Below are 247034 nucleotides of genomic sequence, written 5' to 3'. Positions count from 1 at the left end.
GTCTCCACTTGCATCTCTGGGGCTTTTTGCCAAGATTCCAGCTCCAGAGACCAACACGGCAAACAGCAGCGTATGCTCTGCCCACCTGCCGGCTTCATGCCCACCCATGAGCCTCCCACCTCCTGCTTGGGGTCCTGCTGCTGCCACCCCGGTGTGAGACACAGTGAGATCCACAGGTCCCCCGGGGAGCCCCCCGGAGGCATGCTGGAATGACTGCCCCGACCGAGGGGTGGTGGCCGTTCTTCCTTCTCGGCAACACCGCACTGAGACACACCGAGTGTGGCATCTCAGAAGGTGGTTCGGTGAGTGGGCGCGAGCAGTGGTGCTTAATTCCAGGTGGTGGCCTCCCCAAGGCCTCATCTTGGGGCGCACACACCCACCCCGCCTGACTAGTGACCGGCCCCACCAGACACTCACTTTCCTCCTCCACTCTCCCCTGCTCCCCCATCCCCACCCAGGCCCTAAATGCCTTCGAGTTCCCCTATCCCTTGCCCCCAATTTGTTGCTGTTGTTGTTCAGACACTAAGACGTGTTTGACTCTTTGCAATCCCATGGACGGCAACACGCTAGGCTTCCTTTTCCTTCACTGTCTCCAAGTTTGCTCAGACTCCCATGTCCATTGAGTGGGTGATGCTGTCTAACCATCTCATCCTCTGCTGCCCCCTTCTCCTTTTGCCTTCAATCTTTCCCAGCATCCGGGTCTTTTAAAATAAGTCAGCTCTTCATATCAGGTGGCCAAAATATTGGAGCTTCAGCTTCAGCATCAGTCCTTTCAATGAATATTCAGGGCTGATTTCTTTCAGGGTTGACTGGTTGGATCTCCTTGCTGTCCAAGGAACTCTCAAGAGTCTTCTCCAACACCACAACCCAAAAGCATCAATACTTCGGCGCTATGGCATCACTGACTCGATGGACGCGAGTCTGAGTGACCTCCGGGAGTTGGTGATGGACAGGGAGGCCTGGCGTGCTGTGATTCATGGAGTCGCAAAGAGTCGGACACGACTGAGCAACTGAACTGAACTGAACTAAATCTTCTTTATGGTCCAACTCTCACATCCATACATGACTACTGGAAAAACCATAGCTTTGACTGTACGGACCTTTGTCAGCAAAGTGATGTCTTTGCTTTTAATATGTGGTCTAGGTTTGCAGTAAAGAATCTGCCTGCAATATTGAACACCCGGTTTCCATCCCTGGGTTGAGGAGATCCCTTGGAGAAGTAAATGGCTATTCACTCCAGTGTTCTTGCCTGGAGAATTCATGGACAGAGGAGCCTGGTGGGTTGTACAGAGTCGGACACAACTGAGTGATTAACACCTTCACTTTCACTAGGTCTGTCCTAACTTTCCTCCCAAGGAGCAAGTGTCTTTTAATTTCATGGCTACAGTCACCATCACAGTGATTTTGGAGCCCAAGCAAAGAAAATCTGTCACTGCTTCCACTTTTTTCCCTTCTATCTGCTTGAAGTGATGGGACTGGATGCCATGATCTTCGTTCTCTGAATGTTGAGTTTTAAGCCAGTTTTTTCACTCTCCTCATTTACCCTCATCAAGAAGCTCTTTAGTTCCGCTTCACTTTCTGCCATTTAATACTGGCACCTGGACTCTAAGGATGCCCTCAACCCCAGAGAAGGACCCAGAGATGGGCCTGATATACAGTTGGTCCCTCCCCTCTCACCCTTCAAGGAGGTCTCGCCTCAGTCACGCAGGCCGCAGACTTGGGAAGCCCCTCTACCAAAGGCGAGCCATCCTTACTAGGCCCCCCTGGGAGTAGCTAGGGCTCCTGGAAAACAGAGGGGCCTGCAGAGCTTCCCAGAACAACGTGAATGGCAACCCGGGGCCTCCCGCCTCCCCGTGGCCAGAAGCACATAGCCTGCTCCTCCCCGCCAGGCCCGTTCCAGTGCTCCCTGTGGGGAGCGGTGGCCCGAGGCGCCCTTGGAGCCCAAGTGCCTGACTGTGGACCTCACAACTGATGGCTGTCTGTGGATGACTGGGTGGCATCAAGAGGGTCTTCCCAGGATGGCTGCTCAGGGACAGGAAGCAGAACTCCACCCCCATGAGCTTGCACTGGGCTCTCACCCTATAGCCCTCTGGTGGGCATGCTCACCACTGATGAGGCTGCAAGGTGCTCATTCAGTCATTCTCTTGACAGAAGCCTTTGGCCTTTGACCTCATCCCAGTGCTCCTGCACTCATGCCACACCCTTATTTCTTCCAGGAGGATTCCTCAGGGGGTAGGGGGTCGTTTCCTATTGACCAATAGAGAATGGTGAACCCCAAAAGGGAGGGGGTCCAGGCTTAATCCCTCTTCTCTTCGGAGCTTGCCGAGGGCAAGCATGCTCCTTTGCCTTTGGCCAAGGCAAGCACAAGCCACCCTTCTCAAAGGTAGTGAGTGTGTACTGCCTGCCAGCCAGGAGGGGCTGTCAGGAAATCCTCCCAGAGCAAAGTGGCTTGCTGTCTCCACCATTAGAAATCAGAAGCAAGCACAAAATTTGGTTTGCTGCTCTTCCTGTCCCCTCCTGGCACCCCGTAATTTTTTCAAAAATGTCCTCCTTTTCAGACTCACCGATACATGAAAATAACCCAATTATTAAAACGGAGTAGGGCACCCCCACAGCCCTCCCTGCAAAGAAAGAGGTGCTCTGATGGTGGGCAGGCAGGTCGAGGGATGTCAGAGTACAGGGCACCGCCCCCTTGATGTGAGACCAGCCCAGTGTCTACCCAGGAAGACAAGGGGTCCAGAGGGTGGTGACAACAGAGCCCACCACATGGATCATCTCCAGTGAGGCCGCTCTGAACCTGTCCTCAAGGAGAAGGGCTGACGAGTAGGGGGCCCCTGTCCTGTGAAATTCCAGGGGGGCTGGCTTCACACCACTGACTTTTTGCCTGGAGCTTTGCCCTCAGCCTTTCAAGTGGGATATATTATCAGGGGTTCATATGTTCTCTGTGAGAACTTAATTTTCTATTTCATTTTTATGTCAAACTAAAAATAAGTAGAATAAGCATGTGTGGGTCCTAGGAATGAGTACATGAGATTTCAGGCCCACAGTCATGCTCACCACCCAGTGATGATAAACAGCACCATTTTAGTTGTCGAGGGTGATGAGAAAAGTTGGCCAGGCGCCGTGGCTGGCTTGCCTCCCCCCGGCCGGGCCTCTCTGCAGAATCCCTCTCGTCTGTCTGGCACACCCTCTCAGGGAGCTCATCCCATCTGCTTTCACCTCCCCTCAAATGCATACCATGCCCCCATCATCCCCAGACCTGAGCGCACCCGACTGCACACTTGCTGTCCTGGGGCATCTTGTCAAGCCCAGAAGGATTCCTGACTCTCGCCCATGACCTCTCTTCACCCCATTGTCCTCACCTCCACACCTGGCCTCTTCCACCACTACTGTTTCTCTGCCCAAACCCTGACAATCGGCCTTTATTCCTCCTTGCCTTTCAAATGGGACATGTTCTCAGGGATGAACATCTGCCCGTGGCCCATAAGCCGCAGGTCTTCCCAGGTGGCGCTAAGGGTAAAGAACCCATCTGCCAATGCAGGAGATGTAAGAGATGCAGGTTAGATCCCTGGACCGGGAAGATAGCCTGGAGAAGGAATGGCAACCCACTCCAGTATTCTTGCCTGGAGCATCCCACAGACAGAGGAGCCTGGAGGGCCCCTGTCCATAGGGTTGCAAAGAGTCAAACATGACTGAAGTGACTTAGCACGCATGCACGCACACAATAAGCCAGCAAGTCCTATCAACTTGGTCTCCAAAACACTTAAATCTGTCTGCCTAACTGTCTGCCTCGGAGAAGGCAATGGCACCCCACTCCAGTACTCTTGCCTGGGAAATCCCACGGATGGAGGAGCCTTGTAGGCTACAGTCCATGGGGTCGCTAAGAGTCGGACACGACTGAGAGACTTCACTTTCACTTTTCACTTTCATGCATTGGGGAAGGAAATGGCAACTCACTCCAGTATTCTTGCCTGGAGAATCCCAGGGATGGGGAAGCCTGGTGGACTGCCGTCTCTGGGGTCGCACAGAGTCGGACACGACTGAACGACTTAGCAGCAGCAGCAACTGTCTGCCTAATCTATCTCCCCATCACCCCCCATCCAAGCCACCATCACTTCCCACCTGGACCACAAAGAAAACCCCTGCCTGGGTGCTCTGCTTCTACACTGCCACCCCCAGGATCCTTCCCACAAAAGCCAGAAGGGTCCTTATAAAACATACATCAGATCATACATGAGTTAAAATCCTGCCCTTGACATTTTTCACACTTAAAAGCCACACTCCTTACACTGGCTCACAAAGCCTCTGCTTCTCCTGTACCCACACCCCTGTCACCCTTTATCCCAGACTCTCCTTCCCGTTGGTCACCTTGTCCTCTCTGAGCCACTCATATATGCCAGCCCCTCGCCATTTGAGGTCTTTGCAGCCACTCTCTCTCTGATTATCACCTGTGGCTCTCTTCAACCACCCCTAGTCCTCTTTAAATGTCACCTTAGTTTATTTTTAATAAGGTGCGTCTCACCAGCTAAGGGCTTCCCTGATAGCTCAGTTGGTAAAGAATCTGCCAACAATACGGGAGACCTGGGTTCGATCCCTGGATTGGGAAGATCCCCTGGAGAAGGGACAGGCTAACCACTCCAGTATTGTGGCCTGCAGAATTCCATGGACTGTATAGTCCACGGGGTCACAAAGAGTTGAACATGACTGAGCGATTCTCACTTTCACTTTTTTCACCAGCTAAGGACACTTGTTGATAAGTGTATGCATCTCCTGTCTTTCCTCTCCCATATAAAGTAAGGTGTATGAGGACAGGGGCCTACTCTACTTTTGGGTCTTGAAAGTTAAAGTGGAAAAGTGGAAATGAAAGTCGCTCAGTCATGTTTGACTCTTTGCGACCCCATGGATTATACAGTCCATGGAATTCTCCAGGCCAGAATACTGGAGTGGGTAGCCTTTCCCTTCTCCAGGGGATCTTCCCAACCCAGAGATCGAACCCAGGTCTTCTGCATTGCAGGCGGATTCTTTACCAGCTGAGCCACCAGGGAAGCCCTTTAGGGTCTTAGTCATTGCCAAGTCTCCAGACTCCCGAAGTGATTGGCATCAGACATATTTGTAGAATTAATTAAATGATTATTTAGTTATGGGTTACACATTTAACACTGTACACGTAGCATCAAGAAGAGAATATAGCATTTTATTCCACATAACTGTTCAGAGACCCCACCTCATTGAATATGGAGGGGAGCAGTTGAGGGAATAGGAAAACCTGAATTGGCTAACTGTTGGTGTTTGGGCCTCCTCCAGTCTAACTGGTCTCTTTTGGATGACTCTATCTCTTTGGTGTACGTACTCAGACTGAGAACTGTCTCCTCAGGCCTGGTCCCCTCCAGGAGGCACCCAGGCGGGTTCTGAGTGGGAGTCTGTGGTCACAGGAAGAGTCAGGTTCAGACCATGTGGTATCTTCGGGGTCCTGGCAGGTCTTGTGGCTGGCCCGGGCTGCTTCCAGGAGAGGTGACTGCAGGGCTATGGCTGGGCCCTTCCGGTCTCTGAGGGTGGCCACTGTCCACACTGCAGCAGGTTCCTTCTCCCAACCACAGCTCTGCCCATCTTCCTGCTCTCTCAGCCTAGCCACTGGAACTCTGGAATCTGCACTCCCAGGCAAGCTGGAAGAGGCTGCTGGAGGCAGGGTGCAGGCTTCTATTCACAGTACCCCCCCCCCCCCACCCCAGGGCTGCAGGCTCTTCTCCTGGAGGCTGTGTGCCACCATGTCGTGGGCTCCCTGGTACATTTCTGTCTGGGCGCACCATTCTCACCCCAAAGAGGGAAGCTGCAGACATGCCCACCTGGCCTCTCAGCCCTGCGTTACATCTGTCTCCCTTTGCCTTCAGCCAACAGTCCACTAGGGTCCAGAAGAGGCAGACTCTTCGTTCCCTCAAGCTGTGTGGTCTGAACCTCCTCCCACCCCATGCCAGACCCGGAGCTAGGCTGGGGAACATGGTTTCCTGGAGAAGAACAAAAGACATATCCATTTATTATTTTCAAAATATTATCCCTCTGACAAACACAAGGATGTGTTCACATCATGCAAAGTCCAAATGATGAGGCAATGCACCATCTGGGCGAGGATTTCCCAGTTGCTCATTCAGACAGAGAAACGTGGGGAAGCCTTGAGTCACACATGCAACCCAGCAGCGTAGGAATGCCGCATCCCAAAGAAGGGAGCCAAATGCCCATTGCAAGCTGTGATTTCATTTCAGCAAAACACCAGCTGTCACACAACATTGCAATTGGAAGAAATGGCTGCCTGAGTGTCAGCTGCTTAGCCCAGAGCCTGGCATTCCTAGGAGCCTGGCCTTTAGGTTTAGCACTTCTTCCTGTTCTGATTCCCTCTCTGTACTAAGTACTTGACAGACATCATTACCATCTGCATTTTGAGCTGATGAAATGGAGTCTTAGCAAGATGGAATGACTCGCTGGTGGTCAGAGAGCCAGTGGTCAGGAACATCCCTGACTGACCTGGCTGCAGAGCCTGTGTTCCCCACCATCCGCCCCCAACCCTAAGCCTCATGGCAGTGAGCTCTCTGAGCTGAAGGCTCTGGGCACACACCCTGCAGTCTGAACTTGGCCCGACCTGCCTCTTTTGGAGCCCTCCCCCCGCCACCATCCCCACCGCACCCCCACCTGAGCAGCGGGACTGTCCTCACCTGGAGGGTTTCCCTCCTTCACGCCTGATTACTTGCTGGTTCCTTTCTTTTCCAAGTGGCCACTTGAAGGAGTGGAAATCAGGGCGTCTGCCAGGCAGCCCCAGGAGGCTCCCTCTCCACTGGCCGGCGGGCGGGGGCCTGTCAGGACTGCATGATTAAAAAGCCAGTTCTTTGTTCCACCAAATCCGTGCCTTCCGCCAATGTCCCGCGCACCCTTCAGAGACGAGCTGCTGCCAGGGGGCTCACCTTGGAGAGACCAGCCCTGACCTGAAATGAGGTCAGATTGACGGGTGGGGGTGTGTAGAGGCAGGGTGGCAGGCCATAGTCATGTAGGTGGGGGTACTGATGCTAGGGAGAGGTGGGCCCCTGAGGGGCTGAAAGCATGGCCTCAAGTCCTGCTTGGCCACTGCCTTGCTGAGTGACACTGTGGCAATCCCAGCCCCACGAAATGAGAGAGTCTAGGGAAATCACAGGCCTGCAGGGTGCAGCAGATGAATGAGTGAGGCCCCCAGCCAGAGGCTACAGGGTTTTGGCTGAGAGGCTGTGGGGTCTTCCTGCTGGGAGGCAGAGGTCCGCAGTGGGAAAAGTACAAAAGCAGAGCCTGCATGCGCTATTAGAAGTGTTCAAACCAAAAGGAGAAATGCAAGTTCAAGCTCATCGAAGAAAATATGCCGTGGGCCAAGTTTAACCAGCAGGCTGGTGAATTCTGGTCTATATGGCTCTAGGTTAACCTGGCGAATAGCAAAGGATCTGCCTATCACTTACCCACCAGGATTCTGTAGTAGAAAGAGCCACGTTTTTGGAGGCAAATACATCTGGCTTCAAATTTTGCTCTCCCTTTTACTGAGTGACTCCCACAAATATTGTCTTTCCAGACTTCAGTTTCCTCGTCTGTAATATGTAATAATAGAAGTGCCTGCCTTATGCCATTGTTGAGAAGACTAAATGAGATTACTGTATCTAAATTGTCTAATATGTAGTAAGCCCTCACAGAGGGTCCCTATGATTATTTGAATTAGGGGCATGTCTCCATAGGGCAGAGTAAACGCTTAACAGACCCCTAATCTAATCATGACAATCTGTAATTCATAAAATTTTATTCTTTGTCATAAAACTATTCTATTAAGTGGGAAACTGTGACTTAATTTGTGAGCTTCAATTCTTTCAAATGAATTCCCAAAGTAAAGGAGAAAATGCCTTGTCAGATGAAGTGACACGGGCTTGATAGAAATTTATTATAGATGATTAATAATAAACAGAGACACTAACAAGACTGAGCTGCCTCAGAAAAAGCCCTCAGATTTGTATTCCCCATGCTCTTGGCACATTTTAGCCAAAAGAGCCCAGAACCATTAAAAGGGTGGGGGGCGGGGAGGCGGAAAGAGAAGACATTTACTGAATGAAGTTCTGCCTTGAAGTCAGATGGCATTTTGGTCCTCATGTGACTACTGCCAGCTGCAGTAGCATGACTTGGTGTACGCAGTGTGTCTGCAGCATGACTTGGTTAGGTAGTATGTATGCAGTATGACTTGGGTGACTTATTTAAGTTCTGGGCCTCCATTGCCTTACCTGCAAACTGAGAATAATAACAACACCTATCTCATGGGGAGGAAAGGGCTAAGAGGAGTAAAGATAATGTACGTGAAGTGCCTAGGACCTAGCTGATGCTCAACAAATGGTAACTTTTGTGGTTTCTCTGGAATTCCTGTCACAAGAGGCTCACTGCTGTCAGTGAAAGGAACTGACTGACCAGCCTCTTTCTAGTAACCCTCTTTCTCCCAAAAGGCTCAACTCTCATAAAAACATAGTTTGGTTCTATTTCACTGTGTTCCAATTGCTCCCTTCATGCTCCTTAAGATCACGACTGTTAAAACACCCAATATGCCCCAAATACATACTTGCACATTAATTCTATTAAAGAGGTATATTAAGTGACCTACATTGTCCAATTAATGCCAGAAGCCCTTGAGTCCAAGCTCACGAAAGAGTCTGGTGCGTAACACATCTCCGAGCCAATCCAATCTGACTGGCCTGTTGTTGCTTGGAAATGAAGATGAAGATGCTGCAATCCCTTGGCCTCAGATGAGACTCTTGGGGAAGAGAGTTGCTGAAAATACCCCATTGCAGGCAGAATAACACGGTTGTAAAGATGGCATACAATGAAGGCTGGACATGGTTGGTTAATGAGCGCATTTCAGCTCCTGTGGGTCCTGTAGGTCTAGGTTCTGAGGGACTGCCTGAAGGAAAACCCAAATGAGCCTGCAGCTGTGAGCTGTCCCTTCGTGTCGTCTTCATAAGGTGGCACAGGTCTTCTTGGAGGTCCATAGAGTTTGGTACAGTCTCCCAACCACCACCTCAGTCCTCCATTCATTTGCATTTTCCAAGGTAGACGGCTCCATTTTACAAATAAAGCAAAACAGAGGTCCAGAGGGGCTTAGTAACTCATCCAAGGTCACCCAACTAGTAAGAGGCATGCCCACGGCAAACAATCATAGAATCTATGCATTTGCAGATACTGGCCCATTTCACCCTTGGGAATCTCAGAGTGTGCTGCTCACACTTTGGAATGAGTAGGATTCAGTGAGGGAAGGAAAACAATCGACTTCGGGCCCTTCTCCAAGCCAAGATTCAGCACTGGCCAAATTGGGATTGGAGTCTCTCTGACATCTCTGCTGCTGTCAGAGGCGTCACCCTGGGCTGGAGTGTGGGGTCGCAGGACTCAATATGGGCAGTGGTTGAGAGCACAGTCCTTGAGGTCTGGCAACCTGGGGTCAAGTTCTAGTTCTGCCTCTTACTAGCGGTAAGACCTTGGACAAGTAGGCTTACTTCTCCAGGCTTTAACATGAGAATAAAAAACAATAACACATAACTTTTCATTGAGTGCTTACCATGTGCCAGGCATTGCTCTAAGCTCTATCCTTGCATCCTTTTATTTCATCATCTCAACAACCCCATGAGGTAGAATGTGTCATTGTCCACATTTCACAGATGAGGAAACACTAATAATACAATTTCAAAAACCCTGAGGCTTTAGGGAAAATACGCCCATGCAAGGGTTCAACTCAGTGCTCCTCGGTGGCCTTCACCTAGGCCAGGGATCAGGAGACTTTCTGTAAAGGGGTCAGACGGTAAATATTTTGGGCTTTCAGGACCATAGAGTCTCTGTCACGATCCTTCAGTGCTGCTGATATACTAGCACAAACACAGCCATAGACAATATGCAAATGGCTGATGTGGTTGTGTTTCATTAGATTTTTTACAAAAACAGGTGTGAGCTGTGGTTGTCTGACTCCTGACCTAGGTGAACGGCTTCTCCTTCTCCTTGTAAGGACCCAATCCTGCTAAACTTCCATCTGTCCTTTGTTTTCCTGGCTTTTTTCTTCCAAGTACCTGAGCCCCACTTGCTGGAGAGATCAATACAATGACATAACAAAAAAAGATGGGGATTCTAGGTAATGAAGTGGGAAGGAGGGAGTGTAAGCCAGAGAAACTTCCTGGTCTCTATCAGCCGGAGAAGCAGCAGGGGCCCAGCAGAGACTGTATTCGGGTGAGTCACACAGTGCTGAGGGGGCAGGAAGGAGACCTGCCAAAGTGGGACCAAGTCACCAGGTTGTAACTGGTGTGAAGGAAATAGGTCTGGAGAGCAGGAAGCATTAGAAGGGACCCAGTTAAGAGGGCTGAGTTAAGCAGTCATCCCCAGCCCTCATAGCAGGGTGCAAATATAAGGGAAATCAAGGCAGTTCATTTAAGGAAATGGAGTCGGAGAAGTAGCCATGGATGACTCTGGGAGGACTGGGCCACCAAGATCCTGGCTGCCTGTGGCAGCGTGGGCTCAGGACTCCTAAAGAGCTGGGTCTACAGCTGAGCCCAGATAGGAAGTCAGCTAGACCCCAGGGAAAGCAGCCAGGGCCTCCTGCTCTGGCCTGTTTCTATAACCCCCTCTAGGAATCCTTGCATAAAAATTAGAAAATCACAATTTAGCCCTTGCTGAGCCCACTGGGTAGCTCAAGAAAGACCTGCTGCTTAATCAAATCCATTCAATTCACTAGACATTAATTAAATACTTACTACATGCCAAACCCTAGGGATATAGACAGGACACATCCTCAAAGCTGTCACAATTCACACATAAGATAAGTACATGCATGACTTTTCATAATACAAGACATAATGTGCACAGAAGCATAACCAAGCACGACTGGGACAGAGGAGAATTCTGACTCGAAAAGGCCTTTTCTAAGAGTTCGTTAGCAAAATATGAAGAATAATCATTTCTATACACTTATTCTAGGGACCTATTTGTTCCCCATAAGTTTTCATAAGAATGGAGATCTAACACCCTATCTTTCCAGAACTCCTGCAAAATACTTAAATATTGGAGGACTTGTTTCCCGCTAAGAAGCATTAAGACATCAGACTTCCCAGAAGAAAAGAGAAACTTCTTCATAACCAATGTAAAAAAAAAAGTTTCAAGCCCTCAAATTTCCTCCAAGGGAAGGGACTTCAAATAAATTGCGTATTCCTCTCACCAAATGATGTTAAAGAAAGTCTTCTCCTCTTAAAATTGTACTTACTGTTAAGAGAAGTTATACATTTTAAAAGTTTAGAAGAAATGGTTGTCAGGAACTAAACCCTAGCTCTATAAACTGATTTTAAAAAACCCCAGGCTCACAAAGATAATAAAAAATGCATTTAATAGCATGTCAATATACAGCTTAAATGTATATTAAGTCTTCTTTTAGTCAGTGCATTACAGGGATAGAGAAGAGAAATATCATTTGTGAATGCACAGTCAGATGCTAAGAATAAGTGCTAATAAATCTTGGTGCTCTTACACTATTAAAATTCTGTTTTATGAAATGTAGCTCCAGGTGCAGTGTTCTGTGCCAGCGTGGGGAGTCGTATGGTCCAGTATGCAGTCTACAGTTTTAAATCGAATTGTATACAAGTATTAACAAAAGAATAAAATTTATTATTCACAAAACTAAAGTGATCATCATAAAGCATACAAGAAAGTACAGCCTAGAACGAATGAGCTGAAAAACCTAGTTTTAAAAATAATCAAAACGTACTGGACAGTCCTGGAAAATGACATTAGAAAACAAAGAAAACAATTGGCACAGTTTAACCACCTAATTTCTAAGTGCACTTTGTAATGGTCCTTGCAAGCTGCCACTTTTCCCAGGATAATGACAAAAAAGCTTCAGTCAAGTGTCACTGGCTTATGGTGACGTGTTTTTTTTTTTCTTTTCTTTTTTTTTTTTATTGCATTGCCAAGAGTGGATTTTAAGAAAAAACACTACAAAGGTTTCAAAAACCCTATTTATTCTCTATCATCAAAAATAGCAACAGGGGGACTTATACAACTTTTCTGTGAGTACCCACCAGTCTATTTTTTTTTTTTCTTAAAAAAAATAGAAGTTAGTTAAAGAAAAATGATTTGGTTTTTTAAAAAATAATGTAAGGAAACACTTAATCAGATAGCCCAAGGAGTCATCAGAAATGTGTAGCAAGAAAGCGTCATTGTGGCCCTGTCCGGCCTTTGCACGTCTTTTTACTAAACTAGAAAGAGAATGTACAGTACCAGTATGTTCCCCAACCTGCTTGGATCGAATTGTTTTGTTTTGAAACCCATTATTGCTAAACCAGAGTGTTGACACTGGGAGCCGTGGAGTCCGCTCACAGAGGATAAAACTGAGAGGCCGCTTCTGAGGACTGGATCTCCACCTGCGCCATTTTGAACTGGGTGCACTGCAGCCACTTCCGCAAGGCGGCCAGGCCGGCGCTGCTCTGGGCAGAGCCCGGCAGCGTCCTGAGGCTGTGGTGGTTCACGTTGTTCTGAATGGCCTGGAGGCGAAGCTGGAGTCCCACGGATAAGTGCTGTCAAGAAAGGGGCAAGAACCGGCAGTTTAGTTTCTTCCCTCCTAAGGTTCCCTGTCCGCCCAGGGAGTGCTGGCCTGGACTTCTTCTGCAGGTGGAACTTACATGTGGCATGGGGACTGACTGGTCTGAAGAAGGCCGGCTCTCAACCGCGGCAGTGCTCAGGGCAAGGGATGTGGGCTGGTACCATGTCCTGAGAGCCCACCTGGCCCAAATCTACCCAAATGATGCCTTTCCCATCTAGACTCATGCCCTGCAACCTCAGCATACAGGCTGACACTTAGACGTGACCCCAGGAGCTGTTCACTATGAGCACCTGTCATTCAGGCTTTGCTCCCAGGCTCCCTGGATTCAAATCCTGGCTCCTCCTCTGTAAACAACTTAGGGAATGAAGTTTAGGATCTGTGTTTGGATTTGCTCATGGACAAAGTAGGGCTCGTAACACTCACCTGATGGGGTTTTTGTAAGGATAAATGAGTTAACAGGGATCAGAACAGAACTTGGCACACAGTAAGTGCTTGGGACATTTTAATCACAATTACAGTCTTTCTGTTCTCAAGTTGGTGCACTGGAAGGAGCTGGGTTGTAAGCTTTCCTTCTCTTTCCTAGCCTTTCATTAAGTTCTCTTGTCCTCCTCTCAGCACTCTGTGCCATGTCAAATTGCCACAGATGACCACCACGCAGGGAGGAGGGCAGTGCAGAATGCCTCAGGGTGGAAGTCTAAGCAGGTTTCACAATAGAAGCTAGTGTTCCAATGAGGTTTTCAGCAAAGCCTTTGGGCTTACCAGTGGCCACCAACAGCAGCAATGCCATGAACCAGGACTCAAAGCCTGTGGTTACTGCTGTCAGCTATATTTCTCCCTTGGGGTCTGGGCCCCCTGAAGTCATTTCCTTTGCTTCCATGAGCATCCCATCCCAACTCTGAGAGGAGATCCAGCAAAAAGACTCCCATCTTCTCCTGTGACACTCCTAGTGCCTGTTAGACAGGACCCAGTTTTGGATGGAGTGGGTGGTTATCACCACCATCTTCATGCTAGGCCCCAGTAACTACATTCCCAGCCAGGGAGTATGTCTGGTCCCACAGTGACAATGCGTCACTCAAGGTGAGGCCTGGCAGTGAGAAATACATTCAGTCTTCTGCTTCCTGGCTGGCAGCCCTGTCCAAATTACTCTTCTTTCTGATCCTGTGTTTCCTCTTATGTAAAATAGCAGAGGCATGGGCAAGTCTCCTCTTGTTCAATTCTATCATTCACTTAGTGCTATCTTTTCTTAATATAATTCTTCCCATCACATAAGTCAAACTTGGCGGCCAGGAGATAGCACTGGACATGCCTGGGACCAGATCCCAAGGGTATCCTCTGAAGGCAGAGTCGCTTCTCAGCTGTATTCTATCTAGTCAGTAACAGAGCCTCATCCAGCTCTGGGATCTGCCCCCTCTCCCTTCATCAGCAATGAGCAGTAGGCTATCGGCTCTCATCATCACCTCGGCCACATGTCCCTTACCTGGTCCACAGGTTTCTCCAGCATTACTAGCCCCCAGGGACCACGAACAGGTAGTGAGTGGAGCATGGTGGAGCCCTATGAATGTAATGAGCCTCTATGGAGGGAAGTGAGCTTCCAGGCCACCCAGGGGTGACTTACCTTGATATTTGACTGAATCATTGGCAACCACATAGGTATGAGCTGTATGGAGAGACACAGAAGGTCCGTTATGACTGTTCTGCATTCTCCCACATAAGCTGTGCTTACTGCAAGGCAGAGCGAGTGCGCAGAATCCCTTTAACATCACAAAAGGATGTGGGCCCCAGCTGCAGAGTTACTGCTATCAGACAACTGTCTCTCTGAGGCCAAATCCCGCTGAGCTGGTGGCATTTGGAGGTTAATAAGCACCCCATGAGTGCCTGAACCACACACTTTAGAGTAAATGGTTGATTGTCTCTTGAAAGCTGCCAAGCATGGGAAATTAAATGTATATTTATTTAATTAAATCCTCACTTTCTTGAAATAGCATTTCCTCCATGGGATCTTTAGAACTGTGTCTACAAGTAGCATGATGATGCTGTCTGCCTGTGGTTGTTAAGAAAATATCACTGGCTTACTTCATGCCATTGTGTATTCCTGCCTCGTTGGTCAAAGATAAGGTGTGTGGGTTTCCCTCTGGGCTTTCTGTCTGGTTCCATGGATCTACATTTCTGTTTTCATTTACTTGTGCCCAGTTGCTAAGTCATGTCTGACTGTTTGTGACACCATGGACTCCTCTGCCAGGCTCCTCTGTCCATGGGATTTCCTAGGCAAGAACACTGGAGTGGGTTGCCGTTTCCTTCTCCAGGGGATCTTCCCGATCCAGGGATGGAACCGTGGGTGGTCCTCTGCTTGGCAGGTGGATTTATTACTACTGTGCCACCAGGGAAATCCTTCCATACACTACCATGTGTAAAATAGATGGCTAGTGTTAAGCTGCTGTATAGCATAGAAAGCTCAGCTCGGTGCTCTGTGATGACCTAGAGGTGGGGGGGTTGGGAAGTAGGCTCAAGAGGGAGGGGATATATGGATACTTATAGCTGATTCACTTTATTATACAGCAGAAACTAACACAGCATTGTAAAGCAATTATATTCCAAAAATAAAAAATATCACTGAGAAGCAGTTAAAATGCTTTAGTGATAGAAAAAGACAAGCCCTGAGGTTGCCTGGCTGTGACTTGTGAAACACAGCAAGGGTGAGCTGGGGCAGGGGTTTCAACAGTGTGGGTTCTTTGGCAGGCGAGCAGTAGGCCCCTGCTCTGGCCGAGAGTGAGACTCTCAAACCCCAGGCATCTGGCGTACCCTCCGTGCCCTTTCGCTGTCTCTGATTTGCCCTGAGGCCCTTCCTAGGAGGTCACAGGTGCCCCGCCTGAGTGCCTCCAGTAGCCACTCTCCTCTGCTTTGGTCTCTCACCACACTTCAGCTCTTCTGAACACAAGTCAACATTGGTGGCTTCATAAATCCTGAAGTCAGAGACAGAACACAATGTTGCCCAAAGCATGTTCCACAGAACTCTAGTTCAGTGGGAAAGGAGGGCAATGATCTAATAAATTTGGAAATACTAGTTTATTTCAGCACTGCTCAGATCTTGAAATGAGCTCAAATGCATCATATCATTCCACCCCATGCTTCTTCTGACCCTCCTCCAATAGAGCAGGGTTGATGTGGACTGAATTGTGTCCTCTTGTGAAGCTGTTGTAGTCTTAGCCCATACAGCCTCCACTGTGATCTTATTTGGAAACGGGGTCATTGAAGATGCTGTGAGCTAAAATGAGGTCATTCTGGAGTAGGGGTGAATACTAACTCGGTATGACTAGTCTTCTTTTTTACACATCTCATTTTTTTAAACTTTTTATTTTGTATCGGGCATAGCCAATTAACAATGCTGTGATAGTTTCAGGTGAACAGCAAAGGGACTCACCCATACATAGATTCATTCATTCTCCCCCAAACTCCCCTCCCATCGAGGCTGCCACATAACACTGAGCAGAGTTCCCTGTGCTCTACCATAGATACCTGTCGGTTATCCATTTAAAACATAGCAGTGTGCACATGTCCATCCCAAACACGCTAACTATCCCTCTGTCCCACCCATTCCCTGAGCAACCCTAAGTTCATTCTCTAAATCTGTGAGTCTCTTTTTGTTTTGGATGTAAGTTCATTTGTATAATTTCTTTTAAGTCTCCACATATAAGGAATGTCATACAATATTTCTCCTTCTCTGATTATGCCTAGGATTCTTATAGAAAGGGGGAAACCTGGACAAAGACACACACGCAGGGAGAATGCCATGTGAAGAGGAAGCAGAGATCTACAAGCCAAGGAAAGATGGCTAGCGAATCCCCAGGAGCCAGGGGAGAGGCCGGGACAGATGCTCCCTCACAGCCTCAGAAGGAATCAGCCCTGGCATCATCTTGATCTCACAACTTCTTGTCTCCAGAACCATGAGACAGTATATTTCTGTTACTTAACTCATCCAATCTGTAGTACCCAGCAGCCTAGCGAACTGATACGAGGGAAGCAAAGCCCAGAGGCAGGAGAATGCCAAGAGGTGAGGAGGCAGTGGGGTTCATGAGACGCTGAAGAATGAGGTTCTTAGGAGATAGCCATGAAAAAGACATCTAGAAGAGCAAGATGGGGCCTCTCAACATCCACCCACAGATGATCTGGGATGCCACATAAGGAGGTTTGGATCTTATTTCAAACTCAATACAATTTCTGATGAAGAAAGCCTCATTCACCACGAGAAGAGCTGTGCTCTAGCAAGCTCTCTGTGGCAGCAGTCTAGAGACCAGTCGAGAGACCAGAGGAAGGACCTGGAGAATGGAGCCCAGGGCCCAGTGTGAAGGCAGCCCCCATGGTCCAGGTAAGACCTGTGTGGCTTCTGGGATGGAGAAGGATGCTGTCCGCAGGGACAACCTGTGAGGGTCTGAGGACTAGGTTGCTCTTTGTATTGAGGACAAGGTTAAAAGTTAGCCTGGGCCAAGTGGAGAACAGCAAGGCAATGAAGAAATCAAGAGAACCAAGAGGAGAGCCTGCTGGGATGGGGGATAGCATTTAAATGCCCTCTCTGTTCACTAGTCGTGGCTATAGTTGCTAGTGTCATCTAATTCATCAAATCATTAAAAAACAAACTTGGCGAAGTGATAAATCATGTTTCCCCTCTGTGCTTCTTTTCCTAAGGCTGAATCTGGCTGTTTTTCTGCTTTCAACCTTCTATGAAAGCAGAATGTCACTCACTCAGTCATGTCCAACTCTTCACAACACCATGGACTGCCAGGCTTCTCTGTCCAAGGGATTCTCCAGGCAAGAACACTGGAGTGGGCTGCCATTCCCTTCTCCAGGGATCTTCCTGATCCAGGGATTGAACCTGGGTCCCCCGCATTGCAGGCAGATTATTTACCATCTGAGCCACAGGGAAGACTTCAACCTTTTATAGATACATACAACTTGCTAATTTGACTTCACTGATGTTTATTCCTAACACAGTGTTTATATTGCAGCCGTTTAAGTCTCTGTCTGTAATGTAACTACTGTGTTTAGAAATGAAGTATGGTGTGTCCCAGAAGTTATGATTGGACTTCTGATAGCTGTGATCAAACCTTCAGAAAATAACACTCGCTGTCTCCCCTGCCCTCAATCCTCATAATAAAATCGTGGGATTACAAAGGTTGGTGCCAGATAAGGCTGTGCTCTCTGGCATATAAGAGGACTGGCTCATGTGGACATCCTGAACAGGAATAAATAAGTCTAACCGTCTCCTCCCTAATATCTGCAGGGCGAAAACAAGCCCTGAGGGCCCTAATGCCTATAGACTTTTATTGTCTTTTGACCCATTTAATATGGAAGCAAGCTCGCATGCCTCTTGATATTTGGGGAATACCTGAACTAACCTCTCTTGCTAAGAATCCTAAGGGACTAAGGACCAGGGTACACTGAGTCCTCTGCTGCTGGGTGGATGTCTTTCTCAGGGCTGCCCCTGGGGCTAAGGGTCTGTATGAGGGAGTCAAGGGGGACACTGAGGCTGATTTTAGAAGTGTCTCTCTTATTTCCCCATTGATGTAACATGTGACCATAAGATTCTAAACATACTTGCACAGTGCCTTCAGATCTGTTATTTATGAATCGCCTGAGTGAAAGCATCAGGTTAAAGTTCATTGTGAAGGACAACATTATACAACCCAGCAGTCATCCTATTTCAGGAATGCTAATTGACTTTATTGAATAAGATTCATTTCAGTACCCTTTTGCTAGTGGCTCCTACAAAGCTGTCAGTTAGAATTAGATATAATTTATTCTGGGCTCTGTAATGTTATAATAAAATCGGTTGGGGTTTTTATGTTGTTGTTGTTGTTGTTCTCCAGAAACAATATCTGGAAAACCAAAGGACATTTTAAAAAAATAGATTGTTTTTCACCAAAATAAAAGTAATAGTCTTCCTCTTATCTTAGTTTATGCTATGGGATACATTGAAGATTTCTAATTCTGGACTATAGAATTAGAAATTGGATTATATTCATTTCATTCCATGCTTGTTCCAGTCCTCAAAATAAAATTAGTCATGTAACTTCCTCTTTCAGCCAAGGTGGAGTAACAAAGACCAGATTTACACTCCTGTCTAAAACAAAATTAAAATTCCAGGTGAAGGATATGAAACAATGGTTTTCAGACATTGTCAACAGTGCAGGATAGTGATCACTGAGGGAGAGCAGACAAACAAGGAGAGCCCTGCAATTAGCCTAACTCACTGCCTAGAAAGCATTTTCAGGCAGTAGCACAGGGAGGAGGAGCCTAGGCAGCCTGGCAGTCTTCCTGAGGTGAGAACATGGAGCTCGGAGACTAGGAAGGCCAAGGGAGCTAGAGTCAGTAAGGCAGAGCAGTGGAAAGGAGAGACTGTTCAGAGAGAGAGAGAGAGAAGGACAGAGAGAGAGCACACAAACTAATCCTCTGAAGATCTGTGAAGGGCTTCCCTTGAGTCTTCAGCTGAATACTGACCAGTATACACATGTGAGAAAACTATTCAAGGCTGAAGAAAAAATAGCCTAAAAAGATTAGAGGGAAAAATCCCTGGTAATCACATAGCAATAGTTTGTGTTTCCACTAGTTAGACTGGAAATCTAATGATTTCCACTTGCAAATGGAAACCATTAGATTTCTGTTCTTGCAAATCATTAGAACACCAAGTACTCAGAAGGATATTACCTGAACAGTGAATAAATGGTAACGCTATACCAACTGCTGCCCCAATCCCACTGAACAAAGCTTAACATCAAGTCTCAAAGGGATAGAACTCTTTCTAAGTAATTTAACTATATCATAGAATATACTCAAGAATACTCATAGGAATTAAAAAAAAATACTTTTAGAAATAAAAAATAGCACCCCAGAAGTCAAATTTGAAATGTCAAGAATCCAATAAGAAATTACCAGACATACTAAGAAGCAGGGAAATGGGTCCCACAATGAGAAGAAAACTCAGGCAACTGGAAAAGACCCCCCAAGTGACACAGATAACAGAACTGGCAAATAAGGACATTAAAACAGTTATTATAACTATATTCAATACAGTCAAGAAGGTAGAGGAAATACTGAGCACGTTGAATAGAGGTTTAGAAGAAAATCTCACAGATACAATAGCCGATACTTTTTCAAACTGAACAAATGCAAGCTCAAGAAACATGAAGAAAGCTACACCAAGGCATATCATCTTCAAGTTGCTTAGCAACAATGGTAAAGCATAAAAAAAAATCTTAAAAGCAGCCCAAGAAAAAAGACATATTATATATAGAAAAAAATATATAAGAATGACAAAGATTTCTTTTCAGAAATAATGGAAGCAAGAAGACAGTAGATGAATAGCATCTTTAAAATACTAGGGAAAAAAACTTTAACCTAAACTCGAGAACCAGTGAAAATACTTTCAAAAATGAAGGCAAAGTAAAGACTTCCTCAGATATAGAAAAGTTGGAGGAATTAAGCTTCAGCAGAACTACACAAGAAGTAGTAAAGAAAGTCATTTGGGCAGAGGGAAGATGGAAGTTTAACTCTATAGAAAGGAATAAATAAAACTGAAAGGTACAAACATGGCAATTATCACAAATACAAATAAATATAAAACAAATTTTAAATTGCTTTAAGAGGTAACTGTTTCAAGCAACAAACAATTGTGGTTTGCTTTATAACATAAGTAGGAGTACAATGGGTGACAATAACAGCACAAAGACTGAAAATGGACTGTTGTACATTCTCATTACATATATGAAGTGGTACACTATTATTTGAAGGTAGATTGGGTTGTTAAAAATGTAGACTACTAACTCTAAGTCAACCGCTAAAACAACAGCAACTAAGACAGATAAGTAATAAGATAACTGAAAAACACACTGAAATAACCCATGGATCAAAGATGTCAAAAGGGAAACTAGAAATTATTTTGAACTGAATGAAGAGGAGAATATATAAAAATTCAGTGGAATGCAGCTAAAGCAGTACTTAGCAGGAGACTTAGAGCACTAAACACTGACAGCTGGATAGAAAAAGGGACTCAAATCAGTGACCTCAGCTTTCCCCTTAAGAAACTAGACCAAAAAGAGGAAATTATATCCAGAATTTAATCACTAAAAAATCAGTCAAAAAGAAGGTAGAATAAGAGGGAATAAAGGACAAAGAACACATGGGAAATATAGAAAACAAATAACAAGATATTTTAAGCCAAATAATATCACAGAACACATTAAGTAAAGACGGTTTAAAAAAACCTAATTAAAAGAGATTGTCAGATTAGATTTTTTAAAAGTGCAACACCCTATGCTGCCTATAAGAAACATACTTTAACTATAAAGACACAAATAGATTAAAGGATAGAAAAAAATACACTGTCCTAACACTCATCAAAGGAAAATTGGCCTCTATTATTACCAAAGATATTACTAAGATAAAGGCAACTATTTCATAAATTCAATTCACTAAGATAAAACAATCCTAAACATTTATGCACCTAATAATAGCTGTATAATATGGGAAACAAAAACTGGTCGATTTGAAAAGATAAATTAGAGAGATATTTCAATACCCCTTTCTCAATAATCGATAGACTAAGCAGATAGAAAAAGAACAAAGGACAGGAACAAAACAATGAACAGCACTCTCAAGAAGCTTGAACCAACTGGCAAAGAAACTGTTGAACAGCAGCAGAAGACATTCTTTCCTAGTGAACACAAAGCACCTACTGAGATAGACAATATCCTGGGCCACAAAACAAGCCTCAAAGAGCTTAAAATGAGTCAAATTATACAAGCTATGTTCCCTGACCACAGTGTGATTAAACTAAAAAACTCCAGAACAGAAAATCTCTAGAAAAGCCTTAATTATTTAAAAACTAAATTATATACTTCTAAATAAGCAATGGATCCAAAAAGAAAGCAAAAGGGAAGATAGAAAATATTTGGAACTGAACAAAAATGAGAACACAACTACCAAAGTGTAGGATGTCGTTGAACCAGTGGTTAGATGGAAATTCATAGCAGTAATCTCTTGCTATTAAAGGATAAAAATCTCAAATCAGTGAATTCCACTACTACCTTAAGAGATAAGAAAAAGAAGAGCAAGTGAAATTTAAAGCTATAAAAACAGAAATCCATGAAACAAAAACTATGGAGAATATCAGTGAAAACTAACCAAAAGATGATTACTGTTGTCACTGTTTTAAATCAAAAGCTCACTAAAACTGATGAACCTTTATTCAGACTAACTAGAAAAAAAAAGGTGAGATCACAAATCACCATTACCAGAAATGAAAGAGGTGGCATAATAACAGATCCTACAAATATTAAAAGTATAATAAGAGAATATTCTGAATAAGTTCATGCCAATAACATCAACTATTGTGATGAAATGGATGAATTCTTTGATAGGTACATACTGTCAAAGATCACTCACAAATAAGCAGATGACTTCAACAGCCCTATATCTGTTAAAGAAATTGAAGTTTAACACCCTCCTGCAAAGAAAATTCCAAGCCCAGGCAGTTCCATTGGTGAATATGGCCAAATACTTAAGGGAAAAAAATAATACCAAACCTATACAAACTTTTCCAGAAAACAGAAAAGGAATACTTTCTAATTTATGCTATAAGGCCATCATTACCCTGATACTAAAATCAAAATATAGTTATTACAAGGAAAGAAAATTACAGTCCAGTATCCCTCATAAATACTGGTGCAAAAAATTATTTTAAAGAGTTAGCAAATAGAATTCAGCAATATATAAGAGAACAATACATCAAGACCAAATGGTTTGCCCCAGGAATATAAGGTTGGTTTAACATTCAAAAACTCAATCCCTGAAACAGTCAAAAAAGAAAAATTTATTGACCATCTCAATAAACATAGAGAAAGCATTTGACAAAGCCTACATCTATTCCTGATAAACGTTCTTAGCAGGCTAGGAAGAGAAGAGACATTTGTTCAATCTGACAAAGGTAACATTTATATTTAATGAATACTTTCTTCCTAAGATTAGGAACAAGACAAGGTTTTCAACTATCATGGCTTCTACTGCAACTTTTACTAGAAGATTTAGCCAGAGCAGAAAGAAAAGAAAAAGAAATTAAAACAATAAAAATCCAAAAGAATAAAAGAAAACTGCTTCTCTTTGCACATGACATAATTGTCTAAATAAAAAATCTGATGAAAGCTGCAAGAAAGCTAATAAATGAGTTTATCAGAACTAATAGATGAGTTTAATAGGCTGCAGGATATAAGGTATAAATCAGTTATATTTCTAAATAGTAATAATAAAATAAAAATTTAAATGCAAAAAACATTATTTATAAGACTATAAAACTATTACACACTTGTGTCTGACTCTTTGTGACCCCATGCATTGTAGCTCACCAGGCTCTTCTGTGCATGGGATTCTCCAGGCAAGAACACTGGAGTGGGTTGCCATTTCCTTCTCCAGGGGATCTTCCCAACCCAAGGATTGAACCCAGGTCTCCTGCATTGCAGGCAGATGCTTTACCATCTGAACTACTAGGGATAACACACTTAGGGATAAATTCAGCAAAATACTCTAGGTCCATATATGTAAAAGTATAAAATATTGCTGAGAAAAGTCAATGCTGACATAAATAGAGTGATATACTGTGTTCATAGACTGGAAAACTCAATATTGCTAATATCTCAATTCTCCTTCAAGTGATCCATACATTCAATGCAACCCACATTCCCAGGAGGCTTTGTGTAATAATTGACAAGTTAATTTTAAAATGTATCTATAAATGCAACAGACCTAGAATAGTCACAACAACTTTGAAATAGATGTAGATATTTAGAGGACTAACACTACATGATTTCAAGGCACATTAGAAAGCTGTAGTAACCTAGGCAGTGTGGTCAAAGAAGGACAAACAGATCAATAGAACTGAACTGAGTATCCAGAAATAGAACCATACATATAAATGGTCAATTGATTTTTGACAAAAGTGCAAATGTAATTCAATGGATAGAATTTTTAACAATCTTGAAATAACTGGATATCTACACACATAAAAAGTACCTCAATCCAAACCACACACATACAAAAGTTAACTCAAAATGGATCATAAATACAAACTTACACCTAGAAGAAAACATATATAATACCTAGAAGAAAACACAAACAAAGCTCTGTCTTTGATTAGGCAAAGGTTTTCTTAAATACACCACCAAAAGCATAATTAATAAAACAAAAATTTGATAAATGGTACTTCATCAAAATTAGGACCTTCTGCTCTTCAAAAGTCACTGTGAAGACAATGAAAAGACAAACACAGAAAAAAATCATTCCAAATGACATATCTGATATAGGACTTGTATCCAAACAATAATAAGAAAAAAAAAACCAACTTGATTTTTTTTAAATGGGCAAATAATTTTAAAAGATATTTTACCATGCAGATGTATGGATAGCAAATAAGAACACAAAAAGATGTCAAGGATAATTTGCCAATAGGAAAATGCAATTTAAAACCATGATCAGACACCACTATACAGTTCTCAGAATGGCTAAAATTAAAGATTAACTACATTAAGTGTTGATGAAGATGTACAGGCACTGGATACATACTGCTGGTGTGAATGTAACAGGGTACAATCACTTTGGAAAAACAGTCTGCCAATTTCTTTAAAAGTTATAGACATATCATATGGCCCAGCAATTCAACTCCTCAGTATTTATCCAACACACACAAAAGCCTATGGCTACACAAAGACTTACGTACATGAGCAAGCTTTATTTTTAATAGCCTCAAACTTTAGGAAACAGCTCAGATGTCCATTAACTGATGAATGGATAAATGAAATGTGTTATATCCATATAATGGATACTACTCAGATGTAAAATAAATAATCTACTGATACATGTAACATGGATTAATTGCAATATAATTATTCTGCATGAAAGAAGGAGAAAGAAGCTTAACTACTATATAAATCTATTTATATGAAATTCTAGAATATGAAACTAAGCTATTATGACAGAAAGCAGATTAGAAGGTGCCTGGGGATGAGGAGGTGGGGGCATAGGAAGTGGCGGAACAGAGACTAATAAATGTGTAAGAGAAAACTTTAGAGAGTGAGGACTGCATTCATTACCTTGACCTTGGTGACGGTTTCATGGGCACCATATATGTGATATAAAGATAACAAATTGTACGTTTTAAATGTGTATACTGTTCAGTCCATAAATTATACTTTAATAAAGCTGTAAAAACTAAAATCAGGTATGGTCACCCAAGTGTCAGTCACATAGTTTCTCTTATAATGTTGACGTTTGCTATTGACTGTTAAGCTAGATGAGCCATGTCTATTCCATCTGAACCAACTGCCTTGCAGTTTTCTCGTAACAGTCAAGTTTTCCCTAAAAATCCACTGCTCATGCACCTTGTTTGAAAAGGGAAGTTCAATGAAGCAGAGTTAGGGTCTTAGTTTCCTAGGGCTCTATAATAAATTATCACAAACTGGACGGCTTACAAGAACAGCAATTTTTAATCTCACAGTTTTAGAAGCAAGTAAAGGTCTATAAAAATCATAAGAATTTCCTACCTTGACAAAAATTGTCGAATTGCATTCTTGCAATGCCTCCATTAAACTAATCACATGGAGACACACCATTTCTACCATCTGAAACAACAAATATGAAAGTCAGTTCCACTCTCAGTCTGCAGCCACAGAAAAACCCATGCCCTGTGCCCATGAGGACTTTCTGCACAACCAGAGAGGATCACAAGGAATGGTATTTATTCATCTCTAAAACTTCAGCCAGAAACTGGATTTTATAAGCTGCAGAGGTTTTGCAATTGTCATGCCTTGCTCATCTAACTCAGGCTGCCAACGGAATTCAGGTATTGACCTCACTAATCTGTACCACGCTGTGATTCACACCAGAGGATAAATGGCTTCTGCTTCCTTCATTTCCAATTGCAGAACTCTTGGGCATAGGTCCTTTTCTCCATCTTGATGCTTTCACCACAGTTTCGCCACTTGGAGAGGTTGTTTAATTTATTGCACCATCTGTGTTTGAGGCTTTGTTCTCCATGGAACAAGGCAGCCATATTTACAGCAGTTCAAAAATACAATAGAAATGATAATCCCTCATTAGAGAACCCTATGGCTAGATTTTAAACACTCCAGGGGAGATTTTCCAGACTGGCTTATATGCTTTAACCAAATTTTTGGACTTTAAAATTAATTCAAATTCATTTGTAACATGATTTGTATAAGATTCACCTGTAACACATCCATTTCCTGCATTTGAATATTGAAAGAGATTTAGAGGAGAGATATTAACGATACCAAAAAAAACCTAGTGACAATAGAAGGAAACCCTGAATCTCTAGTTTAAATTTAAGGTCTCAGTTTCATTGTCTGTAAAAGAGCAGAATAGAAAACTTGACCTCCACGTGCTTCTTCAGTCCCAAACTCTGCCATCTAATAAACGTAATTATCTATGTGGTGGTCAGAACTGTTTGCACACCCTAAGGTTTTCACATAAATTTCCTTTAAGCTGAATTAAAACACCTCCCTCCATACACAACTGCTTAATAATATCTGCTTCTCTAAAGAAAGTGCTTCACTGAAAGTAAAAGATATTCCCCTTTCCAATGATAACTAAAAGATAATGTTTCTGAGACTAATTATTCAATCAATCAAAAACTATTCCAGAATGCCTTTGTGGACAGTGAACTGTTGGGTTTCTGGGCACAGTGGGATCATCATTATGGTGATCTTCCAGGCCCTTTGCCCTTCACAGATAAGAATTCTACTGATGAAGCGCCCATAACCAAGACACTGGATGCTGCCTTCCCAGCTGAGAATCCTCCTCCGAAGCAGCAAACTGAACTAGAGGACTCCTTTGGAAATTCCTCCCATATACCCCCCAATTTTAACTCTACTGGGCTAAGCCAAGCTTGTTCAAAGACATGGACCCATGCTAGCCACACCTCAGATCTTTTCCAACAAGGTAAACCATCTGCATTAAAATGCAACTGGGTTTGAAGACTAAGGAGCCTAGGTCCTTGGAGAGCAACTCGAAAAGGTGAAACTCTTTTCAGACTTTTTGCCCTAAGTGGAATTAACACATAGAGTCAGTCTGCTCTTAATTGACCACAGTTTCCCCAAACTGCCTTAGAATCCAAAAATAATATAAAACCCCTTCCTAACTCTCTGACTTTGTAGAACAAGACACCTTGTAAAGGGAGAAGTTTCACACACGTTTCCTTTGCCACTAGGCAGAGAAAACAAACACTGTTTTAACTGAATTTACTTGTTTGCTTTGTTTTTCATCAAAATTATTACGCATGTAGAATATCCTGTTTTTCACATAGAAATTCACCAATCCATTTACATATTATTACAACTGAGGTCTTTAAAAAGCACATATTGTGAGGACTAAGAGCGGCTTACACATTTTGAGAGTCTATCCAAGAGGGGAAACCCATCTGTGAACTCACCACTTTGTTATGAGCCATCAGCTGAAGGATGCTGGGGGTCACCCTACTCCAGAATTCTAGCGCGGTCAGGATCGCTGTGAAGCTGAATTCATTCTGACTTTGGACATTCGTAGCTACGGCACTTTGTTCACAATATACGGTCCAGAGCTGGGCAAAGATAAATGCGTGGAAAAGAGAGCACATGTGCAGCACGGAGGTCTGCAGAGGAAGCAAACAGGGAACCGTTACGCTCTAGTGGGCTGTGGCGCTTCACGGAGCTCTCCCCGCGTGACTTTGGCCTTCGAAAGGGCACAGCCAAAGTACATGCAATTCGAGCGATGCGAGGCTGGCGGAGCTGTCTCCAAGATACAAACTCATGATTCATCACCTTCAAATAGTCTGCTCTTCACTCAGTCAGTGGGAGGGCACTTAGAGACCAAATATCTTTTCAGACAGAAGGCACCTTGGTTTGCAGAATAAATCTGCCCACCTCCTTGGTGGTGGTGGTGGTGGTGGTTTAGTCACTCCGTTGTGTCCAACTCTCACAACCCCATGGCCCCACCAGGCTCCTGTGTCTTCTCCAGGCAAGAATACTGGACTGGGGTTGCCATTTCCTTCTCCAGGGGATCTTTCTGAACCAGGGATCAAACTTGTATCTCCTGCACTGCAGGCAGATTCTTTACCACTGCGCCACCAGGGAAACCCCCACTCCCACCCCCTTGCCCTTTAATGAAAGTGACATTCCTATCCCTAAACTAGATTAGCAAGCACAACCATTCCACCGTTTCAGGATGTCAGCCCCTCTGTGAAATGGGGGTAATGGTACCCTACTCAGAGAGCTGTAGCTTGGAGTAAATGAGGTGATATATAATGATGCACTATCCAGCGCTTAAGAATCGTACCACTAGTAACGGCAGCAGGAGCAGCAGCAGTAGAGACAGGACTCCTAACTAGTAGTAAGTACTGACTGAGGGAGCAACTGCAACATCCCAAACACTGCGCTAAAGAGTCACAGTTTACCTTCATAATTCTCACACCACCTCATCTATTTTACAGCTGAAAACCTGGAGCTCAGACAGGTTAAGTAACTTTTCAGTGTCACGGAATTACAAAGTACCATCATTAGGAATCAAACACAGCTGGGGTTGAAATATTAGGAACCGACTGCCTACTTCCTTTTGTAAACATCATTCAGGTAATTTGGATGGGTGCTCTATTTTATTGCAGAATTTTAAAAAAAAAAATCTATTGCTGGTGAAGCTTGCCCTAGCTAGCCTAAATCCCAGCTGTTCCCAAAACCACCATGAGCTCCTAGAACTGGCCTAGGCTCTGTGAGGGGACTTAGGCTCCTCACAGCTGAGCAGTATTAGTTGTCTGGTTTGCTTGTACAGGCTCATGATTGATGCTAAGCCTTGGATTTACTTTATTCCCTTAAGCACACCACCCGTCTCTACAATTTATAAGTTCCTCTGTGTAAGTGATTCCCATATATAATTTAGTGAGTTCCCAACTGGCCTTATTTTCATTTTGTATCTTCATATATCTCTAGAGATTTGAGTTGAAAAGACAGTGCATAAAAAATTAGAGAATAAATTTCCCTCCACTTCATATTTGTTTATAAAAACTGATCACGGAAGTTTTATTATATTTCAAGCCTTTTATTTCTCTTCATTATTTTGAGACAGCAATGCCTAGGAAGCTAACTCTTGCTTGCCTCTATAATTTATCTTCATAAAAGTAAACCGAAAAACAACTTAGGGGGAAGAGAAGATAGTCTGGGAATTTAAACAACTTTAAATAAGGCATTAGCACAAAGTTGCTTTCCGAGCATCCACAGGAGGGCAAGCGATAAGGTGCATTTCCTTCTCAGAAGAAATGTAATTGGCCGATAAGGGTTTCCATTAGCAATCTTGATGCGTATGGCTTTAATCTTGCAGAAATCACTTACCTTTGATTGCTCTGGAAATCCAATCAGGATAACAATAAGATGGTCTGCAATATGGGAACCTGCATCCAGAGGTATGGGTAGGCAGGGAGAGGAGGCATTGGGACACACCGCATTATGGGTAAGGGCACCCAGAAGCAGCCAGGACAAGAGCCGGATGTGGGAGACACACTCGATGAATTCTTTCGGTCTATTAGGGAGGAAGGAAGTGTTAGAGTTGTTTTGGGCTTTCTGTTTCATTGGCTGCTCAACAAACACTGATGGAGGGGTGTAAAAGTATGGCCTTGTAGGCAATTACATAAAATAAAACACCAAAGCAACAAAGTGCCAATGAAGTGATAAATGTTTTTTTCTTGTTTCCCACTCTAAACCTGGAGCTCAGCTTCTCGAGCAAAGAGCAGCCTTCGGTGACACAGGATTAAATATCATTCTTCCATAAATTTGGCTGCCTTTCTGATTAGTTTCTCTTTCTAAATTCTTTCCTTTCTTCTCATTAGAGAGTTCTCGATATATCCACCAGAAGGGGAGGAATAGAAGAAGAGCTAAAACACACAGCCACCCATTTTCCTGTTCTCCTCCTCCTCCAGCCTCCTCCCCCTCCATCCCCCTCCCCCTCCCTCCATCACACCTTCAAACCTCTCCTCTAGCCCGGAAGCTGCTCATGCAGGATGGCAGGCCAAGCCTGCTCTGAGTTCTCAAATGAACTAGTCCATGGGCACCTCTCTCTTCTCGGCCTCCCTTCGGGCAGGGTCGGGTGCTCACACTTCCTTGCACTCTATTTCATCTCTGCTGTAGATTCTGTTCCAGCTACAATCTAAGCTCATTGAAGGCAAAGGCAATGTAAGCACTAAAATAAATACCTATCAATGTACTTAACTAGTGGAAATTATGAGTTGAAGTGGTAGTTCTAAGCTCCAAGTTTTCAACACCCATCAAAAGGACTGAGGCTTTTGTACAAGCACAAGTTTTACTGGCAGCATGTCAATGTGCTCAGTGCAACCCAATGGACTGTAGTCCTCCAGGCTCCCCTGTCATGGAATTTCCCGGGCAAGAATACTGGAGCAGGTTGCCATTTCTTTTCTCTAGGCGATCTTCTCGATCCAGGGATCTAACCTGAGTCTCCTGTGTCTCCCGCACTGGCAGGTAGATTCTTCACCACTGAACCACCTGGGAAGCCCATATGTCATGAAGTACTTGTGTTCAAAAAATGCTGTTGGGTCGTCAAATAAGTATGGAAATTGGTTTCAAATCCCATCTTTCCAACCAATCATATTTATTCTCTAGATCTTCAGTGCATTCAGCAGCTCTTACTGAGCCCCAGGAAGCTCAGGGGTGTTTCCTGCCTCATTGCCAGAATAATAAGGGTCTTACCCTTGCTGCATTGCAGAAGGGGGATGATAGAGCCAAGGCAGATAGCGGATCACAGCTTTGTTGTCTCTGTGGTTGCCCCGGGAGATTTCCATGGCTGCAATCTGAGCCAGCCCGACTTTGAGATGTCCACCGAAGGTATCTTCATGCAGAGGCTGGGAACATGTCTTCATGTGGCTCTACAAAACCAAGTGGTGTTTTTGTGACTTTGGCAAAGTACCCGGGGACATTTCAGGACCACAAAAGATCAGGTTGTCGTATCCGTACCTTCTATCATCACTCCCAAGCTACAACTGATTTGAACTTCTTTAGGGGTTTTGTGACAAAGAGGGAAAAAATTCTTATCATGGCCTAAACAACCTGAGACAGTCTAGACACTACAGACCTCTGCACCTTATCCCTTCATCCTTGTGGTCCAGCTTCACTGGCTCTCCATGCTCTTCCCCCATCACTGGCCTTCACTCATGCTGTTTTCTCTGCCTGAAACATTGTTTCTGCCTCTCTTTACCTAGTTAACCTTATTCATTACTCAGATTTTAACTCTGATGTCACCTCCTCAAGGAAGCCTTCCTTGACCTCCTCTATATGCATGCGTGCTCACTCGCTCAGTCATGTCTCTTTGCAAACCCATGGACTCTATAGTCTGCCAGGCTCCTCTGTTCATGGGATTTTCCAGGCAAGAATACTGGAGTGGATAGCCATTTCCTCCTCCAGGGGATCTTCCCAACCCAGGGACTGAACTCGTGTCTCCTGCATCTCGTGTATTGGCAGGCGGATTCTTTGCTACTGAGCCACTTGGGAAGCCTGACCTCCTCTGTGAGCCTTTCTAACTTCCCTGGCTAGGCCATTTCACCCTATTAGAAGCTCTCATGCCATTGTCTACCCCTTTGTCATAGCAATTGTGAAAGTCACAATTTCACTTTAGTTTGTATGAAATTCTCATTAAAACTGGCCATCACTGTCAGACTATAAATTTCATCATCACATCCTTAAATGTCTAGAATGATGTCAGGCATGTTACCTAAGACATATTAGTGAATTTTTTCATTGCTCAGTGTGGCTTAGTGGAAAGAGCACTGAACTGGGAGATGAGACGTAAGTTCTAGACCCAGTTCTGTCCTAAACTCACATGACTTTAGATAAGCCACTTGCCACTTGACTTTTCTGATCTGTTTCCCTAATATATAAATTCAGACAGTTGGATTAGGTCAGAAGTCCCCAACCATTTGGTCATCATGGTTCCTTCTTAATATTTTTCTCTGTATTTTCAAGGTGGCTATAAAGCTGTTTAGATAATATTTCCTCTTCAGACATCAAAACTGTCTCAGTGTGAGCAGCCAGGATTAGCAATCAGTAACCTGCGCATGACCAAACATTAGGGACGCTTACTCCGAAATGACTGGATTTGGATATCGTGAGAAATCGTCAATTTAAATTTTTATTTCAGTCTCCACCTATCCCTACGCCAAAGAAACATTTGGATTATCTGAACAGTCTGGAAACTGAGCTGGGTGCTGAAAGGACTGTAGTTTTAGCTGATAAACTTCTGGGACAACCAGCTCCTGTTTCTCAAAAAGCCACATTTAGTGCCAGACTGCAACCTGGCTGCTCATTGGCCCATGTTTGGATCTTCTTCTGCTCTTTTTCCTGGGTCTTCCTCAAATCTCTCAGACTATCAGTCTTTTACCTGCCTAGTTGACTCACAGCAAGGACGTTGACTGGCATCAGCAATTCATTCCACCCTGCAAAGCAATCAATAACCTCAACAACCTCACTAAGATTTTGTCCCTATGCAAATTAAATGTTGCTTTGTCTTTAATTATTTTCTGGAAGGAGATAGCTTTGATACAGATAAAAACCATAAACAGCTTATGTTTGTATACTGTGTACACATTTCCTACAAACTAAAGTTTACAGAAGTCTCTTCGCATGCATTGCTGCTGCTGCTAAGTCGCTTCAGTCGTGTCCGACTCTGTGTGACCCCATAGATGGCAGCCCTCCAGGCTCCTCTGTCCCTAGGATTCTCCAGGCAAGAACACATGCATTATTTCACACCAAATCATGTAGTGGTCAACAAAGCTAGGTTTATTTAGGTGAATTCATTGGACTTCTTTTGCGAATGAGGAAACTAAGGCTCAAGGTAGTTAAATGACACTGGGTGGTACAGTGAAAAGAGGCTGGATTGGAGGAGGTCCCCACAGTCTCAGGTCATCCCTGTTTCCATCAGTTATCAGAAGTGTGACCTTGAGCAAAAGACGGCACCACTCCAGGCCTCAGTGTCTACATTCATAAAATGGGAATATTTTACAATCCGGGGCCTGGTAAGAACTGAATAAATGGGGCAAAAATAAAGGTATGCACAGAACTGACACCACTGTGGAAATCTCCTTTCCTTTCTCCATCCCCTCTTTGCAGAGGCAAACCTGGTGCTTCAGAGTTCCAGGACATGGGCTCATTCAACACTGCCATTGCTACCTCTCCAGGTAAGGATAAATTTCCATCTGGCTGCTTCAGTTCCCTGAGAATGCCTCCTCCTCTCGCTCCCCTGAGAGATGAGGGGATGCAGCCCCCTTACCTTCAGCTTGGTCAGCGTGTGCATGTCTGCCATGAAGTCCAGCACGTCGCTGATGTACTGCCGCACGCACTCCATGGCCGCCGTCCCACACTGAAACACACAAGGACACCGCTGGGCGCGCGCCCCGAGTCACGCCAGCTCTGTAGTCCTGACCGAAGTGATTGCCTGACTCTGATTTCCTGCTGTTTCGCTTTCTGGATCTCTGACTCACTCTGTTACTCTCAGCCATAGTCTCTGGCTGCCCCCACTTCGGACAACAATTAAAAGATTTGTGGTGGAGAGCAAAGAAGTAGGGGTAGCCTATGGGAGACAGGGTTTATGTGCTTTTTTTTCCCACTGGGTGACTTAACTGATTTTTGTTTGTTTGTTAACTGGCTGATATATAAAGACAGCCTGTGCGAAGCCACTAATATCAGTCTCTACGACATGAGTCACCATAAAACAGCAGTAACACCTAATCACTCTAGGGAATCTCAGATACATGCAAAATATGTACCACTAAATTCTACCACCATAATCTTGGATATCTTTCTCTGTCAAAAGCAAAAAAGGACACAAACAAATATTGTGTCTGCTGAAAGACTCAAAAATTCTTATGTTCAAGCACTTACAACTTCTTATATATAGTAGGTACACTATTAAGTAGATGAATGTATTGTTAAATTCTTACTAGGGAAAACTAGAGAAAGAAACAAACTAGTCATCTTCCCCACTACTAGCAGCATGTTTGAGAAATCTTAAAGAAAAAAAAAAACACTGTTTCAGGTTATTAAATGGAATAAACCTGCTCTCAGGGCACATACTTGTGTTTCAGGTTATTAAATGGAATAAACCTGCTCTCTCAGGGCAAGGCAGTGAATTTAGGATTACACGCACAGAAAAGGAAAATGGACAGCCAGGCTGCTACATCAAAGCTGTACCAGAGAACCCATACATAAGACTGGATATAATGTGGATCAAAAGCAGGCCCTCTTTGAAGCCATCTGAATACCATGCTAAGGCCTTTCTTAGTCTCTTTAGGAAAATCTGAAACATTATATACTTAACTAGCTCACCCAGTGGCTCTCATTTTCCCATATTCATGTAAATCTGCACAGCACTGAACTGTATCACCTTCTATCTCTTCTAGAATGTTACGCCTGTCAGTTCCTCTGACAGGATAACAAACAGTAAAATAAGGTCATTGGCAGCTCTGCCAGAGTGTTTTCCAAGCATTTCATACATTCTAGGGTTTTCTTCTTTTAATTTAAATCAAGTGAAGGAGTTATAAAAGGTTATTGTGCTCCTGCTTTGGCAATATTAATCCCTAAGTGCAAGAAAGGACTTCTCCCCCCGATTTATTCCATTTTCTCTGACCTTTCACATGTCATGCAAATAAGAGCATATACTCTGCTCCTGAATTTCCGGAAAGGGATTTGTTTCTTTCACAGGCAATATTTTATACCATTTCAACTAGGCAAATGTCACAGAAAATAATTACTTGGAGCATTATTCGATATTTGTCTTTTACCTTTGAATTTCAAAAATGTGAGAGGAAAGAATTTACTATTGCCAGTTACTTTTGCTCTAGAGTAACTACATCTAATAAAAGTCTTACAATACACTTTCTAGCCAAGATAACTTCAGTGAGCCAGTTATAAAATAAACCACATAAATTTTTTACTTTGCAAAACATAGGTATAATCTTACACATTATTTTAAAAATAAAAAAACATAGAGACAAGCTCAGCTTGTTTCAGAAGACCTACGTTTATTTCAATGGGAAAGCTGATGATAAATGAGTTGAAAACATACTCTGATCTCGAAAACATGAATTGAAATGATTCGTATCCAATTTTTCCTCAAAACTTGTATCTGATTTTAAAGTTACATTTCTTGAATTATAAAGATAACATGCCTTCAATGCAGAAATCTTGGAAAATATAAAGTAAGGAAAAGAAAAATGGCCATAATAGTTACATTTCTTGAATTATAAAGATAACACGTGTTCAACGCAGAAAACTTGGAAAATATAAATTAAGAAAAGTCGCCATAATCCTAATTCCTGCCTCTGAATTTTGCCACTGTTATAATTCCTTCCAAATATTTTTAGTGCATATAACATACAAACATATAAAGTTTTTATAAGATTGACATTATTTTTTCTAATCTGCTTTTAAATTAAATCCATCATAAATGTTTTCCAATGAAATATTCTTAAATTTGATTTGGTCCACATGATAGTCCATCTTATAGATGGGCTGTTACTTTGTTTAGTTGTTAAGTCATGTCCAACTCTTCGGCAATCCCATGGACTGCAGCCCTCCAGACTCCTCTGTGGGATTTCCCAGGCAAGAATATTGAGGTGGGTTGTTATTTCCTTCTCCAGGGGATCTTCCCAATCCAGGGATTCAAACCCATGTCTCCTGAATTGCAGGCAGATTCTCTACTACTGAGCAAACAGGGAAGATGTATCTTATTTTATTTAAATAATATCCTAATGTTGCACATTAATTTTGTTTCTATGTTTTTGCTATTTTAAATGCTGCTTTATGTGCTTATAGATAATTCTATATTTATTTTCTCAAACATGTACCTAGAAATAGATTGTCACAGTGTTCTTCAGCAAGACTGACTACCACCAGGATCTTATAAGAATGCTTGTTTTACTTCATCATCAGTGAGTTTCATTGTTAGGAAAAATTTGTTGATATGCCAGATGGTTTTAATTTTTATATTTTAAATATTTTATATTTTACATTAATTTAGAGTTCACTCATTGCTAGTCATGGTAAACGATTTACTGTGAGTGGCTTATTGGTCATTGAAAATGGTTCTATATGTAGATCAATAACTTGCTATTTTATTGTTTTGGAATATTTGACTTTCACTTGTTGATTTCAATAAACCTTTATATATTAGGGATATTATTTTTTAGCAACCACATAGGTAGCAAATATTGAAGTTTAGACAGTTAAATGAGGAAACCAGTGACTACTGGGCAGAGACTGGCCAGCTACCCACAGAACCATTTTTTTCTTCCCTAGGGTGCACTAGACCACATTTCCCGTCCTCCTTTGCAGTCAGGTGTGGCCATGTGACTGAGTTCTAGCCAGTGAAACATGAGTAGGAGAAATGTGTACCACTTTTAGGCCTGGTCCATGAAAACCTTCCATGCACTATAAGCTCTCCTCTTTCCCCGATCACCAGCTGATTACAGGGGCTGCACCTGACGGAAGAAACCCGACCTCTGTGCATTCATGTGAAAGTCCTCCTCCCCTTACTAACCAGGACACCCTTTTAAACTTCACACAAGCAAACAATAAACTTTTTTGAGCTAAGTCGCTAAGAACTGGGATTTTATCTCTGCTTAATGCAAGCATCTTGTATTGCCCAACTATTATCAAGAACCCTTAAAAAAAACCCAAGGTCTATTAATTCTACTACCAGAAATCTATTATAAAAACGTCTAAAATATGAGCAAAGATTTAAGCAGAAAGATATTTATTACACATTAGTTATAACTGTAGAATATTGAAAATAACTAAAATATCCAATAATATGTAGTGCTTATTAATAGTGCTTTTTAAACTTTTAGGTGTGTTTTACTTTTTTATTGAAAAATATTTGACATATACCTATGTATAAATTTAAGGTGTACAATATGTCAATTTGATTCACTTACATACAGTAATATGACTGCCCTTGTAGTGATAATTAGCACTGTATCACATTACTTAATTATCTTTTCCATTTGGTAGGAATAATTTTTAGTTTTTTAGCAAGTTTGATTATTATAATACAATATTATAGTCTATATTCACTGTACTTGCATCATATCTCTAGGATTTATTTACTGCTCATTATAAGTTTGTGCCCTTAAACATGACAGTCCTGTCCCCTCACCTCCATTAATATTATTTTCAATAGTTAATGTTCACACAGCACTTACTTATGTTTCTCACCTTGTCAATGTGCTTTCCATGCATTATCTCATTCAATCCTCAACCTAGATCTTAGGCCCTGTGAAAGCCCATTCTACAGATAACGTAAATCAAAGAATCATGGATTAAATAATTTTCTTGATCACACGGCTAGTAAATGTCAGTTCTCAAACTCTGTTGCAAATCAAAACCCATATTATCAACTATTGTTATATGGTGCATTTGTATGAGATGGTATCACTTTAGGGAAAATGCTTAAGACATATGAAGCTAAAGTTGTGTCTATATCTCACCTATGGTTTCAACTATGTTTAAATAAATATATGCAGAAAAAGAAGAAAGAACTAATATGTTAGCAGTAAAATTATCTCTGAGTTGAATGACTGTTATTTTTCCTCTCTCATAATATTTCTCCATATCAAAAAAGAATTGAAGTAACATTTAGTGTTTTATGGGCAAAACTAGTATACTTACAAATATAAATTAATAAAAACCTCTTGTGAATATGTACTATGAAGATATTCCTGCTCACTGATGAAGGAATTTATCCAAGAATATCACTCAAAATAAATGTGAAGAGGATCTTTGTGCATATGCTATATACTATGTTATTCTAAACTAGCAAAGAACTAGAAAGTATTGGGTTGGCCAAAAAGTTTATTCAGGTTTTTCCATAACATCTTACGGAAAAACTCAAATGAACTTTTCAGCCAATCCAATATATAAATATCCAACAATTATGATACTGAAGTAGATCAAAACAAGGGAAATTTTCCTAAAACAATAGAGTTCTTATTTTAGGGCAGAAGATTACGTGACCCTTTATCTTATTAAAATTTTTTTGTTGAAAATTTAAATGACTTTTTTCCACTAACAATTTAAATCTCTGCAGTTTCTCAGTTTGTTGAAATAACCTTGCTTTAATAAGTTATTGCAGTTTCTGATATCCAGTTCCATTTATGAGAATCTTAACATATTTCACCAAATAGTTCACTAGTTAATGATAACAGAAGTTTTTTAAATTTTCAGAGGAAATATTATAAAGGAAAACAAGGTATTACAATGCTTATTTCTTTCCAGCAGTAGTTAAATCAAATTGGCTAACAGGAGCGAGTATAAGAAAATTGACTTGGGAAAAACTGAACTTTAATTAAATCTATTTTGTATGTCTGATAATTTCTTTCCTTAACTGGATGCTTCAATTTTATTCCTGTTTCTTAGAATTAAAAGTTTCCAGGGGCAGAGATTAATTTAAATTTTCACCAGTGCTCTTTTAGACAAGATGCTAACATGTTTTCAATTTTTACAGTGTTTGTTCCATCAAAAGTGAACCAGGACACAGGCCAAAAATGCCTCTTTGCCAAATTAGGAAATGAGAAGAAATAGAAAATGTAGATAATTCATTCATTCAGGACTTACTCCAGGTACAGAGGCGATCATCTGCTTGCTCAGGATTGTGGACTCAGCTAGTTTGGTTCCAGCATCTGCACAAATAAACTAATAAGAAATTGAAAGGATAATTATTTTTAAGAGCACTTGGACAGTAACAGTAATTTGTAATTTTATTAACTTGGCTTAAATTCACTAGTTTTTACTTTAGTGACAATTTGCTCTGGATATATGGGACTTGCTAGTCACGAAAGTTCACTCCTACCAGAAATTCAGAATCACAGTCCTGGGATTAACACAGAGATTCTCATTTTACCCAGACAGTTGTGTAACACTGACATGGTACACATTCAGTCAAGGAAGGAAGGAAAGATATCAACATAGTCAGATTTACCCTGAAGTCATGTTATTTATTCTTTGGCACTTTTTGACAGTTTTTGAACTTTTGTGGATTTTCCGGACTTCTATCATTATGTCATATCACATATCATAAAACAGAAAAACAATCAACCTCAGAGTGAATACTATACCTGTTTACTGCCCTCCGAGATCCCTCAGTATCCGGTCTTTCTCGTCCCACTTCCTTCACATCTGCCTTCTGTGCTGATAATGACCCCTGACTTCTGCTCTGTCCCCCACATAAAACTTTCACACATTCCCACCGCCACAGTCATCACCTCAGGTTGCAATGATCTACACGTCTATTTTTCAACCGGTTACAAGCTCTTTGAGACCACAGACTGGATGCACTTCACCTCCAGCATTAGCTTCCTGACGGACACCTCAGAGGGGTTCAGCAATCTATAAATTAATTTTTTTAAAATAGAGTTTGTGAAATGAAATGGTTAATCAGGGATGACTCAAGTTCATGGCGAGGATGGATTTGCCAAATTACGATTTAATATACTTCATTACAGATTTTTACAGGTGCTTCCCCGGTGAATGCAATCCCCAGCCATTGATTAACGGTTTTGTTGTTGTTCAGCTGCTCAGTTGTGCCCAACTCTGCGACCTCATGGACTGCAGCACACCAGGTTTCCCTGTCCTTCACCATCTCCCAGAGTTTGTTAAAACTCATGTCCATTGAGTCAGTGGTGCCATTCAAACATCTCATCCTCTGTCGAGAAAAGAGGTGGTGGGAGGAATTTGGAGACTGGGATTGACACATATACACTATTCATATTATGTATAAAACAGATAATTATTGAGAATTTACGTATAGCACAGTGAACTCTACTTAATGCACTGTGGTGACCTGAATGGAAAGGAAGTCCAAAAGGGAGGGGATATATGTGTACATATGTCTGACTCATTTTGATATACAGTAGAAACTAATATGACATTGTAAGGCAACTAGACTCCAGTAAAAATTAATTTTAAAATATTTAAGGCCAAATTCAAATATCTGATCTGTGAGAGCTAATAGCTAATTGTAGAAGTCAGGATTAATAAAAAAAAGAATTCTAAAATTACAGAGGTTGTCTCAGAGAGTCTGGGGTATTAAAAGGCATAAAAGTATATAAGCCTTGAAAATCATCTATTATTTTTTATCAATGCCTTTTCATCCAGTGTAATTTACATAAGATGTACAACTAAAATCTTAATAAACTTTCCGTCTTCATTTTATATAGCTGCCAACTGAAAAACCCCATTATGATTTTAGAGAGTGGTTCAAAATATAAAGATGTAACTTAAATCAGAGGGGAAAAGGATGATGGCTATAGAAGGAAGAATTCTATCCTTTAAGACAAATATGCCATTGAAAAACGCACTCCCGAATGAATACAAAAGAATACCAAAAACCCCACAATACCCATTAAGTGTAATTACTAAAAGCATTATCAAAATGATCCTCAAAATAGTATCTCCACCTCTCACCCCAGAGAGTGATCAGATTACTACTAACTCAACTAATACTAATAACCCCACGTAAGTAGTAACTGGGAATTAAAAACAACAGCCGTACCTCTGCTGTTCCTGTCCTCCAGCCCACAACTAAGCTATCTTTAAAAGAAAACCTTTCACCCACATGATTTCTCACAGCTTGAATATGCAGGTATGCCCCACATTGTGGGAGTGTTCCATGCACTTCAGCAGAATATCTACTCTTGACACGTAAGAACTGAGGAAATTATTTCGATTTGAGCTTATATAGATTTTATGGTGGCTTTCAAGGAGTTACTCTATTATGAAAACTCAGATCCATCTTGAGAACAATAATAACATCCTATTCCATGTAAAATTTCTATGGCACACCATCAGAAGAGAGAATGTTCTAAGTGAAAGCAAAAACATCAACAGATCTGAATTAAAACAAGACAGGGCATCTGTACAAAGCGTAAAAGGAGAGCACTGCCCTGATGTTCAACAATAGAAGATTGTTTGGAGAATTCTTTCCTGTCTCCATGATTCTTTTTCTTTTCAAAAAAGTATCCACTTGAATATTTAAGTGAAAGTGACAGTTGCTCAGTCGTGTGACCCCGTGGACTGTAGCCTGCCAGGCTCCTCTGTCCATGGAATTCTCCAGAAAATTCTATTGGAGTGGGTAGCCATTCCCTTCTGCAGATCTTCCCAATCCAGGGATCCAACTCTGTGACCCTTTGGACCATAGTCCATGGGATTTTCCTGGCAAGAATAGTGGAGTGGGTTGCCATTTCCTCCTCCAGGGGGGATCTTCCCAACCCAGAGATCCAACCTGAGTCTCCTGCGTCTCCTGCATGCAGGTGGCCCAGTGGTAAAGAATCCAGTATCCCTGCTGAGAAAATGCCATGGACAGAGGAGCCTGGTGGGCTACGGCCCATGGGGCTGCAAAAACTCAGACATAACTGAAGCGACTGAATATGCACGATTTTATATGCAAGTTAAAACAAATAATGGAAGTGATGGCTGGGCACACATAATATAGCAGGCTGGGAGATTTCCCAAGGTGTCAGGCTTCTAGGAAGAAGTTCTAGAAATCGAAAACGAGATTGGTACCTGTCTCTGCCTTGAAATGTTTAGAACTTGAATAACCTTGCATCCCTTGGGCAAGTGTTCCACCATCCTTTAAAGGGACACTCTTACTGCCGGAGTGTTTGGTAAATAACAAAAGTATGGTTTACCCATGAAAAGAATTATAAACAGCCCCCTCTCTGTGAACCCATCTATCTACTAAATTATTAATCAGAGGAGCAGTAGAGGGACTATCACAGAGGTTCCCTGTGGGGTTAAAGAATGAATGACAAATTCAAGGTTTGACCAACTGAATCTTCTCACTAATGGGACACAGGCCACTCACGATGGATCACCAGCGGACTTTTTCTTTAAGACTTTATTATTTTTTTTAATAAAAAATTTATATTGAAGTACAGTGGATTAACAATCTTATGTTAGTTTCAGGTGTACAGCAAGGTGACTTTCTATCTATTCTTTTTCCAATTCTTTTCCTGTTTAGGTTATGACAGAATATTGAGTGGAGTTTCCTGTGTTATACAGTAGGTCCTTGTTGGTTATCTATTTTAAATTTAGCAGTGTGTACATGTCAATCCTAAACTTCTAATGTATTCCTCCCCTTCCCCCACCCCACCAGAGCCTTCCAACTGTTACTTTCTATGCTTTTTCCAAGTTGCATTTTCAGTTAAACAAAGTCACCTCCAGTGCCCTGAGATGCTGGTCATGATATCCAAGAAGGAAAAGACCGTCTGCCCCAGACACATTTTCTGTCCGTACCGTGAATCTGATCTTCCAGGTGCCAGGAACTGACATTGCCCATCAGAAAAGGGGAAAGCTTCTCTCTGACTCCATGCTAAAGTCTCTGGTTTAAGAGAAGTTACCAGAGAGCAATGGTAACCCACTCCAGTACTCTTGCCTGGAAAATCCCATGGACGGAGGAGCCTGGGGGAGCTGTAGTCCATGGGGTTGTGCAGAGTCGGACACGACTGAGTGACTCCACTTTCACTTTTCACTTTCACGCATTGGAGAAGGAAATGGCAACCCACTCTAGTGTTCTTGCCTGGAGAATCCCAGGGACAGGGGAGCCTAGTGGGCTGCCATCTATGGGGTCGCACAGAGTCGGACACAACTGACGCAACTTAGCAGCAGCAGCAGCAGCACCAGAGAACAGGCAGTCACCTCTGCTATCTACTTGAACATTTGTCAATGGCAAGAGAAAAAGGAACAGGGAAACCTTACAGAAAGGTGCACCATTTCCCGTAGAGAGACAAAAGATGCTTCTCCCTCATTCCATGAGTGGCCAGGAACCATTCTCCATGGCCAGTGGCCATTCTCCATGATTTAGCCAGGAACCACAGGGGAGAAAGGGAACTATTTCTGTTTTTTCTTGCTTAAGGTATGCCTCACTTTTAATTCTCTCAGTAATTAAAATGGGTTTCATTCTGAGAGTTTATATACAAGGATACGTTACTTCAAAATGACATGGTGTTTAATACTTTTTGGTGGAGAAGGCTGAGATATTATTCACAAGGCTGTTTCTCATGGGTGTGATATCAAAACATCCCCCTAGACATCTCTCTGATCTAAATAATTTTACAATTTTATTTTTGAAATTTAACATAATTACTCAATGACAAATATGTATTTGTTTTTAAAGAGGAAAATGTACACATTTGAATGGCATGAGAGAATCCAAAATACACAGAAGAATTTACTTTTCTTGCCTTCTTTCATCCTAAAGATAATTTGTTTTTTGTTATTTACTCGCCTAGCTGTGATGCAATAATCACGGTTTTCATGGTTTCCTTAAGTACTGAGCAATTTAAACTGCCAGTCTGCTTTTGTTATCTTGTGACAAGTGCTTATTATGGCCAGCTAACGTACTTCATAGGAAAGCCCAGTCCCAGCTGCAGTCACAGAGTGAGGTGCTAGCACCCGAGATCAGCCACACAGATCTGCGCTGCTTCACACTGAAAGTGCTCAGGAGAGCAGCCTCTGCCGCCCACAGGATCTCACCGTCAGGGCCTGGGAACCGAGGCTGCTTTAAGGGGGCAGTTCCCCAACCTCAACGTGATCAGAAGCAAGTAACTTCCAGACACTGTCACCCTGCTAGCCCTAAATCTTTCATGGGCTATTTCACTAAGCCTGGTTCACCTGCCCTCTCCTCCAAACCAGTGTTGATCCTATTAACCTTTATGGTCAGTTTGCATCCAAGTTGCTTGTACTCAAAAGTGGTGTTGCTGTTGATGAGGGAGTAGGCAGGACTTGCCAATGGCAACCCACTGGAAGAGACTCAGGCCTGTCTCTCCTTGGGGAAACACATATTTCCTGGTTGAGCGCAGCTTCTGTCTCCTCTTGGGCTGTCCAACATCTTGGTACAATGGAGCCATTTCACTTCGACTATGTCATACCAGCGTCCATGGCTGTCACTTTCCAGCCATCACTCTTCTCTGAAAGCATCATAGTGCCTAGGAAAGCTCTTTAAAGACCCTTCTTCACTGAAAGAACACCCATTTTTTTATTAAATTTCGAAACTTTGAGAAAAAAATCACTTTTTGTCCCAAGGATTAGTAGAATGAGGTGGGGGGTATGTGTGGTGGGGGGAGGGACCAGTTAGTGGATATTAAATGGTTAATGACAAGGGTGTTCCTTCTCTTCTCCCAGGTAAACCCCCAAGCTTCTGCATATCCTTCAAAAACGCACAGGCCCTTTCCTACACCACTTCCTTACTCAGTACACACAACTGCTACTGTACCCATTGCACTACGTTGAGAGTTTTTATTTAGATGTCAACTTCACCTATCAGACAGGAAACTCTCAGAAGAGGCCATGACTTATTCATCTCTGTTTTTCCAGCCCCTGGGCCAGATCAGGGCTCATAATGGCTTAATGAGCCTTCCTCCACCTCCCACTCTGAGCTGGCCACTCCCTCCTCTGCAGTAGTTCGTACACTGTACAGACTTTCGGTGTATTGGTTAGCATATCACCTGGACAGTGCCTTTCCATCTCTATATCCCCGGAACCTAGCCCAAGACAGATGGTCAATAAGCATTTGTAATGGGACATAATGCTGAATAATCAAATACGGCCAGATGATAGAAGACCTTGATGATTCAGGTACTTCAGGGTCACTGGAGGTTTTCAATGCACAGAGTGATCTGATAAAAAGCAGAGCTTTAGCAAAATTCCTCTAGGCAGCCACAGGTTAGAAGACTAGATTGACGTAGAGAGAAATGAAGACCGTGCAAAGAGCTAAGTGCCATTATGGTAATCCAGGCAGGGGATGGACAAAGCCTAACTAGGCTGGGCTCTATTCTGGTTAGACCCTGTTGTCATTGTTGTTCAGTTGCTAAGTCATGTTGAACTCTTTGTGACCCCATGGACTGCAGCAGGTCAGCCTTCCCTGTCCTTCACTGTCTCCCAGAGTTTGCTCAAACTCATGTCCATTGTGTTGGTGATGCCATCCAACCATCTCATCCTCTGTCTCCCTTTTCTCCTGGCTTCAATCTTTCCCAGCATCAAGGTCTTTTCCAATGAGTCAGTGATTAGCATCAGGTGGCCAAAGTTATTGGAGATTTAGCTTCAGCATCACTCCTTCCAATGAATATTCAGGGTTGATTTCCTCTAAAATTGACTGGTTTGATCTCCTTGCTGTCCAAGGGACTCTCAAGAGTCTTCTCCAGCACCACAATTTGAAAGCATCAGTGCTCAGCTTTCTTTATGGTCCAACTCACAACCATACGTGACTACTGGATTATTAATTGCTGATTAGACCCTGTGGTCAAATGTTTATGCTATTTATGCCAGCTGGGTGATCTTGTGTGATCTCTGAGCCTCAGTCTCCTCATCTGTGATATAAAACCAATTCCTCACATGGTTGTAAGGATTAAGTGAGGGGGGGGGTGTATATAAAGCCCCAGCATATTGTCTGGCACGTAATAGATGCTCCATTAATATTCCCTTTTCTCTCATCTTTCTAAATTGCACCCAAGGTACCTAAGATTCAGGGAAATCTGTCCTTGATAGCAAGCTCCTATTTTCCTTCAGTCATTTAACTTCAACCTTGTAGGTTCAGACTCAGGGGCTGGTGACAATGCCCAGCAGCGAGAACTGAAACAGCTCAGACCCAGTTCCTGGGGACTTTGCACAAAGGCAGTCTGAATGTGACCCGGACCCCAGCTGTAGCTCATGATAAAGACCTTAACTAGCCTGAACCTTTGGGGTAAAAGACAGGGTCTCAGGTTACCTGGGGCAGATCATGGACTGGCACCCTTGGCCTGGGCAGCCTTTTTCTCAATCCCATCCTTATGTGCTTATTCCTAAATTTATACCATCTTTCTGCTGAAGCCTCTCTTTATTGCTTATAGACAGTCAGCCTCTGGTTTTGAACTCCAACCTGAGGCAAAGAGTTTTGTCTGTACCCACCAGTCCTTTGTGACCCACTTCAACTGCCAAATGCCACTTTCTTCATGAAGTCTTCCTCAATTTCATACAAAGCAAGACAGGATGCCTCCTGCTCTCAACTTCCCCTAGGACTTTATCTACCTACCTCTCTTTCTCACTCATGGCACTAATCATAGTCTTACCTAAGATATTGAGCTTAGGATGCCAAAGATGAGAGCTGGAGCCCCTCAGCCAAAAGCACTCATCTTTGCAAGTTGTCTCAAGCCTGCCTGGTATGTGTTCAAGCTCCCCCCACAACCTGCCTCAGTGTTCCTATGGGTGTTGGTTCTTCACACCCACCTCCCTCCCTGGTTGGACTCAGTCTGTCCTGCCATTTGCCCACATCTTGCTGGGCCCACCCTCACTTTCCCTTCTGCTTCACAGAGATTTGGCGACCCACCCATACTCATATTACAGTGCAATCAGATCTTAGCCTCTTCTCCCATTTTTGGCTTCATTAGACCCACCTCAACTCGAGTAGCCATTAATGGTCTATCCCTCCAACCTCCTGGACTATAAATTTCTCGAGGACAGATTATTGTTTCATTCTTCTTATGTCTCTCACAGAACTAGTTCCACAGTAGGAACAAAATAAATACCCTTTTTTGGGGTCTTTTGTTAGCCAGTGGAAGTGCCAAGTGCATAGTAACAGATCATGGCTCATATAAGATATTCCCCATTTCTGGGCAGAGACATTTAATTTATGCATACACCTCATACCTTCCTTAAATTTTCTAAATGTTGAATGAATTTCATGCAAAGTATTATAAATGAGGCATAAGCCTACCTGGACAAGCAGAAGGAGGTTTGTATCTGGTAAAGGAGATTTGAGCTTCAGGGCCTGCAGGAGTTCTAGAACAACGCTACGAGACAAGTAGAATTTATCCCGCTCCTAAATAAAACAAAAAAGAAGGTAAGTGACTTCTGAAAATTCAATTAGAAGAGATCTATATCAAAAGAGCTTCCAAAAGATTCACAGATTAGAAATAAAAAACACTGCTTAAAAATGCATAATGAACTGTCCTGAGGAAATAAACTCAAAATGAAAAAAGGCATTTTTGTGTTTGTAATGAGTTTAGTGAAGCACTGAGAACACATAATTTAATGGGTAAGAAAAAGATTGGCTATCTCTTAAGTACTGAAACTATAGGATTTGATTCTTACTCATAGAAGATATGTCCAAGAATGTAGAAACTAAAAAATCTAGAAGAATTTTTTCAATAGAAAATAATTTAGAAACATTTAACACTGTTGAAAAGGTCTCTTATCCTCTCTAAAGAAACTTACTTTTTAAGTGGACCATTTCAAGCACACAGAAAAATAGACGGAATATATCTTGTACCTATTATCCATCTTTTAACATTTTTCATCATAAGTCAAGCATCACAGAAATAGTTGAAGCTACTACCTACACAGGTCTCTCTTTTCTTTCTCCCTCCTTGAAATAGCCACTATTTTGTATCTGGTGCTTATTATTTCTTATATATTTTAACACCTTTACTACATATGTATGCCACCATTGTAATGTTTAATATTATTTTTGCATGTTTTTTAATTTCCTACAGTGTGTATCTTTCTGAAACTTACAATTTTTCTACCACATTACATTTTTTAAATTAGTCCCTATTGATACACATAATTCTCATTCTTTTAACTAAATAGCTTAATGATATTTTATTGTATGAACACACCAAAATTCATTGATCTGTCCTCAATAACGGAATGATAGAATATTTTCAGTTCTGTAAGCCTTTAGAAATTGTCAAATATAGCACACATGTGGAAAAGTACATGACATATAAGCTAACAGATGGATTAGTACAGATTGAACACAAATGAAATCATCACTCAGGTCAACAGCATATCACAAGCACCTTAAAAGTGTTCTTTCCTGATCGTCACCAACTTCCTGGAGACCCTGTGGGTCTGAATCCACTGTCTTTTCTTTCTACTCATTCTCATTTATGGTGTCTTGCCCCCTCATTTGTGTGGTTACCTTTTCATGTTGCATGCTTTATTTTAAAATTATTTTTAGAAATAATTTGAGGCCTTGAATGCTATCTTCCTCCAAAAAGCTTTCTGTTTCTTTTTCACCAGGTACTGAGGCTCTCATGGTCCAGGGTATTACCTTAATACACGTAACAAGCCTTGAAATAGCTTATCCTGGGCCACTAAAGGTCTTGACGTGGATCTATGTCCATGTGAGGACGAGCTTACTTCTAGATTATCTTTATTTTGTGGTCCTAATGAAGAGGTAAGGGCAGTGCAGAATCAGACGGAGTCCCCGGTCTTGGAAGTTCCTAGATTCCGACTTTTTTCTCCTTGCCTCCTGGATCTTTCAGAATTGTCACATCCTTCAGACAGGCAAACACTCCCAGGGCAAAAAGGGTCTTCAGTGCCAGGCTCACATCTCTGCATTTCTGTGTTCTCTCAGACCTTAGCTTAGTGATTCTTCTATGTCTGGCTAGTATTTTGATGATTTTTGAGGTACCATTTCACACCAGTCAGAATGGCTGCGATCCAAAAGTCTGCAACCAATAAATGCTGGAGAGGGTGTGGGGAAAAGGGAACCCTCTCACACTGTTGGTGGGAATGCAAACTAGTACAGCCACTATGGAGAACAGTGTGGAGATTCCTTAAAAAACTGGAAATAGAACTGCCTTATGACCCAGAAATCCCACTGCTGGGCATACACACCAAGGAAACCAGAATTGAAAGAGACACGTGTACCCCAATGTTCATCGCAGCACTGTTTATAATAGCCAGGACATGGAAGCAACCTAGATGTCCATCAGCAGACGAATGGATAAGAAAGCTGTGGTACGTATACACAATGGAGTATTACTCAGCCATTAAAAAGAATGCATTTGAATCAGTTCTAATGAGGTGGATGAAACTGGAGCCGATTATACAGAGTGAAGTAAGCCAGGAAAAAAAAACACCAATACAGTATACTAACACATATATATGGAATTTAGAAAGATGCAACGATAACCCTGTATGCAAGACAGCAAAGAGACACAGATGTATAGAATAGACTTTTGGACTCTGTGGGAGAGGGAGAGGGTGGGATGATTTGGGAGAATGGCATTGAAACATGTATAATATCATGTAAGAAACGAATCACCAGTCTAGCTTCAATGCAGGATACAGGATGTTTGGGGCTGGTGCACTGGAATGACCCAGAGAGATGGTATGGGGAAGGAGGTGGGAAGGGGGTTCAGGATTGGGAACTCATGTACACCCGTGGCGGATTCATGTCAATGTATGGCAAAACCAATACAGTATTGTAAAGTAAAATAAAGTAAAATTTTTTTAAAAAAATAAAAGTTTTCAGAAAATATTTTAAAGAAACTTTTAAAATTAAGTAGGAGGATAGATTCAAATTATCTAGTCCCTCATGGACAGGAGGGAAAGTCAAGGATTTTTATTGGAATTACACTAAACTTATAGGTTATTTTGTGAGAATTAGTTGTCTTTCTTATGCTGGGTCCTCATTCATGAACTTGAGATCTGTTTCCATTTATCTAGTGCTAATAAAATGTTCTGGTTACCTCCAAAAAGTTCTTGTATATTTTAGTTAGATTTAATTTTTGTTGCCACAACAAATTATATTTTAAAGTATATCTTATAATCATTTGTATTGATAGCTGAATATTAAAGGTAGATAATTTGAGTATTCATTTGTATCCAGCATCCTTCCTGAACTGTCTTATAAAAGTTATAATAAAGTGTGTATAGATAAGCTCTCTTCAGTTCATTTGTAATCACATCATCTATGAAAAGTTAGAGCTTTTTTTCTTCCTAATCCTTATACTTTGATTTACTCATCCTGTCTTACTGAAGGACCTCCAGTACCATAACAAAGAGAAGCCATGATAATGGTCATTCTTGTCTTACTTGTGATTTTAAAGGGACTATTGTTGGCATTTCACCATAAGTATAATACTTTCTAGAGATTTCTGGCAGACACCCTTTATAAGTTAAGGAGGTTCCCTTCTGCTCCTAGTTTGACAAGATTTATCATAAATGGATGCTGAATTATATAGAATGCTTCTTTTCTATCTCCTTCTGCTGCTGCTAAGTCACTTCAGTCATATCTGACTCTTTGCAATCCTATGGACTATAGCCCACCAGGCTCCTCTGTCCATGGAATCCTCCAGGCAAGGACACTGGAGTGGGTAGCCATTTCCACTGATGGGCTTCCCTGGTGGCTCAAACGGTAAAGAATCCACCTGCAATGCAGGAGGCACGGGTTTGATCCCTGGGTCGGGAAGACCCCCTGGAGAAGAGAATGGCTACCCACTCCAGCATTCTTGCCTGGAGAATTCCACAGATGGAGATGCCTCGTGGATGGGCTACAGTCCATGGGGTCACAAAGAGTTGGATACGACTGAGCAACTAACACTATCACTCCATTTATAGTTATCACAAAATATTTCACATATTCCCCATGTGGTGCAATATATCCCTACAGTTTATTTTATACATAATAGTTTGTCTTCTTAATCCCCTACCACTATGTGGTCCCTCCTCACTTTCCTCTCCCAACTATAACCCTCGTTTGTTCTCTGTATCTGTGAGTCTGCTTCTTTTTTGTTATATTTTTAGATTCCACATATAAGTGATATTGTACAGTATTTGTCTTTCTCTGTCTGACTTTGTTTACTTAACATAATGCCCTCCAAGTCTATCCATGTTGCTGCAAATGGGAAAATTTCATTCTTTTTTGTGGCTGAATGTGAGGCTTTGTTTTTAATGCATTAATTTGGGATTATTCATTCAGAATGTTTGCATCTTTGAAGTATAACTGGCCTATAATTTTCCTTTCTCCTATTGCCCTTGTCTGATTGGTACTGAGGTTCTATTGGCCTCATAAAATACGTTGGGAATTGTTCCCCTTTTCCTATTATCTGTATTAGTTTGCATAAAGTAGAGCTCAATCTCAAATGTTTAATAGAAGTTGTCTTTAAAATTGGAATGGTTTGGGACTTCCCTGGTGGTCCAGTGGTTAAGATTCTGTGTTCCAGTACAGGGGAGCTAGGTTTGATCCCTGGTCAGGGAACTAGATTCCATATGCCACAGCTAAAAATCCCATGTGCTGCAACTAAGACCCAGCACAACCAAACACATAAATAAATATTCTTTTTTAATGGAATGGTTTTCAACCACCAAATCCATTTTTTCGTTATGTAAGTCTAGTGATATTTTTTAATTGTTATATATTACAATTTTCTAGAAAATTATCCTTATTTTCCAAGATTTCAAGTGTACTGGCTAGATTGTCCCTTTATATTCTTCAGCTCTCTATCTCTCTTGATATAAAAGCATAGATAAGTATTAGTAGCTCAGTTGTGTCCAACTCTGTGACTCCATGGACTGTAGCCTGCCATGGGATTCTCCAAGCAAGAATACTGGAGTGGGTTGCCATTCCCTTCTTCAGGGGATCTTCCCGATCCAGGGATGGAACCTAGGTCTCCGGCCTTGCAGGCAGATTCCTTACTGTCTGAGCCACTTGTGAAGCCAAAAGTGTTAGTTGCACAGTCATGTCCGAGTCTTTGCAACCCCATGAACTGTAGCCCACCAGGATGTGCTGTCCCTGGAGATTCTCCAGGCAAGAGTACTGGAGTGGGTTGCCATTCCCTTCTCCAGATCTCTCTTTGCTGCATGCTATATAATTTCTTCAGATCTATTTTCCATTTCACCAAATCCCTTTTTGGTTAAGTCTAATTTGCTCTCTAACCTGTCCACTGAGGCTTTTTTTTGCTTTTGTTTTTGTATTTTAATGTCAATGACTATTTCATTTCTAGAATTGTTACTTTGTTTCAATCTATCTGGTTCTTACAAAACAGAAACAGACTCAAAAACTTAGAGAACAAATTTACAGTTACCAGGGAAAGGATAGTTAGGGTTTGGGATGGACATGTACACACTGCATATTTTGAATGAGTAACCAACAAGGACCTGCTGTATAGCACAAGAACTCTGCTGGATGTTAGGATAGGAGGAGAGCTCGGGGGAGAATGGATACATGGATACATATGGCTGAATCCCTTTGCTGCTAACCTGAAACTACTACAACATTGTTAATTGGTTATACCTCAATACAAAATAAGAAGTTTTAGAAAAAAAGACCCACTGATGGGGTTTGAAGAGTAACTCCATCACTTTACTACCCATGTTTATGAGGGAAAGTTTACGTTTCCTTTTTAAGGTTTAGCTCCCTTGTCTAAAAAAGTGATGAGGTATAGCCAATTAAAACATATGCTGAATGATAAGCATATATAGGATGAATTGCAAACATGAGAAAATATATAATTACTAAAGAATAAAGAACCAGATAGTTTTTATTTTCCTAATGAGAAAATATTTTAAAAAAGAAGATAATAAATATTTTCTCATTAGGAAAAAAATGCATATGTTTTTATTTTCTTTATTATATAGTTCTAATATGGAAGTTCTTAAGGGGAATAATCTTGCTTTTTATTAACTATATTAAAGTAAGTCATTGTGAATTATTTCTTCATGTATTTTGTAATTTTAGATTGTGGTCTCATGTTCATCAGGATTTTAATTCTAAGAATCCTATTGGGCCTAGGTTGAAGACACACCCCTCCAGAGAGGTTTGAGGATTGATTCTGAGCTTGCTTCTGCCAGACACTCCAATGCTATTTTGTGCCCAGCACCAATTTATTTGACTTTCCAGTTTGGGAGTTCATAGAACATGTACGTATTACAAATTCAAACTCCAAACATATTCAAAAATAGGTTCATGTTTACTCATTCTCAAGGGAAACTATAGATGTTTCATTTCTCAGGCTCAGATAGATCCCATTCTTTATCACCTCCATATAAGAATACATTCTTTCCAAAAGATATATGTCTTTTATCAAACATATAACCTTTCATGGGTTTTGACTTTCTGCTGAGGACAACTCAGCTCTAACTCCCAACCTAGGATAGCCCCAAGATGCAATTTACTTTCTCTGTGTGGGCTTTAAAATTCAAGCCACTAAGGAATATAATAAAAAAGAAACAGATTCACATATATAGAGAACAAACCAGTGGTTATGAGTGGAGAGAGGGAAGAGGGCAGGGAACTAAGAGGTACAAGCTATTAAATGCAAAATAAGCTACAGGGATATATTGTACAACACAGGGAATATAGCCAATTTTTAAAATAATAACTATATATATGGAATATAACCCTTATAAATTATAAATCACTATATTGTACACTTGTAATTCATATAATATTGTATATCAACTATGCTATTGTTTAGTTGCCAAGTTGTACCCAACTCTTTGCAATCCCATGGACAGAGGAGCCTGGCAGTCCATGGGATTTCCCAGGCAAGGATACTGGAGTAGTTTGCCGTTTTCTTCTCCAGGGGATCTTCCTGACCCAGGGATCAAACCCAAGTCTCTTGCATTGACAGGCAGATTATTTACCACTGAGTCACCAGGGAAGCCCAACATCAAGTATACTTCAATTAAAAACAAAAAACTCAAGCCACTAAGTTTACCAAGACTGTCAATTTCCCCAACCCAGGACTACTACAGTATCAGTTTATATACTTATCATCCTGGTTCTCAATTCCCTCTTCATTTTTGCCCCTTTCACTCTGATAAAATTAGCTATATATTTAAAATCATGTTTATTACATTTCATCCAGCACTTCCAGCATTTTAAGTGGGACAGCTGTCAAGTTATTAAGACTGCCTGAATGCCTAATAGAAAAGTCTCCAAAGCACTTACTTACTTTTCCATCCCTTTTCTTTTGATTAAATAAGGGAAAAGACTCAATTAGATACTGCTATTTCTTTAACTATTTCTTATAGTTTCTCATTATCTATGAAGAAGGTGGGAACACTCTAGATCAAAGCTTTCTATAGCTAACAGTCATTTGAGTTGCAGAATAAGGAAGGATAGATAACTGGCCACTAAAGTTATAACAGATTTTGAGGGGAAAAAATGTAAGATGAATATTCAAAACCAAGAATGTCTTGAATTCAAAATAGTGGAAGGTCTGCTGTAATCAGTACTTATAGTACACAACATAGAAAGTACAAACCCATTATGGTTCTTCCTCTAAATATATATATGTAACTTAAACAAATCAAACATAAAGAAAATTAAGAAATAAAGTGACTTCTAAAAATAGAATATCTTTTCACTGTATTTGGTGCTGTCTTGCAGATCCAGTTTCTTAAGTGAAAAAAAAAAGAAAAAGAAGCTATTTTTCAGGAAGAATTTGAAAGAAGAAAAAAATATTGATTATTTCGGTAGTTAGAAAACATATTTCTCTGGGCAGAGTAATAAATAGTTTACAGTCAGAAAGATTAAACAGAAGATTATCACAAAACACTTAACATGGCGGAATGGACACACGACGGTAAGAAACGAGACGAGTATTTTAAATAGAATGAAATCTTGATATAAAATTAGACTTTTATGAGAAAATAAAGGGCCTGTAGAAGTGGACAACATGAATAAAGGAGTATTCTGAATGTTTAAGAGGGAACAGCAGACACAGAAACCCCACTGAAAATAAACTTGGATAATTTGGAAGTCAGAGAAGAAACACTGACACTTTGTTCTAAGGACAGACACGCTCTCTATTTGCCCTGCCCTCTGCCTTTCCAGCACCAACAAGGCTGCTACATGCATTGGGCAAGCAGTACTTTTCCCCTTCCTCAGCAGTGGGGCAGGGGATACTAAAGATGATGCAATAGAGAAGCCATTATCAAAGCAAGATGACCAAAGATGAGAGTACAATCTCAGGGACCAAGAACCCAGAACTGGGGAGACAGACACATGACGAGAATGAAGGAGCTCTCCACTGGCTTTTACAAGTAACAGGCTGATATTTTTCTACTTTGGGTATAAAATTGATATGTGCCGATGACTTGCCCACTAATCATGGAATGGTGAACTTGAAAAAGACATCAGAGGTCATTTAGACCATTACTTCATTTCATTCAAAATACCTCTTCTCCTATAAACCATTTGACCCTCAGTTCTCCAAATTTGCATATTTAACATACAGGTCATATATTTGTATGTACAAAGTGTTTCCTTCTAATGATTTTTATTAGACCTCAGTAGAATTATTCATTTTAAACTATATTGAGGCAACTCACCTAAGAGGGATTTGATACTGATTAGAAAGAACATGTTTCTACTAGTTTTTAGTTTCCCACGACACACACAAACATGCAACTTTACCTTAGTGAAAGCTCGGTAACATAAGCCACACACCTCCACCAGGTAGGCCAACGTGAAGACGGCATTCTGAATCACAAAACTGAGCAGTTTTGAAAATGGTTCCAACAAACTCTGCAATGAGATTAGGGCCAAAAAAATCTATTGCTTCTTCTTTCATGAAAAAAAAAGGAATTCAAGTCTAATGACACTTTAACTAATGGGGATCATTCTTTAATTTAAAATCTGTTGCCAGGTGGCTACTATAGCAAACTGGTTGGTCTAACAAGAACTGAATCTTCAATCAGTAGCTCAAAGAACATGATTTAATCATTTTATTGCTCAAAAAAAATCCATCTTTCCAAGTGGCATCACTTATAAACCAACCTAACTATAATCTTATCCTCATACCCACTCCCAAGCAATCAAGACTCTGTGATGTCTGTGCGAGGATCTCTCGTCCTATTTCTCTAAATCTCTAGGCATTTATGAGTTAATCAGACCTAAGCAAAGTGAAATGAAAGTTTCTCAGTTCAGTTCAGTAGCTCAGTCATGTCTGACTCTTTGCGACCCCATGAATCGCAGCACATCAGGCCTCCCTGTCCATCACCAACTCCCTGAGTTCACTCAGACTCACGTCCATCGAGTCAGTGATGCCATCCAGCCATCTCATCCTCAGTCGTCCCCTTCTCCTCCTGCCCCCAATCCCTCTCAGCATCAGAGTCTTTTCCAATGAGTCAACTCTTCGCATGAGGTGGCCAAAGTACTGGAGTTTCAGCTTCAGCATCATTCCTTCCAAAGAAATCCCAGGCCTGATCTCCTTCAGAATAGACTGGTTGGATCTCCTTGCAGTCCAAGGGACTCTCAAGAGTCTCCTCCAACACCACAGTTCAAAAGCATCAATTCTTCAGCACTCAGTCATGTCCAACTCTTTGCGACCCTGTGGATTGTAGCCTGCCAGGCTCCTCTGTTCATGGGATTCTCCAGGCAAGAATACTGGAGTGGGTAGCCATTCCCTTCTCCAGGGTATCTTCCTGACCCAGGGACTGAACCACAGTCTTTAGCACAGGTGGCAGATTCTTTACCATCTGAGTTATCAGGGAAGCCCCAGCTCTTCAGACCTAGCTCCTCTAGAAATCTGTCATCTCAGTTAAGTAGCAAAAACCACCCTTGCATGTAAGTACCAAAGGACTATTAGCTTAATAAACCTCATCAGGACCCAGATTCCTACCAATGTTTACCAGGAAAGCATTGCGATTTTTCACTTTCCCTTCTGAATCCGACCCATAAAGAGTCAGTTATAGATCAATATGCTTTCTTAAGTCATTTGGAAACATTTCCTGAGTACCTACTAAGTATCAGGCAGAGTTAGATGCTTTTATATCATTTATCTCATCATTTATAAAATTCTTTTAAGAAATCCTGGGGAGATAATATATTATAATAATTAATGACACACACTCTAGAATTTTACACAGAGAGCAAACTTTAGCTCTCTGTGACTTTGAATATATGATTTAACATCTCTAGACTTTATTTTCTCCCATGTAAAATGAGGATAACAATTACCTCCATCTCAGTATTTCTGTGAGAATTAAAGAAGATGATGTACGTAAAGCACTTGGCAACAGTAAGCCTCTCATCACTGTTAGTTATGATCTGCACATCTCTGAAGCTTTAATGTCCCCATTCTGCTGCTGAGACAGTTAAGTAGGCAAGTAACTTGCCTAAGGCCATACAGCTATTGAATGGAATTCAAACTCAAATTCGGGGGCAATCTTCCGGAGAGAGAACTGCTCTATAGGGAAGACAGGATTTTAATTGGACTCCAAAGGACTTTTATGCTGCGATTTCTGCTAATTCTCAACCTCTATGGTCCTAACTGTTTGGATTATAAAAGTAATACATGCTCAGTGTGCAAAAGGAGGATCTGTAGAAAAGTAAAGATAAGGAAATAAGTCCTCCGTATTCCCATCATAACATTTTGATATATTTCTCTTCTTCTTTACACACCAGTTTACTCAGCTGAAATCTTGCACAGATATAATAATATATTTTGTTAAGACAGTACTATCTGAAATTTCCAATGCTATTTAATTCTTCATATAGATCTATCTTAATGGTCACAAGTCAGATTTTATTATAAAAAAGATCTCAATAAATATATTTTTGCATGAAATTTGCATTTGCTTCTTTAGAGTAGATTCTGAGGAAAAGAATGACCATATCAAAGATTTTGTACATTTTGGGGTCCTTTCCCTTATGGATACAAAAATGATTTCATTACATGTTAGCTGCCCCTGAGGATAGGAATTATGTTTGCTATCTATATTACCCAAAGGAACCATGTAGTGTTTTCCATATAGAAAATCTTAAAGACACTCTTTAAAATAGTACTATTGATTCAGTATTCTTTGCTCTGTATAAATGTTGTTGCCTTGAAACACTAATAATGGATGACTGGGGAGAGAAATATGTCTGTGTTGTTACATAATACATCCTTATTGGTTAAAAAAAAAAAAAAAGGAAGGAACCTAGATTGAACCTATATAGAAACTTGCTTTTTTATCTAGTAAAGCAACATGGTATTGGGGCAGTACAGTACTACAGACAAAAAACTTGAAATCAAAGCACCTAGATTCAAGTCTCAAATCTTCCATTAAGCAGCTACGTGACCTTGGTCAAAACACGTCATTTCTCTGATCCTATTTCCTTATCTCTAAATGAAAAGACTAGACTAAATAATATCTTTGCAGTTTTCCATGAGTCTATGCAAGCAAAGTCAAGGTAAAAAGTTACAAGGGATGTGCCTTCTTTGTACACACTGGCACCCCACTCCAGTACTCTTGCCTGGAAAATCCCATGGATGGAGGAGTCTGGTAGGCTGCAGTCCATGGGGTTGCTAAGAGTCGGACACGACTGAGCGACTGAGCGACTTCACTTTCACTTTTCCCTTTCATGCATTGGAGAAGGAAATGGCAACCCACTCCAGGGTTCTTGCCTGGAGAATCCCAGGGACGGGGGAGCTGGTGGGCTGCCATCTATGGGGTCACATAGAGTCGGACATGACTGAAGTGACGCAGCGGCAGCAGGAACTACTTGGTACTGCTAGTAACTACAATCCATTGCAATACAAACTATTGCATTACTGCATATAACGCAGCCTGGAAATGTAGCCAGGAATACAAAAGTGAATAAGATATAGTGCTGGACTTTTTGTAAAGCTCACAGGCTCACCAGGGAGACGATAGGATAGCTGCTAATAAAGAGAGCTCTATCAGGTACTGTGGATCTTGACAGAGTGTGGATCTAAAAAGGCTGCTACAGAGAATGTGAGCCTTTTTAAAACTAGTGAAAGCAAAAGTTGCTCAGTCGTGTCCAACTTTTTGCAACCCCATGGACTGTAGAGTCCATGAAATTCTCCAGGCCAACTGGAGTGGGTAGCCTTTCCCTTCTCCAGCCTTTCCCTAACTCAGGGATCAAACTCAGGTCTGCTGCACTGCACGCAGACTCTTTACCAGCTGAACCACAAGGGAAGCCCACGAATACTGGAGTGGGTTGCCTATTCCTGCTCCAGCAGATCTTCCCAACCCAGGAACTGAATCAGGGTCTCCTGCATTGTAGGTGGATTCTTTACCAAATGAGCTATAAGTGAAGCCCTGAGCTTTCCATTTTAAAATCGGAATGGAATTCAAATTCTCATCTTGAAGAATGAGAAGGAGTTTAGTCTCCAATAAGGGTATAAAGCATTTCAGGCAAAGGAAATAGCCTAAGCAAAGGCAAGGAAGTATGAAATTAAATAAGATGATAAATGTATAGCAATTAGCACAATGTCTGCCATATGGTAAGTGCTCAACCAATACTAGTTATTGTTTTGATGGTGATGATGATAGTGCTTCTGAAAGTACACAGGAAGCATGGGGATGGGACAAGTTCAGTACAGTACAGTTCAGTTCAGTTCAGTTGCTTAGTCGTGTCCGACTCTCTGTGACCACATGAACTGCAGCACGCCAGGCCTCCCTGTCCATCACCAACTCCCGGAGTCCACCCAAACCCATGTCCATCGAGTCAGTGATGCCATCCAACCATCTCATCCTCTGTCGTCCCCTTCTCCTCCTGCCCTCAATCTTTCCCAGCATCAGGGTCTTTTCAAATGAGTCAGCTCTTCGCATCAGGTGGCCAAAGTATTAGAGTTTCAGCTTCAACATCAGTCCTTCCAATGAACACCCAGAACTGATCTCCTTTAGCCAAAGACTAAACTGGAAAGGTAGGCTTGCAAGCTAATGAAGTACCTTCTTGCATGCTCCATTAATAAATCAGGACATTATCTTAAAAGAATGGAGAAGCTATCAAGGATTTTAAGCAACGAACTCATGCAAAGAGATCTGTATTTGGAAGGATCATCTAGATCATGGTATTGGGGATGAACTGGTAGACGAGGCCCAGGACTAAGAGAATCAATGTTATTGTGATCTATTAGAGTTTTTTTCATATTAGGCACTTTCAAAAGGTTGAAAGTGAAGCATTTAGTATGTGATAACTATCTCTTCAGCATTATTACATGCCTGTGGTTGTGGGGTTAAAAAACAACTGAATACCAAGGGGGAAAGGAGAGTGGGGATGAATTGGGAGATTGGGATATTGATACTTTTGATACTATGTATAAAATAGATAACTAATGGGAACCTACTGCATAGCTCAGGGAACTGGACTCAATGTGCTGCTGCTGCTAAGTCGCTTCAGTCGTGTCCGACTCTGTGCGACTCCATAGACGGCAACCCACCAGGCTCCCACATCCCTGGGATTCTCTAGGCAAGAACCCTGGAGTGGGTTGCCATTTCCTTCTCCAATGCATGAAAGTGAAAAGTCAAAGTGAAGTCACTCAGTCGTGTCTGACTCTTAGTGACCCCATGGACTGCAGCCCACCAGGCTCCTCTGTCCATGGGATTTTCCAGGCAAGAGTACTGGAGTGGGCTGCCATTTCCTTCTCCAGGACTCAATGTGCTATGGTGACCTAAATGGGTAGGAAATCCAGAAAAGAGGGGTATACGTGTATGCATAGCTGACTCACTTTGGTGTGCAGCAGAAACTAACACAACCTTGTAAAGCAACTATACTCCAATAAAAAGCAATTTAAAAATAACTGCATAACCAACTAGCTATGTTTTTCTGAAACATACATACCCTTGTGGCATTGGTAGATGGTATCTTCAAGAGGCAAATCATAATTCTCAAACTGGAGTCTAAAGAACACTGTGAACCGATACAAAAAGACAAAAGTCAGTACTCTTCTTAATACATCTTCTGCTTCATATGTTTTCTCCAAGCAAATTTATGTTAGGAAAAATATCTGAAATATATCTGTCTTCTTACAGGTTTCCATGTCATACATTCATGTTGGGGAAAAAAAAGAGAATTCTTAGCTTTAAATAATTAAGCCATTCATTAAGCAGTTAAACAATTAAATAATATTAACTGATATTAAATATGCCCAGTTCTAAAGAGGTAGAATAATTTGTGAAAGGCCATGTTGAAATAAAAAACCTATTTAGATCAATTTAAAATCATTGGAGTTATTAATCCAAGTAAAGAATGTTTAATCTGCCCTTTCTCTGCTACTAACAGACATAACAAAAACCTGGGGGAAAGCAGTAAAATTTCTACAAATGAGAACCATGCCTCACAAATCAAGCAGCACCGTATTTTGGCACGATTCCACATCAAAATGTACTTTTTAAATAATATTTGGGACTGGGGGAAAAGTGTTACAGCAAGAATAAGCAATGGTATTATTTAACATGGTTAATGATACCGCAACAGCAGATCTCTGCAGTTGTGTAGAATATTAACCTCTTTAAGACAGTATAAACAAAGTCAGTGGTTCTTCAAGTGTGATGCATGGACTAGCAGCATCTGTATTACCTGGAAACTAGCTGGAATGCAAACCCTCAGGTCACAACCCTACTGACCTGGAAGTTCTCAGAATACGGCCCAGGAATTAGACTTTTAGCAAGTCCGCCAGGGGCCCTGAGACACACTGAAGTTCGAAATCTACTTCTCTAAATTGATGAGAACAAACTACAGAAAGTCTCTCAATGGCTTAATCTTTTCCCCAGAGATTAAATACAATACAAAACAGGATGGTCAGAGGAAGTGCCCAGATAGAATCCAGCAGAGTGAGTTTTCAGATAAATTCTGAAAGCATTTCACAAGAACCTTCTAAGAAAACCGTTGCTCTATTTAATCTGCTCAATACCCATAGGAGTTGATGAGACATTTACATTACTTTAGACCAGGGGCTGAAAACCAGCTGCTCATCAGGTCCCCATAGTGACCTACGAAGCAAGTCAGGAAATATCCTGGAAAATGTGGGGAGATGAGCAACACAAAGAAGGCATTCTCAAATAACAGCTGATTGGAATCCAATAGCAGCTGATCCCGTTAGCAAGGATGTGCTTTCTAGTTCTCAAGAATCTCAATTCTCCTTCTCATCTCACTCCACTCTACTCGTTCACCTTGCAGTCAGGGTCCCTTTGGACAGGGCTGACTGCTATAAATTAGGCTTACGAATTTGCCATGCCTGCCCCTCACCCTCTTTACTAGTGTGTGGCTCTTAAGCAATGAATGGCCCTGACCGGCTCTCCGGTCCTAGAGAGCATCCATGTGGCCTTGTTAAAATGCACGCACTTGCATTCCTAAGTGTATCTGTACAGTAGCTACAAACATACATAGTTTCAAGGTATTCATCCTCTTTGCCTGGACTTATTCAACTACTTCAGATTTCTGGATAGCAAGGATCAGAGAACATGAGAGATGCTAAAGACCTCAGCATTCCTGCTTTTCACAGTAATTTCAGACTCAGAAAACAGAACACACCAAGCTAAGGGCCCCTGAATTATCATCCTCACAGACATTATTAAAGGTTATATTTTCCACATCTGCCAATTATGAAAAATGTATTATCAGAGACGGTTGGATTTTTTTTAAAAACAACATGTTACATGTATGTAATACTCATTTCAGAAGTGGTGCTACCAACATGTAACTTCACTTGGCTGATCAACAAGTGATTTATTTTGCTGTGAGTTGAATATCTTCATTCTGTGATCTGGATAAAGCACAAAAAGCTTGTGGAACCCATGAGGTTCAAAGACATAATAGTGGTCACCGCCAGCCACCTCTTTTCTCCCTGCTATGGAGACCTGAATTCCTTCAAATCACTCTTGTCTGAGAATGACTCTGAGTCCACTAGTGGAAAGGACACTAGCCAGAATCCCTGAGTTCTGATCTTTTCACTGCCACTATCTCTAAAATTGAAGCTTGACATTATATGTCTGGTCTCCTTTCAGATGAAACTATTTACTTACAAATTTATTTAATATCCATTTGAGAACATTTTCTAAATAAACACAATCTACTAATGTCTTCCTGAACTTTTTATTTTTTAACCAACTGGAAACATGAAATTACTAAGTCAGAATGCCCACTGAATATTACTGTCATTCTGCAACATTTGGAGAGAAAATCTCAATAACACTTTCTACTCTGTGGCTAACAAAGATTCCTTCTAGCCCTTTACAAAACATTAAATCTTCCTAGACCAGGTGGCCTGCAAACAGTAAGGAAGTGATTTGAAATGAAATCCTGGGTTCAGCTTACCTTCAGAGGTAAAACACAAGGCAGCTTGGCAAAAAATGTCTGAAACTGATTGCTGATCGTGGTCCAGAGGCTACTAGGAGAATCCATGGGCAAAGCTTCCATGAAGGTAGCAATGTTTTCCAAACAGCGTATCATAGCACCCCCTGCTGGTAAATTCTTTTTGTTATTTAGACCCTAAAAACACAAAAGCATAGGCAATCAACTGCTGAAATGGTGTGGGAATTCAGACAGCTGTTTGGTGAATATCAGTTCTTTAAAAATCATATACTCACGTTAAAAACATGTGTTGTGTGTAAGCTTTGTACCTGGCAGGAGTACAGAGAAAAATGGACTAATCTACAGAAACTTGGGCGTAGGGGGAATTGTGATTTTTGACTCAGGGAGAAAAGGTGAAACGTGAGCAGAAAACTGGAAATATCTTCCCAGGATCTACAATTGGTGTGGTCAGGTGTTCAGAAGACAAAGTGAATGATGCTTGCTAGTATCTCTACCAGCAGTGATTAACACACACACAAACTCTCCATGGCTGTTCCTCTTACTCCAAATTTGAATTTCAGGAGACTTGCCCATTCTCTTAAAAAACTTCCCTGGTGGCTCAGATAGTAAAGAATCTGCCTGCAATGCAGGAGACCCAGATTCAATCCCAGGGTTGGGAAGATCCCCTGGAGAAGGGAATGGCAACCCACTCCAGTACCCTTGCCTGCAAAGTTCCAAGGACAGAGGAGCTTGGAGAGCTATAGTTCATGGGGTCACAAGGAGTTGGACATGACTGAGTGATTAACACACACATTAAAGGAACAACAAAGTCCCCAAGGCAAGCTGCCAACCATCCAAGTTAACTGAAAGAGTTAATAAGTAGAGGAAGAGAGACAGACTCCAAGTTAAGTGATACAATGAATAAGCTGTGGAGGTGAGAACTGACTCCACTCTACTCTCCAAATAGGCAGACTTTGAACCAAGATTCTGAGATAAAAAAAAGCTGTGAAGCTGAAATTTGAATCTAAAGTCACATAATGTAGTGCACATGGCTTTATCCACCACACATTTTGAAAGCTGAAAGTGAGAGTTCAGAGGCTGGCATCCACCCCTCAGTGGAGGGGTCCAGAAGCTTTAAGTACATCCACACTAAAAAGCAGTGTCCAACTGACTATTCTATGCATTGGCCATTTTTATCTTTTAAGCTTTCACATATTAAATTATTCAGCATCTAATTTAACATTTAAATTTTTAATATTTAAATTAAATGACTTTGAATTTCTTTCTCAGAAGCGATTTCAACAAGGGCTTAGAGTTTCAAAAAGGCAAACCTACCTCCAAGAGCTGGCTGAGAGCAGCAATAGAGCTCAGCTCGTTGAAGTCCATCAGAGATGTGGCCAAGGTCCGTAAAAAAGTCCCGTCTGGAAAGTCAATGGTCAGATTTAGTAGCATTCGTGTTTCAGCAACTAGCCAGGTCTGTGGTGTCAGCCTCCCCCGTGGATGAATTACCTTTGATGGTGCTCTGGAACAGCTGTGGGAAGATGCCATTGGGAGCCAGCTGATGGAAGATACAGCGCAGGAACTGCTTGGCCACCCCAGCTGCATTGCCGGGGACCATCATGCTGGGGTTGAGCAGGGAGAGAAAAGAACAAGGAATCTTGGAGCATTGAGCATGAGTTCAGATACTTATTTACTTATTTATTCACATGCACAACCGTCCTCTTACGGAATAACTCACTGTCACTTGCATTGATGAGATGAAATATTCTAGTCACATGGAATCGCTATTAACAATAAGCTTTTAGAAAGAGGGAACCAAAAAAAAAAAAAAAGAGGGAACCAGGTAATGCCAGAGTTGGTCTCAGACTAATTCCATCCTGTTGTACAGATGAGGGTTCCCAGGTCCAGAGAGAAAATGTGACCTGCAAAGACCCTGATGCTGGAAAAGATGGAAGGCAAAAGGAGAAGAGGGTGGCAGAGGATGAGATGGTTAGCTAGCACCACTGACTCAGTGGACACCAATTTGAGCAAACTCCAGGAGAGAGTGGAGAGGAGCCTGGAGTCCATGGGATTGCAAAGAATTGGACATGACTTGGTGGCTGAACAACAACAACAAAGGTTACACGTCCAGAGGGTGGCAGAGTCAGGACTAGAATTCAGGATGGGGATTATCAGTAAGATCCTCCCATTAAGTGTCGTTGGCTATGAGAGTGAGCACCTCCAAGGAACAATGCAGGGAGAGAGATGTTCATTCCTATTGGAAGAGCAGGTGCATTTTCTTGGGGCCTCTGAACTGGTACTTGTAAAAAGGTTAGGACTTTGATATATCCAGTTTTCCCCTTTACCCTCTGCACCACCTCTGCATGTCAAAACAGGGAGCCAAGAGATGATTATGTACCCTTTTCCTTTAGACCAAAGTATTAGAAAAGGGACTTCACCGAAAGTCCAGGAGTTAAGACTCTGCTCTTCCACTGCAGGGAGCACGGATTCAACCCCTGGCCAGGGAATTAAGATTTCACATGCTGCACATGTTAATCGCTTGGTCATGTCCAACTCTTTGCGATCCCACAGACTGTAGCCCACCAGGTTCCTCTGTCCATAGGATTCTCCAGGCAAAAATACTGGAGTGGGTAGCCATTTCCTTCTCCAAGGGATCTTCCTGACCCAGGAATCGAACCCCTCTCTCCTGCATTGCAGGCAGATTCTTTACTGTCTGAGCCACTGGGGAAGCCCCACATGCTGCATGGTGTGGCCAAAAACAAATAAATAAATGAGATTAAAGCATTAAAAATCTCACAAAGTATCAGAACGGACATTCCCAGAGGTGACTCTGGCTGAGTGGCTGAAAGGAAGAAAGAGGAAATCAAAGAGCCCAGACAGATAACTCACAAAAAGTCCCTCTTACCTAAATTGTTCTTTCTGCCTGTCTACCCTGATATGCTGGTTCAAACTTATAGGTCAAAAACATTCTTCGGGAAGAAATGACACCAAGTTTTCACAAACCCTTTCAAAAATTAGAGGAGGGAACCCTTCCCAGTTTATTTTATGAGGCTAGCAAAGCCCTAAAGCTAAAATCACATAAAGCATTACAAACAAAACAAAATAAAACAGAACAAAAACCAAGAAAGAACATAAAAGAAATAAAAAGAAAAAGGACAAACCAATAGTCTTCATGGACATTGAATCCAACTGTACATACATAAGAAGAATGATTGACCATGACCAAATAATTTATCCCAAGAATATAAGAATGACTTGATATTCAAAACTCAATGAATGGAACTTAATACCTTAAAGAAAAAAGTGCAAAACACATACCATTATTTAAGTGCCTTTGGCAAAATTCAATCTGAATTCATGATAAAAAAAATTATCAGAAAACTAGAAATAGAAGGAACATCCTGTCTGGGTAAGGGCACTTATGAAAACCTATAGTAAACATAACTAATGGTGAGATAACAAATGTTTTTCTCGTCAGATTAGGAACAAGGCAAGGATGCTCAATCACATCTTTATTATTGTACTGGAGGTCCTAGTCATTGCAATAGGGTAACAGAAAAAGGTATAAAAAATCAGAAAGGGGTAGAACTGTCACTATTTACAGATGACATGATTTTTTACATACAAGTATGTTTACATTTCAAGGACTCTAAAAAGCAGCTATTACAACTAAGTGAATTTAGTTTATTACAGCACAGTGTTAAAAAAAATAGTACATTTGTATATCAGCAGCAGAAAGTAAGAAAATGAAAAAAATTTTTAATTCTGTTTACACTGACTTTAAAAAACAAAATTTCTGGTAGTAAATTTAACAGAAGTTATGCAAGATCTCTACAGTGAAAGCCACAAAACACTGCTGAGAGAAACAAAGACAAAATGAAAGTATACATTATGGTTATGAATTAAAAGACAATATTTTTATAGGGTCATTTATCCTCAGATTGACTTATACTTTGAATACAGTCCTAGCAGGCTTTTTCTCCCCAGATTGAAAAGCTAATTCTAAAATTTATATGGAAACATAAGGAATCTAGAATATCCAAACTAATCTTCTTGAAAAGGACGACCAAAGTTGGAAGATTCATACTATCTGACTTCACGACTTACTCTACAGCTACAGTAACCAACACAGTGTGGTGGCAGCGTAATGTATGGATCAGTGAAAAAGACCAAGAACCTGGACATTTTGCTGTTGTTTAGTCGCTAAGTCATGTCCAGCTCTTTGCGACCCCATGGACTGTAGCTTGCCAGGTTCCTCTGTCCATGGGATTCTCCGGGCAAGAATACTGGAGTGGGGTTGCCATTGCCTACTCCAGGGGATCTTCCCAACCCAGGGATCAAAAATGCGTCCCCTGAACAGCCTGCATTGGCAGGTAGATTCTTTACCACCGAGCTACCTGGGAAGCCCTTGGGTTACATGGGCATATGCATGTGCTGCTTCTTCCACCAGGAATGTTCTTTCTATAAGTTGCTGTGCGGAGCACTCTCCTACTATCTTATTTCTTTAAATATCATTTGCTCAGAAAAGCTACTATATCTAAAATACCACCTCCACCCCTCTCTATCTCCTGGGCTTTCTTGATTATTTTCATAGAATTTAGTACTAAATGATATTAAATTATCAGTTTTCTTTTGTGTTAATTAGCTCATTGTCTGCCTCCTCAACTAGAATCTAAGTTTCACGAGAGCCAGGATTTGCTCTTTTGTTCACTAGGGCATCCCCAGTTGCTAGCAGTCACTCCATAAACAGTTGCTGAATAGGTAGCACTAGTGGTAAAGAATTTGGGCTCCACTGGTAGCTCAGCTGGTAAAGAATCCACCTGCAATGCAGAAGACCCCAGTTCAATCCCTGGGCCAGGAAGATCTGCTGGAGAAGGGAGAGGCTACCGACTCCAGTATTCTGGCCTGAAGAATTCCATGGACTATATGGTCCGTGGAGTCTCAAAGAGCTGGACATGACTGAGTAACTTTCACTTTCACTTCACTTTTAGTGGTAAAGAACCTGCCTGCCAATTCAGGAGACGTGATATAAAGGAAGCAGGTTTGATCCCTGGATGGGAAGATCCCCTGGAGGAGGGCATGGCAACTCACTCCAGTATTCTTGCCTGGAGAATCCCATGGACACAGGAGCCTGGTGGGCTACCTCATGGATATAGGGTTGCAAACAGTCGGACATGACTGAAGCAACTTAGGATGCATGCACACAGGCACATACAAGTCTTAATATTCTTTCTGTTCACAGCATTTAGCAGTTTACAATCATAAACTCATGCAAATATTGAATTCATGTTTGCCTCCCAGATAGACTTTAAGCCCCTCAAAGGCAGCAATCATGTCAGTTTTGCCCCCAGTGGAAACCTAAGTATCTAGCAGGCTGCCTGATATGGAGTGGACTTTAAGTATTTGTTGACTAAAATGAGTGAATAAATGAAGGTGTGAATGCAAAATGAATGTGTGCTCTCTGAAGTTGCAGCTGAACACTAACAATATTCATCTCATGGTAAACACACTTGTGTTTTAGAAATGGATGAACATGCACAAGGGACAAAAAGAAAGTGAGCTTTGACTCATTTAAGGAGCTTACCTTTCTGCTTGATTAGAAAAAGTCATGCTGGAGGCCAATCTAGGAAATAAAGTAAACAGAGTCACATGAGTGTCATGCTTTCATGATAAAATGCAAGAGCACTGTATGCCCCACTGCAGCTCCCATTTAGATGGGGGCATGTAAAACCACTGACAATTCCCTTGAGCAGGGACAGAAGACCCATTCAGGGGTCAGTCTCCAGGTTCAATTTCATCCAGTTTCTGAACTCTGCTTTCTACATCAAATCAGATATTTCCATGGTGAGGCATACAGTTGAGTTAGTTGACTATCACCCAGCCAATCTATAGGCATGTCCTTTGCAACCAAATCTAACAGACGTCAGAACAGTATTTGACCTAGTCCACCCCTATACTGAAAGTGAAAGTTGCTCAGTTGTGTCCCACTCTTTGTGACCCCATGGATTATACAGTCCATGGAATTCTCCAGGCCAGAATACTGGAGTGGGTAGCCTTTCCCTTCCCCAGGGGATCTTCCCAACCCAGGGATTGAATCCAGGTCTCCCACGTCACAGGCAAATTCTTTACCTACTGAGCCACAAGGAAAGCACAACAATACTGGAATGCGTAGCCTATCCTTTTGGCAGTGGATCTTCCTGACCCACGAATCGAACTGGGGTCTCCTGCATTGCAGGTGCACTCTTTACCAACTGGGCTATGACGGAAACCCTATCCCCATTTTAACTCGACTCAAAATTTATTTCTGTGTATAACTGATTCACTTTGCTGTACAGCAGAAACTAACTCAACATTGTAAAGAAACTATTCTCTAATAAAAATTAATTTTAAAAATTCATTGCTTTGTATACAACTTCTGAAACCTAACCACAAATAAGCCACAAACTGTAAAAACCTCTAGAAGATAGGAAAATGTGTAATAAAGGAATTTGTCAGCTAACTGTTAAGTTGAAAAGACATCTTGGGAAGAGAAATTTTTTAGGTTAAGTAATCAATATGCTAAGTTGCTTCAGTCGTATCTGACTCTTCGTGACCCTACAGACTATAGCCTGCTTCTGTCCGTGGGATTCTCCAGTCAAGAAAACTGGAGTCGGTGGCCATGCCCTCCACCAGGGGGTCTTCCCCACCCAGGGATCAAACCGGAGTCTTTTATGTCTCCTGTATTAGCAGATGGGTTCTTTACCACTAGCACCACCTGGGAAGTCCCAATTATATGGTTCTATATAAATGGAAATACTCTAGATGTATAGAAAGAAAAAGAGTATACTAAACTGATGGGTTTAGTAAAACGTGTCTTGATCAGTAAGATATTGAAGAAACAAACATGGAGAATGCTAAAATTTTATTTATTTAAGACCATAACAGTGACTCGAATTCAGACTGCATTTGGAAAAGAACAGAGGGTCCAGCACCAGTAACACCAGACACCATTCCCAGTTGGCTCTTCCATACTAATGACACTACAGTGACTAGGTAAGCACTGGCAAATGAAATAAATAGTAAAGAAGGGTGCAGTCAATGTGATCTTCAAGGCTGCATCTAGAAAAAGGGGTGAGTAGATTAAGAGGGATCCAAGTAGAGAGCAAAAAAATGAAATCATATAGAAAGTCTTGTGTGATAAAACGAATGTGCTGAACATACACGCTCTTAGAACATGCTGGAAATAGTTCCTGTGGGACTAAAATAAATAAATTAAGTGTTCATAAATCCACATTACCTCATTTGGAATTGAGGCATGCTAGGAAACCCTAAACCAGGTGACTACTCAATCTGCTTTATCAGTAGTTCTAGCTGCTAAGAATCATGGCAGCTTACTTTAACGCTCTCTCTGTCTCTTGCTTGTCTGTCCAAAGGAGGTAGAGATTTACTTTTTTTGTTTTGGCTGGGGGTGTCTTTGGCCATGCCTTGAAGCATGTGGGATCTTAGTTCCCCGAACAGTGATGGAAAACATGCCCCTTGCAGTGAAGTGGATGATTAACCACTGGACCACCGTTTGTGCACTTAAGTATCTAAAAATATATCTGCACTGTTCTCTTTTCTTCAAAGTTTGTGTGTTCCCATTCTAACAGTTGGCAATGCTTGAACATGGTTTATTCTCTTATGTTAAAACAAACAAAAACAAAATAAAAACCCCTCTATGTATCTATTATAATAGCAGATTAGCTATTTCAAGGAGATAGTAGAAGACCAGAGCAATAATTCTATCTGTTCTAAAACTGAAAAGTATTTCTAAGTATTAGAGGTGGAATAGTTACACCATCTCTGATTATATACGCTTAAGGTATTCCCTGGTAGCTTAGCTAGTAAAGAATCCGCTGGAATGCAGGAGACCCTGGTTTGATTCCTGGGTTGGGAAGATCCCCTGGAGAAGGGATAGGCTAGCCACTCCAGTATTCCTGGGCTTCCCTGGTGGCTCATGGTTCAGTTCCTGGGCTGGGAAGATTCCCTGGAGGAGGGCATGACAACCCACTCCACTATCCTTGCCTAGAGAATCCCCATGGCAGAGGAGCCTGTTGAGTTACAGTCCATGGGGTCACAAAGAGTTGGACACAACTGAGTGACTAAGCACAGCACAAAATATACACATCTAAGGGGATTTTAATGCTTCCCTGTTTGTCTTTAGCTTGAAATCATCTCTTTTTTTTCATTAAAAAGATTAAATTTTAGCTCCATTAATATTTATTCCCTTTCCTCCATCAAATACCAGGAATTTGAGGCTTCCCTTGTGGTCCAGTAGTTGAGAGTCTGTCTTGCAATGCAGGAGACATGGGTTCAGTTCCTGGTCTGGGAATATAACCACCTGCCATGGGGCAACTCCACCCATGTCCCACAACTACTGAGCCTCTGCCCTAGAGTCTGTGCTCTGCAACCAGAGACGCCACCACAATGAGAAGCCCTCAAGCTGCAACCAGAGAAAGCCTGCGTGCAGCAACAAAGACCCAGACATTTTTAAAAGCTTTTATTTAAAAAAATACCAAGAATCTGTAGAATCCAGTTTTTTCTCCAACCTCCTTCATAGAGACTTTTCGCTAGGAAATCATTTCCACCCTGAACTCCCGTAGCACTCAGCGCACACACTCAGCACAGCTCTTACTGATGCTCCATCTCTTATGGCTACTCAGCTTTCCCACACATCATGGTCCTCTTCAACAACTAAGCCACAAAGCACTCACAGGCAAGAGTTAGGCAGGCGCAATGCCTGCAGCCTAGAGACCCAGCTCTCTGCTAGCACAGACTGGACACAATACTCATTTGTTGGTGTTGTTTAGTCACTACGTCATGTCTGACTCTTTTTGACCCCATGGACTATGGCCCAAAAGGCTTCTCTGTCCATGGGATTTTCCAGGCAAGAATACTGGAGTGGGTTACCATTTCCTTTTCCAGAGGCTCTTCCAACCCAGGGATTGAACCCATGACTCCTGCCACATCTCCTGCATTGCAGGCAGATGTTTTTACTGACTACCACGGAAGCCCCAGTACATTCATGTGGAATCTAATGCAGTCCTCTCCTGTACGTTGTGCATGCTAGAACTACAATTTGTTACTGAATTTGAACTCTACTTCCATGAAATAGAGCACTTTTCTTCTAATGTCCTATGTACTAAATGGAATTTTCTTTATATGAAAATTCTCTGAGTAGCTGAGTTTTAATCAGTCAGGCTGAAGGCTCTATTCCCCAAATGTGTGCCTCCTTCCTTCTTCTGAGTCAGAAGTATAAAACTGCTATACTTCCATTTATCCCTTCATATGGCAGTGCCCCAAGTTGCATAATGAAGTGAGCCACTCCCAGATTACAAAGTGCCTAGAGAATCCACCTTAAAACAGACAAAGAGAGGTAATAATATCTAAAAGTTACAAAGTGTTTAGTGTGAGGAATTCACAGTTCTGAGTGCTGTGACACACACTGGCTCACATAGTAACAGAGAACAAGGAACCAGTAGGGTCTTAGTGCAGTTTTCTCTAGCTCCACTCTGATACTGTGACTTGCGACCCTACATGGCTGTAGAATTCAACCAAAAATTTGGTCCCTTCGGTTTGTGAAATTAGTCTGAGTTGATCCCACAGATATTAAGCATCTGTAAGGTTACAAAATGTTTCACCTTGAACTGACGGTTAATAGACTGAGTAAGGCTCCTTTCTACCAATCAAAACAGAAGCTGACATTCACCTTCCCACAGACTGCATGATGTCCAGCAACAAGGGGGCTGCCAAGTCTGGGCTTAAGTGGATGAACGTAGAGAGGACCACAATGGCCAGCCCCAGGGTTTCCTCATCGTACTCTTCCAGAATGGCCCCACAGTCATGGCATCTGCAAAGAAAACGGAGGAATGCTTTCTGTGAGAGCTGACAATGGTTTCAAGATATAAGTGCATATAGCCTTTTTTTTTTTTTTTTTTGGTGAGAGTTGGAAAAATCCCCAAAAGGAGGTTTATGGTCCCTTTTTAATAATAAATAGGACACTTGAACACTAGTCTCACCTTAGACACAGAAGTAGCACACACAGAAGAGACCTTGAAGCTTCCTCTGATCACTGAAAATGGTCTTTCAACTCATAGCTATCTGGTCTACACAAGCATTATTGATCCCTTTTACAAGAATCACCAATTGGACTAATAATTTGAGGTTTCTGGTTGAGGGATTTTATGTATGTAAAATTATTGCCAGGGATAATCAATAAACAGATTTTTTTCCATTGGTTGAAATTAAAAGTGAAAAATGTCTAGACACAAATGGAAGCCTTCCTAAACTTTCAGATCTAAAAATGTCCTATTTGTGAGTGAAATAGTCAATAGAACCCTATAGAAAACCTCACTCAGATCAGTTTTATGAACTCACCACCTACTGAGTATAGTCTATAAAAACATAATGGCCCTTGCTCTTAAGGAACTTCCAACTTGTTGCTCTTCACAGTATCTAAGGTAGGTTCAGTTAATTTCATCCCAATGAAAGCAGAGCTCTCTTTTCCGGCTGTGGCTGGGCAGCTTTATAACGTGAAGGGAAGTCTCCTAAGAAAAAGCAAACGGAGCAGAACTACGATTGCTACTGTGACTTTCTATCTGAAAACTTTCCAAAATATGTGTGTGTGCGTGTGTGTGTGTGTGTATATAATATATATATATCATTCCTTACAAACTGACTTTTCTAAAATACAAAGTTCACTTTTGTAACTAAAAAATAGATATCAGATTGGCCCAAAAGTCTGTTCATGTTTTTCCATAAGCTGTTATGGAACCCAATGAATCGAGTTCCCCCAACAAAGGCAACCGGGAAGACAATTAGGAAAGATTGAGTCTTGGAGGAGGACACAAACATGAGGAAATTATACCAAAGAAGGAGCTAAGAAGAGCCCTCCACAAGCAAGTAGGTGCTCCCCATGTGGACATTCTAAGGCAGCTGTTCGAGATAGGCCCTTCCCTTCTACAGTAATGATAGCCAGCTATGACCAGCTGCAAGGATCCTCATGCCACCCCCTCCAACCTCACCTTCCTCCCTTTTTATCACAAACTTACTCTTTGGCACTTGGCTCACCTTTACCAGGAAGCCTGCTCAGCCCAAGAGAGATCTCTCCAAGCTTGAAATCCTACAAGTCTTATTCTTTATCATACTTACTGAACAACATTTATGCGCCAGGCAATGTACAGGGAGCTCAACTACAAAATACAGAGGAAGGAGTCCAAGTCGCTAAGGAACTTACAATCTACTACAAACATGTGTGTACAGACAACTAAACTATTAAAATACAGCGTGCCAAGTGGTAGAACAGAGAGATGTATCAAATACTATGGAAACTTGGAGGATGGCATGATGCATTCTGCCTTGTGAAATCAGAGAAACTTTGCCTTAAGCTGGATTTTGAGGTATGAGCAGGAGTCCACCAGGCAGAGAAAGTACAGAGAGAAGGGCACCTATGAATTTGTGGAGGAGAGAAAGAGTTCCTGGTGAGAACTGGTTAAGTCCATACGTTCACAACCTGAAGGGCCTTTTATAATAAGCTAAAGCATTTGGATTTTGTAAGAAATCTGGGGATACTGAAGGCAGACAAACAAGAGGCAACACAGCCAATCTGAGATTCAGAGAATGGATCTCGCCAGCAGGATGGGAAAAAGAATCAAGCCTCAAACTTAGTCCCACCCTAACAATTTAGAATCTCTGATTGGGGGATTTTATTGGTATGAAGTTGTTGCTAGGAATAAGTGGACATCATTTGCATGAATCCAAATGGAAAAAAAGAAAAACACTTTGGCATAAACAAAAGCTGCTCATACAATACTGCATTTCTAAAATAACAACACTCATGGCTACAGCCATTTGAAGAACAAATTATGACTTAAAAGCATAGCATGCTCCTCTGATACTTTCTCACACCCGTGGAGAGCCAACTCTCCAATTCTGTAAACAGTGAAGAAAATAACTGTGAGTTTACTTGTCTGTCATCACCGTCGGCTGTTCGTCTGTGAATTCTTCAGGCGCAGGCACAAACATACTCACGATGCTGGGTGCTGACAGCAGGCTGGATTTCGTGGCCCCTGGATAAACAGTAAACACAACTGGTGAATAAATGCACGTTGCTCAGAGCCTGGAAAAGCACAATTCTCCTCTTAGAAATCCTGCCAAGATTCCCTTCATAGGATGTAACAGGCACAGCCCAATTTCATTGTGAAAAACCATCAAGAGTGAAACATATTCAAGAAAGACTGTGATTTGTTTTGGCTTATATCATTTTGGAGAAGGAAATGGCAACCCACTCTAGTATTCTTGCCTAGAGAATCCCAGGGATGGGAGAGCCTGGTGGGCTGCTGTCCATGGGGTCGCATAGTCAGACACGACTGAAGCGACTTAGCAGTTAGCATATCATTTTAAGGGTTTTCCAGGTGGTGCTAGTGGTAAAGAATCTGCCTGCCAATGCAGAGGACATAAGAGACGTGGGTTTGATCTCTGGGGCAGGAAGATCCCCTGGAGGAGGAAATGGCAATTCCCTCCAATATTCTTTCCTGGAGAATCCATGGACAGAGGAGCCTGGTGTGCTGCAGTCCATGGGGTCATAAAGGGTCGGACACGACTGAGCAACTGAACAACAACAGCAAATGATTCAGAGAATTGTTATCTGAAGGAAGCAACATGAAAATTTTCGGAAACTTCACCAAGGGGGCAAGGTGCTTCAAACTGAGGGAGAAAAAAATAATATCAAAGCCTTTGAAGAGTCAAGATGCTTCATACAGACTCCCTCGTCTGATCAAAGGCTACAAAATCTGTTCATAAGGAGACCTTTGTACCCCAATGGCAAAGGAAATTATCTGAAAATATCTTTAGGTCACTTCTGAAGATCCAAAATGGAATCTGAATTTTGCTACTGTATTTATCAGCTCTCTCTGATCTAACAGGCTTTCCTAAGTGTACCCAATTGTATTGTTAACAAAGGTCTTCAGTTTTTTCATAAGGATGATGCTTTGAATGAAAGCAACATAGTTATTACTAGCAAAAGTATAAACTGATTAATAATAGAAAAGGCAAGAACTGGGCCAAGATAAAAGAAGATGTGATTGATTATTAAAACAGTTAGGTAAATAGAATGAAGTTGCTTCAAGAAAACAAAACACAGAAGGTTCAAATCCACTACTTCACATTTCCTGCACACTGACACTCCATATCTACCAGGTGCCAAAATGTCTGTGCTAAAAGTGGGAAAACTCAGCCCACAAGATACATGCTGATATACATGCAGTCTTACTAGAAATGTAAGAAATTGATTTAAAAAAAGAAAAAACAACTCTGAGTCAAGGGTTTCAAAAGAGTCTTGCCAATTTCTATTACTTACACAGAAATCACAATGCAAGTCAAAAAAAAAAAAAGAGAGGGAAGCAAAGTCATTTGGGAGGTTTCAAATCAATCATTACCCAATACAAATGCCAAGGAACAGATATTTTTGACAGTAGCGTTGTGAATTTATTTTTCCATATGTCAACACAGAATGTACAATGCAATATTTATGACAGCCATTTATAGAAGCGGTAAGTTATGAGATATTGGCCCCTATATAGCAACATTAGCTGAATCATTGGATTTCTAAATACTGCTTATGGTAAGGCAGCAAAGAGTAATATTTGCAGGTGGGCAGTGCAAAAAGGAAGCCACTGAGCTCAGCTTCCTTTTGTTATAACCGAGTCACAACAAAGTCTGCATTATTAAAGGGAGTTCCATTATCCCTAGTTGTTAGCAACACTTCTGATACTACCACTACTGTTCATCTGCTGAATATCCAAAGTGTACCCTACATGGAATTCGGGAACAGACATAGAAGGCTGTTAGAAACTTGAATGAAGAGGGAACCTCCTACTATATATTTGCAGGACATGTATTAAAAATGTATTCCAACATACACTAGGTGCAGACAAGTGCCATTGGGTTCTACTTATATAAGATACCTAGAATAGTCAAGTTCATAGAGTCAGAAAGTACATTAGTAAATGCCAGGGGCCCGGGGTGGGGGTAGAGGCATGGAGAGTTAGTGTTTAATGGGGACAGAGTCTCATTTCAGGAGATGAATGATGCTGAGGGCTGCACAACAATGCGAATGTGTGCAGTGCCACTGAACTGTGCAGGTAAATATGGTGAAAATAGTATGTTTTATATTATGTGACTTTTACCATAATAAAGAAAACATTTTAAAAAGACCTCAAAAAAAAAAAGAGAGAGAGAGAGAAGACCTCCTCCAAAGCCTAGGTTCAAAGTTGGACATTTTGACAAAAGTCCCTTTGGGAGTCTTAGAGAAAGTACAAAGGTGTTGGTGTGTCTCTAAGCGTTCATGCACACCTCAGTCCCCTAGTTATCAGTGGATATTTCAGTTCACCAACAAACAGACTTTCTGTCTTTGTTCTCATTACATCATTCCACTTTTGCTTCTACTGACTGTGTCCCTAGGTCATGACCAAGCACCAGAGTTTGTTTAACATCCCTGGCTTCTGCTCATAAAAGCTTTCCCTTTGCTCCACATCCCCTCCAGCATTTATCGTTTGTAGATTTTTTCGATGATGGCCATTCTGACTGGTGTGAGGCAATACTTCATTGTAGTTTTTATTTGCATTTTTCTAATAATTAGTGACATGGAGTATCTTTTTACGTGCTTATTGGCCAGCTGGATGTCATCTTTGGAGAAATGTCTGTTTAGGTCTTCTGCCCATTTTTGGATCAGATTATTTCTGATATTGACCTGCATGAGCTGTTTATATATATTAGAGATTAATCCTTTGTCAATTGCTTCATTTGCAATTTTTTTTCCCATTATGGAAAACAGTATGGAGATTCCTTAAAAAAAAAAAACCAGGAATAAATCTACCATATGACCCAGCAATCCCACTACTGGGCATATCCCCTAAGAAAATCACAATTCTAAAAGACACCTGTACCCCAGTGTTCACTGCAGCAACATTTACAATAGCCAGGACATGGAAGCAGCCTAGATGCCCACTGACAGATGAAGGGTAAAGCAGATGTGACCCATATATACTATGGAATATTACTCAGCCATAAAAGAGGACGGATCTGAGTCAGTTGTAGTGAGGAGGATGAACCTAGAGCCTCTTATACAGAGTGAAGTAAGTCAGAAAGAGAAAAACAGGCATCATACACAAACGCATATATATGGAATCTAGAAAAATTGTACCGGTGAACCTGGCAGAGAACAGACTTGCGGACACAGAAGGGAAAGGCGAGGGCGGGATGAACTGAGAAAGTGGCATTGCCATATACACACTCTCACGTGTAAACAGATGGCTAGTGGGAACTTGCTGTATAATACAGGGAGCCTAGCCTGGTGCTCTGTGATGACCTAGAGGGGTGGGATGAGGGGAGGGGAGGGGAGGGAGACCCAAGAAGAAGGGGATATATAGATTCATGTTGTTGTATGGCAGAAACCAACACAACATGGTAAAGCAATTTTCCACCAATTAAAAAAATAAATTTTTTAAAGGTTTCCCTAGGCCCATGAATGAGAAGTCTCATCTCGTTGGATACAAGGGATACAACTGCTACTCACTGCCAAATAAATCTTATCCAAAGCTGGAGTTAAGTCTCCTCATTCATTCCTAAGGAGAATCAGAAGTGACATGGTCCAAAACAATAGGTCTGCTTGATTTATGGGACTAATTAAGACATGCGGTCATAATTCTTTTTTGTTTTCTGGTTTTCACCAATGATCGGTTAACCTGCCTTCTAAATTTAAAGACAAAAAGAGAAAAAGTAACAATTAACTGGACATAAGATGAATTTTAAAAATACATATTCTGGACTTTCCTGGCGATCTAGTAGTTAAGATGCCATGCTTCCAATACAGGGAGTACAGGCTTGATCCCTAGTCAAGGAATTAAGATCCCACATGCCTCGCAGCATGGCCAAAAAAAATTTTTTTAATATTCTGACTATCTTAGCATAGATTTATTCTCAGCTTGCTCCTCCAGTTAGCATAAAGTCTAGTGTTCATTTTGCTCGGTTTCAGATGGCTGAAAAGAAGCTGTCCATCTATGATCTCAATAATCTAGAAGGAACATAGATAAGGTGAACATGCTCAGAGAAGTAGATGCGTGGGCACTATGGGAAACTAGCATGTATCAGGAGGAACGCCAAAAGACCCAGAGCTGTGTGGTCTAGAAAAGACTGAGGAAATAAGCAACTGGTGGCTTTCTTCAAATGTCTGAAAAGTTGAATGAGAAAGTCTAGACTTGCTTTGTGTGGCCCCAAGGTTTAAAACTTCACTATCAAGAAGAGATTTTTGTCAGTCATGTTCAAAGATGGGATGTCATACACTCACTCTTAAGTCGTGGAAGAGTTTGAGCAAAGGCTGAGTTCTCTTCCCGGAGCTGCTGAAGAGGAGATTGCAGCCCCTTCTGGGTGACTAGATGACTGACATATATATATGGTCCCTTTCACTCTTACAGTCAGATTTGTGACACAGCTCACCTCTCATTCTCAACGGCTGTCCCTCCAGGTCAGGATTTAGGCACACTGGCACATTACATTGGCGTTTCCCGGGCTGTATCTGTTCTGTGGATAAATAGAACATTTCAGTCTTCAGTGTGGTCAACTACACACAATTCACAATACAGTGAATTTAACCAATAATCTCTTGGGGCCTCTTTGGTGATTGATAATGTTGCTTATTAACATTTACAGGAAACATTCTAGATTTTAGCATAGGGTTGCTTGGGCTTTCCCTATAAACCTGCCATTCAGGTGCAAGAAATGCAGCTGAAAGCAGCAGAGCATCTGAAACCATCCCCCACAACGTCCAGATTCTCTAATCTCCACTCCCAAAAAGCTCAAGTCCCATATCTCTTGATATGAAATGAAAAAAAATGAAAGGCCAATGTCACAGCCATGAAAAAAATGTTTTATGCAAATCAATAAAAACATAAGTAATCATTTGCAGCAATGACCAGATAGATCATCCAGGAAACATGTGGAACTGGTAGCAAGGAAATGAGAGGCAGCTGACTGAGGGCTGAGGAACAGGAATAAGGGGACAGGGGCAGATGGAGGAGCAGCACTCCAGGAACACCTGTTTCAGGTGAAAGATGAGGCAAAGAAGCAAGCCATCAGATGTGCACGGGTGGAGAAGTGGCAGGTACTCTGTGAATGAGCAGGTGCATGCTGCCGCAAGTTGATCATGACCCAGGCTTTAGGCTGCCTTTCTCAGTGTGTCTGCAGGACCAGATGTCTTCTTTTGGAGACTAGCAAGCCACTGAATCAACATGACACTGTATGTGGTATACAGTGACATGCCACCTAACATGGAACTCCACACTCATTGACTCTCCTCTGGTCTTGGATTTGGGGAGAACTTTTTATGATACTAATAAAAGCGAGAATATAGAGATGAAGCTCCAGGAGGACTTGGCGACTAGCGAATCAATTTGGAGGATGGAAAACAAGCCCAGGAAAACTCAGATGAAAGAAATTCATATAGCATGTCAATGGCAAGTATTAAATGAGAAATCAGAATGATATGAACAAGGCTGCAGTTTGGTTGGGAAGTGAAAAATTCAGTTAAATGGGTTATTTGGCATCATGTAGATTTTTTTCTAGATTAAAATTTGGAACAGAATTTGAGATCTATTTGCCTTTTTATAACTCTACAGAGTCAACCACTCCAGGCTGCAATTGTAGTCAGAATCTACAATGGTTAGCTTAGGCTGAGCTTGTTACAGAGAACAGTAATAGCATAATAAAAAAAATCTCCAGGGCCTCAGGTGCACCTAACAAAAGATGGGTGTTTAGTTATCAGAGAATGAACAGAATAAACATTTCCACTGTCCGCTCCTGACATAGCATCAGCTCAGTAAAGAGAGAAACAAGGTCCTCTCTTGTGTGAACAAAAAAAGCTTCACCCAAACCCAGTAAACTCTCAAAGCTAGTTATTCAGTGTCTTTCTCCTTATCTCCTTAACCCACTGGCTTTTGGTCATTTCATTATTCACTACCACTCATCACTAAAAGAAAGATAAAACACTATACTTTTCAAATGTTAAGAACCTTAGAAAGGCCAGGAGAGTTGAAATTATCTGTTAAATATAAGATTGGGTATGGTGTGTAAGGGTTAGTAATCTAGATTAGTTCTCTCTCTCTTTTCTTTTTTTTAAAGAATAGTGGGGGAAAATAAGATGAAATCTCTATGTAGATATTATAGCTATGAGAAATTTACAGTATCTTAATATTTTGGTTTTGTGGACATTGCAATTCTTGGTCATAAGGAAGGCTATTAAAATGATTTCATGTAACTGTAGCCAGAAAGTACTAACCAAGATTTGAAAATAGTCCTATCCAAGTGTTGGCCCCCAGAGCATATCACACTAGTAAATCCTGATATTTTCATAGTGTATGCATCTTGTGGTAAGCTTTCACAAATATAATCTTGTGATCAAATGACCCATTTAATTAAAATAAGAAAAAAAGGAAAGGCACGCACTCAAAAGAGCAAAATTGCGGCAGTACTACTGGCTTGAGGAAGTAGTACCTGTGCAGAACGTGGTAACAAAGTTTAGAAAATGCAGGGTGATCATGTTTAAAATAGACATGTCATGGCAGTCAATTCTTACTTTAAAATTGAGGTTAGAGGCAGTTCCATCGTATGAGCATGAGGGTGTGCAGCTGCAACCTGGTGACCCTGCTAACTAAAACACAGAGCTCATATTCCCAGACCTACCCGCAGATCATGACGTCACTAAGCTGAAATTGGTTATGACTGTTATCATTACTATCAAAAAGTCCCTTATTTTTGATACATCATCACTTATAAAACAGAGAATATTGATAATCTGGTGTTTTGTTTTCTAATTTGCAACATGAAATCATAGTTCCATACCCTCCTTTATGCATTTACATCATTTAACCCCCAAAGAAATGGCCTAAAATTATCTGGAATCTGAGTCTTAGAGGAAAAAAAATAAAAGAGTTGGACCAGCTTAGATGGAAGAACCTGTGGCTCTTAAACACTCAGAAAGTTTAAATAGACTTATTAATTACCTTAGGTTTAAAAAAAAAATGTTTGAACCACAGAATACAAGAGAAAATCTATTCTTTCCCAAGGAAGCAGAGGGGACACAGAGAAAGTGGCATTCCCTAATCTGAGAGGTAAAACAAGAAGAAAAGCTTGACCCACCAGTGTCCCAGTTGCTGATGTTATGGGGGGCGCTAGACTGATGTTCCAGCTGTCGCTTCATTAACTGGCTCATTGTCAGAGCTCCCAGGGATCCCCTTTTCATCTGCCTATACTGAGCTATATGGAGGAAATTAGGAGATGATTACTAAGGGGAATAAATTTGCACAGCACACAAAGGCTCTACACAGCCATACAGAATCTTAATTGAACCTTCATCTGCTATTTATAATCATTAGTAAGTTGTATGCTTCTGTTCAGATGAAAAACTAAGGCACTATGCTACTCTTGGTGCCTTTCTTTACTCAATAAAGAAAGAAAGAGTGGCTATGAGCACTCATCTGTAGCCTGTAAATATTTACCCCAGTTACAACAGTGTAATATTTTCATTTACTTCTTCATTTATATACTCTTTCTTATTCCCCAAAAGATTCAAGACAGATACTACTACTTCTGTAAATAATTTATAGCTTAACTTTCTTTAATGGAGCTTGTGCACACACAGTTTCAGTCTCCTGATATCCCCCTGAGGTTCTGTGTGTGTGTGTGTGTGTATTTGTACATGTATATTTTGGAGTAGGATGACACATATCTACCCCAATTTTTAGAAAGAAATTGAAGCAAATGAAATTGTTACTTGGAACCAACAAGTTAATGAAGTGGGCATAAAATTAAAACGTGTTGACTCCAAAATCCATGCTGTTTTCAATCTCTATATAAGCCTCTGCTTACTGTTTGAAAAATGTGAATCCAATAACATTCCACAAGCATAGTCTAGTACGCTTCTTTGTTTTAAATGAAATAGTGGTAACATTTTTATCTTGCAGTTAGGCATTGACAGATATCCTATGATTGATATGTTAAGTACATTAAGCATTTTCTAACCAGAAAAACAGTGGAAAGCACTTCTGCCAATCGACTGCTGAGTGAGAAGGCAATTTGTTTCCTACCCTTCTTTTCCTCTTCAAGTGGTCCCACCAATACCTGTCAGCAACCCAGTAAGAAAGGAAGGGTATATCTGACAGGCCTTTTCTACATGATCCCAAACAACTAGATATTTGAGAATGTGGGATTATTTACTTTCTTATAAGGACAATTTCAGAAACCGAAGCTCTAAAATGTATACGGTCTAGAAGAGGATGGTAGAAACCAAGAAGTCTGTATGGCCCTTAGAAAGCCTTACGTATTATATACAGGTTTCACAGTCATGGTACCAAGACAGCAACTTGGTGTGATGTGAACTCAACTATGACATTATTTTTAATGTAATTAGCATGCTGCTTCATTAATGGTGGTTATGGCATGTTTAGCTACAAAATAATCAGCTGATAAACTGAGCAAAAGAGAGAGGTGTGATGGGAATTCTTGTGTCTTGGACTCCATGTTAACTGAATTCATGGAAATAACTACGCAAATATGAAAAATCTGATTCTTGCGGTTGACTGGTAAATTTTACAGCTTCACGATTCACTTGAAAGTGCAGCTTTGGGTAAAATTCAAAGGCAGCAATCTTTCAGAAAATTTAAGAAATTTCATGTAAAATTCAAAAGTGGAAATCTTTGAGAAGATTTACCAAATTTAAAAATTAGCATCTATCAGACAAAATCAAAGAAAGATTAAAAACCTCTAGTGATAGAACAATTTCTCCAATTATCAGTTGTTTTTAAAGACAGAAGAATTCCCTGAGAGTAAAAACTCTTAATGTTTAGCACAGTGTGTAAAGCACCTGGCATTGTCCTGTAAGAACACACCATCAAAAGCTGGTGTGTACCCAACACATGCTTTTAATGGAGAGGAAGACAAAAGTGGAAATCTAATGATGCATTATGCTAAATCTCAAAGGGCTAGATTCAATCATGATTCTGGGTCATGATTTATTTGACACATTTATTTTGTGATACATTTAGCTAGCACTGAAGTCAAACTGAGTTAGTCATCCTGACTCAATCATACTCAACTTAGAATTCTAACTACGTAATTCACTACCTCTTTATAGATGACTCTTGCAAATTAGGAAGAGAAGATACATGTTCATGATTTTAGTATGTGGACTTAAAAATGGGCATTTTATCATGCTTTAAAACAGATTTTTTTGTGATAAATAAGAACAATTAGGTTCAGAATGAGCCATTTGTCTTTGCTATCAAAAGGGAAAATAAATGTTACTTGGAAACACTTTCTTAGAATTTCTATAATCTCTATTATAACTGAATTTAAATTATTCTAAGGCAGTTGTGGTGATGGTTTAGTCGCTAAGTTGTGTCCAACTCTTTACGACCCCATGGACTGTAGCCCGCCAGGCTCCTCTGTCCATGGGATTTCCCACACAAGAATACTGGAGTGGGTTGCCATTTCCTTCTCCAGGGGATCTTCCCGACCCAGGAAAAAACAGGTCTCCTGCATTGCAGACGGATTCTTTACCAACTAAGCCATCAGGGAAGCTCTAAGCTGTGTTCCATACTAAAAAATACCATGAAATTGAAAAATCAAACAGACCTAGCATCAATTCCTATCTCTATCACTTAATAGCTGTGCAAATTTAGACAAATCACTTAGCCTCTCTGAACCTCTGTTTCCTATTCTATAAAACTGGGTCAATACTATCTGTCATACAGTACCAAAGGGAGGACTTAATAGACTAACAATGTGTATAAACCATTCAGCACAGTGCCTGGAACATGGTAATTGGTAGCAATTACTACTATTTATGTCTGTAAATGCTTGAAGAACAAGTTATATCTTATTTATTCACCTTTGATCACCAGTGCCAAGCATCATGCCTGGCACTTAGCAAACTCTTAATAAATAGTTGCTGAATGAATGAAAGCATGAATAAATGAATGATGAAGATGATGTTGTTCCATACTACCAGTCCAACATTTAAGGTAAGATCTTTATCTGGTTTTCAAGTTCATCTTTATTTCAAAAGATGGTCAAATGAAAACTCACTAGCCTTGAGGCAGCATCCACATGGAACACAAAATATACCAGCACATGTGACAAGGGTCTGTGGAAATTACAGGTCTGTTTGTGTCTTTGTATCTCTGAGAATGTCTCATGCTAAAATCTCTTAATTGACTCCACTGAGCCAGGTGGACACCCTTATTTTCAAACTTCAGTAGAATGCAAGCTACTCATGGGGAGAATCTAGGACCCAACAACACAGGGCAGTTTCAAAATAGTTGCCTCCTATAGATCCAATAAAGTTTCATGTCAATTTAATTTTCTGATCCTAGAGGGCTACATTCAGAAATAACTGGAATCATGATATATCTGATACATTTATTTGATGACAGCTTAGAGAAAGTTTTTGTCAATGATGGAGGTGATTCAAATTAAACAAAGGTGTTTCATGTAAAAATTCTGCCACAGACGGTGTTTTCCCCTTGTCCCAAAACCAGTTCCATGTTTTTTGTTTAATCCAGTCATATATAATACTTATTTTACTGAATTATGAAATGCAGTGACCATTCCATAACAAATTAGGATTCTTGGCCTATCATTGACCATACTGATTTATCAAACACTTGAGATGCTGACAAAAATGGGCCTCTATCTCATAGTCTCTGAGAACACACAAGATAGCATTATCTAGGAAGCTAACACAAACGTTAAAGAAAAAAAACAATACCAAGACTGTGAAACTGGAAACAAGGTGGCAGATCATGTTCTACAATCGATGGACAGGCAAAACGATCATCAAAGGAAATCTTACTTGATATGGAGGAATGGCTGCTCGTCTCTGGCACACCTGCTTCCAGCGTAGGGGCAGACGAGGATTCTCGTGGCATTTCCAAAGTTGAAAGTCCTTTAGTAGCAGGATCTACCAACAAAAATATTATTTAGGATTCAGGACACTGATTAAAAGCAAGTTGGGGAACCTTTTCCATATATTCTCCCGCTCTTGCTCAATACTCCCATTGAAATCATTACACACTTTCTGGCCCTACTAACGATTTTACTGGAACCTCATACACACTGGCTTCAAAGTTCCACGGAGAGTTGCTTCCACGTTACACTCTGCATGTGTCAATATGCCTCTCAGAGATTAACAACAGCACTGTTACAAAGCTAGGGCTTGGCACGCTCACATCACATATTCCTGCACCTTTCAAGAACTGGATTTCTTTTCATACAAATCCCAAAGACACTTACAGGTAATCCACATGTTTCATGCTACCACTTCACCTTTGTCTGGCAGTTTCCTACTTATCACTTACATCTCAATTTGTACAGATAATTCCTCCTCCAAAAGGGCAACCAGGATCCTCAACCCCACATTCAAACAAAATACTGGATCATGTGATCCTCTTATGCAATCCCAGAGTACCCTGTCCTAACCTTTACCAAAATTAACACACTAAAATGCAAGTGTCTATTTACCTGTCCCACAACCTCTGCTAAACCATAAGTAATTTAAGAACAGGGACTGTATCTAAGACAGAATAATTACTTACTAGTAACTCAGATTTTTCTATTTTGTTAGAAAATAAAATTTTATTATATTCTATTTTATTAGTTGAGCAAGAAACAGACTGCATCATTTGTTTCTGCTGCTGACAAATGCATCTAACCTGAAATATTTTCTGCAAAATAATAGTCTTTTTCAGTATTGAGAAACAAGCTGTCCCACATCATTCTAGGTGAAGATGATTCTTTAAGTTTTTGAAAAGTTCAATAGTTTTTGACTGCAAACCCCTAAAATTCTTTATAAGCCTCCTTGCCATCTTAAGCAATACTCTCTATATATTGAACTCAATGAGCAGTCTGGAATTACCACTAGGGTTTCCATGATTACAACATGTCCACCCTAAAAGACCTCAAATTCATAAGCTTCATGACAAGTGTCTCCTCCTCTGCAATTTATTATCAATTGTTTGTTCTTGCCCCAGAGCAAGTCACCATACATTCATACACACATACAATGTAAGCATGCAGACGCTGTTCGATTGGGTGATTATTAAACTGTCGGAAATGAAAGTAAAATGCATCCTAGGTGGGGGCTTAGGAGAAAAGCTTTTAAGCATTGATTTGGGAACCTCTACTTTTCGTTCTCAGAGGTCTTTCTGAATAGATATGATTGTCAGATAAGAAATTTCTTGATAACAAAAAAGTATAATTGTTACAATGTTTCCCAAACTCGCCTAATAAAGTATAAAACTACTACTTATTTTAAATTCCTTAGTCATTAAGATATTGAAGATTAGGTTATGGTGTTTCTCCTAGGTATTCTCCACAAACCACTAGTTAAAAACAAGCACAATTACCAATCTTATTATTATTTGTCTCGGTTTTATATTTGCTGCTACCATGCCATAAATAATAAGAGTAAGAGTAGCTTCCCAGGTGGCACAGGGGTAAAGAATCTGCCTGCTGATGCAGAAGACACAAGAGATACGGGTTCAATCCCTGGATCAGGAAGATCCCCTGGAGAAGGGAATGGCAACCCACTCAAGTATTCTTGCCTGGAAAATTCCATGCACAGAGGAGCCTGGCAGGCTACCGTCCATGGGGTCACAAAGATTTGGACACAATTGAGCACACACACACACACAGCATAATAATCTTACCAGTGATGCAGAATGAGAAAGCTTAAAGGCAAGAATTCTTTGATATATTGTTGAGACTTTTAGAGTTTGGATATGCTTATTAAAATCATTGGTATCTTTAATTTCAAAGAAGTATCATTACTGTAAGACAGTTATTAATAATCATTAGTATACAAAGATTCTTTGAGCCAGGAAATTTTTGCTCAGTCTTAAATCATTATGGGACTGACCAAAATTCAGTCCTCTTAAGGCTTTTATGAAGCCTTCCATCTATATATAATTTGACAACAAATATTTGAATAGAGCTATACACTTAGCTGAAAATTTTTCCATTCAATTTTTCATACTGATGTGAATAAAATATCATAGTATTGATTGATTCATTCATCAAATATTTGCCAGCACTCTACTAGGCACTTGGGATATAATCAAAGAACAAACCATAGATAATTCCTTGCCTTTGGAACTTTCATTTTAGTGGGGAAAACAGACAATAATTAACACATATAAAAGTAAATAAATTATTTTATGTTAGGAGAGTAAGTCTTTGTAGAAGAGAAAGTGATTCTAAGATGTCAGGTAGGGATGATAGGGCAGGTCGAGGCCTCATTGGTAATCTGATGTTTGATCAGAGAATTAAGCACAATGAGAGAAAGAGCCAGGCAGTCTCAGATATCTAGGGAAGACAGTTTCAGGGTGAGGGATCAGCCAGTGTAAAAGCCTCAAGATAGGAAAATAAAAGGAATGTTAAATAAATGGCAGGAGCCACTGGGGCTGGATAGAAGAAATATGGAGAGAATCATGCAAAAAATGAAGTCAGAGAACTAATTAATTGAAAAATGAAGTCAGAGAACTAATGAGAATTAGGACACATAAGATTCCAGCCATTTAAAGGACTTGAATTTCTACTATGATAGAAATGAGAGCCAATGCAGGATTTTAAGCAGAGTAAAGGTAAAAAATTTACTTTTTACTCTGTAAAAGCAGACATGTTTTTAAGGATCACTGTGGTTGCTGTGTTGAGAAGATATGAAGGCAATAAGAGAAGAAGGCAGAAGCCCAGTTAGGAAGCTATAGCAGTTGATCCTAAGAGATGTTAATGGCTCAGACCAAGGTGGAAGCAGGGGAGACAGTGAGAAAGGGCCAGATTCTGGGTAGATTTTACAAGGTAGATTAAGGAGGCCAGATAAGAGAGGATACCCAGTTAGAATTTAGTTTTAGATAAACAGCAGATCAGCTTTTGAGTATGAATGTGTCTCCTGCAATATTTGGCAGATACGGCCCCAATTCTTCACTCCCCTCTGAATGAATGACCTCTGCCCTGTAATTTAGAAGTTCCTCCCATTGAAGAGGCAGAATATATTTCTCCTCTTGACTTTGGTCCATCCAGGTAATTTTCTTTGACTCATGGAATGTGTGCAGGGATAATACAACCAAAGGTTTAGAGAACTTTTATGCAATTGGGCTTGCTCTCAAGCCTCTTCCATTACCATAAGAAAAATATTTCCAGCCTTCAAAGGTCCCAGGAGGAGGCTGGCCACCCAGTCCGGCTTAGGTTAGCTGATCCACAGATACTCAATAGCCCTTGAATTGAAGAAATGCTTATTGTTAAATGTTGCTGGTATCTGCATGATTATTTGTTATACAGCATTATTGCAGCAGCAGGCACCTAATGGAATTGCCTCAGCACACAGAAAATATGGAAAACCATTAGACTAGATGAGATTGCCACCACTAGATGAGATCACCAATACCAGTGTAGACAGAACTGAGAAAAGAACCAAGGACAAAGACCCTAGGCGATTCCCTCATTAGGGTGATAAGGAGGAATTGAAAAAACAGATTGAGAAGGAATGACCACTGAATATGCAGAAAACCAAGTGTATCCAAAAGCCAAGTGAAATGAGAGTGAGAAACTCTGTGAACTACTGAGTCAGAAGTTAATATCTAAGAACTGACCACTGGATTTAGCAGTGGAGGCCACAGGTGACCTTGACAAGTGACATTTGACTGAACTCTGGAAGCTTCATAGGAATTAAACTGGAGATAGTGATATTATAGATAACTCCTTTAAAAGTATTGCTAAAACCTAGAGGGTATTATGGGACTTCCCTGGGGGCTCAGATGGTAAAGGGTCTGCCTGCAATGCAGGAGACTGGGGTTCAATCCCTGGGTGGGGAAGATCCCCTGGAGAAATAAATGGCAACCCACTGCAGTATTCTTGCCTTAAGAATTCCATGGACAGAGGAGCCTGGAGGGCTACAGTCCATGGGGTTACAAAGAGTCGGACACGACTGAGCAACTTTCACTCACACTGACTCACAGAGTATTATGCTAAGTGAAGTAAATCAGACAGAGAAAAACAAATACTATATGATTTCACCTATATGTGGATTCCTAAAAACAAAACAAATGAACAAATAAGACAGAAACAGGTTCACAGATACAGGGAACAAACTGGTGGTTGCCAGAGAGAAGGGGGATGGAGGTATGGGCAAAATAAGTAAAGAGGATTAAGAGGCACAGACTTCAGTGATAAAATGAGTCACAGGATTATATACAGAATAGGGAATATAGTCAACAATATTGTTTTACTGTAAATGGTGACAGATGGTAACTAAACTTATCACGGTGATCATTTTGTAAAGTACTATATAAATGTCAAATTGCTATGTTGTACACCTGAAATTAATATAATATTGTGTATCAATTTTACTTTAGTAGAAAAAGGGGGGAAAGTTTTGCTAAAAAGGAGGAAGCAAAATGAAATAACAATTGGGATCAGGAGTTTTTATTAAGAGAGATAAATGAGATAGATGATGTTTGTAATTCTCAAGTCAAATGTATCTTAGAAAAAACTAAGGGAAGAGCAACAGGGGAGAATTTCCAGGCCTACATTCTTGAGTAAGTAAGAGAGATGGAATTGTGTCCACATGATGAAAGGCTGACTTCAGACCAAAACACAGTTCACCTATAGCTAGGAAGGCCAGGTGTTTGAGTGCAGACGACAGAAGGGAGGCAGATAATGACGGAGGAAGATGTGGAAATCTCTCCTGATTAGGTCAAATAGGAAGAGACATCAAAAGCTTGAAAGGAAAAGTAGCTATGAAATAGTCAGGAGGATGGAAACGTAAATGGATGAGGGATATATGGTGCGATTGCCGAGTAGCTTGAAGGACCTAGTTGATGCTTGTAGTCATGAATTTAAAATGAGATCAGTCAATACTGTTACATGTTTTTCTCCAGTCACACTCATCTGACAGGTACAGGTGCTGGTAGATGGAAAGACAGATTTGACAAGGGTAGTGTTTAGCCAAGCAAGTCTGAAAAAAGCAAAGGTCAGGGATGATAGAGGCAGGGAGGGATTATAATAATCAACTTGAGAAGAAAAGACATGAAGTAGGGGAAGGATAGTGAAAGGCAAAAGGATCGATACAGTGCTATCCAGAGAGAGAGGAAATGACAATGAGAGAATGGGAGACATTGGACTGACATCATGGACAGTCTGCAGCTACTGATAATAACAAGTTCTGTGATATGAGCATGGGAATGAGTAAATGAGCAACGGTGGAAGATGAAAAACAGTCTCTGGAGAAGATGAATTCAAGGAGCTGAGAAGCCAGAGTGTCAGAAGATACTGTACTAAGACTCTGTAGTGTCTGTACTAATATTGAAATCAATGAGAATTAAGACAGGAATAGTTTAGAAAAGGGTAAAAATGAGCCCAGTGTTAAAATTGTCAATCAATGAGAAAGTTAGGGGTAAATAATGTGAGATTCAGAGCTGAGTGTTTTTAGAGACACTGTGGAAATAGTCTGAAAGGGGAAATGATGAGCAAGGAAGGTGTCCACACCTTGGCCCTAGCCTAAGGACACAGTATTATCAGGGAAGAGCTGGACTTTCATTTGACTAGGAAGGTAAAGGAAACAACGGAGACAGCATAACATGGATTTTGCTCATGAAGCACGATGCATTTCTGATGGAGGAAAAGTTTCAGGAGTTGGGATAAGATGGAAGAAAGGTGCTGGACAGGACATGCGCAAGGCCTCATGGAAGCTGGAGTGAGATATAAAAAGGGAGATCTGGGGCTTCTTGCAGGGACTGACATGAACAGAGGGAAAGTACACAATGCCAGGAGACCTGATAGCTTCAAGGTGATTTACAACGGGAAGGCTGTGAGTCTGGTCTCCCTTGACTACCACTGATAGAGGCAAGAAGGTCTGGGGGAGCCTGAGTCTTACTCTGAGCACGGGAGCCTCCTTCCAACCCCCAGCAAGGAAGGGGTGATCTGTATGTTTGTGGCACGTGGGACACTATACAGATATAAAATTATTATGATAGTATAATCTATACTATGAAAACTCTAAATACATGTCATCATAATTGTCAGATACTTTCCTTCTTATTCTGGTAACAAATATATTAATATAATACCAATCTCCTCCCTGGCAGCCTGGGGAACAATCTGACCTAAGGATGAATAAAGAAGGCAATACACAGACATATGGAAACAAACATAAGGTAACCTATATACAACCTATATATCATATATACCCACTGAGGAGACCTCATATAGTTTCTTATATACCCACCCTATAGACCTTAAATGGTTTCTTATATACCCATCTATAGACCTTATATGTTTAAATCACTCAGTTGTGTCCAACTCTTTGCGACTCCACGGACTGTAGCCTGCCAGGCTCCTCTTTCCATGGGGGTTCTCCAGGCAAGAATACTGGAGTGGGTTGCCATGCCCTCATAGACCTTATGCTGATGCTGCTAAGTCGCTTCAGTCGTGTCCGACTCTGTGCGACCCCATAGACGGCAGCCCACCAGGCTCCGCCACCCTGGATTCTCCAGGCAAGAACACTGGAGTGGGTTGCCATTTCCTTCTCCAATGCATGAAAGTGAAAGTGAAGTCCCTCAGTCATGTCTGACTCTTCGTGACCCCATGGACTGCAGCCTACCAGGCTCCTCCACCCATGGGATTTTCCAGGCAAGAGTACTGGAGTGGGGTGCCATTGCCTTCTCTGAGATTATAAGGTTCCTTATATATCCCCCTATAGACCTCCATAGTTTCTATAACAGGTCAGTGCTTTCCTCCATCTACATGCAAAAATTTTCTTGGCTCCAAATAACAAAAAGGTGTCCCAGTTTCCTTAGAAACACTCTTAAACTTTCTTGTTATCATGAGAATCTTTTTCTTCCCCCACTGCCTTACTGGAGCATGACCTTTTCCAACTACATTCATGTTCATTCAACAGATTTTTACAGGGCACCTTTGAGATTACACAGCTCTGTCTTATGAGGCAGAGAACTGCTGGAAACCTCAGGAAATGCCTGAAGCAAATAAAAAGGCCGAGCCTATTCTCTTGGGAGCTGCTTTTATTGTGGAGTAGAGAGAGAAGTGATGTATGACCCAGAGCAGGGCACATCACCTCCTCAGTGTCAGTGTCCTCTTGTAGGAAAAGAGGGGGATTAGAGGTCCCCAAGATTTTTGTCAGTGCCCAATGTCTTTCAGTTTATGAATCTACTAAAATAATCATCCCAGACCAATTCCTTTTTTTTTTTTCTGAAGATTCCCATTCTATTTTTTTTTAAGATATGAGCTGAGAAATGAAGAAACATTCTGATCAGTATTATGATAACAGAGCAGAGGACTGTGTTTTAGGATGAGGTGGACTATCAGCTTGTCACTTTTTCAAGTTAATCCCTCTTAGAATCAGTGCCTCCAGGAAACACAAGTCATGACATTTGAGGCAGGAAGTTCTTGTTCTCTGGCAGCTTCACCATCAACTGGTGACCATGGATTAGAGGGATGTAACTGGGCTCATTTTGGTTCCCAGGGGCACACCACGTCTGCCAGGCTGCTGATATTTGGTTAGAATATGTAATCATCTATAGACCCTAAATGATTATACAATCAATTCTCAACCATTCCAAGCATTCTTTGCTTTATTTTACCCCTTCCTGTTTGTTCCTCCTTTGGTCTGTATCATAATTCACTGAAGTATATAGCAAGGAAAAAAAGAAAGCAAAAAGAGTTCAATTAATGACTTTTGTTGTTTGAGGAAAACAAAAGTGATATCTGGAATGTCTTGATATTAATTTATCATTGCCTTTTGTTGCCAAGGGTGATCAAGAACTAACTGTAGAGCTGAGGAACAACCAATATCAAAACATTTATGGAGCCAACAGAACCACATCTGAATCCAACACGCTGCAGTAAGCAGGAAGGGTTCAGAGTGATAATGAAGCAATGATAACGTCATCCCCTGACATTTTAAGGCTGAGAGTCTGATCCATACTCAGTGTCAAGACCCTCACAAGTAAGAGGCACACACTTGAACATAGGCTGGGAGAAAGAAGGAGGCGCTCACCTGGATCTTTCTGATCACCCAGTTTGTCTAGAATGTTGAAGGAAATGTCAAGGTACTCTCTCTGGATGGCACTGACCGCAATCTTCCTCTGTTTCCTCTGCCGGGGGACAATCTGAATCTTAAATTCCGACTCCTCGGCTCCCTCCTCCTCTGCCTTCCTCTCGGGGTTCTGTTCTGTGTCTGATTCAGCGATGGCATCAGGCTTCTCACCCTCCATTGGGTTCTCTGAATCTTCAGGGACCTTGAGGAGGACAGTTTTTGCCCCTGAACTTGGCATCAGCCCACCAGGCTTCTCCTCCTCGGTGCTGGGCTCAGCGTTATCGTCCAGAGACGACTCAGGGAGCGCAAACGACTTCTGAAGGAGGTCTCGTTTTTGCTTCAGCGTGAGCGGGCTGCCACAGGAAAACTCTTGCAGCTCCTCAGGCTTGACTAACTCTTCAGAGTCTGTGGGGTCTTCCAGAGCTATGAGAGAGGTGTCCTTGTCACCTGCGGACTGGTTATTTCCTGAGTCCTTAGAAGAAAAGTCTTTGGAACAATCCTCCACGCTTACTTGCACGAGGGGCGTTGTACTGAGGCTGAGGACAGAGGGGTGTCTGGGGACAGAGGGAGAAGAGGCAGCATTCTGCCCAGAGGCACCCTCATTCCCTTGGTCCACGGCCTCCTCTTCATCACTCTCTACTATTCGCAGAGGGGGAAGAGGTTCAAACACAAGAGAGTCGCTATCCGACGTTGAGAGCATAGAGCGTTTCTCAGGCCCAGATGTTGAATCTGAGGACAAGTCAATCAGATCTAAATCCTCTTTGGGGGCAGGCTTTATTGGGGAATCAACTTTCACCTCAAATGCCTCCATGCAATTTAACCTAACTTCTGGTATCACCGGCCTCCGAGATTCCTGGAAACCTTCCACAGCTGGGTTCTCGGGGATGTCGGCATTGTCGGGTCTTGTGGCAGAATTCTGTCTAGATCGTCCGTGGTCATGCTGTCTTTGCATAAAATAAGCAGCTTGGGCGGAAGGCTTGTCTATGTCACAGCGGTCTATGCAGGACTTCCTACGGTGCTCGTCTAATGTAAATAAGAGGGAGTCTGCATTTCCTATATCAAGAGATTTTTGTTTTAAAGAGCGCAGCTTTTTTTTCTGAATGCTTTCTTCTCTCACACAGTGTAGGATGTTGTCTTGTAATGCACTCGTGTCTCTATATTCAGCCAGTTCTATTTCACCTGATTAAAACAGAAAAAGCTAGTACTATTTTACTTGGAGATTTCACCTTTCTTTTCCCCTCATACTTGGGCATACAATTGGCATCGATAATAATCACAACCCCAGCTCCACCAAAAGGGAAAACTGACTTTCTGGCCAAGTTTTCATCAGGTTCATTCTAATTTCAATACCAGAAAACTTTGGAATGAAAGAACCCACAAATGGCAGTTTAAGATCTTATTTCCAAAATCAGGCTTCAGGATAATCCCTCAGCTCTATTCATTTGTGTGCTGGAGAGGGAATCGCTTTTGGCTGAGGTCGATCTAGAAAACTGTATTCAAATTGTGTGGAAGGGAAGCAAACATTTCGCAACAAATCAAATCAAGCAATGGCCCTCTATGACAATCATGACGTTAGTGATGTATCTGTCAATTCACGTATATATATAAGTGTGTATATATATATACTGGTTATGCATACATATATATAAAATCAACAGTATTAAAATGTGTAGTAACATAATAAAATTAAGATTTCACCCCAAACAAATGGTAGAGTACAACATTTCTGCATAAAATTACTAAGAGGAAAAAATTCATACTTCTCTGAACATTCATCTCAACCGGCTGATATTTCACCATTTTGCTGCCGCCTATCCTTTTCAATCTTGCAAAAAAAGTTTGAGACTCTTTATTGCAGGGTCCAGTAGGTGTATCATGAATATCAGATTCATCAAAAACACTATCTTCTTCTAATTGGGGAGAGAAAGTCAAAATTACACTTAAGAGGTTATTCTCTCTTAGGCTGTGTCTACACAAGCATTTCAACAAAAGCATCATGGAACACAGTCTGGGGTGGTTCCTACACCAGCCCAAGTCTAGCCCAGCTGGGCCTTTCATTCAGGTGTCAAATTATTCATAAGTTGAGCAGAACAAACTGGTATAAGTTTGCCCCTCAATTTCAGTGTCACAAAGGGCAGCATTTTCAAAAGAGGCATCTCAATATTCCAATAGAGCCTTCATGGGGAACTCTTTCAATGCACTTAACAAGCGGATAACCAAGACACGTCAGGAATCTGGGACACTCCTGAAACGTGCCTGCTTTGGGTGAATTTTCAGGCTAATTTGGCAAAAGAAAATTAAACACAATGAGTAGATCTTGCGCCTTCCACAAATACATGCCTTCCTGGGATCTGAGAACTGGCATAGACACAGCCTAACAGTACATGCACCTTATACTTTGTCAATGCAAAATACTGTACTCTACACTTGATAATGAAACACACGACACACAGAAAAAGCTTAGAAAAGCCACCGGTCATCTCAAAAGCTTCACAAATGATTATGGACTGAAAGAGTAAACAAAGGAAAAAGAAAACAGAAAATAACATCTCCCCACTGAAGTAAGACTCTTCTCTAGTTTGCCATGGGCAGCTTTTATGAATCCCAGAAAGAATCTTTGACTGTTATGGTCCTAAGGCTCCATAAACAAACTGGTCACTTAGAGTCCTAGCAAGCTTGTTTCTGTGTCATTCTCTACCCCCATTTGGCCACTTTTAAATCAAAGAGAAACCCCAAAACACATTAATGAGGAAAATGTTGTTATATTGCAACCCACAAAATTCCCTTAATAAATTTTCTTCTTTCATCCTTTGAAAAGGTCAAAGCCATGTACAAAACAGCAAGAGAAGAGGCTACAAAAATGCATTAACACCACAGTGAATGGAATTAACCTACTATTCAAGTTCAACATCATTGAAATCACGGTATTTGGCCTATATTTATATCTACCTGTATGACAAAATGAGGTTCAGGTGTGATTGTGATTATTTAAGATTCTCTGAGTATAAGGGGAGTACAAGCTTAGAGTTAAGTTTTAAGAACCGATTCTGTCTTAAAACACAAGATTCTGTTAAGTAAATGAAATTTAAACAGCAGATGCTGGACAAAGTAATCAAAATAATCTTTTCGGTCAAATGAAAAAAAAATAAGCATTAATGATCAAAATGGATACAAAACTCCCAGTGAACTTCTGTGATGATGATCAAGACAATGTTCTGTTTTATTTATTTCATTTTGAAAAATACTCTCCTTTGAAAAATACAGCTTTTTTGGAGCAAGAGTTATGCAACTTCCCTTACATAACTTTGTATCAATGATAATTCTCAAAATGAATTGAATGAGAGCGACAGGAAGACTTCAGCATGGCTCCTCTCACCCAGAAATGTTCATCTGGGATTGGCCCAGGTACTGAGCCCACACTGATGACATCTACAGTTTAACTGAGTCTGTCCAGTTTCCCAGAAACTAGGACCTAAGACGGTAGACAAGATATTCTTCAGGAAGGATCTGAATGGTATCAGAACTTAAAGAACTTTCTCTCAGTCCCATCTCTGGCCAACCTAGAGTCTTGAACTTTGGGTAATAAATGAACAATAGAACACTGGCTCCAATCCATCCTATTCAGACATCCGCAGAGCAGTTCTACCAAAAAGGAATCTGTGAACACTACTAAGAGTCATGGGGCACTGGGCTTTCTCCCAGGACTGGATGAGATGATGTCATCTTTCATGAGTCTAGTCACCCTGCAACAGACACTAAAAACACACATCTCGGCTCTGCAGTTCTCCCCTGAAAATATCCAGGCTGGAAGTTTACTCTAGCTAAAGTTTCATTCTGCTGCCTCCTTTGCAGACAAGCTATCAATACAAAAAACTGTTGATACTAGACATAATTTAAACCTATGCAAAATATTTGATTTCAGTGGCCTTAAATTAATTCTTATTGAATAAGGAGACTAAGAAAGACCACTTCAACACATATAGACTCCATTCAAATCTAATCACAAGGTCAGAAGCAAACCAGAGTTGGATAGGATCATGGCACCACTGAGTACCAACCAAGAATCATTTCACGGCCCAAAGCAAGATGTTTCCAACACGAAGAAAAAGGCTTACAAAGTCTCCTTAACCAGACAGCAGACAATTTTTCTTTTTTTTTTTTTTGCAAAACATGATTTCTCATGAAAGGGGATTTAGAAGCATATCAATTATTTCTCTTTAGTGCTCATTTTTTAAAAAGGAAAGCAACAACATTCATGGGAAATTTGGAGAATTAATGAAGCAGTAGGTCTTTTTTTTTTTTTTTTTTTACTCCAGAATAGTACCTGGGGGTGCTCTTCTACGGTCTACAGAAAACATTGTCCAGAAATGTATCACGTACGCAAGCTGAGTTTGGGATAGAATTGAGATATGTAAAGTACCTTTTTCTTTTTCGCTGTATCTGCTTATGTTACTGTTGTCACTGTACAAAGGTCCTGCCGTGGCATGGGGCTTGCAGCTATGATACTGTGCATTGAGTGTATTGACTGTTATGTGAATCAGATGCAGAAGGACCTTGCTGATATCACAGTCTCGGTATGGATACTGCTCAATGAAATGGAGGGAGAAAAATATAAACAGTTATTTTTAAGGGTAAGTCTTTCCACTTGATCTTGCTAGCTATTTTTCTCAGCCTCTTCTGGGTAAGCAGAAACATCAATTCTTACCATGGTCTTATTTGAACAAGGGATTGTATCCCCACCCTCTTGCACCAAATTATGGATGGCAATGCATGCCAGTTTGTAAGTTTTAATTCATTTCAAGAAAATGAGCTGGCATAAACATAATATAGGAGTACAATTTTAAATAGTTTTCTTGTTTTCTGATGTAATAATTAATACATAGATAAAATATGAGGTTCTGAGCATAAACAGAGATTATGGATCCATGTTCATAGTATTTGGCTTTAAACATTTTAGAGTATATACTGGCATGGTCTACATTTCTATTTTCATTCCAAAAGTTCTTCACTTCTGAATCCTAATTGTACATCATGAATCTTCCAAAGGTCAAATTACTGTCTTACAAAATTTTGAGCTTAGATCTCTTAAATGTTCTCTCTAAAGGAATTGTTCCACCCAAAAAAAGATTGACTACAGCAACTCACCTTGTAAAGAATGACAAGCAAGGCCTTCAACCACATCTGCCGGATGTGAGGCTTTAGGGACCAGAGGGAACAACGAGGTGGCTGTTGGAAATAATGCCGGAGTTGAGGACAAGAGCAGTATTTGAGCACCTGAACCACCAAGGGAAGAAGGTGTTTTCCCAAATTAATGTTATAGTCCATAACCTGAAACAGGAAAAAAATTTAACAACTGAAGGAAAACCATAAAGAACATTTATAAGCCAAAAGGAAAACTTTGAACCATCAAAACATGAGCAAAACATTTAACATGTTTCTCACAAAATATTATTAATAATGGCCAGTATCCATAAAGGGACAAAAGTCCAATCTCACAAGAAATTTAAAAACTTGTGACTTCATTTTATCTACTTGTCTAATTATTTATCTACTTAATCATACACTGAAAATAAATTTCCTCTTTGAAAATGTCCTATTAAACTATTGTGTGCATGCTAAGTTGCTTCAGTCGTGTCCAACTCTTTGAGAGTCCATGAACTGTAGCCAGCCAGGCTCTTCCATCCATGGGATTTTCCAGGCAAGAATACTGGAGCAGGTTGCCATGCTCTCCTGCAGGGGATCTTCCCAACCCAGCACACAGGTAGATTCTTTACCACTAGGCCACCTGGGAAGTCATATTAAACTATGACCTAGAATCAATGAAAGCATGTAGAGTTGGTAATTATGTGGGGAAACAGGCATTCTCAGACACGACTGGCAAGAGTATGTCTCAAATGTTTCAGGAGAGCAATTTAGCAACATATATTCAGAAGCAGGAAAAAGCACATAGCCTCTAAATAGCAATTAAATATATCTTAAGGAAATAAATCAGGCATTTCCAGATGTATGCATAAAGATAACCAGCATTGTAGCCACTCCAAATTGCAAATGACCTCCATATTCAACAATACGGAATTAGTAAAACAAAAGATTGTTTATATAATAACAGAATACTCTATAGACATTAAATGGAATACTGTACAAATTTATTTACATGATACAAGCTTCATAACAAACTTTAGGCTTAAAAGAGACATGGAATTTCCCAGGCAAGTATACTGGAGTGAGTTGCAATTTCCCTTCTCCAGGGGATCTTTTTGACCCAGGGATCAAACCCAGGTCTCCTGCATTGCAGGAGATTCTTTACCAACTGAGCCACCAGGGAAGCCCAGACATAAGTATATATATACATATATATGCATATACATGTACACATTCAGGCACATATGTATATCAGTATGTATAAATGATCCCATTATTATAAAAAATATGTGCACATATACACATAGTTGAGGACAAGAGCAATTCAGCAACATGTATTCAGAAGCAGGAAAAAGCACATAGCTTTTATTAGAGCTTCTCTGTAGCTTAAATGGTAAAGAATCTGCCTGCAATGCAGGAGACCTGGGCTCAATCCCTGGGTTGGGAAATTCCCCTGGAGAAGGGAATGGCTAGCCTCTCCAGTATTCTTACCTGGAGAATTTCATGGACAAAGGAACCCAACAGGCTACAGCCCATGGGGTCACAAACAGTCGGACATGACTGAGCGACTAACACTACTACTACTAATGACCTTGAAACATGAGTTACAGAATGTGCTAGGGGAGGGCAGCCTAGATTTTTATCCTGCCACACAGATGGTAAATTGAAAGCTAACTATACATGTACACACCTATGTATGTGTGCATGTATATAGGAAGGTATGTAAACCTGGAGCCATCAACATGTACCAAAATGTTAGTAACTTATTTTGTCATGGGTTTCCTGGAGATTTACATTTTAATTTTTTTGTTTATAGTTTGAAAATAAATATACATAATGTGAATATAGAAAGAGAGAAGTGAGGGAGGAAGGGTAGTGAAGTTTGCTATTTGAAGTGATGTCTTCTGTCTCTATCACAGACAGGTGAGTATTAGTGATGACTCATCTAGTTATCAGCACCAGCAGGAGACACGCATATTGCTCCCACATTGCTTCTCTGTGTTCACTATATTAACGATCTGTTTGAGCTAAATGGTAACAGCTACGATCATGAGTTCTTTCCATGCGACAGGCACTGATGAAGGTGATATTCAATATGTTGTCTCTAGTCTTTCCCCCAAAAATCTATTACCAATGAGCAATGAAGCAAGGATGCTTAAGGCCATAACAGTTTTAATAACAGTGGCCGAGCTGAAATTCATATCCATTTCTCTCTAGCCCCAAGTTCTACACCCTTTGCAGATTAGGGCAGCCATTTGGAAAGTTAGATTTGTAGCACTGGTCAAATTAGGCATATATCTATATCTCAAGTGTGAAAGGCACTCAGTCTTGTCTGACTCTTTGTGACCCATGGACTAGAGCCCTCCAGACTCCTCTGTCCATGGGATTCTCCAGGCAGCACTACTGGAATGGGTAGCCATTTCCTTCTCCAGAGCATCTGAGGGATGCCCAGGGATTGAGCCTGGGTCTCCTGCATTTCAGACAGATTCTTTACCTTCTGAGCCACCTGGGAAGTCCATGTATATCCGATGGTCTATTAATTCTATTCCTGGATTCATATTCCAAAAGAATTCTCACATTGTTGAATAAGGCTGCATGTACAGAATGGTTGGGGCTTCCCTGATAGCTCACACAGTAAAGAATCTGCCTGCAATGCAGGAGACCCCAGTTCGATTCCTGGGTCGGGAAGATCCCCTGGAGGAGGGAATGGCTACCCATTCCAGTATTTTTGCCTGGAGAATTCCATGGACAGAGGAGCCTGGTGGGCTACAGTCCATGGGGTTGCAGAGTCAGAAACGACTGAGCAACTAGCACTTGACTGTACAGAATGGTTACTGCTGATCTGCATGAAAGCATGAGGAGTTGGGGGCAATATGAGTGTCCATTACTGGGAATGGATAGTTAAATCATGAGAAATATACACCATGGTATATAACAGAGCAGTTAGGAGTAGCAAAGAAACATGAAAAATGCCAATGATGATAATATGATATGAAGTATGTTGAATGATTAACTCAAGTCTCCACTTGAAACCAAAAAAGAGAAAGGATTAAAAAAAAAAAAAAAAACCTACAAACAAAAATTCCACACTCCTTTACTATTTAATGGATAGAGTTTCACTTGAGGATGATGAAAAAGTTTTAGAGATGAAAGTGGTGATGGTTACATAAGAATGTGAATATACTTACTGCAACTGAATACTACATTTGAAAAATGACTGAAATGCTAAGTTTTGGACTTCCTGGTGGTCTAGTGGTTCAGAATCTGTCTGCCAATGCAGGGGACACAGGTTCGATCCCTGGCCCAGGAAGATCTCACATGTCATGGAGTGGCTAAGCCCATGTGCCACAACTACTGAGCCCACACTCTAGAGCCTGTGCCCGCAACAAGAGAGGCCACCAAAATGAGAAACCCGTGCACTGCAACAAATAGCAGCCCTGGCTCACCACAACTAGAGAAATCCTGCATACAGCAATGTAGCCAAGAATAAATAAATAATATTTTTTTAATTCTTAAGTGTTAAGTTTTATGTATATTCCCCTCCCCACCCCCTATAAACCCCCAACTCCCTCTAAGTTATCAGGCTGCTGATGTCTTCTAAACACCCCTAAGGCTTCTGTGGTGGTTCAGAAGGTAAAGAATCCATGTGCAATGCAGGAGACACAGGTTCAATCCCTGGGTCAGGAAGATTCCCCTGGAGAAGTAAATGGCTACTATGGACAGAGAAACCTGGCAGGGCTACAGCCCACAGGGTCACAAAAGAGTCAGACACAACCAAATGACTAACACAATAAAGTTAACTTGCGCAAAACTTTACACTCAACCAATGTTGGCTAAATGGAATTTAATGATTCGTTTGTACTAAAAGCCTAATGGCATGACTCATGAAAGCTTCCACTTACCTGGGCAATTCCTGCAATAAATGCATTAAAGCAAGTTGACAGGCGCATTTTTTGAGGTGCAATCATGAAGCAACCTTCCTGCTGGTCATAGCCAAGTAAGACGTACAGGTGCCGTTTGACCGTGTTGAAGGCCTTGGCGCTGCTGATGTCTGACTCGGCGCTGCTCTCATCCTTGGCCATGAACTTCATGAGCACTGTAATCAGCTGGTGCACTGTCTGGTGGTCAATTCCAGCATCTTCGGGGAGCAGGTCCTTGATGGTGTTGTCATTCTCAGGAGACTGTTGTCCTGTCAGTACAAGAAAGGCCATCAGTGGGTGGCTCCCCCACAAGTAAGTTTACAGTCAAATTTCACTTATCGATAAAGCACCACTTTATCTGCTGCCTCTAAATATTTAAAGGTCTGTTCTAGACAAACTCAGACACAATATGGCCTACTAAGCAAAGCACTGCTCCCAGGATGGAAGTTATATTGTTGCATCAACAACCAATTTGGGAAGAATGCATGCGTGATAAGTCGCTTCAGTCCTGTTGGACTCTATGTGATCCCATGGACTGTAGCCCACCAGGCTCCTCTGTCCATGGGATTCTCCAGGCAAGAATGCTAGAGTGGGTTGCCATGCCCTCCTCGAGGGGATCTTCCCCACCCAGGGATCGAACCCTGGGTCTCTTAATATCTCCTGCTTTGGCAGGCAGGTTCTTTACCACTAGTGCCACCTGGGAAGAATAAGGGAATGCAAATAAAAACACGGCACTAGAAAGCAAAGTTATCTTCAAACAGCAAGACAAATATCTACACACAATTTGCATTTCGAGAACTTTTAAATACCTTGGCAAAGTTTTACCTTAATAAAGAGACATTTTCCTTCCAGCTTTGTAAAATAAATAGGTAAGAATAACCACAAAATAATATTCATCTAATCTGCTGAGCAACTAAAACATCCATTGGGTTACTTTGTTTAAATTATTGTCTCAATTCAGTTATGTTCAAAACTCAGCTGAGGCAAAAAAAAAAGTTTCCTTCTCCAAATCCTGAGATAACAGCAGTGTGTACTCTTTGAATTATACATTCAAAATTAGAAATAGCAAATTATAAGCCCTGCTGTATGTAATGAGAAACACACAAGGGGTGGGAGGGCACAGACAGAAAGAAAGAAGCATGAACTTTTAAAAACAGAAAAACGCCACATGAAGGTGAGCTGAAAGTTCACATGCAAAGAAAAAATACCTTAGCCCTTAACTTACTTTTAACCTAACAAATAATCACATCTGAACAGGTCCCTGACATGGACTTTCTCAGTTATTTCTTAAAGTCAGAAATTATACCCTGTCTCCCCTTGTTTTCTGCTCTTTAGTTTAGGACTTTGAGGGAAGGAAAAATGAGATTTGCTCTCCTATATTTATATTTGGGGCCTTATTCAAAATACCCTCTGTATTCTTCTCCTTCCTTTGACATGAGAATTTCTGAATTGGAAACAAAGCTTTTGCCTGGTGGGTTAGACCAGCACACCTCATTCTCATCTCTCATTCTGAGAGAAAACATTCTAAATGATGACAAGCTTTGGTTACAGATCATTATACAGCAAACTTAGATTCTATCCATTTAAATTAGAGCAGGCAGGATACAACAAAGAGCTAGGTAGTCAGTCATATTCTTTAATTCCTCAACTAATCTGTCAAAAAGCTGTCTTCCAGGACAAACCAAGAGAAACAAGACAGAAGGAATGTGTTCTGAGGACCACAGAAATTAGTTGTCTGGAGCCGAAACACTTTCTCCGAGGTAGTGATATGCAGGTAATGTCAAATTCCAAATTTACTAGTTTGAAACTGCACATAGCACAGTTTATATGCTTGGTTGTCTAGTCTTCCCCAGATGATCAGAAGAATGTTGATCTGCTCAAAAGTGATACCTTAAGATGGGATCTCGGCAATGAGTGAAAAGGTCACAGAATCAACTAAGTCTAAGAACATCTAATACAGGGGAAATCACCTAACAAACTTCACTGTAACCCTTGGACATTAACAACATTTTCTGTCTCATAGTCTGTTCATGAAGGAATAAATATGTGCAGTGTACATAAGAGACTTTTTTTTATCAAAAAAGTATTCAAATAAAACCTAAAGATTTGTTTATGATACTGTTTCACATGCAGGAATAGTCAGTTAGTTATTAATATCATTATTTATTAGGCAGGCATGAGCCACCAGAAAAAAAAATCAATTCATGTGGAACATCCTATTTCATGAAAGGTCATAAATATAAAGCACTGATGTATATTATAATTAAATGTTTGAAATAGAAGATCAGACCAAATCATCATTTTAAAAGTTTAGAGAACTATCTTTTCAGTATTGAAAAATATTCAATCTTGATATTTTTTTCTTCAGAGCATTATTACTTTACAACCAGAAGGAGGTTATTGCTTCAGGCAAGTTTTGGCCAAAAGCCTGGCAAATGTGAGAATCTAGGTTCCCTGTAGGGTTCAATGCCATTGTAGCTGCAAGTGATGGCTATTATGATTCTATAACTTCATTCCTCAATTCATCTTAGCTCTGGGGGGCAAGGTTTAGTAGAGTATGAGATCACTCAGTTCTGCTCGGTCACCTCCAAGTCCAGACTGGCTAGACTCTAAAGCCCCAAAGTTAAAAATAGAACTGAGGAGCATTCAAGAAGGAGATGCACCTTTGCTGTCTAGCCCTGAGAGTCCAGGGAATTCAAACAGAAGAAAGGGAGCTCCAGACCAGGCTCAGCTAGGACATGGGCTCCCCATTTCCTTCTATCACCTCAAATACAGAAAATAAACCATCAGACTTCAACTTTAAATATTTCAAATCTCTTCGCCCCACCACAAGTAGATAATCATTTTCAAAGTATGTCACCTTAACGTTTCAAATCAAATCATATTTTCCCAGTGACTAGGTGTCATTTCACAAAGGCCCTATCTTCATTTTAGATTGATCTTCATTGATCTGCAGTGCTTAGCTTTAAGGTTGTGACTTTTTGCTTTCCCTGAGCAATGAGTGATCTTTAACAACCCATTAAGTGTATTGACAAAAGAAATGGTTAATGGAACCTTTCTCATAAAGTGAAAAAAAAATCTCTTTTAATTCCAATAATTCACTCCTCCAAGTGAGGGCTTTGAAAGTCCGTACTCTGTATACTGTCTTTCTTTTAAAGGACTGTAAGAATGTGATTGGCACCACTCTTCATTAAGAAAAGTTACCTTAATCAAACCCCTATGAAAAATGAGGTTCAGAAAGCTGAAACTTTGTTTACTGATAAAGACAGTATTACTGGTTTCAGTTCAGTTCAGTCGCTCAGTCCTGTCCGACTTTGCGACCCCATGAATCGCAGCACGCCAGGCCTCCCGGTCCATCACCAACTCCCAGAGTTCACTCAGACTCACGTCCATCGAGTCAGTGATGCCATCCAGCCATCTCATCTTCTGTTGTCCCCTTCTCCTCCTGCCCCCAATCCCTCCCAGCATCAGAGTCTTTTCCAATCAGTCAACACTTCCCATGAGGTGGCCAAAGTACTAGAGTTTCAGCTTTAGCATCATTCCTTCCAAAGAACACCCAGGGCTGATCTCCTTTCAATGGACTGGTTGGATAAATGTAAACATCTTTATTGTCGTGGAGGCAGAATGATTTCTAGCCTAACTTTAACATGGACTGGGTCCATCACGATCTGTCCACACAGTGGCACAACTGATTGAAATGCCACAGTAGAATACAATTTTATTTATTTAGAAGATCTGAAACCAGGCAGGATCAGGACCTGCTTTTCCAGACATCTCCTACTGCTCCATCCCAGAAGCTCAGCATCCTTACATAAACACTGGGCTGCTTCTGGATCTCAGAATGGAGCCAGTCTTTTGTACCTTGGTGCCTTCTCTCATGGTGCTCTATTCACCTTGCAAGGTGGCCCTCCACCCCCACCCCCAATTTTATCCCATGAATATGGCCCCCAGGAGCCCTTCTGATTATATACCCATCCTCCTCTCAGCAATTGTGATTCCCTAAATTCTATAAATCTCTAAACACAAGAAAGAAGGGAAGAATAAAGACTCCTCAAAGGCAAGTCCTATGTCTTATCCAAATTTTACACCTCTCAAAGAATAGGGGGCAGTGATTGACATATAGTAGATGTTCATTACTTATAAATGTTTAAGTGCCCTGAATTTAAGTAAATATGTCCGATCTTTTCTACATGGGAAAAAAATGGATGACATCCCAAACAGCAAAGAAGTAGGTAAGGAAATAGAGAACATTCCTCTGTGGAAGTCAACTCACTGACCCCTCCAACAAGTGACAAGCCAACAAGTGACCATTAGGTAGTGGAAGGAGGTTTCCATGAGCTTACTCTGCATTTGGTCCAGAGAAACCAGCAAGCGAGCCCTATAAATGAGTCTGCACTATGTTGGTAGTTCTAACTACACTACCTCACTGATCTGCCTAGCTCATTCATACGACTTGAGGCTTCGTTCACAGCAGTTCTGTTGTGTACGCACAAAGCCACAGAAGGGCTGGAAAGATGGGACCAGATGCTAACTGCAAAGCCTTGTTTGCTTCCCATCCCTGCCTCTACCCCACATCTATCACCATGATTTACCTCCTACCCACCTGCCTCAGCCTGACTGAGAAGTCACCTGTCCACGAGACCTTCCCTGTCGCGTCCGGCTTTCCTCCCGCTGCAGTTGACATGAATGAGCCTGTAGTACTATCACTTTCTCTGAAGATGAGAGTTCACTTATGTTCATACTTTATCTCTTACTTGACTATACGCAAGTGGACAGTATAAAAATTTCTGATGTATCTTTACATTCCTCCTAGTACAGCAAGTGCTTTGTTCAATAGAAACTCTCATTTCCAAAACTATCATTTCAGACAAGGGCATTCCTATATAAACAATTAAATTCTAAGGCAAGAGACCCGGGTTTGATCCCTGGGTCGGGAAGATCCCAATTTTGCAAGCTGGTGAAAACATGAACTGTTAACCACCTCTAGAATAAAAAGAAAGAGCCTCAAGAGACGTTAGTTGGAATTCTAGGCTAAACACTAAGAGGGAGGCAGGAATGCAAGAGAGTTTTACTTATGATACCCAGTATTAAGTACATTCTCTTGTTGCTATAAATTCAGACCATGAGATCTTAAGATTTCTCTTTAGGTTGGAGTAGAATTGAAAGTATTCATGTCCCTTTAGGGATTAGATTGGCTCTTTAGACCAATTTGTAAATCTTATTCAGGAAGATCCTTTGGTCTGGACACCCATGGGCTTATATCACACTGTAGTGGGCCTAAATGCCCAGGTCAGCTCTCTGACAAGACTGGTGTCCTTGTGTCCCCTAAGACAGGAATACTCTTAGACGAACTCATTGAGAGGTAGCTATAGTGGAAAGAAAAGCAGATCAAGTCTCCCAGACTCAAGTCTTTAACTAATTAGTTACATGTGACCTTGAGCAAATCAGGCAAGCAGAATTACTTAGGCCCTCATGACCTCAGATTTCCTGTCTGTATATAAAGTGGAAAAAATACTTTATGCATATGCAGAATTGTTGTGAAATTCGAATTAGATAATTTGCATTAAAAACACTCTTAATAAAGCGGTACGCTACATATATAAATGTTCTTGCTGTTTTTATTATTAACATTATATACCCACTATCATTTAATTACTCATTCCAGGGGATGAGAACAAGATATAATTAAGTTTCCCATGGGGTTGATACCATTTCAGTATTATCCAATTATAACCTATGGTAACTGCTGCATTATATTCAATTACTATTCAAAAGGTGTTCTGAATCACCAAAAACAAAGAATTCCTGATTCTCAAAGCATCAGTGAAAAAACAGCTTATATATAATTTATAATTATACCAACTTCCGATTAGCAGGTGAAATTGTGTATTTCATCAGTTAGGATTAAATGAAGGTGCTGAGCTCCTTCCTCCTAGCACTACCATACATGTCTTGCAAGACAGATCAAGACATGTGGGCTTGAGATCCAGATCTGTCATCAACAAGCTTGTGAAACTTGTTCCTTTCTGGAAGCCTCAGTTCCCTCTTCTGGAAAATGAGCATGTTAACATGTTTCAGCTATGACAGTCTATGAATTTTACTTATATGCACAGAGGTCTTTGAGATAAATATATATATACTTAATGACTGACTCATGTTATTGTACAGCAAAAACCAATACAAATTTGTAAAGCAATTACCCTCCAATTAAAAATAAAATTTAAAAAACACAGATTATTAACTCACAAAAAAAAGTCAACAGAGTAGCACAACTCTTTGGTAGCCTTGCAGAATTTCCCCTCTCTACAAGCATGTTTCTGTGGCAAAATTTGCTATGGGCAATATATAAAGGCTAAGATCAGAGAGTCATAAACTGTATATCCAGTGCCAAAAGTTTCGACCTAAACATCAACTAAAATTAAGTCTTGCTGCATAATTAAAGGACATCTGCCTTATTTCGGGCTTAATCAATAAGAGGTCTTGCACAGAGAAGCTCATTACTTGTTCCAAACAAAAGTATGTTCCTTAAACAGCAAGGTCTCTGGTTTCTATTTAATTACTATCTTAAACCACCCTGTACAATTTTATGATTATCCTGGCGTGTTTTTGCTTCCAAGGTAAAACACTCAGTGTTCAGTAAATAATAATGCAAAAATGAAAAACTAGTTTGAAACTGCCTTAAAAGCTGAGCCATCTGTTTCCAAATCTAAGCAAGGTTTGCTTATGGTGGTGTCATATAATTACCTCTCTAGAAGCTTCAGCTTTTTATTTAATTTAAACAATGCTGTCATCTGCCCTTTTTCCATCTGATCACTTTTGGTGGGACAATTAGACACCTAAAAGCTTTTCTTAAATTCAAAATACATATGTTTATGTTTTTCCAAAGACTTGTGAGAGGACTCCTATAATAGGATTGTTTGCATGCATGCATGCTAAGTCGCTTCAGTCGTGTCCGACTCTGTATAACCCTATGGACAGCAGCCCACCAGGCTCCTCTATCCATGGGATTCTCTAGGCAAGAATAGTGGAGTGGTTTGCCATTTCCTTCTCCAGATAGGATTGTTTAAATGGGTAAAAATAAAGACTAACTTTTCAGTTAAGCCTTAAGATGAAAAGATATGATGAGAAAAAGATAATTTATGAAATTCCATAAGAACCAATCTCAAAAAGACTTAACTGAAGAGGAAATGGATGATTTTCATATTTTTAATGACACACAGGGTCAGAAATTCTTATTTTTATTCTTTAAATTAAAAAAGAAAAAAAAACCTCAGCACAGTTGAGGCCTGAGTGAAGCTCAAAACAAAGTAGAGAGAGGGGGACTTCCCTGGTGGTCCAGTGATTAAGAATTTGCCTTCCAATGCAGGGGATGAGGGTTCCATCCATGGTCAGGGAAAAAAGATCCCACATATTGTGGGGCAATTGAGCCGGAGAGCCTCAGCTAAAGAGCCTGCGCGCTCTAAAGCCCGTGCTCTACAATGAACAGCCCATGCACTGCAATGAAGACCCACCACAGCCCAAAACAAAACAAAAAAACAAAGTAGAGGGAGTCTGAGATGTGTCTGCTGTCCCTTTTATCTCATGAGTTTTAAAAGAGAAAATACACTTTGTCGAACATCTGCCATTTGCATTCCTAATATTAGGGGCACTCTCCCTTCTCCTCCTCTCCCACCCCTCACTGATTCTTTCTAGCAGATTATTTTTTTAATAAATTTATTTGTTTATTTTTTGGCTGCAATGGGTCTTCATTGCTAGGCAAGGGCTTTCTCTAGTTGCAGTGAGCGGGGGCTACTCTTCACTGTGACGTGCAGGCTTCTCGTTGTGGCGGCTCCTTGTGCTGCGTTAGCCCCGGCTCTAGAAGGCACGGGCTTCAGGAGTTGCGGCACACAGATCGCCACATGTGGAATCTCTCCAGACCAGAGATCAAACCCATGTCCCCTGCATTGCCAGGTGGTTTCTTAACCACTAGATCACCAGGGAAGTCCCTTTAGAACACATTCTTGAATGTCTCCTTACTTGAAATTTTCCTTCTGAGAGTATCGGAACCATTATGAAAAGTGTATTTTAAAACTATTCTTAGATGAAAAACCAGACATTGTATAGCATGATACATAGGTGGCAGTTAACCAGGTTTGTTTTGGACAAATAGGCAGGTATTCAGAATCTCCACAATTTTCCCAACAAGCACAGCATTAAGTGTGTAGATAACATTCGGTCTGTAGTAGCTTTGCCAGCATCCCTTCAACCCTAAAGATACTTTATGATAAACTAATCTATCAAAATATCAAAGGATAGTTAGTTACCCTCTACCAAGCTGAATATGATCCTCTAAAGAATGGAAATCCTCCTTTTTCTGAGAGACAGAAATGCATGTGAGAGTTGCAAAGAATCAGAAATGGCTAAGGGGATGAGTGAATGATGGTGGCTTAAATGTATAACCTTTTAAAATGTAAATGAATGTTTTTCCTAGAGCAGATATATATGAAAGTAATATTTCTATGTGTAAAAACACATACAAATATAAGTGCTATGCATCGTTCTGTTCATACTGGCTCTCGGGGGAAAAAGTGCACACTTGGGTAACAGGATGCTTCTTACTGGACCATAAGTTAACAGGATTAAAAGTCATCTGCCAATTTGAAAATTGAAAGAATTGCCATGTCAGGGACTCACACACTTGAGCATGTGGGGTGAAACCCTTGGAGCTTTCCAATCATAATTACATCAGTCAGGTCCAGTTAGAGACACCTCATTTTTTACCTTCTCCACCTGTGATAGACACTTGCACACGGCCCTTCAACGTCAGAAGTACCCACCTGGCGTCTGTTCAGGTGTCCCACCGAGAGCTGGAGCAGACTGCTCATGCCTGGTCAACCTCACAGCTTAAAAATCAACAACAACTCTATTTAAATAAGCATTAAAAACAACTTGAGCCTAGAAAACATACTCAGCACTAACTGCATTGGATAGCAGGAGCAAGTTTTGCTTTCTTATTTGTAATTAACATCACAGACAAGAGGTTTACGTCCTAAAAGTTTTGTGGTTTTCTTTGAATCTAAAGAACATCCTTCAATGTGACTTCAACTCTTATCCTTCAAAAATTGTCATGTGAATCAATGAACAAGAAATATCAATAAATAAACTTCAGGTCCCAAACTGATTAGTTAAATAAAAGAGCTAGGAAATTCATATAGAAATTGTAATTTATTTAAGTACTGCTTTCTAGGATCTGATGCAGTTTCACCTGGTCCTGATACTGCTAGAGGTTATTCTTAAATGGCCATCTCTTATTATCTTTGCTCCCTGAAAAGCTGAGTTATTGATTGCTTAAAGGGCTTTCAATGACTCTTCCAAAGTTCAAAATACCACATTTCCATAGCTTGTCATAAAATAGAGAAAATGCAATAAACAAAATAAAATCATATTTATGATTAAAAATGGTTATGTCACATAAAGCTGTCTTCTAAGAAATGCCAATGAAAAAGCGAACATTTCAGCTTCTGACAGGATAAAAAAATATGTTTTATGGTGCTATTAACTTCACGACAGTCATTTAAAAATTAAATCACTTCATCAATGTTACGTTTAATGCACTCATTCACTAATATGATGACAGTTATGATTTTTAATTATTTGTCATTCGTGAGCCATTGCTAATCGTTACAGTTCATCTAGTTATTTGATAATTTTTTGTCTTCTTTAAAACTGCTGTATAAAGAAAGACCTTTGGAAAACAATAATATATGGTCTTTTTTTTTTAGGTGGCAATGATGTTTATTTTTATTTATAAATTATCTGGTGAAATTGGGCAGAAGTTCAACTTCTCCTCAGCCTGATTTTTTCTTTTTTTGAGAACACCATTATTATTGGTTTTCTGGGAGTCTGCTGGCTGCCTTTGTCATGCATTCCAAATTTCCACTCTCTTAGTTGCCATGGGTCTGGTCAAAGTTTCATCCAGGAAGCCCTTAGGTTACGATACTAGTGGTGGAAACCTTCATATTCTAGGACTCAGGAACAAATGCTTCTTCTGCATTTCATGCCATGCATCAGTGGATTTGCTGCCTTCTACGTCTCTAAACAATCCACTGCTGGATCAGGGCTTTGCTTCACCAGCAGCTGGGAAAAGCCATCCAGGGCACTGATACACCTGGGGGGACCTTCTAGGGGAACGTGAAGTTCAATGCAACTGAAGGAGCTCAGTTTGCTAAGTACATTACTCTCTGTGAACATTCAACAAGACAGGTCAGCCTCAGAAAGACATCAAACAGCTTTAAAGGGAGGATGGAAGAAGATACTCAACGGATTTTGGAGGTTAGGGTCTCGGGGAGGGAGAGCGCCCTCTTGGATTCCGCGGGTCCTTTGACGCTGTCTCGGAGGGAACGCACGCTTTTCTGGCGGTTCCTTGCAAAACGAGCCCTCTTGATCTTCCACAACGCGGCATCACTGAGGTTGGCGACATTGGTCCTCACAGCAGTGATAGCTGTGCAAAAGGAATTAGAGGTGATCATTTTCCTTAACTAGCTAAGTTATATACACCTATTCTGAAACAATCCGTGTATATTTTCAATATTAAAAATCATTTCCATTGATACACTTTTCATTCATCTGTCTCCCTCTATGATAAGATTTATATTTTAAAAAATGTAACTATTACCTGTTTCAACTATCACTTATCATTTTTCTGTTTAAACTGTAAGATTAAATTATCTAATTTTGTTATCACTGGATAAATAGTCGAGTGGCCAGTCTTTCCTCCATCTGTTTAGAGCTGCTAATTACTAATTACTAATTACTAAGCAAGGAAGTGTAAATTTACAAAGTACAAATAAATCTCACAAAGTTGCTCACAAACATAAACAAGATGATTGAGTAATATTTAAGGAACACAGAGTCACAAATGGTTCTCATTGGTCCTCAAATGAGAATTTTGATGTTGAAGTGCCAGAAAATAGTTAACCTGCAGACTACCACAGTAGATATTCAATAAACATTTGATGAACTGAGTACATGAAGTCAAGGTAGCTTCAATAATGGGAAGTGAAATTACATGCACAGAATCCAGCTTATCCAGCAAGCACAGGAATAGGAACTGACTTTTAAAGCAAGTTCTTCGTTTTGCTTACTTGTAGGAAAAGGAAATTCTTTGTTACAATCCAAATGTAGCTGAGCTTCCAAAGAAAGCGTTTCAAATCTGTTGACAAAGAACTCCCAACTCAAAGCAGGAATATCTTGCTTGAGGAAATGTAAGAGTAAAAGCTTGCTCAATATTGTGGGTCGATCTTTAACCACAGTATCAAACTGGAAGTCAAGACAAAGACACAGACCCTGGAGAAAAGGTTAAGAAAAAGTCAGATGTACATACTAAGCAAAGCGAAATAAGGCAGCCTCCTCAATACATACTTATAACGGAGAAGGATTCAACTGAAATTTTCTTGGATTGTATTTTTGGTAGGGGAAAAATGTGGGAGAGAAGTTTCTTCTAATCATTGAATATCTCTTGAATTTTGACTCAGAAATCTGAGCTACATGTATATTACTGATTTTTCTGATACATTGTATAATAACCACTTACTCCCAATACTCAACACTATGAGCAACTTTCACCATCTACTGTCTATGTGTATTCTAAAATGTAGTTTTGGAAGTATGGTTCTCTTAATAGACACTACAGGCATTAAAAAAAAATTGGTTTGAGGGTATATGGATTAAGTGGTTATTATACAATATATCAGAAAAAGTCAATAATATACATGTAGCTCAAATTTCTAAGTTAAAATTTAAGGAATAGTCAATGATTAGGAGTAACTCCTCTCCCACACTTTTTTCTCCTACCAAAAAGAAGATACACTTCCACTTACTAGGCATGTAACACTGAAAAAGTTACTTAACCTTTCTAACTCTCAACTTCTCTATCTGTAAATTTGGAACACACAAGAGGTTATTGCGAGGATCAAATGAGGTAATGCATGATGGAACACTTTTAATACATTGCCCTGGAAATACAATACATGTTTCACAAATTTTGGTTCTTCCCATTATCATTACTTTTAATAACAATATGCCAATGTGGAAAAACAGCAGAACAGGACTTTGGAGGGTCTAAACTTGGTTCTCCCCTGAATTCACTCTGTGGTCTTTGAAAAGCCACATTATCTCTCTGAGACTTCATTTCTTCAAGTATAAAATAAAGGTGCCAAATAGGATAAACAATTCTCTCCAGGTCTCATTTTTCATGTCTCTCTGACGTTAATTTGTGGCATTTCGTTTCAGCAGCATATTTACCTTCTCTGATTTTGCTCTGATCTATATTATCGTTCATCTGATTTCTCTTAGCATCTAGCTTTAATGACAAGAACTTCCCACCCTGGGGCTTCCCAGGTAGTTCAGGTGGCAGAGTCTCCCTGCAGTGCAGGACACCTGGGTTTGATCCCTGGACCAGGAAGAGCCCTGGAGAAGGAAATGGCAACCCACTCCAGTATTCTTGTCTGGAAAATCCCATGGACAGAGGAGCCTAGCAATCTGCAGTTCATGGGGTTGCAAAAAGTCAGACATGACTGAGCGACTAACACTTTCATTGTTCACTTCTTCCCACCCTGGAGTCAGTTGAATGGTAGAAAATAAACCAGCCTAGTTAAAAAGTCTGCCACATACAAAAAAATCATACAATATTGCATCTGGCAGGAATGATAGCAGCATGGGGACAAAAACTGAAAAGAAAGAATCAACAAACAAAACAAGAGGTCTATTAATATGTTGTGTTCTGGGATGTTGTTCCCAATTTAAAAATTTCCAGTATTGAAATTGGAAGCTGAGATTAGCAAAGACTTCATTAGACACATGTTCTTTGAGAATTTGGAGAGGGACATGCAGGAATACAGCACTGAAACTTTTAATAGTACAGAATGTGGAAAAATACACAGCTCACAGATTGTTAGCACACAAAATGTGAAATGTTAAGTTGCAAAGCCTCATGACAATCAAGAAGTCTACAGTTATGACCCAGGACAGTGACCTCAGGTTCATTCCCTGGATTCAATGGCCAAAATGACTAGTCTATCTTTCAGTTATCACAGGGGTTTATAAGAATCAAAGGGAAAAAATACAGGATATCACTTAAGAAAGGATAATGTGCTATACAAGGATGGAATAAAGTAGTTATTATGAAGCTGTATTGATATTATATTAAGAAGTAAAGTTGTCACCAATGAGTAAATAGCTCTCAAAGTCCTTCTCTGAGCAGAAAAAAAAAATTTCTGGTGTTATCAGCAGCAGCAGCATTTTGTGTGTGTTATGTGACAAATGACTCAGTGAGTTGGTACAGAAGAGCAGAGCGCCATTTGCGGAGCAGACAATGCCCATCACAGGGCAGGAACATCACCTGCAGTGCTGGCCTCTTTATGGTGTCAAGCAGGAGCCCGGCCCTCGTAGCCACAGCTGGGTTGACGTCCTCCACAGCCGTCAGGAAGCAGCAGAAGGCGTGTGCCAGGGAGTATTTCAGTAGGTGGTTTTTGGTCACTGAGTGAATATCCAGAAATCTACAGATTACAGCCACTTTTTCCACTGCAATATCAAAGGCGCACAACAACAAAAAATGACATTTATTTAGACAGTCTGAGAAATGAATCCACAGAGGAAGAAGTTAGTTCTGAGTGCCCTCACACTGATCTTAAACACCAAGTGGAAATTTCAGTGCCACCCTTCTTGAGCATTCTGTTTTATCTTTAGAGAGCATTTCTACGCAGTGCAGTAGTTTTCTGCCAGGCAGCCTTGATTCAGTTCTGGGTGTTGTTTCTTTAATGCTCTCTACTTTTGTTGAATTTCCAATCATATTTCATACTCTTCAAAAAGTCTCCTTGTTCATTTCTTTGTCCATTCTACAGAGATTCTGCAGGCATGTTCTACAGAGGCTCTGCAGACCACATAAGGAGGTGGGACATGCCCACCAGGGCTAGCTCTAGGTTCTTAGTATGTCATGAAGTGATATGACAACCACTTCCTGGGGCTATAGAAGCCACATATTTCTTCCATGAAATAGATGTACCCTTACTTGATAGAGTTCTAATTATTCTGCAAATCTATGTTGAATTATTCCAGCCACTCTTTAAACATAGCTTTATAAAAGTTATAGTAGCTAGTAAAGCAATATAGTTCCATGCAAAGACATTTCAGGTCTTTATTTAAGCTTTCCAGCAGCCTAGAGAGAATATTTCTTCTATTCTTTTCTACTTTTGACACTCTATCATCCTTAAAGAGTTCACTGCTGAAATTCTGCTATTCTGTAAAGTCACTCTGACTTTCTAGAATGTCCTTTCCATCCCATGAACACCTGCAAAATTACAACTCACTTACCTGTGGCATTTGTGTGTTCATATATAGCTATATGACATATTCCCTGTTGTGATCTTGAATTATATTTGTACCTTTCTAGTTTCTTAACCTCTTACATGTTTATATTTGGTCAATCAATTAAATTAAGAGCCTCTTAAGAGCAGGAATCTGTTCACACTATTTTTGTTACTTCCATAGTACCTGGTACATATAGTACTTATTCAATAAATTCAGAGATTCATTTTTTTATATACATGTATATACAAAACTAAGAGATCATTCTACTTTTGTTATATAAAATATACCTATAAATATTTTATATATAAAAAGCAGAGACTTTGCGGACAAAGGTCCACATAGCCAAAGCTATGGTTTTTCCAGTAGTCATGTACAGATGTGAGAGTTGGACTGTAAAGAAGGCTGAGCACTGAAGAATTGATGCTTTTGAATTATGGTGTTGGAGAAAATTCTTGAGACTCCCTTGGAATGCAAGGAGAACAAACCAGTCCATCCTAAAGGAAATCAGTCTTGAATATTCACTGGAAGGACTGATGCTGAAGCTGAAGCTCCAATACTTTGGCCACCTGATGCAAAGAGCCAACTCATTAGAAAAGACTCTAACACTGGGAAAGCTTGAAGGCAGGAGGAGAAGGGGATGACAGAGGATGAAATGGTTGTATAGCACCACCAACTCAATGGACATGAGTCTGAGTAGGCTCTGGGAGTTGGTGATGGACAGGGAAGCCTGGCGTGCTGCAGTCCATGGGGTTGCAAAGAGTCAGACATGACTGAGCGACTGAAGAGCAACAACAAAAGAGATCATTCTAAGCACTCGGGGGAGACGGAAGTAAATGGAAAAATGAACTGCTTCGGACTGAATGTTTGTGTCCCCTCCAAAAACTGATATGTTGGAATCTTAATTCCCAATGTAATGGCATTTGGAGGTGGGACCTTGGGAGGTAATTAACTTTAGATGACATCATGAGGGCAGGCTCCCTATTATGGGATTGGTGAACTTATAATAAGAAGAAGGGAGACCAGAGTTCTCTCTCGCTCCACCATGTAAAGATACAGCAAGAAGGCAGTCATCTACAAGACAAGAACAGAACCCTCACAAAGGAACCAATACGCTGGAGCCTTGATCTTGAACTTCCCAGCCTCCAGAATGATAAGAAATAAATTTGTGTTGTTTAAGCCACCCAGTCTATGGTATTCTGCTATGGTTTCTCAAGTAGACTAATTATGTGAATGATTCTCAGATCTTGACTTCAAAGTCAAGTCAACTAAAAGAGGTAACACAAGTACAATTATAACAGAAATGTAATGTAAAAGGCTGGAACTGCCATTAACAAGGTAGAAATAAAATGCTACGGGAGATTAGAGGATAAAGAAATGACTTTCCACTGAACAAACAGAGAAAGTGAAACCCTGTGGGAGCATTTGAAGACTCATGAAATGGAGGTGGCATTTGAATGGGACCTTGAATGGAAGAAAGATTCATTAGAAAAGACCCTGATGTTGGGAAAGATTGAAGGCAGGAAGAAAAGGGGACGACAGAGGATGAGACAGTTGGAAGGCATCACTGACTTGATGGACACAAGTTTGAGCAAGCTTCAGGAATTGGTGATGCACAGAGAAGCCTGGCATGCTGCAGTCCAACAGGTCACAGAGTCAGGCACGACTAGGTGACTGAACTGAACTGAACTTGAATGGAAGAGGACTTCAGATGGAGAGCACAGAATGGTCAACACATGGATAAAGAAAAGCAAAAAGCAATGGAGAAATAGCAATGGCATATGTAGAAAGAAAAGCAAGAAATAAGGCTGCAAACACGTGCAGTTAGACCATGGGAATCTTTGAATGTCAGTTTAAGGACTCTGAACTTTATTCTCTAGGCATCTAAAGACTTATTAAAATTTTTTGAGTAGAAAAGCAACATAATCAGATATTTAACTGCTTTATTTGTATTCAAATGTCTATAAAATGTTGCCAATACCATGTAGTCTTTTGCTAGAAAGTTTTACTCTAATTTCATACAATATCATGTGCTGTCACATAAATAAACCAGCCCTGGGATTCATGGGACATTCAAAGCAAGAACTCCTTGAGGGGATCAGATGTTAGGGAACTAAACTCAAGGTATAGTAATTAACTCACCTGATGGAACTTCCATTTCTCTGCAAAATTTCTGAGACACTAAAATATACCAAACCATTCTGACCAGGCACACTGTGGTGTGCCAACCCTGCTTGCTACCCCTTGAGAGTGGGAGTACCAGCAGATTAGAGTGACAATGAGGCCAGCAGATATAAGACTAAGACATACCCATGTTCGTTCCATACCATGTTCCTCTAGGAACCTGCCATTTTAAGCACTAGGAATTACAAGCATCACTGCAGACTTGGTCCCTGATGTTTCAATGGCAAGAGTACTACAGCAGAGCTTCTCAAACTTCATTGAATTACCTGGAGAGAACTTGTTAGAAATATAGATTTCTGGCCTCACCTCCTAAAATTCTGATGCAGTAGGTCTAGGATGAGGCCCAGTAATCTGCATTTTAAGCAAACATTTCCAGGTATTCCATTGCAAGTAACCTACTAGGCTGACTACCATTCACACTAGGACCCCTTTGAGAGTAAACGAGGGTACAATTAATAAGCACTTCTGGACAATAGGCATACACTGGGACTATCTTAGACAAACCTAGAGAGGGTCAACCTACCTAAGGACCATTCTGAAAAATTCTATTATCAAGGAAGCTCAGTTAAGTAGAGCCAACAAAGAACACTAGCAAGCAGGACAACACCTTCTAAAAAGAAGGGAGGAAAAGGAAGGGCCAGAAAGAGATATCATGACTGGACATCTGGTTTACCTTGTGAACCAGAGAGAATTTTTAAGCTAATACAGTGGTACCTGCTTCAAACCTCATCTTCCAGTCTTTGCTGTTGAAATTGCCATTTATGATTGTCCAAAAGATGTCAGCACCATGAGGAAGTGACAAAGCGTGAAGAAGGAGAGGAACTGCCAATGAAGACAGCTGGGAGAATTCAGATTTGACGACTCTCCACAGGCTGGGGAATCAAGAAAAAGCAAAGTGGTTACAGTTACAACAAACTTTCTAGAAATAAATCTTATTATCTTAATTTATGGGAAGTGTCATTAACAGATAGCTGGTAGGGATGCTCATTCACAAGACTATAATCCTCTGATACACTCTTTTTCTATGTTCTTTTTCAATGTTAATTCTTTTTAAATGTTTGGCTGCATTCTGTAGCATGTAGGACCTTAGTTCCCCGAACAGGGCTCGAACCCTCAACCCCGACATTAAGGTGGAGCCTTAATCACTGAACTGCCAGGGAAGCCCTTTCCTATGTTAATTTTTTTTAAGAAATTACTTTTATATAAGAACACAGAAGAACGCTACCAGTCAACATTGCATGTTAACATAAAGTTTTAAACTGTATATTATAAATCCAGGCACAGAAATGGACAATGACTGTTAAATAATAACTGATACTAGTTATATTAAGGTGATGAGGTGATAAGTGATTTTTGAAAATGCTCTTATAGTGAACATTTGGAGAATTTTATTGGTTTTGTTTGCCTAGCATCCTCTTATTCTTATTCTAGCAGACAACTCTTTTCCTATTAAGAACAGCCTCTGCACCAACTGGCAGGGTTGTTAATCAAGTTCCCCCATCTTCTCTATCCTAAGAGTGAACACAAAGCCCAGACTAATCAGAATACTTCAATGTAATGAATAGAGTGATTAGCCCAGGGGTGGGCATGTGACCAAGCATCTTGTTCCAGGCTTTGGACCTAGCATCCTTTTCCAGGCTTTGGTATGTATTCTGAAATCTCAAGAATGAACTAAGATGTGGCTCTAGAGCTGCTGGCCACCCTGTCCCACCTCGCGGGGCAGCCTGCTGAGAAGAAGCCAGCACAGAGGGAACGAGGCTAAGCAATGGGCAGGGAGGGAGAAAGGGGTGGGGGAAGAGAGAGAGAAAACAAACAGAAAGGGAGAGGCATCCCTGGTAACATCTTAGGAATACTTGCCATTCCTAAAATCAGACCAATACTGCTCAAAAACGCACCTTAGTAAGTTAAAGCAAAGTCCCTAACAATACATGCCAGAATAATTCTGAATGCATATTTTTAGTAATAATATTTTCAAAATTTTTATGCAATTATCTAAAGTATGGCTTTTGTTTGTTTTCACTTTGGTTTATTTTGTTTTGTTTCCTCTTTGGCTCTAAAGTTAATACCAGAATCAAAATGACATTTGACTTCCAAGCAAGAATATAAATTTTTTTGCCACTCAGTTTGTAGTCATTTCTTAGGGCAGCCTAGGAAACTAGCATATTTCCCCCTCCATCTTAGCTGAAACCTGACATCTTGCTGGTAACACAATTTCCCCTTAACTTCTCTATGAGTCTTCACCTTTGTCTTCACTAGCTCCACACAATCCTTGCTTTCCATGGCTTCCTCCAGGCCTTCTCTTACCAACCTCTTTCTTTTGAGACCCATGCCATCTACTTATAGGGCCCTGTCCCCTCTCCCTTCCCTGCTGAATGTGGTCCCTGCTAGACTTCCTCCTCATCCAAGCCTCTGCCAATGTCTCTAGTGAATCCAGCCATGGTCTCACAGGTCCACCTCTTCCTGTCACAGTGGCCTTTATCTTAAGGCTGAGAACATTCAGTTCCCACCTCTGATCCTGACTTAGGCTATTTTTCCCCCTTTTCTGTACTCTTCCCCCAAATGTCAAACCTCTTTTGGCTTCGCTTGCCTCCAGTTTTAGACAGGATCCCAGAGTCAACCATTTTGATCCTCTGGAATTCCTCATCCCTCTGACCTTCCACCATAATCAAAGCACTAATCCCCACTCCTGAATAAACCCATTGCCTACTTTTATCCACTTCCAGGCCCCAGAATACTGGTGAAAAAATCCACAAATTCCTACATGCCTGGCCCATCACAGTTAGGTGCCAGCTCACCTCAGCAAGGTCCCAAGGCTAGTGCTTCTTTGATTTCTTGCTGATGCCTTACTGCTTCCCTCATGTAACCTGTTCCATATTTTTTTCCATATTCTTCAAGCTCCCAACTCAATCTTTATCGCCCCCTCCCTCTCAGAGGAAGACATCAGCGTTTACTATTCTTAAGGTTCTAGTTACTTGTTATGATCCCCTTGACACTTCTCCTTTTCCTACAAATGCATCTCCCTTCAAAGGAAAAGGCATCCCTCCTCTTTCTCCCCACCCTTGTTCTTGATCACATGTGCCTGCCTTCCAGGACTTGGCTCCACCAACTACTCCCTTTCCTCTACTCCTTTCTATGGACCATAAATGTTTCAAACTTCTTGATTCAAAAAACACTTGACATCTACTTCTTTTCCCCTCCAAGTATCTGATCATTCCCTCTTCTTTGAACAAACTTTTCAGAAGGGAGTTCTGTATTATATCTTAACATTCCCAACGCCTCTGCAAGCTCTTTGCATACCCTCATATGTGGATGGTCCCCAGTGATCTCTTTTCTTCACGTGCTGTGCTGTGCTTAGTCACTCAGTCACACCTGACTCTTTGTGACCCCACGTACTGTAGCCCACCAGGCTCCTCTGTCCATGAGATTCTCCAGGCAAGAATACTGGAGTGAGTTGCCATGCCCTCCTCCAGGGGATCATTGCAACCCAGGGATCGAACACAGGTCTCCTGCATTGCAGGTGGATTCTTTACTGTCTGATCCACCAGGGAAGCCCAAGAATAGCCTGTCCCTTCTCCAGGGGATCTTCCTGGCCCAGAAGTCAAACCAGGGTCTCCTGCATTACAGGTGGATTCTTTATGAGCTGAGCTACCAGGGAAGCCCCTTTTCTCCATACTCATGCGATGGAAGTACAATTCTGACCCTGTTCATTGTTTCAGAATCTTCCATAGATCTCCAAATACTGTTAAGTAAGTAGTAGTAGTAGTGTAGTCACTCAGTCGTGTCCGACTCTTTGCAACCCAATGGACTGTAGCCCGCCAGGCTCCTCTGTCTGTGGGATTCTCCAGGCAAGAATACTGGAGTGGGTTGCCGTGCCCTTCTTCCAGACTCAGGGATGGAACACGGTCTCCCACATTACAAGCAGATTCTTTGAGCCACCATGACATGTCTATATTATTATAATTAGATCAACAAATGTAAACATTGGGCTTCCCTGGTGGATCAGTGGTAAAGAATCCACCTACCAGTGCAGGAGACACAATGCAGGAAGATCCCCTGGAGAAGGAAATGGCAACCCACTTGAGTATTCTTGCCTGGGAAATTCCACACCCAAGGGGCCTGGCAGGCTACAGTGCCATGCAGTCGCAAGAATCAGACATGACTTCAAACAACAAAGCCTCTATTTTCAAAGGCCTTTCACTCGAGTCCCAACCTCCAGCCTCGCATTCCATTCTAACTCACTTAAGTCGTGTCCAACTCTGTGCGACCCTCTGAACTGCAGCCCTCCAGGCTCCTCTGCCCATGACATTCTCCAGGCAGAAATACTGGAGTAGGCTGCCATTTCCTTCTCCAGGGGATCCTCTCCATCCAGGGATCCAACCTGCGTCTCCTGCACTGGCAAGTGGATTCTTTACCACTGAGCCACCTGGGAAGCCAAGTTAACCTGAACCAAACTTATGTTTTTTAATTATCTCATTTGCTTACATATTAAATGAGAATAATATTTTTTACTTATTTCCAAGAACACTGTAACAGTTATTTTAAGGTTGTCAGGAAGAAAATAATTAGTAAATCTAGGACAATGTTTTATTATTTTTCTCAAAATGCTTCAGCAATCTCTAAAAAATAACTTTTCAGACAATGTATGGAGAGATTTAGATGCTTATTAGCAGTATGACTTCAAGTAAGACGTTGAGTCTTACTCAGTTGTACTTGGTATCTATTAACTTATACCAGTTGACATTTTTCTACCATATACTATATTCTTAAGTCATCTAACAATTAAAAGGCATAAAATAATCCTTATTTTGCCTTTTCTACTTCTACAGTATCTAGCAAATTACTATTCCTCATATTGAAATACTTAAAAAATTAGACTATAGGAAAGAAATGAAAGTATTTCCTATAGGCAAATTAGTCTGTCTTGACTAAGAGAAATAACCCAATGAGTTGATAAGCCTTATTCTAACACTGATTTTCACAGATGAAATCTACAATAGAAACAGACAAAAACACTATTAGGAAGACATACCTTGCAATTAGCATATGATCCTGAATATAGGCTAAAAATTGAGGATGATCTTTTCTAGCAATGTACAAACACTCTCCATGTAGACAGAGGATCTTCAGGCAATTGAGCATGTTAAAAAGAATGTCTGGCTCTTCAAACTTAGCCATTTCCTATGCAAAGAACCACATGTTTACTGAGTTATCACAAATGGCAATGCTACCAAATAAAATATTCAAATATCTCAAAAAATATACCTGGAAAATGGTGTATATTAGTCTCAACGTTACTGGAAGCTGCTGGTAGCAAAACTTTCTTTCAGTATCATTCTTTATTGCTAGGAAGAAATAATTACACACAAGTTAGCACAACTCTTTTCCCCATCATTCATGAATTATCAAGACCATAAAATGAAGAGAAGTAAATATGTAAATAGAATATATTAAAAATATTCATGTAAAGTGTTTCTTTGTTCTCCAAGTAAGCATATATACTTTCCATAATGCAAGTGCAGGAAAGCTAGATTTAGGATCCTCAGCTTCCAACTTCCACTGTGTATTCAGATATCTTTCATTCCCTGAAGCAACCCCAGCCCAGCCCTATGCTCCTGTGGGCACCTAGTTCCACTGATACCTGGAGGGGCCTAGGGCTTGGCTAGGTTTGCCTTCTTATTTGAAAGAGAGATAGTATAGTGTGAAAATGTTAATTGTTCAGTCATGTCTGACTCTCTATGACCCCATGGACTGTAGCCCGCCAGGCTCCTCTCCATGGAATTTCCCAGGCAGGAATACTGGAGTGGATTGCTATTTCCTTCTCCAGGGGATCTTCCTAACCCAGGGATCAAACCTGGGTCTCCTGCATTGAAGGCAGATTCTTTACCATCTGAGACACTGGGGAATGCAGGTATTAAAGAGAGAAGTGAGCTTCCCTAGCAGCTCAGATGGTAAAGAATCTGCTTACAGTGCAGGAAGGGTTTGATTCCTGGGTCAGGAAGATCCCCTGGAGAAGGGAATGGCTACCCATTCCAGAATTCTTCCTGGAGAATTTCATGGACAGAGGACCTGATGGGCTATACAGTCCTTGGGGTCAGAAACAGTCGGACATGACTGAGCAACTGAGCAACTAACACTTTCACTTTCTTTCTTTGTTTTAGTTTTTATTTTTACTTTATTTTACTTTACAATACTGTATTGGTTTTGCCATACATTGACATGAATCCACCACGGGTGTACATGCGTTCCCAAACTTGAACCCCCCTCCCACCTCCCTCCCTATAACATCTCTCTGGGTCATCCCCGTGCACCAGCCCCAAGCATGCTGTATCCTGCGTCGGACATAGACTGGCGATACGATTCTTACATGATAGTATACCTGTTACAATGCCATTCTCCCCAAATCATCCCACCCTCTCCCTCTCCCTCTGAGTCCAAAAGTCTGTTATACACATCTGTGTCTCCTTTGCTGTCCTGCATACAGGGTCGACATTGCCATCTTTCTAAATTCCATATATATGTGTTAGTATACTGTATTGGTGTTTTTCTTTCTGGCTTACTTCACTCTGTATAATCGGCTCCAGTTTCATCCATCTCATCAGAACTGATTCAAATGAATTCTTTTTAACCGCTGAGTAATACTCCATTGTGTATATGTACCACGGCTTTCTTATCCAATCGTCTGCTGATGGACATCTAGGTTGTTTCCATGTCCTGGCTATTATAAACAGTGCTGCGATGAACATTGGGGTACATGTGTCTCTTTCAATTCTGGTTTCCTCAGTGTGTATGCCCAGCAGTGGGATTGCTGGGTCATAAGGTAGTTCTATTTGCAATTTTTTAAGGAATCTCCACACTGTTCTGCATAGTGGCTGTACTAGTTTGCATTCCCACCAACAGTGTAGGAGGGTTCCCTTTTCTCCACACCCTCTCCAGCATTTATTGCTTGCAGATTTTTGGATAGCAGCCATTCTGACTGGTGTGAAGTGGTACCTCATTGTGGTTTTGATTTGCATTTCTCTAATAATGAGTGATGTTGAGCATCTTTTCATGTGTTTGTTAGCCAGCCATACGTCTTCTTTGGAGAAATGTCTATTTAGTTCTTTGGCCCATTTTTGAATTGGGTCATTTATTTTTCTGGAATTGAGCTGCATAAGTTGCTTGTATATTTTTGAGATTAGTTGTTTGTCAGTTGCTTCATTTGCTATTATTTTCTCCCATTCAGAAGGCTGTCTTTTAACCTTATATTTTCCTTTGTTGTGCAGAAGCTTTTAATTTTGATTAGATCCCATTTGTTCATTTTTGCTTTTATTTCCAGAATTCTGGGAGGTGGATCATAGAGGATCCTGCTGTGATTTATGTCGGAGAGTGTTTTGCCTACGTTCTCCTCTAGGAGTTTTATAGTTTCTGGTCATACATTTAGATCTTTAATCCATTTTGAGTTTATTTTTGTGTGCGGTGTTAGAAAGTGATCTAGTTTCATTCTTTTACAAGTGGTTGACCAGTTTTCCCAGCACCACTTGTTAAAGAGATTGTCTTTACTCCATTGTATATTCTTGCCTCCTTTGTCAAAGATAAGGTGTCCATATGTGTGTGGATTTATCTCTTTTTCACTTTCAAAGAGACATATGCAAGTTGTATTAACACCTAAGGATTTACCCCAGGATTCACATGTATCCTTTTCACACATTCACAGGACTTACTCTTGCAAAAAAAGGATACTTTTAAAGACTTGAGAATATTTAAGTGAGAACTAGTCATGGTTTTATCTTCTTGTGAAGATCTCTAAAAAGACCTTTGCCTCTATAGTTGGGGGTGGGGGAGGTGGCTTGAGGAAGGTATATTTAAATGAGGCATGCCAGAGAAGAATTCACAAGTTAATTCTCAAATGTAGAAACTAGTATAAAATGTTTTGAAATCACTATTATAAGTTTTGGCAATTCCTAGGATGAGAGATACTGGGAGTCAAACCATCTTTGTCTAGCATAAAAAATTTTTTTAATATTTTTAATGGAGGACATATCTGACTACTGTAAGAAATAGGTGCCAGGCCACAAAACAGGAAACAGGAAATATTCTAGAAAGAGGAGGAAACCACTGAACATATATCAATAGAGCGTTCCTCTAATCTCCTACAGAAGAGCTCAAGAACCCCTCCTGATGACCCACAAAGCAGAAGCAGGACCAGGGTGCTCAGCAGCAGGCAAGGCTGGTCTTAGAAAATAATTCCTCTTCCCTGAGGAGACAACTGTGTCCTGCAAACAGCAGAAAGTAAGAGAGGAAAAGTAGACCAGAAACTGTGACCAGAGCCTGAAGTGGTGTTTAGGGGAGACGAACAGAGCAAATGTTTAGGTAAGTGGAGCTCACAAACAATTAAGCACAAGGGAAGTGTAACTTACAAAAACCAATTGCTTGATTTTAACCATTATTCAAGTGGCAATTAATTGATCTGTGCACTATGTTGGGTTAAAAAAATCTATTTACATAGAAAGAGTACAGGTTATTAGATCATAAGTGAAATCCATCAACCTGCCAGACTTAAGACTGTAATACATAGCTACAGTCATCAAGACAATGTGGTACTGGCACAAAGACAGAAATATAGATCAATGGAACAAAATAGAAAGCTCAGAGATAAATCCACACACCTGTGGATACCTTATCTTGGACAAAGGAAGCAAAACTATACAATGAAGAAAAGACAGTATCTTTAGCAAGTGGTGCTGGGAAAACTGGTCAACCACCTGTAAAAGAATGAAACTAGAACACTATCTAACACCATACACAAAAATAAACTCAAAATGGATTAAAGATCTAAACGTAAGACCAGAAACTATAAAACTCTTAGAGGAAAACATAGGCAGAATACTCTGACATAAATCACAGCAAGATTCCTCTATGACTTACTTCCCAGAGTAATGGAAATAAAAACAAAAATAAACTAATGGGACCTAATTGAACTTTAAAGCTTTTGTACAATGAAGGAAACTATAAGCAAGGTGAAAAGGCAGCCTTCAGAATGGGAGAGCATAATAGCATATGAAGCAACTGACAAAGAATTAATCTCCAAAATATACAAGTAGCTCCTGCAGCTCAACTGCAGAAAAATAAATGACCCAATAAAAAAATGGGCCAAAGAATTAAACAGACATTTCTCCAAAGAAGACATACAAATGGCTAACAAACACATGAAAAGATGGTCAACATCACTCATTATCAGTTCAGTTCAGTTCAGTTCAGTTACTCAGTCGTGTCTGACTCTTTGCGATCCCATGAATCGCAGCACGCCAGGCCTCCCTGTCCATCACCAACTCCCAGAGTTCACTCAGACTCATGTCCATCAAGTCAGTGATGCCATCCAGCCATCTCATCCTCTGTCATCCCCTTCTCCTTCTGCCCCCAATCCCTCCCAGCATCAGAGTCTTTTCCAATGAGTCAACTCTTCACATGAGGTGGCCAAAGTACTGGAGTTTCAGCTTTAGCATCATTCCTTCCAAAGAAATCCCAGGGCTGATCTCCTTCAGAATGGACTGGTTGGATCTCCTTGCAGTCCAAGGGAATCTCAAGCGTCTTCTCCAACACCACAGTTCAAAAGCATCAATTCTTCAGCACTCAGCCTTCTTTACAGTCCAACTCTCACATCCATACATGACCACAGGAAAAACCATAGCCTTGACTAGACGGACATTAGTCGGCAAAGCAATGTCTCTGCTTTTGAATATGCTATCTCGGTTGGTCATAACTTTTCTTCCAAGGAGTAAGCATCTTTTAATTTCATGGCTGCAATCACCATCTGCAGTGATTTTGGAGCCCAAAAAAATAAAGTCTGACACTGTTTCCACTGTTTCCCCATCTATTTCCCATGAAGTGATGGGACCGGATGCCATGATCTTCATTTTCTGAATGTTGAGCTTTAAGCCAACTTTTTCACTCTCCTCTTTCACTTTCATCAAGAGGCTTTTTAGTTCCTCTTCATTTTCTGCCATAAGGGTGGTGTCATCTGCACATCTGAGGTTATTGATATTTCTCCCGGCAGTCTTGATTCCAGCTTGTGTTTCTTCCAGTCCAGCGTTTCTCATGATGTACTCTGCATAGAAGTTAAATAAGCAGGGTGACAATATACAGCCTTGACGTACTCCTTGTCCTATTTGGAACCAGTCTGTTGTTCCATGTCCAGTTCTAACTGTTGCTTCCTGGCCTGCATACATGTTTCTCAAGAGGCAGGTTAGGTGGTCTGGTATTCTTATCTCTCTCAGAATTTTCCAGTTTATTGTGATCCACACATCAAAGGCTTTGGCATAGTCAATAAAGCAGAAATAGATGTTTTTCTGGAACTTTCTTGCTTTTTCCATGATCCAGCAGATGTTGGCAATTTGACCTCTGGTTCCTCTGCCTTTTCTAAAGCCAGCTTGAACATCAGGAAGTTCTCGGTTCACGTATTGCTGAAGCCTGGCTTGGTGAATTTTGATGCAAATCAAAATCACAATGAGGTACCATCTCATGCCGGGCAGAATGGCTGCCACCACAAAGTCTACAAACAATAAATGCTGGAGAGGGTGTGAAGAAAAAGGAACCTTCTTACACTGTTGGTGGGAATGCAAACTAGTACAGCCACTATGGAGAAGAGTGTGGAGATTCCTTTAAAAACTGGAACTAGAAATAGATCTGCCATACTATCCAGGAATCCCACTGCTGGGCATACACAACAAGGAAACCAGAATTGAAAGAGATACATGTACCCCGGTGTTCATTGCAGCACTGTTTACAACAGTCAGGACATGGAAGCAACCTAGATGTCCATCAGCAGACAAATGGATAAGGAAGTTGTGGTACATATACACAGTGGAATATTACTCAGCTATTTTTAAAAAAAGAACACATTTGAGTTAGTTCTAATGAGGTGGATGAAACTGGAGCCTATATAGAGAGTGAAATAAGTCAGAAAGCATATTAATCCACTATATGGAATTTAGAAAGATGGTAACGATGACCCTATAGGCAACACTGCAAAAGAGATACAAATGTAAAGAACAGACTTTTAGCCTATGTGGAAGAAGGCAAGGGTCGGACTATATGAGAGAATAGCACTGAAACATGAATATTACCATATGTAAAATAGATGACCAGTACAAGTTTGATGCATGAAGCAGAGCACTCAAAGGTGGTGCTCTGGGACAACCAGAGGGATAGGGTAGGGAAGGGTGATGGGAGGGGGGTTCAGGATGGTGGGACACATGAATACCCATGGCTGATTCATGTCACTGTATGGCAAAAACCACCACAATATTGTAAAGTAATTACCCTCCAATTAAAATAAATATATTAATTTTTTAAAAAAGACTAAATCCACCATGTGGCTTTCAGAGAAAAAAAATAATAAGTGAAATCCATGTTTTCCTTAGGCATTAATTCCTGATAGAAACATGGCTTGGGCCTCAGCTTTAGCAAATAATTAGTAAATCTAAGTAAACCCCGAGACTCAGCTTCTAGTCTCATCCCTGCCACTAACTAGTTGCACAATATTTGGGTTGCCAATTTCCAGTCTCCCACCCCAGTATACCCAGGATCAAGGGTGAGCAGGTGGAGCTCATTTCACTGTGTTTGTCTTTCAACTCCGCAGATGACCCTGATGCTCCATTACATTTTGGAATCATGTTGAGCATAAAGTATAAATCAGGAGTGAACAACAGAAGCTACATGACCATGCGCAAGATGCTCAACCATCGTGGATGTACTTTCCTCATCCACAAAGTGAGAAGGCTGACCTAGATCGGCAGGCTTCAAATCTCTTTCCATGAAATCCTCTGTTGAAACAGAATCTTGCTTAGAACGCCAACATATGAAATAGCAGAAGACAGAGCACCCTGGTGAAGCAGGGTGGGGAGCCTGGATCTCCTCATCCTTTGCCCACATCTTCTCACCAACTGCCACCCAATTAAGGATGGTCAAAAGAAAATACAGAGATTTACAGCCTCTAGCACACGCTGAGAACCAATGAAGTAGGTGATCTTAGGTGTTCCCTTATCTAAGTGTCAATGGTTCTAAATAGTGTGAGTCAATATTTTGTTTGTGTATGTGTGTGCGCCAGTCATGTCTGACTCTTTGTAACCCCATGGACTGTAGCCTGCCAGGCTCCTCTGTTCCTGGGATTCTCCAAGCAAGAATACTGGGGTGGGTTACTATTTCATCCTCCAGAGGATCTTTCTGACCCAGGGATCAAGCCCACGTCTCATGCATTGGCAAGCAGATTCTCTACCACTTTAGCCACCCAGGAAGTCAATATATTCACCCTCAACTAACTATTTATACAGTTCCTGCTGAAGCAGTGAGTTCCAACCAAGCAGTTTGTACTAACAATGTAGTTACCCTGGTCTGATCAGATGCCCCATGAGCTGAAAAGGAGCCCCCAAAATAGTTATTTAATGTTTGCTGTTCACTGAAGGGGTGATGGAAAGCCTGTGCTTCCCAAACTTTGGTTCTGGGGAGCGGGTCCCCCAGGGGCCAGTTATACCTACAGTTCAGGATTGTGGAAGCAGGAAGATACAAATTCAGAGAGTGCCACACTGCAGATCCAGAAACCAGGCTTTGCCAGAGGGATGTGAGGTCACACCCTAAATTCCTGAAACCCCTTCAGAGTTTGAAGAGCTGGAGATGATTTCATGGGGGCCTCTTCCTGCCATCTTGCTGCTCCCACTTAGCCTACACAGAGCCTTTAAGCAAACTAGAATGAGGGCATCCCTCTTCCCAGCTCTGAGCAGAGCCAACCAAGTAGCCTTAGAGTATGACTTGTACAGCTGCTCACGATGAGCCCATCCAAGGTCCCAGCCAAAGCCCTAGGGCGCAGCTTTGGCCACCTCTATCCAAAAGCACTGTGCTTTGGCCAAATGACCCGAGTCGCTCTCAAGAGTGCTGCCACCCTCCACTTGGTGGTTGCTGTTTAGTCACTCAGTCGTGTCTGACTCTTTGTGACCCCATGGACTATAGCACGCCAGGCTTCCCTGTCCTTCACTGTCTCCCAGAGTTTGGCCCTTCAACCTTAGCTCACAGCTACTTCTCCATAGAGAATACAATTCACTGAACACGATTCAATGTGGAGATGCTGCCTTCATTGACAGGGTGGGTTTTTGTCACTCACAAGCTCCTATTGCCATAAACATGCTCAGGGACTTCTGCTCCACCAGAAGCATGCCCTGGATCTGTTCACTTCATAATCTTGAGAGAAATGGTTCATGTGCACCAGTCTGAACTTGCCCACATCTAGATTAGTCTAAGCAACCCAGGTCCTGAATGTTAGTGTAGACTGGGTGGGATATGCCCACTACTCCCGATAAGCCACAGCCCACCTACCAGCATGTTCCATGGGCTCGGGGCGGTTGCCAGGGTTCTCTTCACGCTTGTTCACTGGATTCTCCTCCTCCTCACCTTCAGGGCCTATAATAAACTCTGGTCTGGAGGAAAGGAGGCTATCTTCAAGGCTGTCTGTGGGCTCCTGAAACAAACATGACAAGCAGCCGGATGAGCAGCCCTTCAGGGATGTGAAGTCCCTCTTAGTTCAACAAAAGTAGGTGAGCACCTGCTGGTCCCAGGCCCTGTGCTGAACCCCAGGGGAGCAAAGGCACTGCCTCCATGATGGTTATTGGCATAATGGTTAAAGGACATTTAGATCAGCTGTTCTCTGGAACATTTTCATTAGCTTAAAATACATATGGGAAAAAAATCTTAAAAACGTTGTTAAACTTCCTAGGCTCACTTTCTCACCTCTGCTTTAATTCCTGTGCTTGTCTCAATTACCTAGTAATTCCAACCCATGCTCATTTTGTTCACTAACAGTACTTAATTAGCAGAGAATAATAAGGGGTTCATGTCAATATGTGTGTGTGTGCTCAGTCGTGTCTGACTCTCCGTGACCCCATGGACTGTAGCCAGCCAGGCTCCTCTCTCTGTCCACGGGATTTCCCAGGCAAGAATACTGGAACGGGTTGCCGTTTCCTACTCCAGGGGATCTTCTCAGTTCAGCAGTTGAACCTGCATTTCTTGTGTCTCCTGCATTGACAGAAAAATTCTTCATCACTGCACCACCTGGGAAGCCCTCACATCAACATATTTGGATACAAATACTGGTGGCTGGGGGAAGTCAAATTTTTTGGAGCAAGACATTTCTATAACATGCGAGTTAAAGAGAGCTAGGTATACCTACCCAAGTGTTCATCAACAGATGAACAAATAGACAAAATGTAGCAAATATATACAATGGAATATTATTCACTCTTATAAAGGAAAGAAATTCTGACACACGATACAATATGAATGGACCTTGAGGACATTATGCCAGGCTTCCCAGGTGGCACTAGTGGTAAAGAATCCACCTGCCAATACAGGAGACACGAGAGACACAGATTTGATACATAGGTTGGAAAAATCCCCTAGAGTAGGAAATGCCAACCCACTCCAGTATTCTTGGCTGGGAAATCCCATGGATAGAGGAGCCTGACGGGCTACAGTCCATGGGATCACAGAGAGTGGGATGCAACCGAGGATTTGAGCACAAAGACATTACGCTAAGTGAAATAAGCTGATCATAAAAGGATAAATATTCTATGATTCCACTTATATGAGGTATCTATAGGGGTCAAAGTAATAGAAACAGAAAGTAAAATGGTATTCTCCAGAGTTAAGAGGAGGGAGGGATGACCATTATTGTTTGATGGGTATAGAGTTTCTGTTTTGCAAGATGAAAGTATTATAAAGATTGGCTATACAACAATGTGAATATACTTAACACCACATCTGTATATATACAGATATATAACAAGCTGAAAAATGAGTGGAAGAAATTTGAAAAGAAAGAGAGAGTACATACTAGGTATGGCTACTATTTAAAATATCCATCTCTAGTTATCCTCCTATTCCAGTTTTATTCTTTCCTTGAAGTTCCACCTTCAAATATCCCCTTTTAAAATCACCCTGTTTTAGGGGAAAGGTTGGGGGGAGTTTGGGATTAATATATACACACTGCTGCTGCAACCCACTCCAGTGTTCTTGCCTGGAGAATCCCAGGGATGGGGGAGCCTGGTGGGCTGCCGTCCATGGGGTTGCACAGAGTCGGACACGACTGAAGCGGCTTAAGTTGCTTCAGTCGTGTCCGACTCTGTGCGACCCCATGGACGGCATCCCACCAGGCCCTCCCGTCCCTGGGATTCTCCAGGCAAGAACACTGGAGTGGGTTGCCATTTCCTTCTCCAATGCATGAAAGTGAAAAGTGAAAGTCAAGTCACTCAGTCCTGTCCGACTCTTCACGACCCCATGGACTGCAGCCCACCAGGCTCCTCCGTCCATGGGATTTTCCAGGCAAGAGTACTGGAGCGGGGTGCCATTGCCTTCTCCAAATATATAAAATAGATAATCAATAAGGACCTACTGTATAGCACAGGGAACTCTACTCAGTATTCTATAACAACCTGTATGGGAAAATAATCTGAAAAAGAATGGTTATATGTATATGCATAATTTAATCACTTTGCTGTACACTTGAAACTAAACAATGCTGTAAATCAACTATACTCCAATATAAAGTAAAACTTAAAACTTTTAAAAAATAAAATTTTAAAATATCCTCCTTATTTACCGCTTTAACCAGTAAAAATTTGAAGAATTACTTGATTGCCAGCTCAAAGCAAGCAGGTAAAGATTGATGGGATACACAAAGGGATACTGATAGGATACAAAAGAAGAAAAAATTCAGAGCTAAAATGGTGTCTGGGAAGGTTCTGAAGAATATCCTTGCCAGCTTCAGTTTTGATGAGACTGGCCCTGTTCCTAGGTCACCCGTGACAAGATGTTAAGTTAAATTACAAACTGAGTTCCATAAAATTCAATACGGTGCATACTGACTGTTCTGCATATACCCAGTAACTCACCTACAATTCTCTGTAAATGGCAATATCATCAGTTCCCAGACCACAAAACATGGATTTATCCTCTATTTTTCCAACGCTAAACACTAACTAGGGACTTCCCTGGCAGTCCAGTGGTCAAGACTCTGCACTTTCACTACCGTACACACAGGTTCAATCCCTAGTCAGGGAACTAAATCCTACATGCTGCACAACACAGATGGAAAAAAAAAAAAAACCCACTAACTAAAAACCAAGTGCTGTCAATTCTCTTTTCTAAAAATCCATCAGTCCCGTGACTTCTCCTCATCACCACCATCACTACCTTAGTTCAGGCTCCCCTGTTTCTTCCCTGCTGCTGCTGCTGCTGCTAAGTCGCTTCAGTCGTGTCTGACTCTGCGATCCCACAGATGGTAGCCCACCAGGCTCCCCTGTCCCTGAGTGATCAATTAATCTTCTGACTAGATTCCTGTTCCGGGTATCCAAATCCTCTTATCGCTCTCCTCCACTGGCAGAATTTCTCAAATTCATCAAATTATAGCAGCACCCTGATTAAAATTCTTCAGGATTCCCCCACTATCACTGAGATAAAACCCATACTTCTTAGTCTAGCAGACACAGCCTTTAATAAATGTGATTTTTAAATGGACCCTACCTTTCTCTCCTTTTCTGTCTTTCTCTCTGCTCTATCAACAATGACCTACACAGTTTCCTGAGTAAATCATCATCCTCTTTCCTCTGTATCATCTAAGCAGAGAGCTTCCTAGGTCTCAAAGGGCTTCTTTTCTATCACCTTCATTTCATTAACTCCACTCTTCCTTCATAGAGGCACTCAGAACCCATCTCCTCTGGGAAGATCTTGCCCACCTATAACACACGTCTAACCTGGACTCGTCCCTTTTCTGTTCTCTCATAACTACCTCATTCATCTCTCTCTCATTATGCTCATCACTCTGTCTTATGGTGTTTCATTTACTTAAACATCTTCCTGACTAGACATTAAGTTAAATGATGTTCTCAAACCATCTATTACTGTGACTGTTGTAGCTAATAGATGTAAACTATATTCCCAATGAGTTTACAAGACCATATCGCAGGAATAGTACATTGTGACAAGTAAGACTAATGAGTTACATGGGCTGAAAGGTATTTAAAAACTGAAGAAACACTTTACTGCATGTATACTAGACCTCAAAAGAATTTTTTTTTTATAAAGTCACTTTCTACCTATACAAACACTGGGGGCAGAAAAAGAGAAGATGTGGAACACTGGCTTGAATGATTCAGGTTCATCTACCTATGATGGTATGAGGGTGGTGATGTATGTATTTAAGATGGTAAATAGCCCAAACAGGGAATAACTAATACATGAAGTAGCTAATTTATGGCATATATTAGCTATTCCTTTTTTAAACAATTTTCTTAAAAAGCAGAAAATGAAATGAAAGCTTTATTGGTTGTTGACAGAGTCAATGAATTTTACACACTGAGGTTAAATCAGGAATTTTCATGTCTACATCCAATCTATCTACTCAATATTTGATGTGTATATTTTGTAGTATTCACTGTTACCTAAACTTTGTAACAAAACATTGTGATAAAATTATTTCAAGAATACCAGCAAAATTCATTTTGCTATACAGTAGAAACTAACAGGCAACGGCACCCCACTCCAGTCCTCTCGCCTGGAAAACCCCATGGACGGAGGAGCCTGGTGGGCTGCAGTCCATGGGGTCGCTAAGAGTCGGACACGACTGAGCGACTTCACTTTCACTTTTCACTTTCATGCATTGGAGAAGGAAATGGCAACCCACTCCAGTGTTCTTGCCTGGAGAATCCCAGGGACAGGGGAGCCTGGTGGGCTGCCGTCTACGCGGTCATGCAGAGTTGGACACGACTGAAGCGACTTAGCAGCAGCAGCAGAAACTAACACAACACTGTAAAGCAACTTTAGTTCAATGAAAATTAATTTAAAATATTAAATTGTTGCCAGGATGAAAAATAAGAATACTGGTAATACACTGTATTTATGAAAACTGTATGAATAAATATGTTACAACCATAACTCAAGATATTGTAAAGTAAAAAAATAAATAATTTATCAAAAAAAAAAAGAATTCTAACTCAAGATTTCTGCGTAAGATAGCTTCATTCCATATCTATTACTAGGAGCCTGAGTTGGTGAAAGGAACAGGGAAACTTTCTTTTAACACAGTTGCACATGTTACCCAGCATGGAGCATAAGGTAATACTGGAGAAGATTCATTCCACCATCTACGGCAGTCTTGACTACTATTATTCATGGATCATCTCATTTCTTCAACTGCTTACCACCAGTCGGCTTTCTTCTTTGGGAGCCAGTCTCTCCAGGAGTTCACAAGCAAGCTGATAGCAGAGAATACTAGATTGACATAAGTTACACTCAATTGCTTTTTCTTCTTTCTGGCAGGTGTGGGAGCCCCCCCAGGGGGCTTGGAAGACATTGTTTATAATGGAAATAATGTCCTTTGATAAGCTGTGCTCAAAACCCATTGTGATCCCATCATCTTGCAACTCCATCTGAAAGATATCCAAAAAAGGCCAAAAAAAAAAAAAAAAAAGAAGGAGGAGTTTGATCCTTTTGTTCAATATTCTATTGGCACTCTAATTGGGGATAATTTTCACTAATTGATGACAATATTAAATTATTTAAAGATAACACACCTTGCAGACCATGACTATACATTGCTTTCCATGGACTCTTCTAAAAAGAATGTAACACAATACAAAGTAATGGAAATTATGTTTAATTCATGTAAGACATTTAAAAGAGGGTTCTTTTTTAAACCCATCACTTTGTGAGATGTTAAACATTTAAAAATGTTGCTGCTCACCCAATGTCCAGATCTTGGTTTCTAAATACCTTTATCCACTAAAGGAACCAGAACTCCTGGGAGAAATGGCTGATTCCAGGAAAAATGTAAAATGAGCTTGGAACATTTTAACATGCAAGACATTAAGTAAGTATTCACAGAATGATGGGTGTGTGTCAAAAGAACACAGAAGCCAATTTGAAGGGCCTCCCATTGGCCAAATATGAGTCTCAAAATAAATAATTATAGTAATGAATTTTAGCTCACTGAACAAAATAAGAATTCATGAGTAAACTTGGGTATAAGTAGATAACAAATAAATATCAATATTAAATAGAGAGGGGGAACCTGCTTCTTCAGTAGAATTCCAGCTAATAAATTAGAAAAAATGATGGAATTGGAAAATTATCATTTGGTAACCATCATAATAAAAATTGGTTCAGAAATAAATCACCCATGGATGCTAAAACTAGGTGAAAGCCTGATGAGAAATGGGAAATCGGTCTTAAAGTAGCTCTCTATAAGTTAGTTACTAATTACAAAGGGGTAAGTAGTGACTTTGTAGTAGAGAAATCTGGCAGAAATCACTTTAACCAAGTTATCACCACCTGAAATGGGACATTATCATGTCATGTGCCTCCTGATATCAGACACTGAAAACAATATAAAATCAAATCTGTAGCATGACTGACAAAAGTGCTGAATGCAAATTGATTCATAAGGAAACATCAGACTCATATTGAGAAATATTCTACAACATAACTGGACTGTACTCTTCAGAAATGTCAAGAATATGACAGATAAAGGCTGAAGAACTGTCCTGAAATAGAGAAGACTAAAGGGTCAGGACAAATCATTGCAATGAATGATACTAGATTAAGTTCTCAATCAAAAATCACTTGTTTCTTTTGCTATAAAAGTGATATGATTATTATATCAATTTTAATGAATAATTTCTGTAAGCTTGATAATATATAATAGTCTTATAACAATATTAATTTCCTGATTTTGACAACTGTATGTGGTTCTGTAAAAGAATGCCATTTTTTAGAAAATACACTCTAAAGGATTTAAGGATAAAGGGATATCCTGTGTGCAACTTACTTTCAAATGGTTCATTAAAAAAATTCTGTAATTAACACATACATATATAGACTAAGAGAGAGAGAAGAGAAATAAATGTGATCAATGTTAACATTCAGAGAATTTAGGGGGAAAGTACTTGGGAATTTTTTGTACTATTCTTTCAACTTTTCTGCAAGTCTCAAATTATTTCAAAATAAAAAATTAAGAAGAAATGATCCATGACCAAAGCCTTTTCTAAACTTCCCTGTTAAAATTAGCTTCAAAAATCAATTTATATTAAAATCAGCCCATCACTATAGAGTTATACCTTGCTCTTCCCAAAACCAGAATTACCCAGTTTGTTCACCAAGTTTTTTTTCAACAGAATCAATTCTAACAATGCTAAAACTCATATCCACTCTCATATGTCAACATAATTGCAGATATTCAATGATTGCAAGTATTTTTCAGGCTCTTTAGAAAATCCCCATAGAAGTTTGTGAAATGTCCTGAGTAATACTGCATCATTTCAGTAAGTGTGAAGATGCCCAACATTAAGAAAGAATCACTATACAGTGCTTCCCCTCATTCTTCACCTCTGAACTAAAGGAAGTTCATGCTTCAGCTACCTGCTTCAGGAGAAGATCAAACATGAGGATGAAACAATTTAGATTCATTTCATCATCTTCACAATCAAAGTCAATAGTCCTTCCTCCTTGATGTCCAAAATTCTTGAAAGGACTACGAAATGGACTACGCATAGGACTCCGAAATGGACTCTGAAAAGGACTATGAAATGGACTCAGCATATTGTGCTGAACTCGTCGACCAGGATCAGAGGCAACACTCACCTATAAAAAAGAAAATTAACACATATAAGTGAACTCATAGAAGTTCAAATGGCTGTACAAAATACTTGAGGATGCTGTGGAAGGTATTTCCAGCTGTCACACTGATTTCCTTCCTTAGCCAATGGAATTACTACCTCCAAATCCCATGCATCTTCTCAAAACATAAAAATAAAAAATAAAATCATCCAAACTTTCTAGTTGTCAGGTAAATGACACATCATCACCCTGAAAAATGAAGGCAGCCTCTTTGCCATTATATTTTTCATCCCACCAACATTTCCAACTAAACTAAATTGCCTGCATCTATCTAAAACCATAACCTGAACAATGACAACTTTCAGAAGTAAAGCATTGCAAATCAATTTTAGAATCATTAGCACAGAATCTCAGATAGACTGGTAAAAGAAGAATGGTCTCTGACAATAATGATTATTACACTATCATGAGACCACAATACATCAAGCCCACTGCAGTAGTTATTTTCCATTTGTGAACCAACTCTTCCCCCACAAAAGGCCCTCACTGCCCTTTTCTGTCCTGGTCTATGCCCAAGGATGCCGAGAGCTGAGTCTCCTCCGGCCCTCTTGCTGGATGGCTTCCAGCTGGATTCAGTTAATGAGAAGCACCAGCAGAAGACCTGAAGTTGGCAGAGAGAGAGGCAGGAGTATTCCTCTCCACCACCTGGCTCCTCTGATGCTACATTTCTGCAGCATCTCCATCCTCTCCAGTTCCTCTAGCCAGCCTTTCCCTATAACTTCAGCTGCCAAAAGGCCCAGGAACACTTGTTCCTTCAGCTATAGGTATATAAAGGCTTCCTAGTGAACTACTGCTGGCCTCTGGGTGTCTCACCGACCCTATTGCCCCCTTAACCATTCCCATGACTCTATAGGCCAAGTATCCATTAAAGACTCTTCGTTAAACATCTGGGATGAATTCCGTAGCAGGACCCTGACTGACATACCTGTACATCAGTCTCAAGTCATATTTTCTCTCTTTAAAATCTCTCTAATAAAAAAATAAATAAATAAATAAATAATAAAATCTCTCTAATAATGAGAAAGCTCCTTGAACACCACATTTAAAGTAAAAAAGAAGAGTATCCCATTAAGAATCAGAATACCTGGATCATGATAGTGTTATCTATGGCAAATCGCTTCAGTTCACTGAACCTCAGGTTAAGTAGTTGTAAAATGAGGATAATGAGTTCTTTCCAACTGTCTCACACAGTCCTCACACATCTTCACATGTGATATCATTACATGTGAATACACTACACAGTATAAAGTGTTAATCATGTACTGTAATATTAAAGGTTACCAAAGAAAGAAATAAAATATAAATATTGGGCAGCTGGTTCCTATGAGGCGCATGAGCAAAGAAATAGTGATTTTTTTTTTAAAAAAAAGCATTTTAAAAGCATGAATTCTATGAGTATGACGGTATTATAAAATATCATTATTCTTGCCTGGAGAATTCCATGGACAGAGGACCCTGACAGGCTACAGTCCAATAGGGTCACTAAGAGTTAGATACAACTGAAGCAACTTGGCACACATGCACAGAAATGTCACATATAGATGTAAATTCCCTGAATGGCTCTTGTGAGCATCATGATGTTCCTTGATCATTGACTATTAAAGACTAAAACAATTTTTTAGAAATAAAAGTAAATTTAAATTTTTAGAAAATTATAAACATTTTTAAAAAGCACTAAATACAATCTATGATCTCATGATTTTGTTATGTTCTTTAATCCCTAGATAGCAGGTAGAATGACTGGAGGGTTGTGGTATACAGCAGGGAAGATGTTTTGGAGAGGCTAGACAGGAATAGAAGCCCAGAACAGTCCTCACCCACCACCAGCTGACAGTCAGCCTCTCCAAAGCTGACCATGGTCTGGGGATGTCAGTACAAGAGCAGAAACGTTATCAGGTCCTCCATAGAAAAGTTATCATAAACATCCAACAGCTTCCATATGCTTTAGACCAGACTATACTGACTTCTCTCATCCTCAAAGGCACAAAGGGATCAATAAGATGGGTTCAGTTAGTTCACAGTGACGGTATCACTTACAGTCACCACTAGTTGATAATTTTTTCCCAAAACACAGTAGAAAAAAAACATACAAACAACAATATCCAAACTCCTCATTCCAAAGTAAAGCACTGATCTGCCCAGTACCTGGGAAGAATTCTTCTTCACCAGAAAACCAAAAAAAAAAGAGGAGTAGTACCCCCACAAGCTACTTTGTTTTGGTTTATCAAGGGGAGAGATAGCTAACAGAGATGTGTAGGAGAAAAACTCAAAGGAAAATGAAAACTCAATAACTGATTATAGAATATATCAAATATACCTTAGATCGATGTTTTCTGTTATTCAATGTGCTTAAAAGGTTAATAGAGGGGGTGGGATAGGATAAAAAGGCATTTCCAGAGCAGTTTATGATGATGCTACTTTAAGGCCCACTATAATTGACAAGAGTTTTCAAAATCTTAACAAGTAAGACAAAGACAATTATGGCAATAATTACCCTTCGAGCTGCAAGGTTCCCTGCCAGTTCACTGACTCTTGATTTTCTTTGATTTGCCAGTTCTTTGACAGAATTAACTCCATCAGAAAACATACTGATTAATAGCTGAAGCGGAACCATGATGTCTAACTCCGATAATACCTGGGGAAAAAAAGGCATATGTCCCCCCAAAACATAAACTTTAAAACTCAAAAAAACTACATTGAACACTTTTCCCTAAAGTGACCTATTGAACATAAGGACCTTAGCCTCACATATTCTATCTGCAGTTGTCCTCAATTTTTCATACTAAAAAATTCAAAGCTATCATCAAATATTCCTACTCCTCCACCCTCCACATTGGATATATTGCCATGTTCTTTCTAATAAAATTTCTAATGAAGTATCTCCTGACTGTCCCCTTCTTTCCATGTCATTCTTGTTGCCTTGGTTCATTGCTTTTCTCCTGAACTGGTATAATCTGCAACCAATCGGCAATTAACAAACATACAGATTTACAGGTTCTTTGCAACAACTCCCTGCTGCCCTACCTGAGGAGCTAAAGTTTATAAGCTAAAAGCTATTGCCCAAAATGATCAAAAGTATGATTCACTTACATGAAGCCACAGTAAAGCTTGTTCCTGCACGGAGGAAGGGTATCCTGTGAACCGACAACTAATAAAGCCAAACATCTCTTCCATTGAAAAAGGTAGAGGGCAAAGCTCAATGTCAAACATTTTGCTGGAAAGCAAAGCAACAAAAGTAAATGACCAATGGCCATATATTAGGGCTTACTGTTGTCTTCCCAACTATATCCTATTTGGGGAACCAAACATTTTAGATTAGTCTGAGTTCTGAACTGTTACTAGTATGTTTCATTTTACTGTAATAGCTTATGTCCTGAGAACAGATATGAATAATCCCTATGGTTGTTAATAACATTAGTATTCATATTCATATTGGGTTTAATAAAAGGAATTGCATTTTCTAAGAAACTAGAGTTGCTCCTCAGCATCTTAAAACATGTCCCTTTGTACTTTTCCAACTTCATCCAAATCATAATTATATTTGAAGATAAACAATGTTTTATTATATATTTTATTCATAAATAAACAATATCTATTTATTATCCCATCAGAACAAAATCCTTTCTGAACAATTACAGATCATCTTGGCACAACTTACAGCAATTGTTGTTCAGTCGCTCAGTCATGTCCGACCCCATGGGGTCACTGAATCAGACGCAACTGAGCGACTGAAAACAACAACAACAAAAATTTTGATTTGAACATTCAAATTTCTCAACAGGCTTGTAAACATTCTATGAGATTATATAAAATGCTTAGCACAGTGCCTGGCACACAGTACATGCTTCATAAATGCTAAATATCATTATAGTTACGGTGACTTCATTAAACTACTTACCCACCTTAGTACTTCCCTGAATTCTTTTAACTGATTATCTGGGACTTCTGTTCTGATAGCTTCCAGCCACTCTGGCATGATGCACTCCCACACGGACTGACTGATCACATTGTAGGGGATCAGGCAGAGGATTCGGTTGAGACCTTCCTTCAGCTGAGTCACTGTGCTACAGGATTTATCCCAGTATCCACCAACCTGATGGGATTTCCACAGCCACAGGGTAAAAGAACAAAACGCACTTGTTACATTTATACCTAAGCAAATACTAAATGAAATGGGTACAGAGAAAGACCACAATCCAGTACATCTGAAACCTGTCCCAAGTATATTGAGTGAAGTTTGTGAAAAAACTATAAACCACCAGAATCCCTTAGTTTCCAAAAAGAAAACAGTTGCAAATAGATCCGAATACTGACCGGAGACTGAATTTGAACCAGTCTACTGCAGATTTTCCAAATCGTATGTGCATTAAAATTCCAAAAATTTATTCCTAGAACAATGAAGCTTTATTTCTAAGGTGTGACAAATCCCCTCCAAATATGTGCGGTTATACCTGCGTTTCAAAGGAACATAGATTTCTACTGCCGTACACTTTGTACTGGAGACTTTTCTTCATGGAAAATGAAGTGGCAGAGAGTACTCTTTTTTCCTACACTGCATATTCTGTCACAGTTTTTTTCCTAAGCGTGTTCTAAAGCTGGTTGAATCCATGAATTTTTTTTAATGTTTTTTCTTTTTTTACTAATTAAGATAGGATATTAATTTTCTAAGGCAGAAAATCTTAAAATCACAACTTGAGGTTCTGTTTATAATTCTGATTTTAGATAAATATATATTACTATTATATGTATCAAAGTAACAAAGGGTTGACTGGTCCTAGATCTTTACCATATAACACAAAATTGGGGGGAAACATTATTTTTCCCTTGCAGTTTTACTGAGTTATGATTGACATACAGCAGTGTATAAGTTTAAAGTATGTAACATAATGATTTGACTTACATACATCATGAAATAATTACTACAGTAGATATAGTGAACATCCGTCCCTGGAGGAAGGCATGGCAACCCACTCCAGTATTCTTGCCTGGAGAATCCCCATGGACAGAGGAGCCTGGCAGGCTACAGTCCATGGGGTCACAAAGAGCTGGACACGACTGAGTGACTAAGTACATCACCCCACGTAGATACAAAATAAAAGAATTAGAAAGGTATTTTTCTCTTGTGATGAGAACTCTTAAAATGTACTCTCTTAACTTTGACATAAACAGCAATGTTAATTATATTTATCATGCTTTTATATTATATCCTGGTATTACAACTGAAATTTTGTACCTTTTGACTGCCTTCATCTAATTCCCCTTTCCCACACCCCCACCGCCGATGACCATAAATATGATCTCTTTTTTATGAGTTGGTTTGTTCCTTTTTGAAGTATGATTGACCTATAGCACCATGTTAGTTCCTGTTATACAACATCAGTTCAGTTCAGTCGCTCAGTTATGTCTGACTCTTTGCGATCCCATGAACTGCAGCACGCCAGGCCTCCCTGTCCATCACCAACTCCCGGAGCCTACCCAAAGTCATGTCCACTGAGTCAGTGATGCCATCCGATCATCTCATCCTCCATTGTCCCCTTCCCCTCCTGCCCTCAATCTTTCCATAGTGATTTGATATTTCTATACATTTCAAAATGATCACCACAATAAATCTAGTTATTATGTCACCATATGAAGATATTACATAGTTACTGACCCTATTCCCCCTACACTGTACATTTCATATCTGTGACACATTTATTTTGCAACTGGAAGTTTATACCTCTTAAACTTCCTCACCTATTTCTCTCTTCTCCCTAAACCTCCTCCCCTCTGGGAAACACTGTTTCTTCTTTGTATCTACAACTCTGTCTGTTTTGTTATGTTTATTAATTTGTTTTTTTAGGTTCCATATATAAGTGAAATCATTCAGTATTTGTCTTTCTTTGACTTATTTCAGTTAGCATAATGCTCTGTAGGTTTATCCATGTTGTCATAAAAGGCAACATTCTTTTTTATTCTTTTTTACAGTTGAGTAATATTCCATCATATATGTACCACATTTTTATACATTCATCTATCAATGGACACTTAGGTTGCTTCCTTATCCTGTCTATTGTAAATAGTGCTGCAATTAATATAGGGGTGCATATATCTATCCTAATTAGTGTTTTTGCTTTCTTTGGGCAAAATGGCCAACAGTGGAGTTGCTGAATCATATGATAGATCTATTTTTAAGTTTTTTGAGGAATCTCCATACTGTTTTCCATAGTGGATGCATCAATTTACAATCCCATAGACAGGGCACAAAAGTTTCGTTTTCTCCACATCTTCATCAGCACTTGCTATTTGTCATCTTTTTGGTAACAGCCATTCTGACAAGTATAAGGTGATATCTCATTGTGGTTTTGATTTTCACTTCCCTGATCATTAGTGATCTTGAGCATCTTTCCATGTGTCTGCTGGCCATTTGTATGTCATCTTTGAAAAAATGTCTATTCAGGTTCTCTGGTCAATTTTAATCAGATTTTCTTATATTGAGTTGCATGAGTTCTTAGTGGGAGAAGGCAATGGCACCCCACTCCAGTACTCTTGCCTGGAAAATCCCATGGACGGAGGAGTCTGGAAGGCTGCAGTCCATGGGGTCGCTGAGGGTCGGACACGACTGAGTGACTTCACGTTCACTTTTCACTTTCATGCATTAGAGAAGGAAATGGCAACCCACTCCAGTGTTCTTGCCTGGAGAATCCCAGGGATGGGGGAGCCTGGTGGGCTGCCGTCTATGGGGTCGCACAGAGTTGGACACAACTGAAGTGACTTAGCGGTAGTCGTATGAGTTCTTTGTATATTTTGGATATTAACCCTCTATCAGACAGATCATTTACAAATATCTCCTCCCATTCAGTGTGTGGCCTCTTCCTTTTGCGAAAGTTTCCTTTGCTGTGCAAAAGCTTTTTAGTTTGATATAACCCCATGTGCTTATTTTTGCTTTTGTTTCCCCTTGCTTAGGGGGACATATCTAAAAAATAGTATTAAGACTGATATCAAAGAGCATACTATCTATGATTTCTTTTAGACATTTTATGGGTTCAGTTTTTACATTTAAGTCTTTAATCCATTGTGAATTTATTTTTGTATATAGTATGAGAAAGTAGTCCAATTTGATTCTTTTGCACGTAATTGCCCAGTGTTCCCAATATCATTTATTAAACAGGCTGTCTCTTCCCCATTGTATATTCTTGCCTCCTTGGTCATAGATTAATTGTCCCAAAACTATCTTACTTTAAGTGAATTCAATTTTCAGTATTTAATTTTCATATCTAGAATTCCACATCATTAAAACAAATCAATTCCATTTAAATTTCAAATATCTATTTAGCATCATATTGGCCAACATCCTAGATGACTACTAGATATTACCAGGAAGTGCCTGTATTTCTGAGATTGTTGTTGTTGTTAGGTACATAGACTCAGAAGAGCTAACACTGATAATGCTGAGATTGTTGGATGTATCATTACTGAGGTCCCTTTGGCTGCTTAATTTATGCAAGTCATACAAAGGCCTATTGATTTTGAATCCCGTTTTGAAACAGATATACCTATAAATATCCTAAGTTGTCAGTGACCAGACAATGGATCCTTTGATTTGGAAACGTTTTTATAATTAAGGAGATTTTAGAGAACTCTCACTCTAAATAAATGTTCTCTTATCAACTATGGGAGGACCAAACTGACAGATGCACACACACACAAAGCCACAGCTAGCTAAAAGGCTCCTTTAACAGAATTCAAGAACAGAAATCAGATTTAGAAAGGAAATTAAAGCCCACACCCACCATAAATCCCCCTCTACCATGTCCCTCCTACAAATGACCCAGTTGGAGGTTGACATTCAGAGCCTGGTAGCAGACATTATAAAGGCCTTCCCTCAGAAGTTTAATTGGGCTAAAATAGAACAATCTACTCAGAGGAATGCAGTCTCAAACCTTTGTCCCACAATTTATAAAAAATATTACAAAGGCACACAGCTCTAAATTTGCAAATCTCAGTTCATAGGAGTCTTTTCCAATTTAGCTGAAAATCTTGTCTCTGATATAAAAGAAGTTAATTCAAAGTAATGGGGTTGGGTGGGCAGGCCAGCTCCTTAATGTTATTATCGAGGCTGTCATCTAATGCTTTGAAGAATTAAAAATAAATGGCCTTGCCTTATTAATCAAGTATTTACAAAAACGTAACTGTGATTCTAGAAGAATCCCACAGCTCATCTATCTTTCTTAACAGTCCCAAAGCCTCCCCTATTCATCTCAAGATGCTTACAGATATTATACAAAGCCAGAACGAGGAAAAGGGACTGTCCTGCCCTTAAGAAGAAACACTTAAACAGTAATTGCCTTAGGCCTCAGCTTTCTCAGACAAGCTCCTCTGAGCCCTCTTCTCAACTGAGGCCTCAACTTGGACCTGTTAAAAACTTCAGATTCTCAACATGAATAATTTTTTCACCTCCCATAAATCTCCTCCCTCAAAATACCTGTAAAATTTCAGTGCTAGCAAAAGAATCTGTTTGTCCCATCCAAAACCTTTTAATAGACAAACATGGCCTTGAAATGTCCTTAGATTGTTATTTTACAAACTTGCATCTTTTCTCTCCCTCTCTGACACTTAAATCTTCTACCATTCAGCACTATCTTCTCAAGGATCTGAGAATCATCTCTATAAATGCAAAACATTCAAGGACATAAATGTGGCTCTCAGCTGAAGAGATGCCTTGCTTTTACTTGTACTATTGCCTCTTGTCATAAAATAGGAGAAATTTATTTCTCCTCCTGATATGCATCAATTAACACTCCTCTTAACAAACCCCCAATGCCTTTTTCCTTAGCACTCTCCAGCCTTTAAAAAGTAACTTTTTAGTCAACTGAAACAACTATCTGAGGTTGAATCATAGACTCCATAAGATTACATATCAGGGCAAACAGAAAACCTCTTAAGGGTCTCCCCTACAGATATTGATTAAAAGTTTTATCCTTTATATGAAGCTAACAATTTGTTCCATCTTCAAGAAACATAATTTGAACAAAAGTAAGGCCAAGATGAAAACAAGCTCTTACATATGCTAGTGAGTTTTGTATTACTGTGATAGTCTTTGCTATAATGTCTGTATTTGCAAGTGTTAGTCACTCAGTCATGTCCAACTCTGTGATCCCGTGGACTGTAGCCCACCAGGCAGGTCCTCTGTCCATGGAATTTTCCGGGGAAGAATACTGGAGTGGGTTGCCAATTCCCTTCTCCAGGGGATCTTCCCAACCCAGGGCTCAAATCCAGGTCTCTTGCATTGCAGGTGGATTCTTTATCATCTGAGCCATAAGGGAAGCCCCTATGTACTTGGGTCCCTTAGGTATATGTTTTTATATGTATGGTATGTATATACACTGTTTTCTTCCTCTGGATGGTTTTGCCAAATTAATTTATTAAATGCCTTAAAAGATTTCTATTCTCAATAAGCTTTCTAGAAAACTAAGAGCTTATAAAATTAAATATTCCTAAAACCCTATGTCAGCAGGAAGAAGTTATAGAAGGTGGACTTTTCCCCCTAATGCCATTTGAAATGATATTGGACAAGTGGGGATTTGTAAGCAGCTTTTTGGCCCTTTCTTGTTTGCTTATTTGTTTTACGAATGAGATCACGCAGCAATTTAACCTAACTCCTGGCTTAATGCTTTCCTGAAGATGCATGCATTGCCTAACCTGTTGATTCTCTTCCCAGATTAAAAGAAGTAAGAATGAAGAGTTAAGTAGTTTAAAAATGACTAGCTTTCTACTTCCAGCAGCCCCCAAGGCAGATCCTACAGGCAGATCACATAAGCAATATACCATCTGAAGAGAAAGTCAGCCAGTCAGCACCCAATGGAGAATGATGCAGAACCCAACCTCCTGCCTTCATCATTCACTGAGATTCTCTCCCCTTTTTCCCTTTAAAAACTGTCATGGCTGGTCCCACCTAACACCAGTCAGAATAGCCATCATCCAGGTGTGTATCCAAAGTCTACAAACAACAAATGCTGGAGTGGGTGTGAAGAAAAGGGAACCCTCCTACACTGTTGGTGGGAATGTAAGATGGTTCAACCACTGTGGAAAATAGTATGGAGGTTTTTCAAAAAACTAAAAATAAAATTACCATATGGTCCAGCAATCCTATTCCTGGACATATACTCAGACAAAACGGTAATTCAAGAAGATATATGCACCCCTATATTCACAACAGCACTACTCACAATAGTCAAAACATGGAAACAACCAAACATGCATCAGTAGGTGAATGGATAAAGAAGATGTAGTACACATATACAAAGGAATACTGGTGATAGTGGTTTACTGGCTAAGTCGTGTCCAGCTCTTTGTGTCTGCCAGGCTCCTCTGTCCATGGGATTTCCCAGGCAACAGTACTGGAGTGGGTTGCCATTTCCTTCTCCAGGGGATCTTTCAGGCCCAGGGATTGAATCAGAGTCTCCTGCTTTGCAGGAAGATTCTTTACCAACTGAGTCACCAGGGAAGCCCACAATGGAATCCTAATCAGCCATAAAAAAGAAATAATACCATTTGCAGCAGCATGGATGCAACTATAGATTCTCAAGCTAAGTGAAGTAAATCAGAAAGTGAAAGACAAATACCCTATGACATCACACGTGTGAACTCTCAAATATGGAAATATGGCACAAATGAACCTACCTACAAATCAGAAATAGACTCACAGATATAGAGAACAGGCTTGTGGTTGCCAAGGGAGAGGGAGGTGGGGAAGAGAAAGACAGGGAGTTTGGGAATAGTAGATGTAAAGTATTATATATAAGGTGGATAAACCACAAGGTCCTACTCTATAACACAGGGAACTATATTCAATATCTTATAATAAACCATAATGGAAAAGAATATTAAAAAAAGAATGTTCACATGTGTATAACTGAGTCACTTTGCTGTAGAGCAGAGATTGGCATGACATTATAAATCACCTATACATCAATTAAAAAATTAAATTTTAAAAACTGTCATGCCTGAGCAGAATCTTCCGATTTGGTATTGGGAAATGAATTTGCTTTCTCCCCAGACTGCTGGCTTTTCTGATTAAAGCAATTTTTCCTTTCCACCAACACTTGCCTCTCAAGTGTTGGTTTTTAAATGAAAGAAGAATGGAACTGGAGGAATCAACCTGCCTGACTTCAGGCTCTACTACAAAGCCACAGTCATCAAGACAGTATGGTACTGGCACAAAGACAGAAATATAGATCAATGGAACAAAATAGAAAGCCCAGAGATAAATCCATGCACCTATGGACACCTTATTTTCGACAAAGGAGGCAAGACTATACAATGGAGAAAAGACAATCTGTTTAACAAGTGGTGCTGGGAAAACTGGTCAACCACTTGTAAAAGAATGAAACTAGAACACTTTGTAACACTGTACACAAAAATAAACTCAAAATGGATTAAAGATCTAACTGTAAGACCAGAAACTATAAAACTCCTAGAGGAGAACATAGGCAAAACATTCTGTGATGTAAATCACAGCAGGATCCTCTATGACACACCTCCCAGAATATTGGAAATAAAAGCAAAAATAAACAAATGGGACCTAATTAAAATTAAAAGCTTCTGCACAACAAAGGAAACTATAAACAAGGTGAAAAGACACCCTTCAGAATGGGAGAAAATAATAGCAAATGAAGCAACTGACAAAGAATTAATCTCAAAAATACACAAGCAACTCCTGCAGCTCAATTCCAGAAAAATAAACAACCCAATCAAAAAATGGGCCAAAGAACTAAACAGACATTTCTCCAAAGAAGACATACAGATGGCTAACAAACACATGAAAAGATGGTCAACATCACTCATCATCAGAGAAAAGCAAATCAAAACCACAATGAGGTACCATTTCACACCAGTCAGAATGGCTGCTATCCAAAAGTCTACAAGCAATAAATGCTGGAGAGGCTGTGGAGAAAAGGGAACCCTCTCACACTGTTGGTGGGAATGCAAACCAGTACAGCCACTATGGAGAACAGTGTGGAGATTCCTTAAAAAACTGGAAATGGAACTGCCATATGACCCAGCAATCCCACTACTGGGCATGCACACCGAGGAAACCAGAACTGAAAGAGACACGTGTACCCCAATGTTCATCACAGCACTGTTTATAATAGGCAGGACATGGAAGCAACCTAGATGTCCATCAGCAGACGAATGGATAAGAAACCTGTGGTACATATACACAATGGAGTATTACTCAGCCATTAAAAAGAACACATTTGAATCAGTTCTAATGAGGTGGATGAAACTGGAGCCGATTATACAGAGTGAAGTAAGCCAGAAAGAAAAACACCAATACAGTATACTAATGCATATGTATGGAATTTAGAAAGATGGTAATGATAACCCTGTATGTGAGATAGCAAAAGAGACACAGATGTATAGAATAGTCTTTTGGACTCTCTGGGAGAGGGCGAGGGTGGGGTGACTTGGGAGAATGGCATTGAAACCTCTATAATATCATATGTGAAATGAATCACCAGACCAGGCTCGATTCATGATACAGGATGCTCGGGGCTGGTGCATTGGGATGACCCAGAGCGGTGGTATGGGAAGGGAGTTGGGAGGGGGGTTCAGGATGGGGAACATGTGTACACCTGTGGCGGATTCATGTTGATGTATGGTAAAACCAATACAATATTGTAAAGTAATCAGCGTCCAATTAAAATAAATAAATTTATATTAAAAAAGTAAAATAAATGGCGATCCGCCAAATCTGAGTTCTGGAACAGTTTGTGTAAATCTTTGATGAATAAGACAATATTTTATTTATCTTTGATAAATAAGACAATATTTTAATATTGTTGGTTTGATAAAAACAGCTGCATCTTCTGAGTTACCATCACTGAGTATGATATGAACACAGTTTTTATTCTACATGGGTTTACTAGTCAAATAAAGTAATATTATATTTACTAGATGTTTAAATTATAAGACGGATTTCATTTTCATCAAATTAAATTATTATGACAAGCTTTATTTCAACAGTAATTGTGTTTTATGACATATCTTCTTGGAAGTAGTTTCCAAAATCTTTTTCATAAGATGAAATTAAATTTATATTAAGTTACATGAGCTATATTCATTGAATATCCAGATCATTTCTAAGTAAATTTAATTTTATCTACTTTTGGCTTCTTATTTTTACAGAGATGCTGAAATTATTTGGATCTGCTAATAAATATGTTCATTTTGCCATGCTGAGAAATTACACTATGAAGAAGCATATCCAGTAGAAGTTATGATAGAAGTTATCAGCACTAGTATAATAGTATAATCATACAACTATAATAGTATAAAACAAAAATAGATTAATCATAAACTTTGCTACAAAATGCTGGTATGTGACGAGCAATTCACAGTTGTTTACCTCCTGGTCTTTGAAAAACAGAGATCATTAAGTGTTGAAAATTATAATCAATATATAAATGAAACTTCTAGAAATAATAAGGGTGAAGGAAAAAAACCTCTGTATGCAGAATATTCAAAGAATGTAGGATGTGTGTTTTGTTAAGGAAAGAAAGAGTAATTCTGTCCTAAAGTAGTTGTTTAGAGGTTGTATAAAGGTTATCCAGGTGAGAAAGAGGAAAGTGAAGGGCAGAAATATGACTGAAAATAGAAAATTGTATAGGATCTGTTGGAGGGGGGAGAGGGGAGATGGGCACACATTTTCATCGTGTCCTTAATTATTTAAGAGAACCAAGTCTTCTCAATGTTAAAAAAGCTAATTTTTAAAATTACCACATTAGATTCCATTTTTATTTTTGAAATTTGAATTGCCAGTTTGGTTGAATGGATAACTAAGTATTATTTCATAGCAATGTATCATCCTGATTAATTGAGCATCCAAACCTTTTGACTTTCTGACAGCTTTAGATATTTTGCTTCCCAAAATCAAATCCTAAATAAAATCTTGATCTCAAATTGACTTTGAGACTTCTGAGATGGCTTTCAGAAAATCTCAAGGGATTCTTCTCTCCGAGTAAAAAGAGATGTTAAACTAATTAGGTCTGTTTGATATGTTGAACTGCATGAAAAGCATTGGCAAATAAGAAGAGATGCTTAACCCTCTCTAGTTTATATCTATATAAGTAAATATTTTTAACATAAATATTTCAGAAATTATATGGAATTTGTAAAAATTATATGCCCTTTGTGTTCATGATTATATTTTTATGCTGCTTTCCCTGATAGTAGACAATAATGGAATAATTTTAACATCATAATTCCAGTTACTCTCATCAGATCTTTAATCACAGCCATTTTACTTTTTAAATTAATTTTTACTGGAGTATAGTTGATTTGCAATGTTGTATTAGTTTCTACTGTGTAGCAAAGTGAATCAATTATACACATGCACTGTGCTAAGTCGCTTCCAACTCTGCAACCCTGTTGACCACAGCCGGCCAGGCTCCTCTGTCCAAGGAATTCTCTAGGCAAGAATACTGGAGTGGGTTGCCATTTCCTCTTCCAGGGGATCTTCCTGATGCAGGGATTGAACCTGGGTCTCCTGCATTGCAGGCAGATTCTTTAGCATCTGAGCCACCAGGGAAGCCTTACTCCAGTATTCTTGTCTGGAGAATCCCATGGACAAAGGAACCTGGGTGGCTACAGTCCATAGCGTCGCACAGAGTCCAACATGACTGAAGAGACTTAGTATGCATGCATAGTTATTTACACAAGCTTAATAAAAATCTGTTCTCCTTGTAACTGGACATAATAGGAAAAATTGGTTATGTTATCAAGGCTTTGACTGAAACGTCATACTTGAGAAAAATACTCAAAGAATAAAATATGACCAGACAGCTTTAAAGAACTGAGGTGGACGTTATGAAGTCCATGCTTCTAAAAGCCCTCTTGGAAAAACCAGCCTACTACTTGACTTTTGAGGTCCCCAGTCTATAAGCAAATAAGAAAAGTCATTTCCTGACAGACCCAGAAACCTTACAGCATTCGAGGGACAGCAAAAGAAAAATTCACCCAAATCTACAAATACTGAAGATAAATATGACAAATTCTTGGCTTGGCTTCCCAGCATGGAAAGGCTTTTAAAAGTCCAATCTGAGGTTCTCGAAAAAACTTGCAGCAAAACAGACTCTTGAAGGCCCATGTGGTCAAATACCACTTTTGTTGTATGTAAATAATCAGGCCAAATTTAATGAGACTAGACTTACTTTGTGAACAGAATATCTTACTCTTATCTTTGGTCAAAACTGGGAAAATTAAGAAATTGTTTGTTTCAACAGAAAACTATACTCACACTTGTGGGTGGTCAGATCTAGTCCTGTTCACTGAGCTATTTTTCACCTCTTTATAAACTGGATCCTGCTGTCTTGCACACTTTGTGAGTAATTAATGTTCCCAATTGTTTTTCCTACCTTTCTGACTTGGTGTCACTGAGAACTAAAACCTGACTGCCAGGATCCTTACTGAGACTCTAGGCTGTCTTGTCCCAAAGCCCAGCAAGCTAAAGCAGGCAACTTGATATAAACTTCAAAAGACTTCTTGCTTCAACAGTTTAGGCCACTTGGGAAGTTCACCAAACATCCACATCTTCCAGGCTCTGCTCTAGAAAATAACCATGCCAGTGACACTGATGAATTCGTCATCATCTGAAGGTGCTTCAAGCCCAGCATCTAGAAATCTTGACTGTTTTCCTTAGGCTGTAGAAACTAGGTTTATAGTCTACTCTAACCACTAATCTTTGTTTTCTATTTCCTTATTCTAATTTATGTTCTTTTGCATATCTCTTACCTAGCAGTTCCTAACCCAAAATCTTCTCTCCAAGTCAATCAACCTAGATTCCTTTTTGTGTGAAACTTCTCAGGAAGTTGCAGATGGGAGAAACGTGGGAGGCACTCAGACCCCCAGAGTTGGTATAAAGATTACATTAAATGGAAACATTTGCGCTAAAGAAGATGCAGTGAGAAATCTTATCTAAACTTCCTTTATCTAACTAAACCAGAGCCTCCAGAAAGTATGGCTTCTATTAAGCCCCTCCAAAGGGAGTTCCCCGTGAATTCAGCTGCCCTGGAGAAAGGCTGCCCATTTCCATTAGCATAAAAACACCCAAAAGAACTTTCCCTATCTTCCCCTTCAAGCCTCCTCACAAATGCCCCTCACACTCTAGAAGTTTGGTATATAAACTTTTTATCTCTGGTTATTGAAAAAACTTCCCATCAATGAGTACTTCTGTGTGTAAATGTAAATAAACTTTGTCTCTCCTCTTGTTAATAACAAGTCAGTTCTGTCAATTAGCCGTGTCCAACTCTTTGTAACCCCATGTACTGCAGCATCCCAGGCTTCCCTATCCATCACCAACTCCCAAAGCTTGCTCAAACTCATGTCCATCAAGTCAATGATGCCATCCAGCCATTTTATCCTCTGTCGTCCCCTTCTCCTCCCACATTCAATCTTTTCCAGTATTGGGGTATTTTCCAATGAGTCAGTTCCTCGCATCAGATGGCCAAAGTATTGCAGCTTCAGCTTCAGCATCAGTCCTTCCAATGAATATTCAGGATTGATTTCCTTTATGATTGACTGATTTGATCTCCTTGCAGTCCAATGGACTCTCGAGAGTCTTCTCCAACACCACAGTTCAAAAGCATCAGTTCTTTGGCACTCAGCTTTCTTTATACTTCAACTCTCACATCCATACATGACTACTGGAAAAACCATAGCTTTGACTAGACAGACCTTTGTTGGCAAAGTAGTGTCTCTGCTTTTTAATATGCTGTCTAGGCTTGTCATAGCTTTTATTCCAAGGAGCAAGTATCTTTTAATGCCATGGCTGTAGTACCATCTGCAGTGATTTTGGAGCCCAAGAAAATAAAGTCTGTTACCATTTCCATTGTTTCCCAATTTATTTGCCATGAAGTGATGGAACCAGACGCCATGACCTTAGTTTACTGAATGTTGATTTTTAAGCCAGCTTTTTCGCTCCCCTCTTTCACTTTCATCGAGAGGCTCTTCAGTTCCTCCTTGCTTTCTACCATAAGGGTGGTGTCATTTGCATATCTGATATTATTGATATTTCTCCTGGCAATCTTGATTCCAGCTTGTGCTTCTTCCAGCCCAGTGTTTCTCATGATGTACTCTGCATAGAAGTTAAATAAGCAGGGTGACAACACACAGCTTTGACGTACTCCTTTCCCAATTTGGAATTTGGAACCACTCTGTTGTTCCACATCTGGTTCTAACTGTTGCTTCTTGACCAGCATACAGATTTCTCAGTAGGCAGGTAAGGTGGTCTGGTATTCCCATCACTTTAAGAATTTTCCATAGTTTGTTGTGATCCACACAGTCAAAGGCTTTGGAATAGTCAATAAAGCAGAAGTAGATGTTTTTCTGGAACTCTCTTGCTTTTTGTATGATCCAGTGGATGTTGGCAATTTGATCTCTGGTTCCTCTGCCTTTTCTAAATCCAGTTTGAACGTCTGGAAATTCTTGCCAATTACATGCAGGCTCCCAACTGCTGGAGCCAACTTGGAAGAGGAAAAGTTTTCCTCCCAATATAATCATTTCCTCTTATTTTTCAGAATTCATGGGGTTCCAGGCAAGAATACCAGAGTGGGTTGCCATTTCCTTCTTCAGGTGATTTTCCTGACCCAGGGATCAAACCCATGTCTCCTGCATTGGCAGGCATTCTTTACCACTAGCACCACTTGGGAAGCTCTTTTCAGAATCATATCACACTAATTCTTTACTATTCCAAAAGAAACAATAATTGAAAACATATCAACACAGTCAAAGAATGCCAGGAAATGGGGAATTTCCATTATGCAAAAATCTGATTTTAAATATAAGTCAGTAGGTGGCACCAAAGAAGAAAGAAGTGTATCTTGATAAATGCACAGAATGCTTTGACTCCTGCAAATCTAATAAAACCTACTCTTTAGAAGGTATGTATTATGTTTTCTTCTTAAAATTCTTATTTAAACTGAAAACTGCCTCAAATTTTCATTGAAAGCAAACCCCAAAATCACAAATAAAAATAAAACTTAGAAAATACCTTGAAATAAATTTCATGTATTACTGGCAGAAACTGATTCTAGATATCCATCTTGCTGGGCTAGACATGAATGATAATATGAAGTCTTAGCAGCTGTGCATCTGAAACCTGTGATCCAATAAGGCAGAAGCAAGAGAACAAGCACAGAGAAATTCATCCTAGAGCCAGAAGAAAAGGAGCATTTGGGCAGTTCCTTTGTGGCTCAGCTGGTAAACAATCCGCCGGCAATGCGGGAGACCTGGGTTCAATCCCTGGGTTGGGAAGATCCCCTGGAGAAGAGTCTGGAGAATGCCATGGACTGTATAATCCACGAGATCCCAAACAGATGGACATGATTGAGCAACTTTCACTTTCACCTTAAATCTTTTGGGCATTCCACATGAGAGGGCAGGGACCATTCATCCCTAGATATATATGTCAAACCACAGAAACTGCTCCTAGTCAACTGTTAGCCTTTCCCCAAACCAGAAAAAGGCTGAGCTCTAGCAGCCTCAAGGAAAGGCTATTTTATTTCCTGTTTCTTAGTTAAAATATTCAGCGACGTCAGGAAAGAATAGTCCCTTGAATTTTTTAAAGATATGTCACACATTCCTCTTGCCATTCTTCCCCATCTCAAACTAACATCAAAACAGCATATCAGCTAAAAGGCAATTCCTAAGCTCATTTAGGACTTCCCTGGTGGCTCAGAGGGTAAAGTGTCTGTCTACAATGCGGGAGACAGCTCTATTGACTAAAGAGAGGTGTTCCTCTTCTACAGACACTGATAACACTCTAGTAGCTAAGGTAGTGTCAGCAGACAGGGCAGGGCTCCAAAGAAAAAGAACCAGGCATGGTTTTCTTGACAGAAGAGAAGCCACTTTCACTTAAGCCATTTTGTGATCCAAGCCTGTTCACAATGCTTGCCCTTGAACAGGTCTCAGTAATCAACAATTTTAAGGATAGTAATAAAGGAAAATCAGTCAAGAAACAATAGTCTAGCAATAAAAGAGTCCTAGTTCCTCCTCAAGGAATCTACCTTACAATCTGATACATACTTTTGAGTTCTGCAGGAAGCAAGGCCCCCACCCAGGTGGAGGATGGGGACGACAAGCGGAGACTCCCGACTGGTCAGAATCTAAGGAATGATGGTGTTGACCTTTTCTGACCCTCTTGACTTTAATCAACTAAAGCTTAGACTCTGTCCCTCTTTGCCCCAGTTCTATGCTGAATTCTCCTCTGCTCAAGCCCCTTCATGAATATGCATGTATCCTTAGCCTAAAAGGTCTCCAATTTTGCTGTTGAGAGATACTGCCTTGGAAAGATCCCTGGTGTCCTCCTTACTTGCTGCAAATATTAAGAAATCCTTCCTTCTCGTGATCTTTGCCTTGGCTTCTATCTTTTAGCGCAACACCCACTGAGAAGTAAACCCAGGTTTTCAGTAACAATAGTGCTTCTCCCAAGTCCTCCTCTCCAACAAGGTCCAAGCTGTAGGTCTTCATGAAAAAAGATGAGTATTTTATCGCAGGACAAGGAAATTTTAAACATAAAAATTCTTCTCTGCCCATTTAGGCTTCCTCCTTCCCCCTTTTTTTTTTTTTTTTTTGGTTTCAAGGTACTTTAATTTTTATTTAATCAAAAAGACTTTAACAAATCAACTTTTCCCAAACAGAACTTTATATGAGTTTCTTTAGGAGCTCAGTATATATAAACATTAAATCTCAATATAAAATCTTTAGAAACACTTCAAAAATGTTGAAATAGTTGTACTTTGCATCTCTTTGTTTGTAATCACTGAGCCCATGGCATTCAAATCATACAAATCCTTGCACTCTTAACATTAAGTCATAAGTTTGAAAAATATCCTTGGTCAAAGCTTTGGAATCTGGTTAAAATTAGGAAACGAGTGGGATTCAGAATACCCTGAGCACAAACGGGTGCAACAACAGCACAAAACAGGTTCGATCTATCGTCCAGAAAGAGAGGTGGCAGTTGAAAAGAAAAAAATGGGGGTAAGGGGTGGGAAGGAGGCCGGGATAGGGCGGGGTAAAAAGCAAGTAGATTCTGGCTTTATTACACAAGCACCTCCTTCCCCTTTAGTACATGTTGTGCAATTGCATTAACCAGACCTCCTTAGGAGATAACATTCCTTCTTAATTGCATCAAGCGTCACAACGCTTAGGAAATAACTTTCCTTCTTATCTTGTAAGAGGCCATGATGACCTGTGACCCACTCAGTTCAGTTCAGTTCAGTCGCTCAGTCGTGTCTGACTCTTTGCAACCCCATTGACAGCAGCACTACTCACTTGGTATGTGTAGATCTGGATTGTGTTAACTGTCAATAATACATCACTTGACATAAAACCCTTTGTCTCAAAATTTTACCTATCTGTGCTATGGCCTCCAAAGGGCAGAACAATCCTCAGAGCTTTCTGAAAGACTGTCTCTTGGGTTATAATCCTCAGGTTGGCTCAAATAATATTTCCCCTTTCTTTTTTTTTTACACTTTTCATTTTTTTATTGGGCTATAGCTAATTAATAATGTTGTTAATTTAGTTAGTTAGATAGTTTCAGGTGACCAGCAAAGGGACTCATTCATACATAGACATGTATCCATTCTCCCCTCCATTTCTTTCCTAGATAAATTATTGATTAATTTTTTTTTTTTTATCAGCCTCCACTTACCCGGGCAAATTCCATTGGTTTGGGAAGAAGGCACATGACCATGACATCAAAGCGAACATCACATACTGTCTTCAACCACTTGGTGACAAACTGAGGCTTCAGCTTTTCTACCAAACTTCCAACTTCATCATCCATCATATACGCTGTGGAGTGAAACCACTGAAACACCATGGCCACGAGCCTGGCCAAGCTTTCCGTAGGAGTATTCTCACTGGGCGTGCAGAGACTCACCTGGAAATAGATTAGATTCTCCTTCAGCCTCAGTACATAATATGTTTGTTTAAAGACCAAAAAAAAAAAAGATGTCCCTGATAATCCATTTGAAATAGGCAGTCCTATATAAATGATGGAGGACCACTTATCCTGGAAACTGTGTTCTTCTCTACAGAGAGACGAACTGCAACAACTTCCCCTCAAGACTGCACCTCCCAATAAGCTTTTTCACCTAAAAGAAATCAATTACATATTCTGTACCAGGTAAATACTTTTAAAAAGTTAAGTCTACAAAGTGAAATTTCATAAATATCTTTAGTGCAAAAATAATCTATATATATTTCAGTTTCAAAATGATCAGATTCACCAAGAATTTCCTAGCAGTAATAATTCTGAAAACTTAAGAGCACCACCCCTCAGTTCACCACATTATAAATAGACTTTTCAAAACTGTTCACCATTTACTCATTAACCTTTTATTAAGCACTGAAGTAGGGTTCAGGAATATAAAAAATAAATAACACATTATCTTTGCCTCAATGAGTTCACAATAGTAGTCAGTTTGTCATTAGATAATAAGTTCTATGAGCGAGACATGCAAAATCAATAATTAAACTCCAATTTGATAAAGCAAAACAAAGCAAAAAAATATATGAAAGCATAAAAGAGATGTATCACTATGGAGACTTAATCTATTTCTCCAATGGGCAAAAACAAAAGTCTGCTTCTCTGCAGAACTGTCAAATTCAGCATTCTTAGAACTTTGGATCTGTATGTTTGATCTTCCCTGAATGAATACTTCAGTTGACTCAGTCAATAGAAGTCAAATTCCCTGCACTGGTTTGGCAATAATTTTTCTGGCTGTGTTACAGACTTGCCATAAATACACAAAAAGATCCACAGTAACTGAACTTGCAAACAAAATATTACGTCAGTGAGAGGCGAATGATCTATACATTATATTGAATCCAATATTTCACAATATACTCTAGCAACTTACCCACTTGTTTCTTGTCAAAATGTGCATTTCCAACAGTTTAGAATCTGGCACAAAAGGTTCCAACACCTGGCTATTCATCAGAATCAACAAGGGATCTTTTTAAAAAGTTCCCAAGGTTCTGGGATGGAATCTGGGCAATGACATTTTTAAAAAGCCTTCTTGGGTAAATCCAGTGTGCAGTCACTGTCCTAGAGTATAGACTTCCTATGCTAAGTTTGGCTTCTCAGAGGGAGCAGTGGTAAAGAATCTGCCTGCCAGTTCAGGAGACACAAGAGACGTGGGGTTCGATCCCTGACTCAGGAAGATCCCCTGGAAGAGGAAATGGTAATCCACTCCAGTATTCTTGCCAGGAAAATTCTACGGATAGAGGAAAGTGGTGGGCTACAGTCCCGGGGGACATGACTGAGCACACACACACTGGTGGTGGTGAATGCTAAGGTTAATTTTTCACCGTTTACTATTTACTTCCCTAAAAAGAACAGAAGAAACTCATCACCAGGGCAATGTTGGAATAAAACATAAGATATTAGAGATTAACTTCTTTTCTTACTAAGAACCATATTCCAAATTGACTGAGTAGCCGCTGGTCGTGTTTATCATCATCCTTGTTGTCAAAGTCAGCATTATCCAGGGAATGGTGAGAAGAGGAGAGACCCAGCTGCCGCCGGCGATTCAGCTCATGTTCCCGCTGCTCAGCGTGGAACTCGGCTTCTTTCAACAAGCTGCAGAACAGGAGAAATTTCAGGTGAGACTACCCAAAAGCACACTCAAGATTACGACCCCATTCAGAGCTATTACTTCACGAGTTTTCAAGCATCACTCATTGTTCTCCTTTAAATTGGAAGGAGCCTCATGTCCTTGTTATTTTCTACTCCATCCCCATCTCAAAGATGTATAAACTGAGGCACAAAGAGGCTACTTCCTCCAATCAATAAGAATCAACCAGAACTGATGTCTTCTGGCTTTAAGTTTACCAATCATCCCACTAGAAGCCAATGCTTCTCCTATATCTAATGTGAAGCTATGAAAGAAAAAAGTGAAAGTGAAAGCCACTCCATCATGCCAGATTCTTGGCAACCCGACGGACTATACAGTCCACAGAATTCTCCAGGCCAGAATACTGGAGTGAGTAGCCTTTCCCTTCTCCAGGGGATCTTCCCAACCCAGGGATCAAACCCAGGTCTCCTGCATTGCAGGTGGATTTGACCAACTGAGCCACAAGGGAAGTCCCATATGAAGCTATGTGGACATCAAATGCATGATCAAGGACAGTTTGAGGAACTGATACTCAAATGGAAAAACATTCAATATCTAGAATTCAAAGACCTAACAGTGAATAAAAAAGATTCCTTTTTCAGTTTTCTAAGAAGATGACAATTTTAAAGAATAATACACAATGTTGGCAAGGGTGTAGCAAAAACTATCATGATGTATGAAATTCACATACACTCTTTGAAAATCAGTTTGGTAATGTATCAAGTGTCCTTAAAATATTCATACCCTTTGACCCAGTCAGCCACATCTGGTCATCTACCCTAAATAAATAAAAAATACAGGACTGGCACCATACACAAAATAGTTATCAGAGTTATTTATAACAGTAAAAATAATGGAAGAAATTGAAGTGTCTAATGGTGGAAGAAAATAATCTAGATAAATATTATGTACCCACTAAAAATGAAAAATGTGGAAACTATACAACATGGAAAGAAGCTAATGGTATAATGTTATATCAAAAAGAATGTGGATACACTGTGATTACAATTATATAAGTAAAATAAGCATTTGAATAAAACTAGGAGAACATATGCAAAAATCAACTGATGATGATGACAGCAGTATGGCTGTTTTTTTCTCTTTCCAAACTTTCTGCATTGTTTTATTTAGCAAACATTTATTGCACTTCCACATGTGTTGGCCACTGGGATAAGAGAAACAGAAGACTTAGTCCTTATCTTTAAAACATACATTCTAATATTGTCTCTTCTCTTTAAAAAGCTTGTCTCGGTGAATAGTATACAAAAAGAGAACAAGTCTAGAGTTATCACTTGTAAAGCTCCCCTTTCTCATGTGATAGAAAAAGCCAGCTGCCTGCAGGATCTGGTCCATCTTACTCCACAGCCTTCTGGTTTACTCCAATACCAAATTGTCTCGAGTTCTCCCATCCTTCGCTGCTGCAGTCAAGTCTGGGACACCTCTGTCCCACCCCTTCTCTCTGACTGGCGCCTCCTCTCCACTCCCTGAGAGTCCCGTCTCTGCATTGTCACTGTGCTCACCACTTTGGCTGGCAAATTCGTGCTTCCATTTTTACAGACTCCCCTGCCATGGGTAACTTGAAGGCAGAGACCATATTTCACTTTCTTCTGTCTTCCAGTGCCTACCACATGCCTGGCACATAACTGGCATTCCATAAAAATACTTGTTAAATGAGTGAATTAAAACATCATCACTGCAACACTGTAGAAAGTGAGCTGTCTGGCTGAGGGCTCTTGAAGTTAAATTAAGTGTGCACATCTCAATGGGGAAAGGGGGGCTCAGAGAGAAGGCAGAGTTTTCAGGGAAAGCTACTAACAACCCTGTTACCTAATCACGGCCTCCACAGCACAGACAAGCTCCTCAGCGCCACATTCCCGGGTGTTGATGGGTGGAGGGGAGGTTTGATAGAGGTGGGTCTCTGAGGCAGCCCCCACTTCGTTACTGTGGTGATTTGAGTGGCATCTTTTGCAGTACCGAACAGGCCTGTTTCCGTGACGACCACAGCATCCTGCTGAAAAGCAGGTGACCACAGCTCTTCTAACATGGGAACTGCAGTTCTAGAAGGAGAAGAGTGAAATCAATTAAAATTCACCACTGAGGTAAACAGGGCTAATAACTGGAACAAATGGAAATTTCTAGGGCCACTAGAAGAGGCAGGACTTTCCTGAAGTGTCACTAGTTTCCAAAATGCAGCTCATCTCTAACCAGTTAGATTTCAGCCATTGTTCAAAATTAAGGTGAGAAGTGGTTTCTATTCGTGTTAAGTAGTAGAAACTCTAAATATGAATGAATCTGTGTTAAAAAGTCCTCTATAAAGTGACCTCAGCCATGTGGCATGGGGTGTGGGGGGCTTCCTAGATTATCTCAAGTTAGTGTTTCAATAGTTTTCAGCAGAAATATGAAAAAAAAAAAAAATGAAAACTGTGGTCCAGAGAAAGCATAGCACAGCACATCAGGGTAGGAAACAAACAATTTTAAACCCTAAAATAAACTTTCAAAATTATTTTATCCATCTCCTAAAGACCACATTTCTATTGCAGCTCATCTGTCCTTGATGCATTCAAGGACAGGTAGGGAGCTGTGCTGTGCTCAGCTGATGGCCCAGAAGCTGGTCTGCCCATCCCCACCAGCGCTCTTTCTATCAAGACCTAAAGAATATGTCAGTTGATAACACGGGAACATCAAAGCACAGTAATAACCATTCATAGACGCAGCTGTTGAACATCAGCTACAGAAAAAGAATCAACAGATCAAGTGTGAAAAATGGTGCAGTGAAAAAGAGAGATCCAGGGTTCAGGGGGGTTTATTATCAGAGCTGCCCTGACAAGAAGCAGAGGGGCAAGGCAGCAGCCACGCCCACATCAAGTAACTTGAGGAGCAATCAGGAAATATCCCTGACCTCTCCATAAAAGTGTACCCAAGCCTGTTAGAGATGCCACCACCACATACTCAATAGCTTGTGTCAGAGAGCATTTCACCCTTCTGATAGAGCTTATTAAGATGGAAAACACTGAAAAAGAATATGATTATATGTATAACTGAATCACTTGGATGTCCACATGAAACTAACAGAACATTGTAAATCAACTATTATCCAATAACATTTTTTTTTAAATATGGAATCAGAGAAATAATACCCTAAGCCATTATGAACTCAGGGCTTGGAGAAGATTGGAGAACCTTCCATAACAGATATCTTGGGGAAACAGAAGAAAGAAAAAACCAAGCACAAAACCAACATCCAGACATTGACCATGTGTTAAATTGCTTGTCGGAAAAATCATTTCAAAGTAAGGCTTGTTCCACTTCGATTTTAGCACAAGGCTTTGGATACAAGTGCTGGGAAATCTCATTTTCTGAACAGGACTCAGGTCAATAAATCATAAAAACAAGTTTAAATTTTTATGATCTTTTTTCCCTTTTATTAATGTTTTTTAAATTATTTGTTAAAATATAATGTATTTCTTCTGCACTGAGGCCTACGTCTTCTTCAATAACCAAGTCAGTCCTGACTTCTCCAAGTGAGGTATATTTCTTGCTTTGTGCTCTTTCTCTTTCACATACTAAGTTTCATTCTGGAAGCACATGAATCCTTACCAGTTTGGGACTTCTCCAAACCAAACCAAACCACATCACTAGCAACATGGTTTATGTCAGAGTATATTGTTAGTGTTCATTTCTTCCTTTTGATTGTAATTAGTCTTTGTTCCTCGGGGATTCCCACTGTTACATAAACAATGGAATGTGGATATGGGTTTAGTGTGAAGAAAGAAAAGGCAACCCACTCCAGTATTCTTGCCTGGAAAATCCCATGTACGAAAGAGCCTGGAGGGCTATAGTCCTTGGGGTCAAAAAGAGTCAGACATGACTGAGCAACTAACAGACAGAACAGACGGGTTTAGTGGGTAGTTATTAGCTATAATAAAGTCCTGATGTTTAAGGCCTACAATCTCCTATCCTATTTCCTGGTCACAAATTATTTACATTCTTTCCACATGCAAATTCCTGGCAGGAGGTTCAAGGTAGTCTCATTAAATGAAGTCCAGCGGTGGTTGAGGCTCTTTGGGTTTGGTTCCTCAGATAGACTTCCATGTGCCTTGAACCTAAATGGGCTGTGCCAGCTTGAACCAAGAAAACACGGCTAAGTAATACTCGTGTGACTCCCAAGGCAATTTCTAAAAAAGACATGCTGCTTCTAAAAAGACATCTTAGGGTCTGAGAAAGTTCTCTCTTCAGAAGCTTCCTCATCAAGATACTCTTCTCAGGATTCTGTCACGGCCCAGGCATATGGAGAGGCAGTAAGTCTCTACTCAACAGAGCTGGCTAAGCCCAGCCTTCAAGTCACCCCATCCCAGAGCCCTAACATATGATCTAGATGCCACTAGATAATTTCAGCCCCTGGCTATTCAAGTCTCCCCAGTACGTGCACGCATGCTCAGTCACTAAGTTGTGTCCAACTCTTCGTGACCCCATGGACTGTAGTCCACCAGGCTCCTCTGTCCATGGGATTTCCCAGGCAAGAATACTGGAGTGGGTTGCCATTTCCTCCTCCAGGAGACCTTCCAAACCATGTCTCCTCCATTGGCAGGTGGATTTTTTTTACCAATAAGCCACCTGGGAAGCTGTTAGTTTTCCCAGATGAGGCCCCAAATATCATCAAGCAGAGATAGGCTGTGGACTGTGCCCTGCCCAAATCCCTGACCCTCAGAATCTAAAAGCATAATTAAACAGTCGTTGTTTCATGCTGCTACATTTTGAGTGATTCCTTAGGTAGTATCTGGATACTAATGCATACATTAGTATCTGGAATATAAACTGAAAGTCAACCTAACCTGCTTTATCACCACGTGCCATCAATTCTAAATAATATCAGTGATAAAATACTTTGCCCCTAAATAACCTTTGGTTGGTCAAAGTTCTAAACAATTGCTATGGTTCCTACTGTTTTTTTGATTTTTTTTTTTTAGTTGAAGTGAGAGTTGGACAATAAAGAAGGCCGAACACCGAAGAATCGATGCTTTTGAGCTGTGGTGTTGGAGAAGACTCTTGAGAGTCCCTTGGACTGCAAGGAGATCAAACCAGTCAATCCTAAAGGAAACAAATCTTGAATATTCATTAGAAGGACTAATGCTGAAGCTGAAGTTCCAATACTTCGGCCACCTGATGCAGAGTCAACTCATTGGAAAAGACCCTGATGCTGGGAAAGACAGAAGGCAAGAGGAGAAGGGGATGACAAAGGATGAGATGGTTGGATGGCATCACTGAGTTTGAGCAAGCTCCGGGAAATGGTGAAGGACAGGGAAGCCTGGCATGCTGCAGTCCATGGGGTTGCAAAGAGTCGGACACAACTAAATGACTGAACAACAACAATAGTTGATTTACAACATTGTGTTAATTTCTCTACAGCATCTACTAAGTTTAAATAGGGCTTCGCTGGTGGCTTAGAGGGTAAAGAATCTGCCTGCAATGTGGGAAACCCGGGATAATATATTTCCAAGCCACAGACTGTCCTCAACCCTGTGAACTCAGCTACATGCATTCATTTCAAAAGTAAACCAGAGAGATTTCTCTTGAGTTCAGATTCAGCTGGGTATGTTTTCATATGTTCACTCAAACCACGCTGTTTCACTGCTTGGAATTTTTTTTTTCACAATTTTATTTATTTATTGGCTACACTGGGTCTCATTGCTTTGTGCAGGCTTTCTCGAGTTTCAATCCGTGGGCTTCTCATTGTAGTGGCTTCTCTCGTTGAGAAGCTTCAGTAGTTGCAGCATGTGGGCTCAGTAATTACAGTACACAGACCTAGTTGCTCCATGGCATGTGGAATCTTCCCAGACCAGGGATCAAACCCATGTCCCCTGCACTGGCAGGTGCATTCTTATCCACTGCACCACCAGAGAGATCCTCACTGCTTAGAATTTTAAACATAAATAAATAATTCCAAGTGGTGTTATAGAATAACAAAAATGAAATTAAGAAAAGTCTGTCTCGCAAAAGAGACACAGATGTATAGAACAGTCTTTTGGACTCTGTGGGAGAGGGAGAGGGCGGGATGATTTGGAAGAATGGCATTGAAACATGTATAATATCATATAAGAAACGAATGGCCAGTCTAGGTTCGATGCAGGATACAGGATGCTTGGGGCTGGTGCACTGGGATGACCCAGAGAGATGGTATGGGGAGGGAGGTGGGGGGAGGGGTTCAGGATTGGGAACATGTGTACACCCATGGCGGATTCATGTTGATGTATGGCAAAGCCAATACAGTATTGTAAAGCAAAATAAAGTAAAATACTTTAAAAAATAATAAATTTTAAAAAGAAGTTAAAAGAAAGAAAAGTCTGTCTCTTGATGCTTATTTGACATAATCTTTTTTTTAACTGTAATATAGTTGATTTACAATGTATTTGATACAATCTTGACATTTATTTCAAACCTACAATTCAAATGTAGAAATATCTAGTACTGAAAGAAGTAAAGACACAAGCTTTGGCCAAAGCAAGCTTGAAACATTCTGATCTATTATGAACCAAATAAAAGTTCTCAAAATGAACTTTCGTATAAAATACATTTATTAAAGAATAAGTAATAAAATGTGCTAATTTTAAGCTTTTACCGAAAATAATTTTGTCACATAAATGAGGAGAGTGTTAAAAAATGATCCATTGTGGGTGTCAAATACGTTAGGTATACCACCAGAGCCAGGATATGTCAATTTAGAAAATAAAACTGTTTCTCATCCTAGTCTCTCCAGCTTGTAAAAGATTTTCAAAGTAGTAAATAGCCTCAGGATAAAAATGAAATCAAAAGTATGGTGAATGACTATGATCCTTTGTTAAAACTTCCGAAAGATATAAGGTGATGCCCAGTTGAGCGTCTCTGCTAGAACATAGCTTCTAATAATGTGAAGGGCAGACTGAAATGCCCATGATATAAAAGGAACTGTCTCAAAAAGAATTACAGATGTGGCTTGAGGGCACTGAACTCCAATGAGATTCATAGAAAATCCGCAAATTTTAAAGAAAGGCAAACTAATAAAAGCACCACCAGCAGACTAAAAGGGACACACACAGTGCGACACAAAAAGAGGTCTATGGAACCCTATGTCTACATGCAGGAGGCGGACTGAGAGAGTTACTCAGTTGCAACATGGGCTATTTCTTATTGAAAAGTAAACATGTCTTAGAGAGTGGAGGAAAGATCCCAGGACAAAAATGAAGTAGGAAACTACTCCCAGGAAGCAAAATCAGACCCTAATCAAGGCACATTTGCTATCCCTGGAGGCAGAACTGCTGACATGTTCATGGCTGGAGTTGCTATAGACTAGTAACAGCTATCTGCTTGTTCTTCCTCTTTTTGAACAGAGGTCTATTGCTGTCATCCTTATCCCTGTCTCACCATTTTGTGTTGGGTATGCAGAGGGCGCATAACTTGCTTTTTAATTCACCAGTCTCTGGTTCAAGAAAATTTGTACCTGAAGGGTTTCATAAGTGAGCAGACCAGATGCAGATCAAGACAATGGACTTTAAGCCTGAAGCCATAAGCGGGTTAGACTTTTCCAGGTCTTGTAAGGTGGTAAGAATATTTGTCATACGGAAAGAATGTAAGTAATTATGTCCAGAAGGTGAATTGTGGTAGATTAAATATGGTCACAAAATTCTTGCTGCTCCTTCTCTAAAAGAGGAGGAGTCTATTTGCCCACTCATTTAAACTGGGCTGTGCTTTGGACTTGCTTTGATCAATGGAATGCAGCAGAAGTGATGCTGTGCTAACCACTGAGCTTCAGTCTCAAAAGTCCTTGCAGCCTCCTCTCTCACTTTCTCAGAACCCTCATACCTTGAGAACAAATCCAGCCTAGCCTCCTGGAAGATGAGACATCTAATGGAAAGAGAGAGGGCCAGACACCCTAGTCATCCCAACCATTCCAGCCATCCCAGTTGAGGCTCCAGACATGTAAGTAAAGTCATCTGGGACCAGCCAATTGCCAGCAAACCCACTAACTGACTGAAAATACCTGAGTGAGCCTAGAGGAGTTTATCAAGAGAACTATCTAGGTGAGCGTATGCAGGGCTGCTGATCCACAAAATTGTGATCAAACAAATGTTTGCTGTTATAAGTTAATACATTTTAGGATAGTTTATTACACGGCAATAGAAAACTGAAACAGCCCTCCAAAGGTATCCACTCATAATCAACTCCTAAAACATTTAAATGACAGGTACATGGTCTCATAGCTAGATGGGAAGACAGCTGACCAGAATCCAAGTATCTCAATCAACCAGTCCAGAGTTCTTTGTATGACATCATACTACCTTCTCTTGTATTTCTCAAACAACTAGAGCAAGAAAAGAAGATAGAAATAGCTCAGGGAAAGTGTCAAGAACAGTGGCTATTTGAAGGAAGAATCTTCAAGTAGAGATATCATTCACCTCACATATAAATATGTATTTTCCATATATATTTGGTCTGGTTATGTTTTTGACACACAAGTGTTGAACCACTTGCACTCTACTTCCAAACAATAAAGATTTTTAGCAAACAAGATCATCATTTACCAAAATTAAGTTGCATGGTCACTCATTTTTGTATTCAGATTTCTACCCCAGGGTTACACATATGCTTTTATTTCATATTATTTTTCAAAAACACTGTGCATATGATGGGTAAGCAAAAGCAGAAATGGAAAGAGAGACCATCGAGACATAGCAATCTTGCATGCTGAATAATTTCTTTTCCCCCTTCACAAATACAGTGACGTGTACATACTGGGAAACCATGGTGCAGAAATGAGACAGATGTCAATGAATGAATTTACATACAAACACAGCAAATCATGCCGCACCACACAGATGGTTTGCTCTTACCTTCTTCTGACATATAGCAGATATTTCAGCTGTAAGGGGAAGGTACACAAAATATCAACAAAAAAGAGAGCCCATTTTTAATAAGGGCAGCCACGAAAAGGAGTAAAAACAAGCTTAGTAACACAACCTCCAGATTTGGCCAAAACACCTTTCTCCTTTGTCTCATGAATTGTCATCTACTCATTATTAAAGAGATTAAAAATACCTGTGTGCCGCAAATACTTTACCTATTCCTAGAAATAATTAAACCTTCTCAGATACGACTTAGAATTCAGATCAAATAATTTTAATCTCACTCAGTCATTTGGCAGAGAACAAAATTGAGGGTTATAGGAGTTCTTCAGGATCATACAAGCTATCAATGGTAGAGACCAATCAATCCAGAAATGTCTCTGGATTCCCTGTCTACTGCTCTTCCATTATGCTATGACACTGAGTTGATGTGATATACTTAGAGTTTCGCCATGGAGATGATTTGCTATATCAGAACTGTAGGAAAAAACTTAATAACTTAAATGAATTAGACTCAAACTCTCAACTAACATCAGTCCTTAACTAGTGCAAAACCAGCTGCAGGCTTCTTAAGAGAAAACATCTTTCAAACCCATGGATAGGTCAGTTGGAGTAAGGCTGTCAAACTACCTTAGTACTTCAGGATTAAGTTTAATAAATGGATAAAACTCTTTGTAGTAGGCATACCATTTATCTCCAAGAAAATTGGTGGTTGATAAAACTTGAAAATAATTTTTCTAAGAATCTGTTAATATTTCCCCTGAAATAGTAAGTGCTCAAAAAATAAATTAAATCATTGCTAATAGTCTATATCACAACTTACTAGCAAAATCAAAGGTAAATGTCTCCCAAACTCCATCTAGAAATTATGAATTAGTGAATGTCAAATCAATGAGATTAACAACTCAGTTTTTAAAACAGATTTTGTTTAATTAATGGTTATTTAGTAGTTTGATATCCTGGCATTTATCTTAAGCTGAGGTTAGTGGGTCATCTCTCTGGATAAGTAATGAAAGGTTATTGTCAATTTTCTTCAACAGATGAATATCATCTGGAGATGACCAGAATTTAGCAACTTATCTATACAGTAAGTCCCCTACATACAAGCACATTTCAGTCTGAGAGAGCATTTGTAAGTCCAATTTGTTCATCACGTGCAACAAAGTTAGCCTAGGTACCCAACTAACACAATCAGCTATATATACCACTGCTTTTATGCTTGCTTCCAGACATTCTGGGCTTGAAAGAAAGATACTGTACTACTGTACTCCATACAATACAGTACTATACAATGACGTACACAAAAATACAATCACTTGTGGAGGATGCACGCACCCCAGACATTCCAGACACGTGAACTAATTTACGAGATCGGACATGCGAACACACGTTTGCATCTCTGAAAGTTCACAACTGGAAGGGTTGTATGTAGGGGACTTAACTGTATTTAAAATGTAATATAGAACCTGACTATGGGTTTTACCTCAGAGCATTGGAAGTTCACTTGCAAGGTAGCCTAATTTAAGAGGGGAAAAGTTACCTTTACCTATGTAAACCCAAATCTTTTTACAGATATTCTTATATAAATCTTTTCAACGTCTCTTTGAAGGATATAGAGCTGACATCATTGATCCATTTTACAAATGCAGAGCACTCATTAAATAATTTATTTCTTAAGGTTGAGATAATCTAATATTGAGTTAAACTATAAGGAAATGGTATATAATTATCATCAAGCAAAGTACTTTAGTTTTTAAAAAAAAAAAAACTGAATGTAGTTAACATAAGGTGTTATACGTAAATTCTTTCATGTAAGTTCTTCTATTATCTACCTCTGAAGTTATAGATCAAGTTCCTCCTGTGTGCCTGATCTATACTCAGTATGCCCCCAGCTTTTTTCACCTTTCATCTTTCCTCTGCCTTCCTGAGTATTTTTCCTGGTCATTTCAGCCTGCAGTTAGGTAACTGGAATATCTGCCTCCCCATACATAGAGAAACGTTCTGTCTTTGACTTACCAGCTTACCAGGCATAGCTTTCAGAACTCTAACAAACTGCAAGCATTACAATCTCATCTTTTCAGTGAAATGGGCCAGATATATTTAATTATCCCCATTTTAATGAAGGAGAAACTGACACTCAAGATGATTGAATGATTTTTCCTAAAAACACAGAGCTAGAAACAGTGGCAGAAGAAAGACCCATTATTCAATGCTCTTCTCACTGATGTTCTTTATTCTCTTTCTGACCTGGCACAGCAAGCATACCATTGGCAACACCTGTTATATACACAGAAAATCCCTTAAGACAGAATTCAGCTTTGGTCATACAGAATCCCAATTCCAACATCTACCCTTAATTTTGGTAGAAGTGATACTTCTTCCCTTAATATTCATGTGTGGGTATATTACAACCAAGACATTGATACAAGCCTTCATATAAAGGAATATTCATAGCAAATAATACTTTGGTTGCTGTCTTTGTAAAATAAAAACAGTAGAAAAGGAGACAAATCACCTGTACCATCTGTCACAATTACTTATTATTCATCCTTCCTGAAGTAAACCATACCTTGCGGCAGAAGAACATCAATCAGCCATTCACTGTGGTCCCTATAAAGAACAACAGAATACATTTTTGAGCCTTTCTGCAATGTTATCCTTCCACATGAATGTTTATAAGCTGCACGCTATTGTTAAAACACTTCTAATAGAAAGGACATGTTATTAAGAGCACTATCCTAATAAACTTTTTAAATGTTTATTGCATTCCAGTTAAATTTTAAATTATAGGCATTTCATCATATTCAGTTATCTTTAAATGATATTCTCCAGATGCTAATTAAGTCAGCCAAAATACAGCATGATTTGTAGAAAGCTGAGTGTGATTCTGTGAAACTAACAAGCACAGAAAAACCATCTGAATTTTATGTCAAGTTTGAAAACCACAGCTTTTTTTCTTTTTCACTATGGCCTTTTTAACAGGGTCATTTGAAAATTGGAGCTGTTTTTTAAGTGGAATTGCTGTCTTTTGTCACATGGAGAGAAATAGTAAAACATTTCAAAGCTGATGTCTTTTCAAATGAAAGTTTGCCATATATTAAATATCTGACAAGCTAATCTTTATAAAACAGACAGGCTAATGGGAAATGAGGGTAACGTAATCAATATAAGACAAAGTGATTATTCTTCTCAGCGTTGCCCTATTAGATTGCCTTTTCTTGCACCTACCCTGCAATCCGCTGGCTGCATTCTTCACAGAGATACAACGGGGGTGGTTTATCACCCAAAGCTACAGACAAGGACGGGTCTATACACATCTGAAACACAGGAAAAGACAGAATGAACTCTCTTGCCCTGTTTATCACGTCCCCTATGTCAAGGACACAAAAGTTTCAATAGCAGACTTTCGAAAGCAAAGCAGAATAAACATTTTTTAGTAAAACCCATTCAACCTAAAATTGTTTTTCCAACACGGCAATTTAAATGTGACTAGTGTGGTTTTTCATTTCTCTTGTTATTTGCAATGCAAGTAACAAGTAGTGTCAAGAAATCCACCCTCATTCTATAAAGATAAAAAATCATCTCATTCGGTGGCTGTTCAAATTGCTTCTGTATTACTCACACAGTAATTCCTTCTTTAATGTGGTAAACACAGTAATCTCTCTTTGGGAAAAGGAAAATGCATTATTAAAATGTAAAAATCATAACTATTAGCAAAATGCTGGCAGTAGAGAATTTTGCTTCTCAATAGACCTCATTCAGAAAATTTAGCATTAAATCCAACATTGAGTGATTCCCTTTTCTTACTCGGGAATCTAAAATCTAGATATCCAACTTTCACTTTCAGGTGTTTTGTTTTGGTTTGTTTTGTCCACATATGATCTGTAGTTTGTTTAACTGTGCAGTATTCTGTTCAATTATTTATGGCTGTTTTCATTAGCCTAAGTACAAAGATGAAAAGTGTTAATGTTAGGTGATCACTTGGATATTTCAAATACTTGGATGTTTTAAATCAAATGGACAAAATATTCGATGACTAACTGGATTTTGTGCTTTGCATTAGTCTAAACATTTATGACTTACCAAAGAAATTTTGAATTCTGTTCCTGCCTTTCAAGAAATAATCAATCCATGCTATAGCTAAGTATGTAGTTAACACGCCTAGGACACAAATTCTTCTAAAACTCCACTCTGCCTTTTCTTTCGTTTTTGTTGCTTTTTTTTGTTTGTTTGTTTTTTACCAATTTAAAGGAACAAGTGAACTGAATTTATAACCCAAACAGCTTGTCATTTAAAGTTAAAACCCTTAGGGGTTTCAATGGTTGTGGAAGCAAGAGTTCGAGTTTCTAAATTAAAATAATTATACCATCAAAATCTGTAAATTATATATTCCCTGGTGCTAAAGGCCCAGTGTGAAAATTTTCCTTAGCTAGGATTCATGCTTACTTTGATGCAACAAATAACCACTTTTTGGTGAGTCAAATCAGGGACTGGCAAACTTTCTGCAAATGGCCAAAGGGTAAATATTTCAGGCTTTGTGGGTCATATATTCTCTGTCACAACTACTCAACCCTGCTGTTGTAGCATAGTAGCAGCCAGAGACAATGAATAAGCAAATCAGCATAGCTGTGTTCCAATAAAACTTTATTTGCAAAAACAGGCAGCAGGCCAAATTTGGCTGAGAGCCATAGCCATAGCCATTACTGACTCCTGTGTAAAGTAATAATCTGGGATCCAAATATTTCACAAGGTGATATTTCAAGTAGCACCAAGTAAAACCAAAAAGCAGAGTGTGGTATAATAGATTATATTTCCAACATACTTTCATTTTAGAATCTATCATAACTTTTAGCTGTTGCTCTTACTTTTTTGTAACCTATTGCAAAAAAAAATAGATAATATTTTTCTATTTGGCAAATTATTATGTAACCAGGCTTCTCTGGTTGCTCAGCTGGTAAAGAATCCGCCTGCAATGTGGGAGATCTGGGTTCGATCCCTAGGTTGAGAAGATCCCCTGGAGAAGAGAAAGGAAGATCCCCACTCCAGTATTCTGGCCTGGAGAATTCCATGGACTGTATAGTCCCATGGGGTCACAAAGAGAAAGACATGACTGAACAACTTTCACTATTATGTAACCAAGCAAGACCTGATGGGGCCTCTCGGAGACAGACACTTCCCCCAAGCTTCTGCTGTAGCTCCTCTCTGAAGTTACCCAGATAACAGTATCTGATGAACATTTCTCAGGTTGTTTTATAGATACTAAAACCACCACCAAATGGAAGAAATTTATTTGATGATCATGAGTATGTAGCCCCAAACATACTGTGCCTAAGGACTGATAATGTTAACCCCTGTGACACCGCTGTGTCAACCAGTCGGAGAATTGTGCTCGAGCTGACCACAGACCATAGACCACCCTGAGACCGCCTCCGGCTCCCTCACCTCACTTGGCCTTTGAAGATGCTTTGCTGTGTCAGCACTACCTGTCCCAGACTATTTGTACAGCACATTACAATAAATGCTGCACTTGCCTTCACCACAACCCGGTATCAGTAGTTTTAGCTTTACTGCACGCAGGTGGGGCAACCCAAGCTTAGTTTGGTAACAGTTACTGCCTAGCGTTATGCCTCTCTGTTATGGAGATGCTGGGTTTTTTGTGAAGATAAATCCGTTTCCCCGAGGTTTTCCCATGTACCCTATATGGACCTGTTCTTCAGTATAGTAAATTTGCTGTCATTTCTATTGTGTCATTGACACTTCTGTTAGGTAAAGATATTTTTTCATTCCACTCCCCCCAAAAAACTCCTAGGATGTTATAACTATAAATAGTTAATAGTGATTAGCTAGTTGACCCCTGACATGTTAAATGAATTAACATAACCCATAACTAGATTTGTGGCTAGTACTGTCAACCCCATTCTACTCTGAACACATCAGTTTACAACCATATTAATATGTTCATATCTGACTGATCTGTTACATTTTAAAATAGATATTTTCTGTCTACAAATATATACATGCCCAAGGTAGAGGCTTCAGGAAATGGAGAAAAGGAAGGAAGAAAATCTAAATAGCTCATTAATCCTCCATCTCAATGCAGTCACTAGTAACATTTTAATGAGCATTATCAGTTCATTTTCACTGTGAATGTGAATATAAAATCCTTATACCTAATTTTTAAGCTAAATAGGCATCATACTGTGTAATTTCATAATTTCCTTCTCATTTAACATTACTCTATAAGCATCTGAATTTGAGGTAACTTGATTTATTGTCCGATGCTCATATCTCCATGTATTTGGGGAGTGCTTCTTTTGTAAAGAAAGAGCAACCCTGAGCCAGACCTGTGGTAAAACCAGCTCCAGCACAGGAAGTGTCAGTAATAATATTACCTCTCTGGGAAGTGTAGAGCAAAAATACAAAAGGAAGTTCTTTAGGAAAACTGGGGTTGAGAAAGTAAACTTTTGGGGACGAGAAAAATTTCTTAGAACTAGATAGAGGTGGTGGTTGCATAATGTTGTGAATGTGGTAAATGCCGCTGAATTGTCCACTTTAAAACCATCAGTTTTATGCTATGGGAATTTTACCTCCATTTAAAAAATGACAGAGGTAGAATGGTTGGGCTTATTTTGGAGGACTGGCTATAGGGAACAGCCTGTGAAAAGTGAAGCTGGTCCAGAGGAGAGGACTGGACTGTTTGCCTAGAAGAGAGGGAGAATTTCTAATTCGTGATGATTTCTGTGGGAAGGAAGCCAAAAACCATTTCTAATCAGAATGCAGCCTGACATAAAATCAAGTAAAAATAACTGGAAAATTAGACAGATTTTCTGTTGATGTCTGGGTAAACCAAAAGAGGGCATTGTGACTCAGGCAGAGAGAAGAAAAGATAGATATAGAAACCAGGGGAACCGTGAAGATATAGAAACCAGGGGAACCGTGAAAGTCTCATCATTGTGAAGAATTAAGCTGAATCTGGAATAACATTCAAACTCACCTGCATTTAGCTCACACCAGAAATGTCCTCACACCAGAAAGTACCTATGAACCCCAAACGTCTACGAACGTTCACAGAAGGGCACACATAGTAGAATGGGAGAGGACTGTGCTGCCATTGTTGGGTTACCCTCACCTGCTCTTTCTCAGCATGAAAGTGTTAGTTGCTCAGTTGTGTCCGACTCTTTGCAACCCCAGGGACTATAGCCTGCCAGGTTTCTCTGTCCATGGGATTCTCCACGCAAGAATACTGGAGTGGGTTGCCATTCCCTTCTCCAGGGGATCTTCCCAACCCAGGACTCAAACCCGAGTCTCCTGCACTGCAGACAGACTTTTTACCGTCTGAGCCACCAGGAAGCATAAATTCATCCAATTTGCTTTCATCAAAAGAAAAGATAAAGCATAATAACACAAAGATGTTCTTTGTTGGTAAAACATGTCTTGATGACAATGTGATGTCTGGCACTCCTTTTCCACTTCTGGTATATGAAACATATTTTATTTCATTTATATTTTTGTGGTTCCATTCATACTTCTTATATCTCATTTACCTTTTCTACTCTTTCTATAAAATGATAATATTATCTTTCTATTATTCGGTAATCTTCACAGTCTACCTATCTACCTATCTATATAACAAGGGAGGTAAACTCCAATGACAATAGGTTCTAAAAAGTAACTTGAACTTTAGTCACTTGGCCTAATTCCCACTTGTCGTAATATAAAAATTAACCTTTGCAAATCCAGACACAGGTCTCTCTATCCTAGTGTTGTATCTGACAAATATACCATAAATAATTTTGTTAAGTGATGTGATCATTTTTCTTAATATTCAACTTCAAAGATTCAGGGTCATAACAGGACAGAACCAATTTGATGTGGTAGAAAAAGAATAAGGCTGAGAGTCAAGGTACCTGGTTCAGGCTGTGTGACCTTAGGAGAGTTACTTGACCTTTCTAAACCACTGTTCCCTTACCTCTACTGTAATTTCCTATGTGTTTGCTATTCAGCAACCTCTCAGTCATTTCAACAAAAGTTGCATTTGTGAACTGAGCTGACTTCACAAATTTATCTATTTTTGTCCTATGACTTTGAATTCACATAATAATATACTAGGCCACTCATAATTTGTAGCAAACTCTTTGAGTTTATTAGCCCAAATAGAAACCAGTCAAGGACTATGTAAATGTTTCACCAGGATTATTCTGAACTATGCCAGTTTCCGACAGCACTTGGCTATGAACTCAGACACAAATTTGCAGACACCACTATGCATTGCTCTGTCTTGAACCAACCCACCAAAATAGTCAGATCAAAGCAGAGTACACTAATCTGAGATTACCACAGAGAATAGGCTTCTGTTTTACAGAGAAGGATGCAATCTCCCTTTCATTTAAGAATTTGCTCCTGACAATTTGACTACTGACAATACAATATTGCCCCAGCTCTAAAAAAACAGTACCTTCACAGCTGGTTTGTTAATTGCATTGTGGCATTCGATGTGCTGGCAGTGGATGGGGTTCCAAGCTGTAAAGCAAAGCATAGCTGATGAGTATTTCTCACTGAAAGTATTTGTGCCCTAGTAAAAACTAGTAAAAAAAATTTTTTTTTCATTACTTTTCCTTTTCCTAAATAGAACCATCATCAGATTTTCTAAAATAATTTTTTTTTAATCTATGAAATATTTTCTAATTTGGTAAAACCATCACAACTCTATCCATTTTCCCATGGGGAAGATAAGCTAGTGTAAGGTGGCATGCCCAAAAACCATAATATTATTTCATGATGATATGCCTAGTAAATTTTTAGAAGTTTTTACATTTATGGTTTCACTTGATCCTCCAAACAACTCTGTGGGATAGATACAGCAGATTACTAAACTCACTTTACGTGTAAGTTAAAATCTAAAAGGTTAGGTTCCTATGGTCACAGAGTTAGTAAGTGACAAGCTGCAGCTAGAACATATATCTCTTGGTTCTCAAAACCCTGTTCTTTTCACTATAGCATACTAGGCCAAACAGCCTAGATTTTTGGCACCAAGAAGTTTTCAGATTCATAATAACCGCTAAAAGTGGTTATGTCACCATTCCATTTCCACCCCATCCCCATCAAATGTGGAGACTGAAAAGATGAGTTTCTTGCCCACATGCAATGTATCTCTCTCATATGTTGTACTTGCTAAATCACTTTAGTCATGCCCAACTCTTTGCGACCCTATGGACCATAGCCCACCAGGTCTCTCTGTCTTATAAGATTCTCCAGGCAAGAATACAGAGTGGGTTGTCATGCCCTCCAGGGGATCTTCCCAACCCAGGGATCGAACTGATCTTCACACATTACCCACAGTCTAAACCTCTGCTAATCTGTTAATACCCAACTCCTCAACTCAGTATACACACAGAGTGAAGACAAGAACCAAGTGAACTGAGACAGATGAGAACGAGAATTACAATTACTTATCATCATCCAAAATATTCCACAGCCCAAAGCATTTAGTTAACAATATTACACTATAAAAAAGTAATAGGATTATATGTTTCAAAGTAGGACATTTTTCTAAATTGCCATATTCTAAACCTCAGATATACAGATGATACTACTCTAATGGCAGAAATCAATGAGGAACTAAAGAGCTTCTTGATGAAGGTGAAAGAGGAGAGTGAAAAATCTGGCTTAAAACTCAACATTCAGACAAGTAAGATCATGGCATCTGGTCCCATCAGTTCATAGCAAAATAGATGGGAAAACAATGGAAATGGTGTCAGACTTTATTTTCTTGGGCTCCAAAATCACTGAAGATGGTGACTTCAGCCATGCTCCTTGGAAGAAAAGCTATGACCAACCTAGACAACATATTGAAAAGCAGAGACAATACTTTGCCAACCAAGGTCTACCTAGTCAAAGCTACAGTTTTTCCAGTAGTCATGTATGGATGTGAGAGTTGGACTGTAAAGAAAGCTGAGCACCAAATAATTGATGCTGTTGAACTGTGGCATTGGAGAAGACTCTTGAGAGTCCCTTGGACTGCAAGGAGATCAAACCAGTCAGTCGTAAAGGAAATCAGTCCTGACTATTCATTGGAAGGACTAATGTGAAAGCTAAAGCTGCAATACTTTGGCCACCTGATGCAAAGAACTGACTCATTAGAAAAGACCCTGATGCTGGGAAAGATTGAAGGCAGGAGAAGCGGACAGCAGAGGATGAGATGGTTCGATGGCATCACAGACTCAATGGACATGAGTTTGAGTAAGCTCCAGGAGTCAGTAATGGACAGGGAAGCCTGGTGTGCTGCAGTCCATGGGTTTGCAAAGAGTCAGACACGACTGAGAAACTGAACTGAACTGAATGGCAGAAACTGAAAAGGAACTAAAGAGCCTCTTGATGAGGGTGAAAGAGGAGAGTGAAAAAGCTGGCTTAAAACTCAACATTCAAAAAATAAGATCATGGCATCTGGTCCCATCATTTCATGGCAAATAGATGGAGGAAAAGTAGAAACAGTGGCATATTTTATTTTCTTGAGCTCCAAAATCACTGCAGATAGTGACAGCAGCCATGAAATTTAAAAACTTGCTCCGTGGAAGAAAAGCTATGGCAAACCTAGACAGTGTACTAACTGCAGACACATCACTTTGCTGACAAAGTCTGTATAGGCAAAGCTATGGTTTTTCCAGTAGTCATGTATGGATGTGAGAGTTGGACCATAAAGAAGGCTGAGCACTGAAGAACTGATGCTTTCAAATTGTGGTACTGGAGAAGACTGTTGAGAGTCCCTTGGACAACAAGGAGATCAAACCAGTCAATCTTAAAGGAAATCAAAACCGAATATTCATTGGAAAGACTGATGCTGAAGCTGAAGCTCCAATACTTTGACCACATGATGTGAAGAGCCAACTCATTGAGAAAGACCTTGATGCTGGGAAAAATTGAGGGCAGGAGGAGAAGGGGGTGACAGAGGATCATATGTTTGGATGGCATCACCAACTCAATGGACATGAGTTTGAGCAACCTCTGGGTGATAGCAAAGGACAGAGAAGCCTGGCATGCTGCAGTCCATGGGGGTGCAAAGAGTTGGACACAACTTAGCAGCTGAAAAGCAAAATATTTGATAAGAAACTAAAAGGATGGGAAGGAGAAAATGAAAGTGTACAGGGTTTTTATATTACATGTAAACTAGTATAATATTATTTGAAGGTAGACTATGAAGTTAAAGGTGCATATTGCAATTGAAGAATTGTAGAGTAATTCTTTTTTTAAAAAAGCTGTAGCTAACAATTCAAAGAGAGAAAAATGGAACAGTAGAAACTAATTCAAAAGAAGGCAAGATATCCAAAAGGAACAACGAATAGATGTGGCAAATAGAAAACTAGCTCAAGATAACAGACATAAGCCTAATAATATCTGTAATTACATTAAGTATAAATAGCCTAAACAAATACATTAAAAGACAAAGATTGTTAAATAGGATTTAAATTTCTCAAAAAGCATGACCCAAATATATGCTGCCTAAGAGAAACACACTTGAAATGTTAAAAGTAGATGAGAGAAAAACTGTTATGATTCAAATGCTAATCATAATAAAGCTGGAATGTCTCTATAAATATCAGACAAGTAGACTCCAAGACAAAGAATATTACTGGGAACAAAGAAGGATATTTCACAATGATGAAAATGTCCATTCATCAAGATTACAAAACAGCCATAAAAATGAGTGTATCTAATGACAGAATTTCAAATTATATAAAACAAAACTTAGAGGATAACTTAGAGGAGAAATAAGTCCATAATTAGTGTTGTAAATTTCAACAATCCTCTCTCAGTAATTGATAAAACAAGCAGACCAAAAAAAATCAATACAAATAGGAGACTTGAGCAACATTCTCAACAACTTGACTTAATTGATAATGATAGAATTCTCCACTCAACAACTGGAACAGACACAGTGTCTAGGAGACATGTGCTAAGGGCACAGGCAGCATTTACTAAGACAGTATTCTCATCCATAAAGTAAGCCTCAACAATCTAAATGGAGTGATAGAGTAAATTATGTTCTCTGATCTCAATAGAATTAAACTAGAAATAAATAACAAAAATATAGAATATAACCAAATATTTGTACACTTAAAAAAGCTTACTTCTAATCAAGTAAGCCAGAAAGAAAAACACCAATACAGTATGCTAACACATACATATGGAATTTAGAAAGATGGTAATGATGACCCTGTACGCGAGACAGCAAAAGAGACACTGAGGGAGAGGGAGAGGGAGAGGGTGGGATAATTTGGGAGAATGGCCTTGAAACATGCATACTATCATGTAAGAAATGAATCGCCGGTCTATGTTCGATGCAGGATACAGGATGCTTGGGGCTGGTGCACCGGGATGATCCAGAGAGATGATATGGGGTGGGAGGTGGGAGGGGGGTTCATGTTTGGGAACTCATGTACACACGTGGTGTATTCATGTCAATGTATGGCAAAACCAATACAGTATTGTAAAGTAAAATAAAGTAAAAATAAAAATTAAAAAAAATAATAAAATAGAAAAGCTTACTTCTAATCAATCCATAAATCAAAGAGAAATTACAAGGAATATTAGAAAATATTTGTTTCTGAAATACAATGAAACCACAGCATTTTGAATTTGTAGGCTGCAATTAAAGCAATGCTTAAAGGGAAATTTTTATCTTTAAATTCTTGCTCTGAAAAATTTCAAAGATCCAAAATAAATGATTGATACTTCTATTTAACAATATACAAAAAAAAACAAATTCAATCCAATGTTAGTGGGAGGAAGAAAATAATAAAGATAGAAGTACATCAATAAAACTGAGAACAAAAAACCAACAGAAAATCATAAAACAAATGCTGTGGTTTTTTTAGAAAGTTCAATAAAATTGATAAGCCCCTAGGTAGACTGATGAATTAGGAAATATAAAGAAGCAAACTATCAATGTTAGGAATGCAAGGTAAAACATCACTGCAGATACTAGACACATGCCAATAAATTACATAAGTTGGATGAAATGCTCACATTCAACAAAAAGCACAGTTAACGAAATTACAAAATTCAACTCAATAAAAAGTAGACAGTTAAACGCCCCATTCTATTCAATTGAATTCATAATGTAAAACTTGCCCACAAAGAAAACCTTAAGACCAGATGGATTTACCAAATGGATTCACTATTAACTGTTACAGGAATAAATAATACAAATCTTACATAAACTCAGAAAATAAAAGAGGAAACCATTTCCAACTTGTTTTATGAAGCCAGCATTACTTTGTAAACAAAACTAGATGAAAACATTACAACAAAAGAAAAGTAGATCAATATCCCTCATAAATGCAGGAGCAAGAACACTTAGCAAAAAATTAGCAATTAAGTCTGGCAGGATAATATAACTGAAAAGTGGAACATATCCCAGGAATGCAAGGTTGGCTTAACACTGCAAAGTATATCAATGCAATTCACCTCATTAATGGAATTAAGTGGGGAAGTCATATGATCATTTAATAGGAGAAATCACATTTGACAAAAACTAACATTCATTCACAATAAAAATTCTCAACAAACTACAAATAGATGGGGACTTCCTTAACATGATAAAAAGCATCTGTGAAAAATCTACAGCTAACATCATGTTTAACAGTAAAAGCCTGAACACTTTCCCGCCACAAATGAAGGGGAAAAACAAATAAATCCATGTTCAGCACTTCTATTCAATACTAAACTGGAGATAAGAGCCAGTGCAATAAGAAAAAGAAAATAAGAAAGGAAGTGGGGAAAGAAAGGAAGGAAGGGAAAGAGAGAGAAGGAGGGAACCAGGCCGGTAAGCAGGCAAACATACAAATTAAAAGCAAAAAAAAAAAAATCTTTATTTGCAAGAAAGCAAATTATGTATACAGAAAAAATCTTAAGAAACTTAGAAATAAGTTACAAAAAATAAGTGAATTTAGCAAGGTTGGAGGATGTAAAGTCAATACAAAAAGTAAATTATATTTCTATATAATGGCAATAACCAAGTAGAACATTAAAATTTAAAACATTACTTACAATAGCACCCAAAATATAAAATATTGAGGAATACCTTTAACAAAATATCAGTAGGACCTGTACACTGAAAACTAGTAAATATTGCTGAAAGAAATTAAAGATTTCTTTAATTTATTTATTTAAATTATTTATTTAATTTTTTTATTTATTCACCTAAATAAATGGTCAGAATTGCCACATTTATGAATCGGAAGACTCAATATTGAGTCTTTTTCTCAGGATGTCAATTCTCCCCCTGATTAAACAACATATTCTATGTAATCCCAGTCAAACCAGAATGTTTTGTAGAAATTGACAAACTGAGACTAATATTTCTATTAAAATGTAAAAGTCCTATAAGAGTCAAAACAATTTTGAAAAGGAACAAATCTGGAGGATTTAAACTACGTAATTTCAAGATTTACTATAAAACTACATTAGTCAAGATAGTATGATAATGGTGTGAAGATAGACAATGAAATAGATTCATGCATATCTGAGCAATTAGTTTTTAACAAAATAGTCACTGCAATCCAATGTGGAAAGAGTAAGTTTTTCAACAAATTGAACTGAAACAAAAAAGTCAACCCTTACGTCCCACCATATACAAAAATTAATTCCAAATGGGTCATATACTTAAATGTAAAAGCTTAAACTATAAAGCTTCTAGAATAAAACATTGGAGAATTTCCTTATAACCTTAGGGGAGACTAAAGAAAAACTATAAAAGAAAAATCAATAAATTGAAATTTATTAAATTGAAAATTTTGCTCTTTGAAATACCTGAAAAGGAAATCCCCTGACTGAAAGGCCACATCCATAATATATATATCTGAAAAACAAGTCTTCTATTTTGAACATCAATAGACTGGAAATCCAATTTTAAAATGAACAAAAGATTTCAGTGAGAACTTTACAAAAATATATACAAATGGCCAATAAGCACCTGTAAAGATGTTCATTATCACTAGTCATCAGAGAAAGGAAACAACAATGTATTATTACCACCTGGCTATCAGAATGTATAACATCAAAAAGACCAACAATCCCAAGTATTGATAACAATATAGCATTAGGACTGTCAATATACTTCTGGAGGGAGTATAAAATGAAACAATCACTTCTAAAAAACGATTTGAACATTTCTTTTAAAATTAAATATATACTTACTTGCCAAACAATTCAGTATTTTCATGCCCAGTATTTATTAAGAGAAATAAATGTGTATCTTCATAAAAAATACTTTTTTATATGAATGTTTATAGCTTTACTCATAATAGGTAAAAGTGTTCATCAAGAAACCGATGGATAAACTGTGATATAGCCATACAATGCATTACTATCAGTATTTTTTAAATCAATTACTGATATACCAACATGAATAAACTCTCAAAACATTATGCTAAATGAAATAAGCAGACACAAAAATAGTATATACTATGTGATTCCATTCATATGAAGTCCTAGGACAGGCAAAACTAGTATATAATGACAGAAAGCAGATCAGTGGTTGTCTATGGTGAACTTACTGAAAAGAAACCTGGAAATATTCTGGGGATGATGGAAATGTTCTGTGTGTCGATTATAGCTTTGGTTACATTAGTATATACATTTGTCAAAAGTTATCAAACTATGCTTAAAATGTGTTATTTTACTGAAGGAAAATTATAACTCAATAAACTGTCTTTAAGAAATGAAGGATCAATCAAATGTATACTTCAAAGGAAAAGAAACAGTGTACTGAAACACAAGAGAAAACATTTGCCTGACCATCATCTAGTCATTGAATCAAATTAGGAAAGTGTGTGGCATCTCGAACATGAAGCAAGAACACAAAACCTCTATAAAACAGGAATAGAAAGTCAAAATAATTTAGGGTGACAAAGGACACTAACAGAATGAAACAAAAACAGATTTAGATAAAAGATATGATAAATGTAATTAAACTAAAAATGAAATAGCAAACTTAGAAACACTCATTCAATGCAATAAATATTACTCAGTTAGGGTAAAAGTCAACTAGGTTATAAAGAAAATTAACCTAAGAAGCTATACCAACCTATGCATTCAGCAAAAACAAGACCTGTAGCTTATAGTAGCTCAGATCAAGAGCTCCTTATTGCAAAATTCAGACAAATTGAAGAAAGCAGGGTAAAATCACTAGGCCATTCAGGTATGACCTAAATCAAATCCTTTATGATTATATAGTGGAAATAACAAATAGATTCAAGGAATTAGATTTGATAGATAGAGTGCATGAAGAACAATGGAGGTTTGTGACATTGTACAGGAGGCAGTGATCAAAACTATCCCCAAGAAAAAGAAATGCAAGAAGGCAAAATGGTTGTGGAGGCTTTACAGATTGCTGAGAAAAAAAGAGAAGCAAAAAGCAGAGAGGGAAAGATACACACATCTGAATGCAGAGTTCCAAAGAATAGCAAGGAGAGATAAGACAGCCTTTCTAAGTGAACAATGCAAAAAAATAAAGGAAAAAAATAGAATGGGAAAGACTAGAGATGTCTTCAAGAAAATTAGAGATACAAAGGGAATATTTCATGCAAAGATGGGCACAATAAAGGACAGAAACAGTAAGGACCTAAAAGAAGCAAATGAGATTAAGAAGATGTGGCAAAAATACACAGAAGAAATGTACCAGAAAAAGGTCTTGATAACCCGGATAGCCACAATGGTGTGGTCACTCACCTAGAGCCAGACATCCTGGGGTGTGAAGTCAAGTGGGCCTTAAGAAGCATTACTATGAACAAAGCTAGTGGAGGTGATGGAATTCCAGCTGAACTATTTCAGATCCTAAGAGATGATGCTGTGAAAGTGCTGCACTTAATATGCCAGCAAATTTGGAAAAGTCAGCAGTGGCCACAGGACTGGAAAAGGTCAGTTTTCATTCCAATCCCAAAGAAAGGCAATGCCAGAGAATGTTCAAACTACCATACAATTGTGCTCATTTCACATACTAGCAAGGTAATGCTCAAAATCCTTCAAACTAGGCTTCAACAGTGTGTGAACTGAGAACTTCCATATGTACAAGCTGGATTTAGAAAACGCAGAGGAACCAGGAATCAAATTGCAGACATCCGCTAGATCATAGAAAAAGCAAGGGAACTCCAGGAAAACCTCTATTCTTCTTCATTGACTATGTTTTAACTTTTGACTCTGTGGATCACAGCAAACTGTGAAAATTTCTGAAAGTGATGGGAATACCAGACCACCATACCTGCCTCCTAAGAGACCTGTAAGCAGGTCAAGAAGCAACAGTTAGAACCTACATGGAACAGCAGACTGGTTCAAAATTGGGATAAGAGTATGTCAAGGCTGTATGTTATCACTTTGCTTATTTAACTTATATTCAGAGTACATCATGCAAAATGCTGGGCTGAATGAATCACAAGCTAGAATTAAGATTGCCAGGAGAAATATCAATAACCTCAAAAATACAGATGACACCACTCTAATGGCAGAAAGCAAGGGGGGAACTAAAGAGCCTCTTGATGAAGATAGATGAGGAGAATGAAAAAGCTGGCTTATAACTCAATATTTAAAAACCTAAGATCATGCCACCCGGTCCCCTCACTTCATGGCAAATAGATGGGGATAAAATGGAAACAGTGACAGGCTTTATTTTCTTGGGCTCAAAAGTCACTGCAGATGGTGACTGAGCAATGAAATTAAAAGATGCTTACTCCTTGGGAAAAAAGCTATGACAAATTAATTAAAAGATATTTATATAGCAATATTTTTTAAAAGCTATTTTTTTAAAAAAATAGATAAGGCTCCATGAATTAAGAACAACAAAAGTAACTCCTCTAACATACAAAATCACTGGTTTAAGGCTTGTCTTCTATAACTCTGAATGCCAGAAAACAGTGAAGCAATTTTTACATATCTTTCACAGTGAAGCAGAGGTTTTTTTCATAATGAAATAGAAAGACACTCTTAAATATACCTGACCTTGAAAATATATATACATTCCACCACTGAAAATATTACAGAAAAAAAAAATTCTGAGTTCTATTTCCCCAGAAATGATAGACAAATTAATTCAAGCCAATTCTCCTACTGAGAATACTTAGAAAACCAGACACAATTAAATGAAAAAAAAAAAAATGAACCCAGAGAATTTTATGGGAGAATTGTGGGGCCATGATCTAAAAGAAGAAGGGATTGCCAAAAGGTGGACCTGGCATCTGAGTCCACTCTTTCTCCTTTGCCTATTTCTCTTTCTGCCAATTCTGCAACATGAGCCAATTTCAACAAACTCTCTGACACAAGAGAATTAAATTTGGAACTGGTTGACCACCAAAAAATGGGAAACCTAAAAATCACCCTGGGCTGTGGGTAGAGGTCCCAAAAAGTCACACCCTAGGAGTAAAGGGGAACTAGAAATAGACCAACCCTCACAGGGACTGAAGACCAGCTTCAAATTATCTCAAGAATTTATCGTAGATTTTTTTTTTTTTTTTTTGAGCTTCATCAAAGTGACCTGGGTTACCAATGTCTACAGTTTCCTTCCAGAAGCAAACATAAATACTTTCTGAAGAAATACAATTTAATCCTAAACCTCAAATTAACTCTATAGTTTTTCTATCCAATATCTTACACACAATTTTTTCCTAAGAACATAAAAAGATAAGACAGCAAAAGAAATTCAACAGAATCAGAGCCTCCAGAGATCTAGAATACTGAGTTATCAGAAACAGACTTTAAAATAAATATGCTTAATATATGTTATAAAGTAAGACAAATTAGAGATTATAATCAAATAATTGGAACTTTTAAAGCACCAAATGGAAATTCTAGAACTTAAAAACATAATTAACAAAATGAAGACTACATTTGGGAAGCTAAACAACTAATGAGGAGGAAGGAAAATCAGACAAAGAGATTCTGAAAGAAGCATAGAAAGATGAAATAGGAAAGGATAATGCAAGAAATATCCATAGACGACATGGGAGAGAAGATCTAACATATGTGTCACTGGAATTCCAGAAAGAAAGATGAGAATATGGTATAAAACCATTGTTGAAAAAATAAGGAAACTTCCAATTACAACCATGATATTTTAATAATATAAGAACTTATCCTTCAACTGCAAAAAAATGTATAAAGCAACTCATTTCCAACACTGGGTATAGATTTTAACACAAGATTGCAATCTTTTGAAAAAGGAAGAACACACAAATTAAGTTCTACATTCACTTTGGTTTTCTGCCTGGGAATATTTCCAAACTGCAGCAAAAAGAAGTGGAGCCCAATAAGTAATTAGCATTTTCAGTGAGTAGAGGAAACATCACAGTGAAGAATTGCTAAGGCAACTGGAAATTGAGTAAAGGAAGAACAACAGGGAGTGCCAGCGAACAGGCCCCATAAATCTGTGTAAGGATGCTCCTCAGGTCCTTGGCTTAATCCTAAACTTCATGGGCTCACTGAAAAGGTCTGCAAGGACTAGCAGAGAACACAAGCTGAATGGCTTAATGGCTAAAAGCTGAACAGTGATTTTAGAGGTCACATAGGGCTAGAGATGCACTGTATTTCCAATACAGCCAAAGTAAGTAACTTTGGTGAACACACCAGGAATTTAGAAGCCCACAGATAGGTCACTACTAAAAAAGTAAAAGCCAATATCTCTGATGAATATAGATATAAAAATTCTCAATAAAATACCAGCAAACTGACATCAGCAGCACATGAAAAGGATCATTTACAAAGGTCAAGTGGGATTTATCACTAGGATGCAAAAATAGTTCAACAAACACAAATCAATAAATATGATACATTGCGTTAGCAGAGTGAAAGAAAAAAATCATATGATTACCTCAACAGAAGCAGAAAAAGCATATGACAAAATTCAATATCCCTTCTTGATTTAAAAAATCTTAACAAATCAGGCATAGAAGGAAAATATCTCATCATTAATAAGGACCATATATAACAAGTCCACAGCTAACATCATACTCAGTGGTGGAAGGTTGAAAGCTTTTCCTCTAAGTTCAGGGTCAAGACAAAGTACCCACCACCCCTATTCAACATAGTACTGAAAGTCCCAGCTAGAGGAATTAGGCAAGAAAAATAAATAAAAGGTATGAGAATTGGAAAGGAAGATGTAAGCTTGTTTCTATTTCCAGATGACATTATAATATAAACAGAAGATCCTGAAAACACAAGAAAACGTACATCTCATCAATGAATTCTGTTAAGTTGAAAGATACAAAATAGAGATACAAAAATTAGTAGTTTTTCTGTATACTAACAATGCATTTTGTGAAAAAGAAATAAATCAACTACATTTACAATAGCATCAAAAATTATAAAATACTTAGGAATAAACTTAACCAAGCAAGTGAAAGACCTCTAGTCTGAAAACTATAAGACATTGCTGAAAGAAATCAAAGAAAGCATAAATAAATGGAAAGGTATTCCATGTTAATGAAGAGGAAGAGTTAATAGGGCTAAAATTTCAGTACTACCAAAATCCATCTATAGATTCAATGCAATTCCTATCAATATTAAAATGACATATTTTATAGATGTAGAAAACACTCTTAAAATTTATAAGGAACCACAAAAGACCTCAAATAGTCAAAGAAATTCTGAGAAAGAATAAAGCATGAGGCATCACATTCCTTGATTTGAAGCTATACTTTTAAGCTATAATAATCAAAATAGTATGACACCAACATGGAAACAGATCTACAACCAATGGAACAGAACTGAAAGCCAGGAACTAAACCCAAGCATATACAGTCAATTAGTATTTGACAAGGGAGCCAGGAATCTCAATGGAGAAAAGACAGTCTCTTCAGTAACTGGATATTCACAAGTAAAAATAAATATATAAATAAATAAAACTGGACCCCTATCTTGTATTACTCACAAAAAATTTACTCAAAATGAATTAAAGACTTAAATGTAAGTCATGAAAACATAAGAATAAAGCTCCTTCACATGGGTTTGATTATCATTTTTTTAATATGACACCTAAGCATAAACAATAAAATCAAAAATAAGTAAGTGGGACTACACCAAACTGAAAAGCTTTTACACAGCCAAAGAAACCTTCAACAAAGTAAAAAGCAACCTATGGAATGGCAATAAATATTTCTACACCATATATCCAATAAGTAGTTAACATCCAAAATATATAAAGAATTCATACAGCTCCATAGCAAAGAAAAAAAAAAGAAAACAGTATAAAAATAAGCAAAGGACCTAAATAGATGTTTTCCAAAGAAGATATGTAAAAAGCCAACAGGTACATGAAAAGATTCTCAACCCCTAGTCATTAGGGAAATGCAAATTAAAAACCACAATGAAATGCTACCTCACACCTGTTAGAATGACCATCATCCAAAAGACAGGAGATAAGAAATGCAGAAACTTTCTGGACTATTGTAAATTAGTACAGCCATTATGTAAGACAGTAAAAGGAATACTCAAAAAATTAAAACTAGAACTACCATTTCCAGTTCTGGAAATATGTCCCAAGGAAATGAAAATAGTAACTTGAAAGGATATCTGCACCCCCATGCTCACAGTACCATTACTTAACGATAGCCGCGACATGTGAGCAACGTAAGAGTCCATCAACGGATAAAAGTTGTGAGTTCAAATTTCCAGTTAAAAGATAAATAATTACTAGGAGTTGAGGTACAACATGAAGATTATAACTAACACTGCTGTATGATATATAGGAAAGTTATTAAGAGAGTAAATCCTGAGTTTTCGCCACATGGAGAAAATTTTTTTCCTTTCTCTTCTTTGTGTTGATATACGGGATGATGGGCACCAAACTTATGGCAGTAATAATTTCACAATGTATGCAAATCAAATCATCAGGCTGTATACCATAAACTTATACACTGGCCTATGTTATTTCTCAATAAAACTGGAAAAAATGAAAATTTAAATCAAATAGAAAAAAAAATGAAAAATTTTTCAAAAGAAAAAAAAAGGGGGGCAGTTTAATCTTCAAAAGAGCAAAACCTTGGCATGAAACTAGAAACCAACCTCAGAAAGAGCAATGAGGGAAAAAACAACTCAGTTCGGTTCAGTTCAGTAGCTCAGTCAACTCTTTGCAACCTCATGGACTGCAGCAAGTCAGGCTTCCTTGTTCATCACCAACTCTTGGAGCTTGCTCAAACTCATGTCCATTGAGTTGGTGATGCCATCCAACCATCTCATCCCCTGTTGTCTGCTTCTCCTCCTGCCTTCAATCTTTCCCAACATCAGGGTCTTTTCCAATGAGTCATTTCTTCACATCAGGTGGCCAAAATATTGCAGCTTCAGCTTTAGCATCAGTCCTTCCAATGAATATTCAGGACTGATTTCCTTTAAGATTGACTGGTTTGATCTTGCAGTCCAAGGGACTCTCAAGAGTCTTCTCCAACACCACAGTTCAAAAGCATCAATTCTTCGGCGCTCAGCTTTCTTTATAGTACAACTCTCACATCCATACATGACTACTGGAAAAACCATAGCTTTGACTGGATGCACCTTTGTTGGCAAAGTAATGCATCTCCTTTTAATACACTGTCCAGGTTTGTCATAGCTTTTCTTCCAAAGAGCAAGCATCTTTTAATTTCATGGTTGCAGTCACCATCCACAATGATTTTGGAGCCCCAAAAAATTAAGTCTGTCACTGTTTCCATTGTTTCCCCATCTATTTTGCCATGAAGTGATGGGACCAGATGCCATGATCTTAGTTTTTTGAATGTTGAGTCTTAAGCCAGCTTTTTCACTCTCCTCTTTCACTTTACTCAAGAAGCTCTTTAGGTCTTCTTCGCTTTCTGCCGTAAAGGTGGTGTTATCTGCATATCTGAGGTTATTGATATTTCTCCCACAATCTTGATTCCAGCTTGTGCTTCATCCAGCTCGGCATTTCCCATGATGTACTGAGACCAGTTGGATTTGATTACAGAACTTCTACAGGACTGGAGAAACAGACTCTTAGAAGACACAAACAAAACCTTGTGCATACCAGGAGCCAGGAAAAAGAAACTGATCCAGACTTGCCTGTGGGTGCCCAGGAGCCTTGGGTGGAGGAGTGGGTCAACAGTGGCCTGCTGCACAGTCAGGAGACTGAATACAACAGTGCCTGCACAAGTCCTTCTGAAGGAGGTCGCCATTACCTTCATTACCCCTACCATAGTTTGGCCTCAGGCCAAACAACAGGGAGGGAACACAGCCCCACCCAACAAAGGAAAATTGGATTAAAGATTTACTGAGCATGGCTCCACCCATCAGAACAAAACCCAGTTTCCCCCACAGTCAGTCTCTCCCATCAGGAAGCTTCCATAAGCCTCTTATCCTTATCCATCAGAGTGAAAATCACAATCATAGAAAACCAACCAAACTGATCACATGGATCACAGCCTTGTCTAACTCAATGAAACTATGAGCCACGCCATATAGGGCCACCCAAGACCAACAGGTCATGGTGGAGAGTTCTGACAAAATGGGGTCCACTGGAGAAGGGAATAGCAAACCACTTCAGTATTCTTGCCTTGAGAACCCCATGAACAGTATGAAAAGGCAAAAAACAATTACATGTAGACTAAACAATCTGCTACTCAAAAACCAACGAATTAACAATGAAATCAAAGAGGAAATTAAAAAATGCCTGAGGAAAACAACAATGAACACTGAAACAACAAAAGAATATATATATATATCTAAAACTGAATCACTTTGTTGCACAGCAAAAATTAACACAACATTGTATGTAAATCAATTATACTTCAATCAATTTTTAAAAGTCAATAAAATAAATATTAAACTTAAAAAGAAAAACCTATGGGATGCAGCAAAAGCAGTCCTAAGAGGGAATTTCACAATGCTATAGGCCTTTCTCAAAAAAAAAACAAGAAAAATCCTGAATAAACAACCTATACTACCACCTAAAAAACTTTTAAAAGAACAAACAAAACCTAAAGTAAGCAAAAGAAAGGAAATAATAAAGGTCATAGAGGAAATAAATAAGAGATTGTTTAAAAATAGAAAATAATCAAAGAGCTAGTTTTTTGAAAAAGTATAAACAAAATCAAAAAACCCTCTGGCCAGGCTCACCAAGAAGAAAAGAAAGAGGACTCAAATAAACAAAATAAGAAATGAAAGAGGAGAAATTATAACCAATTCCACAGAAATACAAAAAAAAGTATCAAGAAAACACTATGAACACTTTTATGCCAATAACATAGACAACCCAGATGCAAAGGACAAGTTTCTAGAAACATACAGCCTGCCAAAACTGAATCAAAAAGAAATATAATTTGAATAAACTGACCACCAGAAGTAAAACAGAATCCATAATTTTAGAAAAAAACTCCCTGCAAACAGAAGTCCAGGATGAGGTGGCTTCACTGGGGAATTCTATCAAACATTCAAAGAAGAACTATACCTATCCTTCTCAAACTCTCAAAAGACTGAAGAGGAGGGAACACTCCCAAAGTCACTCTATGAAGCCAAAACCAAGGATCCTACAAAAAAAAAAATTATGGGCCAATATCTTTGATGAATATAGATGCAAAAATCCTCAACAAAGTATTAGCAAACTGAATGCAGGAACACATAAAAAGGATTATACACCATTATCAAGTTGGAGTCACAAGACAAGGATGCTTTCTCCCATCACTTTTATTCAACATAGTATTTAAAGTTCTAGCCACAGCAGTCAGACAAGAGAAAAGTAAAAGGTATCCAAATAAGAAGGGAAGAGGTAAAATTGTCTCATATATATATGACATGATACTCTATAAAGAAAACACTAAAAACTCCACACAAAAACTATTAGAACTGATAGACAAGCAGGATACAAGATTATTATACAGAAAGTTTTTGCCTTTGTTTACATTAACAATGAACTATATCAGAAGGAGAAAGTAAAAAAAAAAAAAAAAAAAAAAACAATTAAATCACATTTTAAAAAATATCTAGGAAAAAACCTAACCAAGCAGGTTTAAGATGTATACACTGAGAACTATAAAACATTGATAAAGGCAACTGAAGATGATTTAAGGAAATGGAAAGATATCCCATGCTCTTGAATTGGAAGAATTAATACAGTTAAAATAGCCACACTACTCCAAACAATTTACAGATATAATGTGAACCCTATTAAATTACTCATGACTTTTTCACAGAACTAGAACAAATAATTCTAAAATTTATAAAGAACCACAAAAGACCCAGAATTGCCAAAGTAATCCTGAGGAAAGAGAACAAAGCTGGAGGTATAACCTTTCAGACTTCAGACAATACTACAAAGCGACATTAATCAAAACAGCATGGCTTTGGCACAAAAGACATACAGGTCACTGGAATGGAAAACAGAGCCCCAAAATAAATCCACACACCAATGGTCAATGAATCTTCAATAAAGGAGGCAAGAATATACCATGGAGAAAAGACAGTCTCTTCAAGTTGTGTTGGAAAAGCTGGACAATCACATGTAAATCAATGAAGTTAGAACACTCGCTTATACCATATAAAATAATAAACTCAAAATGGCTTAAAGACTCAAATATAGGGATTCCCTGGTGGTCCCACTAGAGACTAAGACTCCACGCTCCCAATGCAGGGAGCCCAGGTTTGATCCCTGATCAGGGAACTAGATCAAACATGCTGCAATGAAGAGCTCCTATGTTGCAACTAAGGATTTTGCATGCTGCAACTAATAGATCCTGCATGCTACAACTAAAAGATTTCACATACTGCAACTAAAACCCAATGCAGCTAAATAAATAAATAACTATTTCTTTAAAAGACTTAAGTATAAGACACAACACCATAAAACTCCTAGGAGAAAACATAGGCAAAATATTCTCTGACACAAATCATAGCAGTATTTTCTTAGATTGTCTGCCAAGGCAAAAGAAAGGAAAATAAATAAACAAACAGGACCTAATCAAATGTGCGAGCGTTTGCACAACAAAGGAAGCCATAAACAAAATGAAAAGCAAATCTACAGAATGGGAGAAATTATTTGTAAATGAAGCAATTGACAGGAGCTTAATTTGATTTAAAATCAAATCAAGTAGCAATTATATTACATATATGTGGACAAAGTGCTTCAATTAAAAGGCAAAGATCATGAAAACTGAGTTTAAAAACTAGAACTATATGCTACTTACAAGACACACATGAAATACAAAAATATTAAAAAGTTGAAAACAAAACATTGGAAAATACCACACATGCACTCTTCAAAGCTGGTGTAGATATATTAGAATAAAACAAAGTACATTTTAACAGACAAAAAGGCATTACTAGTAGAAGGCAATGGCACCCCACTCTAGTACTCTTGCCTGGAAAATCCCATGGACGGAGGAGCCTGGTGGGCTGCAGTCCATGGGGTCGCTAAGAGTCAGACATTGCTGAGCGACTTCACTTTCACTTTTCACTTTCATGCATTGGAGAAAGAAATGGCATCCCACTCCAGTGTTCTTGCCTGGAGAATCCCAGGGACGGGGGAGCCTGGTGGGCTGCCATCTGTGGGGTCGCACAGAGTCGGACACAGCTGAAGCAACTTAGCAGCAGCAGCAGCAGTAATAAAGAAGTGCACTTCATAATGGTAAGTCTCAGTTCACCAGGAAGATGTGTGTGTGTGCTCAGTCACTTCAGTCGTGTCCGACTGGTCGTGACCCTATGGACTGTAGCCCACCAAGCTCCCTTGTCCATGGAATTCTCCAGGCAAGAATACTAGAGTGGGTTGCTATAACTTCCTCCAGGAGAACTTCCCAATCCAGGGATCAAACCCCCATCTCCTGTGTCTCCTGCATTGCTGGCAATTTTTTTTACCACTGAGCCACCAGGGAAGCCCCACCAAGAAAATACTGTATTCTAAATTTGTATGCATCTAATAATACAGCTCCCAAATTTATACAGCAAATACTGACAACTACAAGGTGGAATATACAAATCCACAGTCATCATGGGAGAGTTTAACATTCTACTCTTAGTAACTGATCCAAAAAATATACAAAAATGCAATAAGGATATAGAACATTTGAACTATACAATGAAAAATTTTATTTAATTGACATACATAGAACATAGTACCAAACAATAGCTAAATATAAGTTCTTTTTAAATACACAGGAACATTACAAAAATGACCATAAACTTACCCTAAAGAAAGTGTTAAAATTGTCAAAGTAATGAAATAATATGAAGTATATTGTCTGACTATAGAGGAATCAAGCTATAAATCAATACAAAACCTCACTACAAAAACCTCCTTATGATTAGAAATTATCATCCTTCTAAATGACGCATGGATCAAAGAAGAAACCTCAGGGAACTTAGGACTCAGCATAACACAGAACGTTTTAGCAAGTACAAGGCAAGAGACACAAAAGGTATAAGGAATGAAAAGGAGACATTAAACTGTCATCTTGTGCTTCTGCTAAGTCACTTCATTCATGTCCAATTCTTTGCAACCCTATGGACTGTAACCTGCTAGGCTCTCCTGTCCATGGATTCCCCAGATAATATTGGAGTGGGTTGTCATGCGTTCCTCAAGGGATCGAACCTGCATCTCCCTCATTAAGGTTCTTAACCACTAGGGCCATCTGGGAAGCCCTAAACTGTTATCATTCAAAAATAATACAACTTTACATATGAAAAATTTTTAATAAGTGTCTGCACTTATTAAAAAGTGTCTGCAAATATATTATTAGAATTAAAAAGTGAATTTACCAAGGTGGCCAAATATAAGATCAGTATACCCTGGTGGCTCAGACAGTAAAGAATCTGTCTGCAGTGCAGGAGACCCAGGTTTGATCCCTGGGTTGGGAAGATGCCCTGAAGAAGGAAATGGCAACCCACTCCAGTATTCTTGCCTAGAAAATCCCATGGGCCGAGGAGCCTGGCGGGCTACAGTCCATGGGGTTGCAAAGAGTCAGACACGACTAAGCGACTAACACTTTCATTTTCATACTAGAATTAATTGCACATCTACATATTAGCAAAAAGGGTTATAAAATATAATTTCTAAAAGATTTATCGTTGATAATAACATCAAAAGATAAATAAATACCTAGTGACATACTACATGAGTCACAGGCAAGACATCTACACAAAAACCAGAAAACAGCATTGAGGGAAACTAAAGAAAGCCTAACTAATTGAAGAAAGATATGTTTTGGTTTGGTGCCAGTTTCCCAAAATGATCTGGATTCAAGACAATTATCAATCAAAATCTTAGTTGCTTAGGTATGTGCTTGTGTATGTTTAACTTGACAAACTCTTCAACTTAGCAAAACTTGAAGGAGGAAGAGAAGAAGGAAGAAGAGGAAAGCAGGGGGAGACAAGGAAGAGATCAACAATTATGAGGTAGAAAGATCTGCACTAAAGAATATAAAATTTTATTATTATCCATTAAAACTGGATAGATTCATACCCTCTGATCCAGTACTTCCACTCTAGGCATATGTAACAGAATTCTCTGCATGTGTATACTCAAAAGATATGGGGAAGAATGTTCACAGCAGCATTATTTATAAGAGCCAAAACGTGGGAACAACCCAAATATCCATCAATAGGAAAACCTATACATAAACTGCGGTACATACATTTGGTAAAATATGTATATAGAAAAAAAATGAACAAAGTGCAGTTATGCTCAACCCATGAACAAATCACACACACATACGTGTGTACACAAATGATGTGTGCACATTCCATTTATATAAAGTTTACAAATAGGCAAAAAGAATCTCTGATGTTGGAAACAAGGCTAGTGGTTAATTAACTATGGCACAGAAGGAAAGGCAATCATTGTAGTAAACATGGTGGGAGATTTTCCATATATACTTAAAATTTGTATTATTTTATATGTGTATAACACACCAACAAAATGGTTAAAAGCATTTTAAGTTATGTGGAGATAAAATCAATATAATAGGAAAATAAATAAGAACTCAATGAGGAAGAAGTTATGACATAAAAGGATTGGTAGGTTTTCTTGTATTTTAAACTTATATACAACTCAAAAATCCAACTGTACTAATGTAGAATTAGATATTTGGTAGGCTAGGCCAAAGTCTAACCTCGCAGCACTATCTTCAGCTAGTTGCACTTCATCTACTTTTGCCACAATCTCAGTCTTAGAAATGTATATGTACCACAATTTTGTCCTGTAATTCAGACAGAAACTACACAATAACTGGTGCTAACCTTTGCTAACAAAGGCTAAATTATGTACTAGTTGGCATATTGTAGCAAGAAAATTGCTGAATAGTTTCTTTCTCCCCAGAGAAGCAGAGCTTTATAGAACAATCTAATGGCTATTTCATTGCCAAGAAACCTGTAATTTTTGCATCATTAAGACGTGTATTTAATGACCAAAATAATTGGGGTAATTTTTGTTTATGATAAATACTAATAAACTCAAAAGAAGCAAACACTGTAGATTACCAGATCCTCACTATTTGATCTTCTTCATATGAACTGTAATATTCCCACATTACTATCCTTTAAAAGCAATCAATACATTAAATATAAACATATGCATAGTTAAAATTAGTAACAATGATTAAATCTAGGTGGCTATATGTGTTCTCATAATGTTAGTCTTTAAACTTTTCTATATTTGAAAAACCTCATAATGAATGGGGAGAGGTAACTTTGTATAATTATATACAATATAATCTATTATTGTAAAAGGTACATTCCAAAAACTGGAGGGAAATAACCCAAAATGTTAACAATGGTCATTTCTTGGTAATATTTCTTTTCTCTCTTTCATATTTCTATAATTTTTCTAAAAACAAATCTTTCTCCTACAAAAAAATAAAATTTACATCTTAAAAAGGAGACATATCACTGGGAAGACATACAATGTTGCTGGTCCCTAAGAAAGCATTTAATCTTTGAGTCCATAAAATTCTATCTCCACATAATTTTTATTATGGCGAATATTTAAGGTTGTAAAGACATCTAAATACTGATGATACCCTTTAGTGCATATTTCATTGCAGGAAGAATTGCGGAAAATTTCCAGTGCTCCAGCTAAAGTTTAATTACAGAACTGAACTGAACAGAAAAATGTAGGTTTTTAATGAAGATGATCTAGAATCAAACTCAAGCTATGCTCTTTTATTATTTGTGTGAGTTTAGTGATGTTACTTAAACTCTGTCCCACTCTTGATCTGTAACATTAAAATAAGAAAATATACCTCCCAAGATTTTTGTGAGTATAAATTGAAAAAACTGTCTGTAAAACTAAATATGGTGCTTGGTCCACATATTCTGTTCAGCTAAGAGCAGGCTAAAATATAAAATGAAACACTTAGCAGCTAGACCAATGTCTGACAAACAGCCAGCGCTGGATAAATTGCAATACATAGATCAGAATGATTAAACTTTTTCCATGATCTCTTGTTTCCTGCACAGAATGCCATGCTCCACTAGCATGGGAGTTCCAAGACATCAGCTTCCCTGGAAGGAGGGTGGCAGGTAGCAAGCACACAATGGCACATGGCAAGGATGGAAATGTGTGGGGATATGAATACAAGAATGGATTGAAGAATGAATGCTTGTAGATGGAAACATCTTGTTCAGAAATGCCAAGAAAAGATGAGTCTCTTTGGTCTCAGTAAGCATAGGCTGAGCTATTCCAGGGAGACAGCTTTGGCTGGCCCTTCCAAGAGGGTGTGGTCACGGGGTAAATGGAATTGGCGGTCACTTTGTGGGCTTCTCAGATGCCCTGAACAGGCAAACTCATCACGTGGTTTCTCCATTTAAAACCTGTCCATGGTTTCACTTTGCTGCTAGGATAAAATCCAAACTCCTTCATAGGCCATCAGGCTTTCTGCTTCGCTCCCAGCGAGTCTCCTCCTGTCCCTCCATTGCCTGGCTACATAAGACTTTTTTCAGTTCCTAAATACAACTGTGCTATTTCTGGCCTCCAAGTCTGAATTCATGAAGTTCCTTCTGCTTCAAACTCACATTTTATCCATTCATGATTCACTCCCCTTATGACTCTGTCTATTGTGTGCATAATTTTCAGGTATCAGCTTACATGTGACACACTCCAGAACCTTCCTTGACAATTTAACCTTCTCCAAATTAACCCACCACTGGGGTGAGGTCAGAGGCCCTTCCTGTGTGTTCCCACAGCTCTCTATATTTGCTCTGGTGGCTTAGATGATAAAGAATACGCCTGCAATGTGGGAGACCTGGGTTTGATCCCTGGGTTGGGAAGATCCCCTGGAGGAGGACATGGCAACCCACTCCAGTGTTCTTGCCTGGAGAATCCCCATGGACAGAGGAGCCTGGCGGGCTACGGTCCACGGGGTCACAAAGAGTTGGACATGACTAAGCGACTAAGCACAGCGCAGCACTGTGCTTCTTACACTGTAAGGTGGTTTCCTGGTCTTTCCACCACAATTGGAATGCCCAGGCCAATGTTTCAGCCTGTTTTTAAAATAACTGTACCACCAGTGCCTGGAATAATGTCTGGTTAGTAGTAGAGGCCCCACAAATATTTGCTGAATAAATGAATGAATTTCCATATCTAAACTGCATTAAGCTCCATGAGGTCTGGTTTTGTGTCAATTCTTCTATTGTCAATATATAGTTCCTGCCACATGCTTTCTCTTTCATATAGTATTCTCAAATATTTATCAAATAAATCAGCTTCATTTGATACTAGTTACCTATTCATATATCACATAAATGCTTATTTCTGGGATATACTGAGAACTGATTAGTGTCAAATTTTTCAGTCATTTCACCTTTCATGAGTGTTTCCAAATTCTTGCCTTTACACTCAAATTATACACTCAGCAACACTTAAACATCCTCTACTATTAATGATATAAGACATAAATAATACCAATTTCCTTTTTTTTTAATTTCTTACTATCTACCTTCATCATTTCCATTAATACCATTGTTATCACTAAGGCTAATATTTTTTCCAAGTATAGAATAAGCTTACCAAGGACCATCAATATCTCTAACACTTGGCTTTAATCAGAAACATAAAACAGACATCTGTATTAAGTTAAATCCCCTTTGAACCACCTCAAATCACTTTCAGAAAGTTGAGTAATGACACGAAAGAAGTACATTCTTATAACATCAGGATACAGTCACACCATACCTTGAATAAAAGCTATGCCAAAATATTTACTTCTTACATTTTCATAAGACTATGTATACAATTAAATGGGGGTGAGAGGGTAGACAGGGGCATCAGAAATGTTATTAGCCATATACTGCTTCTTTGATTTTATAACATGTAAACATTAATGACACAGGGTCTAGTTTATCTCATTTTTGGTAAATGTATATCTTTACAATAAACTCGGTGTCTACTTGCTATTTATTAATTATACCAGTATTCACCAGTGGTTGACTCTTCATGTCCAACTAGGCTTTCAGGGTCATTTAATTTTTATTTAGTGCCTAAATTTGTAATGCTGAAAGCACTCCAAGTCTTCTCACTAGAGCAGAATCAGCCGCTAGGGACCCTGCTAAATCTGAGCCAATCTGCAGCATTACTAACTGCTCACACCTTTACGGTGATCAATGTGATTAGCAATGGTAAAACCAGAGGCCAGTGTATAGCAAATGGGGCTGAAACTTAATGCAATTTGCTATGATGTCATAAAAGATTTGAAATTAATTTTAATTAATTTATTTTGATACCACCTAGTTTCAGAAAGGATTTATAAGAATATCTAAGGGTACAGTAAATATAATCTAACAGTATTTAAAAAAATAAGTAAGTGAGCCAAATATGGCACGGGGGAAGTAAAGATGGGGCACAGAGAGCTCGTCTTCTCTTACCTGTGTATTGCAAGCCCCTGTACTCGCTTATTGCCCCTGGAGGTTTTAAATTGGGCCAGTAATGGAACAGCATTTGCACAGCTGGAGGTTTCACTTGTGAAGGCCCATAGGCTATCACATACAAAAGATCCTAAAGAAAACAAGAAGCATGTTTTCACCAACATCATCAAATAAAAATAAAGGTAGCTCATTCAATATTATCAAAGCAGTGAAAATTCTAGTGGAGGGATTGAGGCAGTTAATTTACCTAGAACTTCATCATCTAGGTGGCCTTTGCAGATTAAGTCACATTAGAATATTCTTTTTATTATTTTCATGGGTGTTGTAAATAAGCCAGCCCTGGTAGGGTTCAGATGTACATTATCTTTTAACAAATTATTTGTTATTCAGAATAATAGGGAAGATTCTAGAATGCGTAAAGCCAGTTTGCCAAACACTACATTTTAAAACACATTTCTGTAAAACATATTTTTAAATAATTCACATCTATTTGAAAGAAGAAAGTTTCCCAAGCAACCTTTCAAATTAAATAAAACTGTCACATAGTACAGTATTTGCTAAATTCCACAGATGAGAGATATCCAATTACTGCTTCTGTCAAGTCACTCTGTTCTTCAAGTTTCATTTCTTCTCTAAATGATAAATAACTAACCAGTAAGGAAAGAATTATAATTTCTACCACACCAAGATAAAAAGACATCAATAAATTTGACCTAAACAATAGTTTTAATATGCAAACAACTTTTACTCTATTATATAAATTCAATTTGTGACTATGAGTTTAACGTGGCCCCAAACTTACTTTCCAGACTTCCTGTTTATATTTCATGAGGCATTCCAATAATTGACAATGATACACTGAAAGGAAGAAAATATAATTGGTACATTAAATGTAAATACCAGACAAAAGATCCTGTGTAATAAACTATATTAGTAGGACTCTTCACTCTAGTCATTAAATTAGAAATTGCTTATTTTCATGTATTCATACCTATCAAAAATCATATAAACCTTTGACTTTATCAAGTTTTATTTCAAGATCCTGGAAAAGTATTTTATTTATCTTATTAGCAGAGGAAATATTAAGAAAACTCCCTAGTAACCATACTTTTAATAATATAAACTTAATGTAATCAAGAATGATGCAGAAAACAAAATTGCTTAATCATAGTAAAAGTTCACATTAATTGAGTGTTCATTTTGTGGCAGGTATTGAGCTTAAGAGCTTTAAACATTATGTATTTCATAACCACCACCATTTTGTAGCTAGAGAACTGAAGTTTGGTTTTCTATCTTGCCCAAGTTTGGATAGATAGCAAGGACAGACTGATGGATTAGAAAGGAGGTCTTTAAGCACCAATTCATCTAGTTGAGGAATCCTTAAAAGCTATACAACTGCAAGCTTCTTTGATTTGCCTATGTTTACTTGTGGAAGAAAGATATTTTCACCCTAGTTAGATACATATTTGATATCTTCCCTAACCTATCTTCCAACCTTATCACAGCACTGAAGCTGGTCTCCCTTTAGTCACCGATGACCTCTGAGTCATTCAGCTCCATGGAGACTTTTCAGTCCACCTCTCATTTGACCTTCATCAATATTCAGTACGGCTGAACACCCTCTTTCCTTGACTTTATGACTGACCCTCTCCCATTACCTGTGGCAGGCAGTGCTGTTGCTACTCAACTGTTGTAAGCAACCCTTTCTTCCTTGTTCAGCTCCCAGTACACAGACTGCAAAGCAGGACAATTTGCCAGCTTCTGTTGCAGCTGGGAAGGCCACATGGCTCGGTGCTGACCAGCAAGACCTAATGGAAGTCTGCTGGGGAGCTTCTGAGACTCATTTTTCCTCTTTGACAAAAGGAAAGAGGCATACCAGGAGACCTTTCTCTAATCATCCTGACTGATACTATTTTTGATAGGATTTGATTGGATATATTTTTGAAACCCATTTTTTAGAAACAGTTGTTTAAAAATATGGGCTTCCCTGGTGGCTTAGTGGAAAAGAATCCTCCTGCAATGCAGGAGACATGGGTTTGATCCTTGTGTCGGGAGGATCTCCTGGAGAAGGAAATGGCAACCCACTGCAGTATTCTTGCCTGGAGAACTCCATGGACAGAGGAGCCTGGCGGGCTATAGTCCATGGGGTCATAGAGAGTCAACATGACTTAGTGACTGAGCACGCATGCATGTAAGCATATCATAACTTCCCCTGTGGCATATCTTGCAAACACGAGAAGAAATTCAAGAGAAACCCAAAGATGGCATCTCAGACCCCGGATACAGCCATCTCCAAGACTTCCTGTTCAGTATACAACAAACATTTTTATATCTTAAAGCCTCTATTAGTCAGCCAAACAGCTCTCCATCTCCTTGGCAAGCTCCTCCTCTTCCACTGGGCCAGTATCTGCGGGAGTTCCTGAAGGTCTGATCATAAATAAAATCCACTTTTCATTCTATGCTCTCTCATGAGCAATGTCACACTCATACACAGCAATGCCTCAGAAATATTACAAGTTCCATTACAGACCACACTAAATACTACAATAACATGAATCATAAAAATTTTTTGGTTTCTTCAGGCATATAAAAGTTACAGTTGCACTATACTCTAGTCTATTAAGGGCGCAATAGCATTATATCTAAAAAAAAAATGAACACACCTCAATTGAAAAATATTTCATTGCTAAAAAATGCTAACCATCACTTGACAATGCAGAGATGCTACAAAACTTCACTTCGTAAAAAGACACAAGATCTGTGAAACATGGTAAAAGAAGATATGACTGTACAACTTGACTTACCATCTACATACAACTCAGTGAATAGCATTGGACATGAGGGCTCAAAGTTCATTACTTCTAGCCCAGAATTCTGTACTGGGTTAAAGACTCATAATACAACTTCTTAATTACTATTACCTCTTTTTTCCTGAAGGAAGCTGATTTGGTTGCATTTTTGTGTTTTGCTGTTGTTCAGTTGCTCAGTCATGGCTGAATCATCATAACCCCAGGGACTGCAGCATGTCAAACTTTCCTGTCCTTCACTATATCCTGGAGTTTGCTCAAACTCATGTTAATTGACTCAGTGATGCCATCCAACCATCTCATCCTCTGTTGCCCACTTCCACTTCTGCCCTCAATCTTTCTCAGCATCAAGGTCTTTTCCAAGGAGTTGGTTCTTTGCATCAGATGGCCAAAGTATTGGAACTTCAACATCAGTCCTTCCAATGGAATTCAGGGTTGATTTTCTTTAGGATTGACTGGTTTGATATGCTTGCTATCCAAGAGATTCTCAAGAGTTTTCTTCAACACCACAGTTCAAAAGCATCGATTATTTGGCACTCAGCCTTCTTTATGGTCCAACTCTTAAATCTGGACATGACTACTGGAAAAACCATAGCTTTGACTAGATGGACCTGTGTCAACAAAGTGATGTCTCTGCTTTTTAATATGCTGTCTAGGTTTGTCATAGCCTTTCTTCCAAGAACAAACATCTTTTGTTCTTGAAACATCTTTCGCAGTGATTTTGGAGTGCAAGAAAATTAAGCCTGTCACTGTTTCCATTTTTTTTCCAATCTATTTTCCAAGAACTCAGGGGACTGGATGCAATATTAGTTTTTTGAATGTTGAGTTTTAAGGCCGATTTTTCACTCTCCTCTCCAACCTTAATCAACAAGTTCTTCAATTCCTCTTCACTTTCTTCCATAAGGATGGTGTCATCTGCATATCTGAGGTTACTGATATTTCTCCCGATAATCTTAATTCCAGCTTCACCTTCATCCAGTGCAGCATTTCATATGATGTACTCTGCACTCAATATGCCAGTAAGTTTGGAAAACTCAACAGTGGCCACAAGACTGGAAAAGGTCAGTTTTCATTCCAATACCAAAGAAGGGCAGTGCCAAAGAATATTCAAACTACCACACAACTGCACTCAATTCACATGCTAGCAAAGTAATGGCCAAAATCCTCCAAGCAAGGTTTCAACAGAACGTGAACCAAGAACTTCCAAATGTACAAGCTGGATTTAGAAACGGTAGAGAAACCAGAGATCAAATTGCCAACATCCATTGGATCACAGAAAAAGCAAGAGAATTCCAGAAAAACATCTGCTTCATTGGCTATGCTAAAGCCTTTGACTATGTGGATCACAACAAACTGTGGAAAATTCTTAACAAGACAGGAATACCAGACCACCTTACCTGCCTCCTGAGAAACCTGTATGCAGGTCAAGAAGCAACAGGTAGAACTGGACATGGAACAACAGAGTGGTTCCAAATTGGGAAAGGGGTACGTCAAGGCTGTATATTGTCACCTGCTTATTTAACTTCTATGCAGAGTACATCATCTGAAATGCCAGGCAGGATTAAGCACAAGCTGGAATCAAGATTGCTGGGAGAAATATCAAGAACCTCAGATATGCAGATGACACCACACTTATGGCAAAAAATGAAGAGGAACTAAAGAGCCTCTTGATGAAAGTGAAAGCAGAGTGGAAAAGGTGACTTAAAATTCAACATTCAAAAAACTAAGATCACGGCATCCAGTCCCATCACTCCAAGTCAAATAGATGGGGAAACAATGAAAACAGTGACAGACTTGGGCTCCAAAACCACTGTAGATGGTGACTGAAGCCATGAAATTAAACTATTTTTAATGAATTTCATGAAATAAAATTTAAAGATGCAAGCTCCAAGAGTTGGTGATGGACAGGAAAGCCTGGTGTGCTGCAGTCCATGGGGTCACAAAGAGTCAGACACGACAGAGCGACTGAAATGAACTCCTCTGTCTTTCCTAAATCCAGCTTGTACATTTGGAAGTTCTCAGTTCACACACTGTTGAAGCCTAGCTTGAAAGATTTTCAGCATTACCTTGCTGGTATGTGAAATGAGTGCAACTGTGTAGTAGTTTGAACATTCTTTGGCATTGGAATGAAAACTGACCTTTCCCAGTCCTGTGGTCACTGCTGAGGTTTCCAAATTCACTGGCATATTGAGTGCAACACTTTAGCACCAGCATCCTTTAGGATTTGAAATAGTTCAGAAGGATTTCCATCACCTCCACTCGCTTTCTTCATAGTAATACTTCCTAAGGCCCACTTGAATTCACACTCCAGGATGTCTGGCTCTAGGTGAGTGATCATACCACTGAGGTTATCGAGGTCATTAAGATCTTTCTTGCACAGTTCTTCTGTGTATTCTTGCCACCTCTTCTTAATCTCTTCTGCCTCTGTTAGGTCCATACCACTTCTGTCCTTTATTGTGCCTATTTGCATGAAATTTTCCCTTGGTATCTCTAATTTTCTTGAAGAGATCTTGATGAGATCTCTCCCTATTCTATTGTTTTCCTCTATTTCTTTGCAATGTTCATTTAAGAAGGCTTTTATCTCTCTTTGCTATTCTCTGGAACTCTGCATTCAGGTGGGTATATCTTTCCTTATCTCCTTTCCCTTTCACTTTGCTTCTTTTCTCAACTATTTGTAAGGCCTCCTCAGACAACCATTTTGCCTTTTTGCATTTCTCTTTCTTGGGGATGGTTTTGATCACCACCTCCTGTACAATGTCATGAACCTCCATCCATAGTTCTCTTGGCACTCTGTCTATCAGATCTAAACCCTTGAATCTATTTGTCACTTTCACTGTATAATCATCAGGGATTTGATTTAGGTCATACCTGAATGGTCTACCGGTTTTCCCTACTTTCTTCAATTTAAGTCTGAATTTGGCAATAAGGAGTTCATGATCTGAGCCACAGTCAGCTCCCAGTCTTGTTTTTGCTGACTGTATAGAGTTTCTCCATCTTCAGCTGCAAAGAATATAATCAATCTGATTTTGGTGTTGACCATCTGGTGATGTCCATGTGTAGAGTCGTCTCTTGTGTTGTTGGAAGAGGGTTTTTGCTATGACCAGTGCATTCTCTTTGTAAAACTCTGTTATCCTTTGCCCTGGTTCATTTTGTACTCCAAGGCCAAACTTGCCTGTTATTCCAGATATCTTTTGACTTCTTTCTTTTGCATTCCAGTCCCCTATGATGAAAAGGACGTCTTTTTTTGGTGTTAGTTCTACAAAGTCTTGTAGGTCTTCATAGAACCGTTGAACTTCAGCTTCCTCAGCATTAGTGGTTGGGGCAAAGACGTCAATACTGTGATATTGAATGGTTTTCCTTGGAAGTGAACTGAGATCATTCTGTAGTTTTTGAGATTGCACCCAAATACTGCATTTCATACTCTTGTTGACAATGAGGGGTACTCCATTTCTTCTAAGGGATTCTTGCCCACAGTAGTAGATATAATAGCCATCTGAATTAAATTCGCCCATTCCTGTCCACTTTAGTTCATTGATTCCTAAACTGTCGATGTTCACTCTTGCCATCTCCTGTTGACCAATTCCAATTTTTTAGGACATAGAGAATTATTACTGAGGTTATGTGTAGGTTTTTCCCCCAGTGTTATTGAGATATAATTGACATACAACAATGTATTAGTCCACAGTATATCATCTTCTCTCGAATATTTTAAAGACACCTTGAATGTAACATGTCCAAAATAGACCTCACGATCTTCCCTTAGAAGCCTGGCCTTTCTCTTCCAGTGTCTTCTTTCTCAGGGATATCCAATATGTCACCAAACCCTAACAATTTTTACTTCCTGAATAGCTCTCAGATATATCCACTTTTCTTGGCCTCAATAAATCCTGACTTTTACATGTTTAGACAAATGCAATGGCCTCCTCATGGGTCAATCTGCATCCACTCTGGCTCCTTTTATTCCATTCTAAGCTGCAGCTAGCGTGACACATATGTGTGTGCATGCTCAGTCGCTCAGTCATGTCTGACTTTGTGTGACCCTATGGACTGTAGCCCACCAGGCACCTCTGCCCATGGGATTCTCCAGACAAGAATACTGGAGTGGGTTGTCATTACCTCCTCCAGGGTATCTTCACAAGCCAGGGATTTAACTGGCATCTCCTGCATTGGCAGGTAGATTCTTTATCACTGAGCCACCTGGGAAACCCCAGGGACACACACACTCAGTCTTTCAGTACCTCCCCATTAGACTTAGGATGAGCACAGGACTCCCAGAGCCCACAACATCCTGCGTGTTCTGACCTGTGGGTGTCTACAGTCTCGTCTCACACCAGGCAGCCCTCACTCTGAGCTCCAGCTACAGTGACCTGTCAGTCCCACCTGCATGCAAGTTTCCCTTCTGACACATAAGATCCCTTTGCCTGGAAACTTCCACTCCCTGATAGGCCTTGTTAATGCTACTCCTCCATCAGTCCTCAGATCAGAGGTTTTACTCCCAGAAAAGCTTTCCCAAATCTCTTCAATAAAAGAAAAATCCCCTTTTATAGGGTCTCATCATAGCACAATGTACATCATTCAAAGCACTTGTCACCATCGAAACTGGACACTTGCTTGTGTGATTATTTGGCTAATGTCTTCTCCCTCCGCCGCATGATAAGCTTCACGAAGAGAGAGGAGGGGTTGCACCTAGCAGGCCCTCAGCAACTTCTTGTTGAGTTTATAAGCGGTGCTCTAGATGGGGAACTGCGTGGAGCCAGGCCTGTGTCCTCTGCTCTGGGGCACTTTCTCTTCCACAGGGTCTGCTCTTCTCCTTCTGTTTGCTACACGAACCTTGTTCAGAGGAGGCCACTGACCATCCATGAGCAGACCCAGAGAGTCCCTTTATTTAAACTGCCTCCTCTCCCAGAATGGCCCGCTTACCCTGTCAATCAAAATTCTATCCAATTTTAAGACCCATGCTTTGATCAAGTGTCGCAAAGCCTTTCCTGATCATTTCAACCCACACAGTTCTCTCCTCTGATGAATTAACAGTATCCATATAATTTATTTATTTTTTACATACTACTTTACACTGTAAATTAATCATTTATGTGAATAAGTCTAATCTTCCCAATTAGACATAAGCTCCATAGCAAGCACCATGTCTTACATTTCAGGGTGGTTTTCACAGTGCTGAGCACAGAGCAATGTACACAGGAGTTACGCAGTGAATTTCTGGTACCTGAGCAAGAACTCGGCTCTATTCCTGATATACAATCAGCTACAAGGATCAAGCTTCCACTGGCTATCTCCCCCAATAAAAGTTCAAAAGATAATAATGTCCTACCCACGTGGTCCTACCCAGTGTTCTTGCCTGGAGAATCCCAGGCACGGGGGAGCCTGGTGGGCTGCCATCTATGGGATCGCACAGAGTCGGACACGACTGAAGTGACTTAGCACCCACTTGGTCACAGAGAGCCCCCTGGTGGACAGCACCTCACTTCTTCCGTTTCCCCCATCACCAGATTAATTTGCTGTCCCACATATCATTCTTAGTATAGAATAGCTGGCTGTACATGTGCCCCCATGAACAGATGAAGACACAGATTTAGAAATAACAGAAGTAACACTATTTGATAGTAGTGGTTTCCCAATGAAACATTCAACTCCAAGAAGACAATGGCAGATTGTAGAGATCCATCTTTCCATTTACTGAGCAGGGTTCATGATGTACCTAGTCACCATGCTGAGGAAGCACTTCACACAGACCTAAGCCATTAAATCCTCACAACAACATCTGAAGTTATTGCAGGAAGAATTATTTCTATTTTAGAAATGAGAAAACTTAGTTTTAGGGAAGTTAAAGAACTTGCTCATGGTTAAGCTAACTGTGCTGAGCTCAGATGTGAACTCACATACCCTTAACCTCAAAGCACATGATTCTACCCAACCTGCTAAACTGCCTCCTAACATGGAAATTAGGACCAAAGCCTGATGTAGAGAGTTTAGTTAACCAACTAGATTCTCAGAGACTTAGATAACTAACTAGAGACTTTAACGAACTAGATTCATTATATTCTAATAAATATAAATGATATTATGAGGATCCTTTAAGCCAAATAGAGATATGAGATATAACTTCCTCCAAATATATATTTTAATTAAACTCATATGATAATCATAAGGGATTTCATATTTGAAGGATGATAGTCCAGATTAAGAAACATTAAGATTTTTTAATGAAAAAAAAATTGGTTTCCTCATCCTGAGTCAAAAACTCAGTTATTACTCATTCTGTAATTAAGTAGAAGGTCAAAAACAGGGCCACCAAATTTGTCTACTTGCCTAATGAAAATAAAAATTGAGATCATGTCTTAACATGTGACTCCAATAGTCAGCCCCTTTTAGGTTACTTTCCCAAAGTTCATCTGCAGTGACACTGATAAATGGAAATCAAACAAAGTATATCAGATTAAATCTGTTTAACATTACTAGTAATCAAAGAAACACAAATCAAAATGAGATACTGTTTTTTATCTAGTCATCTCTACACAAATGTTATAGCACTCAATAACAGGGTACAGTGTATTTTCATACATAATTAGTGGGAATATTGAAAATTTTTTCAAGCCTTTCAACCCATTAATCCCTCCTTTATGAACTTACTCTAAGGAAACAGTCACAAATATAATAAAAGATTTATGTGCAAGGATATTCGTGTGGTATTAGAGTAGCAAATTCATAAAATATTCACAGTGGTCATCTTTAGCTGTTAGAATTGCAGGTGACTGTTTTTATTTTTATTATTATTATTTTATTTTTATTTCAATAATTGAATTATTTCTATATACTTATATTCAAGCCAAGTCAGTGTTCTAAAACTGTTCTCAAATATTCTAAAAATATCACTAGCCAATAGGATTACTACTAACATCCAGAGGCAAGTAAAACTTATTTCAACTTTGAAATCTGTTTTCTAACACAACTCCAGTTGTCTATTCACCAAAAGAAAATCTCCTAAGAATTTCTAGTTTGCCTATTTGATACCTTATTCAATTATTGGTCTTGAAATTAATAAATCCATCCAAATTTCCACTTACCTGGGTTGGATGTGTACTGCATTGCAATCATTAGCATGGATGATGCAGAGAGATTAACATGGGCAGGAACGCCTTCTCTCCTTGAGGAACCCACTAAAACCAAAATTATTTTGATTAGACACAATTTATATATATACATATATTTGTATATTTATATTTATTTATATATTTTGTTGCTACTTTGCATAGGGCAAGAGAGCTGAAAAGAAACTTGAAAAAAATCAATAGAAGTTTTACATAAATAAAATCACAAAATTTGTCCTGGCACACAAACACTATAATCGTCTTTATCATAGGCATATTTAGTGAGAACCTTCAAGGAGCAGGACTAATGCCAGAATGTAATGTAATAGTTACATCAGAATTTTACTTAGATGTGATCTCTGTTTCCAATATGTTTTTATCTAGGTAGAAAAGAAAGAAAAAATAAAATCCTCCATGTATCCAAATACAATGCATGCTGAAGTTTATCCCAATAAGAAAGTAAAAATAAAAGGTTTTTTAACACGACTTGAATGTATTAAGAGATGCAGATTAAAGAGTCTACTTATAATGGGCACTATATTCACTTAGTAACAAACACAAATTTTAAATCATGCATAATAAAAAACAGTATATTAATTTAAAAATTATTTTCAACTCTCACTTATCATTAAACAATTTTATTCAAACCTTCACATGTAACTTCAGCAGCAGCAGCTTAATCGCCATTGCAATCACTCTTTTACTTTTCCAGAGCTTACCATTTTCATATCCACCTGAGTTATTTGAAATAAAGTACTTTTTGAATCTGTGAATAATGCTGTTGCTGGACATTTTATCCTGTCCCACGGTATTCAATCACAAGGTCAGTTGGATTCTTCAAAATTCATCTTATAGCAGTAAAATTGTGAATGCCATGTGATAACCACTTACATATTGCTTTTAAGACATCTTTAAGTGGCCTGTTTACAAAGACATCCAACACTGTTTCAAATCTCTCTTTTTTAATGAGTGTATCAGGTAACCTCTATAAGCATCCAGAACTAGCTCTTTTGGAGATCATTCAAGGTAACATGTTGTCTCCAGTGTACTTCATTATTCTAAACACAGTAACAAAGAGGGCCCACAATAGAGAAACTTTACAAGGACTCAAATAGAAAACAGAATTCCTTTTCTGGGATAATTGCAGAAATAGCAGAAACCTTGCTTTATAGTTGGGCTCCTGTGGCAAATTGTCAGGAAAGCACAAACAGAACAGTAGATAGTGAATAAACACCCTCATAAAGTCAGCTCTCAATTTCCAACACATACTGCAGAAGACCACCAACACAGACAACAAGAAAAAAGCAGATAGCCCTAAAATCTGTCTTACTTTAAAACATTTAAGTGTTGGAATAATATCTCACCTACAGCCGAAAAGAATAAAGTAACATAATAAAACACACGTATAAAAGAAGTATTAAAGCCCTAAAAAAGGTTTATCATATAATGAAGAAGACAAAAAAAATTTAACATGATTCTTTTTCATTTTACATTTAAAAAGTGAGCACCACAGTGGACACTGTGACCATTACAATAGCTTTACAGAAATACACAAACAAACAAAATGGATCTATAATTAAGTCCCATTTACCTGAGTTGGTTTTTATTAATCACTTACTTCTGGGATGCTGCTAACCCACCAAGCCAGTGATAATCAGGAACAAAAATTAGCTTGGTTATACAATGTAAATAAGTATTCAGTTCAGTTCAGTTCAGTCGTTCAGTCGTGTCCGACTCTTTTATACAAAGATATGAAGATCAGTTCACTGTTCTTAGATGTTAAAGTTGATGAAACTAAGTATGATTAATGAAGGAAAAAAAAATCTTTGGGCCAAATTCAGACTTTAGCCAAGGAGCTTGTTCAAATTGGGCTTCCCTGCTCAGACGGTAAAGAATCTGCCTGCAATGCAGGAGACTCAGGATCAATCCCTGGGGGAAGATCCCCTGGAGGAGGGCATGACAACCCACTCCAGTATTCTTGCCTGGAGAATCCCACGGACAGAGGAGCCTGGAGGGCTATAGTCCATAGGGTCACAAAGAGGTGGACATGACTGAACGGCTGATACTAATACTTGTTCAAATTCAGCTTCAGGGGACCCATATCTAGAGAGTCTAACTCAGTTGGGAAGCAGGAAAGCTGTGTTTAATAAACACATCAAATGATTCTGACCAAGTGGACCTTGGAGCTACATTTGAGAAGTGCTACTAGAGGGATGAGAATAAGAAAGGAAATACTTCCAGGGTAGTTCAGTGGTTAAGACTCTGCCTTCCAATACAGGGGATGCAGGTTCATTCCTTGGTTGGGGAACTAAGATACCATATGTCGCAGTGTGCAGCCAAAAATTTTAAATAAATAAAACTTGGGAAAAAAAGAAGGGAAATATTTAATGAGGTGTCCAGAAGTGAGAGGAATAATTGCACACCCTTGGGTTCTTTGGTTAAAGGGGAGAAAAGCAAAAGTAAGTGTAGCTTTCAACATAGGCAAGGAAAAATAATTATATGTATACTATATCCATTCCTTTGGGAACAAGTGTTTCATCTTTGTTTAAATTCATTTCAAACTTAAATTAGAAGTGTTTCTTAAAAATGAAAACTACTATTAAGGGAGGCTGAGAATCACTGTGCCTGGAGGCACAGTGGGAGAGATGCCCAAATATCTCGGATGATTTAGGTGAAGTTCATTTGGAGAACAGTCAAAATGGCTTGGTGACTTTTGGATGTCCCTCCTAACCCCGAGAAATTCATGCTCTCCCTCAAGAAAGGTCAGCATCAAAGCCAAGAGTGTTCCCCTGACTCAAGTCCTCTGAAACTGACTCCAGCACTTCTTTAAACAGACTGTGCCTTGCAATTTCTTAGTCTTCTAATGGACTGAACAAAGTCACCACAATTCCAATTTAATAAACATGCAGAGGCACACATCATTTATTGAATCTTGTTAAAAAGGCATGATGCAAACAGACGTGCAGCTTGTCCTCATGAGGATGTATAAGGTCAAAGCTACATACAATGGAAGGAACCAGAGAATTAATCAAAATAAGGAAATTTTACATGCAATATTGTGCTCAGGAAATACAATTAAGTCTCAAGACCTATTCCTCTTAAGACCTGTTCCTCTTAGCACTACCAAAACAATTATTATATCATCCCCTCCTTCTATGAACAACAATTTCTTAATCTGTTCCTGCATTTTATAATTCCTAATACACTATCAGAAATAGTACACTATCAGAAATAGCTTTTATATGATTCTCAGCAAAAAAAAAAGTATAGTGGAAAGCCATTTTATAAAAGAGAAATCAAATTTTGCACAAGAATAACAACCTAATTATTAGGACTATGGCCTAAGTCACTTGACTTCATAACTAATGCTCTAGTCACTTAGTCACACAGTATTGTTTCAGTATCTCCTACATACGAGGCATTATTCTAGACGCTGGGACACAGCTGTGTATAAGACAGGCAAGTCTTTGTCTTTATGAAGCCTAAATGCTAGAATTGTGCTGTACAATATAGTAGCCACATGTGGTTAAATTTAAACTAATTAAAAGTAAAGTAGGCATAGTGGTAAGAATCTACCTGCCAACGCAGCAGACATGGGTTTGATCCCTCGTCCGGGAAGATTCCATGTGCCGTGGAACAACTAAGCCCATGAGCCACAACAACTGAGCCTGTGCTCTGGAGTCCACAAGCCATAACGACTGGGCCCTTGCCCTGCAATAAGAGAAGCCAGCGCACCACAGAGAAGAGTAGCCCCCGCTCTTTGCAACTAGAGAAGCCCCACATGCAGCAACAAAGACCCAGCACAGCCATAAACAAAAAATAAATCTTAAAAAGTAGGCTAAATTAAAAATTCAGTTCCTCTGTCTCATTAGATATATTTCAAGTGCTCAGTTCCCACATGTGGCTAGTGGCTAGTCTATTGAATAGCACAGAATTTTATATAACCTCTCCATGACTGCAGACAGTTCTGTTGCTATTCTAGAGAAAACAAATACCTGTGAAGAAATACAAAGTAGGGCAAGGGAATAGGTAGAAAATGATGGAAGGTCCTGTTTGAGCTAGAAGGTAAAGAAGGGCCTCTGGGAAGCCGTAATACTGGAGCTGAGACTTGAAGGGAGTGAGCAAGCAAATCATGTGACCATCTGCAAGAAGGGCTTGTGAGACAGAAGGAAAAAGCCTGAAGCAAAAGCAAAACCTGGTGCCTTTATGAAACTGCAGCAAGGCCAATATGAGCCTAGCAGAGTGAACGCTAGCAGAAGCAAGGGATGAAGTAGTAAGATAAGCTGGTGCCAGATAGCAAGGCAGAGGTGCTGAATTTGATTTGCTGGAGTGATGTGAAGCTACTAGTTGTTTTCAAGAAGGAAATGACATAATTTGATTTCCATGTTTGGAGGATAGCTCTGGCTTTTTGGTGGAGAGCAGGCTCTGGGAGGGCCAAGAGTAGAGGCTGGGAGACCAGCTCAGAAGTTATTGGATGCTGTCTACCTTTTTAAGGGGTACAGGGAAGGGAATCACCTGGGAAGAAAAAAAAACATTCTGATGCCAGTTCTGCTATATGACAGAACCATTTCCTGTGCTGCCTGGATTAGCAAGTGGCCTCTGTTTGTGTAAGCAGAGGTAACTGTGCTCCGTGAGACAGGGTTTGAGCATAAGATACCCATGCTGTCAGGTCATATCGGTTCAACAAAAGATACCATGACCCTGAAGTCTATGCAGCATTAAAATATATGCAAAGATTGGTAGATAAATAAAAAGTCATAGAGACAAGATTGCCCATCAACACTGAAGAGGTATTCTGTCAGGTTCTATGAGATCAAAACCTGGTATAACAGTTACTGTTATTATATGACACACTCTCGGGAAAAGTTCCCAAGCCCCAGCAGATGGCCCCTTATTTCAAGCAATATTTAAGATGATGAAATTTCAGGTCACCATGTAATTTTGAGCAGAATATTAGAAAGGGTGGCAATGAGATTTGACATGTCTGTCATTTGACTGTGTGTTTTTGGTCTGTTATAAACTGGTATAACATCAGACAACATTCAAAGACCATTATCATATGTTACGCCAAGGCCTTCACAACAAACACTGTGATGTAGACAGGAAAGTTATGATTATTTGCAAATTTACAGCTAAAGAAACTAAAGTTAGATAAGATTGTGAGATCTGCCAACAATCAAAGGACTACAATTCAGTGCTTCTGGATTCCTATTCCAAAATATTTCTCATAATTCAATATTAAAGCTTCTAAAGTATACTATTATATAGAATTGATGCTTTTGAATTTTGGTTGGAGAAGACTCTTGAGAGTTCCTTTAATTGCATAGAGATCAAACCATCAATTCTGAAGGAAATCAACCCTGAATATTCATTGGAAGGACTGATGCTAAAGCTGAAACTCCAATACTTTGGCCACCTGATGTGAAAAGCCAACTCACTAGAAAAGACCTTGAGGCTGGGAAAGATTGAAGGCAAAAGGAGAAGGGATGACAGAAAATGAGATGGTTAGATAGCATCACCAACTCAAAGGACATGAGTTTGAGCAAATTCCAGGAGATAGTAGAGGACAGGGAAGCTTGGCATGCTGCAGTCCATGGGGTCACAGAGATTGGGACATGATATAGTGATTGAACAACAAAAAAGTACAGCAATATCTACCTTACAAAAACAGTCATTAGCTAATAAAACATTTTATATATAAAATACTACTTAAATTCATTAATATCTTACATTGGTATTTTACTGTGTTTTTTTCCATTATATTTACTTATTAGTGTTTGAAAGATCATAGAACATAACATGCATCCTGTGTAGCAGCAGAAGAACAAAAAAATGATACAGGGCCAAAGGCTTAGAAACAGACATTCAATTAAATGATGCAATTGCTTTTAATTCCATGCAAAGATCTAAATGAACCTTTGTTATCTAAGGGTAAGTGACTTTTGAAGAAATTAAAGTTGGAAAAGAAACTAGATGAGACTACAGTTCAGGATACCAAGATACCACTAGAAGGATCTTTCACAGATTCAGTTGTTCAGCTTTATTATTCGCTTTAAAATAACGTATGCTACATCAAATAATGTTCATTTGGGACCTCTTTCCCTTTCCTCTGCCAACATCCAAACTTCAGTTTGGTGCACAATCACAGAACCTTCGTGGAAAAAGAGAGATTTCCATAGTGAAATGCAAATAACTTTCTCAATTCTTAATAATTCCTTTATATTTATATATATGTATATTACACAAAGCCTATTGCACACATATGGAATAAAAACTAGTGTATCGTAATATATATATAAGATATATAATCTTAATATATATACAATCTTAATATATATAAAATAAAAACAAGTATATCTTAATATATATAATATATTGTATATATATGTATATATAATATATACAAATGTATACATAAGATATATATTTACCAATATATTTCTTAATATATATACAAGGCATTAACAAAAAAAGGTTATGTCAAAGAAATTTTTATAATAAATTACACTTTGCTTTGCAGCACCTCAAAGGAGTTATTTAAAATAAAAGCACAGTACTTGATTTATTGACAAAAATGGCATAATAGATTTAACTGATATACATATAGGACTTTTCAACTGAAAGAGCTGCAATACCTCATTAGGTCTGCTTGAGAGTTCAGAGTTTCATCTCCTAAGTCCTTAACAATATCATCATTTAACACCTGAAAAACTGTCCATGTTATTACATTTGACCTTGCAAATACTGTACCAAAGAGGTTAAAGCTTTTTTGTCTTAAAGACTTTATCAAGTACTCAGAAAATACAATGACCTTTATCTCAGGCCTTAAATAAAAATATTCCCATAGAAATTAAATTCTCCCCTCTAGTTCTGGTCAGAAATTTTGAACACGGAAACAACTTCCCAAAATAAAACCAACATGGGTGCAAGCAACAGACGCACATTCTCACATCGATTCAGTTTGACATGATTAATCTGGAGCCCAATTCCCTCCATCTTTGGGTCTGTGTCCTTTTTATCTACTCTGGGAAAAAATAAGGACAAAAGAAACACCTGACTCATTTAACAGAATTTGGCTTTAAAGGTAAGTACCACAGCTTATTCTCAAAGATTGAAAGATGACAAAGATTGGCTACTGTTGAATCTCAGGAATGGTGACAAGAAATGAACCAGTCAAAACTAAGAGACTAAAAACCAGAGCAACCAAATAAATGAACCCGATCCGCGATTGCATTGAAGGAAGATGTGCCTGTTACATAAAAAAGATTGACGTTATTTAACCTAGAATAATTAAGCTAGAAATAACCTTAGAGATGGAACATTTTTTCTAAACCTCTCCTTCACAGTTAAAGAAAAATAGGGTCCCAGAGACAGAAATGCTTTGTCCCTACCCTTTAAATAAATACCAAGCTACTTCACTAACAAGCATTACAATTTTCACACAAATCTTATAAACTCAACTTACTATTTTGTTTCCCTCAGTTGGCAAGGCTCACACATTTAAATAAGTAAGGATTTCAACGTGACTACAGGCTATGTATTAGAGTACATTGCTAACTAAGTAGAAACTAATAATCTAGGATGAAGAAACAAGTTGCCAGTTGTCACATGCTCAGTCTCTCCTAAGTATAGCCCCAAGGGCCTGATATATGCAGTACCTCTTCCAAAATTATTATTTCTAAGGAGGAAGGATATAGTGAGTTACGCTCAGAAAGATACAGACCCACCTGCTGTTCTTTTCTTTTTAAAGTCTCTGCTTAAGTTTAACTGTCAACATACTTCTAAAAAAACATACAACTATACAACTCTAAGGCTGTATCCATGAGTAGTTGTCAATAGAGTTACACAGAATGAAAAAAGGGAACTAAATTAAATATTCTAAAACAGAATTAAATATTCTATTACTTGAACAGTATAATCAGTCTGCTCATTTTTAATAGCTATATAATTTAGGCAGAAGTCAGACTCTGTTTTAAAGATATGAAAATTATAATTCCACAGCTAAAATTAAATTCAAGTGTAAAACAAGCAAATGTGGCTCCAAGATACGTTTGTTTACCAATTGTTATTACAAAGGGGCAACTTTAATACAATCGTTAAGTGCATAACATTAAAACAGTAAAAACTGATCTCTAGGAATTGAATGTGACCAACACAGGCATTATTATAGAATGAGAGTTGAGAGAAGGAGAGAAGTAAACCAACACTTATTGAACACTAGGCATTACACCAGCACCCTACCAATGCTCCAGTCATCTCAATTGTCACAACAACCTTATGAGGCAGTATTATCACTATTCTCACTTTGCAAACAGAAAGGTTAGGTGACTTGCCTAAGCTCATACAGCTAGTTGGTAGCACAGCTGTGATTTGAATCTATATCTGTTTGATTCCTAAACCCATAATCTTTTCAGATTATCTACTGAAACATAGATTGATTAATCACGTATTTCTTTTCAAAAAATACTTTAGAAGGATTTTGATCATAAAAATCACAACCCAACTTCTTTTTTTTTTTCTCTGTTATCACATCTGGATAACAAGCCCACAGAAATAAGTTTATAAGAATGAAGCAGAATTCAAATTGAATCCATGTTCATAATAGTATCTGGCACATGAGTCGGAAGCTTTTGCTTTTTTCAAAGTGTTCTCATAAACTTTGACTCACTATGTCATCACAATGCTCTTGTGAGGGATAGCTGATACTATCATCATCCTGGAGATAAGGTTTAACTATATGAGCTGCCCCATCTCACAGAGCAGATTATGGACAGAAGTGAGACTACAGGATATCTAGATACCCTGACTCTATCCATTGTTCTTCCCAGCACACCCTGCTGCCTTCAGATGCAAAAGATAAGAATTTCTATGTCCCAGACAACATTTTGCTCCATTTTTTTTTCTAAAATTGGAAAAAATACTCTAATTTATATCTAGGAAATGTAGACGGTGCTTTGACTCATTCTTTCTTCCTATCCTGTAAGATCAAACTATGTGCATAAAATAATTCTAAGGTATTATTGTCTTTTCATGTCTTTGATGTTCACCATATTATTCATGCTAAGCGGCTGAATTTTAATCAAAGCACATGTATACAGCAGTGATTATAATCTTGAAAATCTACAAACCTAAAACAGCAAAAGCAATTTCCATTCACACATCATACAACACATAAAAATAATCTAGTATTAGGTAAGACTGAACTTACGTATAGCCATTGGTAGAAAAGATGTGCTAAGATATTCAATAATATCCTTGTGCAGAAACGGAGGAAAGGTAGCTAAGGTTGATATCATCGTGTAGGGCAAAGTACTCAGAATATCATCACTGAGAAAGGGGAGCAAACACGTAGTTGTATAAAAGATCGACTGTCCAAGGTCTACAAAACAAAATCAAGTAATTAGTCATTGAATATCCTGCATTTAACAAAAAAGCTAACTTTACATTTTAAACTTTTATGAATTGGTTTAAATTGCAAGCAACTATCACTCCCTTCTTTTAAGAGTTCTGTATAGCACCTGCACAGTATTTGATGAATGATAGAATTAAAAAATATAAATACAGTTGACTTGTGAACAACACAGGTTTGAACTGTGTTGGGTCCATTTTTGTACATAGATTTTTTTTTTTTCAAAAATTACAGTATCTGTAGCTCAGACGGTTAAGAATCCACCCGCCATGTAGGAGACTTGGGTTCAAACCCTGGGTTGGGAAGATCTCCTGGAGGAGGGAATGGATACCGACTCCAGTATTCTCGCCTAGAGAATTCCATGAACAGAGGAGCCTGGAGGGCTACAGTTCCATGGGGTCGCAAAGAGTCAGACACAACTGAGCAACTAACACTTTTGACTATTTTTTCATCTTCATTTTACAGATCTTTAAACTAAGTGTAGGAGGAAGTTTGTGGTCAATTAGAGAGCACAACAAATGGAACCCAAAGAACTAGGATTTGAGTCTTGATTCTATCCAAATGGTTTCAGCTCCCTGCCCTTGGGTGAGTCATTTATCAAATCCTTTGTTTTTGAGGCAGAGACAGCAGCAGAAATTCCTGATTTTTTACTGTTTGCAGGGTAAGGGCGAGGGGAGGTGGTCAGTACCTCTAACTCCTTGAGTTATTCAAAGGTCACCCGTATCTATGACATGAGCTTTTCCTCAACACTTTATCCATCTTCAGACATATTACTCCCTGATTTCATAAATCAAAAGCACTTTCACGTGATAACGAATCCTGATCCCTCCAGCATTCTTACCTCCATTACATTTTATACAAGATAACTGTGGCACAAAGATGTTAAATTATTTTCTCACGGAAAGTTTCAGAAAACTCAAGGGCAAGGCTGGAAATAAAAGCAAGCTATTTCTGCTCCATCAACTGAACAATCTTCCTACATCTGAAGTCTCAGGCAATGAGGTAATTGGCATCTTCCAGCACAGTGGCAGATTCAGCATACACCAACGAAAGGAAGCTGTAAACTAATACTGCACGACCCTGTACATTTAGTTATCAAATATCACAGAAGGACGTGCCCCCTAGTAGTAATGTTTCTATCAACATTTGTAAGTGATAGGAACAATACCTACCTCACTACATTAGGATTGTTAGGAGGTTTAAATGAACAAAACATAAAGTACCTAACATAGCACACAATTTGTGCTCCACAAGTATCAGTCATTACTATGAATATGAATATTATTACTATTATTACCTGCACAAGGAGTAAAAATAGAAGACATTCAAAAATCATAACTATTTAGCTTTAGAACGCAAGTAGACCAAACCACATCACACTGAGTATATGAGTATATATTTTCAGATTTCTGCAACTCACGTCATCAGCCAAGTCTTGACAATGAAAACTTTGATCATTTTCATATCCTTTATAAAAGAAATGATTAGATTTGTTTGCCTGGTAGCAGATTGAGCTTCTTAGTGCTATTTTGATTGCTATTTTGATGTTATTTCTGATTATCATTAGAGTTAATTTGCCCCCTCGACTGACAGCAGAGAGACACACTGCACACTGGGAGGTGAGGGTCAGTCGACCTTGGGCTCAGTCCGATGAAACAGAAAATTCACACGTGTTTTACTAAGAATTGATTGCAGCTGTGCACCATGGACACCTCAGCTGCATTTTAGTCTAGGTACAGAACACTGGCGCGGAGAGGAGCCTGAAGCCCCCCGGAGTAATTTTCATATGAGGAGGCTGAGGCCTGAAAATGGAAGTGTTTGCGCGAGATCACATGAGAATAAGCAGCTGAGCCACAGCAAAAGCGCAGTTCTGCTGGGTACACTACACTGCCCCACGCGAGGACACAGCCTGCAGCCCTCAAGGCAAGGGTTCTCCAACTCAGCGCATAGAGAAGTCTCCCAGAGAGACACTTAAAAATCCAGGTCCTCAGGACCCACCCCTCAGCCGTTCTTGTTTAAAAGTTTCAGCTCGGGAGCCAGAATTCTCTGCTTCCAGCTTCCTTGGAAATTCTGATGTTGTTCATACGGACCAAAGCAGCGTTGTACTGTTTTATGAACCTCTGAGGGATAGTCTAGTGAGTTTTTCCTACCTTCTAAGGTCTGTTATGCAGAATAAGAACACAGCCCATAGATAACAGGAAAGACGAAGGTCACAAAATAGCTGTGCATATAAGAGTAAAAATATAAATCATCTTCCCTGAAATTGTCACAATTTACACGTGAATTGCAGTTAGATGGGCTATAAGATACCAAACAGAATGCTTTTATCTTAATCAAGGAGCCCTAACAAGTGGCCCATCCCAGGGTCAGACAGGCAGTCACAGAGGAAAAGCACTGGCAAGTTCATCACCACAGTAAGCTCCAGCAATATTATATTCAGAGAGACATCACCTTTAAGTTCTCAACTGGGATAGGATCGCAACAAAAGCAACTAGGCTTAAAATGGCAGCAAAATTGCACAATAAACAAACTCACAAGTTTCTACATTTTTTTTATATTCACTGTAATACAGAATAGCAAATATAAAAAATTAATAATCATTTTACCACTTTTTTAAAAGCAGACTTTAAATGTTTGTTTAAGAACACATCTTACTAAATAAACCATGGAGCATTCTCTTAGGAGAGTTAGCCATAACTAAAAGACAAAATAACCCCCAACAACAACAACCCATTTCCCAAATTTCAACTTTTTGTGCAGTGAAACTTTGGTTATCATACCTCCATGGACCAAATTATCAGTGCTTTTAAAGTTAAGATAACTGACATATTAAAAGCTCATTTGCTGCAAAAAAAAAAACACTTTTTTCTCCCACATATAATACAGTAAGTCCCCTACATACAAACTTTCACGTTACAAATTTTCAAATATGCGAACGTGCCCCTGCATGCCAGCTGTGGTACTGTACTACTGTACTTTTCAAGGTACTGTTTAATAAGGTTTAAAATGCTCTCTTTATATCTGTGTGTTTGTTTTTTATGTATTATTTATGTGAAAAGTATTATAAACCTGTTACAGTACAGCACTATATAGCTATGACTGTGTTAGCTGGGTATCTAGGTTAACTCTGTTGGACTTATGAACACACTGGACTCACAAATGTGCTCTTAGAACATAACTCGTTCATATGTAGAGGACTTACTATATTTAATACTTAAGCAGTAGATATTACTGAGCTCCTTTTTATGGGTTAGAAGAATCCGGTAAGCATGCAAGCTAATGAAATTGACTAAAGACTGCAGAAAGGGGAAGAATTAAGCAAAGAAGCATGCTCTTGGGCTTCTGTCATAAAGCATCACTAATACATGTGTAATATACACCATACACAGCATGCATATACTATACACAGCATATAGCACCACTATACACTGTACCATGTGGTCAACATTTTCTAAAAACTACTGATAGTTAAATTTGGAAAAGTTCCTAGAGATTTCTACTTATCTAGCCTCTTGGGCTAGGAGACAGGAAAAACGAGCCCCAGGGAGATTCTGTGATTTGCTCCCCAAAATTACAGAATTAGTTAGTAGACTTGACGTGTCCTTCAAGCTCCACCTCTTACATTTTTCTGGGGGTGGACTAGTTTTTAAAACAACCCCCAAACCATAATTTCAACCAGTCTCCCTGATAAGCAGGTCGGGGTGAATAAGAAATTTCCTTTTATAGTTTTCCTCCTTTCTCAAGCCCATTACCCCCAGTGTAGACCCACTTGGATAACATCCCTCTGCCCATAAAACAGCAAAAAATGATAGAACAAATGATAGAAGCTATAATTAAGTTTCAGTGTAAGAAAGGCTTTAGCCACACAAAGACCTTTCAGGAAATGTACTATAGTAACAGCAAGGGTCTCCAGTATCCATAAGCACACATGTATATTTTCAAAAGGTTTGATTAAATGCTCACCATGTTGGCCATGCTGTAGCAAAGGAACTAGATCCAGGAGAGTCACCAAAGTCACGTAGAGGCCTTGATAGTCCAAAGAAGGGTAGTCTGACAAGTGAGCATCACGACTTTGCAGGCCACGTTCAGAGGGTGCATCTCGCAGGACGCTGTAAAGGAGGGAGCGAGTAACAGTAGGGTTGATGGAACTGACCTGCGGTCTTAGAGATGGGGTGAGTGGGAATGGCACAGGAAAAAGACACATGGTCATGGGCACTGTCAAATTGGAGGCATCTTGGTTTTCCTTCTTCCCTGTGCGGGACAAAATGCTGTTGGGGGGACAAAGAAAAAAAAGAGACAACAAAGACACAAAGAACAGCACATTACATTGAAATGACACTCTAAAACAAATAATAAAACACCAGATACATCCCACATAAGATGCAATTGCCACACCAGCAGCATCTACAAATCTAATACAGGTCACATAGCTTCATGCTCAGAGATATACCAATAATGTAAGATTTATTTTGTGGAAGTTGCATTGCATCTCATGTGTTATCTGGTTAGTAAGGAGCAAAAATATAAAAATGCATGTTTCAGTGCCAAACCCATGTTTTACGGTTTATTGATTTGATGAAGGAGGGGGTTTCCTAGAAGGAAAAATCATGGCTTTAATGAGTTAGGGCTTTTATTCCTAATTAAAAGGAGCTTTCAAAGCAAAGGAAGTTTTCAGCAAGACTGTCACAATCAGGTAAGTAAAAACCTGCAAAATATAGGTATGGCACTTGCAGAAACATGTTTTAGCAAAGAATAAACATGTGTGTTTATTAAGAAAGTCTTAAAAATCACATGTTTATTGCATCAAAATAATGTCTATATGTATATTATGATACTGTTTCATGACATTCTGTCAGTATCATTTGAGATAATGAAGTTTAAACAGGCATATGAATTTAGAAATAATACATATTTCTAAAATGTTAGCTAAACTACATTGGAAAAGCTATAAAATAATATAGAGTAGATGGTCCGTAGCATATGTTTGTGAACTAATGATAATGGTTATTTATGTGTGTTTTTTAAATTTTGCATGTTGGGGAGGAAACATTTTATTTTATGAATACGAACAGTGGTTTATTAAATAGTTACCTTCAAAATTCTAAAGACTAAGCAAGCAGTATCTGTCATATAGCTGCACATCATACAATAAGATCTCATATATTTCTGCTGCTACTTACGTTATTATTCAACAAAACTCACTAAAAACTAAAGGAAAGATAATTTACAAAGTTAAAAAAAGTTTAATGGGAATAAAAAGAAATTCTTTTAAAAAATTGGCTTTCTTTTAGCATTAATTTTTAAATAAAAACCTTTCAGGAAAAGCAATAAAGCAGAAAAGTTGTTAATTTAAAAATAGAAGAAATGATTGCTTAGCCATATGTTTAGGTTTTTTAAATTAGGCTATACTATTTAATCATTAAAGACAATAGCTATACATTATAATGATAATATCTGCTGCACTTACAAAGTGCTTTGATAGAGTACACGTCTATGTTAAACAAAATAGATACCAATTTAAAAATATCTCATTACATATTTTACACTTATTCTATGTGCATCAAACATTACTAAGTTCTTAGTTAATGATATTACATTTACAGTTTTACAATAGTGTGAAGAATTGGTTAGTGTCAAGCATGCTTGCTATTTCAAATTTATGTTTATTTTTATATACTCTTAGTGCAAAATATGTTACAATGTAAGAAAAATCACTACATGCTTTTTATTTTCCATGTGCCTAATTTACCTCGATTTCCTTTGTCTTCTGTTACCCAATGTCCAGGGGAAAAACAATTAATAATAATAAAAATAATTTCAGAATAGTTACGTTATACTTCTTAGCAATAAGTAGCTTAAGATTTAGAGTAATTTTTTTTTAATTTTTAAAGGGATTTAATATACCTTTTTTGTGTGTGATGTATTTAACTCTGTAGTCTTACACTTTACAATGGGATAATATCAACATTCCAGTTACCCCTGTCTGCCTACATCTACCATAAATACCATCAGATTTTCCATTAGATTTTATATTTTCATCATAAAACTCAATTATTCCTAAAAGTACCACCTTTAAATGTTAAATTCTTGATAAACCCACTCGTCAAAAATCTGTTTTAACCCTATAGGATTTTTCCCACTGAAAATTTCCTTAAAATCACAATGGAAATAAGTCAGAAATATTATTTACCAAACTTGAACCCTAAATCAGCCTACTACCAGCATCCTTCCAAAATTACAAGATGTGGCTCTTACAGAAGTGGCATAAAAAATAGTATTTTGCCTTAGAGAATAAAATTAGTTGTACTGCATACATTAATGCTTTTCTTGAAATAAGTACCTTGTTCTCATCAAACTTTTCCTTGGTGGGGGAAATATAACACATTATTTTTTTCAAATGTACAGTAGTATTTTTCCAAAGTTTGATATAATTTAACAAACACTAGTCACATCAACTTTGGAGGTTCTACCTTGATATTTTTCCCTTCCTGTCTATGCATGGTTCCCAAATGAGAGCAGCGCTAACTTCATAATATGCAGGGAGGGAAAAGGTCAGCACTGAAACAGTAAATTTCCCTCTCACTGCCTTTAAATTTAATAAGTAGGTGAGGTTGAGGAAAAAAAATGGCTGAAGATGAGTTATCTATGAAACCAGATTTAAATTACCATTCATGTTTCAATGTAAGGAAATGTTTTCATTTGTGGAAAAACTTAAGAAGGGCTTATGAATAAATGTACAATGCATTGTGATTTCATGATATTTTGTGAAGTTTACTCAGAAAAGAAAAAACAAAAAAACTTATTTCCCCAACCAAACTGTCTAACTTGGGAATGATAAAACCATCTTCCCCATCTGAGATTCTTTCCCAGAGGTCTGTACACCCAACCAAAAGAATATTAAGAATTAAGAATGCCCTGCTCAGAAGAGTTTGACCCAGCAGACAACTTTTCACCTTTCCTCTTCACTCTTGAGATCCTCATTATCAAGCATATACTTCCAACATAAGAGAAACCAAGAGAAGAACTCTGTAGTTTGGGGAAAGATGTGAAGTTGCCCTGAGGTATTTATAGCACAATAAATAAATAAATAAACTTTCTATGCCCAAGAATACTGGAATGGGTAGCCTATCTCTTTTCCAGCAGATCTTTACAAGCCAGGAATTAAACTGGGGTCTCCTGCATTGCAGGTGATTCTGTACCAACTGAGCAATCAGGGAGGCCCAAACTTTCTATAAGACTATGAATTTTGATATTTGAATTAGATCTACTCACATCACAAAATTTACTGGATCATACTATGTATGCTCTAAAGCTACTCTGTGGATTATAAATCATTCATTTGAAGGTCTATATGTTGTTCCTTGGAGAAGGCAATGGCAACCCACTCCAGTACTCTTGCCTGGAAAATCCCATGGATGGAGGAGCCTGGTAGGCTGCAGTCTATGGGGTCGCTGAGAGTTGGACACGACTGAGCAACTTCACTTCCACTTTTCACTTTCATGAATTGGAGAAGGAGATGGCAACCCACTCCAGTGTTCTTGCCTGGAGAATCCCAGGGACAGCAGAGGCTGGTGGGCTGCCGTCTATGGGGTCACACAGAGTCAGACATGACTGAAGCGACTTAGCAGCAGCAGCAGTAGCATGTTGTTCCTAAACCATTAGTTATTAGAATTCAGTCATGATTATTGAACTGAAACTAGAATCCCTTTTAAAGATTTTCTAAAGAGATGACAGCAAGTAGATTGCCCCAAACATAATGATTTTTTTTAAAGATGTGTGCGTTAGCAGTTTGAATGACACCAGAATGATGTAGGGGAAGGAATTCTAAAAGAATATTTGAAATAGGAAGACGAGAAGGAAGCTTTTAAATGCTCTACCAGTCAAAAGGCAAGATCCCTACAGAAGAACTTAGATGTTTAAAATATGGTCCCAGAGGGCTTCTAATATAAAATGGGAAGATTCCTATGTAGTGATGAGGAGCATTAAACTAGATGAAATTCGGCCACTTCTAAGGCTAAAAGCAAACAAAAAAACTAAACTCTGAAGCTGTGTATAAACTGTGTGTCCATTTCAACACGTAGATCCTTACTGATTTAAAATGAAGACAACTCATCACTCACACAAAATCTTACCCAGGACCCCTGGTCACTGCTAGATTAAGTAAATGCTATAGAAGAGTTTCTGTGATGGATGAAACTTGGACTAAAGTCAATTCAATTCAACAAAAACTGATTCCCTTCTAAGAATGGAACATTGCTCCAGGCTCAAGGGCTAGCAAGCTGGGTAATATAGAGAAACTGCCTTCCACTCCCCTACAGTTTGGGGAACCTCCATGAACTCTACTATGAGTTCAGTTATGAACTCAGTGTACCTGTGTGGACTGTTCAACTGCTGATATAGTCAATTAGGGTCTGCACATTTCTCCTCATATAATCTCTCCTTTCCTATGGATTAAATTAATTGAAGTTAAACATCTAGCCTAATCTCTGCCTTTGAAAATATATACAAAACTCTACTGAAATCACAGAGAGTTATGTGCATGCATGAATATCAAAGGACTATTACTCTAAAAATGCAATTCTGATGCTGCTGGAACTTCAGGTTGCGTATTTTATCTTCATTGAGAAAACCCAAATAGAAAAACAGAAGGTTACTGCGAGAATTCACCCTTAATGTTTTCTTGTTTCTTATAAAGAATCTGAATTCTAAAAGCAAGAAATATTAAATACTTCTGAATATATGTATTAAATATATGAAATGCAAAGGAAATAACCTTCTTTGTAAGTAGAGAACATTACTGTCAAAAAATCTTGGATACCAAATACTTAGACTGTCTAATTTGTCTTGAACTTTCTAATAGTATAAGTAAAATAAAGAATTTTATGATTGTTACATATGATAATATGTATGATTATCATGGACGTATAAACCAACAGTGAAAATGATCATAATTTGGTCTAGTACACAGAATAACAGTTGTAAATTCTGTATAACTGGAAATATTGGGAAGTAAACAAAAGACATGAAAATATTTTAAAAACTGAGGTTGTATGCAGGTGACGAAGTATGCAGGTCAAGAAGCAACAGAACAAGACATGGAACAACTGATTCCAAATTGGGAAAGTACATGAAGGCTGTATATTGTCACCCTGCTTATTTAACTTATATGCAGAGTACACCATGCCAGAGTACACCAGAGAAATGCCAAACTGGATGAAGCACAAGCTGGAATCAAGATTGCCGGGAGAAATATCAACAACCTCAGAAATGCAGATGGCACCACCCTTATGGCAGAAAGCAAAGAGAAACTAAAGAGCCTTTTGATTAAGCTGAAAGACAAGAATGAAAAAGCTGGCTTAAAACTCAACATTCAAAAAACTAAGATCATGCATTTGGTCCCATCACTTCATGGCTAATAGGTGGGGAAACAAGGGAAGCAGTGACAGACTTTATTTTGGGGGGCTCGAAAATCACTGCAGATGGTGCCTGCACCCATGAAATTAAAAGATGCTTGCTCCTTGGAAGAAAACCTATGAACAACCTAGACAGCACATTAAAAAACAGAGACATTACTTTGCTGACAAAAGTCCATCTAGTCAAAGCTACGTTTTTTCCAGTAGTCATGTATGGATGTGAGAGTTTGACCATGAAGAAGGCTCAACACTGAAGAATTGATGCTTTTGAACTGTGGTGTTGTTGGAGAAGACTCTTGAGAGTCCCTTGGCAAGCAAGGAGATCCAACCAGTCCATCCTAAAGGAGATCAGTCCTGAATATTCATTGGAAGGGCTGATGTTGAAGCTGAAACCCCAATATTTTGGCCACCTGATGCAAAGAACTGACTCCTTGGAAAGACTCTGATGCTGGGAAAGATTGAGGGCAGGAGGAGAAGGGGATGACAGAGAATTAGATGGTTGGATGGCATCACTGACTCGATGGATATGAGTTTGAACAAGCTCCGGGAGTTGGTGATGGACAGGGAAACCTGCTGTGCTACAGTCCATGGGGTCGCAAAGAGTCCGACACCACTAAGTAAGACACAACTGAGAGACTGAACTAACTGACTGACTGAGATAGGCCAAGAGAAGACAGAAAATGCCTTGGGTTCAGCCCACAAGTTGAAGCTGTAAGTATTAAAGCCCAACCAGTAACATGTTACATCCCTCAGTATCTACCCTCTTCTTCCCACTGGCTGTGTGTGTGTCCCACAAGCTGTCAACTCTGATCTACTAGCCACAACAAATTTCTGAGTGGGAGACAGAGCTAAAATCTCTGGCAACTGAAACACTATCCATATCACCTCAGATACGGCTCATAACTTCCAAAGGATGGTAAATCCTTCCACTAAGCACTTCCTTTCTTTCCTAGATCTCAAAGACAGCCCAAACTATATTTTATGAATTTATAATGGATGCCAGAAGCAGCAGAAGATATTAAGAAGAGGTGGCAAGAATACACAGAAGAACTATACAAAAAAGATCTTCACGACCAAGATAATCACCATGGTGTGATCACTCACCTAGAGCCAGACATCCTGGAATGTGAAGTTGAGTGGGCCTTAGGAAGCATCACTACAAACAAAGCTAGTGGAGACGACGGAATTCCAGTTGAGCTATTTCAAATCCTGAAAGATGATGCTGTGAAAGTGCTGCCCTCAATATGCCAGCAAATTTGGAAAACTCAGCAGTGGCCACAGGACTGGAAAGGGCAGTTTTCATTCCAATCCCAAAGAAAGACAATGCCAAAGAATGCTCAAACTACCGCACAACTGTACTCATCTCACATGTAAAGTGTGAGTAAAGTAATACTCAAAATTCTCCAAGCCAGGCTTCAGCAATACATGAACCATGAACTTCCAGATGTTCAAGCTGGTTTTAGAAAAGGCAGAGGAATCAGAGATCTAATTGCCAACATTTGCTGGATTATCAAAAAAGCAACAGAGTTCCAGAAAAACATCTATTTCTGCTTTATTGACTATGCAAAGCCTTTGACTGTGCGGATCACAATAAACTGTGGAAAATTCTGAGAGATGGGAATACCAGACCACCTGACCTGCCTCTTGAGAAACCTATATGCAGGTCAGGAAGCAACAGTTAGAACTGGACATGGAACAACAGACTGGTTCCAAACAGGAAAAGGAGTAGATCAAGGCTGTATATTGTCACCCTGCTTATTTAACTTATATGCAGAGTACATCATGAGAAACGCTGGGCTGGAGGAAGCACAAGCTGGAATCAAGATTGCCAGAAGAAATATCAATAACCTCAGATATGCAGATGACACCACCCTTATGGCAGAAAGTGAAGAGGAACTAAAGAGCCTCTTGATGAAAGTGAAAGAGGAGAGTGAAAAAGTTGGCTTAAAGCTAAACATTCAGAAAATGAAGATCATGGCATACAGTCCCATCACTTCATGGCAAATAGATGGGGAAACAGTGGACAGAGTGGCTGACTTTTATTTTTCTGGGCTCCACAATCACTGCAGATGGTGACTGCAGCCATGAAATTAAAAGACACTTATTCCTTGGAAGGAAAGTTATGGCCAACCTAGACAGCATATTAAAAAGCAGAGACATTACTTTTCTGACTAAGGTCCGTCTAGTCAAGGCTATGGTTTTTCCTGTGGTCATGTATGGATGTGAGAGTTGGACTGTGAAGAAGGCTGAGCACCGAAGAATTGATGCTTTTGAACTGTGGTGTTGGAGAAGACTCTTGAGAGTTCCTTGGACTGCAAGGAGATCCAACCAGTCCATCCTAAAGGAGATCAGTCCTGGGTGTTCATTGGAGGGACTGATGTTGAAGCTGAAACTCCAATACTTTGGCCATCTGATGAGAAGAGTTGACTCATTTGAAAAGACCCTCATGCTGGGAGACATTGAGGGCAAGAGGAGAAGGGGATGACAGAGGATGAGATGGCTGGATGGCATCACCGACTCAATGGACATGAGTTTGGGTGGACTCCAGGAGTTAGTGATGGACAGGGAGGCCTGGGGTGCTGCGGTTCATGGGGTCGCAGAGTTGGACACAACTGAGTGACTGAACTGAACTGAACTGAATGGATGCCAGCATTCCCAAAGGCCAAACCAAGTTTTTACTAAAAGAATTATCACTGGAATATGATAGCTAGCAATAATAAGGAGAAGAAGCATAGCCTAACTGTTCAAAGCGTATACTGCGGCTTAGGAGTCCCAGGGTCAAATCCTGGTTCCAGTGTTCACCAGATATGTAACTTGGGGCAATTTATTTAACCACTATGTCATTATATGTAGAATAGCTATAATAGTATCCTTCTTTCATAGAATTATTATGAGGGGTTAAATGAGATGTAAAGTGCTTAGAACAGTATTTAACATATAATTACTATTGTGTATTATAATATTGCTGTGATAATAATAGCTATATAAATATAGCTATAATAATAAGAGCTAATGGGTTAGTACTACCATTTGTAGTGATTGTTGATGTTATCTCCCTTTGAGGGACTCAGTTTTATCAAATCTTTTTCAATAGCCACTTGAAAAAACTGTTTTAATACCAGTTTCACCATTAAAATGTTACCATCCATGATCATATTCTAATCATCCCTTACTCAAGAAAATGGAATCCTCATGTCTTGCAAAATGACTTCAATATGCTAAATTTCTTAATTTTTTGGCACCATGACTAAGACCTAAGCAGCAAGCTTTGAAGTGCCAACTAGGATGTCACAGTTTCTTTGCAAATGGAATTCAGAATTTGCTTCCTACTGAAAAGTGTCTCTCACTTAGAGAGCTTTCATAATTTGTGATAAAGGAAAGTGTTTCCCGTTGAGAACTCTGACCTCAAAGACAAAAGGAGAATTTAAGAGAACAGAATCGGATGCTTTGGTGCACAACCTTATCTGATTATTACTGCGAAAACTGAGCTAATTAGTCCACTGCTATTGGAAGAGAAATGTTCTGTAACAAGGTCCAAAACTTACTATGCAAGTAAGAAATCTACAAATCGGATAAACAGGATCCATTTAACACAGAACAGGGACACTAAGGATTCTAAAGAAGAGACATTTCAAAGAAGAACACAGAGATTGTGGCAGTGAAGACTAGAAGCTGACTTGACCTAGTAAGGCTTCTTTCTACAGTGTTCATTTCCACTGCCCAACTCCTGCAACCTTCTCAGCCCCCCGAGGCTTTGCCTCAGACTGTTGGGAAGTCCAGTGTCATGATGGCCTTTCTGAGATGGTAGTCTTTCCCTAATACATGTCCTACAAAACTTTTGCTCTTAATAGAGATGAAAGAAACATTTCCCAAATCAGATTTGGAGTGTGAAGATCATAATAATGAAAGAGACCAAGCCTTAGGATCTAATGGAAAGTGAAGTGTGCTCTCATCTCTTTGATGTTATGTCCCCGGCAACAAAGTCTTTACCTGAAAGGCTCACCTTTGCCTGCCTGTTTTCCCTAGTGCTTCCCTGGCTTCCCTGGTGGCTCAGATGGTAAAGAATCTGCCCACAATGTGGGAGGACCTGGGTTCTATCCCTGGGTCAGGAAGATCCCCTGGAGGACAGAATGGCAACCCACCCCAGTATCCTTGCCTAGAGAATTGCACGGACAGAGGTGCCTGGCAGGGTACAGTCCATGGGGTCCCAAAGAGGTGGACATGACTAGCCATTGTTGTTTTGTTGTTTCCCTATTAAGAATTGTAAGGCAGATGGGTTCCCCCTGTCTCTACTTTATCGTCAAAGCAGACAATAGAAAAAGGGCTGCCATGGTTTTGTTCCTGTCCTTCATGTAGATTATAAACCATATTGAACACTTGAAGTGTTACATGGATTAGAAATAATTGTATCATCAAAAATTATACTCTGAGAAATAGGAAATACTGCTAATGAACTTAAATGCTTCATAATTCTGATTTTCTTTAAGACCATTAGTGTTTTCTGTTCTTCATTATAAGCAATATAGGTTCTCCTTTTAATTCCACTCTATATTAGTGCCAAACATAACTTTCATCACCATGTGAATCTCTTGAAAAGATGTTCAGCTGAGGAAAGCAGGCAGTAGCCATTTATTTCACTTAGGCCTCTGATCTCATCTGCTATATACACACCCAGAAAGCTTGAGTTCAGACTCTTCTGGCAGAGCACTAGAAAACATAAAGCCCTTTAAAACTTCCAGTTCAATAAAAATTTAAGTCCCAATCAATTCAGAACTACCTAATAATTCTTTCAAAGTACAGGATATTTTAAAGCTTACCTTAACAAGGTCTGAGAAAAGTATTTCAGGGTGTTTGCAATATCTGTTCCTGAAGGTACAGGATAAATGTTGTGGAGGACCCGGTTATGATATTCCTGTAAGTACCGGATCTTGGAAGCAACTAGATAAAAGCAAAAAAAGAAGAAGAAGAAGAATCATCTTGTAATATGTATTAGGCATGCAGCACAGGAATTTAATCAGTATCTTAAGAAAAATATGTACATTTTTACTGGAATTCTATGATGGAGACAGTTATAAAAGCCCTTTAATTACTTGTAATTGTATTCAGCACACAAAATTATTTTTAGTTATCTGGCTTAACATTCTATTCACAAATTAGCCATTACTTTTTATAACTAAGAAAGGCAGTACTCCAAATCATCTTATAATCATCCCCATTAGCCTATTATTAGCAAAATAATAGTGGATATATATCTCTGCCAACAGAGAAGGTCTCTCACATTGAAGAATGTCTCCCATATTGCAGGTGGATTCTTTTCCATCTGAGCCACCAGGGAAGCCCATGAATACTGGAGTGGGTAGCCTATCCCTTCTCCAGGGGAACTTCCCAGGAATTGAACTGGGGTCTCCTGCATTGCAGGTGGATTCTTTATCAGCTGAGCTGTCCAGGAAGCCCAAGAATTATATTTAACTAAAACTAGAGAAAACTCAAATGTCTTTGAACAACACTAAAAATCCTAAAACACAGGGAATCCACTGCACAATACCATCAATCAAAACCAGATTTATAACTCAATAAGTGATCATAAAGTGTGTAGCAATGTTTGAACTGTGAGAACTGTTAAAGTAGATTAACTTGGTGAGTATCAGTAAGAATACAATAATTGGATGATAATACATTACAAAAAAGGAATGTCACATTTTTCTTCCAAGGTATTTCATCAATCAGGAGACTTCCTAATAGCTTTCTGAGCTTGGCAGCCCAGATCTTCTCAAGACTCAGGAGGGACTAAATAGGCTTATTTACCCTCCTAGACCTACCTGGAGTCATCAGCATTGTCCACATTCCTGACCTGACCTTTGACCTGGCTGCAGTGAATGGCCCAGTTCTAGTCATTCCTCTTTGCAAATCCCAAGGGGCCATGATGATCAACGTCTCTCAGGTCTCCTCTTCCACAGAGCTCTCAACACTGTCCATTTGTCCTTTCAATCTTTAAGGCTACCCAAGGAGCCTTTTAGGTGGTATGGCTCACTGTCAGCAGTTAACAGAAGACGTATCAAGTGCTGGAGAAGCAAGGTCTTGCTGTTTCCAACAGCCCATGGAAAGAAGCTCCTGGATGCATTCTAACTGAAATGCTGGCTTAAGCAACTTGAAGAAAGTCAAAATGCTTTTGACAGGCATGGGAGGTAGAATCACAGAATGATGAAATGGAACTAAAAGGATCTTAGAGATCTTTTCCCATAACCATGTAATGTTAAAGGTGAGGGAAACAAGGCACATTGGTAGTCAGCAGCTGAGCTAGACTAGAACTTATAGACCCTGACTCCCGTTCAAGGCTCTTTCCACTATGACATACTCTATAACACCATCTGGAATGAAGTCGATATGCAGATTGTACGTGTTCATTGCATGACATCAAAGCAATCTTCAGCTGCTGTTAGATCAATCATTCATTCTAAATCGCATATATATACCATTTATCAGATTTGCCTTTTCTTCCTTCTCCTATCTGCACTATTTCCATAATATGGTTAACAATTTTCCACAAAATTGTCTACATTGCAAATAGCACCTAGAGTTTATATAACACATCACCTCTGAAAAAAGCAACAAGTTTATATCCATTGTCTCAATTAACCCCAATAAATGTTTGGTTGTAAGTTTTTTTTTTCCTGAGATACAGTAAAAATAGATGATAGTGGAAAGGTTTCAATTACATAATTTACAAAAATCTATTTTCTTCTCAGTGTTTTTGATCATCATCTTTTCATCATCTTTTAAAAAAAAAAAATTACAGGGAACACCTACATTAATACACAGTTCTGAGTTTCAAGAATCAGACATTTGCTAGGCCAGCAGATACTTTCTCCACACCCACCATCACAGTAACGCTTTGCTACTCTGACTTTTACCAAGTCTTAACATTCAGCAGGTTTCTGTCGAGCATTTCAGGAATACCATTAATCATTCTATCACCTTAAAAAGGTGTTGATATTGCAGGTTTGGGACAATAAGCTAAATGAGGAGAAAAGTTATAGACCTCCCAACTCGAAGCTTGCTTGTTATTCAGGAACTACAAAACTTCCACTACACAATGACAGCCAGCATTCAAAAATATGAAGTGAATGAATGTGCTTTTTACAGTTCCTTTCATTAAAATGCAGCAATGACTCTTTTCAATGGGTAACCAAACATGCAAAGGAATGCATAGACAGTCACTCCCTTCTTTGAGATCTTTTAACATTTTACAAGCATTCCATTGTATTGCTTTTGTTTACTTACCTGTTTATTTTTCTATATCAGGTTGTAAATTTCTTGATGGTAAAAATTGTATCTTACTCATGTCTCTATCCCAAGCCTAACACACTGCTTGGCACTTAACAGACACTCAATATATTTGCAGGTTAAATGAACAAATGAATTATTACTTTAATAATAGCACTCTCACTTCGGGTTCTATTGCATATATACCTGTCTCTCACACTAGATTCACTAGATTATGGACTCTTTTTACCCCTAGAGCCAGACAACTAGTAGGTATTCAATAAATTGATGAGTGAAAATGGGGAAAAAAAGGAAGAAAGAAGGGGGTGAGAAGAACAAAAATAATGATGACTAATCATTAAAGACAATTTTTTTAACAGAACCAGTTGGAAAAATGTTCAAGCTAATTTGCTCATTGGTGAATGCAACAAAATCCTAGCAATCATAGATTAGTTAACTTTTATGTTTTTTACTATTTGAGAACAGCCAGAAAGGTCCCTGACATACAGCAATTTGTAATTGTGCTCAGAATGTAAGTGAAACTCATTTACGTTCAACTTGTGCACACAAAAGATGGCCGTTTGGCTGATATCACAGTAGCCATTTGGCAGTTCAGATTTCATATACTTTATTCCACCTGTGTACCTGAATATTGCTGCAGAATCTTAGATAATTGGGTTGGTTGGATGTAAACAAATCATCTTTAGTCTCACCTGACCCTGGGGTTACATTTCTCTAGAAAGCTCCCCCTTCCAGCCTCTTCAATCACTATTTCATTCCTTTCCACACTTTTCAAAACTACCCCCCAGGCCCACTCTTTTCCTTACACTTTAAGAAAACAGAAGCTATCTGCTTTGGATGGAATTTTGTCTCCCAGAATTCACATGTTGAAGTCCTAATCTGAAAATGTCACTGTACTTGGAAATAAGGCCTTTAAAGAGGTAATTAAATTAAAATGAGGCTCTTAATGTGGGCTCTCATCCAGGCTGACTGGTGTCTTTATACGAAGAAGAGATGAGAGCCCAGGAGAGACACCAGATATGTGTGTGCATAGAGAAAGGGCCATATGAGGACACAGCGAAAAGACAGCCATTTACAAGCCAAGGAGACAGTCCTCAGGAGAAACCAAACCTGCCAACACCTTGGTCTTGGACTTCTGGCCTCCAGGAGGCAAGTAAATTAATTTCTGTCATGCACACCATCCTGTCTGTGATGCTTTGTTATGACAGCCCTGGCAAGTTGACTAAAATACCATGTTAGAGGAAGTCCTCTAAGAGCAGTGGTCCCCAACCTTTTTAGCACCAGGGACTGGTTTCGTGCAAGACAATTTTTCCGTGGACCAGGGGTGGGGGGATGGTTTGGGGATAATTCAAGTGAGGTACATTTACTGTGCACTTTATTTCTGCAATGATTACATCAGCTCCACCTCAGATCATCAAGCATTAGATCCTGGAGGTTGTGGACCTCTAGAGCAGAGCCAAATGCTAAGAGTCTGAGCTCTGAAGTCAAACAGTTCTGGACTAAGAATTTGGTTCTCTCTCTACTCAATCCCAGTTTCCTCATCCGTAAAATGGGAATAATCATACCAACTTCATGGGGCTATTGTGAATAATAAGTCACTTACTATGTCGATTACTTAGCATAGTAACTCCAGTACACATTCAACATATAGTATGTCAAACATCAATCCCACCACGAGTGTCCTCCCCTCATCAGTTGTCTCCCCTACAATCATTAATTTCTCCCTCCCTCTGAATCATTTCCTTAACCATTCATATAAACTTTAAAATCTCCCTTGTCAAAGGGAAACCAAAAAGCTCTCCCTTGACTTGAGAATCCCTCCCAGCTGTCGAACCAAGATGATAAAGAGTTGCGTACACTCTCTCGTCTCTCCGGCACTTCTCAGTCTCACTTCTGCTCATTCCAGTCTGGCTCCCACCTGTGCCACTGCACTGAATCTCCTTTTCCCACCGTCACTAGAGCCTCCACGTTGCCAAATCCAACGGGCACTTTCTTTTTTTAAATTTATTTATTTTTTTGTTGAAGGATAACTGCTTTACAGAATTTTGTTGGTTTCTGCCAAACATCATCATGAATCAGCCATAGGTATACATCCGTCCCCTCCCTCTTGAACCTCCCTCCCATCTCCCCCCTTTTCCAGTCATCCTTTAACTAGGCCTTTCAGCACATTCAGCCAATCCCTCCTTCCTTGAAAATCTCCCACTGGTTTCCCTGACAACCACATTCTCTTAGTCTTCCTCCTGCCACCCTGATGTATCCCTGCCACCTGCCCTACTACTTGATGTTGAAATGTTGGAATTCCTTAGGACTCAGATTCTCTGTTCCTCTCTTAATATTCTCTCCACAATTTCCTCCATCCAAAGGTCTTAAAGCACTGTCTGTACCAATGACTCTTAAAAGCATATCTCCATCCTAGATAGGTCATTCTTCTGAGTAATAGATCTTATCTATTCAATTTCTCTTACAGATACTGCACAGTAAAAACATCCAACACTGAACCCTTATCTCTTCCTCACCACCATCCATGTAATCCACCAAGTAACCCCAGCAAAGTATAATCAACAGCTCCTATTCCCTATCTCCTACTCCTAATCAATCTGCCACTAAGTCCTATCAATGTTACTACTAAAATACACCTCCATCTGTCTTCTGTTCCTTATCTTCACTGTCATCACTGGGCACCATCATCTCCTGATCAGTTCTCAAAGCCTCCTTATTCACCTTTCTGTTTCTTGCCTCTCTCCAGTTCTTTTTCCTCTGAGGAGCCAAAGAGTTATTTTAAAAACTATAAAGTGCTTCATGCAAATCTCTCAGTGGCTGTCCATTGCCCTCAGAATAAAATCCAAAACCCTTAACCAGGCCCTTGTTTATCTTCCAGCCTGTCATACCACAAAGGCCAGGCATACTGACTTTTGCCCCAGTTTTTTTTAACACACAAAGCTATTTTTTGCCTGAAAACCTTTACAATCTAACCCTAATCCTCTACCTACCATGGTTTTCCTTCCACATTTTGTCTAACATCTTCTTATGCCTCAAGTGAAGTCATGAAGTCGCTCAGTCGTGTCAGACTCTTTGCGACCCCATGGACTGTAGCCTATCAGGCTCCTCCGTCCATGGGATTTTCCAGGCAAGGGTGCTGGAGTGGATTGCCATTTCCTTCTCCAGGGAATCTTCCCAACCCAGGAATCGAACCCAGGTCTCCCACATTGTAGGCAGACGCTTTACCGTCTGAGCCACCAGGGAAGCCAAGGCTGACTTTAAATGTCACTTACCCATGAAGATCTTGTGTAGAAATTGATTCCCTCTACTCTACCCCCCATTTTCCTCTCTCACAACACCTTATTGTTTTTTCACAGTAGTTAGCACAATTCTTAAATATTTAATTATTTGGGTGATTGTTGACTATCTTGAATATCTCTCCCAAGTGGACAGTAGACTCCAAGAACTATGTCTTGTTCACTATTGTATATGCCCAGTGACTAGTAACTAGTGAGTGCTGAATTTGCTGGGTGCTAGTAAGAATGAAAGGAAGAGCAAGAAGGGGGCACAAAGCGGCTGTTTGCAGAGGCTAACTGAGTTAAACTGTGTTTCTTTATGAAAATAGCCAAGGAAGCCAACAGTTAAAACAGTGATGCAAATGAAGAAAACTAGAAAGGGGAGCCCAAAAAGTGATGATTTTCATCCAGGCAAACACGAGTCTAATCTCTGCTCTCTGCTTCTTCACTATTCAACCTGTCCCTAACATCTTGAAAAGTGCTACATTTTGAAAGAAAAAGCCACAGAAGCAAAATTCAGTCATCCATTTCAGGGATAGATATAAAAATACCTTAATGAAAATAAATAACATGTTTTTCTTTAAATCTTAATCATTTTTCTATGTCTCTAAGTATTTTAAGTAATGATCCATTCATACTTCAAAATTTTTAATTATCTATGCTTATTACCATAAAAGTAAAAGATTTGTGTAAGTACAATGAAGAAGATAAAAATCACCTAATGGCCCACTATTCAGAGACAACCATAGATAACAGTTTGGGTATATTATCCTTCCAGAAAATTTTCTCTGCATAAACATACACTTACAAAAATGAAGTTATACTTCATTTAGTTTAGTTATAGTTTTAGAATCTTCTTTCCTTACTTTCTATATCAGAAATACATTTCTACATCAGCATTTTAATAGCTTTATAATTGTCCTTTATGTAAGTGAACCATAATTCATTTTACCAATAATCTATTTGTGAAATATGGAGTTATTTTTACTATTCTATTCAATACTGCAAAGAATATCTTTTTAAATATGCACACACATCTTTTTTCCTTAGAATAAGTTTTTAACTGGAATTGCTGAGTCAAACAGGAAATACTCATTTTAAAGCTTTATGTAAGAATTGACACATTTCCCTTCAGAAAAACAGTATCTCTTTACATACCAATAGTATATGTGTTGATGCTTTTGAATTGTGGTGTTGGAGAAAACTTGAGAGTCCCTTGGACTGCAAGGAGATCCAACCAGTCAATCCTAAAGGAAATCAATCCTGAATATTCATTGGAAGGACTGATGCTGAAGCTGAAACTCCAATACTTTGGCCACCTGATGTGAAGAACTGACTCATTGGAAAAGACTCTGATGCTGGCAAAGATTGAAAGCAGAAGGAGAAGTGGACGACAGAGGATGAGATGGTTGGCTGGCATCAACAACCTGATGAACATGAGTTTGAGCAAGCTCTGGGAGTTGGTGATGGACAGGGAAGCCTGGCATGCTGCACTCCATGGGGTGGCAAAGAGTCGTACACGACTGAGCAACTGAACGGAAGTATATGTGTATCTTGTTGTTTAGTTGCTAAGTTATGTTTGACTCTTTCGTGACCCTGTGGATTATAGACCGCCAGGCTCCTCTGTCCATGAAATTTCCCAGGCAGGAATACTGGAGTGTTGCCATTTCCTCCTCCAGATGATCTTCCATTCCTAGGGATCAAACCTGTGTCTCCTGCATTTCCTGCACTGGCAGGTGGGTTCTTTACCACTGGGCCAGTAAGTAGTAGAACAGTTTAACTGGTTGCAAGTCAGGCTTCCCCACCATGTTGCATTGTTCCTTTATTATTTTTACTAGTTTAATGATGTTTATTAAATATGACAGGACATGAAATTTTGATACTTCCCCTATTTTATTGTTTGACATTTAAGTTGTTTCCAGTATTCCATTATGTTATATTAGAGTAAAGAGATGAAATATTAGATTATATCTGGGTTTTTTTTAGGAAACATAAAATGAAACTTGCTTACTTCACTAGTCCCACACTTTTCTCCTTGAAAAACTAAATCCCTTTAATTCTTGAAGATCCATCTTAAGAATCATTCCATTTAAGAAGCCTTTTAACTGACTCCAGACACATCACTTCCTTCCTTTCCTGTCGACTCAAAGCACTCATTGTCTGCCTCAAAAATTTTTCAACTTTATTATATTAATTTATCACTGGTAATAAACTGTTCTGGATGGTTCTAAATTAGTTTCATGTTTGCACATCTAGTTTCTCTTGAGATTGTTGAGGACAGAACATGTATGTATGTGTGTATATATATATATATATATATAATTTGTAATGCCCTTAGAACTTATCACAACTCTGGATCAAAAAGATGGTCACCTTAACACAGGGTTGAAAGGAGTTAAAATGTTAAATGTCAGCTATATTATATCAATATCCTCTAAATAAATTCCTTAAAATTCTAGTATCATTTATGTGCTGTGCTTAGTTGCTCAGTCATGTCCAACTCTTTGCAACCCCATGGACTTTAGCCTGCCAAGCTCCCCAGTCCACAGGGATTCTCCAGGCAAGAATACTGGATAGGTTGTCATGCCCTCCTCCAGGGGATCTTCCCAACCCAAAGATCAAACCCACGTCTCCCACACACAAATAAGCAAGTTTCAGAAAAAAATTTGTACAACATGTAAATAATAAAGAACACTTCTTCCTGATTTAATTTCCCCTCATTTTTCATTTCATAGAACTCCAAATAATCATTTCACTTTATATATTCCAAAGATTTTCATAGGTTCTTTACTGTTTGGGCAGTATTTACTCATATCTTTTCTTCAAAGAGGCCTCTTATTTTATTCCTCATGACTTGGACCCTAAACATGCTGGGTACATGAGGTGGAATCATCACAGTGTCCTGCAGAAAGCTCTAGGATGCAGTGAATTCTCACCTACAGCTAGGTGTGACCTCAATCAACCATTTAATATCTCTAAGCTTCAGGGGTTCTTGTTTGCTTTTTTGTCTTGTTCTGTTTTTGTCAAATGAGAAATTAAAATAATACATCCACATTCTTTGCAAAAGTTGATTATTTATGTTGTACATCTGAAAGCATATATTCTAATGTCATCTTATTTTTCATTGATTTTCTCTTCCACTACATAAAGTCTAAGACTTTATGGATTTGATACCATTGCTTCCTTTGAAACTTTTCATCTTCTTTTCAGTTTAACCTTTCATTGAAAAATGACAGATATAAATATGAAGTATTTGGACATACTTCACAAATTTGGATTGCTATAAATATACACCTCAATGGTTAAAGTAAAAATTATGCCTGGTTCCTTTTTCATTTCTTCTCATGATTAGAGGATCAGTAAGGAATCAGACACTCTCGTTAATCACTCTACAGATCTGTCTTAACTTACTATTTTTGTGCC

At 39.3% G+C, this 247034-nt stretch overlaps 1 protein-coding gene across 1 annotated transcript; it reads right to left on the bottom strand.

The window, feature by feature from the left end:
* Window positions 1–12383: 12383 nt before the first annotated feature.
* UNC79 (unc-79 homolog, NALCN channel complex subunit) lies at window positions 12384–237982 on the bottom strand. The gene is made up of 51 exons (XM_052659741.1): window positions 237870–237982; window positions 227603–227907; window positions 223439–223609; window positions 214207–214299; window positions 205123–205178; window positions 204321–204450; window positions 179941–180005; window positions 174714–174802; window positions 174055–174095; window positions 171474–171502; window positions 164437–164666; window positions 162404–162575; window positions 160641–160871; window positions 143851–144041; window positions 143039–143162; window positions 142443–142583; window positions 139691–139912; window positions 137476–137703; window positions 132599–132740; window positions 124517–124596; window positions 124284–124432; window positions 119969–120126; window positions 116106–116287; window positions 113851–114052; window positions 113028–113207; window positions 111544–111609; window positions 102710–102996; window positions 98811–98993; window positions 98086–98248; window positions 95426–95575; window positions 93627–94844; window positions 85413–85520; window positions 81701–81817; window positions 79004–79087; window positions 74475–74577; window positions 72219–72359; window positions 68076–68114; window positions 64001–64113; window positions 63827–63912; window positions 62516–62689; window positions 60041–60109; window positions 54881–54991; window positions 46439–46543; window positions 38308–38385; window positions 32966–33055; window positions 30394–30569; window positions 29026–29212; window positions 27099–27296; window positions 25192–25269; window positions 14226–14267; window positions 12384–12584 (listed from the first exon to the last, which is right to left on the bottom strand). The coding sequence occupies exons 2-51, from the start codon at window positions 227847–227849 to the stop codon at window positions 12384–12386; spliced, it is 7920 nt and encodes a 2639-aa protein (XP_052515701.1). The 5' UTR covers window positions 227850–227907; window positions 237870–237982.
* Between the last annotated feature and the right edge of the window lie 9052 nt (window positions 237983–247034).

Source organism: Budorcas taxicolor, chromosome 21, assembly GCF_023091745.1.
Source record: "Budorcas taxicolor isolate Tak-1 chromosome 21, Takin1.1, whole genome shotgun sequence".
NCBI lineage: Eukaryota > Metazoa > Chordata > Mammalia > Artiodactyla > Bovidae > Budorcas > Budorcas taxicolor.
Note: the sequence above shows the minus strand (reverse complement) of the source record. Positions and strands in the feature narration are given on the sequence as shown.

What these genes read in the sequence shown, in the direction of transcription:
- UNC79 (XM_052659741.1), bottom strand. Translation starts at nt 227,849, where the DNA reads ATGACCATGTGTCTTTTTCCTGTGCCATTCCCACTCACCCCATCTCTA. An exon ending in CAGCCATTCCTCCATATCAA is followed by an intron (nt 81,818 to 85,412) that starts GTAAGATTTCCT and finishes TCCTCCATATAG; the next exon opens with CTCAGTATAGGCAGATGAAA. An exon ending in GTTACCGAGCTTTCACTAAG is followed by an intron (nt 46,544 to 54,880) that starts GTAAAGTTGCAT and finishes TGTTTTATTTAG; the next exon opens with GAGCGGGATAAATTCTACTT.